General features: G+C 40.5%; 2 protein-coding genes across 3 annotated transcripts; one reads left to right on the plus strand and one right to left on the minus strand.

Annotated features, from left to right (window-relative positions):
- Positions 1 to 19,839: 19,839 nt before the first annotated feature.
- On the minus strand, positions 19,840 to 85,054 carry LOC126284996 (eukaryotic translation initiation factor 4H). Of its 2 annotated transcripts, XR_007551587.1 has the most exons (7): positions 84,964 to 85,054; positions 84,596 to 84,710; positions 84,308 to 84,512; positions 80,661 to 80,714; positions 70,345 to 70,503; positions 51,416 to 51,617; positions 19,840 to 20,493 (listed from the first exon to the last, which is right to left on the minus strand). XR_007551587.1 is itself a non-coding variant. In XM_049984290.1 (6 exons), exons 1-6 carry the CDS (start codon positions 84,987 to 84,989, stop codon positions 51,481 to 51,483), a joined length of 696 nt encoding a protein of 231 aa, XP_049840247.1. In that variant the 5' UTR covers positions 84,990 to 85,054; the 3' UTR covers positions 50,243 to 51,480. The 2 variants fall into 2 exon arrangements, 1 of the variants encoding a protein (XP_049840247.1); XM_049984290.1 differs by lacking the exon at positions 19,840 to 20,493 and having other exon boundaries at positions 50,243 to 51,617.
- Positions 85,055 to 85,203: 149 nt separating this feature from the next.
- On the plus strand, positions 85,204 to 175,956 carry LOC126284994 (myb-binding protein 1A). Its single transcript, XM_049984286.1, has 17 exons — positions 85,204 to 85,400; positions 85,548 to 85,745; positions 90,361 to 90,543; positions 96,261 to 96,476; positions 96,825 to 97,019; positions 102,747 to 102,954; positions 108,959 to 109,136; positions 113,627 to 113,757; positions 116,805 to 116,959; positions 130,175 to 130,354; positions 130,803 to 131,027; positions 131,229 to 131,582; positions 132,284 to 132,576; positions 132,807 to 133,103; positions 137,672 to 137,918; positions 165,259 to 165,527; positions 174,905 to 175,956. Exons 1-17 carry the CDS (start codon positions 85,212 to 85,214, stop codon positions 175,431 to 175,433), a joined length of 4,047 nt encoding a protein of 1,348 aa, XP_049840243.1. The 5' UTR covers positions 85,204 to 85,211; the 3' UTR covers positions 175,434 to 175,956.
- The last annotated feature ends 41,612 nt before the right edge of the window (positions 175,957 to 217,568 follow it).

Raw genomic sequence — 217,568 nt, forward strand, 5'->3', positions numbered from 1 at the left:
CATGGTTAGCCACAGGGTGATCCTCATTACCAACAAACACTGTCTGCCTGTGCCCATTCATGCGAATGGACAGTTTGTTGCTGGTCATTCCCACATAGAAAGGGTCACAGTGTAGGCAGGTCAGTTGGTAAATCACGTGGGTGCTTTCACACGTGGCTCTGCCTTTGATCGTGTACACCCTCCAGGTTACAGGACTGGAGTAGGTGGTGGTCGGAGGGTGCATAGGACAGGTTTTACACCGGGGGCGGTTGCAAGGGTAGGAGCCAGAGGGTAGGGAAGGTGGTTTGGGGATTTCATAGGGACGAACCAAGAGGTTACGAAGGTTAGGTGGACGGCGGAAAGACACTCTTGGTGGAGTGGGGAGGATTTCATGAAGGATGGATCTCATTTCGGGGCAGGATTTTAGGAAGTCGTATCCCTGCTGGAGAGCCACATTCAGAGTCTGATCCAGTCCCGGGAAGTATCCTGTCACAAGTGGAGCACTTTTAGGGTTCTTCTGTGAGAGGTTCTGGGTTTGAGGGGATGAGGAAGTGGCTCTGGTTATTTGCTTCTGTACCAGGTCGGGAGGGTAGTTGCGGGATGCGAAATCTGTTTTCAGGTTGTTGGTGTAATGGTTCAGGGATTCAGGACTGGAGCAGATTCGTTTGCCACGAAGGCCTAGGCTGTAGGGAAGGGACCGTTTGATATGGAATGGGTGGCAGCTGTCATAATGGAGGTACTGTTGCTTGTTGGTGGGTTTGATGTGGACGGATGTGTGAAGCTGGCCATTGGACAGATGGAGGTCAACGTCAAGGAAAGTGGCATGGGATTTGGAGTAGGACCAGGTGAATCTGATGGAACCAAAGGAGTTGCAGTTGGAGAGGAAATTCAGGAGTTGTTCTTCACTGTGAGTCCAGATCATGACGATGTCATCAATAAATCTGTACCACATTTTGGGTTGGCAGGCTTGGGTAACCAAGAAGGCTTCCTCTAAGCGACCCATAAATAGGTTGACATACGAGGGGGCCGTCCTGGTACCCATGGCTGTTCCCTTTAATTGTTGGTATGTCTGGCCTTCAAAAGTGAAGAAATTGTGGGTCAGGATGAAGCTGGCTAAGGTGACGAGGAAAGAGGTTTTAGGTAGGGTGGCAGGTGATCGGCGTGAAAGGAAGTGCTCCATTGCAGTGAGGCCCTGGACGTGCGGGATATTTGTGTATAGGGCAGTGACATCAATGGTTACAAGGATGGTTTCCGGGGGTAACAGACTGGGTACGGATTCCAGGCGTTCCAGAAAGTGGTTGGTGTCTTTGATGAAGGATGGGAGACTGCATATAATGGATTGAAGGTGTTGATCTACGTAGACAGAGATACGTTCTGTGGGGGCTTGGTAACCAGCTACAATGGGGCGGCCAGGATGTTTGGGTTTGTGAATTTTAGGAAGTAGGTAGAAGGTGGGAGTGCGAAGTGTCGGTGGGGTCAGGAGTTTGATGGAGTCAGGTGAAAGGTTTTGTAGGGGGCCTAAGGTTCTGAGGATTCCTTGAAGCTCCGCCTGGACATCAGGAATGGGATTACCTTGGCAAAGTTTGTATGTAGAGTTGTCTGAAAGTTGACACAGTCCCTCAGCCCCATACTCCCGACGATCAAGTACCACGGTCGTGGAACCCTTGTCAGCCGGAAGAATGATGATGGATCGGTCAGCTTTCAGATCACGGATAGCCTGGGCTTCGGCTGTGGTGATGTTGGGAGTAGGATTAAGGTTTTTCAAGAAAGGTTGAGAGGCAAGGCTGGAAGTGAGAAATTCCTGGAAGGTTTGGAGAGGGTGATTTTGAGGAAGATGAGGTGGGTCCCGCTTTTATGGAGGACGGAACTGTTCAAGGCAGGGTTCAATTTGGATAGTGTCTTGGAGAGTTGGATCATTAGGAGTGGGATGAGGATTATTTTTCTTCGTGGCAAAGTGATATTGCCAGCAGAGACTACGAGTGTAAGACAGTAAATCTTTGACAAGGGCAGTTTGGTTGAACCTGAGAGTGGGGCTGAAGGTGAGGCCTTTGGATAGGACAGAGGTTTCGGATTGGGAGAGAGGTTTGGAGGAAAGGTTAACTACTGAATTGGGGTGTTGTGGTTCCAGATTGTGTTGACTAGAATTCTGAGGTGTTGGGGGGAGTGGAGCTGGAAGTGGGAGATTGAGTAGATGGGAGAGACTGGGTCTGTGTGCAATGAGAGGAGGTTGAGGTTTGTTGGAAAGGTTGTGGAGGGTGAGTGAGTTGCCTTTCCGGAGGTGGGAAACCAGGAGATTGGATAGTTTTTTGAGGTGGAGGGTGGCATGCTGTTCTAATTTGCGGTTGGCCTGTAGGAGGATGCTATGAACAGCAGTGTGGATGTGGGAGAGGAAAGATTGAGGACTTTGATTTGGGATAGGAGTTGACGGGTGTGTTCATTGGCCGAGGCGATGTATAGGTGAAGGATTAGGTGGGTGAGGGCTGTGGATTGTGCTGTTTGGAACTGGTATAAGGACTGATGGAAAGAAGAATTGCAGCCAGAGATGGGAACTTTAAGTGTGAGGCCTTTGGGGGTAATGCCAAATGTCAGACAAGCCTGAGTAAATAAAATATGGGAGCGTAATCTGGCTAGGGTGAAGGCATGTTTGTGGAGGGAATGTAAATAAAATTTAATGGGGTTGTCGTAGGGATGTTGTGAGGTTGACATGGTATTAGAAGGTGGAAAGGGTAATATGAGGTTAAAGTGAAAATAAATAGAAATTTACATAGGGAGAGATAAAGGTGTGAAAAAAGTCGAAAAAGTGTTGGTTTGAGATGAGATATGTTGATCCTGTGCTGAACTTAGGTCGGTGAACAACAATGGGTGCAAAGGTTAGGTAGTTGTGTTGTCTCCAAAACACGTTAAAGCGTGGGGGAAATTCAGGAAAATTTCGAAGAAAGTTTCGAAAGAAAAAAAAGGAAAATTTTTCGAAAAAAGTTTCGAAAAAGATTTCCCAAAAAAATGAAATTTCGAAAAAATTTTTCGAATTAAATCTCGAAAAATATGCGTGTAAATGTATTCAAAGTACTGGTTGTGTACTGGCAGGTTATGAGAATGAGGCTAACAATTGTTTGATGAAGAAATAATAACGTTTAAACCTGTGGGAATCTGCTAAAAAATGATCGGTTATGTGGGAACAAATGGGAATGGAAATAAAACGAAAGTTGTTGGAAATAGCTGTGATGGTTGTTTAATGGGTGAAAGGAACTGAAGCTGTGAAATAGTATTCACGAGTTTACACGAAATGTTTGTAAACTTGAATTACTGTCATACGATGTACTATATTTACCCTAGTACAAGATGACCCTCCATTTTTTAAGAGACTCCTTGGGAAAAATTAATTTTTAACATTATCTGAGTAATCAAAATTACAAACTGTTTTATTGCTATAAAGTATATTCATACGAAGGGTTAACATTACACCTATTTTTAGCTTATGCTATTTATTGATTGTCTACATTTTGACGATAAAAGAGGAAATAAAACAACCAAAAAGAAATGGTTTACCTTGATTTTTATTTTCACTTCTTTTTGTGCTTACTATCTCTGTGATATTAATACTTTTAATCATCATAATCTTTTTCATAACTGGTATCACTATCTTCATTTGTAAATCTACTGGCATTTCTTCCTTCATCACACTCTCCCACAGTATGTCGTCTTCTCATCCATCCATAGCATTGGCTATACATCATTTTCTGAATCCTTTCGTAATAGATTCACTTGAGATTTGCCCCAGGCAGTAATCATCCACTGGCCCAGCATGGATTGTGAGTGCCGTCCCCCCCCCCCTCCCCCTCCCCCCCCCCCCCCCGGAGTGAGGGCATGGTCTTCTTGAAGGAGCCATTTGCTGTACAGCTGTTCAAGGTGAATATTGTAAGGTCCATAGGCAACAAATTAAACCCACACAGAAAATTATGTAGGATATTTTGTTTTTCCATACTCAGTAGAATGTGAATCAAAGAATAAAACTTAATATGTTTGTTTGTGTGGCCATCTTCTGGAGCAGCTGTTATCTGTTATTATAGGTTACCTGTCTAGAGCTGATTGCAATCTAATTAAAATAATTAAAAAGAACTACACCAAATGCATTTTGCTTTAATTTACAAAGCATCTTCTGTGGTATTCTGTAAATTGGATACATACGTTTGTACGTTTTGTTATTGTTTTAGGTTAAAAACAGCATTTTCTTTATAAAGTTGGTCTGTGAGCAACTTACAGTGTTTCTTTACATAATCTGCTCCTCCCCTTCCTGCTAGTAGTGGTTGGTTCCAACAGGCTTCACTGCACATCTGCACTATGCAATAAAGCCTGTTGACACCAACAACTGCTAGCAAGAAGGGAAGGAGCAGATTATGTAAAGAAACACCGTAAGTAGCTTGCAGACCAACTTTATAAAGAAAACACTGTTTTTAACCTCAAACAATAAAAAAAATGTTTAAACGTGTGTATGCAATTTACAGAATACAACAGAAGATGCTTTGTAAATAAAAGTGAAACACACCTGGGGTGATTCTTTCTATTTAGATTGCAGTCAGCTCAAGACAGATAACCTATAATAACAGAATAAAACTTAACTTTCTAATGTCTGCTGCACTTGCACAGAGTAAACGTAGCACACATCACTGGTTACTGCCATGTTCCCACAAAGGTCTCCCTTTAACGTGCGGAACACCTAGATGAACAGGTACTTAAATCTGACTTTTCTTCTTGCTCTGTGGGGGCCAATGTGGATTGCTGCACTGTGGTTTTATGCCATCTCAATGAGGAATCTTCTGCTACATTATGCAAAGTGCACTCCAATCTTTCACCCTTCTCTCCTGGTTCAGTGCCATCGTACTTGGGTTCCAGTAAGACCCATGCTGGCTTTATCCTCTCTATGGACACTCTAACGATTTTGTCATTCTGCAAGATGTCCACAGCATGTGTGCTGCATCATATTACTCAATAAGGTCTGGTATACGGACGTACCCATGGTCTAGGGGTAGCGTCTTTGATTCATAATCAAAATGTCTTCGGTACAAGGTTCGATCCCCGCAACTGCCTAAATTTTGATAAATAATCAGCATTGGCGGCCGAAGACTTCCGGCATAGGAAGTCAGCCTCATTCTGCCAACAGCCTTGTCAAAGAGGGCGGAGGAGCGGATAGAGGTTCAGGGCACTCTCTTGTCCTAGGGGTGGGAAATTGCCCATAAAGGCGGAAGAATCAGCAATGATCAACGACATGAGGATGCAGAAGGCAATGGAAACCATTGCATTAAAGACACGTAACGTGTATCCACAGGACATGAGGCGTGTAGTTGAAGAAGTGTCATGATGATCTCTCCATTGGCAAAAGATTCCGGAATAGTCCCCCATTTGGATCTCCGGGAGGTGACTGCCAAGGGGCACGTTACCATGAGAAAAAGATTGAATAATCAACGAAAGGATAATGTTCTAAGAGTCAGGGCGTGGAATGTCAGAAGCTTGAATGTAGTAGGGAAACTAGAAAATCTGAAAAGGGAAATGCTCAATCTAGATATAGTAGGGGTCAGTGAAGTGGAGTGGAAGGAAGACAAGGATTTCTGGTCAGATGAGTATCGGGTAATATCAACAGCAGCAGAAAATGGTATAACAGGTGTAGGATTCGTTATGAATAGGAAGGTAGGGCAGAGGGTGTGTTACTGTGAACAGTTCAGAGACCGGGTTGTTCTAATCAGAATCGACAGCAGACCAGCACCGACAACGATAGTTCAGGTATATATGCCGACGTCGCAAGCTGAAGATGAACTGATAGAGAAAGTGTATGAGGATATTGAAAGAGTAATGCAGTATGTAAAGGGGGACGAAAATCTAATAGTCATGGGCGACTGGAATGCAGTTGTAGGGGAAGGAGTAGAAGAAAACTTTACAGGAGAATATGGGCTTGAGACAAGGAATGAAAGAGGAGAAAGACTAATTGAGTTCTGTAACAAGTTTCATCTAGTAATAGCGAATACCCTGTTCAAGAATCACAAGAGGAGGAGGTATACTTGGAAAAGGCTGGGAGATATGGGAAGATTTCAATTAGATTACATCATGGTCAGACAGAGATTCCGAAATCAGATACTGGACTGTAAGGCGTACCCAGGAGCAGATATAGACTCAGATCACAATATAGTAGTGTGGAAGAGTAGGCTGAAGTTCAAGACATTAGTCAGGAAAGAATCAATACGCAAAGAAGTGGGATACGAAAGTTCTAAGGAATGACGAGATACGTTTGAAGTTCTCTAACGCTATAGATACAGCAATAAGGAATAGCGCAGTAGGCAGCACAATTGAAGAGGAATGGACATCTCTAAAAAGGGCCATCACAGAAGTTGGGAGGGAAAACATAGATACAAAGAAGGTAGCTGCAAAGAAACCATGGGTAACAGAAGAAATACTTCAGTTGATTGATGAAAGGAGGAAGTACAAACATGTTCTGGGAAAATCAGGAATACAGAAATACAAGTCGCTGAGGAATGAAATAAATAGGAAGTGCAGGGAAGCTAAGACAAAATGGCTGCAGGAAAAATGTGAAGACATCGAAAAAGATATGATTGTCGGAAGGACAGACTCAGCATACAGGAAAGTCAAAACAACCTTTGGTGACATTAAAAGCAATGGTGGTAACATTAAGAGTGCAACGGGAATTCCACTGTTAAATGAAGAGGAGAGAGCAGATGGTGGAAAGAATACATTGAAAGCCTCTATGAGAGTGAAGATTTATCTGATGTGATAGAAGAAGAAACAGGAGTCGATTTAGAAGAGATAGAGGATCCAGTATTAGAATCGGAATTTAAAAGAGCTTTGGAGGACTTACGGTCAAATAAGGCAGAAGGGATAAATAACATTCCATCAGAATTTCTAAAATCATTACGGGAAGTGGCAACAAAATGACTATTCATGTTGGTGTGTAGAATATATGAATCTGGCGACATATCATCTGACTTTCGGAAAAGCATCATCCACACAATTCCGAAGATGGCAAGAGCTGACAAGTGCGGGAATTATTGCACAATCAACTTAACAGGTCATGCATCGAAGCTGCTTACAAGAATAATATACAGAAGAATGGAAAAGAAAATTGAGAATGCGCTACGTGACAATCAGTTTGGCTTTAGGAAAAGTAAAGGCACGAGAGAGGCAATTCTGGCGTTACAGCTAATAATGGAAGCAAGGCTAAAGAAAAATCAAGACACGTTCATATGATTTGACGACATGGAAAAAGCGTTTGACAATATAAAATGGTGCAAGCTGTTCGAGATTCTGAAAAAAGTAGGGGTAAGCTATAGGGAGAGACGGGTCATATACAATATGTACAACAACCAAGAGGGAATAATAAGAGTGGACGATCAAGAACGAAGTGCTCGTATTGAGAAGGGTGTAAGACAAAGCTGTAGCCTTTTGCCCCTACTCTTCAATCTGTACATCGAGGAAGCAATGATGGAAATAAAAGGAAGGTTCAGGAGTGGAATTAAAATACAAGGTGAAAGGATATCAATGATACGATTCGCTGATGATATTGCTATCCTGAGTGAAAGTGAAGAAGAATTAAATGATCTGCTGAATGGAATGAACAGTCTAATGAGCACACAGTATGGTTTGAGAGTAAATCGGAGAAAGACGAAGGTAATGAGAAGTAGTAGAAATGAGAACAGCGAGAAACGTAACATCAGGATTGATGGTCACGAAGTCAATGAAGTTAAGGAATTCTGCTACCTAGGCAATAAAATAACCAATGACGGACAGAGCAAGGAGGACATCAAAAGCAGACTCGCTATGGCAAAAAAGGCATTTCTGGCCAAGAGAAGCCTACTAATATCAAATACCGGCCTTAATTTGAGGAAGAAATTTCTGAGGATGTACATCTGGAGTACAGCATTGTATGGTAGTGAAACATGAACTGTGGGAAAACCGGAACAGAAGAGAATCGAAGCATTTGAGATGTGGTGCTATAGACGAATGTTGAAAATTAGGTGGACTGATAAGGTAAGGAATGAGGAGGTTCTACGCAGAATCAGAGAGGAAAGGAATATGTGGAAAACACTGGTAAGGAGAAGGGACAGGATGATAGGACATCTGCTAAGACATGAGGGAATGACTTCCATGGTACTAGAAGGAGCTGTAGAGGGCAAAAACTGTAGAGGAAGACAGAGATTGGAATACATCAAGCAAATAATTGAGGACGTAGGTTGCAAGTGCTACTCTGGGATGAAGAGGTTAGCACAGGAAAGGAATTCGTGGTGGGCCGCATCAGACCAGTCAGTAGACTGATGACCAAGAAAAAAAAATACGGACATTGTAGTGGTGCTCTGACTGCATCTGCGTGTAGCATGACATGCACAGTCCACCGACACCTTATGCATGAAAAATGGGTTTTCACTGTGCATACTGTTGGTCTTCTCATTTTTTCCATATGACTGTGGATTTCACATATCAGCAATGAGAGATTTCTTACCATTGCTGATGAGGCAGTGGTTAGATAGTCAGCCGAGATTCTCAACAGTTCTCCATAAACCAATTCTGGCACCGAAGCACCAATGCCTGTCTTGTATGTGATCTGTAACCCATGGAGAACCAGTGATAAAGCTTCTGTCCAGTTTCCTCGATTACACACGAGAGCTGCCTTCAACATCCTATGCCACCTCTCCACTATATCATTGTTAACTAGGTGGTAGCTGCTTGTATGGTGGTGCTGAAACTTGCATAAGTTAGCTAACTCACTGAACAAGCTGGACTTGAACTGGCACCTTGATATGTTGTGGTATGAAGGAGACATCCAAGGCAAGCTAATCACTGAGAGACAAACATCTTTTCCGTTTCCACTGTTAGGTTAGTGATCAGAATGGCCTGTGCCTGTCTCGTGCATCTGTCCACCGCAGCTAACAAGTGTTTATAGCCATCAGAAACTGTGAATGGATCCACCAAGTCCAGGTACACATGGGCAAATCTTGCTAGTAACCCTGCAAAATTCTTAATTTCCGCATGGAAGTGTCGTCCTGCCTTGTAGTACTAACTCTGTACTCATGTGCAAGTCCATTCCCTGGCATTCTTTTTAATTGACTGTGACACAAAATATGGTGTCAATAACTTGCTCAAGGTATTTGCCCCTGGGCATGCCAGGCCAAGTACATTGTCAAATGCTACCTTGCAAAATTGTTGTGTGATGTTTGGGCGCGGCTTCTGCAGTGACACATCACACCACAAGTTAACCCTTCTTCCTGGCAATGGTATTGGCTGTAACTATAACCCTGCTATGTGATCCATCAAGAATTTTTGTAGCTCCAGATCTGCTTCCTGTGATGCTGCCAGTTCTTCATTCGGAGTGCTGGCTACACTGCAAACATGAGAAAAGCACTCTGTAACCAGATTCTCTGCACCTCTGATGTGCCTTATATCCACAGTGAATTGAATGACAAACTCTGTCTGCCAAAACTGCCTTGGTGAGTACTTATCACTAATGTTGCTGGAAGATGATACTACTTTTATACATTGCCAACAACTCTCTATTGTATGCACTCCAGTGTTCATCAACCTGTTGTTGCAAGGCTACTCCAATTGTGACATGGCTTGTGTCCACTACAATGCTCATCTGTGCTGCAGGTGTGAGTGTGCGAACAACACTGCCTCCCATAACCTTATATATTTAAGTCACTAAAAGCTTTATTCATTTCTTATATCCATCGTAGCTTTCAACTTCCTTTGGCATCCTAGCCAGCCAGTGCATTCATAAGTGAAGCCTGTGTTGCAGTGGTAATTGGCAAATAACAATGGTAAAAGTTTACCACAGCCAGGAAATGCCCAAGTCATTTACAGTCTGTAGGTTTGGGTAGGCTGTACAGCTTGTCATTGTCTTCTGGTAATGGCTGTATGACGTTAGTTGAGACTATGTTGCTTGACTTATGCACATGGTGCACTTGCATTCACTTAAAACAACTCTGTACATACCTGTACCCAATCTCTGTTGCATCTCTTGAATATGTTTATCATGTGATTTCGCGTCCTCTGAGAATATCAAAATATCATTCAAGTATGTGTAACAGAAAGGTAATCCCTGGAGTGCATCATTAACAAATCTTTGTCACAATTGGGCTGCATTTTTGAATCTGAATGGCATAAACAGTAGCCCAAAGCTTGTAATCACTACTATCTTTGCCACATCAACTGGAGTCACTGGAATCTGGTTGCGTGTTTGGTATGGGGTACTTATTCAGGATCGTTCTCTTGTTCAATAGGTAGTAGTTTCCACAGGGACGCGATGTGCCATCTTTCTTTCATACTAAAGGGAGAGGGGATAGCCGAGGGCTGCCTGATGTTCTGATTACTCCAGTCTGGAGCATCTCCTCAAAAATCACTTTTGTCTCTGTTAATTGCTCTGGAGCTAATCTGTAGATGCATTGTAATAATGGTGGGCCTGATGTAGTGCCTATATAATGCATTGCATTGTGCTTCACTACTGGAATCTTGATGGCTTCTTGCTTTTGGAAACTGTACACCAGAGCTACTGAGAGAAGAAATCTGCACCTAAGACAGGTTGTAAAATATCTGCCACTACAAAGTTCATCTTTTAATGGTTAGATAAACCGATATCAATTGAGAATTCTTTATAACCATACACATTTATGATTGAATTGTTAACTGCTAACAATTTCAAAGGTTTGCTCATGTCCTTTGTAAAGGAGTTAGAGGCCGGCAAAGTACTCACTTCCGAACCTGTGTATATCAGAAACTTGAGGTGAGAAGGTCTATAAACCACTTGAAAGCAGTGCAGTGTTAGCGTATTCTTCCAGGACGTCGCAGAATGGCATAAAGGAATAGTGTAAAGGACTCTTCCATGGGCCTTACCTGGAATGTGTGTGTTGCTGACTATGACTGTCATCTGGTTCTTCGTTCATTGATGGCATGAGTGCCAGAACCTGTGATGCCTACAGTGGACTGCCCTTGTCATTTTGGACTCCACAATGTTTTGTGCATCTTGTAATTTGAGGGCCAAACTGCCTGTGGTTGCAGCAAAAATTGTTGATGTGACCCTTATCCTGTTTGGAGTTAGACTGCGTCTCTTTACGGTGGAAGTTTGCCATTCCAAGTTAAGTAACCGAGTAGCCATCCTTTCCATTGTGGCTTGCAGCTGCCTGATCTCCTAAGTGATGACCTGTTTTGCCTGTAACTTGTGACTGCACAGGTTAACTTTGATTCTTCTAACCTCCCCTTTGCAGAGGTGACTGATGATGTTACTACAGACACTTTGGCCAACTGCAGGGTAGCAAAACCTCTGTCACCTATATGCAGCAGCTTGTCAAGAGTCTGTCCTTTGTACACTGTCAATGTCAGCTGAACTACACTCCTGGAAATTGAAATAAGAACACCGTGAATTCATTGTCCCAGGAAGGGGAAACTTTATTGACACATTCCTGGGGTCAGATACATCACATGATCACACTGACAGAACCACAGGCACATAGACACAGGCAACAGAGCATGCACAATGTCGGCACTAGTACAGTGTATATCCACCTTTCGCAGCAATGCAGGCTGCTATTCTCCCATGAAGACGATCGTAGAGATGCTGGATGTAGTCCTGTGGAACGGCTTGCCATGCCATTTCCACCTGGCGCCTCAGTTGGACCAGCGTTCGTGCTGGACATGCAGACCGCGTGAGACGACGCTTCATCCAGTCCCAAACATACTCAATGGGGGACAGATCCGGAGATCTTGCTGGCCAGGGTAGTTGACTTACACCTTCTAGAGCACGTTGGGTGGCACGGGATACATGCGGACGTGCATTGTCCTGTTGGAACAGCAAGTTCCTTTGCCGGTCTAGGAATGGTAGAACGATGGGTTCGATGACGGTTTAGATGTACCGTGCACTATTCAGTGTCCCCTCGACGATCACCAGAGATGTACGGCCAGTGTAGGAGATCGCTCCCCACACCATGATGCCGGGTGTTGGCCCTGTGTGCCTCGGTCGTATGCAGTCCTGATTGTGGCGCTCACCTGCACGGCGCCAAACACGCATACGGCCATCATTGGCACCAAGGCAGAAGCGACTCTCATCGCTGAAGACGACACGTCTCCATTCATCCCTCCATTCACGCCTGTCGCGACACCACTGGAGGCGGGCTGCACGATGTTGGGGCGTGAGCGGAAGACGGCCTAACGGTGTGCGGGACCGTAGCCCAGCTTCATGGAGACGGTTGCGAATGGTCCTCGCCGATACCCCAGGAGCAACAGTGTCCCTAATTCCCTGGGAAGTGGCGGTGCGGTCCCCTACGGCACTGCGTAGGATCCTACGGTCTTGGCGTGCATCCGTGCGTAGCTTTGGTCCGGTCCCAGGTCGACGGGCACGTGCACCTTCCGCCGACCACTGGCGACAAGATCGATGTACTGTGGAGACCTCACGCCCCACGTGGTGAGCAATTCGGCGGTACGTCCACCCGGCCTCCCACATGCCCACTATACGCCCTCGCTCAAAGTCCGTCAACTGCACATACGGTTCACGTCCACGCTGTCGCGGCATGCTACCAGTGTTAAAGACTGCGATGGAGCTCCGTATGCCACGGCAAACTGGCTGACACTGACGGCGGCGGTGCACAAATGCTGCGCAGCTAGCGCCATTCGACGGCCAACACCGCGGTTCCTGGTGTGTCCGCTGTGCCGTGCGTGTGATCATTGCTTGTACAGCCCTCTCGCAGTGTCCGGAGCAAGTATGGTGGGTCTGACACATCGGTGTCAATGTGTTCTTTTTTCCATTTCCACGAGTGTAGATGAGGAAGCTGTTGTCGCCAGTAATGTGTAATAATAATTCATCAGATATTATTCTTAGATTGACTATAGCATGTAAATATTTCAAATGGAACTCTGTCTCCATGTTTCACCTGGTACAACATCTGGCAAAGTCACTGCTTCGGTAGTTTCATGCAGTGAGAGCATGTTTTAAGTCCAATGTGAATGCTTGTTGGAACGGTGGGCGTATGATCACATCGATGACTATCGCTTTTACCCTTTGATCTAGATTGCTAATTGCTAGAGTGAATTTTTCACAGTCTTCTGTCATGTGTTGTTGCTTGAGAATATTCTGAAGAATTGCAAACTAGGCTGCATAGTTGTGAATGGAGATGCTTTTGACTGCAACCACAGTGGGGTTGATAATGATGTGTTCGTACACAAAAAATCTTCAGCATTTGTGTATGCTCGTGGCTTCACTGCTAGTACCAGGACCTGTAAATTCCAGGAATATATTCTACTATCATCCTTCAGTGTTGCAAGCTATAAAACCTCGTTATCTTTCTTTAGCCATTGCATCTCTTTGTTTGTGGGTTGAAAAAGTTTGTTAGCTTCTTCCATATTTAACATATCTGCTGCGCAACACTATTGTTGAGAAAACTGTTATTGTTTCTTCCGGGGCACTACTTATGTAGGATACAAATTAAGCCCACACATAAAGTTATGTATGATATTTTATTTGTCCAACTCAGAACAGAATATTCAATAGAACATGAATCAAAGAATAAAAACTTAGCTTTCTAACGTCTGCTGCACTTGCATGGAGTAAACATCTCACACATCACTGGTTTCTTCCACGTGCCCACAGGTCTATTTGTGACAACATCCATTACTTTAACTTGTGAAGTCATGTTACCAGGTATTATTACCAGGTCTTAACTTCCTGGGTGGTGTCTCCTGAAAGAATCCAGCACCAACATTTTCCTTCTGTTAAGCAAAGAGTGATGAACAACCTTCAACTAATCTAGCACCAGGTCATTTATCAACCAATCCTTTTCTTGGCATCTAAAGATATGCCAGTTTTTCCTTCGGTATTGTTTTCTTGTGAAGTGTCACATATGAAGGAAGCTTCCTTCCATGTACTAGTGTACCCAGCATTATTGTTATTCTGGCCGTTTAATTGCCACAAGTCCCTTACAGGAACACTTTTAATGCCCTTTACATCAACAGCAAAATTTAGAGATTTTCGATCACATCAGCTAGCACATTTCTGAGGTATTTCTTCATTTAGCACTCTTGATTCCAGCACTCTCTCAGATTGCTTTGTGGTGCTGCACAGTGTTGTGTTTTACACCAAGAAAAGCATAGTTCTGAAAAGCAGTGTAGGATTAGGCTGGAATCAACAGTGCCAAATAAAGGAATACCTCTGAAGCATCCAAGCAGATGTCATTTCCTGATGTGGACGAAAATCAGTCATAAAATATCACAAGCGAAATCAACATCTTTTATAACAAACTGTTTATTGATATAGAAAGCAAGCCACATTATAAATATCTCATTACAGACAACTGATGATGTTTTATTTCAATAAAATAAAATGTGTTTTGTGACAAAATATGGATTTTTTGTATTTCAAAATGAAAACAGTCTTGGTTGCAAAAGCAAGACTGTTTTTATTCAGAAATACAATCAAGACTGGTTGCTGTGCCATCCTACCACAATGGAATAGAATAATGTTTATATTTTCTTGTGGGTGCAGAGATAGATGTAAAATATCTTCAATGAGACATTGAGCATCCTTATTCTACTCATGCTGAAGGAGTAAGGTTCTATGACATCACTGGCTGACAAGATCACATGACATGTAATTGGTTGACAGAAGCAAAGCAGCAGAATCTAACATGCATACTTCAAGATTTTCGTATTTATATTTACATATTACCAAAGCATGCAGTTTTAACGTTATTACACAGTAAAGACCACACCAGAACACATTGTTTTTAGTATAGTTTCTTGAGATGAACTGTCAGGAATTGCTACTCCATTACACAAAATCTTTACCTAATCGATTACACAATGTAAAAATGTCAAATCAGCAGCAGTAGTTTGACATGCAAATGTAAGATGACCCTGTATTTTCTGAATGACAAATTTGGGGGAAAAATCGTCTTATAACCAGGTAAATATGGTACGCAGTTTATAGCTGTATGCAAAGATTTAATTTATGATCAATACTTTTAGAGTGGCTGTCAAGGCAGAGAAGTCTGTTAAGATTTCAGTAATTTTGTGAAACATCTGTAGCTTTGGCAGTTAGTATACTTGAGTAACTGTTCATAACTGACGTTCAACTAAGTTTAAGCAGCATTATCATCAGCAGTTGTGGTACCGAGACAGGTCTCGATTTGTTGGGGTTGCACTTTTACGGTTGAGGTGCTTCTGGGGCATCATGCAGCAGTGAACGCTACCCTTTTGATGAGTTTCAATTATTGTAAGTGGTATATGTAAATTGAAGGTGGAAAAGAGAAAAAAAGGAAAGGAAAGAGTGGGGGTCATTGTTGCCAATTGCATCACATTCGTATAATCGCAAGTAGCCTTTCAGAGACAGAAATCTGTCAGACATGATGTTCTTATGAAATGACTACATTGTAATCTGAGTTGTAAATAGAGTTTAAGTTGTAGTCTGGCCAATAAACCAGATGGTGTCCAGGGCACATAGTCTGTTGTTCTTCATAATAAAAGTAGTTTTGTGGGAAGAACAGCTGCAAGACGTGGAGGTTCTGTCTCGTATAAGGTAAAAGCATACTTAAGATAGCAGAAACCCTCACAAGGTATGTAGCCACCCATTGGCAACCAATTAGCCACTGGTCCAGCATGTTACATAAATTTTACAGCTCCAATATTCTCTTTATTCTGATCAGGAATAATTTCATCTCTTGCTGAAAAGTGGAGGGCATGTGTGCCTGTGTGCATGCCCCATTTGCTTTTATCGACATTAGAGTTGGTTTCTGGTATCTTGGGGAGTGGGGTTTCATTCAGCTTTAAGACTGGTGGGCCAGTGTTCCAAAAACCCATCTAAATGTCTTATGATCATGGCTTAAGGCCTTGAGATGTTCCCTGATGGCAGGTGTTTTCAAGCAGCTGTTAGATCAAAACTTTATAAAGTCCTAGCAGGAAGGAGCAATTTATGCAGTAGAAAATGGCCAACTGAAGTGCCTGCATTTAGCTCCTGAGGTTGGTTGGCTGAATATCCTGATTCTAAAATCATTTTTGCATAGCAGTTTTAGAGCTTGGGAAATCAGCTCTCAGTCAGCAGCCCTCAAAGGATGCAGAAAGCAAGTTTTGTGCCTTCTGAAGCAGAAGTGGAATCTTACAATTGGTGGGCAGCCTTCGGGGATGTGCGCAGGAAATCATATTCTCTATAGAGTGAAAGTAATGTTTCTAGACTGTTGAGAGAAACAAGTATGGAGTGAGTGATCCTCGGCAATAAAGCTGTTTCAGCTGTGTGGACAGCTTCGAAAGAGTTGCAATATGTTCTCAGGTGAAGGGTGTGGATTTCGGCTCGCTTTTTTGCCAATTTGCTTGGTGAACATTGCAGTTTAGTGGGCACACGTGTATTTGATAGGAAGGTATCATGCAACAGAATGTAGAGACATTAGCTAGCTGGAGGTGGTGCTTAATGAATGAATGAAATGGACCTGGCAATATCTCATACAAGACAATAAATTCCATTTGTTTCAATGAAACTTCAGGTTAGTGTTTTTGTGTGTGTCCTTTTCCTTTCTGACTTAACCCTTTGTTGCCAGACGGTACTTAAAAGTACCAGTAAGTTTTGACTTTCATTATTTTCTCGTGGTGCAGTTTTGTGATCTGAGAGCCTGTTGGTACGTAACAGTAACTCTGCTCTACTGTTTCAGAGATGTTATTGTGCAATACATAGACCTTTCTGGTGGTCAGAGCTTGAAATTATTTTTCGCGCGCTGCTGTGAAAACAGGAGATTGTATGTGCTTGTTTCCATGGTGTTGCCCTGAATTTGTGTGCAATTTATTGAAACTTCCGTTGAGTTTTCCATTGTACGTACTTACCTTCTTTGTTTTTTATAATAGTTTGAACCATTACGTTACAAGTGAATGAGATAAAGTGGAAAATATGAAGCGGACTTAGTACCGCCAGGTTGTGCGAACACTTTATTGTAGCAACAGTGCATTACCTCTTCTTTTTCTCACACAGATGGACAAAATCGTAAAACTGGTGGCTAGTTTCGACCTTTGGGTGATGCAATTTTGTATGAGGACATTCCCTCTGATATTGCAGAGGATACTGACATCGAAGATGATGACGAAAATGTTAATAATTTTGACAAAGCTTTTTCGTGCAATTTGCAAGAGGCAGATTGTGAAACAAACTCCACTTGTTCGGATAATGATGCCTCAGAGAGTTCTTTGCCGTTTACAGCGTCACCTCAATGTGAATATTGGACAAACAGAATGTGGAGAGACAAACACATTGAAACAAGGAACTGTGAATGCAGATATAGTGAAGGTATCTGCTTACACTTAGATTATCATAAATTCTTTTTCAGCATTAGTCAATTTCTTCTTTTTCGTTTCACGAATTACTCTAGAATCCTGTTCCATCTGTGACAACTGCAGTACTATTTCCATTCCTGTATTCGTTTTGCAGGGCCTATGGAAAAATTATTTCAGGATTGCCTCACAGCTACTGATGTTTTTATTTTCATTTTGAAGCCAATTGTAGAAGACATAATTTTCCAGAGCAATCTTTACGCAACACAGAAGGGAAAAATTTTAAATCTGAAGGAACATGAGCTGTTTGCTTTTTTAGGAATTAATTTATTTATGGGTTACCACAAGCTGCCATTGTGGAAACACTACTGGTCTGCATGTGATGAACTTGGTATTTCTATTGTAAGGCTATGCATGAGTAGGGACAGGTTTGATTTTCTTTTGAGTAATTTACATCTTAATGATAACACAAAAATTCCAGAAAGAAACACTGATAAATTGTATAAAATACGCCCACTTCTGACTGCTTTGAATAAGCCATTTAGGTCCATATACAGGGGCACTAGAAAACTCAGTATAGATGAATCAATGATTGTCTTCAAGGGAAGAAGTAGCATAAAGCAACATAATCCATTAAAACCAATCAAAAGAGGCTATAAATTATGGGCAATTTGTGATAAAAAAGGATACACACTCAATTTTGAAGTGTATCCAGGTAGAAATGAGACACTGGAGAAGGACTTTGAAGGGTACGGTTTAGGGAAGACAGTAGTACTGAAATTGTCTAAACCGTATTGTGGTCAGTACAGACATTTTTTTTTACTTCTATTCCACTTTTGGAGAAATTAAAATCCGTAAATACATTTGCCTGTGGAACAATTAGAACAAACAGGAAAGGTTTGCCAGCGAATTTACCTAAAGAAAAATGTCTAAAGCGTGGGGAATCAAATCACAGAGTGTCATCTTTAGACCTAACAGTATTTCAATGGAGGGACTATAAAGTAGTATATTTTGTGTCAAACTTCCATGGCACTAAACAGAGTGTAGTGTCAAGAAAACAGAAAGATGGAACTAGTATGACTATACCATGTCCAGTTATTGTATGTGATCACAATAAAAACATGGGTGGTGTGGGTCATGCAGACAGACTACGTTCAACTTATGGTCTTGATAGGCGATCAAAGAAATGGTGGCACCATCTCTTCTGGGGAGCAATAGAAATTGCTTTTGTCAATGCTTACGTCATTTTCAGTGATCTACATGGGGCACTGTCACTGCTGGAATTCAGACGTGCTGTGGCACTAGGGCTAATGAATGAACAGCAAGTTCCAAATCTCAAAAAGAGAAACTCTGATAAGATGAAATAACTCCCCCAAAGAAAAGGAAAGATAACTTTTCTGTTCCTAAGGATGTACGTCTTGGCAACTGAGGAAACCATTTTGTAGTGTTCAGTTGTAAAAGAGGACGATGCGAAATGTGTGCGAAAAATTAAATTCAGTCGAGACCACATTCACAATGTAGTACATGTAAAGTGTATTTGTGCTGGAATGAGAAAAAGAACTGTTTCCTACAATTTCATGAGGTATCACTAATTATGTGATATGTATATACTGTCAAAAATGTATAGCTAAGTTACTATGTATTGTAAAGTTGCTCCAGAAGGTAAATTTATACGAATTAAAAAAAAAAAAAAAAAAAAAACCACAGAAATATAACATTTTTGTTGATTTTCTAATGTAAAAATATTTAATATTTATGTGGAATAAAGTACAACTTATAAAAATTGGAGCATTTTTCTGCACATGTTGTGATTCTGTCCATGGAGTCTGACGGTACTTCTGTGTACCAGGAGTGAAAAAAGTTGTAAAAAATAAAATGAAATTTTACAAAAAATCCTACTGTCATTTGAGGCCACAATAGCATAAATTCTGCAAAGAAAATGTTAAAAAGTAATTTTTTTCGTATGTCAGGAAACAAAGGGTTAAAACTGTAGATCTTATTAGTTTATGGAGCAAATTACAGGCAGGAGTTGCTGGAAGCCAGTTGGAGAAAGTATAGTGACTGTAGCGTCCATTTTCAGACTTAATGGTCAGAGCTGATATCTTCTGAAAGTAGTTGGATTTGTACAGCACATTTATTCATGGTAGAGGAGTACTGACAAACGGAACCCTCTCTCATGGGTCAAACTGAGACTGGCAATCCTTATTTAGACTGATTTAACAGTGCAGCACTGCTGATGATTGATCCGTGTCCACCAATAAATGTTTCTGAGTAAATCTGTGGAGCAATATACCGTGTGAATTGTCTTGTTAACCACAGAACACAAAAAGAGTACATTGATTCCAGCTGTAATTTTGACTGGGACAATGTGCGACACTACAAAAGTTCCAAGGATGAGACAGGAGGAAAATTTCAATGTTTGTTATCAGAAAAGTGTTCTTAAAAAAGAACACAATGTATACTGTAATAGAAATTATTAACAATATCATGTAACAATATAATGAAATTGCAAGTAACATACACATATTAATATATCATCATTTATCTTACTAAATAACAACAAATACGCAATTTAATATTTTAAATATAATTTTCTTTTATTGTAAAACACCCATTATGCATCCCTATTCTACTGAAGCAAAAGTAACCCATTTCATGTTCTGAATCCTGGACTTAAGTTAGTTCCACATTCACACTCAATGTGCAAACACGTAAATATTTTCAAAAGAATATTACATTTTTAAAAGAAACTGTACTATTTACACAAAATTATGCACAGTTCTTTACACAGTCAGCATGGACATTTCCATAAAGTCTTCTCGCTGTTACCAGAAACATTATTTTCACTTACAAAAACATACCAAACAGTTGCGGTACAATAATATGAAGAACACGAGTAATTAAAATGTCACCCAATGTTAACAACTATCCTGTAAGTTCACTGTTGTGAAAGCTGATCATGCACTTTCTTCTGCAATGCAATATAAACTGCAACAATGTATGGTACTCAATGAACAAGTTAACTGATGATTTAACATCTTTCACAAATTTCTTCACTATTGTCCAGGGTTGCAAACTGGCATCATTTTTTTTGTTTTTATGCTTTGCATCTCTGAAAGAGGCCCTTGTATTTCACTTTTTCATTATCAATGAGGCTCACCTTGTATTTCAGAGAAAAAAAATGTCCTTTTTGCTGGATGCAAGGAGCATTCAATTTATTCAAAACTGAAACAAAAATAGCACAAATACCAAGTCAGAAATATTTTTTTATGAGCAATGTATTAAAACAAGCAGCTTCTGCAACATACAAAACTTATAAGTTTCAATAAGCTAATTGCAAATGAAATCTTTAGAAAACATCATACTACTACAAGAAATACAAAATGGAAAGATAACAGAAAATTTATAAATACTGACATTAACATAATAAAATAAGGGTTCATATGCCACAGAGAGTAGCTATATGAACTTGAAAAAAGGAGCTGCAAACAAACTGCATTACTTACGAACTGAGAAAACTAGGGTCAATTCAGAAACTAAAAAGCTAACATGAATGGTCCACTGTATTAGCCTCTACCTTTCTAATCTTTAATAATAATCAAAATTCTTGGATGGAGCAATATGTAAAATAAGGGAGAGACAATTACTCACCCGAGAAAACACCATTCATACTAGCATCCCAGTAGTAACCTTTTTATGACAACAGTACACAGTATACAGACATGCAAACGCATACTCCTGTGGCCATGATAAGACTAATTATTGACTCTCGATTACTGAAAGCACTTGCCTGAGCTGATGGAGGTGAGGAGGGGGTATAGAAAGACGCAAGGAGAGGGCAGTGAGATAAGAGTCAGGTATTGGGACATATGACTTCCCACGTGCATGACAAGGCAAAAAAGTACAGAGGATACAACAGGAGATGTAGAAAGAGGGAGAGGAATGAGAGTGGTAAAAAGGGGAGGGGGAAAGCAAGAAAAGTGAAAATGAGGAAGGGAGGAGGAGGAGGGGGGGGGGGGGAGAGAGAGAGAGAGAGAGAGAGAGAGAAGTTGAAGAGATAGACAGATACGAGGGCTATTCAGAAAGTAAGGAATGATAGGTCACGAGATGGAAACCACAGTGAAAATCAAAACTGTTTTATTTGCAACAGTTAGCGGCAACTTCCAGCTACTTATCTCCATAGTCGCCGATCCGACTTCGATGTTTCTGTAGTATTGTACCAACTTTCCAATATCCTTGTTATAGAAGGCCGCTGCCAGGGCTTTCTGCCAGTTCTCTATGCTGGCCTACAGCTCGCTGTCTATGCCAAAATACTGTCTTCATAGCCAGCAGTTCGTGTGAGCAGAGATGAAACTCAGAAGGAGACGATTACAGGCTGTATTGTGGGTAATCAAACATTTCCAATTGAAAACGATGCAGGAGAAACTTCATTGCCCCTGCAGAATGCATCTGAGAATTTTCTTGAAGAGGAAAATGCACAACAGTTATGTAATGTTGGCAGCATAGCTTCAGGCAAAATTTCTCACAAGGCCCTTGTACTTGATGGGAGACACTATTGTCCTAGGTATCTTTATGTGCTCTCTGTGTGTTCAGAACTAAAAAGGACGATGTAATGCGATCGACGGGCACACTAGAGACACTGCCCACAACACCTGTGCAAAATGTCATCGGAATTCCACCATGGTTTCCATTTAGTGACCGATCATTCCTTACTTTCCAAATAACCCTCATAGATAGATAGATAGATAGATAGATAGAGAGAGAGAGAGAGAGAGAGAGAGAGAATGCCCACATGAGGGAGCGGAAGAGGAACAGCAGTGGGAGAAGACAGTGCATGATATGGATAGAGACATAGTGGTATTAACAGAACAGAGAAGGGAAAGGCAAGGCGAGGTAGTGGGAACAAGTTAGCAGAGATGTTTAGGCCAAGAGGATTGTGAGAGTATAGCATGTGTTGGATAGACAATTTCCATATGCATAGTACAGAGAAACTCGTGCTGGAAGGGAGTATCCAAATGCCGAGCTTAGTGAGGCAGCATGCTCAGCAGCTGGATGGTCAAGTTTGCAGTTTGCTACAATTTGGCAGTGACCATTTATGTGGATAGACAGTTGGTTACTTGCCATGCCCACATAGAATGCTGCTCAGTAATTGCAGCATAGCAGAGGCATAACAGGTCTGCTTTCACACATGGCCCTACCTTTTATTGAGTACGAAATACCTGTGGCTGGACTGTGGCAGGAGGTGGTGGATGAGTATATGGGACAGGTATTGCACCTGGGCCAGCTACAAGGGAATGACTTATGGGGTGCAGGAGTGGAGTAGGGATGGAAAAGGATATTCTGCACATTGGGTCGGCAGCTGAACACTATGGAGGATGTGAGCAATATTTTGATTACGATATCCCTCATGTCAGGGCACGACACGAGGTTGTCAAACCCCTGGTGGAAGATACAGTTGAGCTTTTCAAAATCGCAGTAATACTGGGTGATCAGAGGAATATTTGATGGTGGCTGGTTAACAAGTTTACTGGAGCCAGAGGAGCAGACAGAATGGGAGATTTAATTATGGATGATCTGGATAGGATATTATCTGCCAGTAAAGGCTCTGGTATTGGTATCAGTACATTTTGACACCTCCTGTTTTCCACTGCACATTCGGAGTCCCCAGATGACAGAAATGTAAGGAAGGCATCCATCCGATTATGACCCTTCTTCCCTTCCATCCAGTCACCCCGTATGATCTTTCATGAATTCATCACTTCAAACCTGGCCCCACCGTCCTTTCCTAAATCCCTCCCTGGTGAGTCCAACATCTCTCCTGTGGAACACATTGCTATCTGTAAACTGAACAACAATCCAGACCTTCTCATTTTTCCTGCAGACAAAGGCTCCACCACAGTGGTCATAAATCATGGTGACTACGTGGCAGAGCCTCTGGCAACTTTCTGACACCTTCGCATACAAACCTTATGACCATGATCCCATCACAATAGAAGTGCAACATGACCTCAAGCAGCTTTTCAAGGCCTTAGTTCAATCTCAATCTCAATCTCTCTCTCCCCCCACACCAGCAACCCCATGCACTCCTACCTTTAACCTACTCCCCAAACTCCACAAAACTCTTCCTACTGGTCATACCACTATGACTGTACACAATGCTCCAACCAGTACAGACCTCTACCTGTATTCAGCAACACCTCCACACCATTGTCCATAACCTCCCATCCTACATTCAAGACACTGCTCACTTCCTTCACTGCTTCTCCACAATTCCTGTCCCTCTACCACAAGACTCCTCATTGGTCACTGTGGATGTGACACCCTTATACACCAACATCTCCCGTGTCCATGGCCTTTCAGCTATGGAACACTACCTTTCCCAACATCCTCCTGATACCAAATCACCATTCTTTCTTAATCTTCCTAGCCAACCCCAACCTGATCCACAATTATTTCACTTTTGACAGCCAAATCCACCAACAAATCTATGGTACTGCATGGTAACGTCCTACTCCAACTTATTTCTGGGCCATCTGGAGGACTTCTTCCTATCCAGTCAATACCTAAAATCTCCTGTCTGTAGATTCATTGATGAAGTTTTCTTCTTTTCGTGTCATGGCAAGGACAACCTTTACTCTTTCTTCTGTAACCTCAACACTTATTCCCTAATCCACTTCACTTGGTCCTTCACAACTCATTGAGCCACCTTCCTAGATGTTGATGTCCACCTTTCAGGTGGATCTGTAGATATGTCTGCCCATATTGTGCGCATCAACCACCGACAGTACACTCTGACAGCTGTCACACATTCGATGTCAAAAAGTGTCTTCTTTACAGCCCAGCCATCTGTGGATGGCACATCTGCAGTGGAAAGCAGGAGTTGTTGAAATATAGTGATAACTTTACCAAAGTCTTTACAGACTGACTGTTTCCATCTCATTTATAAACAAGCCTCCTGTGTCAACCACTTCTCCGACACCAGTGAAACTGTTAACAAGCCACTGGCCAGCACTCACACTCCTCTGATCACTTAGCGTCAACCTGGCCTTGAAAAGCTCAGCCGCGTTCTCCACGAGTGCTTTAACTAACTCGCATCATACCCTGACATGAGGAATATCCTATCCAAAATCCTGTCTACATTCCCCAAAGTAGTATTCAACGACCCACCCAACCTACAGAATATCCTTGTCCATACCTACCCCAATCCTATCTCAAACTTGTGCTCCATGGATTGTTCCCTTATTGCTGGGTCAGTTGCAAGACCTGTCCCATGCACCCATTCACTAACACTTACCACAGTCCAGTCACAAACATTTCCTATCCAATAAAAGGCAGGGCCATGTGTGAAATCAGTGCCACATGTGAGAGCAGCACTGTTATATATCAGCTATGCTGCAATTACTGTGTAGAATTCTATGTGGACATGACAATTAACCAACTGTCTACTCAGATGAATGGCTACTGCCAAACTGTGGTAAACTGCTAACTTCACCATCCAGTTGCCAAACATGCTGCACTCCACAACACAAATGACTTCAACAGCTGCTTCACTAAGCACGGCATCTGGATATTCCTTTTCGGCACAAGTTACTCTGTACAATGCAGATGGGAATTCTCCCTCTAACACGTCCTATGTTCTTGCAGCCCCCTGGACTAAACATCTCTGCTAACCTGCTCCCACTATATCATTTTGCCTTTTCCCATCTCTCTTTTGTCCATACCACTCCTCTGTCTGGGTCATGTACTGCCTTCTCCCTGCCTCTTTCTCGCTGCCCTCTCCTTGCATCCTTCCCTACCCTCTTCCAACCTCCATCAGCTCAAGCAACTGCTTTCAGTATTCAAGTACCAATAATTAGTCTTGCCATGGCCATGGGAATGTGTGTTTGGGTGTCTATGTGTGTGAAATTGCTGGAAAAAGATCTACCACTTGAAAGCTACTGGGAATGATGTTTTCTGTTATGTGTTAAAATGTTCCACTGATTGATCTGCTATAGGTGAGTGTTTGCCTTCCCTTATTTTGCATATTTCTAATCTTTAACTACGTTACAACTCATGAAGGAGAAAATCATTGACGATAAGGCAGCAATTATGAGTAGTGCACCTCAGTTGAAGCAAATAGTAGAACAGCCTACATATTTAATCATGTTAAAAGGTAACATTAGTTACGAATACCAAATATTTCGAATTACGTCTACAGTATTTACAAGCGAATATTTACACAAATGGTTGTTAACGATTCTTTGCTGTTTTATTTTGTGTTTCCCTTGCAAGGCTGTCTCTAATTGGCACTCCATGCACCTAACCATACATGCCTAAACATAATCATTTATAAATATTAAATTTCTGACACTGTGTTCTTTTTTGAAGTTGCTGTAAAACCAAACTGAGTATATGATATTGCAGTGCCTGTGTTATTCTGATGATGATGCACTGCGGCAACCACAGCTGTTGTGAAACACATCAGACAAATTCGCAATTGCGAATAATGACTACCATCAACCGTAAACTGGAATGACGACAATGAAAATTTGTGCCGGACTGGGCAGTTGCCTTACCTGGCTATTCGTGCACAACTCACGGCCAGACCCAAACATCCATATGTCATCACCATGTGTCTATGATCTGTACTTGCACATCCATACAGATCAGACACAGAGTCGAATGCCCATTATTGGCATATAAATAATTATTGGCAGATATCGGGCATGCGACTTTCAAGTGCAGTGTCTGATCTGTAGGGGAATACACATAATGGATGTGTGAGTACAGATTGTAGACGCATAGCTGACGACGTATGGAAGGTTGGGTCTGGCCATGAGTCGTGCACGGACAACCAAATGGTAAGGCGACCACTCGCGATAAGCGGGGAAACCGGGTTTGAGTCCCGGTCCGGCTCAAATTTTCATTGTCATCATTCAATTCTACAGCTGATGGTAATCATTATTTGCAATTGTGAATTTGTCTAATGCAAGCTGTGTATTGTTTGTATTTTTTACTACAAGTTTGAAAATCCTTTTCAGCTAAAAGTTTTCTGTATTCATGACATTTGTACAACTGGTGTTGGACCATGATCTTTGACTTAAACAGATTATAGTGTTAAACAAAGTCATTTGCAGAATTCTTTTTAAAGTTTCTTTGCATAACAGTGCACACTGTGTGTTTTCAGTTTGTCATGAGTATTCACTTTAAAGTGATAAAACTTGCTTTTAAGTCAGCTTCACAAACAGATATATTAGAGTGTTCATTGCAGTGACAATTTTGGTTGCAGATTTGGACTGTCAAGAACAATTTACTGTTTGGGAAACATGCTATTTCAGTTCTGAGGAGGTCCCATGATATAATATTCCAGAATTTCATTGTGTTGCGTCCACATACAGCATAGCATTGCTCAGAATATGTTTTAATAGTTTATGTCACTAACCACTCCATTCCATACACTGAATGGAATTTTGTTTGGAAACCTATTTTTTTATTGCCTTGAAACTTTTTGTAATTATGGGGCTGCAAATATGAACAGCAGTATGGTGTTACTTTCTTGACAATTAAAATAATTCACATCTATTATTCCATCTCAGTTGCACATTTTAAAATTAGATTACATGTTTTGATCATTCTGGATCATCTTCAGATCTAAGTAGTTGCATCAGTAACCCGTGCTGTCTCCTCAGAACCACTTATAGGAGTACAATCTCACAACAAACAGTACTCTGATATGTGGTTCTGAGTAGACAAGATGGGTTGCTGACACAACTACTTATATCTGAAGATGATCCAGAGTGATCAAAACATGTAATCTAATTTTAAAATGTGCAACTGAGACAGAACAATAGATGTTAAAACCTTAATATTGAACCAGTTGCTAAATCTCTCAGGATAATTATGACAGTTATAGTTTCTTGTTAACATTTGATCAGTGAGAAAATAGTACTGTATGCTCAAGGAGATACGAAAATTCTACAATCCTTCCTTACACAAAGTTTATTATAGATGGCTATACAAAGAAAAGCAACACCCAGGAGAGTGTTGCATTTCCACACAGTTTTAAAAAAAAGGACATATAAAATTGTTTCTAATTTGACTGCTATCAGTAACACAAATTATATAAACAATGTAAGGAAAAGATATATTGCTACTCATCTTAAAGAAGACACATTTAAGTTGCAGACAGGCACAATTGGGGAATAAACATTATAATTTGTGCTCCAATACCTCTACAGTATTTTTCGTGATGTAAAACTTTATTATATTAAATGATGTTAATATTCCATATGACTCCAATATAAACGTGCACCTTTGCACCCTTGGTTACATAGCAGAGTATACTTTAAAAATAAAATAATATCTGTGATGGAAATTACTAATAGAAAATTATCAAATGTGAGCCACATAATAAATGAACTACAGAAATGTTAAATTAGGATTTTAATGAAATTAATGTAAGGTTTCATATTCACATTTGATGTACTATCTGCACTGGCAGCAATGTTATCTCCTTGATAGCCTTAATTTATTTCTAGTATTGAATTAACAAATTTTAAACTACTGAATGAGATAAAAGAGAGATCTCCAAGTAACATGCAGAGTGAAAGCCATAGAATACTATGAGGTAATGGAATAGACAGGAAAAACAGCCTGTGAAACAAATATATGATAAGCTTAACGTAAATTTTAAAGGCAATTATAGTAAACACAAAATTATTGAACTTGGAAAAATTTATAAAACATCAGATACAAAAAATGGAAGAAGGCTTAAAAATGTAAAACACAGAAAAAATGACAGTCAACTTCTGAATAGTATGTACAAAGCATGCAGAAACTGTGATGTAGAAGCTAAAGATCATTCAAAATACACTACTGGCCATTAAAATTGCTACACCACGAAGATGACGTGTTACAGACACGAAATTTAACCGACAGGAAGAAGATGCTGTGATATGCAAATCATTAGCTTTTCAGAGCATTCACACAAGGCTGGCGCCAGTGGAGACACTTGTAACGTGCTGACATGAGGAAAGTTTCCAACCGATTTCTCACAGAAAGACAGCAGTTAACCGGCGTTGCCTAGTGAAACATTGTTGTGATGCCTCGTGTAAGGAGGAGAAATGCGTACCATCACATTTCAGACTTTGATAAAGGTCGGATTGTAGCCTATCGCGACTGCAGTTTATTGTATCGCGACATTGGTGCTTGCGTTGGTCAAAGTCCAATGACTGTTAGCAGAATATGGAATCAGTGGGTTCAGGAGGGTAATAAAGAATGCCGTGCTGGATCCTAACGGTCTCATATCACTAGCAGTCGAGATGACAGGCATCTTATCCACATGGCTGTAACGGATCATGCAGCCACGTCTCGATCCCTGAGTCAACAGATGGGGACATTTGCAACATAACAACCATCTGCACGAACAGTTGGACGTTTGCAGCAGCATGGACTATCAGCTAGGAGACCATGGCTGCAGTTACCCTTGACGCTGCATCACAGACAGGAGCCCCTGCGATGGTGTACTCAACGATGAACCTGGGTGCACAAATGGCAAAATGTCATTTTTTCGGATGAATCCATGTTCTGTTTACAGCATCATGATGGTAGCATCTGTGTTTGGTGACATCGCGGTGAACGCAGATTGGAAGTGTGTATTCATCATCGCCGTACTGGCATATCACCTGGTGTGATGGTATGGGGTGCCATTAGCTACACGTCTCAGTCACCTCGTTTGCATGACGGCACTTTGAACAGTGGACGTTACATGTGTTCTGACCCGTGGCTCTACCCTTCATTCGATCCCTGCGAAACCCTACATTTCAGCAGAATAATGCACGACCACATGTTGCAGGTCCTGTACGGTCCTTTCTGGATACAGAAAATGTTAGACTGCTGCCCTAGCCAGCACGTTCTCTAGATTTGTCACCAACTGGAAACGTCTGGTCAATGGTGGCCGAGCAACTGGCTCATCACAATATGCCAGTCACTACTCTTGATGAACTGTGGTTCCGTGTTGAAGCTGCATGGGCAGCTGTACCTGTAGACACCATCCAAGCTATGTATGACTCAATGCCCAGGCGTATCAAGACTGTTATTACGGCCAGAGGTGGTTGTTCTGGGTACTGATTTATCAGGATCTATGCACCCAAATTGCATGAAAATGTAATCACATGCCAGTTCTAGTATAATATATTTGTCCAATGAATACCCGTTTATCATCTGCATTTCTTCTTGGTGTAGCAATTTTAATGGCCAGTAGTGTAATTATTGTAGTCTACGATAGAGTGTCTGTAGTAACAGGCACATATAGTTATTAGAGGCCTTAACCTCTCCGAGAACATGCATTTTATAGTTTTCTAATGAAGATACGCAATTTTTTGAAAATATAATGGAACTGGTTAGTTAAAAATTTACTCACACATTGAAATACCTTTAGATGGGTGTTCTCCTTAATGGTGAACAGACTTTTTATCTATCTTATTATGTTTATTAGCCTTACCTACAGCAGTTGGTAACACTGATTTCTTATTTTTTGTTTGTTTTGTTTCTTAGATTTTGATATACATGTACTACCTAGTCTACTTACACAGAGCAAAAGGTTATGTAAAGCAAGAGGTGAAAAACTCAGAAACTTTTGGCAGCCTGAGGTTCATTTGTCTGCAAAAAGGGAAAGAACCTGGAGCAAACAGAACTGAAAAGACAGTTAAACCCGTGAAATTCTGTTAAGCTGGTACAGGACAAATCTAAATCTGACTGTTACTCGATGCTATATTGTGTCACCAGTGACGTGGCTGGAAAAGGCAGTTGCCTGACAGAGCCTAGTTTGAATTCTACATCAGTAACAGTGAAGATAGATAAATCACACAGCAAGAGAAGGGTCTTGGTGGATGTAGTAAAGACTGGGAGACTCGAGGAAAGTTACTGTGTGTGGTGCACAGAGAATATTTCGATAGAGGTGTGCAACTACTTCATTTCAAATATCTTCTACATATGCCATTTCACTGTTAGTTTCTATCTTTTCCTGTCATGCTCATTGGTGCAGTAGACTGGTTTCTGTTTACACTAGAGGACGAGTCAGGATAATAGACACTTTTAACTTCACATATTACTTACACATTTTATAACCACATAAATGTTCATGCATACTGTTTGCGTGTTCCAATGCTACCACTGCCAGTATCTACGCTGCTGCCGAAGTTTTTGAAACAATATTTTCCATTGAGAACATATTAAATATATCTCCACATATTTTGTGAAGCAAAAAGGTATAACTGGTAGATCACTTCCTGCTGCATAGTAGCAAGCCATTATTAACCAGATTCAAGAAAACATACTTTTTTCTCAAAATTCCTTTTTTACAGCAGTATGTTTCATCAACACATTAAAATGCATACACAGTATGCATAAATTCCATAGTATTGCACTGTCTGCATTTTCTTTCTGCTATTACTAGGACCTACATCAATAATTGGAGAGGTATTCTGACATGAAATGATATAATTTTTCCCCCTTCAGTGCATCAGCATAACATGGATTAGAGGTTGCAGCTTATAGCATTAAATTTTCAGGCTGCACACCATCAATTGCACTCCACACCTTTACCACTCTACACAGTCTCTCTAAGTGAGTGATGCATACATCACATCGTGAAACATATGTGGTCCTTAGATAATCTTGACATAAGTTAATTACAGGAAGACATAACACTGTACTCTATTCCCCATTTCCTGTAAGGCTTTTTATGTATAACCACACAAATCTAATACTAAATTTAACAAGCACAGCTCACGTTTACCTGCATACATCAAATATGAAAAATGACTCGTAACAAGAAAATACTTCTATTACAAAACTGTGCAAGTGATCTACAATGGTTGTGCAAAGTGGGACAACTTGAATGGAAATTATGATTCCAACAACGGTGGAAACCATCACCCAGAGATTTCTACAGTCGAATGGCCGCAGTCCTATGATACTACAAGTGCAGAAAGATACTACAGAAAAATAACTCAAAAGTGTAATTCAAAAGCAGTTGTTCACAGGTGATTGATACATTACACTTTTACAAATAACATGAAAATATCATCATAAATTGAAAATGGGAGAAAAAAATTGAGAGAGAGGATGGGAAAATTGAAAAACTAGTGGCAAGAGGAGGAGGAGGAGGAGGGGGGGGGGGGGGGGGCTATTAAGATTGTTAACAAATATCAAACACTACAACAAATTTAAAAAAAAAAAAAAAAAAAAATATGTAGGACCAGTGTATGCTCGATACTGATGACTTGAATACACTATTTGAAGAACACAGTGTCAATAATACAGTAACTGCAGCATTACAGTGCACATTAATGACACACAAATACATGTGGGCTAAGCATGGTGTAATGGATAGGATAGTAGCTTCACAGGCAGAAGGTTGTGGTTCAAATCTTATCAAGTGCAAAAACTTTTTTTTTATTTTTTTGTCTTTATTGAAATGGCTTTGATTATTAATTTTATTCAATTAGTAGGTTTAAATGTAATTTTTTGTTTCTATTCCTTTGTCACATCATTTTAATCACCATCGAGCTTTTTCCTTTGTTTCATTTTGTTACTTCATTCCAATTGGAATTTTTGTGAATGTGAATTTAATTATATTTATTTATTGTAATATTTAATTACTTGAAAATTCCAATCTATCAATTAAACAACAAAACAGAAAATAATCTATTTATACTGACCATGCAATGGTACGAAAAATACGTTTCATTACCAGATGTGCAGTTTTTTTTGCATGGTATTCATCATCTAAACATTTAAAACATAACCTAAATTCCTAATGCACTATGTACAAAATTATGCACATGAAGATGTAAACGAAAGATGAGTTTATAAGTAAAACAAAATTCGAATAAAGTGGGAAATAGATATAATGATCACAATAACCTGGATGAAAGAACAGAATTATAAAACAAAGGAAATTAAATCAAAATTAATGCATAAAACTAAAAACACACAAACAAAGGTTTCAAGTGGAAAAAAGGATGATAGGAAGTGAAGTGACAGCAAAGGAAGAAGTTGATATTATGATTAAAATGATGTGATAAAGAAATGGAGATAAAAAATTACAGCACCTGGTGAGATTTGAATCCACAACCTCTAATAAGTGAAGGTGTTACCCTATCCATCACACTAAGTGATCAGACTGTAACAAAACTTTTTTAACATTACTGTCAAACAAAATTCCAGAATTTTTTTGTCAGTTACTCGCAAATGAGGACCCAACACGGTGAATGGCCGCAGGGTGTGCTACCTGGGATCATATCAATTATACTTCCAATTAGTGATTACAGCTATGTTATTCTGCAAGGCCTTTCTCAGGAAAGCTCACAGCACCTGGAACTGGTTATAAATGTGTGATGTTCAACTCTTTGATCACATTCATATGAACAACTGTCCTGGGTGTGTGCAAAACACACACACACACACATACACACACACACACACACACACACACACACACCGTGTTCCATACACTCTGTCTTCCCTACCGTCTTATCAACAAACACTCTCTCTCATATATTTTTACAGCCTTAATGCTCTTGTCTTGGCAGAAACACCCATTTCTTTCAGAGCAAAATCCTTTCTGTTCCGCACCATCACTCAGTCACTTTCTCAAAATCATCCTCAGTAGCAGGAAACTGACTCTGGAATAACATCCCACATTATATTACAGAACTGAATAACATCGCCAGGTTCAGAAGACAGTTAATGACCTATCTTTTAAAGCAACAATAATGATTAACACTGTCCCTGTATGCACTCATTATCCTTGTGCATCCTTGTTTCTAACCAGATCTTCCTCATTTACCAAGATTCCTAATAGGTGCAGGCTCCTTAAGTTTCCCTTCCCCAGAACTCACTATAACCAGAAACATCTACCTTTTACACCAAAAACCTCTTTTTATATCTGCCACAATCATTATTGTTATTATTGTCATTGTCATTGTATCACCACCACCACCACCACCACCACCACCACCATTATTATTACGACTACTACTACTACTACTACTATTAGTGGCAGCAGCTGCAGTAGTACAAGTGCTACCAGTGTTAAATATATATTAGTTCAGAGTATTATTTACTCACATTGCTACTTCAGGTACTCAAATTATTTTAATACTATTTGTCGTATTAAAATTGTTATTTCTTACAGAACTATGATGCAAAAAAGGTACTGTAGGAGTGAAACCCTGGTCCAGTGAAAGAGGGGGCCTGATGGGCTTAATCAGTTTAAACGAATATAAAAAATATATAGTTCAGATTAGCCATCTGTTTTCATTCATTCTGACAAGGAATGAGAATTGGAAACACTGAACATAGTTGCTCCACAGTTTTCTTTAAGAGTTACAGGAGGAGGAGGAGGAGGAGGAGGAGGATGATGATGATGATGATGATGATGAGGAGGAGGAGGAGGAGGAGGAGGAGGAAGAGAATTAAACCAAATGGCATTGGCCCCACAATAAGACCTATATAGGAATCAAGTTCGAGATTTCAAGTATTGCAGCTAACACATACAATCCCAAAGCTCTGTGTTCTCAAAAGCTTTTTTATTCAGTGTTTAACCCCTCCCCAATCCATACCTGGGGAACATCTACACATGTGAAAGGTCCATAGCATAGTCAAAATGTACAGGAGACAGACAAATTATTTTTGTATTGTGTCCAGGACTGACTGAAATTATCTTCATAATGGCTTGTTGCAATGGCTTAGCATATGACAAGGAGCATAATGCAAGCTGTAAGGCTCATGAGATATTTACATGTTTTTATTGATACTCCGGTACGTGATCAAAAAATGATAAATTTCAAAAGAGTACAAATATAGACAAAGTTGCAAAATTTCCTGCAAGAGTGACCTTATTGACCCAACCTCATCATTACAAAAATGAAGACAGGCAACTACTCATGGATTAATCACAGGTGGCACACAAAAACAGAAGATTAATAATCTCTGGTGTCTTTGCACCATCTATGCTCGATGTGGATAGGTGGTTGCCTATTCACATTTCTCTAATTTGTTTCTACTATGTACTTCTATTATCACAATATTTGACTGGCCATCATTTGCCATTACAGTGATCACAGCATGATCATTATTGAGCCACTGAAAATTGAGAAATGTTTCTGTTTAAACATGTGCATGGCTGTGTTGTTATACATCACCTATCAGAAAAACACCTGTTCAGCATCCATCACCAAGTGTACACAATTTAAGCCATGACTGACTATTCCGAATTATGTTTAACAGGAAAATTTGTTTGCAAGTACTATTTCTAATTAACTTCTGTCTCTTGCTTCTCATTTCTTGCAGTCTATTGGGCACTACTTTATCTGCAGTTCTTAGAGTTCTTAGATCCTTATGGCACATATTGATGTCATTTGCATCATTTACTGTGCAATTTAGTGAACTATTGTTTCACACCAAATCGGCAGGCCTGTGTTTATTGTATCGCTACCCTGTTTGACAAAATACTGGGAAACATGTTAACAGTGCAAGTAAGCAACTGCTGTAGAAACATTTTTGAGATATTCTTATTCACAAGTGCTTAGCATGATCATAGTTGCTGTTATGCGTAGCATAGTTAGTTTGACCGGGACAGTGAATATATCTGTTTCTCAATTCACTTGTGGTTCACCAATGTATTCATCACTGTACAGTGGAACTGAGAATGAGTTAATATCAAAAGATATTCAAATGTGGAACGATGTTGACTTCATGGAAACGATGCATACATATCGCTTACCATTCGCTACCACACATTGCATCAATGTAAACTGTGACAGAAAAGTTGTAAGCTTATCTGGACAGTATCTGGTATGTGAAACAATATGGTGATGGTGATGTTTTTCTCCCTTTGTCAGCTGAACAACTAGGTATATTTCTTGACACCGTGACACAGAAGAGTGCGGTACAAAACTATGAAATCAAGACGTAACTGCTCTAAAAAGAGATTCTATTCCAACTTCTGTTTATGGCATATACCATAAAAGGTTTTACAAAATTAAAAAGAAATTGTTTGAAACTAGTCACTACCAATAAATAAAGGATACTTCTCAATCTCACTTTCAAAGGAATTCCAGTCATTTATTTCAAAAAGAAATTTATTTTCTGGCAACCCCAAGTCTGACCCAGAAAATCATCTATACCTAAAACTGAGTAAAATTTGTTTGATTTACATTTCTGGAAGAAAAGTTCAGAAACGTTTATGTGCAAGATGAGATATATTACTTATATTTTGAACGAATGTCTACTTCTGTCCAAAGGACACTTTGGTTGAGTAAAATTCATGTCATTAACAAAGCCATGTTTCGTCGTAAAAGTAAATTAAAAAGTGGTTATGTCTGGTCCTTTAGACTCTGCACAGGAACAGAACAAAGCTGGACTGTAAATCTGAGAACTTTCCGGTAATTTGTCACGTGGTCTGACTAATGAAACCAGTGTTTGAAAATAGAGTATTTCTAGTACCACTCCAGCCTGCAGATCTAATATTCACAAAATCTACTGATACATTTGTACAAAAGGAATGGTAATTCCTGATGGATAATACATAAAATAAAAGAACGGCAACCACTCATCTATAGTTAACAGATATGGTGTGTAGAAACACACAACAAAACCTATTACATTAGCTTTTGCTCTTTCTCTAGTGGAAGTATCCACAATCACCACACAGACACCCAAATGAACATACCTGTAGCCTGCTGCGGCCATGGGCGTGTGGCATTTGGCTGTATGTGGTTGTAAACATGAATGTGTGTACTTCTACTAGAAAGAGAGCAAGAGCTCAAAAGCTAGTAAAATACTGTTTCTGTTGTGTGTCTCTAAGCACCACAACTCAATCAGCTGTGGTTAGTGATTGTCTTTCCTCTATTTGATGGATACATATGGTACTGTAAATTCACAAGAAAGAACATGTCACCTCATCTCAAGCATACAACATTCAAAATAGGAAAAATGACTGTACGCAGAATGGCAAAAAGGACATGGAGGCCACATATTTATCAACCATCCACAACAACAAGATGCAAAAGACTGCACAGGAGGAAAACAATCAAGAAACCTGCAGTAATTGCAGATTACAACAATATAATTGGAGATATAGGTTAACCAGATTGATGAATGTCAATGTACCTAATACCAATAACGAAGGTAAACACACTTTTTTTAAAAATGTTCGTTTGTCTGAACTAGCTTCTGGAATTCGTTTGTAAAATAAAAATCTTCTGGAGGACGCAAGACTAGTACAGACTTTGTGATAAGCATGGCCACAGAAGTGTTCCCTCTTCAACTTCTGGGCATCCCTCCCACATGTAGGGACTGCTTTGGCTATCAGTACAGCATTTCCCAGAAAATCCAACCTGACAAGCTGTGCAATGTCTAATTCTATCAAAAAGGACTGAGAAGACAAACACCAGTTGTCATAGTTGTAGACTTAATAATCAATTAGTAGTTCTGCAGTAATTATTTATTTTCTTAAAACTGTCACCCTCTATTTTACCCCTTTAGTGTCTGAATTTCCAAAAATGATGAAACACGTATTTTCTGAATGACAAACCAAATACCAGTTTTCATAGCTGCAGATTCAAAATTTCCTTAATAGAAACATACTATCAAACATTCTTTCATCCCCTTTTAACACCTTAGGAGTGGAATTTCGGACAATCCCTTCTTAAATGACGATTAAAGTATAAGATCTACACCCTCTCTAAAACTCAAGTTTCTATCCTTAGTGGTCTGAGCTGGTTGACGACGAGTTAATGAACTCTATTTACCCACTTAGGGGTTGAATTTCCAAAAAAAGTAAAACACAAATTTTCTCATCCCCAACTGAGAAGCTAAACACCAATTTTCAAAAATATTTTCACAGCGAAATATTTTCATAAAACATTTCACCTCCTATTTCACACCTCTTAGGGGCTGAATTTCCATAAACAGTGACATGCATGCATCTGATTTATTTCTAACTGAGAAGCCAAATTTAAATTTTCATAGATTTAGCATTAAAAATGTTTTCATAATAAAATATTTTCATAAAAAAATTTCATACCCTATTCCAACCACTTAGGGGTTCAACTTCTAAAAACTGGAAACATGTTTTGTATTTGTAACCAAGAAGTCAAATACAATGTTCATAGATGCAGCTTTAAAAAAAACGTTAGTAGTTCTTTAACAACGATAAATTTTCAAATAAAGCTTTCAGCCACTATTTTACCCATATGCTGAAACACATATTCCTGTATTTCTGACTGAGGAACCAAATACCAATTTTTGTAGGTCTAGCTTCAAAATTACCATAATGGCAACATTTGTCAAAAATAGCTTTCACCCCCTTAGGATCAGAATTTCAAAAAAATCCTTCTTAAACAATGCCTACAGTATAAGAGCCACAAACTTTCCAAGTTTATAACCTTAGCAGTTTTGTGTGGGTAGTGATGAGCCAGTCAGTCAGGACATTGCCTTTAATACAGAGTGACAATTATCGAACTATATGAAAAGAAATGTAGACTAGTTACAAACTACGGCACAAGCACACACTTTATGCAACATATAAATGTCATGACAGATATTCGGATTTAGGTTATAACATGTTCATATCGAATGATGCGGCGCAGGCAAATAGCGAATTTCTGTACACCTTGCCGAAGTGTGAAGTGTTGGAACACCGATGCTGTCAATGACATGCTGAATGGCTGTTTTCAGGTCAGAAGTGGTTTTGGGGTTATTGCTGAACACCTTGTCCTTAATAGAGCCCCACAAAAAGGAGTGGCATGTGTTCAGACCCAGAGAATAGGGCAGCCCATGTCAGTAGCTCCTGTGTACCGCAGAGTCAGAATGTGGTCCCCAAAGTGCTCCTTCAGGACATCAAAAAACTCCCCTGCTTTGATGGGGTCGAGCTCCGTCTTGCATGAACCACACTTTGTCAAAATCAGGGTCACTTTGGATAATGGGGACTACCGCTTGGTAGTCAAAGTACCATCAAGGAATATCGCACTGATTATTCTGTGCACCACAAAGTCACCCATTGCAGGCAACGAGACTTCTTGATCACGAAATGCAGATTCTCAGTCCCCCAAACGTGTCAAATTTTCTTACTTATGAATCCATCCAAATCAAAGTGCCATTCATCAACTAAACCAAGCCACATCAATTCTCATCATGTCTTGCAACCAACAGTGCAGTTGGAATCTTAACATGAACCTTTCGTACGTTACGACGGTTTTAGTTCATATAGTTAAACAACTGTCACCCTGTATATAAAAATAACAATAAACCAAAATTTGAAAAAAAATGATGTTTATCTTAACGCTATGAAGAGATCTAAATATTTTTGAACAGTTCTGTCTTTAAAAGTGGTCAGTTAAGGGATTAATGGTAGCTACATTTTGCTATGACATCTCTAACAGTGTTCTGTCTCCCTGAGGTCTACAGAACCCACCATAAAAGGGGTGGATTCTGCAAACTCTACTGGTCAGCACACACATTCCATCTTGTGTGACATTTTCTTGAAATGACAAGCCATTTTCCAGCAGAGCATTGTGTATCTATCAAAGCCAGGATCATATTAAAATGTTTTGCATGGTGCAGTGATGAGTTCCAGTGTATATTCTGACTTTCAGATTCATTAGATATCCACACAGCACATGAGATAACTAGAAATTTGCTACGTTTTTTAAAAAGTATCTGCTGGCCACCTTCAAGTAATGACGCCAACTCTACATGGAACATCAGTGTTAACAGTAGTGAAACAAGTGTTCTTTGCTAATAAATGATTTTCAGCCTCAACAGCCAGATAACAGCACACTATGAGTGAAAATCAGCTGCCAAATCCGCACAGTGCTGTTCCCTGCCCTCCCCTACTTTTCATGATGCATCATCCTTTGTAGTCAATTTGATTTCAGTATGATCAGCACAAACATGGCACGAAGTAATGACAATTATGGATGTGAAGAAGAATATATTTATAGACTAGAAAGAAGAAAAGAATACCGTTCCATGGGTGACTAAGTTTACTGGAAGCCCTTGCACATAAGAAGCTGTCATCATCCATTTTGTCACAGATGATTTTGAGAACACTTGTGCCATTTCAGTTCTGATAGATTTACAAGAGCAGCTCTTGTTTCCTACTTAAGATTCTCAGCAGAATGGACACTGTGGACCACAGTTTCTGTATGCACATTTTCTTGCTCCTGCGAATTATACAGAGCTGCCAGAAGCAACATTTAGTGCGAAAAAGACTGGTCATTTGCATGAGCCCAACTGGATTCTGCTGAGGACAATTTGCAGTCCCTGACAGCAACACTACTATATTACAGGAAATCTTGTTCTGATGAAACTTGCTGCAGGCATGCCAATTTTCATAACATGAGCGAGTGCAAGGCCTACTTTGTACACATGTAAAGACTGGCTGTTTTTATGTAAACATGCAAGAGCAAAATCAGCTGCAATAAAATAAACTTACATAATATGAAGTGAAGCACTGTTGAATTAAACAATATTGAAATAACTTTCATTATATCACTCTGTTGCCATGGACAGCTGTTACCCCACAGTAATCACCCACTCAAGTGTTAAACAGTGCAGTTGTATCAGACCTCAACAAACTGCCCCCGATTATTTATTATTTAGTGGACAACTGCCTCACTGCAGGACTGTGCTGTTAGCTGGTAATGTGTCTTTTCCTACACTAATATGAAAATTTTCTTATTTAATTTGTAGTTCATTTTACATTATTGCTACTCACTTCGACATATGAAAACACACTTTATCACTGTGTTAGCTGAAACAATAACGAAGGAATAGGTTTGGGCTTGCCTGCCATGGTGAAACAACAATGGAATGGTGCAAAACAATTTTACTTGCATTTGGCACAGCTTATAAATAGTTGCACCTCCTCGAGGGTAAAGGATGGATGTGATTAACACAGCAATACACATAGTTTGCACAATTTGAAAAATTGGCCCTTTATAAAAACAGGTTACAAGATTGACTGAAAAAATATGAAATTCATGCTACTGCTTCCTTCTCCTGAGATTCTGTCATTTAAGAGATTGCCCACATTCACAGCAATTGGGGGGGGGGGGGGGGGGGTAGCTCTACATCTGTGGATTCAGTAACATCCGATGGCCTATTTTGATTTCCGTTTTGTAGTGGGCATTTGTCATAGCGCCAGAGATTGTTGCTTGAACACTTGCATTTTGTCATGACAATGCCCTATACAGTCTTTCACAAACAGGTGACTAACATCCTCAGCTGAAAATGATGAACAGATGGTGTGTCAAAATATCGGAAATTGCAGCAATGTCATCATTAGCTCTAAAATACTAGTAAGCACCAGCTCTCAGTTTACAAAACAATGTCCACCCCCTTAGCTGTGAGGCCAGCACATCTGACTGCCATGCAGTGAGCCTGGATTTGATACCCAGCTGAGTTAAGAGATTGTCTCCACTCAGGAACAAGGTATTGTGTTGTTATCATCATCATCATCATCACCATCACCATCACCATCACCATGCAAGGCACTCAATGTGGCATCAACTGGAAAGACTTGCAATTCGGCAGCTGAACTTACCCAGGTGGGAGCTCCTGGCCATCAATACCATATGATCATCTCATTTCACTTTATAAACTAATGCTCCATAATCAAGGGCATATATATGTGATTTACTTCTACATCTAAATACATATCACAATAGCCTTCTGCCATTGAGCACATGAAAAATGAACCAAAATGCTCCTTCCAGTATTTTATTTCTATACTGAGCTAGGGTTGGGAGCAAGATTTTCCCTCAAATACCCGTGCATCTGTTCTTTACTTCTTCCTTCCTCATGCCTCCTAATAAATTAACTACTTAAGATTTGGAAATCAGCCCTACCTCGCCCCCCCCCCCCCCCCACAAGTATCTGGTAAGTACACAATTCTTTTTTATTTTACAGTTTTATGATTCATTTGTGGCTGCTCTATGTTAAATCAAAGTTTGCTCGGCACAAATTAAAAACATATTTCTAAACAGGCATTGTAGACCAGTCTACAGAAAAATATTTTTAATTTGAGCAATTTGATACCACACGATATTCCATTTTCACAAATTGTGAAGGAATACTGCATTCAAACAGGATTATGTGACAAATTCTAACAGTCAATATAGCCATTTACAGTTCTCTCTCTCTCTCTCTCTCTCTCTCTCTTTTTGCAGTAACGTACAAAAAATTAAGCCTTCAGGACATATTTAATCTGTCATCATATTTATTGGGAGCTAAAACCTTAACTGCAAGTGATTGGTCCAATAACCTAATGTATCTTCACAATTTCCAGTAACAAAACAATGCCCACTTGACACCTTGTTGATTTTCAGTTTTTCTTACAGCAGTCAAGCCATTTTCTCTGAGGCCCCACAGTCTACTAACATATATCAACCAGGAAACTCGTGTTCTTAAATGTCTCTTGAAATTTTGCTAACATGTGAACTGTACATATTTTGACAATATTTCTGTGTGATTGTGCTTTAAATTCAGCAAGAGTCCTAACTGCATCTTTCGGACAGAAGGAACACTGTAGGAGTAACCCGTTTTATGATAACATTTAAACTGGAAGTTAGTCACCATTCATATACGTACACAAACTCATATCAGAATCTGGTTAATACTTAATGCCACTAGCACAATCTGTTGCAGAAACAAAGTTTACCTTTTAGCAGTAACAGAAATAATTATTCCCTATTGAGGGAACTTTATTTACAAAATAATGATTAAGAGATCATTAATACTGTTAAGGATGTCACATATTTTGAAGAAATCTGACTTAATTACATGAATAATATATTCTTGGGAGTTGTGGTTGGTTTCTCTTGCCAGAACTACTGGTTAATTCAAAGGAGGTTGCTGTACAGGGCTTGAGATTATATATATATATATATATATATATATATATATATATATATATATATATATAATCTCCTGGAAGAAAGGCTACTGCAGGAGACCTTCGGTGAAGATTAGAAAATAGATGAGGTAGTGGCAGAACTAAAGCAGTTAATGCAGGTCATGCTGGGATAGTTCATTTGGTAGAGCACTTGCCTGCAAAAGGCAAAGGTCCCAGGTTTGAATCCCGGTTCGCAGTCCAGCACACAGTTTTAACCTGCCAGAAAGACTCAGAAATGAATTTTTTGAACAATCTGGTAATTCATCATGAAACAGTAATCTTTTGAGAGGGGAGGTTATAGATCTATACACAAATAATACTACAGATATGGTCGGTCTCTGTCAGTGAATAGTTGGAAACTAATTATAGTGCTGCCTTGTCAATGAGATATTTTTTGTTAACAAAGAAACAAGCAGCTCTACTCTCTTTACTGGAATATTTTTAATCATATGCTTCCAGCAACTGAATATTGTTCCAAATGTGGCTCTACACTGGTACAGAGGACATGGGGTATCTCTTAACATAACACTAGACTTTGAGATATTTCCTGGTCTGTTTTGGGTGCTCAGAAAAATCATTATCACATCAGATGTGTTTGGGTGGTGTCTGATCTAAAGAGCATCATGTTGATACATCATATAATTATTGCAATTTTACTGAATATTCCCTCTCTGTGACCGCCTCCTCAAAATAATAAAGAGTTGATGAAAGATACAGCCACATTTCTTATGAACCACCCAGGAAAACGAAGTTTTGCTTCATTCATCACCTACCCTCGAAAAAACAGGGCAAAAGAACAAATCTGTTTTTACTGCTGTTTGAATTATGTAACAGTAGATTCCTTAAGTCATTTAGTACATTTGCTGCCCCCACATGCCATGAGTTTTTTTAATATTAATTTCCCTAATTCTATTCTATTTCTTTCTTGATATGGAATACTAAACGATTACATGCCATTACCAATAGATTATTTCTCTCAAAGCTTTCCTTTCTTTTGCAGGACGAAGAAAGCTTTTGCTCCAAAAGTTAGCAAATTTCATTTAATTCATATGGATGTCTTCTCCATTAGATAGAGTTTTCCTATTTCTGACTAGATTCAAAATGAGTCTTCTGCAAATCTTGGTTGGGATGAATGAGTGCAAGCACTTCCTACATCTTTCCTAGCTTACCATAAGCACCCTTTTCCTGAGAAAGCGTTCAGGTGCCATGTCAGAGCTCATCACAAAGCAAACCAGAATGACTCATGATGGCCAATTGTACAAACATAGCTGACTGGAAGTCAGTCTTGACCTTATTTCAGAAACTGAACTCTTTTCAATTGTACAACATTGAACTTTGAGCTACAACAGGAGTTTCAGCATTTATCTAACTTGGCATGAACCACACTTACCAACGCTGCTAAAATCAGCTATTGACAAAATCATTGCACTTTGACCACAGATATTAACTGTACATAGAAGACACAGAGTACTGTGGTTCACAGGAGAGCTTCTGTGAAGTTTGGAAAGTAGGAGACGAGGTACTGGCAGTAGTAAGGCTGTGAGGACAGGGCGTGAGTCATGCTTGGGTAGATCAGATGGTAGAGCACTTGCCCATGAAAGGCAAAGGTCCCGAGTTTGAGTCTCGGTCCAGCACACAGTTTTAATATGCTAGGAAGTTTCAGAGTTAAAACTTTTCAAAGTTGAAACGCATAAAACTGGAAGCGGTAATTTTGTCTGGTCTTCTGTTATGCAAAATGGACAGAAGCTAATTGCAGGATGTAACTACTAAGCCACTGCATGATCATTACTAATTGACTTACATATGCTTACTACTAGTTTTGTTCAACATGTGCACAGACTGTCATAGCAGTTTAAGCACTCGTTTCATAGTTTAAAATTTAATACAATTGCTGTACTTACTGCTATTAAAAGGGAACATTTCTCTAAAAGATGTTCAATTGTTATCGGCTGCTATCAAACTCAGTGCACTTAACTTTTGACCACAAGTATTTTGAGCCTTTCTTACTTTGTCACTAAGTGTGTTTAAAATGCCTTAAATTAATCATATTAATGAGTCATCTCCAAGATTTGTTATGATATCAGTCATCTGCAGTAACTAGTTATGTACATGATAATATCTAATCTTTTTTAACGTCACTAGGTTGTGAACCGAAAACTGAAGTTGAACTTGACTCAATCTCCAAAATTCCGCCAGTCACAAGCAATCCTAATTTACAGCAATGTGACCTGGCATTATTGTTTACACAATCCAGATTTCAGAATTCAGCTTGATCTGGAATCATTTTCTGTGTTAATCTATGGTCACATGCTTTTTTTTCAGATCTTATAAGTTTAAATCAGTATTTCTTTTAATGTCCTTCCCTTGCACTGTGTCTACAATCTAGTTTCTATTTGCACAATTCGTATAGATCACACACTTCCTTCCCATTCCCTAATAAAGGAATAATTTGAAAACAAGATACCAGGCAATGTCTCCTGCATGAGTATGAAGCCAAGTTCATATGAGCTTCTGGTGTACCTGTTCAAAAAGACGGCAACTTCATACATTTTCTCTCCTCAAGAATTACACCGTTGAGGTCATTATCCCTACAGCACATTTACAACCATCAATCAACAACAGCAAGTTGACAGCTGGTGATGGATGGCCTTCAGCAGTATGCAGCAATTCTGAGCCACTTCACTTCATCGTGTGGTCTGGGTAAACTATTTTGCCCAGGTGATTCTTATGATAACTGAAGCCAGGCACCATCAATAGAGAAAGAAACTGTAATTAAACTGTTGCATTTTACTCACTCACTGGAAACATTATTTAATATCTGCAAATAATTACGAAATGTTTAGGGGGTCCACATATTTTGTGCTGTTCCCAAATTTAAATAAAAAACACCTGATGGGCATCTTAAATTAACTCTTTGTTCTTGAGATCAAATTTCTGTAAATTTTGAACTACATGAGAAGTTTGGGGTGTTATGTTTCACATTTAGTTCCCTTAAAAATATTCTGGTATTTTTAACAGCATTTTCAGCTGCACATTTCAATTTACTAAATGTGTAGTCACAATGCAATGTAGTAAGAAGTATTCCCAATTCATTTATTTATAAGAAATCATTTTTTTTAGAGTTGGCATTATGCAACCAAGTTCTGCACGAACCTGTGAGAAACCTCTCAAATGATACATCAAGGTAACTTTGGAATGAACTGATTGCTCGAAACTCTGCTTTACCACGGAACAAGAAGAAAAATGTAGACTTTAGCAAAATGATATCCTTTTAATGAAATTGCAAGTGCAATAAGTGCAATGTACAACAGAATTTAAGTGTTGTTACTTGTATTTCGTTTCTACTAACATTTAAAAAACCTAATATTCTTAACAAACTTTCCTCATCTGTCAATTTTCTCTGAATTCTGTAAGCTATATTGTCTCCAGCTATTCAACAAATAAGCAATTCATATCACAATGACTTTACTTTAAGCACCCTATTTGATATCTGTTCTATTTTGTGATTACTTGGGCAAAGTCATATGTGGTGGTGGTGGTGGTGGTACTATAAACACATATGTCCCATAGAGTACCACCACAGACCAAATACATAACAGTGATTAAAGATGATATCTTCGAGAAAAAATTATCAAATAATACCCAAGATAAATGCTTTAAACTAGATTTTAGTAAAGCAGTGATCAGCATGTAATATTGTGACAGGATAACACAGTAGGGTTTGACAAGGAGATGACTGACGATCTTTAGAATGCCACAAACCAGCAGGTGTTTATGTGTGTGCTAGACTGCTCCATAACAGGGACAGTGGATACAAAGAGTTATGATTTAATGACCATACTCCACCAGGTAAGTCATCCTTACCCAAAACATGAAAACAAATGTGACCATGGTTTCCAGTGTGATTGACAAGCACTCAACGATTATTACATAGACTATGATCATTAATTGATCTGTGACTGCAACATGTTAGCAGCCACAGTTGGCTATACTGGCCACTTAAATACAGGACTTGCTGTCAGAAATGGCTGCAGGCTCCCACATTCATTACGCAAAAGCTGGGCTGGTCCCGAAAGTTCGTCTTCACGAATACAATAACAAAGAAGTACAATAACATACAGAACAGAGTTACAGGATGCACAGGCATATGGCGTTAACTTGCCAGCTTTAGATTACCTTGATAACTTTGCAGCATGATGCCATTCCCGACACTGAAGTTAAATAATAAAATAAAATTTGTCAAATCCTGAGGAGCGGGCGAGGGGGAGGGAGGGGAGGTGGGTTAAGAGAGGGAGAGGAAGACCAGACATCGCACAAGATGGGAAAAAGAAAAATGACATATCCACACGGGAGTCAAACAGAGCCCCAAACTAAGACAGCAACAAGCTAGTGAATGCACAGTGTGCACATACCAAAAATGTTTAAAATTTTCTTTTAGCAATATTGTGAAAATAATCAATTGCTACTCACCATTTAGCAGAGGTGGTGAGTCATAGATAGGAACAACTAAGTCTGCTAGGCAAATAAGCTTTCCTTTCTACCAGCACCAGCTTTTCTGAACTGTCTAAGATGGAACTCTCCTTCCAATGCATCCTACATACCCATAATCCTCATGGCCTGAACCTTCATTAGTGACTGTCCTCCAACCACCTATACCCTTCCCTGTTCCCACACCAGCACTACACGGCCTTCTATTCAATCAATGCATCCACTGTCTTTACTTCTCTCCTTATCCACTTCCCCCTATAACCTAACTGCACCTAGCTGTCCTATCCTCTCTTCACCTCATCCCTGTATGCTCCCACAAACGGCACTTTACTGCCCCCATCCATACCTTGCTGTCCCTCTCCAGCATTCTTTTCCCATCATGTGCTGTTGCTAGCAGTCTGACCTCGGCAGCCCGGAACAATGGTAGTGTGTGTGTGTGTGTGTGTGTGTGTGTGTGTGTGTGTGTGTGTGTGTGTTGGAAAGCATTCTATCCTTTTCATGATACTGTTATTATTCTATACTTCGTGTTTTAACTTCTCAATGATCAGTGGCATAGTTTGCAAGTTCCAAAACACACACACACACACACACACACACACACAACACACACAGTCTCTGGCTGCTGAGGCCAGAGTCAGGATTCAGGATAGTAGTCATGTTTCTATGGGTTTCATTTGTGTGACTGTGTATATGTTGTCTAGTCTCAGCACCCAGAGACAGGTCATGTGTGTACAAGTTACATTAGTGTGTATTTGTGTTTTTTTCCTATTTTTGTAGAAGGCCTTGTTGGTCAAATGTTCACTTCTCACAGTCTATTTGTGACTCAGAATCTCCACTATATAGTGAATAGCAACTATCCTTTTCATAATATTTCCCACTGACACTCAACAGCACTCTTACACCACAAAGCTTGGGTTGTGAGAATGGTCACTTTTGTACTTTAAAGTCAAGTTTGTGGCTCCCTGGAACTGATTCTTGTCAGCTGATGGAAGGCAACCTTTGGTGGATGTTTGGAATTCTGAGGCACTAGCAGCCAAATTGATGGTGCCCAAATGGAAACTTTCAGAGTACATGGATAGGAGCCAGGGAGGCAAGGCTTCCATTACTTCTGCTAATTACAGTGATCAGTGACTAAATGAATTCCAAGGTGAAAAATACACTTTTTCCATTATAAGTGACGGGATGGCAAAGGTTTTATGCACCAGCACAGAACTTCAAAGAATGAAAAAACTCATCAAAAAAAGTTTTTTGGAATGATCTGTGATGTGCAACAAAATTTACGCTGCATAGTTTTGTATTGGTGTTACGAAAATAGATTCAATACAGAACGTTAGTTTCTGATATTAAAACGCACTTTTTTAAGCCAAAGCCAATCACAGCTCATGTCACAGGATCTCACCAGCCAATGACAGCAAATATTCGGAGCATAGGACATGTAACATAATAAGCCAATAGCAACATCACTTATGTGGTGTGAACATACAAATAGGTGAAGTTAATGGTTTAAATTTATGTACATAATAAATCTACAAGAAAAGTTAAGCTTCCACATACAGTATTGGTCCTGAAGATTAGTAAGTTACGGTACAAGAAAAGCTAAGCTTCCACATATAATAGTGGTCTTTTTTGTGTATGTTACGCTATAAGATGCATCACACAAATGTGCCAGTAAAATTTTAAACAATGACAATGTCTGGTCTTCTGGCCTCGAAATTCTTCTAAGTAGTTAGTCCTCAATGTGTTCAGTTTTAAATGAGAGTCAAACGCTATGCAATTTAAGAAATTCACTACATCTTCGCACATGTAACATAATTCATATTGCGTAAAAGGAAATTTACTTTGAAACTAATGCTTTTTGAAGCACCATTCGCAACATTTTCCTGCGACCTGCTAGAAACAGCTTCATTTCAGCAGTTGCCAGAGAGCACCAGAAAACAGGCTTTACTGCATGTGGGCAGCTACAGTTATGTAGGAAGCCTATATGTTTGTACATATGTAGTATTAAGAATCTTACATGAGGTCATAAAAGAAACAGGATACTCCACGAGCATCGGAATTTTGTAAAGCACACTAAATGCATAATTTGGCTTAAAGTACAAATTCCTATATCCAGATTCACACTGAAGTACGCCCCAACCTGATATTAAGCTCTTCAGTGCGGTTTTCGGAACGCAAATTTTCTTGGAGTACCACTGCTGTATTATCTCATGTTTGGTTCTCCATTATGGCATAATGCCAGGATATGAAAATGTGCACTTTAAATTCAGCGAACAGTTGAAACTAACCTATAGTGTGGAATGAAACACTTCGCTTCTAATAAATTGAGTGCCTCTGGGGAGAAGATTAGTAAAAGACACATTTATTTAGCAAACTGACAAAACCAGCTTCATTGTTCTGCAAGGGGATTGACTGCCAAAAATGTGGAAATAAAATAAAATCAGAAAAACTAATAACGTGTTAACCTTCCAACAATTATATGAATGTATTTTAATTCACTTGACAGCTCCCAACCACAGAAATACGTATTGATTTCATTTGACGTGAGAAGTGTAAATGAAGAGGAAATAGCAAAATCACAAATCGTAAACATGGTTTACGTGGAGACTAACCCCGTCCCCACTACAACCCAGACTCCGAAGTGAATGCCCGAATTTGGCAGCTTGAGTGCACCAGAAAAATCTTTCAGGTAGCATCTGGCTGCTTGTTGCTACTGCTGATACAGCTAACAGCAACAATTCAAGTAGGCAGAAGCAGGAGAAGGTACTGCCCATACTCAACTCAACTGTGCATGCGCGTGAGCCTGCGGGCAACTGCTGAATTGAAATGAACTTACAACAGTAGTGACATCATGCTCGTCGGCATCAGTTTACTGTTATGAAGTATTCCATAGTCTTCGGCCTAAAGCCTCTGACACATTTTGCTCTTTATCAGTTATTATTATTTAAAATTACAAACATTTAACTGAAGACTAAAACAATGAAAAATTGCCGCAATTCTAAAAAATTACCTGGCTTTTCCCAGTTTTCTCCTGGATGAAAAGATTTCCAGGTTTTTCCCGCTTGTCCTGGAGTGTATACACACTGACTGCTGATGCAATATCTCAGAACGGAAGCATGAACAATAAAAATTTTTGTCATCACTGTTGTGTAGGGAGCTAACTGTATTTCAAAAAGACTACATTCAGATTGCTGTGATACTCCACTTCTTGAAGACTACCTCATGTTATTGAATGCAGTGTACATCATACAAATTTGTGAAGAGACGTAAAAATGCACTAGCACAACAATGTGGAGCTCATTGCAGAAGAGAACAAGGATAAATATGTGGATTCATGCTAACCGTGAAAAATTTGAAGGCAGAGAATCTGTTCAGAACAGTGAATGATTCTGTCCAATGATCAGCACAACACAGTTCTGTTTTGATATTGCACTGTAATTACATGCTAAAGTATCTTGCAAAGTCCCATAAAAAAATCAACAATATTTCTTCAAAATCATGGATTGGCTAGGGATGGGTATACACAGATTAAAAATAATACAGTTATATTGGGAACTACTCATTTAATGCCATAAAACTGACAATACAAAAATGACAATCACTTAACCAAGAAATACACTGAACCATTAAAACAAAATTTATCTTCCATAATTTCTGAAGTTCATACCATATGACTAACTCAGTCTGCAGCTGAGAAAGCAGAAAAGTCACTGGTAAAATTATCAGAAAGGTAAATAAACCACATAAAAACCATATGTTTTTGTGGGAGATTAATTTACTGAAAGCAGTTCCAGAAAATGAAGACTTAAATACAGAAAATTCTGACATCAACCACACATGAAAACCTCATTCAGCATCCCTGCAGCTCCACAAACATAACAGCAAGATAGTTCATTAAAGGGTTGTACTTAGCTTGCAATATAGGAGGCTTTTTGGAAGAAATACTCACAGCCCAATCATAATATTAAAAAAATTATTTTTCATTATCAATATATCGTGGCACTGTTTAATTTTTTTTTTTACAAGCAATATATTTTTCTTCATTCTGTAGTTTTAAGACTGGTTATATACAAACATCTCGTAAAAATTTTAATGTAATGTTCTACATTAGAAGAGAACACGCAAATGTTCTAAAACTGCAATTTCAAACAAGAAACTATCTTCCAACCAGCTCCACAACGTAAATCACAGTTCTTTAGTGCACAGGCAGCAACTAATTTTAGTAAAACAAGACTCAGTTTCAATAAAGAGATGAAATGGCATGCTCTATTATATATATATTTTACTAATGTGCAGCAACAAATTAATTTTCAAATGCAATCCGCCATCGACTTTATTAGCTACTTATTTACACTCAGTAAGAAATCACAAAATTCTCTTAAAAAAGGGCAAAATTAAAATCATGTTACTCAGTGCTTCAAACAACAGGGTGGGGAGTAATTGTTACATTTCGCAAAATGTAGACAACCAAGAGCAAAATCTGGGATACAACATTCACATTTCAAATATAGTTATCTTACCATGTTTTTTGCGAACAAAGCATTCAAATTTCAATATCTGCCTTAATTATCTTAGCTGAAGTTAAATAAAGTCATCAAAAATTAAAAGACTGCACAGAAAGGAAACTATTACTTAGAATAAAAATGGCTTTCGAACACTACATCAGAATGGGAAGGGTCACTAAATCATAACAAAATGACTAAGTTGTAATCTCACCTGCTGCATACAGCTCAGCCATTTACATTTAGAGATGCATTTGACTTAATTTACATTAACTTTTATTACTTAAGAATTTTTTCTTCTCGTGGTTTTGCACCACCAAATATTTTTGATGCCTGACTAGTCTCTGCTAATTGATTGGGCGGATCTTTTACAGTTCTTGGCTTCAGCATTAACTTTGGTCGACGAGCAGCGTCTTCTGCAACAAGAAGTAAACAACAGTTATTATTTCAGACATCTCCAAATATGTTTTGCAGCTAACTACATTACTGCAGAAAGATGTTAAATAATTAATGAACACACTCTCCAGAAAGGTAAACAACCTTCTGTGTTTAATAATTTTATTTGATGTCACATTTGCAACTGCAGACTTGTCAAACAATAAACAGGCTACCAACTGACTAGTTAAACAACAAATTAGAGATGTTTTAGACATCACCAAGTGTATCTCTCTTTGCAGTGTTTAACATTGAACTGGCAGTAAGGTTATTGAATTTGACAGTTCTTTATTACTTTTTAAAGGAAGAACTGGATATACTAAATGACTCACTGAAAGGCAGAACTGCTAAATCGTCAATAGGTACACAAACAAAAGGTAAAGAGCTTTGCTAGCTTACGGAATGAACTTCCTTTTTCAATCTTTTAGAGAGAGAGGAAAAAAAAAAAAAAAAACAAAAGTGCATGCATGCACCCCCCCCCCTCACCTCCCATCTCTCTCTCTCTCTCTCTCTCTCTCTCTCTCTCTCTCTCTCTCTCTCTCTCTCTCTCAACTGGGTGGGGGGACAAAGAGTTATCTCAGGTTTAGGCCAGACAGGTGACAAGCGTACAGAATGTGCTTTAAGGATAGCTCCCACCTGCGCAGCTCAAAAAAGCTGCTTGTGGTGGGATAGATCCACACGGCACGGGTTGTGAAACAGCCACTGAAATCTCACATCATGTGCTCTGCCGCATGTGTGCCACTGGGTGGTCTACCTTGCTTTTTGCAACAGTTTGGGATTTTCCATTCATTCTAATTGACAGCTGGTTCATTGGTTGTCATACCAATGTAAAATGTTGTGCAAAGGTTGCAACAGAGCTGGTATATAACAAAGCAGCTATACAGGTGGCCTAGCCTCTGTTGAGATAGGATAAGTCTGTGACAGGACTGGAGTAGGTGGTGCTGGGTGGGTGGATTGCACAGGTTTTGCATATTGGTCTTCCACAAGGCTATGATCCCTGTGGCAGAGGATTGGGCCTCGGAGTGGCATAGTGACCAATTAGGATGATGTGGAGGTTTGGTGGGTGGCGGAACACCACTTTGGGAGGGGATGGAAGTATCTGTGGTACGATGTCCCTCATTTCAAAGCATCAAAAATGATAAAATAATCAGAGCCCTGATGAAGGATGTGGTTCAGTTGTACCAGTACCAGGTGGTATTGGGTAACAATGGAGGCACTTCTTTGTGGTTAGTTCTTGGGATGGATGTAGGGATCAGTTTTGTATGGAGATCTGTTTGTGAATTAGGTTTGGAGGGTATCGCCTGTCCTCAAAGCCCTTTGTTATGCCTTCATGAAGTACTGATCAAGGGAGTTCTCATCATTGCAGATGGATCTACTACAGGTGGCCAGCTTGTAAGGGAATTTTTGGTGTGGAAGGGGTGGCATCTACTACAGGTGGCTAGCTTGTAAGGGAATTTTTGGTGTGGAAGGGGTGGCAGCTGTTGAAGTGCAAGTACTGTTGGTGATTGATGGGTTTGATGTGGAACGAGATGTAGATGGACCCATCTGAGAGTAGATGGACATCTAGGAGGTGGCATGATGAGTGGAAGAAGATCAGGTGATGTGGAGGGGAGAGAAGGTGTGAGGTGGAGGGAGAATGATGGTAAGGTGTCCTGGCCTTGGGTCCAGATCATAACGATGTCATCAATAAATCTGAACTAGAGCAGCTGTTTGGTGTTTTGAGAAGCTAGGGATGTTTACTCTAGGTGGCCCATGAAGAGGTTGGCATAGAGGGGTGGCATGTATACCTCCACTTGGAAAGTGAAACAGTAATGGGTGTATGAGGAATGAATTGGTGGATTTTGAATCTGAAGGGCATTGGGAGAGGTATTCAACTGTGGCAAGGCCATGGGCATGAGGGACATTGGTCTATGAAGAGATTGCACCAACAATGATGAGTAGGGAAGTGGAAAGTAAGGGTGTGGGGATGACAGAGTTGGTGCAGGAAGTGGTTGGTATCTTTAATGCGGGAGGCTATGTTTAGGATAATTGATTGCAGATGATGGTCAACAAGAACCGGGATTCTTTTCTCCTCTTTTTTTTGGGAGGGGGGGGGGTGGCCTGGGGGGGGGGGCACTGTAACCAGTTACAATGGGGAGCCCAGGATTGTTAGGTTAGTGGATTTTGGGGAGCGTGAAGAAGCTGGATGTGCCTTGTCACAATTGATGCAACCTCCTTGTACACCAATGTCCCTCATGCCAGTGGCCTTGCCGAAATTGAACACAACCTCTCCCAAAGTCCAGCTGATTACAAATCCACCACATCACTGTTCTTACACTTAACCAACTACATTCTAACCCATAACTAATACATCTTTGAAGGGAAGGTATACAAACAAATTCGTGGCACAACCACGGGCAACCACATGGCACTCTCCTATGGCAAACTCTACATGGGTCACCTGGAGGAAACATTCACAGCTTCCCAAAACCCAAACCCCTGGTCTGTTTCAGGTTTATTGATGATGTCTTTATCATAGGACACCTTATCCTCATTTCTCCACAACCTCAACACCTCTCCCATCCACTTCACCTGATCCTCCCCCACCCATCATACCAATTTCCTAGATGTCCATCTCCTCCCCCTCTCAGATGACTCCATCCACACCTCAGTTCACATTAGACTCGCCAATCACCAACAGTACCTGCACTTCAACAGCTGAAACCACCTTCACACCTAAAATTCCCTCCTGTACAACCTACCTGTGGTAGATGCATCTTCAGTGATGAGCACTCAGTATGCTGAAGGCCTCACAAAGGCCTTCACAGACAGACATTACCCTCCAAACCTAATTCACAGACAGATCTCCCGTGCCATATCATCACACAAAAATGATTCTCACATCCATCCCAAGAACCAACCACAACTTCCTTTGTTTACACTTTAAGTCAACTACAAACCAACTATTTCATACTATCACCGATTATATCAAGTTAACGGGGTTAACAGAGTCCTTAGGGCCATGTAAAAGGTCCAGATGAAGGTGTGGCCGAGGTGTACACCACGGAGATGTACATGAACGGACTTCAAGTTCCGAAGGACCAAATTGAGGAGCAAATCTCCACGGTCGTGGAACGTGTCAGCACATGAACTTACAACATAAAAAGTAATAACAGGTAAAAATAAATGTTCATGAACCTGAAAGAAAATCAGTCCATAAGTTTGAGCAAACGCTATCAGCAATACAATGAGAATCGTCTTAATTTTTCAAGGAACTCCTCGACAGAATAGAAGGAGTGACCCATGAGGAAACTCTTCAGTTTCAATTTGAAAGCACGTGGATTACTGCTAAGATTTTTGAATTCGAGTGGTAACTTATTGAAAATGGATGCAGCAGTATACTGCACACCTTTTTGCACAAGAGTTAAAGGAAGTCCGATCCAAATGGAGGTTTGATTTCTGTCGAGTATTAACCGAGTGAAAGCTGCTTATTGTTGGAAATAAACTAATATTGGTAACAAGAAATGACATTAAGGAATATACATATTGAGAGGCCAATGTCAAAATACCCAGACTTGTGAAAAGAGGACGATAAGAGGTTCGTGAACTAACACCACTTATTGCCCGAACCGCCCGTTTCTGAGCCAAAAATATCCTTCTAGAATGGGAAGAGCTACCCCAAAACATGAGTGCTGCGTAACTGGTGAGTAGTTGTTCACGTCTGATCTGCAGTGGAGGGACACCAGCCTCCAGCAGTATGCTGGTCACTGGACTCATCCTAAAAGCTCTTGTCTCTAATGTAACCCCACAGTGGTGCACAGGGTCAAGTAAATGCAATGCTGAAGGTGCTGCCGAATCATAAACCACACTCCCATAGTCAATTCGAGATTGGACAAGGGCTCTGTAGAGCTGCAGCAGCGTACAGCAATCTGCACCCCAAATGGTGTTGCTCGAGCAACGGAGGGCACTTCTGCTTAAGCTGATGAAGATGGGGGGGCAAGTCAATTGAGTGTTGAAAACCAGTCATGGGAACTGATATGTCTCCACTACAGTGAGTGGATCGTCATTAAGATAAAGTGTCGATTCCAGATGAACGGTACGACGGCAACAGAAGTGCTTGACACACAACTTTGCAGCAGAGAATTGGAAGCCGTGGGCTAGAGCCCATGACTATGCCTTGTGGATGACTCCCTGGAGGCGCCGCTCAGCAACAACAGTACTGGAGCAGCAGTACGAAATGCAGAAGGCGTCTGCATAGAGAGATGGTGAGACACAGGGCCCGACAGCTGCTGCTAGACCATTAATAGCCACTAAAAACAGAGAGACACTCAATACAGAGCCCTGTGGGACTCCATTCTCCTGGATATGTATGGAACTATGGGAGTCACAAACTTTGACACACAAAGTACGGAGCGACCAGGGAAGTTTTGGATAAAAATTGGGAGTGGTCCCCAGAGACCCCACTCGTACAATGTGGAAAGGATATGATGTCGCTAAGTCGTGTTGTATGCTTTACATATGTAAAAAAAAAGACAGCAATCAGGTGTTGCCGTCTGGAAAACGCTGTTCGGATGGCAGACTCTATGGAGAAGATTATCAGTGGTACAGCTACCCTTGCAGAAGCCGCCCTGACGTGGAGCCAGCAAGCCACGTGACTCCAGGACCCAACCCAATCATCGATAAACCATACGTTCCAGCAGCTTACAAAGAGCTCGCCGACGCTCCTTAATGGCTTCAGTGACTTCCCGTGACCAGTAATGGACTGCCATACGCCTCTGGCACACTAAACCAGTGAGGGATCGTGTTTTCTGCCACAGAAACAATTGTGCTAGCTACCTGCTCAACCATCAAATCGATGTTACCGTGTGTGGGAGATTCAGCGGTGACAGCAGAGGTGAAAGTTCCCTGGTCCGTCTTGTTCAAAGCCCATGTGAGCAGGCATCCTTGTGCCTGACGCTGGGGCAGTGAAAGGAAGATGGGGAAGTAGTCACTACCACACAGGTCGTCATGTGCTCTCCAATGGATATATGGGAGAAGTCCTGGGCTGCAAGTTGATAAATCAATGGCCGAGTAACTACAATGAGCCCCACTGAAATGTGTGGCAGCCCCAGTATTTAAGAGGCAGAGGTCAAATTGTGTCAGTAAAGTTTCGACATCTGCCTCAGCCAGTAAGCATGGAGCTGACTGTGCCAGAACTGTTGTCACAGTGGCATAAGACGATGTCATACGCGCACGATGCAGGCATTCAAATTTTCTTTTAGCCTCTGTGTCAGTCAGTCTGTCCAGGGTCTTGTACTCAATGATTTTCCTTTCTTTCTGGAGAATCCTGCACTCAGGCGGGCAAGGCAAATGGTGCTCTCCACAGCTGACACAGATGGGATGCAGGGCACATTGAGTATTGGGATGTGATGGGCATCCACGATCTCGGCACGTGAAGCAAGAAGTACAGCGGGAAGACATATGGCCTAACTTCTAGCACTTAGAGCCCTGAATTGGGGTAGGGATAAAGGGCTTTACATCACACTGGTAGCCAATCACCTTGACCTTCTCAGGCAATGGATCACCCTCAAAGGCCAAGATGAAGGCACCGGTGGCAGCCTGATTATCTGTTGGACCCCGGTGGACACGCCAGATGAAATGTACACCTCACCACTCTAAATTGGCGCGCAGCTCATCGTCAGACTGCAAAAGAAGGTCTGTGTGAAATATGATACCCTAGGCCCTATTTAAGCTATTATGGGGTGTGACGGTTACAGAAATACCCCCCCCCCCCCCCCCCCAGCTTGTCCCAAGTGAGTAACTCCTGTGACTGGGCAGAGGATGCTGTTTTGATCAAGACTGACCCAGATCTCATTTTGGACAAGCCCTTCACCTCCCTGAACTTGTCCTCTAAATGCTCAACAAAAAACTGAGGCTTCATCATCATGAAAGATTTCCCATCAGCTCTCTAACATACAAGGTACAGAGGTGAATAAGATCTGCTGCCATCCTTAGCCTGACGTTCCTCCCATGGTGTGGCCAGGGAGGGGAACAATTTGGGGTCGTACTGTGCGTTGAATTGAACACATGATCGCTTAGAGACTGCTGGTGTTTTGCCACCAGCAAGAGATGATGGCCTACACTTCATTGCGTGACATCCACCCTGATGCCACCCACTCGAACCAGTGGCCCTCTCCATGGGCACCACCCAGCCACAGCTAAGGCCACCTGGCAGGATGGCCATTGCTGGGAGTCCCGATGCCCCAGGGGGATGGTCATCTACCCATTGGCATACATGGGGAGTAAACGGTGCAGGCATCAGCAGAGCGATACCTGTGTGGTCAGCGGGCTACAACCAACATGGTACATGGCGGCCCCACCACAATGGACTGGCTACCGTGCTGGTTATCAGGTGCGAAGAAGTCCATGGTCATCGTCGATGCAGAAATCGGCATTGCGTAGTGCATGGTGGAAAATGCACCAAGGAAGGTGTCGTCACCCAAGAGATGGAGAATCCGACGAGAAAGTGGGCTAAAGATCTCACTGCACAATGGACATGATGCACCTTGTAAGGCGCCCTTTCCCAATTGGCTCGCTCTTTGGGAAAATTTTGAAGAATGGACGTCAAACCCTAGAGGGGACCATCACATAAAGGCCGAAACATGTGAAACTCCTTTTAATCGCCTCCTATGACAGGCAGGAATACCTTGGGCCTATTCTAACCCCAGACCTGCAAAAGGGGTTCACACAAATGATGCAGAAAAACCAAGATATTCCACAATTTGTGCAAGATGAGTACCGGAAGTGCTTACTAACCAGTACAATGAGCAAAGAATGTCAAGTGGGCGAGCTTGTTTGGACTGCTATTGACAAGATGAAGGTGATTTGTTTCCCCCAATTTGTTATGGGCAAGACGACATGGGTACCTACACCAACACAGAATCAAAACAGTGACGAAATCCAACTGCACCAACATACCAAAAATTCAAGCAACTTCCTTACTTGATTCAAAAAATTAAGGCTATCATTTTCTGGGACAAAAAAGAGCTTTCTTTTGGTCAATTTCATGTAATATGGGTCAACAATTACAGCAGATGTGTACTGTGGAATGTTCATCAGACAGATATACAATTGAAATTCAATGGCATGGGTACCTGTATCTGGGATAGCAGTCCATGACAGTGAAACACACACACACACACACACACACACACACACACACACACACAATTTACTGCACCAAGGATAAGGTCCATTTTCAATGGCAACTTTTTGATTACTCATCCTACAGCCCCACTTTGCACCCAGCAACTATTACCTCTTCTAGCATTTTAAACATAGTGACCAATAGTTAGAAGACAACAAGTAAGTCATAATCATTCACTGATTAATTTTGCAGGCGGAGAAGTTCTATACAGATGGTTTGAATAAGTTTGTCCAACATTATGGAAAGTGCTTAGAAATGACAGTAGTTATGTGCAACAGTGAAGTCAGTCTGTAGGAAACTAATAAAACCATCAATTAAAGGTTTCTTGTAATATTTTTTTAACAGCTGAAAAGTATTTACTTTTCAAATATGCCTTGCATTTACCACAGCAAAACAGGCAACTGTGATGATTGACTCTAATCTAAAATTGTGCACAACAATACATAAAATTTTGAGTAAAATTCTTTAGAGTTAGGCCACATCATTAAAAAAAAATAAGCAAACAAACATCAAAACAACTACACAAATGACATTTGGGCCTCTCATCAGGGCAAAGCTGGCCACAATGTCCATTATTTAATTGTTTAAATAGTTCTCTTTATCATATTAGGTTACTGAACGTCCTATATCCTCCAAATTGACTAAATGCAACCTTGCTGTTTACTTTGAAATTGCATTGATTGGTGAGTGCTAACTGTGGCTGGATAGGAATAGTTCTAAGAAACTGGTCATTGCCATTCTGAATGAACAGTCTTGACGTTAAACTAAAGTGATTAAAGGGACCAAAGAAAAATCTAAATCTGGATGGCTCAATAGGTTTCCAACCTCATTTTTTTAAATGAGAATGAATAGAGCCTTAAATCCAGATCAGATTAGCCACTAGTTGAATTCATAGTAACATTCAGTAAAATTTTTGCTATCAGCAATTCGACAGCTACCGCATAAAGGCTCCTCCAGACATCCCAATGGGTCATTCCTTTTCAATTCAAGCAGAGGTTCCAGCTCATAATCTCAACTTTGGCTGAAGTTTAGGACACCAATGCTGCCTTGTGTGGAACAGTCGTGTACAAAGTATTATGTTCCCCTGACAATTAGTTCTAGAATTATAGCTTGCGAAAGATGGTGGTGCGACATGGAAAAATGCAACGCACATTTGGCCAACTTCAGAAATTATTAACTTTGGAACTATTCCTCAGAGTTGAGTGAAATTTTTTTACCACAAAGTAAGCTCCATTTAGGGAACACATGTAATTTATCAAAACACCAGCGACTTCTTTCTGAGGGAAAATAAAAAATGTGAGGTGCCGTGCCAAATATAATTCACTCAGTGATGGGATGATTTTTTCCCCCTAGAAAGGTAATGTGGGCTAAATGCGCATGCACGTGCACACACGCACAGGACAGTACAAAAAATTGAAACACCAATAGTCTGCCACCATAAAAGGGACCAATGATATTCCCTTGCTGTAGCTGTTGTTCTCTGTACACTGAGCGTCAAATTTTACTGTCTTCCTGACACAGAAGTAGGACCTGTAACTGTCATCATAAAATTCTCAAAAGGAATCCAACAAATGTGTGTCAAATGTGTCAACTAAAATTATCTTGCTGGTCCTGCTGGTGTCATTAAGTTCACCTGCTTCGCAGCATTCTGCAACATATCTAATGTGCCATCACCATAAATAGCAACAAGCGAACTCGTTGTGTGTTGCCACTTTGCTTCGGAATCCAGGGTCAGACACACTGAAGACACATGTGCATGAACCTATAATTATAACTGGACAGTCTGTTCATCTGCACTTTATCAGAGTCTACCGGAGAAAAGTGATATTGCTCCTTGTGCCTGCAATAGTTTTAACATCTTTTAGTCTGCTTTTTAGCCATTATTCACACCTTTCAGAATGTAAAATGACTGTATACTGGAGATATTTTTCTGTACCCGGGTAAACAATTGAAGAGTTGTTAGAATGTGGCCTTTTGTATGATGCTACAGGCTAGCTTGTGATTCCATGTGTTTAATGGTAGCACAAATACCGCCCTATTCATTTTTACCATTGCAAAAAAATACCATTCTGCATGAATTTGAAAATCACAGTAATGCATTCACAAATTTTTGAGATTTTACAATTTTTGTCCTTGCTAGTTGCCCAATCACTAAAGTATTTTGCAGAGATGCATGTGAGACAGCTTGTTTCTGAAATATGCGATGACAGTGTGGATGTGGGCATGAACTTCAATAGCGTAACGAGTTAAGCAGTCACTAGAAACACACATGATTCGTCTCTATAATAATCGACAATGGTTGGAGATTTGATTGGCTGTCACCCCAACAATATCCTTGAAAAAGCACCTTGCTCTATAAATGCATAATTTTCAGGAAAGTACAATATTATTATAATTTCATGTTTCAAATGTTTACAAAACTGGGGATATGCAGATTGCACTGTTGCTGTAAAGCCATGTGCAGTCAGTTTGTCTTTTTTTTTTCCACAACACAATTAAACAAACTCTTCCACTGTACTTTGCTTTGTTTCAAGAGTTGAGCGAGCCATGTTTGTCCATTATTTAGAAGCACTAAGTTTGTCATTCAAAAGGAGGTCACACTGTAATTTATTATTCAGGTTTTTGGCAAGTTTTGCCTTGACAGACACTTTTCACACCTTTGCATCATGCACTGGGAGGAACTGATATCACACACTAGCAGTTTCATTGCATCTTTGTAATCCAGACCACAATCCTTTATAGCAGCAAACAACAACTTATTATTTTGATGGGTCTCACGCACACACATATTGTATGTTGTCGCTTGCACTCACAGTCATAACCCATTTCAGCCAAGAATTAAAAAAAAGATAATACACCATAAACCCACTCTGGCATTGGAATACTTTTCCTTGAATACTACATACAGGGTGAAGCGAAATTTGCACACTCTGGCCACGCAGTGTGACTCCTCACATGCTAGCAACAAAAAAATTTCTCACAAAATTTTGTATGGTGAGTTGATCTGGCAGTAAAAGGACATTAAAGAGTGACAATCTGGCAGGACTGTAACCACATGTATGGTAACTATACCTGGGCCACTGAAACATGTCACTTCAAGGTCACTCCCCAAGCACCATAGAGTTGGTAGTATAACTAACAAACAAGTGAGGAACGGGAGGTGTCGCGTCTTCTGAACCAATAACAGCACCGAAAAAAAGCCGGTTCTGGTGTTGATGCTACCGTGTTACCAGCTTCCATGTAAACATTGTATGTTAGTGCGCAAACGCCTGCTGTTGTGTTGCATTTCTGCAATGACTACAGTTTCTGTTTGTTAAACAACGTCACCAAAATGATGTCATTCACCAAGCAACAATCTGTTGCACCGTGGAGTGGCATTAAATAGTCAGGCTTTGGAATTGCAGTGGAGGACGCATGAGTTTTATGAGCAAGAAAAAGAATTTGTTTCTGTTCATGGGCATGCATCGATTCCTGTCGATAAAATTTTAGAGTGTACCTAGAAAACTCTAGGTCTCGGTCAAAGAACAGTTGTAAGAAAATGTGTGCTACTTCAAACCTTACAGTGAAGTAAACAGTGTGGAAGAAAGCCCCTGTGGGAGAAAAAAAAAGCAGCCTTGTACTGTTACAGATATAGAGTCTTTCCAATCGGATGCAATTCTTCGGCACATATACGGATACTATAAAAAGAAAGAATACCACACAATAGCGAAGTTGCTAATTTCTTTAAAAGAAAGTGAACTTTTCTCAGGGGAGAAAACATCACTTAAGATGATATTAAAAAGAATGGGCTTCTGTTTTAAAAAGTTAGATGGACAAAAACTTACTACAAAAAGGTCATGTCGTCGCAGCTTGTACCTGTAGGAAAGGACATACACTCAGTCATATGGTTGGACGAAACCTGGGTCACCGCTGGAGGATCAGTTGAGAAATGCTGGACAAATGATACTCCGAACAGCAGCGGTCATCAGCCAACAGGAAGAGGATCCCGATTGTGGCCCATGCAGGATCTTCAAACGGCTTTGTGCCAGAAGGACTTCTAGTTTATCAAAAAAAAAAAAAAAAAACTGTGACTACCATGAGGACATGGACCACTCACGGTTTCTACAGTGGTTTAAAAATTTGTTGCACCAGTTTAGTGTTCTGACAGTTTTTGTGAAGGACAATGCACCGTACCATTCCGTGATTTTAGATAAAACTCCCAACTCTAGTGACCATAAAGAAACTATGGTGCAGCGGTTGCAGGCAAAAGACATTGCTGTGGACATAAGCATGACAAAGCTGCTGTTATACATGACTGCTACGTGCAGGTCTTACTACTGTCGACTCTACCTCACGGAGGAAAAGGTAGACTACATTGCTATACTAGTAAGATAAGCACCGACTATAGAAGGCATTATAAATGAAAACAAACAATTCATGATTTCTCTTAATAATAATGATAATGATGACGAAGACAATGGTTTTGGTGCCGATTCCGATGACGGTGAAGGAGAACTGGATGGAATTGCGCCATTGACATCGTACACTGGCAAGTGTAAATGTATACAGAATTAATTCTTTTTCTCTCTGCAATTGGGTAGCTTATGCATGTTTTCCTTTATTTCCTTCTACGAGTGTGGATAGCATGTTATTTGGTGTGCTTAGATTACATTATTATACGACATTTTAAATGCAGCTATTACTGTAACAATTTAGAACAAATTTTCGTAGATACTGTCATTAACTTCGGGTGTTTTTCTTTCCCGATTTAATATACTATCAAACGCGTAGTCTTCGTCGTCGTCCTCTCCATTGTTAGAAAAACATACTTCGTTGCACTTACGTATAAATGTTGATTGTAGCTTACATTTACAAAACGTACTTCGGAGTTATGGGCTTGTGCAGTGGCAGCTATTGCAACCTCGCAATCGCAGTGTAGCCAACCACACGAGCGTCAAGTGACATGTTTCACTGGCCCGGTTATACCTCTGACAGCACATTTTAGTTGTGCACTACAGTTGGTGCAGTGGATAGAGTTTGGGTTAGCATGCAGGATGTTGATGGTTCGATCCTGGGCCGAGGCATATGTGTTTTATTTGGTGAATGTAGTCCAGGTGGTATGGTATCTGGCATCTTAATTGTTAAGTGATTGCAGTGGTTCCTCTAGAAAACATTTACACTTGCATACTACAATCGTAGAAATGGAAGATTGGTCAGCTTTGAAACAAGCTCTCTCCATGTCGTGGGTGTGAATTTATTCACACTACTTCATCTACTAGATGTAAAACCTGTTTTCTTTGTACCCTCCTCCAGTGGTCCCATGGATTAGTACCAACTATTATTCTTGACTGTTTCAGGTACATTACATTTTTTAGGGCCTTGTGTTACCAGTACAACTAGCAATGTGCTTTGAGAATAATGTCCAAACTCTGTTACTATTTGTATGTGTTATCACCAGCGTCCCACTAATTATGCCTTTCAACAAGCTGTTTAGTACATTTCTCAATGCATGATCATCATCATCATCCTACCAATGGCATTGGGGAAACAACATATCTGTTACCATTAGGGAAACAGTGTAATTCGAAACAGAACATTTCACAATTAGTGGTGTCGGGATGAATAACACCAAACAATATCTGTCAGAGGGGTAACGTCATTAGATGGAACAATGTGCAGATCAACAGTGTGCTTATAATGTATGCTAGTTGTTAGTGAAGTAACGCCACATGACAGATTGCAATGTACATGCGTAGGGGTATCGAATTTTCTCATTGGAAACCTATAAACCAGTGTGGCATACACAAACGATGAATACATGGATATGGTTCTGGTCCTTGGTGCATCTGATAAACGGGCTGGTGCTGGTGTTGCCACTCGTGAATATGCTGCTAGATATTCTCGTTGACGCCATCCAGATAAAGTATTTTGTCATCTGGAGCTACACATTCGGGTGTCAGGTTCTCTCATTCCACTATCGTGTGAAAGAGGTCATCTACGGTTTCACAATACTCCAGCTACTGAGGAAGCTATTCTGGAGGTCATAATACACCAAAAACCTCAGTGAAGTACACGTAGCATAGCAAGGTGGATGCGTGTCTTGCAACGCGCGTCCGTTAAATGTGCTGCACTCCTATCATTATGGTTTCATGCAGCACCTGCATCCTGCAGATCGCCATCAGCGGATGCAATTCTGTGAATGGTTCCAACAACAGTAAGCCAATGATGACTTTGTGAACACCATAATATAGTCAGATGAAGCAGCATTCACTCATGAGGGTTTCTTCAATTTGCACAATGCCCAGCATTGGTGTGAGGTTAACCTGCATGTCACCCATGGCCATGGATATCAAGTTTGATTTGGTATCAACATCTGGGCCGGAATATTGGGCGATAGATGTTTGGGCCCCCACATGTTGCCTGCATGAAGGTATCATGCATTCATCTCAAACTACCAGTCTGATGCACTGGAAGATGTTACACTACATGTTCGGCACAGGATATGGTTCCAACATGATGGTGCACCTCCACACTCTGGAATTAATGTGCGACAGTATTTGGACAGAACATTTCCAGGGAAATGGCTGACCTGGAGGTCCAGTCGTATGACCACCACGTTCACCTGACCTGAATATCCTGGGTTTCTTCCTGTGGGGACACCTGAATGAGCACATGTACTCTACTCCGCCTACAAATGTGGAAGAATTGCTAGAGCGTGTTTATGTTGTTCTTGTCACTGTGGACACAGCTTTGCTGCAAAGGGTCCAGAGCTTTACAATCCGGCGGGAGGCGCAATGTTTGGATGTACAGGGAGGTCACTTTAAACATCTGTTGGTCTGAGGACAATGTATTCTGTTGTGAAGGTCATGCGATCATTCATATGGACATTATTATTGTCACTGGTTGCTAATGTACCACATCTGAGCACTCATATTACACATAGTATAAATGACAAGTAGATGTGTTACTGTATTGTGCTACCATCTTTAACATGTTGAAACTGATACTGATTTTGTAGTTATTCTGTCGTATGGCAGATTATTTGTTTCAACTGTCTATTTCTTATTTGTCTAACCACGTATTTGTTATGTTCAACGGCACAAAACGTCGTAAATTTAGGATAAATGTGACCTAAGAAACGGTGTATATTACAGCAGATGTTAGAATGAAATTAGCAAATAAAAAAGCGCCCCAAGGCAGGCTCGAACCCTCGACCTCCTGCATGCTAACACAAAACTCTGTCCACTGAACCACTTGTGCAGCACAACTAATATAGAGATGGTTACCGTACTAGTGGTTGCAGTGTTGCCAGATTGCCACTCTTTGTTATTCTTTTTCTGCCAGATATACTCACCAGACGAAATTTTGTGAGAGACTTTCTTACCGTTGGCCTGTGAGGCAAGTGGGCAAATTTCGCTTCAACCTGTATAGTTCATAAACATTACAAGCAAGTCTTTTTTTGCACCTTCACATGTACGTTTCCCATTTTTAACATAACCCACTTTTTTTTCTTACCAGGCATTATTTTGCTGTAGTCACTAACATCTTTATTTCTGAACTCAATTGTTATCCAAAGCCCGTTTAAGTTCTGGAAGCACTCTTTGGATTGCTTTAATTTTCCTTGTTTGCTTTACCATATATGGAAAAACACTAATTTCTTTTGCAGTTCACTCAATAGACCAATTGGATTGTTAGAAGGTACAAGGGTAAGAATAGCCGCTTTTTTCTTGCATGTGATACAACTCATTTTTCTTGCAAATGACGCACAATTTTGTCCAAATTGCAGCATTTCTGGCACGATTTCTGTTTCCTTGGAACAGATAGTTCTTCCTCTTTCATCATTAGCGTCTCTGCCATTGTGTGTTTCATATCCATATCAGTTTCTTGTAGTTTTCTTTCACTATAACTGGGTCTGAATTTTTTCGCAACTCTGTCTCTTCATGGGAGACAAACCAAGAGCAGTCACTGAAGTATTTAATTGCACTGCTACTGTTGCTGAAGGCAGCTGTACTTTTCGTCACCATACATCTGTCAACTTTCATTGTATACAAATGTCTTGCAATAACAAGTTTACTCGTGCAATTTATGAAATTTGGCTTGGAAATTACTCATTCCTTTTGTGCTACTTTGAAAACCCACATTTTTTCTGGTGGTAAAAGATGTGGACACACAGTGTGTGTGAGTGTGTGAAAATATTATCTCTTCCTGCGTGAATTAGATGTGGCATGGTGCACACCTATGATATGTATCTTTTAATACGTTACATATTTTCACCACATTTGGACATTTTTTACTTTCCCTCAGAAACATGTTGCTGATGTTACTCAGTGGTAAAAATTTCACTGGACTGTGAGGAATAGTCCCTAAGTTATTAAGGCCTGAAGTTGGCTCTGAAGACTGATTGCTAAATATGCATTGCTACTTCTGGGTTGCACCAACTTCTTTCACAAGCTATAATCCTGGAACTAATTCTCAGGGGGAACATAATACTTTGTACATGAGTGTTCCAGACATGGCAGCAGTGGTATGCCAAATTTCAGCCATATCTGAGACTATGAGTTGGAACATTTTTTCAAACTAGTTGAACTGAGTAGAATGGCTCCAATGTGAGTTGTCTTCAATGTACACATCCATGTTGTACCTGTGTATGTTCATGTCATTTACTAACCTTTCATTAACAATCTTATCTTTTTGAACCCACCATAGAAATTCCTTTGCTCCATTTCCAGATGTGCGTAGCAAATGCTGTATGTTTCCATATGTCCTGCCAACCCCTACGTAACTTTCATTATTTGTTCCACTCCTGTCTGCTTTATGCCCAATTTGTTTGTCTCCCTGTCTCTCCCAGTAATTCCATCACCCATCTCTCCATTGTCCACTGAGCACCCATCAGTTCTTGGAATGTCTTTTGCATTAAAAGCCTATGTCTCACTGGCATTGCAGGTAAAACATGCTGAATGTAAATTTTCTGTTAAAGACAAATTGGAGGCTTAGTTTCAAACAATGAGGTTGTCACTGCATCTGTTGGTACATTACAGTATTCCAGCTTTGGCAGTGCTTTAGGATGCAGCTTCTTTTAAGACATGCAACTTTTTACCACATATTCTGATCAATAATCATATTAGTGAGATGATTATGATGTATGTGGGACATTCAATAGCAAGGTCACAACACCCTTACAATGTAGTGTCATCACAATCTTTGGAGGGTGATAACAGATGTCTCCACATGCAAAGCTGCTTTTATGTATTAAAAATCCACAATCAACTGTTGCCATGATTCACTAAACCATGACACCAAAAATGTATAAATAAAAATGCCGAGCTGCCTGGACAAGTTACCCTTCAGAGCATGCTGACACCCTCCCCCCCACCACACACACACACACACACACACACACACACACACACACTCTTTAGGGATGAGACCAAACATTTCACAGAATTTCAAAACGTGTTGCACTGATGTCATCGACGATGGATGGTGGACAGATCTTCAGTCAGTCAAATTGAGGATGGCCCTTATGTCAGTACTGGACACACAGCTAAAACATGCTGGACTGAAAGTGGCCCTACAAACTTCACACAGTGATTTTCCCTCCTGTAAAGTGCCATGGATGATAAGAAACAACCTACTCCAATGAAGGATCTAATAGCTCTGCATCATAATTCAGAAACTGTTCCAGATGGCACACTGGGAAACCCCATCAGGGAAAACAAACAACTGAGAGCATTTCGTTGCTGTAATCCATCTATATATGTATAACGATATAAACATGGTACATATTTAAAAATGAAGGAAACTAATTTCTCTGTACTGTGTCAGGTTTAAAATCACTTTCAGCCTATGGGACACTGAGGCAGCAGTTTGTTCTATCCCTGGCTGCATATTACATGGTCTGATACATCCAGAGCCCTCAGACAGTGTAGAGCATTGGCCCAAATGACTTAGTCACATGTGGTTTGTTCCTGAACAGCCACTTAAAGTTGGCATATATTCATGCAATAAATGCCAATAACTATGGCAATGCTAATATTTTCAGGCCCTGTCAAGCCATAACATGACACTGCCAAATTTGGAGTGATGGTTCACTAGCTTCTGTTCATGGACTGGCTGGGGCTTGTCAGACAGGCTCCAGTCAATACCTGAATACCATCGTGGAGGATAACTTATAATGTCTTCAGAGGGGAGGAACATGCTGATCCATAAACTACACTGCCATAATCAAATTGTGACCTGACAAATGCCTTTTAATACTGCAACAGATGAGTCCTGTTGGCTCCTCTTGACTTTCCTCAGACTTATTTAGAAAATTCTGATGATTTTTATACTCTGCTTGCAGATCTTTCTTGTGTGTTAGCCAGGTTAATTTCGTGTCAAGTACTAGCTGCAGGAACCGCACATCGTCCTTAAAATTTAAAATACTGTTTCTCTATTGTGAGCTCTAGCTGTCTAAAACCAATGTGTACAGTTAAAATGGATATAAGTAGTCTTCTCTGGTGAGGACCTAAAACTATTCCTGTGGCCCAAATTTCCAGCTCACTGATAGCCAGCTGTAGTTGTCTCCTCATTGTGACATAAGAGGAAGAGTACAAAATCACAAAGTTATCCACAAACAAAGAACTTACCAGGGCTTCTGACTGCAGGAAATGCCACTGATGGCTATTGGAAACAGAGCAACACATTGAGTATACTGCCATGGGGGACCCCACTCTGAAATAAAAGTATCACCAATGCAATACCAAAAGCATCTTTCCCTGAGGAAGGACTGAATAAGAAGTGGCAGATGTCTGGTAGTCCCCATTCACGAAGCTGGTGAAGGATGTTCTGTCTCCCAAGTAGTGTTTTACGCTTTTTCCAAGGAAAGGAGAAACACATTGACTAAATGGTTTCATCATAACAAAGAACCCTGTATCACTGTCTCCAGTAGAATTAAGTTGTCAAAGGTAGAACACTAATACTTGAACATGCACTGGGAGCGGCACAGGCTAACCTGGGATTCGAGAGCGCATACAATGTGAAGGTTTACCATTTGTTCCAGAGTCTTATGCATACAGCTGGTAGGAGCTATACTTGGTAACAGGCTTGGAACAATCATTTCCTGGATTCCATACGAGAAGTGATATTACCTCCTTCCATGCGGTGTTCTGTCCACGAAAACCAGATCTAACTAAAACAAGATAGGATCTTGTCTTTGGCTCCAGATTGCAGATGATGTAGCATGGGCATACTGAACAATCTGGCCCCTAGTGATTAAAATATGCAGAAAGTGAACTGTACCGTATTTAAATTGCAGTTGTCTGAAAGAAAATGCCTTTTTTGCAACAACTGCAATTTATATACAGCTGCTGTGAAAATGGGCACTACAAGAAACGTGTTACACCGTATATCACTAGCAATGGTAAAAATAGCTTATTGCAGATCTACTCATTCCATTGTAATCAGTGGACAGCAATCAAGTATCAATGTGAATTTACTGAATTCTGTAAAAATCTTTTAGGAATGTTTTGTGAACAATATTTCTAGTACACCATGCAAACAATAATATTCTTCAACTACTTCACCTGGATTGGGTCGTATCTCTTCCACAGGTGGTGGCCCTCTTCTCTCCTCTTGCCGTGGTCTACCACCAAAACTTCCACTTGGAGGGGGTGGTGGTGGTCCACTTCTGCCAACAGGTGGACCCCTGTTCCAGTCTCTGCTTCCGCCACCACCACCACCACCTTGAAACATTAAGTAAGTGTTAAATTCTTTTTTGCCACTGGCATTTAATAGAGGTTACATGTATGTGCATTGTAGTCAACTGCTGTGATAACATGGAAATATCTGCAATGTCACACTAGCTTGTCAATCATAATGAGGCCAAAAATACAATTACCAGGATTAATACAGGCACTCAGTCATATCCTGCATTGTGATGTTTATTCTTTCTCATTTTAAAGGAACACAACAGATATGCACAAGAAATGTTGCAGATACAATATTTTTCCTGTTACTGCTTCATTATATGTGCTATTTTATACACTTTGTTACTGAGGAATAACAGTAAAGACAGTGTCTTTGGAAATTCCCATTACAGACTTGTAGAGGGAAGTGAGTAAATATTTTGGATAGGAACCCATGTCCAGAAAAGTATCATTTCCATCTGAAAATATATTTGCTAGGTAGGTAAATAACAGGGCAATCGTGGTAAGTGTGTGGCGCGGGGGGTGATTATGTCAGATTGGCTGATGTCATTTGATGTCTATCCAACCTGTCTGACCTGGTTCCAGCCTCATTCAAGTGTGTGTGAGAGCAACAAGGTCGAGTACACATTTGCAGAATACACCAACATGTTCCTTCTGTGTGGCAAAGCTCACAGTAATGGAACAGCAACTTGTTACCTTTATCAAGATTGTTATACACAATGTCTGATGCCACTGCATATCCTTTTCACCACAATTATGCAATAACTTTGAGAAAGTGGTACTTTCACCATCAATAGGCATGACTGTGGTGTACCAAGGAGAAAAGTTTAACTGTAAACAACAGTGTTTGTGAAAACTGATTGTTTCCTTTTTGTTGCTTTGGTTATTAATGAGTGGAATTATAAAACAAGTGATGTACTGGTTCACGCCTCATAATTTACTTGTAAAAGCACTCACATTACCAACATGTTTTCCCATGGTTGTAGTACAGAAACAGAACATTTCCAGACATGGGTTCCAATTCAAAACATTATCTACTCAGTCCCCTCTACAAGTCCCACAAGTCTGCAGTAGGGATTTCCAAACACCCTATATGTGTAAAATCAAAGATGTAACTGTTTCTACTCCCACCATTAATCAATTTAATTCTATACTTACAGGAAAAATGGCTAGTGGACCTTACAAACCTCTTGATTTACCGAAAAAATACTAAACGATATTCTCTCGATATGATTACGATAAAGCAATTTTCTCAAACCCATTTTGAAGCAAAAGTGCCTATTTCTGAAAATTCACTATTATTTTACAGGGCAAGTTGAAATTGGATGTAACTGTCGAGACACTACTTTCTGGACCCTTTCTGTAGTTACACGTTTCAGTAAGGTGAGTGAGAAAAGTCAGCACTTGATTAAGAAAAATTTGACAAGTTCAACTGGTAAAATTTAATTCATTTTACACACTCTTATGGTGTAGACAAACATTAATTTGCATTATTACTTCTATGAGAAAACAGCATGCACAGTGTGGGCTGGTATGCTTTATTTTCTGCTGCTAGCAATGTATAGTGACACTCATTGCCAGTTCAGTGCCCCCTGTGTTGTCGACCTTTTGTTCTGTTCATCTGCGGTGACTATTTTTGCTAGCACTGTTTCATTCTTGTTTCACTTTTTATGACTGCGAGTTCAAGTTAACAATCTGCAGGTGTGAACCTTTGTTTTCTACTCAGCAAAAATGCTGCTGAAACAGTTTTAATGTTGAAAACAGCTTACAAAGTTAACGTAATGGGAAAAAAATTGAGTGTACCAGTGGTTTGCTCGATTTAAAATTGGTGATATGTCGATTGATGACAAACCTCCTTCTGGACGTCTTAACTGCCTGAAAAAAAAAAAAAAAAAAAAAAAAAAAAAAAAAAAAAAAAAAAAAAAAAAAAAAAAAAAAAAATTTCGGACACTTGTGCTCACAGACCATTGATCAACTATCACAGATTAGTGGATTATCTTGGAGCTCAGTTAAGCAAATTTTCATGTAAGATTTGGGAATGAAAAGGGTTGCTGCCAAGTTCCTCAGGTTCTGACTAACAATAAAAAGCACAGAGTTGAAACACCTTGTGCTTTGAAATAATAGCATGAAACTGATCTAGATTTGCTGTTAAAGGTCACTACTAGTGAGGAGTCATGGTGTTATGGTTATGATCCAGAAACAAAGCACCAGTAAAGCCAACAGAAGACATCATCGTCAACCCGTCCAAAAAATTGTCATCAAATCAAACATCAAAACGATGCTGATCTGCTTTTCTGTCAAGGATGTAGTTCATTCAAAGTTTGTTCCCCATGTCATACCGTCAATCAAACCTTTTATTTCGAAGTTTTCGGAAGATTGCACAACAGTGTTTGCCAAAAAAGCTCTGATTTGTGGCAGACAGGAGACTGGTTCTTCCACTACTACAATGAACCTGCACACACAGCCAGTTCATGGCTAAAAATGGCTGCTCCATGCACTTTATTTGCCTGATCTGCCTGTGTTATCTTATTTCCAAGCATGGAAAGGGACATGAAGATGTAGATGAAAGGACACTGGTTTGACAACACTGAAGAAGTCAAAAAAAACATGCGGGAAGAGTTGTCTGCCATTTCTAAAGATGGTTTCAAAAAACAAACAGTAGAAGCACCAGTGGGACAAATGTATTAGTTGTAATAGAGTATTTTGAAGGGGATAAGGTTGTTTTGTAAGCAATTTGAAAATATATAGGTTTTAAAAAATAATTCCGTTTTTCTCGGTACCGCCTCAAACAGTCAACATGCGTAACTATATAGGGGAGGACCGGGGTTCTTTGAAATTTCAATTTGTGATGAGAAGAATAGCACCTTCTCTGTTAGATGGTTGGTTGATTGGGGTTGAAGGGACCAAACAGCAAGGTCATCAGTCCCTTGTTACAAAGACGGTCAGTTCCGACAGAGGGACAGCTCAGAAGAGTCAAAAACGATAAAGGTAAAAGGTAAAAGGCTAAAAAAGTGCAGTTGTGTCGTCAATGATAAAAACACAAGGAGGGAAGTCAGTAAATGGGCAAACTCAAGAGAGGAAATATCCCACCTGTGAAGCAGTACAAGCAAGACCACATGCTATTTAAAAGCGTTCAACCGCCAGAGTGTAAAAGGGCGGATTGTAAAAGGGATTAAACAAACCTAAAAGGCGATAAAAACAGTAAAAGGAAAAAAGAAGGAACATGGCCAGGGAGGGGAGTCAGGAATCTCCAAGCACAGCCTACAGTGGGAGACATCCCAACCCTCACCGCCCTGCCCCTACTCCAGAGGGAGATGAAAATCCTTAAAACTGAGAATAAAAACCACTTTCACGGAGGAAACTGAGAACCAGTTCAACCATCCGGGAATCGTCTGCTAATATTAAGGGTAAAGTGCAGGGAAGTCTGTACTTAGTACGCAGAGCTAAAAGAAGGGGGCATTCCACCAAAATGTGGGCCACTGACTGGAAAGCTCCACAACCACAAAGTGGGGGTGGCTCACCACGCAAAAGAAAACCATGGGTCAGCCTGGTATGGCCGATGCGAAGACGACAGAGGGTGGTCGAGTCCTTTCGCGAGAGGCGTAAGGAAGAACGCCATGGGACAGGTGTCACCTTAACCGTACGAAGTTTATTAGACAAGGAGGTAGCCTCCCAGGATGTGGCCCATGATTGCGCAAAGTGGGATTTGAGATGAAGCCGTAAATCCGCCACAGGAGGGGTGACAGGGAATGGGGGGTAAGAGACTGCTCCCCCAGCCAAACGATCAGCAAGCTCATTTCCTTGGATGCCCACATGGCCAGGGACCCAAAGGAAGTTAACAGAACAAGCAGCATGGTGGAGATCAGCGAGATGGTCATGGATGGAGGAGACCAAGGGATGACGGGAGAAACACTGGTCAAGTGCCTGAAGGCCACTCATTGAGTCTGTACATAACAAAACGCGATTGAGCTTGGACTGTTTAATAAAGGCCAGGGCCCGGGAGACCGCCATCAATTCCGCAGTGAACACCCCACATGCATTTGGCAGGAGATGATTTTCCATGCCTACAGAGGAGGTGAAGGCATAGCCCACACGATCAGCAGATTTAGAGCCATCAGTGTAAAAAACAACAGCATCCCGAAACTCAGATAAAATGCGGCGGAAAAAACAACGGAACACCATCGGGGGAACGGAATCTTTCGGACCTCGGCAGAGATCCATCCGAACTCGGGGCCGAGGAACTAACCAAGGAGGTGTGTTGGGGAGGGAACGTGGGATACAGGAAAAGGAAGGAAGCTGAAAGTCACGGCGAAGAGACGCTAGGCGGAGCCCAACCGGTAAACCCGCCCGAGGGCGGGAGTCAGGTGGGCGACTTCCTTGGGCAGGGAACAGGATAGAATAGGAAGGATGAGTGGGAGAGGAACGGACAGCGATTGCATACGAAACCAGAAGCTGGGAGCGCCGAACGGAAAGGGGGGGGATCCCAGCCTCAACCAGGAGACTATCTACAGGGCTAGTCGGGAAGGCACCGATGGCCAAACGGATACCACGATGGTGGACCGGATCCAAGAGGTGCAATGTAGAAGGGGCAGCTGAACCCTAAACTTGACAACCATAGTCCAAGCGAGACAACACTAAGGCCCGATAAAGGTGGAGGAGAGTGGAACGGTCAGCACCCCAAGAGGTGTGGGCAAGGAAGCGAAGGACGTTTAGTTTACGGAAACATCCTATCTTCAGGCGTCTGATATGAGGCAGCCAAGTGAGCTTCTTGTCGAAAAGAAGGCCAAGGAAACGAAACTGTGGGACCACAGGTAATCGTTGTGCATTGAGATAGAGCTCTGGATTGGGGTGGACTGTCACACGGCGACAAAAGTGGACCACTCGCGATTTTAAAGGAGAAAACTGAAATCCGTGTGAGATGGTCCATGCAGAGGCACGCCGTATAGCACCCTGGAGCTGACGCTCTGCAGCGGCCATCGAAGAGGAACTAACCCAAATGCAGAAATCATCCACATACAGAGCAGGAGTGACCAAAGGACCGACGGAGGCCACAAGTCCATCTATAGCAATGAGGAACAGAAGTACACTCAATACGGAACCCTGAGGGATGCCATTCTCCTGGGTTCGCGGAGAACTTAAAACTGTACCAACCCTAACCCTAAACGAACGATTAAACAAGAACTGGCGGATAAAAATCGGGAGTGGGCCCCGAAGACCCCACTCATGAAGTGTAAGTAAGATATGATGGCGCCAAGCCGTATCATAGGCCTTGCGAAGGTCGAAAAATACAGCAACCAAATGGCGGCGCTGGGAAAAGGCCTGCCGAACTGCGGATTCCAAGCGAAGTAAATGATCGATCGGAGACCGTCCCTCTCGGAAGCCACACTGGTAAGGGGACAACAGAGGCCGAGATTCGAGGACCCAAGTGAGCCGACGGGCTACCATCCGTTCAAGTAACTTACAAACAACGTTCGTCAGACTAATTGGCCGATAGCTGTCGACGAACAGGGGGTTCTTACCGGGCTTAATGACGGGAACCACGATGCTATCCCTCCATTGAGAAGGGAAGTCACCCTGGAGCCAAATACGGTTAAATACCCGGAGAAGATGTCGCTGTTGTGGAGCACTGAGATGTTGAAGCAGTTGGTTATGAATGAAGTCTGGGCCAGGGGCCGTATCACGAGAAGAGGAGAGTGCGGAAAGAAGTTCCCATTCAGTAAAAGCGTCGTTGTATGATTCTGACTGGCTGGGGGTAAAACATAAGGCGGAAGCTTCGGCCCGCTGTTTCAGGGGAAGGAAAGCAGCCGGATAGGAGGCTGATGCCGACGCTGTTGCAAAATGGGTCGCAAGGTGTTCCGCGAGAATCAACGGGTCCGTGCAAAGGCCATCCGGGAGGTGAAGACCCGGGAGGGTAGACTGCCGATGGCAACCTTGGAGAGAGCGAAGTGTAGCCCATACCCGCGACAGAGGGACAGCAGAACCGAGGGAAGAAACAAAGCGTTCCCAACACATCCGTTTGCTCCGTTTGATTAAGTAACGGGCCCTTGCGCGAAGGCGTTTAAAGGTAATAAGATTGGCAACGGATGGATGCCTCTTAAGGTGTTGCAAAGCTCGACGGCGATCACGGATGGCAACGGCAATGTCCGAACTCCACCAAGGGACCTGCCGGCGGCGAAATGGTCCAGATGAGCGCGGGATAGCAAGGCTAGCAGCGTGAACAATCGCGTCAGACATGTCACGTATGACATCATCAATACCATCCGACAATGAGGGAGAAAAAACGACCTGTGCAGTATACAGAGGCCAATTGGCACGTTGGAAGGACCAACGAGGTGATCTGTCCATGGGGGAGCGGGAAGGGAGCGAGAGAATCAACGGGAAGTGGTCACTATCGCAAAGGTCGTCGTGCGGTGACCATTGTAGGGAAGGGAGGAGGGAGGGAGAAGAGAGAGAAAGATCAATGGCAGAAAAGCTACCATGACCGGCACTGAAATGGGTAGGGGAGCCATCGTTAAGAAGGCACAAGTCGTGGTCGGTAATAAACTGGTCAATGAGATGACCCCGACTAGATGGAAATGCACTGCCCCACAAGGGATGATGTGCATTAAAATCGCCAAGTATAAGGAAGGGAGGAGGAAGTTGCTGAAGGAGGGCACTTAAGGAGGCAGGTGTAGGAGTTCTGTCAGGAGGGAGATACAGATTGCAAATTGTGACTCCAGAGTCCAGGTGGATCCTAACAGCAACTGCTTCCAATGTAGTTTGGAGAGGAATCCACGTGCTGGCAATGTCCGTTCGGACCAACGTGCAAACTCCGCCAGACGCCCGTAGGGGGCCGACCCGATTTCGACAGAAAGCACGGAAGCCACGGAGGGTTGGTGAGTGACCACCAGTAAAATGAGTTTCTTGTAGAACCACACAAGCCGCAGAGTAAAACGAAAGAAGGGATTGCAACTCCGGTAGGTGACGGTAATAGCCATTACAGTTCCATTGGATAGCCAAAGAACGATGAGTCAATTGGGGGGTGAACAGGCTAATGTCAGTCATGCCGGTGGGTCACCACCCGTCACCGACAAGGAGGGGGCGACATCCATGAATAACAGGTCAGAGTTAGGTTGTGAAGATGGGGACGAGACCTCTGGCGATACCAGAGACTCCTTGTCCCGGGACTTGTGCTTCTTCTTTCTTTCTGTTTGGGATCGTGGAGGGCTGTGCAACAAAATGGAGCCAGCCACAGCAAGATCGGGAACAGAAAGAGAGCGGGCGATCTGGGGGCCCGCAGACCGTGGTTCTCGTGGTGGCCGCTTGGCAGCAGACCTTTGGCCTGGAAGGTGCCGGGAAGGGGGATCCCGCGAGGGGCGCCCATGACCGGCAGACGCCGAAGAAGCAGGACACTTCTCCAGCCGGGGAGAGGAAGCGGTGCCCGGGGGGGATGGTGTGGGAACCGCAGGGGGAGGGGGGAGGAAAGGGGTTCGGGACTGGGGTAAGGAATGAGGAGGAGGGGGTGAAGATACTGCTGAAGCATAACTAGTTGTCAGGGTCACTGGATGAAGGCGTGTATACTTTTTACGGGCCTCGGTATAGGTGAGACGATCAAGAGTCTTATACTCCTGTATCTTTTTCTCTTTCTGATACACTGGGCAATCCAGTGACCGTGAAGAATGATTTCCACGACAATTTACGTACACAGGAGGGGGAACACAGGAACTTCCCTCATGGAACGGATGTCCACAGTCACCACAGAGGGGGGGCCTGCGAACAGCGCGAAGACATGTGGCCAAAACGCAAACACTTGAAACATCGCATAGGTGGTGGGATGTATGGCTTCACGTCACACCGATAGACCATAATCTTGACCTTCTCAGGGAGGGTGTCCCCTTCAAAGGCCAAGATAAAGGCACCAGTGTCAACGCGGTTGTCCTTCGGACCCCTCTGAACCCGCCGAACAAAGTGAACCCCCCGCCAGCTTAGATTGTCCCGAAGTTCCTCATCAGACTGAAGGAGGAGGGCTCTATGGAAAATTACACCTTGCACCATGTTCAAGGACTGGTGTGGGGTAATTGACACAGGAATCGTACCAAGATGTGTACAGGCACGGAGAGCTGCAGACTGGGTAGCTGAAGCGGTTTTAATCAACAGCGACCCAGACCGCATCTTGCTGATAGAGTCCACCTCGCCAAACTTGTCTTTGATGTGTTCAACAAAAAACATAGGTTTCGTATGAGTAAAAGTATCCCCATCAGTTCTGGCGCAAACCAGATAGCGAGGGAAAGGTTTTGCCCCCAGCCGACGAGCCTGGCCCTCCTCCCAGGGGGTAGCCACGGAAGGGAAGGCGGAAGGGGCAGAGGAAGCAGCACGTGAAGAATCTTTTCCAGTCAAAGAGACGGCCGGAGAACGGCCAGAGTTGTGGACTCTTATGCGTTTCATGAGCATAGTGTCCGCCCTGATACCACCCACTCCGATCAGGGGCTCTCCTCATGGGCGCCACCCAGCCACAGCAAGGGCCGTCTGGCACGGCGGACATTGCTGGGAGTTCCGATGCTCCAGGACGACAAGCAACCACTCCTAGGCTTACATGAGGAGGTCACAGCTCAGGAATCAGACGTGTGATCCCTGTGTTTTCAGGGGGCTCAACCAAAAGGGTACATAGCGACCCCACCACACGGGCTGGCTACCGTGCTGGCTATGGACCCTAGGGTCAAACAACGACGTAAAGGAAACGATGGAATCAATGATGATGGCACACGCCGGAGACACTAGGTAAGGTGCTCTTCCCCAAATGGCTCACACTACGGAAGAAAATTTAGTGATGGAGGTCAAACCCCAGAGGGGACCAGAGAATACCAAAAGGATGAAGGAATTACAGAACAAGGCCGAATTGCAAGGTCAACAGAACCAGGAGAATAGCAGGGCCAACATAAGGAAGGACACCATAAGTAGGGACACCAAGAGAGGGAGAGGAGAGGTCGGAGGGAAGGATGAAGGACAGGAAAGGAGGGGGAAGGGAAAGGAAATGCAGCCCGGAAAAAGAAGGAAGGCTGCAATAGCTCGGGGCCCCGTGCTCGCCACGCACGTACTCACGAAAGGACCGCGAGCCCCCTGGGGGGTTCTCTGTTAGAAAGAATAACACCGGGTACTCAATAATGAAGAGTGGGTTTAGTTTGTTTGTGCATCATCCCTCCTTCCATACTATTGAGTTCACTACCATACCATGAAACCAAGGCACTTTTGTAGTCTTCTGGCGTAAGGAAAAATATCTAATCAACGGGATTTCTAGACCACTCATTGGCTTCATCTAACACCATTTGCAGTACTGTGTGCGCTTCACTATTCTTTAACGATCACATTCACAGTAGTAATATGCTATAAAGACATGCTTTTGTTGAAAATTTCACTTAAAAGTATTCAAAAGAAGTTCATGGGAGACAACTTTTTGTAGTGAAGTAAGAGCCCAACAAGCTACCTAGGGGCTCATCCTGGCTGTCATGACAACTCTAACCAATTCTCTGTTCACCTTGTCTTGCACCCCCTTTGCTCCATTACTGACCACAGGTTCAGCAGCACAGTGCTTTTGTTCATATATATATCATCTCTTACATGGTGAAGGACTCCAAGACATCCTGTTAACAATCTCTGTGCCAGTGTGACGGTTAGGAAACATCTGGAAGTGACCCAGTTCACATTGCTGGCACAATATTTCAAAGTAGTAACTTGCCTCCCCCCCCCCCCCCCCTCCCACGTCCCATAAGTACAACTGAACTGCCAAGAGGGTTCGCTAACTCTCCTCTGCCATCTGTACTATGCCTACTCCTAGTAGCTAGTGAGTGTTCCATATTAGGTCTGTTGCCGTTTAAAGTAATGTGAGAAATATATAAATCAACAGGTCTTAAACTTTCAACAGCAACAGACTACCTACAGACTGTTCATATGAGATTCTGAGCGTACCTAATACAGTTTGTTCTGTTGAGGACATATAAGCTTGATAAAGCCTCTTGACAATTCAGTAATACCTGATTGAGATGAGCTATATTTTTGATGTACTGTATTGACAAGAGACATTCCTCTGTGAATTGATTTCTCACCTGCAACATTGGGAAAAACCGATAATTTAAACCTGTACGTTAGTCACACAGATATTTTGCTCTGTGTAAAAAAGGAAAGAACATAAAAAATAAAATTCAATTGAAAAAGCATACCTCCAAAGTCATTGAATCTGTCACGATCACTTGGCCTCCCTCCTCGAAAGCCACCTAGTAAAAGAAGTAGTACATTTTATTGATCTGCACTTCGCATTTTATGTTTATGAACATTTTTAATACACACAAAAAGCAAAATGTCTTATTTACTAGGGGAATGTCCACAACGATTCATGTAACTTTCATAAAGTCACTGAAATATGACACACCTGGGAAAAAATATTTACAGAATTGTCTTAACATAGCAATTTTCACCACCAGGTTTCAATCACCACCACCACCTCAATATGATTATACACGTTCTGCAGGATTAAAACAGTTAGCTGTAGTTTACGCATGTCAGATGCCAAAGATTTTCTATATTCTTGAAGGAGTAACCACAATACAGTTGCATGCAAAGGATTTAATTTGCTGCCACCCACATTGTTGAAGTGCTTACTTTAATTTATTGTCAGTTTTCCCAATTTTTTTTTTTTTTTTTGATGGACCAGATTTCTCTTAGAGTGATAGTTAGGCTGAAACTTAAGTATTTAGCACACATAATTTCTTTAGATTTATGAGAATCAACATGGGGGTACCCGAAGTTTTAATCCTCACCTCAAAAAATAAACTTAGATAATTTAAATAAAATAGAAAGAAACTTCCACATGGGAAAAATATATTAAAAACAAAGATTCCAAGACTTACCAAGCGGGAAAACGCCGGCAGACAGGCACAAGAACACACGCGTGTGTGTGTGTGTGTGTGTGTGTGTGTGTGTGTGTGTGTGCGCGCGCGCGAGTGTACACCTTTCCTTTTTTTCTCCCTAAGGGAAGTCTTTCCGCTCCCGGGATTGGAATGACTCCTTACCCTCTCCCTTAAAACCCACATCCTTTCGTCTTTCCCTCTCCTTCCTGAAGAAGCAACCATCGGTTGCGAAAACTTAGATAATTTGTTTTGTTTGCTTGCATGTACATGTGACCTACCATACCACTGGAGGGGCCGAAACAACATAGCACAGCCTATCTCCAGTTTGTCAGTGGATTGCGTTAATTTTTTTGGGCTCCTCCAGTGACTTGCCAAGATACTATGGCACCCGGATTTCAGTATGTAACAGGAATGTAATTATGTACTGGCAAACAAAAATTCATGAAATATTTTTATTAAGTGGTAATTAACATTATGACAACCCCTTGTTTTGTGTGTAGCAGTAGTCAGATGTGTTGTTGCATTGGTGAATGTGTATGAAAAGTACCTGTACACTCTTAATATTTTGTCACTTAGCTATGAAAAAGGCTAATATAGCTTTCAGATAGCCCTTAATGACGCAAATTTCAGTATAAACTTATCTTTTCCCACCAATGACTCAATATTGTCAACTTATGGTTTTAACCAGTTTTCTATGCCAAGTATTGTGGGTATCAGTGTTTTTCAAGAGCACTTCAAACTCTACTACTTCACTGTGAATGCTTCGGCAGTTAAACACACATATTTTAATACTCTCACCTGTGGAGGGAACTTCTGTTATCTGTAAACTGATACTTCTGGGTTTTCTGTAGCTACCATTATTTGGATTGGATGAAAAGTTGCCTTTAAAAACAAAAAATACACAACTTTTGTGCACACAATAAACAGTCAGCTACCTGGGTAGCTGCCTCTGATATGCAATACCCACTAAACCTAATTAGGGTGACCATATAACTTTCTACAAACAGTATATTCATAAACTTTAATGAAAGTAGTTTCCCTAACCATTCACAGTAACTACTACAAGACAGGATGCTGACTGGTTCACTATATACTTTTAAATGTTAACATTGTACACACCAGAGATTGATTACAAGTCTGTAAATCTGATGACATATTATGTTACACACGACAAACTTGCAAAATAAACAACAAATACATAAGCGGTATAATAACTTGACAGCCACAGCTTGCACCTAGAATAGCATAGTGCAGGGGGGGGGGGGGGAGGGGGGGGGGAGGGGGGGGGAGATAAGACAGTTTGACAACTGTCAACTGAAGCCTCTAGGATAAGGGAGAGGACCAAATAAGTTGAAAACTATTGGAGAGAAGACACTGTCCACTGATACGTGGACACATATTCATCTCATATGTAGAGAAACAGAGAACTTAAATCTACGTCTTTTGATGAGCTAGGAAAAGCAGCACTCAAGATATGAAAACACTATTATTAGTTTTTTTCCCCATTTTCACATAACTGACATCAAATACAAATTAGAATGACATATCTACGGTTGTAGCCAATTTAGAAACACAATGTTATGGCAATAATAAGAAACAAATAGTGCCTGCTTCCCAATACAGTTTGCTATCTTTTTAAAGATGTGTTGACCCTACTGATACCAGAAATTGGATCTGACCTGTAATATGGAACATAAGAGCGTGTACTCAGAGAGATAGTTATTCACATGTTCAGACTTCTCTGATAGAAAAACACCCCCCCCCCCCCCAAACATACATAACAAGTTATTTTAACTAGAGTATGTTGATAGACTGATCTGTATCTTTACTAAAGATGTAAGTTATGGTGGAACGTAACAGTTTGGTTTAGAGCTGGTGAAAACAACAACTAAGAATACGCAATTGCGTGTCACAACGTGACTTACTAATATGTAACACAGCTGATGGTCCACGTAAGTAGAAAGCTGATGGACTAATTTGCGTCTGTGATGCCGAAACTTGTGAAATCTCTATATCAAGTTACTTCACACATTTGATACATTGGCTTTGAAAGAGTAGTTTCTGTCCACCATTAAGGTGATGTCCTATGTCAATACAGACAGGAGGTACCAACAAGTTCAGTATTTCCCTTTAGATGTTTCAACAAGGGATATCAACGGTGTAAAATCAATATGTACTGCAGAGAAAAATTTGTGTTCTGTTGCAACAAATAATCAAACTGTTTTACTATAATTATTGAACACTGATCCATAGAATTAAATACAAATCAAACTAGCTGGGCTTATTTATAAAGTACATGTGGCTGTATTCTCAGATCCACCAAGAAAACAGCAAAGGAGGTAGGCAACAAAGATTTATAGCATATCACACCATACTAGCTATAACATATCACACCAATATCAGTTTAAAATAGATTGATGCAAACAACAGTCTACACAATATAGGTAATAATGTATTTTACTCTGTAACTGAAGGAAAAGAAAGCTGTATTACAACTTATAAGCAGCAGCTAAATTTAGTACCCAGGCCTTAATCCCAGAACTATTAAAGAAGAACACTAAAAGTGGATCTACAGGAGTCACATGATCTATACCATACTCATCAGAACTCACAGACCTTCATTAACAAAGCCTAATTTAATATCCATTGAATAAATCTGTAAGTCTAGATGGGCATTACCTCTCGTATAACAATTTTAGCAGAGTTCATATCAATTAAAGCCACAGAAGGCAAGTTTACTGCTCCCTCAAAAGAAAACTACACAAAAACTTCCATTTCACATGTTCTCCTTAAGTGCTAAAAGACAAGTTGTGAGGCACAGTCAGAATGCAAATAAATCAAATGGTACACTAGAACAACAACCTTCACTTCAGAAGGTATCTACAAAATCTACTGTAAGTTATACATTACGATAAACTACTCTATAAGTTACATTTTTCTGGTAAATAGATTCTTCATACCTCGACCGCCGCCACCACCGCCTCCTCTTCCTCGTTCACTCCTTTTAGCTTCCGCTACATCAATCTTGATCATACAACCGTTTACAAATACTCTGCCGTCTAGATCTAAAGCACGTCTCAAGTTTTCGAGATCCCCAAACTCGACATAGCCAAATCCTTTGAATTCATCAGTATCTCTGTCCATAATTAACTGTACTGATTTTACCTTCAGGAAATGAAACAATATTACATGAGATGCTTGCAAATAATTGTTCAAATAATCTAGAAAAAAATAATATATTTTCTTACGTCTAATTCAACAAATATGTTGTTGACATCTCCTTGAATGGTTCCTTGAGGCAAATTACCAACATATGCCTTATAAGGTGGTTCCGTCGGTAGAGGTTTTCTTCGCCCATAATCTCTGTAAAATGTTTAATTAACACTAATATTGAGACAGTAATAAGATAAAATCATTGGATGTCCTTTTAGGGCATTACGAAAACTGAATGGCTTTCCACGCTCTTAACCTCACATGCTCACTTGATTACTATTTCACATATTCACTACAAACACATCATCTGATCGCCAAAGTAGCACTAAGCAGATGAAAATGCCTGCATATGTACAATGGAACGATCGGAAAAATAATACTTAATCTGAAACTGTTTACTTGCCTCTGATCATCACTTCGCCCAGCCATGTTGAGTGCGCCGAGAGTACTATTGAATATGTTAGGAGATACTGATAATTTTGACTACATAAAGTTCCGAGAGAACTTCATAAAAGTATAATATCCTTACTAAACTTTGTTTGTTGATAACGTTTCTTCTTTGGTTTAGTCAATGAACTTCAAAATTTCGGAATTCGATTGCCACACAAAAGTCGCAAATAGTAAAGCCATTGGATTCAGTTGCACCGCAAAATGGCGTCGAGCGGTGTTGTGGAAGAGCACATGGGTGAAAAATCAAAACAGATGCAGTCCATAGTTTCAAAAATTGAAGGTTCGGTGTTGGATTCATTTTCAAAACTAACGTCAAGTGTTGAGAAACAAAGAATATCTGGTGCTGTTTACATTTTAAATTATCTGCATCTTAAAGAATCAGAATTCGAGGTATGTATTTTACTTGCATAGAGACCTGCTTGATACCAATATTCGAAATGAGGATCACAACAACATCATTTTGTTTATTTTGCCTTACTATTGTGAAATGCAAATGGAAAAACACCCAACAAAATTTGTTGGCTGCTTCAATTTCAGAAGGAAGGCATCTGTTTGGAGACCTCGTACACATTGAGTCGGCTCGTTCGTGGACTGGCTTCGCCCAGACTTGACAGTCGAGCTGGCTTCTTTTCCACATTAGTGGGTCTGTTGTCATCGTTTAGTTCAATAAAGATTGATGATGTTTTCGCAGCCATTGATAAAGAACTGCAGTCAACAGGCAGCAAAACGAAAGGCGTAAGTAAAATTAGTACTGTAACCCTTATGGGCTAAAGAAATATGACTGTGAACCATTAGCCATTGTCTAAATTTTGCATTGTTAGCCATTTCATATTTAATATTGAAAATTTATTAGATAGAGGCAAATTCTGAACATTCATGGTAGATACATTGGAAATCCCCACCAAAGGTAGACTAATTGTAAAGTTTCACGACTAGTAATGTGTTGTTTAACAGCCCTCAATTATTATAGATATTGGTACTTATTTTCTTAGGAAAATACTAATGTAGTCAAGTAAAGGTTAAGCTGCTGATAAAAGATAAACAGCAGCTATTTCATATAACTTTATGCGAAGTACTAGAGTGCCTTAAGTGTACTGGGCTGAATTTATCTTGTGTAAGCACAAATAGTGTTGAGCAGTGGGCTATAGTGGTAGTTAATTGTGAATACTTGGGCAGAGCAAGCATTTAACAAGGTACTTGTCTTTTGTTAATGAATGCTTTGTCTCTTGCACATTGATGAAAATTCTACTTCTTCATGAGATATAGAGAACACAATAAATATAGGAATATCAAGAAATATTAAGCAAAGTTTTGAAATAAGAATTACAAAACATAGTTAGCCTACATTGCAATACCTATTTACTCGAATTTTACTCGGGTTTCCTCATTGTTACTGATCAAGGTCAGATACTCAACGATTTCTCAGCTATTGTACTCGGAGAGAAAAAATAACTTTATATAACCAATGATATTTATAAGAATTCTTTCTCTTAGTTTGTGAAAAGACTTGAAGTGCTTAGTTCTTCAGGTTGATATTATTTTAGCAAAGTGTTCACAGAGGGCAAGCAGAGCCCCAGAGCTCTGTGGAACACACTTGGAGTATCACTGTTGTACAATAATACATTTTATTCTTTATAGATCACTTCCAGCATTATTGAATGGTGAATATATGAACAGTAGTGGCAAGTTCTCTGAACATGTTAGGATGTCAGTGATCTGACTGCATTCCAAGCCACTTTTTCGCTCATCACTGGTTCCTTTTGCTTGTCTTCTTGGAGCATGTAGTGACTGTAATTGCAGTATGTGTGAGTTTTACATCATTGAGTGCTGACATGTTCACTCCAAAGGCAGAATTTAAACTGACGCATCCCGGGCATAAATATAGCACAGTTGTATAGCGTCTTTCTTGGTCTTGCACTTTCGCATGGTATATTGACACAGTATTGTTGCTCAATAAATATTGAACCTGTGAGGGCAACTTAATGGCTTTATTGATCCCCTATGTCAGCAAATGTCAGCACCACTCCGGAAACTCTACACATTTCATTTGACGGCTGCAAGGACCTTATGATGAGCTTGGATGTGGTCTCCCCATCACCAAGTGAAGCTTTCTGTCTCCCTTAGGCTGATTATGGAGGAATTTATTGCTACGTTGAATAACCACTTCGTATTCATCTTCACATCTACATAGTTTCTCTTCAATGGTGACTACACTAAGACTTTGTTTATACATTTTTCAAGGGACTATAGGAAAAAAGTATAAGTGTGAGAAACATATATGTGAAATATACCACCATAGTATCAAATTAATTGGTAAACACAAATGAAAAACCAGTAAATAAAAAGTCACATTCTACAAAACATTATATAGGCATACTAGCACTCTAATGCTGCAGTGCACGTTGACAAAAATAATACCAGATGTGTTTGAAATTATTTATAATGCACTGAAGGAGGAATATGTAAAAGCAAATAAATTTAATGTGTACTGCAGTCATTAAAATTTTTTATTTCCACAGAAGTTGTGGATTTTCTCCTTTATATTCTCGGGGCATATCCTGGCCCTACTTCACGGCTAATAGCATCCACAATTTTTTTATAGCTCTCACTTTTTGTTCTGTTTTTGTATTCAGGATGTTGTAAGCTACACAGTGCTTCATCTGCCTCGAATATTTCTATCAATTTCATTATATATGTGATGCACCATTTAAATTTGGGAGTCATATTGACAAACATTGTGTGTCAGACAGCTGCAAGGATGCTAGTGCTCCAAGCAGTTGATTTCTCCATGCAGTAAACGTAAGGTGAACGATTCTTCTGATTAAATCCAAGGCAAGGCGCTAGATATGATAAAAGAAACTTGATCAATGTCTGACTTTGACAAAGTTCCTTATTACACTATCAAATTTTATTGTAGTCTAATATCGGCTTTACCAATCCATGTCCTGGCAGTCTACTCCGAAACACTGCATCGTAACTTGTGAGAGAGAACAAAAACGTACAAGTGAGAAAAAGGTGGAAATGAAGTTTTACTGTGTTGTGAACAAATGGTAGGTGTTGCTGTGAGTTGCCATCTGCCACTGGTTATGGCAAACTTACTCATGGAGGATTTCAAAGAGAAACCCCTGGGAAAATCTGAACTGAAGCGCACATGCTTTTTCAGATACCCTGTTGAACCTAATGGTGTTGTAGTCACACAGGAATGAAAAGCTTCAAAAGTTTCTCCAACATTTGAAATTCTCTTTATCCTAGCACAAAATTTACCATGGGGTTGTATCTCTATACCTATCTCTGACCTTCACAGCCATTCTTCATAGCATGAGTGCATCAGCAGTGTCAATCCTTTAAACTTAACAAAAGATTCTTAACTTCTCTTGCTGATTTTTGATGGGAATATGTTATAGATCTGTTTGATTGAATTTAAGTCAAAGTGGTGGGGAGATCTTTGTAGAACAAGAAATATGATTATCTTTCAAAATTTTAAAATCTTGACCATGTTGTACACAATCCTAGGTTTATTTGCACAGCAATTTGTTGTAGTTATTGCCCACTCTCATATACTCTTATTGAGATATTGTTCTTCTCAATAATTGCAAAATATTTTCTTTGCTAGGAAGCAAGGGTGGGATCTTAACTGCCTTGATACATGATATGTATGGGATGTTTACCAGTCTCTCGTAGACCAGTGCATCTGTCTGTCTGATCTACAGCAAGTCATTCCTGCAATAAGTTCATTTGTACTATTCATTTCATCAGCTTTCTGTAATAAAATGATGATGTTTTGCTGTTTGTGTGTTTGACAGAATTTAGAGTATTGTTAACAAGTCTTTACTCTTAGATCATGAAATTTGGTGATTGCTTTGCAGGTGATGCCATTCTACATGTTTAGTAAAAAATACAGTAGGTTTTCTGTAGTGCACATGAACAGTTGCACTTCTCAAATACAGACTACACAAGGTTATTCATAAATATGTAAGAGGTTTCAGAACATGACTGTGCAAAAATACAGAAAAATGACACACATCATTGCATAGAACATTTCATTAAAGTTTTGATTTGTAATACATGCCGTGGTATAGTTGTAGAGAACTAAGTTGTAATGGTTCAGTGATTTTGTATCAGATATCAGATAAAAGCAACAACAAACAAAACAGTCTATGGGTGGTACAAAACACTCCCTGAAACTGGCTGGTTATGCAGTGCGAGTAAAACGGGCCAGTCAGGATCATCAGCAGAGAAGGTGGAGCTCATATGGGAATTGTTTGTCAGGAGTTCGAAGAATTGAAACTTGGAGAGATGCTCTTTCCACTAATATGTGCCTCTTTTCTGTATTTCTCGTAGTTTCTGTGCAGTCATCTTCTGAAACCCTGAAGTACATGTGAAAAGGTAATTGTGAATAACCCCTGTACCTGCAGCTTGCAGGGGGCCACATGACCCCCTGACCTTTAACAGCTTACACAGCCAGTTCCAGTATTTGCATTAAGCAAGATGTTTCAGTCAGTTGATAAGCTTGGTTTCACTGTTTTCATTTGATGTTACTTTTTGAAGTAATCTTGTGGAGTGATCAGTTTCTGGGAGGAAAAGTTGATTCTAGTGATAAAATAGTTTGGGACTCTGCCATGATTGTCCTGATGACATTCCTTTAAATAGTTAGGTAGACTTACAGTACAGATATTTTGTAATGCAGTGATAAATAATCTACATAAAGTTCAAGAAGAAAACAGTGCCTTGACAATTACAGTACCATTTAAAATGCCCATCATTACCAATAACTGAAATTTGATGTTAACTTAGAAAGAGGTGAATGGTGTTGCCACAAGAATTTACATTCACTTGTCAAGTTAAATACATTGTTAACTTAAAGAGTAAATTGTAAATTTCTTTTTTGAAACTCTTCATGCTCCATAGTCAGACCTCAACGCTGAGTGCCTGTAAAGCCCCCTCCCCCCTCCATAGGCACATTAATAATTCAGAAATTTTAGCGCAAGTGGTGATCATGAAACATTTAATTATTATTCTTGTTGAAGTATCTTTTACTTTTATATTTATTCATCAGTGTGTGAGAAGCTTGTATTCACATATAAAAACCAGTTATGTCCAATACGTTACTGGAAAGTGCTCATTCCACATCATTGGAATATTTTTCAAATTGTCTATAGAATGTAACATAGTTTACAGTGCTGTTTTATGTGTGTAGATCAGTTGGGGATCATTATTTCACAGTTATGTGCTATGATAAATGTGTGTTTATACTTAGTATATTTGTGGAAATAGGTGGTAGTCATTGTACATATTTCTGGAGAATTACTGTTGTCACACTTATATATATATTTTTTTTTTAATTTTTTAGGAGACTGGTGAAATATACAGTGGACGTGTTCTTGCATATGGCTCATTTATTGAATCTGGTTTATTTCTGAAAGGAACTGCTGAGCAACAAAAAGAAATAGTGAAGAACTTATTGGAGGCTGGATCAAAAAAGAGTTATTTGCCTCTTGCAGCAACCTCCTTTATCATAAAAATTTTGAGTAGTGTAAGTTTTTTTTTTTTTTTTGCTATGGTATTTAGGACCTTTGATATTTAGCTGTGATTTATCATTCCTTGTGTATTTTAGTAATTATTTTGTTTGTGCCAGCAGACTACTTTGAGTGGTACACATTTCTGCGGCTCATTTTTCATCATTATTACCTCTTTCACTCAGTAGATGCTTCTGTGATGATTAGTGCTTTAAAGTCAGTGCCTGGAAAGCAAAGTGTCATGGGATTGAGTCATGGCCGGACCACAGATTTTTTCAGTGTGCCCTTAACCTTGCTGTCATCTCTCAGTGGTGAGCCAGAAATGACACTTTGTTCTGATTCCTCACTAAACTGTAAATCCTCTTTCCCGAGTTGGATGACTGTGGTGGGTTAGGGATGCACAAGTTGCCAAAATGACATCAAATTGACACCAGGTCGGTGAACCACACGAAATTATTATTATTAGTCCCATAAAAATCAGAACAAACAAAACTTGTGTACTAGATAAATTATTTTCCTCTCTAAAGTCGTTATACATTCATTAACAAATAGGGTAATACTAAAATAAGGCAGTGTGTTTGGAGAACAGTTGCGTACCTTATAAATAATAACCCATTTTCATTCAGTTTCCTTCACATTCACTTATGTATACACTATGCTCATATACCAGTGTAACCATTGTGCACGTGAGGATAAATGTGCAGGTGTGTGTGTAAATGATTTGAAAAATTATGTTTCATTGGGGGGTGGGGTGTTTACTTGCTGAATGAATCAGATGCACAAATCACAAGATCGAGCTTCCCTCCAGTTGGCTACATCAGAATTCTGACATTTATTTGATGAGTGTCACATCTTCTGCCAAAGCATCAAGATAGGATGAGTGCCGTACACCTAAATAGGGGGCCATCTCTATCCACCCCTTACCCATGGGATGAGCTCTTTGTGTAAAGCTGCTGGTGCAACATTCCTTGTTTCGCATAGTTCATAACCTTCGAAAGTGATAAAAATTTAAATGCAGCACAGCAGCAAACCAGCTAAAGTGCAATGCAAGAAAAAGCAGGTATGCTAAGCACATCATGCCTTAGTTTTGTGCAGCTGTGTTCCGTGAAGTGCAGTGTGGCAACACACAGTTAGAAAATAAAACTTCAGTGAGGATATGGTGGTGGAAACTGGATTTACTGAAAGATGTAGAAGAGATTAGCATACAAAAACTGTAATGTAAACTATTTAACTTGTTCCTTAACAGTTACAATATTCTGTGCAAAATTAATTTCTTATTAAAATGATATTGCCCTGTCTTATGATAGATTACTGAAATGGTAAAGGAGTGGTGGAACTATAACTCTGAGTGCAAGTTGTGTGAGCAAATAATTTTGCTTAATTTCATATCGACAATCAGGTTAATTGACCTTAACCTGTAAAGAGAAATAGAGATAAAAATTTGCCTCTTTCAAACTCAACATAAATTATGTGTGAGCAAGCAATGGAGTGACGGTGTTACCAGATATTTTCACATATCTCAAGTCATTCTTTACAAAATCAAATTTCCAAAAAGTAACGTCCTCTGCTTTTACATCCCTTGTGTGCTGCAAGTTATTTCCAGATACTCAGCAGTTTGACCAACACCTGCCACACTCATTTATTTCTCACAGAATTTTCCACTGGCAACGACAATGCTATTAACAGCCAAAGTCACATTGCTTGTACTCAGAACCTCTGTGGCATATCATGTAATCTGTTGAAGACTTCTGTTTGAACAATATCCAGCGTACAACTATGAAGTATGATACATCGAATAAAAAGAGAGCTCACATCACTTCATACCAATACCAAAAATAGCTACAAATCTTACAATCCACTCAAGCATGGAGACGCTGCAGCCTTTCGATAGATTCATTCTATATCTCTGGTTTTTTGTTGTTGTCATTATCGATGTTAGGTCCTTCTTCAGCTTCATGTGGGGTGGATCCTGTAGCAGAGAGCTTATTTTATGGTGCTAGTCATGAGCACACAGTGGAACTGTCATTTCCTTTATCAGCAGATAGGACTATTGTGTTTTCATCTTCTCGCAGTACTCTTAGTGCTTTCCATTCTGATGTCATATTTGGTTTCAGAAGGTGAGGTTTGCTGTTGACCCTGTATTTCCTCCACCTTTTCTGCCGGGAAGCCATGGGTTGCTTTTTTAACACCACTGAAAAATAGAATGATCGTATGGCATTATTGGCCAGAAGGCCCCATTCGGGGGAGTTTGGCCGCCATATTGTAAGTCCTTTTTAGTTGACACCACTTCCATGACTTGCAAGTCAATGGTGTGATGTGTCATATAGAAAATTTGAGAGGTTGGTGGGAGCTCGGGTAAAGTTGGAGTGTGTCAGTGATACAAGAACAATTGACAGTATGAAGGAGAAAGAACTGGATTCCGCAACAACCTAGGTCCTCTCGAAAGGGCTGAGCTTCATTCCTGTTCCAGGCACAATATGAAAAAAAGACATTATTAGTAGTGTTGAAGAAACAGTCTTTGGCGTGCCAGTGAGAAAAGCAGAGGAAATTGGGCAGAAAACATGCAGGAACATACACAAATCCCACCTGCGGAAACCAGAAGTGACAACAGAAGAACAGACAGCATGCTAAGAGAAGATGAAAACATGATATACTCATCTGCTGGCAATGGAAATGTGACAGCTGTATTGTGTGCCGATGAATACCAACAGGAAATACGTATTCTGATGCAGGATCCAGCCTACAGAAAGTTGGAGGAGGACCAAAAATGAAAATGACAAAGAAAGCATTGGCGTTGCTTCTCGAGCCAGGTCTAATGAAAGAAGATATGAAGCAGCTGTCCAAAGTCTCCAGCACCTCTGTGCTTTTGTGGACTGCAGGAAATTCACTGAGAAAGTATACCATTGGGTCATATAATAAAAACCATTACTGCACCCGTAAGTGGACTGGCCAAGTATCTAGCCTCACTTTCAAAACCCATATTGGGACACTAGAGTCTAATGTGAAGAACCTGGCCAATTTCATTGCCTTATTGAAAGAGTCGCAGGTGCAGAAGGACGATCTGTTGGTGAGCTTTGATGTAACATCTCTTTTCTTGCGAGTACCATTTCAAGATGCCTTGGTACGCTGAGCAGATCACTTTGAGCTCCAAACGGTAAAGTTGTTTGAACATGTAGTCACTGTAACCTACTTCAAATGTAGTGAGCAATTCTATGAACAAGTTGATGGACTAGCCATTGGCTCGCTACTTGCACCCAGAATTGCCAATCTCTCTATGAAGCACTTTGAGATAACAACACTAAAAACTGCATGGCTGAAACCTAAACACTTCCTCCGTTACAGTAGATGGCAGCTTTGTCGTGTGTAAAAACAGCAGAGTGGCCCTGATCGAGTTTCTGGGTCGCCTGAACAGCATCCATCAAAACATACAGTTCATGATTGATTTGGAACACAATGGATGTCTTCCTTCTACAGACATTATAACAAGAAGGAAAGCAACAGTATTCTAGGAGATACAGTTTACAGAAAGAAGACTCACACAGATTTACACTTTAATGCAACAACCTGTCGCCTTGTGGCTCAGTGGTAAGCTGTCTCAACAACTCTAGTACACAGGCACTTGCAATTTGTAACAGTGACAGCCTTCCAGCTGAGCTGAGCTGAGCTGAGCTGCAGCACCTTAGAGTTGTGTTTCTCCAAAAATTTTACAGCAAAATTCAGTTTGAATGTGCATTACAGATTGAATGTGCGTTAAATAAAATGAATGATGCTGCCATGTGCAAAGAGGAAGAGAAGAATGAAGGGGAACTCCCCTTCATCCCCTCTATTGGGCTTCCTTCCCTACGCCAAAACTGTGAGAATCCTCAGAAAAAAAGCCCATCATCCCCTCTATTGCGCTTCCTTCCCTACGCCAAAACTGTGAGAATCCTCAGAAAAAAAACAAGCTTTGCTATTCACAGCAAACGACAAACTACAACTGCAAATAAATACCGAGTACGTACAGCGTTCCTCACAAGTGTGGGTGCCAGGACATCAGTCAAACGCAGCTCTACATCTCACAGTGCTGCATGGAACACTTTAGATGCCTATGTCTGGGACATAAAGGTAAATCAGCTGTGGAGGAACAAAGCATAAAAAGAGTGATATACACTGAAATTTGAGAAAGTAAAAATATTGTGCCAACCTAAGTGCTTTTGGGAGAGTACCATTAAATAATATATTGTGATAAGGCTCCATAGCATCTCGTCGACAGGGATGACCGCTATAAGCTGAGTTCAGCGTGGAACCCCCACACTAGCAGCTGTACACCGAGAATGCACCAAGTAGTTGACACTTAGCAAGTCTGGACAAGTCTGAATAGACAGAAAGTCGAACAGCAGTCCACTCCTTCCACATTAGGTTGCTGGACCCTGCACTTGGGGTAGGGGTAGGGGTGGGGAGAGCTGGCTGTCGCGCGCGCGTGTGTGTGTGTGTGTGTGTGTGTGTGTGTGTGTGTGTGTGTGTGTGTGTGTGTGTGTGTAATATATGAGACACTCGCACAGTCTAAACACTTCACCAGGTGATGATGAGACTTATTGAAACATTGTTGAAGTTTGATGCTGACATGCGGATGGAAGCCAGAGAAGATATCATATGTATATGATATGAATCAGGTAAGTTTACTTGTTGATGACACTACTGTCCAGAAATGATGCTCAATTTGAAAAGAAACAAGTGAGTACTATTAGGTTGTGAAAATTGCACACATCACAAAGATTTGTATGTTGGCTAAAAACATTCAAAAACTAATGCTAGAGTAGCAAAATTTGAAGCATATGTTCTTTCTATAGGAAGATTAGAAACAATTCGTGGGCAGTATCAGAAGAAAATGTGAATACCGCTGCACCTTTACCACAACTGTGACATAATGGGAGACAGGAGAAAAAATTATGTGAATTCTGTTCTGTGTTTACTTTTCCTCTTGACTAAGGAGGCAACCCTTTTCTCGAGGCAAGCATGTCAGAGGGGAGAGAAGGAAATCAGAAATGTGTATAACACAGAAAGTTTATGTTGATGTGGTAGATAAACATGTATAGTTTCTTAATGGAAGTTGCTGGTGTGAAACTACTTTTGGACAGTGCTGCTTGCTTTGAAAACACTCTTTCTTTCTTGATGTTTGTTATTACAAATACCTGTATTTGTTTGTGGATTCAATCATGTTTAGTTGCCACTCTAGTGGAAAAAGTATTTGGGAGTCCAGTGAAAGTCTGGTTCCTTCATTCAAGCCCTGAAAACATTTAACTAGTTCCCAAAGAAGATATAAAACATAATTACAGTATATGAATTACTAAAAAACTTCAGTTGGTTGTCAGAAATGTATCGTATAAGACAGAACCAGGTTTTAGCTGTTAGTAAGGCTACTTATTGTCACTTAATTGTATTTCAAAGAAAGCTGGTTCTTCACATTTCATCATTGTGTTGGAATTTCATGTATGGCGATGTGTGGTTTAGCTTATCATTCTGGTCACCTTAGTAAGTTACATTATTTTCACTCATTGCTTTGATAGTCATCTTTTTATAACAAGAGGAAACGTTTTCACTTTCTAAGAGTGTGGGTGAAGACCCTTTTTATCTTTGAGTGTCTGTCCAGAGATTTAGTAAATGTGTACATATTACATTAGTATAAACTGTAAAAACTCTTCTGTTTCTGATTGCTGAGCAAACCAATGTGATATTTTGTTTTGGTCTTTCTCAGATTGATGAAACCTTATTTCACAATATATTGTGGCCAGTCTTAAAGGATGAAGTTGGCAAACCATGGGAAAATCAGTCTCTGGAAACACTGTATATTCTGCTCTTAGCAAGCAGGCAGTATCCATCAGTGGTTAAAAAGAAATTTATGATGAAACATCTTGGCACACCAGGACTTATTGTTGAAGACTCGCTGAAAGCCTGTAGCAAACTGCTTATGGTAATTACAGCTGTGTGTAACATGAATTAATGTAATATTTTTAGACCAAGGTTTTATAACAGCTGATGGACTTCATTAGTGAAGTACTAATATTTGTGTGTTTATTTAAATTTTGTATGTTACTAGATGAAGATATCACATCATTGAACCTTTCTTAAAATTGAGACACTAGAATGACCCATAAAAGATTTTAGATACTTGATAAAGATAGGTTTATTTTGCTAAACATTGAAAGAAAAGTGATTTTTCTTCTGTTCAGGTAATGAACTCTCTCTCTCTCTCTCTCTCTCTCTCTCTCTCTCTCTCTCTCTCTCTCTCCTTCCCCTACCCCCCCTTTTTTTTTTAAAGGAATCACCAGTTCATACTGCAGACCAGCATCCTGTGTATGAAGAATTTTGCCGGCAGTTGACAGAATCTGAGCATTTAATATTATTTTGGGAGACTGGAATCGATGCACAATTATCCAAACCAACTAACAAAAGGATGACACTAGCTGTGGACATGCTGATATACATTTTGAAGCATTTAAAGGACACCACTTTGGTAAGTTACGAGGAACACTCATGCATAACAATTATCAAAATAACAAACTGAATTTACTCTGTAGTGAATGCTCTAGCAGCGTAGTTCGCAATTTGCAATTGAGAAGTTTTGTCGTGGCCTAGTTTAGCATTATCATGAGGGAGATTACTTTAATAAATAAACAAACAAACAACATATGAGCCTTAGTGTACAGCAGTGTAGTACAGTGTTAAAAAATAAAGCATGTTGTGGCAAGATGCTTTACCTGTATTGCATGGGAAATTGTTGTGTTGTTTGGACGTCATTAGACAAACATTGACACAGCAAATGTTTATATAATGGTCATCCACAAGACTCAGAAGGCGGTTGTAGCACTGCCCTGTTGATTGACTTACAGAAGGCATTTGATGCAGTTCTACACTATTCATCAATGAAGAAAATACAAATGTATGAAGTATCAGACCAGCTTTGTTATTACGTTGAAGTTTTCGCAGTGAATGTTACACAGCGTGTCATTTATAGTGGAGCGAAATCTTCACTTGTAAAAATAGATTAAAGTGTACCCCAGTGGAATGTTCTGAGTGACTACTGCTCATATTATGAGGTGTGTTAAAAATAAGGTATTTTGGGGGGAAATGATGTATGTCAATGTTGTTCCCTTCAACGAAGTCCCCATTACATATTAAACAGTGCTTTTTCGAATCTGAGAAACACTTTGGATTAGGTTTTAGTTCCCTCAGCCATGCATTTTTAATTTAATCGTTGCTTGTAAAATGAGAGCCCTTAATTTACTTTTGGGAATACAAAAAGTCACATGAGGCCATGTCTGGTGAACATGAGGCTGAAGCATCATTACAATATTTGTTTTAGCCAAAACTTCTTGCACCAGTAATGAAGTTTGAGCGGGTGCGTTATATTGGTGCAAGAGCGAGTGCGATATCTGGTGGGTGCAAAACCATGAATTGTTTCGCCATAAATGTAGGTGTTGGTGCCCGCCCTGCCCCCCCCCCCCCCCCCCCCACCCCACCTCTGCCTCCCTTCCGAGATTCATCAGCTGGTGTTGGTGCCTGGAGTATCCAGGACACTTGCCATCTTCACCGTCTTGATGACCTCCTTTGAAATCCTTATACCACTTAATAAACCCTTGTCTTACTCATAGTAGACTCACCAAGAGCAGTAGTCAATGATCATTAAGCTTTCTTGCACTTTACTCCAATCTTACAGCAAAAAACCTTATGGCAAAATTTAATAAAAGTTCTCTACTGTTTGACAGCTGACCACATACTAAATACGCTGTATAGTTTGACACTTTTCAGTGATGATTACGTACACAGCTCTGAAAAAATTGCACAGATTGGATGAATATAACATGCAAAATTATAATGTTGCTACTCTTTGCACATACACTATATACATAAATTAGCAAAAGGAAAAATGGAAGTGGCAGTAACTGTTTGCAGATTATGTTGCCTTGTCTATAGACAAGTTTTTACACTAGAAAATATTTAGTCACTTGCTGCAGTCAAAAGATACTTAATTGGCATCAAATCCAGGGTTTTTGGTGGCCAGAGAAGTATGATAAACTTGTCTTGGTCCTCTTCGAACCATGCATGTGTACTGCGAGCTGCATGACGCATTGTATTGTCATGCTGTTCGATTCCATTGTGTCGAGGAAAAATAAACTGCATGTAGGCAGACATAGTCCCAAAGGATAGATGCATACTTGTGTTGATCCATTGCGCCTTCCAGAATGATGAGATCACCACGAAATATCACGAAAACATTCCCCAGACCATAACACACCCTTCTGTGGTCTGGACCCTTCGGACTATTGTTGTCAACTGTTTGCTTCCAGACGTTTTACATCGTACATCTATTACCATCTGTCCCATGGAGCATAAAATGTAATATATCTTAAAGGCCACCCAGTGGACGACCCGTTGCGATTTTGATGTGCAAGTTTCCTTCCTTTATTGCTCAGAAAGATTATTGAGCATGGGTGCCTGAACATGGCGCCTGCTGCAGAGTCCCATATGCAGCAGTGCTCGCTGAAGGATCATTGAGGAGACACTATTGGTCTTGGTTTGTCTGGGTGCTTAGTTACCCAACAGTTGCACATCTATTTGCCCATACACGTCTCTGCAGTTTTTATTCACTCCTGTCATGTATGGCCCATGCTGCACCACAGTTGCTTCGGAATCAATTTCGAATAGTGCTGTTTTGCTATGCTTTGTATACTTCAACACTGACGGCAGGCGAACAGCTTAAAAGCTTAGCCATTTGGCAAATGTTCCGAGCCTTGGCCCAAAAATCCATGATCTTGCTGTTTTGAACATCAGATAAATCCATTCTTGCATTTCGACAATGAATGCTCTGTTCTCCAAGTCCCCTGAGACATTTTATATATCCTTCAATTGCTAGTGCTGCCACGTGAGTGGTTATTGCACATTGGTGTTGAATGTGGGCGGTGGTCACTAATTTTACTAATATTACGCATATTGTGGTCTGCCATACATTTGAGAGTTACGGTGTAGCAGTTACAGTCACTAATTTTTGATGCATGTATCATTGTTAAGCCCCCCCTCCCCCAATGAACTGTGGACCTTGCCGTTGATGGCGAGCCTCAGTGATACAGATAGCCGTACCGTAGGTGCAACCACAACAGAGGGGTATGTGTTGAGAGGTCAGGCAAACGTGTGGTTCCTGAAGAGGGGCAGCAGCCTTTTCAGTAGTTGCAGGGGCAACTGTCTGAATGATTGACTTATCTGCCTTTGTAAGATTAACCAATTAACCAAAACGGCCTCGCTATGCTGGTACTGCAAATGGCTGAAAGCCTGGGGAAACTACAGTTGTAATTTTTCCTGAGGGCATACAGCTTTACTGTATGGTTAAATGATGGTGGTGTCCTGGGTAAAATATTCCAGAGGTAAAATAGTCACCCATTCATATCTCAGGGCAGGAGAAAAAAAACACGTTCTGTGGATCGGAGTGTTGAATGTCAGATCCCTTAATCGGACAGGTAGATTAGAAAATTCAAAAAGGGAAATGGATACATTAAAGTTAGATATAGTGGGAATTAGTGAAGTTCAGTGGCAGGAGGGACAAGACTACTTCTGATGAGGTGAATGCAGGGTTCTAAATACCAAAATCAAATAGGGGTATCGCAGGAGTAGGTTTCATTATGAATAAAAGAAATAGGAGCACGGTTAAGCTACTATGAAAAGCATAGTGAACACATTATTGTAGCCAAGATAGACACGAAGCCCATGCCTACCACAGTACTACAAGTATATATGCCAACTATTTCTGCAGATGACGAAGAGATTGAAGAAATGTATGATGAGGTAAAAGAAGTTATTCAGATAGTGAAGGGAGATGAAAATTTAATAGCCATGGGGGACTGGAATTCGATAGTAGGAAAAGGAAGAGAAGGAAAAGTAGTAGGTGAATATGGAATGGTGGTATAGAATGAAAGAGGGACTCACCTGGTAGAATTTTGCACAGAGCATTACTAAGTCATAGCTAACACTTGGTTTAAGAATCATGAAAGGAGATTGTATTCATGGAAGAGGCCTGGAGACTCTGGAAGGTTTCACATAGATTACATAGTGGCAAGACAGAGATTCAGGAACTAGGTTTTAAATTGTAAGAAAGTACCAGGGGCGGATGTGGACTCTGACCACCATCTATTGATTATGAACTGTAGATTGAAACTGAAGAAACTGCAAAAAGATGGGAATTTAAGGAGATGGGCCCTGGATAAACTGATAGAATCAGAGGTTGTAGAGAGTTTAAGAGAGAGCATTAGAGAACAATTGACAAGAATTGTGGAAAGAAAGAAAGTAGAAGAAGAATGGATAGCTTTGAGAGATGAAATAGTGAAGGCAGCAGAGGATCAAGCAGCTAAAAAGACGAGGGCTAATAGAAATCCTTGGCTGACAAAAGAGATATTGCATTTAATTGATGAAAGGAGAAAATATAAAAATGCAGTAAATATAGCAGACAAAAAGGGATACAAACGTCTCAAAAATGAGATCGACAATGCAAAATGTCTAAGCAGGGATGGCTAGAGGACAAATGTAAGGATCTAGAGGCATGTATCACTAGGGGTAAGATAGATACTGTTTACAGGAAAATTAAAGAGACTTTGGAGAAAAGAGAACCACTTGTATGAATATCAAGAGCTCAGATGGAAAACCAGTTCTAAGCAAAGAGGGGAAAGCAGAAAGTTGGAAGAATTATATAGAGGGCCGATACAAGGGTGGTGTACTTGCTCTTGAGGGCAATATTATGGAGATGGAAGAGGACAAAGATGAAGACGAAAGGGGAGATGTGGTACTGCGTGAAGGGCTTGACAGATCACTAAAAGACCTAAGTCAAAACAAGGCCGTGGGAGTAGACAACATTCCATTAGAACTACTGAAGCCTTTGGAGAGCTAGCTATGACAAAACTCTTCCATCTGGTGAGCAAGATGTAGGAGACAGGCGAAACACACTCAGACTTCAAGAAGAATATAAAATACCAATCCCAAAGAGGGCAGTTTTTGACAGGTGTGAAAATTACACTATCAGTTTAATAAATCATGGCTGCAAAATACTAACACGAAATCCTTACACATGAATGGAAAAACTGGTATAAGCTAACCTCGGGGAAGGTGTGTTTGGATTATATGGAAATGTTGGAACACGTGAGGCAATACTGACCCTACAACTTATCTTAGATTAAGGAAAGGCAAAAATATCGATACTCAGGTTTGCAGGTGACATAGTCCTTGTGGCTGAAAAGAAGACAGAATTGAAAAAAAAATTAAGAATAAATGTGGACTTAGTAAACATTTAAACTAGGAAATAAACAAGATGAAAGGAAACAAATTTGACTTTTTTATTAAGTGGGAGAGAGAGCTTTATCAACAGGGTTTAGTTTACTGGCACTAAGAATTGACATGGACTGAAGAAGCAGATTTTAAACTGCTGTCTGGAGTACAGTGAAAGGTAAGTGATGGTTAAACTGTAGGAACATAAGCTGGACACATAATGGCACTAAATGAAGTAGTATTAAAAAGAATATATAACAAAAGAAATAGATGGAGAACTGTTACCTAAAAAAAAGGGGTTGTGTTTATGAAATAAGTACTAAATTTTTGAAAAATACCTTCCTTTAGTTCCATGGTTTCTTCAGTTGTTTTGTAACTTTTATATCAATTAACGGTCCTTGGTTGGTTTAGAACCTTTGGTAATTTACTCTTATAAAAACGTATCCGTGAATAGTTAATTTGGCACTTACAAGAGCTGGAGAAGAGAAAATGTGCATGGACAGACTAATATTGATTATTATTGCTAATTATAGAGGACAAGACACATGCGTAGGGACAAATTTTGGTTCAGGGTAGGAACAGGTGGATGGCAACAGTGTGATTATAATATGAAGTTTCTGTAAATTTTTCTAGGTTAATCTATGAACAGCTTCACTGGGTTGCGAATGAGTATTGTTTTTTGAGCTTATTCCAACTAAGTGGAAATTTATTTTCGCTAATGACTGTTGTTTCCTGCAAAACTTTAATTTCATGCAATTTCTAGCTTCTGCATTGTGATTGCCATTATAATTCATTCCTTTGAAATGTGTGTGTGATTTGGGGTGAGGGAAGGGGGGGGGGCATCATGCATATAATCTTGTTATCCAATTTATATTTATCTCTATTTTCTATAACAGATGTAGATTATTATATAATGTTTTATTCCTCTTTATAGATACCACAATTACTTACTTCCAATTTTATGATGTCAGTCGTAAAATCTTTCAGTGGGAAGAAAACAGAGAATCTGTTGTTGGAGAAAATGCAGCATTTCCTGGATATAATGATAAAATTACTTGAAGGTGCCACTGATAAGTGTCGTATTGCAGTTATTAAGAAAATACTGTTTTATCCTGGTGATCTATTTTTTGAAAAGCATTCAGGTATGGTACTATAATATCATAGTTATTATTTGACTTGTATTTATGTAATTTAATTCTGCTTAATTTTTTATGTGGAATAACTCTTTCACCATGTATAGACAACTTGTTCTAAAATATTTATTTTCATATATTAGATATTGTGTGATAAATGGGATGAAACGAAAAGGAAACATGAAATTGAAGAGCGATGAGTAATGTGTGCTTGCTTTTTGATGTAAGTGTTGTCACATCATGCTGAACTATTTCATTATTTAAATTTGAAAATATCCAAGATGAAATTCAGATGTTAACGCTTTTATATACTGAAAGATCTGATAAATTAAAATTGCTAATAATGTGTTGTTCACAGTTGTAGCACCCAAGTGTGTTTTGTCCATACATTTGTTCAATGTTTAAAGATGATTTGAATCAGATGATTGATGCAAGTCACTACTGACTTTCTTACTGAAGTATTGTATTTTTAAAAACATTTTTGTCCTTTGTGTGGTGGTATGTTCTTCAGCTCCTCATGTATCATTAGAATACATTAACTGGGTGACACCATTGGTTTCAGAAGTCACACATTTGTTTGAAAAAAATGACAATTGTAACTCCGGAACGAAGGTACTCTTTGTGTGTGTTATACATATATGATGCAATCTTCAGTTCTCTAATACATATTTTAGTTGTAATATTCATGACAATTCTTATGAGGATGCCCTCAGGGGCTCAGCATTTAGTTGCTGGGTACGGGCTTGGTGACCGCGGTGTCCCTGAGCTTGGGGACTGGGAAGTGCTACCAGTCCTCAATACTGTGAGCTCTGAGCGTGCTTCAATGACCACTGTAAGGCGCGACGGTGGAACGTTGTACGGTACAGAGCCTGGAGATCTTGGCTTAATTGCCTGGGTCGCAAGGATGGTATACATATACATAAAAAAAAAACCTCAATTTCAAGGTGTATCGCACGCCGAGGAGACGCATGGCTGTTGAGGTAGAACAGTTGCTAGCGGGCGACGTCTGGGGAACCTGCCACCTCCCTATTGTATTAGGCTTACCCAGGCAAGTGGGGCTCTGTCTGGGTGGACATTTCTTTCCCTAGCTGCTCGTGGGACCATCATGAAAAGAAATCTGAATAGTGCGCAAACATGAGTCTCTAAAAAAAGGAAAGTTCAATGCTTTACAGTATGACCCCCAATCGTTCCCTTTTCTGCCCACACTAGTGGAGGAACGGCGGTGTAAATTACCTGGTGACACGTATTCTCCTCGTTTTTGGTTTGCAGCCGAACAGATGAGGACTCATTTCTGACCACAAAGCCTCGGTTTTTTGTGGAAAATTTATCGGACAAGTTTGGAGAATTTGAGGGCATGTCTAAAATGAGAACTGGAGCGGTCCTCATACAGACAGCATCCCCAGCACAGTCACGGGCATTACTTGCTTGTGACAAGCTCGGTGATGTTGCAGTCTCCATTGTGCCTCATAAGACACTAAATATGGTTCAGGGACTTATTTTTCATCGTGACCTGTTGTTGCAGTCTGACGATGAGCTCCGTGCGAATCTGGAATGCCGCGGTGTCCACTTTGTACGACGTGTCTTCAGGGGACCTAAAAATATTAGGATCTCCACTGGAGCCTTAATCTTGGCTTTCAAGGGTGACACCCTGCCCGAGAAGGTCAAGGTGATGATACATCGATGTGATGTTAATCCTTACATCCCTCCTCCCGTGCAGTGCTTTAAGTGTTGGAGGTTTGGGCATATGTCATCGAGATGTGACGCCAACCCTACCTGTCGGGATTGTGTCAGCTGCGGACAGAAACATTCACCTACCTCATCAGACTGCACGGTTTATCAAAAAGAACAGAAGATTATGGAGCATAAGACCTTGCACAGGCTCACTTTCACATAAGCTAAATGCAAGTACCGTCGACTTCACACTGTGCGCATTTCATCGCCGTATGCTGCAGTAGCTTCGACGTCGCCATCCCTGGTGACGAGCCCCCAAGCTCAGCTGCTTTTTGTGGGCCCTCCATCCCGGCTGTCTATTCCTGCCCTCTGGTAGTTGGGGGAACACCCTCTTCCGTTGCTCCCCTGCTGTCAACATCGGGAGTAACAACCCCTCCTCCTTTTGGGACGTCAGTTAGAATCTGGGCAGGAATGGAGCTTACTATCTGTTCCCTCTACCTTCCCACAGATGAGGTTGTCCCTCTTGCTGACCTAGCTGCCTTGTTCGCCCAGATCAGCCCACCCCCCCACGCCATTCCTCCTTTATGGGGTGGGGCCCAGATCCCGGGCCAGCGTAGGAGCGTTGAGGCTCTCTTGGCACAGCAGGACATTTGCCTCCTTAACAGTGGTGCTCCCACATATTTTAGCTTGACTCACAACACATACTTGGCCATTGACCTCTCTCTTAGTAGCCCAGGTCTTCTTTCATACCTCAGTTGGAGGGTCCACGACGACCTCTGTGGTAGCGACCACTTTCCTATCCTGGTTTCTCTTCTTCAATCCCAGCCCCCTGACCAGCTGCCACAATGGTCTTTTCGTGGAGCTGATTGGGCTGCCTACACCTCAGCTACTATGGCCATTGCTCCGCTTCCTGGTGACATTGATTTGGCAGTGGGCGAGTTCACTATGGCCATTGTTTCTGCTGCCGAGGCCACTGCCCCTGTTCTTAAAGTACCCTAAGGTGTAAGTCAGTCCCTTGGTGGACACCAGAGATTGCAGAAGCTATCCAGGACTGCCTGCGAGCCCTGCATCGACACCGGCGCCATCCTTCCCTAGAGAATCTGGTTGCCTTTAAATGGCTGCGCGCCCGGGATCGGCGGTTAATCCGGCAGAGCAAGCAGGCCTGCTGGGAATGATATGTTACCACCATAGGTTCTCGCACCTCCCCATCTCAGGTGTGGTCGCGGGTTTGGTGCATTTTTGGCCTTCGCCCTCATGCGTCTGCCTTTCTCTTCGGGGTACACTTTGTACTGACCCATTCGCCATCGCCTAACATCTGGTAGTTCCGCGACAGCAGGCTACAGTGCAGAATTCCGCGCCATTAAAGAGCAGGCTGAGCGTATGCAGTTGTCGTTTCGCACGCACCTTTGGGAACAATACAATGCTCCGTTTAGTGAATGGGCCCTTACAGCTTGCCCTGATACCTCTCCAGGTCCCGACCGAATTCACAACCAGATTCTTCGCCATCTCTTGGCGCACTGTCAGGGTGTATTAAAAGCCCTGTTTAATCGCATCGGGACGGAGGGTGTTTTCCCAACTCATTGGCAGGATAGCGTTACCATCCTGGTGCTGAAACCTGGTGCAGATCCGTTGGTGGTTGATAGCTATCGCCCTATCAGTCTTACCAATGTTATGTGCAAACTCCTGAAACGGATGGTGAGCCGGCGGCTCATGTAGATCCTCGAAGCTTGGGGCCTCTTGGCCCAGCAAGAGGGGGGCTTCCGTCAGCGATCGACAATTTAGTCTTGCTAGAGTCGGCTATTTGTACAGCTTTTACTTGCCGAGAACATCTAGTTGCTGTTTTCTTTGATCTTCAGAAGGCGTATGATACCACTTGGTGCCATTATATCCTTGCTACACTGCACGTATGGGGCTTACGGGGTCCACTTCCGATTTTTCTATGGAATTTTCTCTCCAATCACTCCTTTCGGGTTAGAGTAGCCACTTATTTTAGCTCTGCTCATATTCAGGAGAACGGTGTCCCGCAGGACTCAGTTCTTAGTGTTCCCCTCTTTTTGGTGGCAATTAATTGTTTTGCAGCTGCGGTGGGCTCATCGGTCTGGTCCTCTCTATATGCCAATGACTTTTGTCTTTATTACAGTTCCCCAAACATCAGTGTTGCTGAATGGCGGCTGCAGGGAGCTATCTGTAAGGCACATTTTTGGGGATCCAACCATGGTTTTCAGTTCTCAGCCTCTAAGGCCCAAGTGATGCATTTCTGTCGTCGTCGAACGTCGCTTTCTTGGCATGCTGTTTGATGCTCAGCTCACTTGGACACCTCATCTTCGCGAGCTTAAACTACGGTGCTGGTGGCACCTCAACATCATTCGCTGCCTCAGCCACACCGTTTGGAGGGGGCTACACAAACTACCCTCCTACAGCTCTGTAAGGCCTTAGTCCAGTCCCGTTTCGACTACGGGAGCGTGGTGTGCGACTCGGCAGCACCTTCAACTTTGCAGATCCTCTATCCGATTCTCCATTGTAGCGTCAGAGTGGCGACACGTGCCTTCCGCGTTAGTCCGGTGACTAGCCTTCTTGTAGAAGCTGGAACCCCTCCCCTACGATTCCGCTGAGAACAGTTGCTTGCGTCATACATCGCCCCCGTCTATGCCTTGCCCGACCACCCAAACCGCAGGCTCCTTTTTCCATCTTCTGCACTCCCTTCCCCACGACAACGGCCTAGGTAGGGTCTCCCACTCGCGGTCTGTGTTCGTTCCCTAATCTCATCACCCAAGTCCTTTCCCCCTTCCTCCATTCTTCCGGCCCTCTTCTTCTACCCCTCCTTGGTCCCTCCCTTGTTTGCGGCTGTGCTTTGATTTGTCCTGCGACTCCAAGTCCTCCGTTCCACCTGCCAGTCTTCGTCAACAATTCCTGGCTCTTCTTGCCTCGTTTCGCGATACAGGTGTAGTCTACACCAATGGTTCTGTGGTCGATGGACGCACTGGGTTTGCTTTCATCTGTGGTGACTACATTGAGCAGCATTCGCTGCCTTGTGGGAGCAGTGTTTTCACTGTGGAGCCATTTACTCTTCATTGTGCACTCACCTACCTTTCCTCCTGCCCTGAGGAGTCATTTGTCATATGCAGTGACTCCCTGAGTGGATTTGCAAGAACTCAACCAGTGTTATTCTCGTTACCTTTGGTGCGCGGTATTCAAGATGCTGTTTTTGCTCTCGCCGAGTGTGGTTGTTCAGCTATCTTTGTGTGGACCCCGGGCCACATTGGCATTCCAGGAAACGAATGTGTTGATCGGTTGGCCAAGCAGGCCACCATTTCCCCACCCCTGGAGCTTGGTCTCGTGGAAAGAGACCTCCGGTTAGCCCTACATCGCAAGGTCCGTGATGTCTGGAGCTCTGAATGGTCTGTCTTGAACGTGCCAAATAAGCTCCGCATGGTAAAGTCGTCCACGGCTGCATGGAACTCATCCTTGAGGAGCACGCGTAGGGACTCAGTTGTTCTCTGCCGTCTCCAAATTGGACATACGCGGTTGACTCGCAGCTATCTCCTTCACCTTGAGAACCCGCCCAAGTGTCGCTGTGATGCAGGGCTGACAGTGGTCCATCTTCTGATTGACTGCCCCCTTTTAGCCCCCTTGTGGCAGTTCTTTAATTTACCAGCTACATTTCCTTTAATTCTAGGTGACGATGCCTCTCTAGCCGACTCAGTTTTACGTTTTATCCGTGCAGCTGGGTTTTATAACTCACTCTAGTGTGGGCGCTCTTGCATGATTTCTGAGGCTACACCCACTCCAGCGACTTAATTGTGACATGGGTACCAAAATAGTGTCTTTTATGGTAACAAGTTGTGTTGGTACCTCTATCAACGCTTTCCAGCTGGACGTTCTTTGTTTGTAGTTGAGTGGTTGACCTTTTACCTGATCCATCAACCACTATAGTCTGTTTTACTCTAGTTCACTGCTTCCTCTGCTATCTGGACCCTACCAAAGGTTTTCTTCTCTGCCGAAGAGTTGTTTAATTTCCTTCAAACCTCCAGATACGTCCACTAGCCCCCCTGTTAGGCACCTGGCATGCACCTGGTTGGGGAAGAGGTGATAAAGCAATGTTATTTAAAGTACAAAGCCTAACAGTAAATTCCAAATCAAAACTTTCAGTAATTTCACAGACAGGATGGAGATGGCATAGAATTTTCAGTGGAGTGATGACCAGTATAGCGTTGTCGTTTCAGACCAGTTTTCAGCTGAAGGCTGTGTTTTCATGTTACTCCATATGTACTTTTCAACTACAGTATGAATGTGTTTAATGCTGGTGTCTGCAATTTATTTTTAAGGGCGTGTATTGTTTCAGGTACTAAGACTGTACAGTTGATTTCAAAACAATTAAATACTGAAGGGGTAAAGAAACTTGCCAAAATGTATCGCCACATTTTGAATGGATCATCAAGCCGGAAAACTGGACCAAATGAAGCTGATCAACAATCGTGGACGGGTTGGGAACGTCTTTATGCTGCACAGCTAATGACCAGGTAGGAGAATATTGGTTAATAGTCTATCTTGTACATTATATGCATTTGACCAGTCATGGTTTCTTGTGGAGATCAGCAACATTGACAGTTCTCATGCTGTTTTATGAAACAAATTGTTAGAAACTGAGAGAACATGGCACAAAAAATTCTTAAAATAAATTTGAAGTTACTCAGAGGCTCACTGATGAAGAAAAAACATAAAATACGATTAAAACTGGAAGCATGATCACGCCAAAAACACATGATTGTCATTTTCAATTTGTCAGAGATGTTTATCATAAAGAATACTCCATTAAATTGTAAGAAAACTTCAGCTTGGTGTTACCTCAGAGGCTGGGTGAAAGTATCATTTCTTCTATCCCAGCAGTATGAGAGGAAAACCGCTACGGAACTTCAAATTTGTGGAGGAAAATTACTGATACATTTGAATCTTCATCAGTTTGTAAGGTGTGTGATGGGAACTTAACAAATATATTTGTTGTAAATCCTAAATATACACAGTAAGCATCTATTAAACTACAATATAGGATTGAGTTTTAAAGCGAAAACTAATTTAACAGGTCTATTGTTGTGGCCATATATAAGATCAGAATCAATTGATACCGTGATAATATTATTGGAATTGCTACATGATTTTGTTTCATTGCACATTCATGTCCATATTGTTGGAATCACAACATATGATCATATTTATTATTGATTGATACAAATGTGTCGTCCTACTGCTACAGTTGGTCCCAGGCAATATTGTTATGGATTTTAAAACATTCGTGATATTTTACAAATAAGCAAGTACTTTCCTGTTTTTGTTAACACTTCTAACTGAGCTGTTGAGATATTGAAGAAGCTATGATAATTTCTGAATGGAGCAATTAACAGTTTTTAAAACTACATGGAAAGAGTTTTTCATTGTTTGTGTAATTTAATGTGGACCAATTACATAAAACTGTTTGTATTAGAGTTTGGTGCCTTACTGAGATTTATTTTAAAAAGGGCAAGGAAATGTAAATGGTTTACAAAGATAGCTGTAAAACTTCATTTGACAGGTTCTTGAACATTACTGGTCAGTCTTCAACCTGTAAGGATGGGATTAATAGTAGAGAAGGAAATATTTAATCGGCATGATAGCATTGTGGAAATGGGCAGCCAACTCCAGTGACACATGTTAGAAGAGAGGTGTTTTGCACCACAGAGATTCTTACTGTTCAAATTGATAGAGTACAATTTCCTAGATTTTGAAAAATGTAATACTCACAAATTGCTCGTTACTGTAAAATTGGAAAAATTAAATCTTTACTGATGCTTACCGATTTTCTACATCCCCACATATCATTTACGAATTGCACATAAAGGTGATTCAAATTATTTTGATGCATAATGAGGCCTCCAACACACACCATTAAGAGGCTTGGAGGATCTAAGTGTTCTTATGAAGAAAATGTGTTGTGTATGCTTCAAGGACACTCGCCCAGCCTTCTTAACTGGTTTATTAACTTTTGTAACTATAGTTTCTATAATTACATCATGATTTCTAATCCCCTTTCCAATATTGACTTTGTCGATTAGGTCTGGCCTGTTTGTAGCTGCAAGATCTAAGATATTTCCGTTGTTTGTAGGCTGCTGAAGTAGTTGTTAAAGATAGTTCCCATGAAACGTGTTAGAAGTACTTTGCATGACTGTCTGTACCCCCTGCAGTGAATCCATATATATTCCAGTATATCATCAGTAGGTTAGTCACCTCCAACTAGTTTTGCATGACCTGATTATTTATGTGTTACTGGCTGTAGATTTTCTTTGAATGACTCTAGAACTGTCACAGCAAAATCGGGTGGCTGGTTAAAACATATAACAATCAACTTGATGTCACCTACACCTGTTACATACAATGTGATAACTTCACTGTCAAAGACTAATTTGCGCACGAGCGTGTTCCTGGAGCGTAGTAAATTCAAGAACTTTGTTAAGAGTACTTCTACAATTTTCTGATAAAATTTTAAGAGTTGAAGTGTCTTTAACCTGAATGTGGTCTTACTTCCCTCACTTTATATTAACAAGGACTTCAGGACTGCAGTTCTTGCCTCAAAAGTAAATCTTAATAGTTGCAGCTATGTATCATTTCCTATTGGGAAACTGGGAAAAGTACTTCAAAAATTGAAGTGTTGTTATACAAAGTAAGTGCATTGAATTTCCATCATATTTGTAATATTTTGATTTGGTGTTTTGGTTTTCAAAATGACACAAAATTAGTGTTTGCTATAAAATGATAGGGCAGACAGTGTTTTATGGCAACTGTACTTTATTTAAAACAAGAAAACATCCCAACTGAATATACAAGATTATCCAACAGGTAAGCGATGCGGAATCAATGTGTTCGATAGCTAAATTGTTTTTATTTATTTTAGATTTTGTATATCATTGTGACATCATAGAAAAAGAATCACATCAGTTTGTACCTCCTGATTTTCAAAACTCTCTCTCCATACGTTTGGTTTTTTTAAGGGTGCAAGGAATGTATTGACAAATGAACATTGGTCAGCTGTGTAGTTCTAGACTGTAAATAAGTTCACGTCATTTTTAGATACACTTGTCGTGAGTTTTGAACCAGCCTTATTCTCTGAGGCAAATACACAGTTAAGGAGTAGAGGGCTGGATTTATTCGATTGATACAGTTGAGTGGAACTTCATTCAAATTTCATAAGAGCAGCTCCTCTTCTGCCTAGCAATGAAGGCATAATTACACCATGTGAAGTCAGCTGTAACAGACTTGCAACAAGGATCAGCAACGTAGTCTGGAACTGCAAACCATATTGGTTGCAGGTCCTTACCTGGCAGCGCCACAAAAGGCAGGCTAAAGTTGTCTACAAAAGCTGGTGTGATTTACAAACTCTCAATTACATAGCAATGATTCTCTCTTCAGCTCAAAACAACTCACTGCTATAATTATGAACCTTCAGAATTCTGAACTGAGTGAAATATTTAAATCTTAATTTTTGATCTCTAAAAGTTTGTTACTTTCAACTGAACTCCATGTCTAAAAATGTCTTCATAATTATAAAAAAAAATACTCTTTGGTTTGAAGGTGCAAATAACCAAATCTCCAAATGATTTTAATTACTTTAAATTTCTTAAGAGATGACAAGTAAACAGAGTTAATAATAGATCAGAACTTGGTATATCTGGTCAGCATTGGCCACAATGCCACATACCAGGCACCATAACGTAACATACACATGTCAGCACAGATAAACAGAGAATCAATTATACCAATCACTCAAGCAACACCCAGTGCCTAGCTATTACATTTACCAATATGGCTCACTAGCATACTTAGCCAAATCATGAAATCACTACATATACTAGATAGCTTGCCTTACATACAGTATAGAACTAGAAAGCTCTAGGTTTATGGCAATAGTCTATGGAATTTGTGAATAACCTTTTGCTCCCTGTATGTGACCTCTGCCACATTCAGAATTTGAAAGAGAATATTCCAGTCAAAATTGTGAAAAGCTTTCTCTAAGTCTACAAGTCTCATGTGTTCCGACATTTCTATGGATTCCAAACTGATCTTCCCTGAGATTGGCTTCTACCAGTTTTTCCATTCATCTATAAAGAATTCTTGTTAGTATTTTGCAGCCGTGACATTAAACTGATATCCTTTTTGGGAAGTTGCTTTCAAATCTCAGTGCCACTTCATTACTGAAAAAGTTGTACTTTGAATTGGCATTTTCTAAATTATACATAGGTGCCCAGTCTGTGGCTTGGAGATATGATTTAGAAGCCTAGATAGTTTCTTCATTTACTGTCCCAACTCTTTTCCAGCCAGGGCCACTGTCATTCACATAAATATTTGTGCCGTTTATAGTGAGTCTTTGTCCAAAACTGTATTATTTGCTGACATGACAGTTATAACAGAAGGTGAAAAAATTAGCACCTGTAAGAAAAAATAACTGTCGCAGAGTTACTCATTAACTGGTTCCACTTAAACCAACTGATTATTAATAACAATAAAACAGCAGTACTAAATTTTCACAGAGAGTGAAATAAAAATGTACAATATGCATGTCTCGTCATCAATAGTTAACCAGTAGGAGACTAAATTATTGGCCCAGCAGATCTTGAGTAATATTAAATGGGCAAAAAATTAAAAAAAAATCATCTCTGTTCTAGGCATGTAGAAATAAAAAGGCTTAAAGTATATTTTGAATTTCCATGTGCAATTAAATAAAAACAGCATTTGAGAAAGTGTATCAGTTGAAAATATTACATTGCATTTTGTGATTGTTGTATGCTTTCTGCATTGTTGATTCTCAAATTTTACCTAGAAATGTTATGTAAATTCAAGTAATTCTTTTTTTTTATTCACTGTCGTAAGGCATTTGTTGAGCATTTTCAGATTCAAATAACTCATATAATTTTATTGATTTTGTTCAATTTGTAGCAATGTTGCCTCTTTGCAGTTTTGTACCTGTTAGCTGTTGTTTTTTCAGACTAATGGGTCATCAAGCCGTTCAAGAAGAGATGGACTGGAAGGTGAAGCAGCTACAGTTTTTTATTAATATAGGATTATTCCACAAGTCTTCATCTGAAAATGAAATTGCTATAAGGACACCCTTGGCAGGTATTTTAAATGTTCCATTTATTATATCATAAAGGGCATCCATCATGGCAAGTTTATGAAGTTAAATGTATTCAGTAGACACTTTTCAGAGAAAGAGATGCCAAGAGCACAACAGCAACAGGTAGTAAATATATGTGTGTGGTGGTGGTGGTGGTGGTGGTGGTGGTGGTGGTAGTGGTGGTGGTGTGGGGGGGGGGGGGGGGGGGGAATCTTTTGCCTTTTACCACATGGTCCTTAAATAGAGGAAAATTCTAGCAATATGAGAAATTCACATCTCAGAGTATCCAATTCTGAACCTATTCTTTGTCTGATGTGCTTGAAAACATTTGCACATGTACGGTAGCTATATCACTAATAACATTGCCAATAGTATGAGGATCCTGGCATAAACTACAATCTAGCTTGCAGTTTTGTTTGGAATTTGTATCTTTTGACATCTGTCAAAATCCAGCACTTAAACATTATCAGTTTGTTTTCACAATTGCGCCCTCATAAAAAAAATGGCACTTTTCAATTGATCAATCATATAATACCGTAATGGAGCAAATAGGATTTTTCTGTGACATTTTCTTGTGCCAGCAATATTGTTTGAGAAATTTAAATACTGTGGTGTTAGGTGCATGGGAAGTAGTTATTATTTATCTTGCCGAAGTAAAATAATGAAGAGAGTTGCATTAATTGAGAGTAAGTATGAGTCAGTATATTCAACGTGAAGAGAAATCATTATATGTGTGCAAAGGAGTCAATGTTGGGTGCTTTTGTTGTTTCGTTTAGATAATCTAGAGTTACATATTCAAGGAATTGAAGGGGTATACTATGTTGATGATGGTAGAATTATTGTAAGTCTGTTAAGAGATAAAGTAACATATGTAATGAGAAATTGAAATTTTCAAGTTATTTATTAGCTTTGTGTAAATTGATAGTGATATACCTGGGATAAAATGCAAATTGTACAGTTCTGTACAGCAAAGACCTGACTCCCCTTTAACTATAATATGTGCAGAAAAAGTGACAGCTGAAATCACCTTTCATAACATGTTGAAAACTTAGACTGTGTATTCCAGGTCTCTCTAAATTTCTGTGTCTTGCACATGTCATTCAGTATGAACATCAGACATTAAACTGTTCTAAAAACTTATTTAGCCCATTTTCAATATTCTTACCTCTTAATGCCCTGGGCCAAGTCTCCACTGGGGAGAAGTGTAGATCGCTGAGAAATGTGTGATATGCACAGGCAGAAAAAAAGCATTTTATTTTATGGCTGTTTTTTCCTGTTTAAGTGTTATTTCTTGCAAGCTTGTGTTTCTTCATTGCTTTTCATTTTTCCCTAATTTGAGTGCTTGTGTTTGTTGTATTGAAATGAAAATATACTTAACACGTAAATTAATGTTGTTGACAATAATGCAGGGCATTTGTTCATGTTACACTGAGAACCAAACAGCTATACCAAAATAGCTAAAGAAAAACTTGGGTTTTTCATGCCAAGTATTTCTCTAACTGAACATACTGACCAGTTTTCCATTAAAAGCATGCTTGTAATTTGTAAGCTCTTTCTGAGCCCTTGTGCCACTACTCTGCCATCACTTCACTGTATTGGGGAAACAGCCACTCCCTTTCTGTATTATTTCATGGAAGACAGGGTACCTTCATTGCCATAAAAGTCAATTGGAGCTTGAACAGTTGTATTGCATGCAGACTTTTCACTTCGTCAGCATTTGCTGATAGCATGCATAGCTGCTTTTCAACTGAATTGTGTGAAAATAATGTGACTAAGAACAAGTCCAGACTGATTGGGAGGCTCTTATGATTACCAGTTGTCACATACTGCCTTTGTCAACTTTAGTATGTTCTGTATCTTTGGAGTCTTTCATTGTGGCATTCTACAATAATAGCTTCTCACTTTACAAGCTCTGTCACTTTGAATAAAACACTTCAGCTTTAAGTAGCTGTCTCTTCCATTGTCTGTCTCCTGATGACGGCGGTGGAGATAACTATCAAATGCTCGAGCGTTTTATTTGAAGTGTTCGTAAACTGAGAACATTGTATTGATCCAAAAATGTCACTCCATGAATTCTCAGCGTGCTTGGAAGTTGGCATTCCATTCTATTGATGGTGAGAAGTAATGCTGCACTTTTAAGTATAGGGGAAAATGCTTAACGATGACATTCCACTCTGTTGAATTTTTACAGGTTCCTTTCTGGTTGTAATTAATTGAATCTAGGTAACAGTCAACTTTAGTATTGGGCAATGGTTTTATCTTCTGGTTGGAATGCTGGCAATTCATATCGACAAGTTATATTTCTAACTATTTAACCACACACATAATGTGGTAATATTAATGTTTCCCATTGAATGAATTTGTTGACTATCCTAGCATCAGATACCAAGTAATATACACATTTTGTGATAAACTGTGAGAAGCATTGATTGTCACAAAATGCAATGAAAATAATCAGTTCTTGAAAATATCATGTAATTAGATCGATAAAAAAGTCAACATACCAAGCAGTGGCAGGAGAAAAAACAATTAAAAATTAAGAAAATGTGCAAGCTTCTGGAGTCAGTGACCCTTCTTCAGGTAAAAGGGTTGTAAGGGAAGGAAGAGGGATGAATGAAAAGGACTGGCACAGTTGAGAAAATGAGGAGAGTAGTCCTTTTCTTTCACCCCTCCTCCTTTGCCTTTAGCTGAAAGGAGCCACTGGCTCCAAAACCTTGCACATGTTCTAAATTCTCGTGTATCTTTCCTCCTGCTGCCATGTGTTTAGAAGATTTTTTTTGTCTACCCTATTATATCAGAGTATGTTCACATTTATTGTCAACTATCAGTCACAGTTCAAAATAAATAACAACTTTCATAATTGTATTATTTTTCTGGAAAATTACTTAGGATAAACAATACTCAAAAAGACATTAATGAAATAAACAGCTGAAGAATATAAAATAGTATAAAATAATTTAACAAACTAATTAAAATCATATCTGTCAGACAACTCTTTTTATTTTGTAGAAGTAGTAAGTTAATTATTGAACTGTTTGTTTGTTCCAAGCTGGTGTGAAGGGGTGTTTCTTCCGAGCTCTTGATCAGCGCATGCCAAAACTTGATGACCTCCGGACTCTGTTGAGCCGTGTTACGCATTACATCAATGCACAAATGTTTGACAATGAAGTACCTGCAGTGCTGAGGCAGCCACTTTCAGACAAGGTATTATTTTCTAACTTATTCCTAATAGTTCCTCTTACGTCTGAAATATAATGATTCCATGTAAAACTCATTTAATGTATTCAGCAGTAATGAGTATTTCAATTAGGAGTCCAATAATGTTATATTTCTCACAATTCATAAATTGTTAGTGTAGTTAATGAATGTCAGAAATCCAACAGCTCTCATGAATTGCAGATACACCAATGAGCCAAATTGTGGTGACCACCTGCTTAATACATGTTGCCCCACTTCTGGAACACAGTGCAGAAGCTATTCTGCATAGCATGGATTTAAATCCTTCATAGGTTTCTGGTGATTTGTGACACCTGTTTCTAAGTACATGTCATGCAGTTTCCATATATTGTGGGCCTGTGGTCAGTGGATGTTGGAGCTGGTGCCCAACACCATTCTGGATGTGTTCCATTGTGTTCAGATGAGGTAAATCTGTTGCCCAAAATGACAAGTTCACTGTGATGCTCCTCAAACTGCTGTAGCATGACTCTGTCCCTGTGAACTTGACAGTTATTCTACTGGAATATGCCTTTGCTGTCGAGAAAGATATCAAGTGCGAAGGGATGCAGGTGGTCCACAGTAGTTTTCATGTAGTCCGCAGCTGTCATAATGCCTTCCAAAAGCATTATGGCATGGAAGGCCAGATGAATGTCCCCAAAGCATAAAACTGCCCCCATCGGCCTGTTTCTGGGGCATGATTAATGTTTCGAGCAGCCATTCGTGTATCCGGTTATGACCATCGACCTGTTGTGCAGAAAATGTGATTCATCTGACCAGGTAACATGTTTCTGTTGATCCATGGTCCGGTATCACTGATACTGTGCTCATTTCAATAGTAATGGAAAATGTTGTTCGTGGGCTTCACATCCTTAATATACATAGATTTTAGAGGATGTTTCTCATAGTTGTGAGATTTAACTCGAGTTCAACATTATTATTATTAATTGCCATAGCATCTGGTTTAGAAAAATGTATATCATTTGGCTAAGGCTGCATCAGCCAGATTGTGGTCGTGTGATTTGAGTGGGGGAGGGGGGGGGGCAATTTGAACGGGTGGGTTCGTGTATGTTGTCTAATTCTGATGAAGGCCTTTTTGGCCTTGATGTTTGACAATCTTTTTGTTGTGCCTATCTGCGACTTAGCATCTCTGGTATACGGTGACTAGCATCTGTCCGTTTCATAAAATTTTCGCTATTCCATCCTGGATTTTCCATTGTTTACTTTAATGTGTGACATTTTTTTTTATCCTGGTGTGATTGTAAAACATCTATCATGTGGCCTTTGGTAGAATTTATCATCTGTATCACGCTGAAAGAAATAATTATCTTCCTGTTCAATATGCAAGTTGTGATAGAGCGTTATGCCATTTGTGGTGTTGGAGTAACATGTTATTATTACACAATTTTGCACATATTAATCTCTTAGTAATAAGATGCAATTGTTTGCAGAGGATTGTGTTAAACTGTACATAGCCTAATGAATCACAGGTGTTTTATTCCCAGGGACAACAAGGAAATGTGGGGAAAGGTGAGGGAATGTTTTCATCTGGGAAAAACATGAGAATTTTTTAGATTTCTGGAAATTTCTCATTGTTTTAGCTTTCAGTTAAATTTTTGCAATTTTAACTAATAAAAACTTATACTCTAATAAAGAATTTTACTTTAGCCCACTACTATAGACGAATACTGCAGCAATAAAACATAAACAAGAGAATTCCACCAAAGTAAAATTTCAGTTGCAAAGAAAATGCACCATTTATAACAATAAAACATAATGCACACACACAAGTGTTTGCCGACAGCTAAATGTGTCAATGGCCTTAGGAAGTAGTCTATGCAATACCTCGTAATAACAGACTGCCTTCAATGAGTGTGAACTGTTAACATTTGTGACAGGTTGTGGGAAAATATTGTGAATGCTGGTTTGAGAAGCATTACTTTCAAAGTAAATTTCCTTTTATACAAGATGAATTATGTCGTGTGTGAAAATGTGCAGTGAATTTCTTAAATTACAGAGCATTTTATTCTCATTAAAAACTTGACATTTCAGAAACAGCAACTTGAAACATTTTGAGTCCAAAAGACCAGCCATTTATGCCATTATCTAAAATATTACTGGCACATTTGTGTTTCATGTATCTTAAAGGGTAGCACACGCTAAAAAAGACTAAACTTCGAGGTTAGTTTTTCAGATTCATTTTCATTCTTTCGTAGATTACAGGTTCTGCATCAACAATGACAAAAAGTATAATTATGCTTCAAAAAACTGTGTGGTGTGAGTTGTGAAGCAGTTTCACACTTGATTGGCCTTTCCATGGAAAAGTCTAACTGCTCAGTGGAACATGTATTCAGCCAGGTAACCCAAAAAATGTTGGTGCTTACAAGGGAAACTCCCCATTGCACTTAGTGGTAAGATGGCCCAGTTGATAGTCCATCGAAAATTGAATGTAGATGAAGCCGTACAAATTAGATGCGTTGGTAAGAGATTCTTATCATTTGACACACATACTGTCACTATGCCGTGTATGACACAACAGACGTGTATTCTGGTTGTCTTGTTGCCTTATCATCTAGCATTTGCAGTTCCCACCCAAAGGCCATTTCCTTTCGGCTACTAATAGAGTACTTGCACAGAATCAGCTTGTCCTTATAGGTCCCTTCCTTATACCTCGCTGTTACAAACGGACATTACACCATGGCACAGACACAAATTTGAATATAGTGATCAGTGATAGAATAGTAATAATAATAGTAAAAAATTGCCGCCAGGGAAGTTTGATCATTGCTCACCTGCTTGACAGTCCAGCATCATGACCACTTCACCATGATGCTGTTGCTCTTTCAGCCTGCTCTATATTGCAATTCTTGTTCTTGGAGGGTTCACTGTATCTGTTTTGCTTTGTTTTTCCCCACCGTTCAGTACAGCTTATTCCTGTTTTCGTGCTTGACCTGTATTCAGGTTTAGGTGAGCTGTCCACTGGCTGTTCATACCACAAAATCTGAGGCGGGGTGCGATGGGGGATTTATAATCATGTTTGTCAGAAATATTCAGCTGTTGCGATTTCAAGCTGTGCACTTAGCATTGTGCACAACCACACCCTTGGAAAAAACAGCAAAAATATTTGGTGACCAATATTATATGTGAAAGGTTAGCTTTTATTGGAGCTCTACTGCATTCATATTAATTTAAAGCATTAATTTTTCTTATTTGTGTGTTCTTGCTACTTAATACCGTATTTACTCGAATCTAAGCCACACTTTTTTTCCGGTTGTTTTTTTTCCGATTTTTGTAATCCAAAAAACCGTCTGTGGCTTAGAATCGAGTGCAAAGTAAGCAGAAGTTCTGAAAAATGTTGGTAGGTGCTGCCACAACTAACTTCTGCCATTCAGTATATGTAGCGCTACACAGGCATGCTTTGCAGGCACAAAGATAAATACTGGCACCAAAACCTGTACGTCATAAAAAAAAAAAAGAGAAAGAGAAAGTGGAAGACGGGCTTTTTTCTCTGCCCTGAGTTTCAAGCACTGCACTTTCATACATTATCCAATGAAATAAATACAAATTCCATATTGTTCATCTTCGAATGTAGCAGCATTACAATGTACTATGAAAATCCGACTGGCAAGACTGTTTGGGATGTTTGTCAATATGGTCAACTCTATATTCTGAATTTTATCCTACCTGTGAGAAGAGATGGTTACTAATAGGAACTTTTATGAATTGTGAATCACATGCAGTATTCTCTTCACCATAAGAATAATATGAATATAAACATTTTGCCATGTATTCTTTCGTGTTTGCTGCTATCTCATTTAAATCCTGTCTGCCTAATAAACTACGAAACTAGAGTGAGACAACAGCAAACGCAGATGAATATACATATCATGTCATGTTTATATTCGTATTATTCTTATGCCTAGTAGTGATAGAAATGAAGCACGGCAATTGACTAGATTTTTAAATCTAAGATGACTCTAATTTCTGTGCAGAATGTAATGTACAGAGGCGTCTGCAAAGATTTTCAAACAGAGAAAAATTTTCGCTACACTCCTGTTCAGAACATCTCTCTGTTATTTTGCTCTTGTTGATCATTTATCAAAGAAAGCGGCAGTGCAAGTAACAACAAATAGCAGTCTCTTGCCATTGTTTCGCTAATGAGACGATCCCCCCCCCCCCCTCTCTCTCTCTCTCTCTCTCTCTCTCTCTCTCTCTCTCTCTCTCTCTCTCTCTCTCTCTCTCTCTCTCTCTCTTTTAATCAGCGGGGTAGTGTGCACAAAATCAAGCCATGCCGCGAGCAGCGACAGGCCGTAAACACTCGTTATCACAATGCGACAAACAAATAGTGACACAGTACAATAATGCGTTTTCAGCTTAGAGTGATGTAAACACCTATAACAAAGAGAACGGCACCTATCAGAGCAAAGAAAAATAATAATCATTTCAAACCAAACGAAGCACGTGAAAAAGGAAGGGTACCCGTATAAATACGGACGGAGCACCTGACGCATAGCAATGGCTACCTGGTAAAGCTTAACTGCTAAGCTTGTGACTCGAACCAAACTAGTGTAGCTGTATCATCATTCATTTGACCTAAATTGTCTCATATTACAATGGACCAAATTTCTTTCGATTTGGAGGTGCGGCCTAAAACTTTTCTCTCCCATTGAATTTCGAGTCTCAAATTTCAGGTGCGGCTTAGATTCGGGAAAATTTTTTTCCCTTGAGTCTCATTTTTCAGGTGCGGCTTAGATTTGAGAGTGGCTTAGATTCAAGTATATACGGCAATCATTTCGCTATTGGCTGTCTACCTCACATGTCCTATGCATTGAACATCTGCTGTCGTTGGCTAGCGAGATCATGTGACATTAACTATGACTGACTGACAAAAGCGCATCACAAAGCACAATCTCAATTTACCACATTACAAGAAATGTTCAAGAAAAATAAATATTTTTACTTCACTGCATGCAAACACTCCTTTTTTCTTTGTGTGTGTGTGTGTGTGTGTGTGTGTGTGTGTGTGTGTGTCGGGGGGGGGGGGGGGACAAAGCATTAAAATTTTGGGACTGAAAAAAAAAGTGAACATATTCAAAGTTTGTAAGTGCTTGTGATAGGGATTTTACTGTGAAAACAAAAATGTATTTTGAGATACAAACCAAAATACCATAAGAAACATAAAACTGTTTCACCCATTGAACAAAAAAAAGTCATTGCTGATGAATTTGCATTCTGTTGGACATTGGAGAAACTTCCGGTGAGAAAATTTTTGAGAAAACTATAAAATTAATTTTGGTAGCACATTAGATATCATTATTGTATCCGGTAGCTGAGTGGTGAGCGCAACAGACTGTCAATCCAAAGGGCCCGGGTTCGATTCGCGGCTGGGTCGGAGATTTTCTCCACTCAGGGACTGGGTGTTGTGTTGCCCCAATCATCATCATTTCATCCCCATTGACACGCAAGTCGCCGAAGTGACGTCAAATCGAAAGACTTGCACCAGGCGAACGGTCTACCCAACGGGAGGCCCTCGTCACACGACATTTCATTTCATTTCATTGTATAGCGTCGCATATGAACGCAATTAAGAGAGACTTGATGCGCGACAGTGAATGAGCACTTGTATGTTGCAGCCAGGATTTCTGGTCTGACGTTTCGTCTTAATAGAACAATGCTGGAAAATTCTGTATTTTTAACTGTTACAGACTTACACTTTCTAAATTGAAAACATAGTGAACTGAGAATATAAAGAAAGTAAGTCTCTGAGACAGAACAATTAATTTTTTTACAGTTCACCCTGTATTTTTCTAGGCATTGGATACTCTCTTCAGTTACAGTAATGAAGAACAAAGCTGTGCTGTAAGTTTTTGTGAAATTCGTGAAATTCTGTGGATTCAAACAATGAAGAGTCCATATTGGAATATCAACAATATTATGGAAATGATAGATTGCTATCTATTATAAAGGTGAAACATTGAGCTGCAGACAGGCACAATGAAAAGACTGTTGCATATATAGCGCGCGCGCGCGCGCACACACACACACACACACACACACACACACACACACACACACACACACACCACACACAGAGAGAGAGAGAGAGAGAGAGAGAGAGAGAGAGAGAGAGAGAGAGAGAATCAAAACATGCTCACATCTGGAGATCATGACAGTGTGTTAAAGTGCTTTTAATAGGACATAGGTCAGTTCCTATATACCATAAGCTTTTACTGTTAGTTCACGAATTTGCATAAAATTTATATTGTTTCTGGCTTTTCCACTGTTATCCGGATCATACAAAGCTTCAGTACAGTCAATATCATAATTTCAGTTTGTTTTCGAATGTGTTATTGCCATTTATGCACACTGACCATTGTAGGTCCTTGCTCTGGCATTTCGCTCACTACAAAACACAAGTCAGTGCGTGGCACTGACATCTTCCATTGCTACAGTGTGTGTGATGGGGCCGGGGGGGAGATGTCAAGCTGTCAGGTGGATGTACCACAGTGTGTTATGATATGTCATGCAGCTGCCACTGTACCTAATTGTTTGGTCACTTTTTTTTTTTTTTTACCTCAGTCTTATATTACATAGGAAAAGGAATGAATTAATGTATAAAAACAAATTTAGTTTTGTTGCATGTTTATAAAAGTTTAAATATAGTACAGGGTTTACAAAAATGAATATACAGGTTTTAAGGCTGTGCAGAATTGACTACACTCAACTTAGAATTATGAATAGTACATCAAGTGAAAGAACAGCTCAAACAGTTTTGTTTGTATACCTATGCGCAAAGTGAAGAGCCTGGAAGCTTTTTGTTGTGTCTATCTGCGACCCAGCATCCCTGCTGTATTGTGAGTAGCAAATATCCTTTGCGTAATAGAACCAGAAGGTTAACGAATATTCAGAAGAAAAAATATTAAGTGGCAAACAACGAGGTGGAAACGTAGCCTCCATATTCTCAAGTCAAAGACGTATCTGGTGTACTTAAACGTGGTCTAATTCGTGAAGAAAGATGCCATGCTTGATTGAAATTTCAAGTCCACAATGGAGAATAAAATACCATCCGCCTTAAAATGTCAGAAAAGTTCATACAAGTTATCTGATAAATCAAAAAATAATACCAGAAATTAGTGGTATATTCAATACAACAAAACTACAGCAAAAGCAGTTCCAGAAACTATATACAAAACCTTTGAAAGACAACTACAAAAATACAGCCTTCCTTTGTTACTGCTGAAATCATGACAAAAGCATTCAATAAAGTTTTGAACTATGAAGAAGCATGAAACTCTGATAAGTTAACACAAACATCCCAATATAGACCAACCCTGGACACCCCCACTCCTCAAAAACAGATGAATAGTACGTGGAGGAGATGCAGTTTTAGTGTGTGGGAAATAGGCCAGTGACATGGTTTGGACCTTGTTTCGTGTAACTGTCACAATTCTTGACAAACAAAAAATTACATGAACATTCGCCTGTTGCTTAATGAACCCCTCCACTAAAAAGGAGTTAATAGCAATTCAGATAACTACAGGTGTTTACCTGTCTTGGACTGAACACACAGACTCTCTCCGAATCTTATATGGCAGGATTCAACAACTAAGTCAAGAAGTAGCTGAAGACCATGGGTTGTTGCACGAAAGAAATTGGCACTTTAAAATGTGGAACACCATCCAAAATGAGTGAAAATGGTAGATTTCAAGTTAACCATCACAAAATCCAGAGTTAAGTTCAGATGAGCATTTCTGAGTCAACCCCATAAAAACAGATTTGAGAAAGGAGATTGCAGTTCTAAACATGGCTGTTTCTCAGCAACCACATACACTGAAGTTCCAAAGAAACAGGTATCGACGTGTGAAATACAGAGATATGTAAACAGGCAGAATACGGTGCTGCTGTTGGCAGCGTCTATGTAAGCCAACAAGTGCCTGGCACAGTTGTTTGATAGGTTAGTGCTCCTACAGTGACAGATTGTCAAGATTTAAGTGAGTTTGAATATGGTGTTGTTGTCAGCAGATGAGCGATGGGACACAGCATCTCTGAGGTAGTGATGAAGCGGGGATTTTCCCATACAACCATTTCACGAGCGTACTGTTAATAGCAGGAATCAGCTAAAACATCGAACCTTCGACATCACTGTGGCTAGGAAAAGATCCTGCAAGAACGGGACCAATGACAGCTGAAGAGAATTGTTCAATGTGAAAGTAGTGCAATCCTTCTGCAAATTGCTGCAGATTTCAATGCTGGCCATCAACAAGTGCCAGCATGCAAACCATTCAATGAAATATCATTGATATGGGCTTTCAGAGCCGAAGGCCCACTCATATACCCTTGACGACTGCACATCATAAAGCTTTGCGACTCACATGAGCCTATTAACTCCAACATTGGACGGTTGATGACTGGATACATGTTGGCTGCTTGGATGAGTCCCGTTTCAAATTGTATTGAATGTATGGATGTGTATGGATATGGAGACAACGTCATGAATCCATGGAACCTGCATTTCACAAGGAGACTGTTCAAACTGGATGGAGGATCTGTAATGATGAGGGTGTGTGTGCAGTTGGAGTGATGTGGGAACCTAATGCATCTAGATACAACTCTTGACAAGTGAGATGAATATAAGCATCCTGTCTGATCACCTGCATCCATTTATGTCCATTGTGCAATCTGACAGACTTGGCCAATTCCAGCAGGACAATACGACACCCCACATGTCCATAATTCCTACAGAGTGGCTCCAGGAACATTCTTCTGAGTTTAAACTTTTCTGCTGGCCACCAAACTCCCCAGCCATGAAAATTATTGAGCATATCTGGGATTCCTTGCAATGCACTCTGTAGAAGAGATCTCCACTCCCTCATACTCTTACGGATTTATGGATAGCCCTGCAAGATTCATGGTGCCAATTCCCGCCAGAACAACTTCAGACATTAGTAGAGTCCATTCCACATCTGCGTGCTCGTGGGGTCCTTTCACGATGTTAGGCAGGTGTACCAGTTTCTTTGGCTTTTCAGTGTATCATTATCAAACATATTCCACATGGGAAAAATATATTAAAAAAAAACAAAGATTCTGTGACCTACCGAACGAGAAAGCGCTGGTAGATAGACACAATAAAAAACACACAGACACACACACAAATTTCAAGCTTTCGCAACCCACGGTTGCTTCATCAGGAAAGAGGGAAGGAGAGGGAAAGGCGAAAGGATGTGAGTCTTAAGGGAGAGGGTAAGGAGTCATTCCAATCCTGGGAGTGAAAAGACTTACTTTAGGGGGAAAAAGGGACAGGTATACACTCGCGCACGTACACATATCCATCTGTACCTATACAGACACAGGCAGACTTATGTAATGGCAAATAGTTTAGGCAGAGATGTCAGTCGAGGCGGAGGTACAGAGGCAAAGATGTTGTGGAGTGACAAGTGATGTACGAGGGGCGGCAATTTGAAATTAGCGGAGGTTGAGGCCTGGTGGGTAACGGAAAGAGAGGATATATTTACTCAGGCTTGTCTGACGTTTGGCATTACCTCCAAAGGCCTCACATTTAAAGTTCCCATCTCTGGCTGTAACCCTTCTTTCCACCAGTCCCTATACCAGTTCTACACTGAACAATCCATAGCCCTCACCCGCCTAATCCTTCACCTACACATCAACTCAGCCAATGAACACACCCACCAACTTCTATCCCTAATCAAAGTCCTCAATCTTTCCTCTCCCACATCTATACCAGCTGTTCAGAGCATCCTCCTACAGGCCAACCGCAAATTAAAACAGCATGCCACTCTCCACCTCAAAAAAGTATCCAATCTCCTGGTTTCCCACCTCCGGAAAGGCAACTCACTCACCCTCCACAACTTTTCCAACAAACCTCAACCTCCTCTCATTGCTCACAGACCCAGTCTCTCCCATCTACTCAATCTCCCACATCCAACTCCACTCCCCTCAAAACCTCAAAATTCTAGTCAACACAATCTGGAACCACAACACCCCAATTCAGTAGTTAACCTTTCCTCCAAACCTCTATCCCAATCCGAAACCTCTGTCCTATCCAAAGGCCTCACCTTCAGCCGCACTCCCATATTCAACCAAACAGCCCTCGTCAAAGATTTACTGTCCTACACTCATAGTCTCTGCTGGAAAAATCACTTTGCGACGAAGAAAAATAATCCTAATCCTACTCCTAATGATCCAACTCCCCAAGACACTATCCAAATTGAACCCTGCCTGGAACAGTTCTGTCCTCCATCACAGTGGGACCCACCTCCTCTTCCTCAAAATCACCTTCTCCAAACCTTCCATGAATTTCTCACTTCTAGCCTTGCCTCTCAATCTTTCTTGAAAAACCTTAATCCTACTCCCAACATCACCACAGCTGAAGCCCATGCTATCTGTGATCTGAAAGCTGACCGATCCATTGTCATTCTTCTGGCTGACAAGGGTTCCGCGACCGTGTTACTTGATCGTCGGGAGTATGTGGCTGAGGGACTGTGTCAGCTTTCAGACAACACTACAGACAAAGTTTGCAAAGGTAATCCCATTCCTGATGTCCAGGTGGAGCTTAAAGGAATCCTCAGAACCTTAGGCCCCCTACAAAACCTTTTACCTGACTCATTCTACCTCCTGACCCCACCAACACGCCGCACTCCTACCTTCTACCTACTTCCTAAAATTCGCAAACACAAACATCCCGGCCGCCCCATTGTATCTGGTTACCAAGCCCCCACAGAATGTATCTCTGCCTACATAGATCAACACCTTCAACCCATTACATGCAGTCTCCCATCCTTTATCAAAGACACCAACCACTTTCTCGAACATCTGGAATCCTTAGCCAGTCTGTTACCCCTAGAAACCATGCCACTTCCCTATACACAGATATCCTGCACGTCCAGGCCCTCGTTGCGATGGAGCACTTCCTTTCACGCCGATCACCTGCCACCCTACCTAAAACCTCTTTCCTCATTACCTTAGCCAGCTTCATCCTAACTCACAACTTCTTCACTTTTGAAGGCCAGACATACCAACAATTAAAGGGAACAGCCATGGGTACCAGGATGGCCCCCTCGTACGCCAACCCAAAGTTTGGTACAGATTTATTGATGACATCTTCATGATGTGGACTCACAGTGAAAAAGAACTCCAGAATTTCCTCTCCAACCTCAACTCCTTTGGTTCCATCAGATTCATCTGGTCCTACCCGAAATCCCATGCCACTTTCCTCAACATTGACCTCCATCTGTCCAATGGCCAGCTTCACACATCCATCCACATGAAACCCACCAACAAGCAACAGTACCTCCATTATGACAGCTGCCACCCGTTCCATATCAAACGGTCCCTTCCCTGCAGCTTCATGGCAAACGAATCTGCTCCAGTCCTGAATCCCTGAACCATTACACCAACAACCTGAAAACAGCTTTCGCATCCCGCAACTACCCTCTCGACCTGGTACAGAAGCAAATAACCAGAGCCACTTCCTCATTCCCTCAAACCCAGAACCTCCCACAGAAGAACCCCAAAAGTGCCCCACTTGTGACAGGATACTTTCCGGGACTTCCTCAAATCCTGCCCTGAAATGATCCATCCTTCATGAAATCCTCCCCACTCCACCACGAGTGTCTTTCCGCCATCCACCTAACCTTCGTAACCTCTTGGTTCATCCCTATGCAATCCCCAAACCAACTCCCCTACCCTCTGGCTCTTACCCTTGTAACCATCTCCGGTGTAAAACCTGTCCCATGCACCCTCCCACCACCACCACTACCACTACCACCACCACCATCCTTTGCTGACAGTCAATAATGTTCCAAATATCGTTACACTGTCTGTGTGGCACTTTTATTGCTGCTAACCAGCCCATTTCCTGATGTGATGTGGCTGTACAATCTGGCACGGTAAAGTAGACAGTATGTTTACCCTCTCAGGCACTAGTTGAATGGAAACTCTTCTCAATCCATTGATTCCGCACTCACATGATGATTGTGGCATCTTAGCCGATGCAATCACCAATATCGCAGAACAGTAAACTATAGTCTTGGGAAAAGGCATGATCCTGCTGCTGTCAAATTCCGACACTTGTTGATACATTTTTCTCCTTCTTACAGGGGGATAACACAGTCTCCTCATGAACAAATATAATTTCTGAATGAGAAACCTGTGGCATCATCTTTCCTTGTATACAGAATGTAGATGGCATTATTCCTACCTTCTTTACATCCAAACAAGTAGTACATTTCACAGCAATTTAAACAATGGAAAATCCTGGATGGACTGTAACAGTGTTGTGAAAAGAATAGTTGCTACTCACTGTATAGTGGAGATGTTGAGTTGCAAATAGGCACAACAACAAGATTGTCAGAAAGTGAGCTTTTGGTCAACAAGGCTTTTGTCAAAACACACACACACAAGCACAAGCACGCGCACACACACACACACACACACACACACACACACACACACACACACACACACAGACCACAGTCTCTGTCAGCTGAAGCCAGACATTGGCTCCAGCTGCCAGAGACTGTGGTCATGTGTGTGAGTGTTGGGTTTGTGTGAGTGTTTGTGTGTATGTTGTTTGTTTTCGACAAAGGCCTTGTTGGCTGAAAGCTCACTTTCCGACAGTCTTTCTGTTGTGCCATCTGTGACTCAGCATCTCTGCTAAATGGTGAGGGGCAACTATCCTTTTTCATAATATTGTCACCGCAATTTAACATCACTTGCATGCAGTCTTCATGGTGATAAAATTTTAATTGTGTTAATTTAAACAGCCTGGGATTTGCAAATGACTTTGATCTTCTAAAACTTTCAGGAAACCACAGGAAGTAACACAGAAAATTGGCCTCAAATTCATTGAAAAATTAGTAATTATGTTGCTGACCCACTACACGTGAACAAAATGACAATAGAACAATAGAAAATTCAAACTGGTGAGAGAAAATGTAAGGCCAGAATTTGTGTTTGTCTTCATAACTCATCTTTTTTTGTGATTTTTTTTATTCAACCCCCCCCCCCCCCCCCCTTCCTTTATGCTAGTGTGGAAGATCCTATGAGATACCTCTAATGCTATAAACTGCTGAAATTTGTGTTGTACTAATTATCTGGGCAACAATCATTCCAAAACAGGGTATTGAGTTCATTCTTTGGAAGTAGAAAAATAAATTTATTGGTGTATTTTTTTTTATATACTTGCAGTCATTACAAGCATGGAAGGAGATGATAAATGTAGTGCAGGAACTTGAACAAAAAGTGGGAGATGGCAGTGGCACCAACAAAGAAGAAAAAGCATCTGTGATCCCAGTTTTCCATACAATGTTCCTTCACATGGGATTACAACTTTTTGCAGATCCAACTATGGCGGAGGAGGCACTGCAGGTTTGTATTTCTTCATAATAGTATCTAAAATGGAATAAAGCTTGTTACTGCCTTGGCTGTTGATGTACTTGCTGGTTCACTGCTTGTGAAGGACACAGAGGAGACCAGTTTAGCTACCTACATAAAATAAAGCTTATCGCTATTGTAATTAGTCTAAGTAATGTGAAAAATGCTAGTTCAGGCACACTATGCATTGGTGAAATGTAGATTGTCAGGTAAGTCAGTAATTTCTCTCATTCAATCCAACCGACAAAACGCTCATCCCAACCAGACTGCTCTCCCTCTCTCTCCCTCTCTCTCTCTCTCTCTCTCTCTCTCTCTCTCTCTCTCTCTCTCTCTCTGTCTCTCTCTCTCTGTGTATGTGTGTGTGTGTGTCAATTTTTGTTAAATTCTACCTCATAATGTTCAACAAAATTATTTCTTTCTTTGTTGCACTGTTGGCCCATAGGAACTCCACAGCTGTTTGGCACATGTATCAAGTGGCACTCATAAATCACGAAGGCTACGAGAATCACAGCTGGAATACGGGGAACCACATTGGGTGGAAGTGGCAGTTGACTTGCTGCTTTCTTTGTTATCTCATAATTCTCACCTCTTACGCAGTCTTGCTGGCTGTGTGTTCCCACATCTTTGTATGCATCTTACACCTACAGCAGTTCATCAGATATTAGATGTAAGTATGCTATAATGTACATTTTTGATGAGATGATTTTGAGGCTAAATCCTCTACCTAAATAGATTTTCACAAATGGAAATAATCGTATTCTCACTCATGTTTGGAAACAATACACCATGAAAAATATGTATTTTAATACTTTTGCAATATATTTTGAGCAACTGGAGGACAGAAGTAAATGTATTATTGTTGTTATAGGTTTTGAATCCAAATGCTGAAGAGAATCCACTGACTGGACGTAAAGATTATAGTGACAGTGAAGACAGTAGTGAGAATGAAGGAGACGATGATAGTGAAGATAGTAACAGCAGTGGCAAAAATACTACAAATAAACAGAGAAAAAATAAAAAAATGGCCACAAGTAGCTCTGTAATGCCAAATGAAGCCCATTCTGGTGCAGATGCAAATGAAAATTCCAACAGCGAATCTGACAGTGATTCTGAGGGTACATTTTTGGATGAAGAAATGGATGAAGAGGATATGAAAGTTAATGATAAAGTACGCATGGCTGTACAACAGGCGCTGGGCTCTTCAGCACCTCTGACTGACACTGTGAGTACTGTAGGCGGAGTATATTTGTATTCAGAATTGTGGCTCTCCTTGTTACAGTATACTGAATATAGGATTTACTAATCCAAGTTAACTTCCACTCAAAAATAATATGAGGCATTTTTGCTAGTTACAAGTAGCTTTAAACATAGCAGTACCATTGGGGAGTGGGGGCCATCACTTTACCCCGACCTTGTGAAAGTATTGTCATGTACTTAACATTATAAAATTGCAAAAAAGTAGTAATATCTGTTAATGAATTCTTCTACCAGGTACCATAATTGTTTTAGATTTTTCAGTAAAACTTAACCAAAAAATGTAAGTCTTAGTAGTAGATGTAACTTTTCACAACAGACTTATTCAGTATTTTCAGGTTATGGATCCTACTTAACATATCATTCTCTCTTTAAAAAATGTTGTTGATGAGTCAGCAAAAATTAATGACATTTGTTATTTTTAAACTTCTTGTACTGATCGTAAAGTACCCTCCCACTGGTAATCCGCATTATTGAAAATGCATGTAGATAGGGTTAATACTTGCAGACCTAAAAATTACGTAATGCTGTTTTTGCAAATGCATAATACTTAATTTCTACTCCTTGTGCTTTTCAAAACAGCTGTGTTATAATATGAAACTCAAAAGGAGGAATTATAAATCTGTCATAATGTTCAACATTTTTAAACTTTGATTTCTTTGGTTGCAGGAGTCAGTTGACTTGGATGAAATGGATGAAGAAGAAGGCAAGCGTTTGGATGCTGCTTTATCACAGGCATTCAGTTTATTGAAACAAAACAAAAAAGCCAAAGAGAGCAAAAAGCAGTCTCGTGACGAACGTGCGTTGACCCATTTTCGTATTCGTGTTATTGATTTGCTGGAAGTATACCTTGCCACTGAACCTGATATGGCTCTGTGTGTGGACATGCTTTTACCGTTGTTTGAGTTACTGGAGTTCTGTATCCGTGATGTACATCAAAAACCTCTGGAAATGCGTATTGGGTATGTTAGTGATACTGAAGGCATAACAGTTACTATAGTTACTGTGATGTTAATAACTTTACTATTGACACACACACACACACACACACACACACACACACACACACACACACAAGCATACCAGCTCCTACGATGAATATTGTCCAAACACTTTATATTGTGAGTTGACACAGAATAAATTCTTACCATTAAGGATGATGACTTAATGTGTGTGGTAATTTTTTTTGCAGGAGCTGTTTGAGAAAGCTTTCAAATGTGAAGAAGTTTTCTACTGTGTCCAATGTAAACCAGAAACTGTTGGCAGAAATATTAACAAAACTGCTGGACAAAGGAGAAAGAAAAGCAGCCGTTTACATTGATATGAGCCCAAAAATTACTGTGTGTTGCATTTTCCTTTTGAGGTGTTCAGAGTACCTGAAGAACACTTCCAGTGAAAATCCCTCAAAAAAGAAAAATAAATTACAGAGTGGTTCACAGGATATAGTTGATATTTACAGAACAGCTCTAGAAAATTTTTTCAATAAAAGGTATGTGATAAAAACCTCATAACGATTTATTAGTGTAATAGCAAAATTCAGCTGTAGCTTTCGTTGAAGTTGGTCTTGGTTTTTTACTGTCTTAGATCGTAACCGTTTATGGTTCTTATAATTTACTGCAAGATGTAAGCTTGAATGTAACTAAATGCAGAGAAGTAATTTTAAAACAAATGGCACATGGTGTACAGAAGGAATATCGTGGGCCCAAAGAGTTACACTTTTTCTTCATAATACCATGTACCAGCATGAATTTTGTATTGTGGAATTGGCCAACATTTAATTTTTCCTCTCAAACATCTTTCTTTCTGTTCTACATGTTATATTGTCATTTTGGAATAATATTTTGTGTGGCTTATTGGCTTAGTAGTATTAATCCCAAGCTTGCAGTGAAAGCTCATGGGTTCATTTCACACAGGTCCTGCAATTTTTCTTGCACATAATGTGACTTTTGTCATACGCAAACTTTATTGTGTCTCAGAAATGTCAAGCAGCACAATTTGTTCAGAGTCATCTTTAAGCTGCCATTCCTTTTCACATTTGACTGGGTATAGTGATTTATGGTCAGAGGACAAAATCTGTTACAGGACTGTTCAAATCATTTTTCAGATTAACGAGTGTTGCTGTATAGAAAGAAGTGACAGTAGTTGTGTGCAGACTAGGTTAATGGGAGGCTAAAAAGTAGAACATGCAACATCAAGGGTTACTCAGAAAATTGGAAGTAAGAAATTGGTAACCAGACCTGTTGTATACTGTATTTGCACACATATAAAACCATGATGCAATCTATAATAGAGATTTTTTCCCTTATGACTATAAATTGTCAGTTTCAAAATTGTATTTTCACATATCTTGTGGGTTGAAATCAATGCAGTTACTTTTGTAAACCATTAAAGACTTATGAACAGAAAGCAGAAAAAACTTATACCTTGTTCACAAACACAGTAGCTGTTTTTGAGGAAAGAAACCATTGCACCTCTGCTTTTCAGCACCACAAGTACATAATTGTGCTCTTTGTTACCCTACATTATTTACTTTAGGGTTAATTGTAAGTAAAATGTTCATGCCCCAACTGAGGATAAAACAGATGAGGAAAAGGAAGAGTTGTATGACCAACTAGAACAAACGAGAGCACACCAACTGGAAATATCGGGATAGTGCTGGGAGATTTTAATGGAAAAAACAGGAAAAGAATTCTACATACCAACTATAGGAACGCACAGGTAGACCAATGAGAATGGTCAGAGGATGATCAGCTTAGCTATCTCAAAGAACCTGAGGGTAAGTTCGATTTACTTCGAACACAACAGAATACATAAGGGAACATGGTGTTCACTGGATGGAAGAATCACCAACTAGATAAGTCACATCTTGGTGGGCCAGTTCTATAGCCATAGAGTCGTGGATGTCAGGTCGTATAGAGGGGCCGACTGTGCGTGAGACGACTTCCTCATTGCGTGCAGGCTTTAACTCATGTTCACCTACATGCATAAGAAGAAGGGGACACTAGAACCTGCTTTGAATGTTGAGAAACTACGAGAAAGTGCCATTAAAGAACAATATGCTATAGAAATCAAAAACTGTTTTGAGGTCCTAAAGACCCTGGAACGTGGAGGAAAAGTGGAAAGAAATAAAGTCCACGGTACTAAGTGTAGTGGAGGATATATTAGGAAGAAAGAAGATAATGCAGAAGAGGAAATGGTTCAGCAAGACATGCCAGAAGGCTACAGAAAAGAGAAGGAAGACGAGGGAGAAGTGGCTAGCTGACAGAGAAAATGAGCAGAAAAGGAAACATTTTATCAACATCAGAAGGGAAACAAAGCAAATTCTAAGAGCGGAGAAGAGAATGTATCTAACCAGTTTGCTAGAAAAAGTTGGGGCAGAGTGCCAAACCAAGAACTCAAAGCAATTCTTCCAGTACATAAAAAATCAGAAATGTGGATTTCAGAGCCCAACTTTTTACATTAGAGGTAAGAAAGGCAACTTGATGAATGACAAGGAAAGAATTGTAGAAAGATGGAAAGAATACTTCTCAGAACTGTTGAATCGCCCAGACCAAGATGAGATATTACCTGCAAGGAAAGTAAAGATGAAGAAGAATGGGAAGTTGGTGAAGAAGATGTGAAGATGGCAATCAAAGGACTCAGAAACAACAAAGCCCCAGGGGAGGACAGAATAACATCAGAATTAATCAAGGAGGGAGGTGAGAGCTTACACTTAGAGATATGTAAACTGATCCAGTTGATATAGGAGAAGGAGACACTGCCAGAAGAATGAAAATTTGCTATAATATGCCCAATATACAAGAAGTGACGCAAAATGGAATGTGGTAACTACAGAGGAATCAGCTTGTTGAATGTAACGTATAAGGTGCTGTCCATCGTTATCCTCAGATAATTGCAACCATTCATAGAGAGCAACCTACAGGAGTACCAAGGTGGCTTTCGACCAAACTAATCGACAGTAGATCACATTCTCACACTAAGACAATTGTTTGAAATACACTGGCAATATGATAAAGACATCTACAGCTTGTTTGTCAATTTTCAACATGAATATGACAGCATCAACAGGAATAGCCTGTACAGTGCAATGCATGACTTCAGAATCCCTGAGAAGCTAGTGAGAATGGTGCAGGCTTGTATGGGAGGGTCAAAGGCAGCAGTATGTTTCCGAGGAGCCACATGAGAAACATTTGAGATTGAGACAGGCCTCAGACAAGGGGGTGCTTTCTCATGTGTTCTGTTCAGTGTCCTCTTAGAAAAAGTAATAAGAGTGTAGGCAACAGAAGTGGATTGGAGTAGAGATGGACTGTAACTTCAATTGTCTTGCATATGCAGATGACATAGTACTACTAAGTGAATCAAAGCACGAGTTGAAAGAAATGTGCCAGAAAATGGACAATTTGCACAGAAGGTGGGGCTCAAAGTGAATCGAGACAAAACAGAGTTCATGCAATTAGGAAGAAGACAAGGGCAGGAATAATTTCTTGAGATAGGTGGCAAGAGGTTCAAGAGAGTACACTAGTTCAAATACTTGGGATCTTGGTTTACCATGGACAACAACATAAAAATGGACATCAAGGAGAGAATAGTAGTAGGAATGAAATGTATGCAATTTCTCAGAGAGACACTCGGCTCGAAATCGATCTCGTTGAACACTTAAGATAAAAATCTACAATGCAGTGATACGCCCAGCAGTAATGTACAGTTCAGAAACATGGAGCATGACTAAGTGAGAAGGGAAAAACTATTAATATTTGAAAGAAGAGTAATGGGCAAGATATGGGGACCAGTATTAGATAACGGACAATGGAGGAGGAGGAAAAACGAGGAAATCTACCTTCTGATGCGACAACCAACTATCCTATAGAAGATAAAGAACAAAAGAATACAATGGGTCGGCCATGTAGCCTTTATGCCAGATGGAAAACAGGCAAAGATGGCACTAGCAGGGAAACCAAACAACAAATGCCCCATTGGATGGCCAAGGCCGTGATGGATGGACGACCTGGCGAAGGACCTAGCAGCCCTGGGAATTGAAGACACCTGGAGGAACTGGGCTCAGAACAGAAAGGAATGGAGGCAGTTTGTGGGAACAGAGCGTGGTCTGCCGGGCCTGTGATCACTGAATATCTGCCTACCTAGCTGTCTATCTATAGGTAAAAGATATCCTAATGGCTGTTTTTTGACTAGCTGCACACAGTATAACACTATACATTGCTTCATTCTGGAGAAAAAATAGTTACGTTTGTCTGCATAGTGCATAGCTGATGGCTTGAAGTTGCTCAATTGTTATGTAGGGTTGCCAACGTAATTTAGTGTCTGTATCATGTACATAGTAGTGACACTTAATAATCTATGGTAAATTTAGTAGTGTGGCCTATATTTGAGATTTACTTTTTACTTTAATCTTGTGATAAAAGTTCAGGTGCAACCAATTTTGGCCATGTGGCCTTTATTTGCTCAAACATGATAAAATGAAAATTCAGACCGTTGTGAAATTTGGCACTTTTCATCTACATCAATTGAATGGTGTACCAGAGAGTTTCATAGGAAATAATTTTGTTTTGCTGCGTCCTACCAACATTTATCAAAAGATATTCACATATTCTCAAATTCAAATAGGATAGACATATCTTTTTTAAACACATTGTAGCATATGTGAAACTCACATGTAGTAGTGATGATACCAATAAATGCAGTATTTAAATGTCAGTCTCACAATGATGTGTAACCACTTGATACAGTTAGAAGCCCAAGAGGTTTTTATTCAGCCATATTACTGTGGGAAAATGTGTTCATACATTTTAAACGGAGCTATTGTCAATAAGCGGAGAAAAGTCACAGCTACCATCCATTCCCCATGTTCTGTTTCTGTAAATTTGTGTGGGCATATGCCATAAGTTCATCAGAGAAATTAAATAAAGAGGTTGTATTGTCTTGTTTTAGTCTCTTCATGGACATGTTTTGAGTTAGTAATTTTTCCATTTTTGCTGATTTTTGTGTGCCTGTTACACTTAGGAAACAAATTTGGTTTAACTTAAACTCCTTGATTTTCAGGGACTGTTTGCTGCAAGTTGATTTATTTGATTCGGCCTTGAAAATATTCTGGGAAGGGAACTGGACGTTGGTACCATTTCTTGTGTCTGCTGCCTTCAGTCCTGAAGTGCGTCCTTTTAGGAGGAATCAAGCAATAGACCTGTTGATCGCATTTTACAAAAATCACAGGCTTCTTTCAGCAGCCAGTGAACACCAAATGAAAATACTAGCAGAAATAGAAAAATCTATATCAGAAAACTCTATTAAGGTAAGTGGAAATATTATTTGAATTGAAGAGCAAATTTGGCATTTACTAGCTTTCTATTATGTCCACATATATTGCAAAAATTAGATCCTATAGTCTTTCTCAATACTTTAATGAGGCATATATGAAACAACATTTCATACTTTTGACATTTATTGTTTGTCACTGAAATGCTATTTCCTGTTGATATTAGTATTGGTGCAGATTTTTCTTTTGTTGTAAGTAAAAGATATTCTAATCGCTGTTTTTTGACTAGTTGAAAATGGTATGGCACTGCCTGTTGTTTCATTCCGAAGAAAAAATAGTTATTAAACCAGTCACCCTGGTTGCCCCATAGTTGCTGGTTTCAAAGCACCCTCCGAACATGTATCTCCCTTGGTTGATCAGCATCTGCAGCCTATAGTACAAAGACTCCTCTACTATATCAAAGACACCAGTCATTCCTTAGATTGTCTAAAATCTGTGCCCGTCCCACTCCCACCATACAACTTTCTTTTTATCATTGATGCTACCTCCCTCTGTATTAAAATACCCTGTGTATATGGCATGCCTGCTGCTGAACATAACCTCAACCAGTACTCACATGATTCCAAACCTGTCATTTTCCTGCTCTTCTTACACAACTGAATACTTTAACTTTCAGTGGCAGACACTCAAACAGATCAGGGTCTTGGTCATAGAAACCAGGATGGCTCCTTTCTGTGCCAGCCTTTACACGGGTCCATAAGCCTTAAGCCTCTAATGTGGTTTAAATACATTGATGACATGTATGCCATATGGACTCAAGGTGAGATTGACACATTAAATTTTGGAATCTATAAATAAATTCTCCCATTGCTAAGTTACACATGGTTCTATTCAGAATTCATGCCAGTTCCCTTGATGTTGACCTCATGCTCACTGATGGTCAGCTAACTACTTCTTTTCACATGAAACCTGCAAACAAACAATTACACTTACATTTTGACAGTTGCCATGCTTTCCATCTCGGACATTCCCTCCCATGCTGCTTTAGTACCAGGGGAAAAATTATTTGTTCAGATGAAGACCCTTTACAGCAATACACCACTATTCTCACCTCAGCCTTGCACTAGACATACTTATTTCACCAGCCTAGTTCAAAAACAGCTTTCCTGGCCCATCACCGACTTCCTAAAATCATACCCTGAAATCAGCTCCATTTTGTCAGATCGTGTAGTCGTTCTGCACCCATTTCCATACTCTGTTGTGCCTGCCTCTGCGACTGTCCCTGCTGTAAGATTTGCCATATGCACTCTCCCACCGCCGCCACCTATAACAGTCACTTAACTGGCTAAACGTATACCATCAAAGGAACAGCATGTCGTAACCAGCTGTTATGTGAACACTTTTTGGCCTTTTACATTGGTTTGACTAACAGTAAATTAACATTTAGAATGAATGGATTTAGACAGACAGTTTATAGTGGCAATGCATGATATCCCATTGCAGAGTATGCTCTACAACATGACAATTGTGACCTCATTGCCTGTTTCACCCATCTGCCATTGTTAATACCACCCCCCTCCAACACCAGTTTATCAAAAATCCACAGGTGGGAACTGGCATTGCATCATGTGCTGAGTTCTTGCCACCCACCTTGTTTAAATCGTGTTTATTTCTTTGGGCTCAAAATTTCTCTTGAGTAACTATTCCTTTTGTACAGTCCATTTTGGTTTTCTTTATCATGTCATCCACACATAAAGAAAAGCTCAAATTAATTCTTGCACAATATTTTGTCAGCAATCACAGTTTTCCTTATTACCCTGTCTTTTACCTTCAAGGTCACTGGTTTTTAAATCTTGCCCAATGCAGCCCCCAATAAATCTGTCTTTCCTTCTTATCCCTTACAGTTAGTCTCCCCTGGGTTCTGGGGGACTATTCCGTTAACTTCCCCATATCTTCAATCTCGCTAGTTCATTTCTTTTATCCCTCTTCCTTTTCCTTGAACCCTTTTACCAGAAGAAGGGGCCACTGGCTCTGAAAGCTTCTGCATTTCTATAACTTTTATGTGTATTTTCTCTTGTTGCTGCTTGGCAAATAGGTTTTCTTTATCTATCCAATTATATAACAATAAAATGTGTGTTTTTCCTGTCTCACTTAGACATTTGCGATCTGTTTTCTCATAGACAAACTGTAACACAAGGCTCATGAAACAAACAGCAATGCATTGTTGCAGTTTCATTAACAATCAAATTTAATTTTTTTAGTGGTATTGTGTTTTTTGCCATCTGAGTAGCAGACCTGATCTAACAAAAAAATCATTGGCATATTTGTCAGTGGCAAAATTATTAGTGTATGTGGGATAAATTTATTATTTTGAATGAAAATTAAATTATTTCTTCCATTTTTTTTTACATGTGTTACATCGTTTGCACAGCACCAGCAAGACATACATTGAAATAATTCATGAAAAAAAGGAAATCAAACGTTCTGAACAAAAACACTGAAGACATTATGATGTGCTCTCATATTTCTGTTCCTAAATTTTCTAGGGAGTACATTCAAAGTGAGAACTATTTGCATCATGACACTTCGCACAACACTGCAACCATTGAAGAACTCCCAGCTGTCAGCATATGTGGAGTAATTGCTAAATGCAGCAGTAATTCACTCTCTCATGTCCTCCACAGTCATTAAGCCTAACAAGCTGACACAGTGCTTAGCAGACATGACTTGCGTTCGGGAGGACATAGATTCAAATCCTCATTGGGCTGGTTTTCCGTAATCTCCGTAAATTGCTCCAGGAAAATGCCAGGATGATTTCCCTGAAACGGGCGCAAGTAAGTTCCTTCCCCATCCTTTCATAATCCGAACTTGTGCTCTGACTCTAATGACCACACAGTCGACAGGATATTAAAATCTAATCCTTTCTTCCTCAGCAGTTGGTATCTCCTTGTAGGCCACATGCTTTACATGAGGCTGGAGGTAATAGGTCAGTCAGAAAATCATGCTGGATATCTCTGAATAGGATTGCCTCATCACACCCTCTAGTTTGGAAATAAGCAGTCTAAAGAATCTCTTGCTACTGAAAGAATTACGGGCAGAACATCAGTCATGTTGGATCATCATCATTTGATGAGCTCTCTAACTTACATTTTCTAACGACGACAAAGTATTTATCAAAAAATGTTTGTTAGTTTTCCCTGTTCAATGTACCATCAATAAAATGAGGACTGATCATGTGCTGTCTTATTGTGCCATATCACACATTCACATTCTGCCGTCTTGATTAAACGTTTGACAAAGCCAGTGTGTTTCCTGTTGACCTGTAATTAGTGCTTCTAAAATTTACCTTTTCTTCTTTTGTGTCAACCAGTCAAGAATACTTATTGTCTTACTGGACAACCAGCTAACGGTATTCAAAATCAGATTTGAAAATCACTGACATGTAGCTCTTGCTGTAGGGAAATACAGAGTATTAATATCAATGAAGGATACACAGAATGTTTCTTCGGCTGATGCCAACCTCTCTTTATATTTGATGGAAATCGATATGTAGATTTACTGGAAGAACTGCTTCTTCAGCAGTTTCGTTGGCAGCAGTATTCCTTCATATGTACAAATGCCTGAAATAGAACCCAATTCTGTCATACAACAGAAAAACTGTGCAGCTCCTGAAAAATTCTAGTATGTTTGAGGATGTCATCAAAAATCTCAGAGCATGGCTCATAAGACCTCCTAGGCTGTACAGATAACCTAAAAGTCCACAAGGAATGGTATTCCATCGAGGCCAATTGTTAGCGCCTTTGGTTTTTTGAACTACCAGCTGGTCAAGTATTTAAATAAGTCAATGACTCAAATAGTTGGCAGTCGTGGACATAACATCAAAAACTCTCACATGTTCATTGAGAAAATTAAACAGATTAGCATTGGCCCAAATAATATTTTAGTCAGCATGGATGTGGTTTCATTATTTACAAAACTTCCTGTGTAGAACACATTGAAACTGTTGGCAGAGCATTTTCCTCCTGAAACAATAAAGTTGTTATGACAATCACCTACTAATTGTGGGGCAGTAAATTTTATGAAACGATGGCCGGAATAACTATGGGTCTTCTGTTTTCTCCAGCAGTGGCCAACTTTTTTGTGGAACATTTTGAGGCACGTACATTAAATTCAGCTCATCTTCATCAATCATTTTATTATTGATGACATATTTATGGTCTGGCTTCATGGCGTAGAAACTCCCAGCACTTCCAGGAACATACGAATAGCATGCACCCAAACATCCAGTTCACCATCAAGACAGAGAAAGAGGGAAGGCCGACGTTTTTAGATGTTCTGATACAAAGAGTTGGATGGACATTTTGGCCACTCAGTGTACCACAAGCTAACCCTCACTGATATATATCTGAGTGCACAGTCCAGAAGAGAGTGGCTTTAAATACACTAGTATACAGAGCAAAACTGTTCCTAATGCACTCGTGGGCTCTGTCAATGATGATTTGCTGCTCCGAAAAATCTAGAGTTTTCAAAATTCCATGTGAATGTGGCCTTTCTTACATCGGACAAACAACTCGTACTGTCCAAGAAAGATGTACAGAACACCAGAGGTACACACGACTTTTACAACCTAACAAGTCGGCAGTGGGAGAGCATTGTATTGATAATGGTCACACCATGTTGTATGACAACGTTGAAATTTTGGCAACTACATCGTCCTTTTGGGACTCGATAGTAAAGGAAGCAATTGAAATTCACTTGACGACGAACTTAATTAATAGAGATAGTGGTTTCAATCTTGATAAATCCTGGAATCCGGCACTTGCTGTAATAAACTTCTCATAGACATCGTCACAATGATATATCGATATGCCAACAAAGATCAACTGCAGAGTCATAGATACAACTCACGCATTATGCACGTCTCTGATGCATTTGCATCTGTGGCCACATGCGCAGTCGCGCGGTACAACAGTATAAAGGGACGAAGCGAGCATTGGGGCAGCAGTCTTGCGGCTCACTCTGAAGATGGCTGAACGATATACAGCCAAAATATTAGAAGAAGAAGAAGATTTCTTGCAGCTGCACACCCGAAACTTAATGGAACAGTCTTTGCGCCGCCAAAACCTGAAGAATCACCTGAAGTATGTGTTCCTAAAGAATGGCTGTGGCTCACGTGAAATTATATCAGCATTCTTCAAGAAAAGGAAACGTGAACGTGTTGAACACTCGCATGATGAGTCACCGATTACATCCATCCCTTCTGTTGCTTTACACCCAGTAAAATAGGCAGAGCCCTGGGAAGAAGAGATATCAGATCTATATTCCGACCTCCTAAGAAGACAAAGCAGATGTTATGTTCTGTTAAGGACAGTCTTGGACTCAGGATTCTTAGAATTTACAACATCCCTTGTAAATGTGGAAGCAATTACTTTTGTCAGTTCATCCACACCATTTCCAACCACTGTGCTGAATATCAGTGGCATATTAAAAATTGTGAACTAGAGAAATCTGCAGTTGTTGAGCACAGCCTCACAAACAAACATAAAATAATGTTTGTCAAAACAAATTTTGTCCCAGGCTCCCACATACTGTGACACTTTAATTAAAGAGGTTGCAGAAATTTGTGAGAAAACCAGCAGACATAAATTTAGCAATGTGTGGGTATGATCTCTCAGTGCAGAGAAGAGCCATGTATGTCCATCACAATATTTATGCTATGGTGGAAGCAGTGGCACCACCAATGCAGGCATTGACATCATCTGCAACAGCGTGTCATGACTATTGACCACTGAGAAGCTGTCTTTGGACTATATAAGGCCACTGTAACGATTTTGGCAGTGAGTTGCTCCTGACTATGGCGATGGTGGAAATCCTCAAAAGTTCGAGGTTTCGCCCTGAACTAACACAGAAAGAAGTCCGATAATGTTTATATAACAGTGCCATCATAAAAACTCCTCACTCATACTCTTTCATATGCATTTTCATGGCACAAGAGTTGCAGTCTTACTAAGTTGCTGGTATTAGGAAGGTTGGTTGAATTGGAGAGTATCTACCTGGAAATCATTCTGCATACAGTTCAACTCTTGATGAGTTTTCATGATATCCATCATAAATTAATTACTTCACTAGTAAATGGGATTCTATTCCTAAAAATGATTTATGCATTACTAGTTGTTTATGTGGATGTTTTCAAGCAACACACTGTAAATGAATTATTGTGTTCCTTGTAATAAACCTGATACATGTAGACAATGGTTCCACTGCATATCAGTTAACTTTTCCAAATAGTGACTCACAACTGATGATATAATTATGTCTTTACAATGCAGGTTTCAGTTAAGAGTATTATAAAAATAACATTAAGAGTATTACAAAAATAACATCTCTTGTCTAGGCAGTGCAAGTTCTTGGAAAATGGTGGAAAACTTCTAGGTGACATACCATTCAGCAGCTGTAACAACAACACACAAATCCCTATATTCAGTGTGTTTTTATTTGTTGACTTCCTGCTATTCTGGCAGATACATAGCTCCATTTGAAGAAACAAAGATGATGCCTATATCGTGAAATTTTTTTTAAATGAAATTGTGAGAAAGCATTGCCCCAACCACTTCCCGCGCGCATCCATCGTCATTGTACATCTAGATGAAAACAGATTACAAATGCCTTTAGTGTGTCAAAAATAATTTGAGGTGCAAAAGATGGGCACCTCGCCCTATACACAAACTGAACCAGAACTCCACCAACAAACTTTCTCAATTTCAGACCAAAACTGAGGAAAAAAGTGTAGTAAACATGGGCTCTAAAACGCATATCTTAGAAGCTATAATCACTTGTTAATCTTCGCTACTGTGAAACACATCTCTTCTACTGAACAAGCCCACAGCTTTTAAGGTATGCATTTTAGAGCTCTTTGTTTCCTCTTATTTTGGTCACCCTGTATATTGTCACACTGAACGAGCATAGTAAACTATAGAGCAAGAAAACTGTCAGCTAAATGAGAATGTCTCTTACCATTGACAAGATTTATGTGGCACAGCATGTGGCCATCAGCATGGATTTCTGATCAGTCATTTGTGTATTCACTGAATGGAGTGTTGTTTGTTCACTGAGAAAGCTTCGATTTTCATCGCTTATATTGTTATTCGTGATTGCTTCTTATGATGTCCTTGTTAAGACATACAGAGGAAAACAAAGGGAGCCCTATACATTTCTTTGCAACCTTAAAGACAGTCACATAAGAAACTAATCTTTTCAACATCACAAACTCAAAAAGCTGTTCTACTCCAAACAATACAGAGTATATGTGCCAAAGTATGTGGAAAGAAAGTATCACTGAATTCAACATTTTTGGAGGACATTTGTCACTGTGTATTGGAATTTTACAATCTGGGCAAGTATCTTACACAGCAAAAATATGTAGTGCCTTACATTACAAGATTGATTTCTTGATGAGCCACCATGTAATTGTAAGAATTGTGTAATCTTTGGTTGCCAGATAAATTAGATGCAACTGTGGAAGACACATTGTAATTAGTAGATCCAGTATTGTACCATCCTTGGAGGGAAGACAATGATCTGTTCATGAAACACTATTGAGAAAGTTTAGAGAACTGGCATTTGTGATAAGCTACAGAGAAATTGTGTTGTACCAGCATACGTATTGTGTCAAGGACTGCAAAGGCATGAAGAGAAGTCACAGCACATATGGAAGCATCTAGGCAGTAGTTTTTCCCTCACTTCATTTGAAATTAGAACAGGAAAGTAAATGACCAGTAGTAGAATGAGGTACCTAATGGTGGTTTGCAGAGTATTTATGTAGATGTAGATCTAGCAGGCAGCATTCTTAGATAACAAATTTTGCTATGTTTGCCTCGGGACACCTGTGAAGGTCTGAACAATTAAGATTTCCAATGATTGAGGTCTGGTGTGAGAACAGGAGTTGGTTTTCCAGCTGCCAATTTCATTGCTCCATAGTGTAACTTGTTCTTGGTTTCACTAGCAACCGCAACGTGTGTGTGTGTGTGTGTGTGTGTGTGTGTGTGTGTGTGTGTGTGTGTGACGCCAACATTTTTATTTTGTTTTGTTTTATTTTACACGACTTTTTCTGTTCATGTAAACACAATCAAAAATATAACATGAGAATCACTTTAATTTTTCAAGGAACTCCTTGACAGAATAGGAGTGACCCATGAGGAAAACCTTAAATTTCGTTTTGAAAGCGCTTGTGTTACCACTAAGATTCTTGAATGCTTGTGGTAGCTTATTGAAAATGGCTGCAGCAGTACACCTTTCTGTACAAAAGTCCAGACAGTGCAATCCAAATGCAGATTGGATTTCTGCTTACTATTAACTGAGTGAAAGCTGCTAAGTCTTGGGAATAAGGTGGCATTATTAACAAGAAATGACAGTAAAGAATGTATGTATTGGGAGGACAATGTTAGAATACTCAGACTAATGAGCAGAGGTCGACAAGAAGTTGGCGAACTTACACCATTTACTGCCTGAACTGCCTGTTTCTGAACCTGAAATATACTTTGAACATGGTAAGAGTTATCCCAAAGTATAATTCTGTCCGCCATAAGTAAATGAAAATAAGCAAAGTAGACTACTTTTCGTGTCGAACTATCACTTACTTTATGTACCGTTCGGATAGTAAAAATGGCAGTGTTAAGTCTTCGAGCAAAATCCTGAATGTGGGCTTTCCATGAAAGTTTATGATCTATCTGAACACTTACAGATTTGAACTGTTCCGTTTCACTAATCATATACCCATTCCCTGAAATTTACGTCAGGTTTTGTTGAATTGCTTGTTAGAAACTGTAACAACTGAGTCTTACTGCCATTTAGTGTAAGTTTATTTTCTACAAGCCATGAACTTATGTCATGAACTGTACTATTTGAAACAGAGCCAATGTTTCACACAACATTCTTTAGTACCAAACTAGACTCGTCAACAAACAGAAATATTTTAGAATTGCCTGTAATAATGGAGGGCATATCAGTTATATAAATAAGGAACTGGAGTGGCCCAGCACTGATCCCTGGGGCACCCCACATTTAACCGTGCCCCACTCAGACACCACATCATAGCCATTCTTAACCTTGTGAATAATGACTTTTGCTGTCTGTTGTTTAAGAAAGATGTGAACCATTTGTGAGCTACACCCCATATTCCGTGATGGTCCAACTTTAGGAGCAGTATTTTGTGATCAACACAAACGCCTTTGTTAAATCCAAAATGATGCCTAGCATTTGAAACCTTTTGTTTATCCATCAAGTACATCACAGAGAAAAGAAATATATAGTATTTTCAGTTGTTAAACAACTTCTAAAATTGAACTGTACTTTTGATAGTAAATTATTTGAAATAAAATGGTAGATTATCCTTACATACACAGCCTTTTCAATAACTTTAGCAAACAGTGATGCCATAGAAATAGGCCTAGAATAGTCTACATTGTTCCTTTCTGCCTTTTTATAAAGTGGCTTTACTACGGAGTATTTTAATCATTCAAAAAACTGACCATTCTTAAAGGAAAAGTTACAAATATGGCTAAGTACTGGGCTAACATGTGCAGTACAGTACTTTAATATTCTGCTGGGTACTCCATCATAACCACCAGAGTACTTAGTTTCAGTGCTTCAGTCTCCTCCTCGTCAGTATTATAGAGGAGTATTTCAGGCATCAATCTCGGAAGGCATTTTCCAAGAGAGTTATATGATCCCCAATAGAAACTAAGTTTTTATTTAATTCAGCAGCAATGCTCAGAAAGTGACTGTTAAATACTGTACATATATCTGACTTACCAGTAACAGAAATATTTTTACTATGAATTTACTTCATATCGTCCACCTTGTGCTGCTGACCAGACAATTCTTTCAAAACTGACCAAGTGATTTTGATTTTATCATGTGAATTAGCTATTCTATTTGCATACCACATACTCTTTACCTTCCTGATAACATTTTTAAGCACCTTACAGTACTGTTGTAATGGTCTTCTGTTGCTCGATTGTGACTATTTCTAACATTTTGATATAATTCCTACTTCTACATGATACCCTTATCCCACTAGTCAGTGACCCAGGCTGCCTTTTGCTGTTAGTACCCTGTTTAGAATGTTGTAATGGAAAGCAGCTTTCAAAGAACATGAGAAATGTGTTAAGGAAAGCATTATATTTGTAATCTATGTTATCGGCACTGTAAACACCCAGCCACTCTTGTTCCTTAACAAGGTTTAAAAAACTGTCTGTTATCATTGGATTAACTTTTCTACATAGTTGGTAATTACATGTAACATTTGTTTGAGTAAAAAAGCCTTTTAGAGTTAAAATTTGTGCATTATAGTCTGAAAGCCAGTCACCCTTTTACTAACAAAATGCCCATTTAGTAATGAAGAATGATTAAAAATATTTTCATATCTGCGCTACTGTTGCCCTGCACCATGGTTGTAAAAAATAGTCTGCGTCAGAGTATATGAATTTAGGAGATCTTCCAACATCCTTTCCTTTGTACAATCTCACACAAAATTAATATTGAAGTCACTACATATAACTAATTTTTGGTACTTCCTGTAAAGTGAGCCAAGAACCCTTTGAGCTTGAGCAGAAATTCTCTGATGTCACAGTTAGGTGACTTATAAACAACAACAGTTAAAAGTTTAGTTTCACTAAATTCAACTGCCCTGCACAACATTCAAATACCTGTTCAGTGCAGTTCCGTAATACGTCTACGGATTCAAATGCAATACTGTTTTTCATGTTCACGGCAGACACTCCCACTCTCTGCAAAGAATCTTTAAAAAATAGGCAGCTACTCTGTATTCTGGTAAAGGAAGCCTCTGAATTGTCAAATTATTTAAGTGATGATCTGATATTATCAGTAATGCCAGAGTCAACATCTATAAGCAATTCACTAACTTTATCTGTAATACCTCATATATTTTGATGAAAAATGCTAATTCCTTCTCTATTTGGATACTTGGCCACTTCTGAAGGTGATTCCTTTGTTAGGGGACTTTCTTTAAACAGGGATACTTAACAGCTGACTTCAATCTAAAAAAGGTGCAGCTCTAAGCCCAACAACTACAGTAATGTTTCCATGAGTGAGCCCACCAGTGCACAATACATTGTCACCAATAAGCTTTGCCAGCCTCCCCTTCCCACACCTAATAAAGTTCAGGCCGTGCCTAATGAAACCTGATCTGTTGATAGACTCAGCTGGCATCACTGCAATGTTAGCCATGCCCTTCGCCATCAGTAAGGCACCCCATGTTGACATGCCTAACAGCAGCTGTAAGATGAAGCTGAGCATGATGCTGAACAGTTGTTCGAAGTACACATTAGTGGCACCAGCTTGAGTAGCTATTCATAATAGCTCTTAGGAGTGATATCTACACGGAAGGCAGACAGGTGCCACGATTCCCAAACTAACAATGTTTTCATAATAATCAATATTTTTCTCCCTAAATGAAACCATAGAAGACCCCTAGGCATTAGACTATTTAATGTCTGGTACCTCGTTTCTCTTTGAACATTAAACTTTACCACTTACTTTTTTTCCAGATTCCTGCATAGGGATTACACCTAACTCATAGCTCTGAGTTAGCTTGTGCAAGGTGGTCATCGTGATGAGACATGCTTCGAAAACAGAATAAAACTGATGAGATTAAATAGATTAATTTTAGCATTGTTGCTTTCAGCTGTGGATAAAATGCTACATTGGATGAGTTATCTACAAAAGGTTGCAAGAGTGAGGGAGAAAAGCTAAAGTAGCAGATCAAGTCCAAAACCAAATACATTGACAAAAAAAAAAAAAAAAGTTCTACACTAAAAGATAATTAATGTAGAGTAATGAATATATTTGTCTAGGTAAAATATTTATGTGCTTAATTCAAGATAATAGGTTAATGTAAGTGCCGGATAAGCCATTGCAAATGTTAAATGCTGGTACATTAATAACCGGCGTAACTGCTAGAATGTTGAGTACAAGCATGTAAACGTCCATGCCTGTTGCACTTGTTGGTCAATACAAGGAGGGTTAATGCTGTTTGTGATTGATTCTGAAGTTGTTGTCCAATGATGATCCTTATGTGCTTAATTAGAGACAGATCTGGTGTTGAGCAGGCCAAGGCTCTGTCAACACCCTGTAAAGAATGTTAAGTTACTATAGCGGTATGGATGTGAGCGTTGTTCAGTTGGAAAACACCCCCAGGAATGTTGTTCATGAATGGCAGCACAGCAGGTCGAATCATCAGATTGATGTACAAATGTGTATTCATGGTGCATACAATAACTAAGAGAGTGCACGTGCTGTCATATGAAATCGTGCCCTAGGCTGTAACTCCAGGTGTAGGCCCAATGAGACTAGCATACATAAAAGTTGGTTGCAAGCCCTCAACTGGTCTCCTCCTAACCAAAAAATGGCCATCACTGGTGCTGAGACAGAACCATTCTTTTGATCTCTCACTTAAATCCACTGATGTCTCAAATGGCGATGGTTTGGGGTTAGTGGAATGTACGCTACAGGGTGTCTGGCTCGCAATTGTCATCAAAGTAATCCATTTGTAACAGTTCATTGTATCTATTTGGTGCCAACTGCTGTTCAAATTGCTGCAGTAGACATAGTACAGTGCATCACAGCCATACGTCGAAAATGACGATCTTTCATCTTGTTAGTACCGTGTGGCTGTTCAGAGCACTGTCTTCTTGAGACCATATCTTCCCATGACCACTCCTGCCAGCAATCATGTAAGTGACTACATTCCTGCCAAGTCTTTCTGCAGTATTGCAGAAGGAACATCCAGCTTCTCATAGCCCTATTACACAAACTTGTTCAAACTTAATGAGGGGTTGATAATGCCGTCTTTTTTACCTTAAAGAACTTCTTGACTAAAACACCCTCCCTGTACCAATAAAACTAATGACTGTTACAGTGTGTATTTAAAGCAAACCTGATTTGCATCCTCATAGTGGTGGTAGTAGCTCCACTCTTCTGCGATTGGTGCGAAATTTGAATGGAAATCATCTGTCAGATGCAGAAACATGCCCACCAACTTTTATTTATGTTGCTCAACTCCTTCTACATCTACATCTACATCCATACTCCGCAAGCCACGTGTGTGGCGGAGGGTACCCTGAGTACCTCTATCAGTACTCCCTTCTATTCCAGTCTCGTATTGTTCGTGGAAAGAAGGATTGTCGATATGCTTCTGTGTGGCCTCTAATCTCTCTGATTTTACCCTCATGTTCTCTTCGCGAGACATACGTAGGAGGGAGCAATATACTGCTTGACTCTTCGGTGAAGGTATGTTCTCGAAACTTTAACAAAAGCCCGTACCGAGCTACTGAGCGTCTCTCCTGCAGAGTCTTCCACTGGAGTTTATCTATCATCTCTGTAACGCTTTCGCGATTACTAAAAGATCCTGTAATGAAGCATGCTGCTCTCCGTTGGATCTTCTCTATCTCTTCTATCAACCCTATCTGGTACGGGTCCCAAACTGCTGAGCAGTATTCAAGCAGTGGGCAAACAAGCGTACTGTAACCTACTTCATTTGTTTTCGAATTGCATTCCCTTAGGATTCTTTCAATGAATTTCAGTCTGGTATCTGCTTTACCGACGATCAACTTTATATGATCATTCCATTTTAAATCACTCCTAATGCGTACTCCCAGATAATTTATGGAATTAACTGCTACCAGTTGCTGACCTGCTATTTTGTAGCTAAATGATAAGGGATCTATCTTTCTATATATTGGCAACACATTACTTGTCTACATTGAGATTCAATTGCCATTCCCTGCAGCATGTGTCAATACGCTACAGATCCTCCTGCATTTCAGTACAATTTTCCATTGTTACAACCTCTCGATACACCACAACATCATCTGCAAAAAGCCTCAGTGAACTTCCGATGTCATCCACCGGGTCATTTATGTATATTGTAAATAGCAACGGTCCTATGACACTCCCCTGCGGCAGTATTCAAGCAGTGGGCAAACAAGCGTACTGTAACCTACTTCATTTGTTTTCGAATTGCATTCCCTTAGGATTCTTTCAATGAATTTCAGTCTGGTATCTGCTTTACCGACGATCAACTTTATATGATCATTCCATTTTAAATCACTCCTAATGCGTACTCCCAGATAATTTATGGAATTAACTGCTACCAGTTGCTGACCTGCTATTTTGTAGCTAAATGATAAGGGATCTATCTTTCTATATATTGGCAACACATTACTTGTCTACATTGAGATTCAATTGCCATTCCCTGCAGCATGTGTCAATACGCTACAGATCCTCCTGCATTTCAGTACAATTTTCCATTGTTACAACCTCTCGATACACCACAACATCATCTGCAAAAAGCCTCAGTGAACTTCCGATGTCATCCACCGGGTCATTTATGTATATTGTAAATAGCAACGGTCCTATGACACTCCCCTGCGGCACACCTGAAATCACTCTTACTTCGGAAGACTTCTCTCCATTGAGAATGACATGCTGCGTTCTGTTATCTAGGAACTCCTCAATCCAGTCCCACAATTGGTCTGATAGTCCATTCGCTCTTACGTTGTTCATTAAACGACGGGGGGAACTGTATCGAACGCCTTGCGGAAGTCAAGAAACACAGCATCTACCTGTGAACCCTTGTCTGTGGCCCTCTGAGTCTCGTGGACGAATAGCGCGAGCTGGGTTTCACACAATCGTCTTTTTCTAAACCCATGCTGATTCCTACAGAGTAGATTTCTAGTCTCCAGAAAAGTCATTATACTCGAACATAATACGTGTTCCAAAATTCTACAACTGATTGACGTTAGAGATATTGGTCTATAGTTCTGCACATCTGTTCGACGTCCCTTCTTGAAAACGGGGATGACCTGTGCCCTTTTCCAATCCTTTGGAACGCTATGCTCTTCTAGAGACATATGGTATACCGCTGCAAGAAGGGGCGCAAGTTACTTCGCGTACTCTGTGTAAAATCGAACTTGTATCCCATCAGGTCCAGCGGCCTTTCCTCTTTTGAGCGATTTTAATTGTTTCTCTATCCCTCTGTCGTCTATTTCGATATCTACCATTTTGTCATCTGTGCGACAATCTAGAGAAGGAACTACAGTGCAGTCCTCTGTAAAACAGCTTTGGAAAAAGACATTTAGTATTTCGGCCTTTATTCGGTCATCCTCTGTTTCAGTACCATTTTGGTCACAGTGTCTGGACATTTTGTTTTGATCCACCTACCGCTTTGATATAAAAACAAAATTTCTTAAAATTTTCTGCCAAGTCAGTACATAGAACTTTACTTTCGAATTCATTGAACATCTCTCGCATAGCCCTCCTCACACTACAATTCGCTTCGCGTGATTTTTGTTTGTCTGCAAGGCTTTGGCTATGTTTATATTTGCTGTGAAGTTCCCTTTGCTTCCGCAGCAGTTTTCTAACTTGGTTGTTGTACCATGGTGGCTCTTTTCCATCTCTTACGGTCTTGCTTGGCACATACTCATCTAACGCATATTGTACGATGGTTTTGAACTTTGTCCACTGATCCTCAACACTATCTGTACTTGAGACAAAGCTTTTGTGTTGAGCTGTCAGGTGCTCTGTAATCTGCTTTTTGTCACTTTTGCTAAACAAAAATCTCCCTACCTTTTTTAATATTTCTATTTAAGGCTGAAATCATCGATGCAGTAACTGCTTTATGATCGCTGATTCCCTGTTCTGCATTAACTGTTTCAAATAGTTCTTGGTGACACCATTTTTACCATCAGTGTAGGTGGAAACACTATTGCCAAAGCTTGTAAGCCATATTAGTTACTAATAACCTACAGGAGGAAACAAATTGTTGCAGCCAATTAGAGAAGAGTGGGACAGAAAAAGGGCTAGTGAAGTCTAAACTATCTTACAAACATCCTGCGATGTAGGGACAGTGAAAATCTTCTTAATTGATTGATGTACAAGACAGATTAGATGACAAAATATTTCATTGAGTTATTGGGTGGTAAGTGAACTGATTGGAAGTCATATGAGATGTGGATCACACCTAATCTTGCATATTAAAAATAATTTTTCTCATGAGGAATGTTGTTGATTTAAACTTGTGCCTGATACTATTTCTTGGGACACATGTGCAAAAATATCGGTTACAAGTAGCATTGCCTCTTGTAAGCCCAACAAGTTTTTAGTTGTGTTTCTTTGAACGATTCCCGGGACTCCTATCTTGTGATATTGCTATGTTGAAGCAGACTTTGTACTGGAATAGATTAGTTCTCCATTTTAAGACTACTATGCCCCCCCCCCCCCCCCCCCCTCTTGTACACTATGTGATAAAAAATATCCAGACACCTGGCTGAAAATGACGTAAAAGTTCGTAGTGCCCTCCATCAGTAATGCTGGAATTCAATATGGTGTTGGCCCAGCCTTTGTCTTTATGACAGCTACACTCTGACAGGTATATGTTTACTTCCTGGCAGATTAAAACTGTGTGCCTGACTGAGACTCGAACTCGGGACCTGTGCCTGTGCCTTTCGCGGGCAAGTGCACTACCATCTCAGCTACTGAAGCACGACTCACGCCCGGTACTCACAGCTTTACTTCTGCCAGGATCTCATCTCCTACCTTCCAAACTTTACAGAAGCTCTCCTGTGAACCTTGCAGAACTAGCACTCCTGAAAGAAAGGATACTGCGGAGACATGGCTTAGCCACAGCCTGGGGGATGTTTCCAGAATGAGATTTTCACTCTACAGCGGAGTGTGTGCTGATATGAAACTTCCTGGCAGATTAAGGATAGCTTCTGTAAAGTTTGGATGGTAGGAGAGGAGATACTGGCAGAAGTAAAGCTGTGAGTGCCAGGCGTGAGTCGTGCTTCGGTAGCTCAGATGGTAGAGCACTTGCCCGCGAAATGCAAAGGTTCGACTCTCGGTCGGGCACACAGTTTTAATCTGCCAGGAAGTTTCATATCAGGCGCACACTCCACTGCAGAGTGAAAATCTCATTCAGGTATATGTTTAGTCAGGTGCTGGAAGTTTCTTGGAGAATGGCAGCCCATTCTTCATGGAGTGCTGCACTGAGGAGAGGTATCAATGTCGGTCTGTGTTGTATAGGATTCAGCTCAGGACTCGGTGCAGGCCAGTCCATTAAATGCATGTTATTGTCGTGTAACCACTCCGCCACAGGCCGTGCATTACAAACAGGTGCTCAATCGTGTTGAAAAATACAATCGCCATCCACGAACTGCTCTTCAACAGTGGGAAGGAAGAAGGTGCTTAGAACATCATTGTAGGTCTGTGCTGTGATGGTGCCATTCAAAACAACAAAGGGTGCTAGTCCCCTCCACGAAAAACATGACCACACTATAACACCATCGCCACCAAATTTTACTGTTGGCACTACACACACTGGCAGATGATGATGAGCGGGCATGTGCCCTACCAACACCCTGCCATTAGGTCGCCACATTGTGTATCATGATCCCTCATTCCACCAACATTTTTCTGCTGTTCAGTCGTCCAATGTTTATGCTCCTTACACCAAGTGAGGCATCGTTTGGCATTTACCAGCATGATGTGTGGCTTATGAGCAGCCACTCGACCATGAAATACAAATTTTAACACATCCTACCTAACTTGTCATCGTACTTGCAGTGGATCCTGATTCAGTTTGGAATTCATGTATTATGGTCTGCTTAAAAGGGAACCTCCCCATCGCATCCCCCTCAGATTTAATTATACGTTGGCACAGTGGAGAGGCCTTGAAAAACTGAACACAGATTAATCGAGAAAACAGGAAGTAGTTGTGTGGAACTATGAAAAAAATTAGTAAAATATACAAACTGAGTAGTCCATGCAAGGATACGCAACATCAAGGACACTGGGAGTCAAGCAACGCCGTGGTCCCGTGGTTAGCGAGAGCAGCTACGGCACGAGAGGTCCTAGGTTCAAGTCTTCCCTCGAGTGAAAAGTTTAATTTTTTATTTTCAGTTTATGTGACAAACTCTTATGTTTTCATCACTTTTTTGGGAATGATTATCACATTCACAAGAAAACCTAAATCGGGCAAGGTAGAAGAATCTTTTTACCCATTCACTAAGTGTTCAAGTTAGGTGGGTCGACAATATATTCCTGTCATGTGACGCACGTGCCATCATCAGTGTCGTATAGAATACATCAGACGTGTTTTCCCGTGGAGGAATCGGTTGACCTATGACCTTGCGATCAAATGTTTTCGGTTCCCATTCGAGAGGCACATCCTTTCGTCTACTAATCGCATGGTTTTGCGGTGCGGTCGCAAAACACAGACACTAAACTTATTGCAGTGAACAGAGATGTCAATGAACGAATGGACAGATCGTAACTTTGCGAAAATAAAGGAAGTAAAATTTTCAGTCGAGGGAAGTCTTGAACCCAAGACCTCTCGTTCCGCAGCTCCTCACGCTAACCAAGAGACTACGGTGCTCCTGAGCTCACATTCTCCTTGATGTTGCTTATCTTGCGCATGGACTACTCAGTTTGTATTTTTACTAATTTTTTTTCACGGTTCCACAAAACTTCTTCCTGTTTTCTCGATTGATCGGTGTTCAGTTTTTCAAGGCCTATCCACTGTGCCAACTTATAACTAAATCTGAGGTGGATGTGATGGGGAGGGTCCCTTGTTAGATGTCTGCCTATTACACATTACGGGGCCCTCTTCAATTGTCAGCGGTATCTGTCAGTCAACAGATGAGGTTGCCCTGTACGCTTCTATCCTGTACGTGTCCCTTCACATTTCCACTTCACTATCACATTGGAAACAGTGGACTTAGGAATGTTTAGGAGTGTGGAAATCTCGCATATAAACGTACGACACAAGTGATGTCCAATCATCTGACCATGTTCGAAGTCCATGAGTTCTGCGGAGTGCACCATTCTGCTCTCTCATGATGTCTAATGACTACGGAGGTCGCTGATATGGAGTACCTGGCAGTAAGTGGGAGTACAGTGCACCTAATATGAAAAATATATGTTTTTGGTGGTGCCCAGATACTTTTGATCACATAGGTTATCTCAATGCTCACATTGTCATATAAAAAGTACTTGACACTTACTTTGCAAAGTTGCTAGTACATGTATTCTATTCATTTTAAATCAGTTCTTAGCCAAAGCCATTTTTATTAGGTATTTACACTGGCATGTCATTTTTCATTTTTGAAAAATTTATTAACTAGCGAGCAGCCTCCGGCCTCGCAGTGCTCTTCAGAATTTTGCATTAACTGGGCCTCACAAGTGGACAGCACTCTGGTTCAAAGTTCTGATCACAGCCCATGGTTAACAATTTTGTATTGTTTAAAACTACGGTCTCATGCAATGGACTGTCATTGTTTATACCAAGATGAGTATCTACTAACTACTAAACAGTTGTACTGCTAGCAGTGTACATTTTGTGTAAGTACCATGAAAAGAAAATTAGAGAAATTAGGGCTTGTATGGAGAATGTAGATAGTTGTTTTTAACTTGTTTCAGTTCCTAGTGGAACAGGAAAGTGAATGGCAATATAGTTTCTGTAGTCAGTGACTTCTACCGTTTAAGTGGTGACAAGTTTGATAGTGGTTTTCATCATGAGTACTTGCAGCAGGCCGTAATTTAATTTTATTACTGTCCAGTGATCACGTGACTTTCCTGTGAGAGGAGCGACATTAAGCAATGACTGCCTTAAGGAGACAGTGCTAGTTAAAATAAAGTGCTTCGAGATTGAGGATTGGTAGTGGAAAGATTTATCTTCCTAATTTTGGTAGCCACACCTTCCAAGGTCTTGAATAATGTCCCTTTAGTCTTGATATTATCTCACGAGACTTTACCTTCCACCCTAAAGTAAAGATGAGATTAAAAGTCAAAGGTTTTGCATCAAAGACCTGTGAGTGTGAAGTAATAAATTTTTTCAACTGCCTGAAGATACATGGATAGAATGGTTTGGTGAATATTTCAGAAGCCTCCGTTCAAATATTTTTAAGGTATTAAGAAGGCTCCATTCTAAACCACCATTTTCTTGTTTATCCTAGCAGGCATTGTTAGAGAGAGAATTTACATTGTTTTGACTGAGACATGTTTGCCAATTTTTAGTGGTAATGTTGACTTGGTGGATAATTCTTTCTTGGAATGATTGGTCTGATTTCTTTCAATTCTGGTAAGAAAAGTCTTTGATGGAAAGAGTAAAGGACACACCCCACTGTATAATTAGGCATCGTGACATTGACAGGCTTATAAACTAGACTGAGAATGTTGTTAGCTTTCAAGTTATCCCTCTTCAGAGATAATAGAAAAAGGCACGCCCCCCCCCCCCTCCCACACACACACACACACACACACACACACACACACACACACACCAGCACGCGCATGGCTACATTGTCCTGGGCTGACTATGTTATGCTCTCGCCCTTCCCACTCCAAGTCATTATATGCAGTACAAAAATTCTTACGCGTGCTGCCAGACGCACTAGTGTTGCGCACATGTCCAATGTGTCTGCTGTCTCTGTCTCGCAGCCACCCTTCGCCAACCCTTCCTCCAGCTAGTCTCATTTCTCCTGTTGCCCAACACTCTTGACAAAACTTCAGTTGAGTTGCTTTGGCTCTGCAATCTAACAATGCAGCTCTCTCTCTCTCTCTCTCTCTCTCTCTCTCTCTCTCTCTCTCTCTCTCTCTCTCTGTGTGTGTGTGTGTGTGTGTGTGTGTGTGTGTGTGTGTGTGTGTGTGTTTCTTCCATTATCTCTGAAGAAAGCTTCCAGGTTGTCTGCCCCTGCAATGGTAGATACTGGTTTAGCCGACAAAAGCGCCACTGACGAAAATTCGACTAAATACCCACCCTGCAAAGGCTGCATACCGTATTTACTCGAATCTAAGCCGCACTCAAATCTAAGTCGCATCTGAAAAATGAGACTCGAAATCAAGGAAAAAAAATTTCCCGAATCTAAGCCGGGCCTGAAATTTGAGACTCGAAATTAAAGGGCGAAGAAAAGTTTTAGGCCGCACCTACAGATTGAAACAAAGTTGGTGCATTGTAATATGAGAGACAATTTAGGTCGAATGAATGACGATACAGCTACAGTAGTTTGGTTTGAGTCACAAGCTTAGCAGTTAAGCTTTACCAGGTAGCCATTGCTATGCATCAGGTGCTCCGTCCGTATTTATATGGGTACCCTTTCTTTTCCACGTGCTTCGTCTGGTTTGAATTGATTGCTTATTTTTCTTTGATCTAAGTGCCGTTCTCTTTGTTATAGGTGTGTATGTCACTTTAAGCAGAAAATGCATTACTGTACTGTGTCACTATTTGTTTGACGCATTCTAATAATGAGTGTTTGTGGCCTGTCGCTGCTCGCAGTATGGCTTGCTTTTGTGCACGCTACCTCCGCTAACAGTTAAAAAAAAAAAAAAAAAAGAGGGATCATCTCATTCGCAAAACAATGGCAAGAGACTGCTATTTGTTGTTACTTACACTGCTGCTTTCTTTGATAATGATCAACAAGGACCAAATAACAGACTGTGTTTGATAGATGATGTTCTGAACAAGAGTTTAGTGAAAAATTTTCTCCGTTTGAAAATCTTTGCAGGCGCCTCTGTACATTACATTTGCGCAGAAATTAGAGTCGTCTTAGATTTAAAAATCTTGTCAATTGCCGTGCTTCCATTTCTGACTTTATCACTACTAGGCATAAGAATAATATGAATATAAACATGACATGACATGTATATTGTTCCTTGTTAGCTGTTGTCTCACTCTAGTTTCGTAGTTTATTAGGCAGACAGGATTTTAACGAGATAGCAACAAACACGAAAGAATACATGGCAAAATGTTTATATTCGTATTATTCTTATGGTGAAGAGAATACTGCATGAGATTCACAATTCATAACAGTTCCTATTAGTAACCACCTCTTCTCACAAGTAGGGAAAAAATCAGAACGTAGAGTTGGTCATATTGACAAACATCCCAAACAGTCTTGCCAGTCAGATTTTCGTAGTACATTGAAATGCTGCTACATTCGAAGATGAACAATACGGAATTTGTATTTATTTCATTGGATAATGTATGAAAATGCAGTGGTCCAAACTCGGGGCTGAGAAAAAAGCTCATCTTCCAGCCCTTGAGCATGCCTGTATAGCGCTACATACATTCGACGCAGAAGTTAGTTGTGGCAGCACCTACCAACATATTTCAGAACTTTCCGCTTACTTTGCACTCAATTTTAAGTCACATGCAGTTTTCTGGATTACAAAAGCCGGAAAAAAAGTGCGGCTTAGATTCGAGTAAATAAGGTAACTCCAGTCCATGGGCAGTAGCTGAAAGTTAGTTAAACTATTGAGTGTTTGGTATTCTTGCATGACTTGTTTGAAAAAATGTCTAAAATTTCCCTCAAGTTTGGTTATTGGCTTTAAAGCACAGAAAATGGCTATCAAGTCCATATCTAACATGCCAGCATCAATTATGCAATGTTACTGACTGCCTGTATAACAAGTTGATACCCAAAAGCAGCCAGAAGATATTTAGTCCAGCACAATATTTTAAACATTCTAATCAGTTATTGATTCATGACTACTTGCAAGCTAACACATTCAGTCATTCATTGGGCTTCTTCTAAAGAAGTGCTCATCATAATGTCTCGCAAGCTGCACCAACACACCACACACAGTTTGTGTACAATATGAAATTTTCACACACGAATATCTTCTAAAATAAAGCACACACACAGCTCAAACTTTCACAAAATACTCAGTATTGTAGTCACTTTTTGTCAATGACACTAGAACTGATCAAAGATGCAAATTTATTCATTTTGGTACAAATTTGGTCAGTGCGCTTTAACATAGGTGTTTACCAGAAGATGGCTCTTGGGCAACTCTCTCAACTCAGATCTGAGGCACAAAGCCCTCCTGGTGCTCTTTGATCCATACCCTACACCGTGAACTGTGTGGCACATTGCGTTGTCCTTCTGGTAGAAGCCATGTTCCAAGGAAAAACAAACTGCATGGAATGATGGACATGGTCCCCAAGGATAGGTGCATACTTATGTTAATTCATTATGTCTTACAGAATGATGGTATCACCTAGAGAACTCCTGACCATAACACTCCCTCCTCCAACCTGTACCATTCTGATAATTGTTGAAGAGAGTTAGTTTTCAGACATTTTGTACTGATGGAGAATAAAGCTGGATTTGTCTGAAAAGGCCACCTGTCACCACTCAGTGGACATAAAGTTGCATTATTGGTGTGGGAATTCCATCCTCTTTTGCCGATGAACAGTGGTCATCATGGATGTATAAACCAAGCACCTGCTGCGGGGGCTTGTACACAGCAACTTTCACTGAATGGTCATTGAAGAAAGACTGTTGGGAGCCACTTGGTTCATCTGGATGGTCTGTTGGTCAACAGTTGCACATCTATTCACCCTTACAAATTTCTGCAGCCTTCATTCAGCCCTGTCATCTAAGGCCCATGGTCCAGCACAGTGACTTTGACACCGGTTTTGAATAGTGTCATTTTGCCATGCACAGTATACTTTAATCATGGCAGAACCCACACACAGCTTACAGACTAAGGCTTATTGGAAATACTTCTACCTATGGCCTGAAAGCCAATGATCATGCCATTTTGGACATCATATAAATTGCCCCTTCTCTATATGACGACAACGACTACACTGTTTTCTGCATCTGCCAGACATGCCTTGTATACCCTCCAGTGTGAATGTTGCCACCTGCCATTTGCAAGTGTTTATTCAATGTTGATCTCAAACATAGGCAGTGGTGACATTAATGTGACTGAATCCTGTATGTGGTGTCTCATTACATCATTTACTCTTTTTATTTTTTTCAGTTCCTCATTTCGTCAGTGATAATTGTGGGAGGAAATTTTAAATGATGATAAAATAACACAGTTGATACATGATGTATCTCTTGTGATTGAGAGAGAATGTTTACCCTGTATGTGCAAATTAAATGTATTATACAGGGTGTCTCACCTAACTCCGCCACCTAAATATCTCTGGAAGAACAATAGATATTAAAAAAATGGCTTTCACCAGCATGAATGTACAGCAGGGGCTTAGGAAACCAAATACTATTGTCAAAACAGACTTGTGTATTTTCAAATGGTCACTTCCTATTATTTTGTATGCAATCAATAGCATGAAAAATCACAAAAATAATGACATTGCTTGCATCGCAAAACTTCAATTACATCCAGAGAAATTGCTAAGTGAAGTTGACACTTGAAATAAATGAAGCACACAGCTAGCGTATGTCCTGAGACTCAAGCGTGCATCTGACGCTGCCTGTGTCAGGGTCTCACACAATGAGAAGGTATGCACAATCCACAAAAATAAACAAGTAACACGTCCAATGCAAAGTTACATTTTTCAAATTGTAAATGTATGTATATTCTAGCAAAATGACAACTAGAGCTACAATTAGGGATCACACACTTGAATTCGCTTTGCTAAACACATTTACCAGTGCCCTGTTGCCCACAGAAATTGTTGTTGTGCATTACATGCAGCATAGAAAATACACTCACATCTTGACCAATGAAACTTTGTCACGTCAACATATGTTCAAAGTGCCCTCCGCTTGCAGACAGGTGACGAGAGAGTGTTGAAAAATTTTGGAGTTTCTACAGATATTGCTGCACAAACCGCAGTAATACGATGTTGCATGCCGTCTACTGTAGTTGGTGGTTCTTGATACACACTCTCCCCCCCTGCGCCCTAGATAAAGAAGTCTAATGGCGTCAAGTCGGAGGACCGTGCTGGCCATCGTATCAATATCTCCCCACCCCATCCACTTATTTGGAAATGTCGCATCTAGAACGTCTCTGGCAACTTTTGCATTGTATGTGGGACATCTATCATGTTGGAACCACATTGATGACGAGTTTCCAATCCTAGACCTTCCATGAGGAGCACTAGTGTGTGTTGAAGAAATGATGCATATCGCTGTCCATTCAATGTTCCACGGTAAAAATAGGGACCTACAATGCAGTTAGCAATGATGCCGCACCAAACATTGACACTCCACTGCCGTTGATGAGCAACTTGGCGATTTTGCACAGACCAGTAATGCATGTTCACATTACCATGATTTGTAAATGAAGCCTCGTCCATAAACAATGTATTGCTTAGGAATACTGGATTACCTTGCAACTGCTGAAGTGCAGAATGACAGAATGCAATGCGGGAGTGAAAGTCATTCCCGTACAGTTCTTGGTGCAGTGAGATATGTAACGGATGAAACTGATGCCAATGCAAGATTCTGCACAAACTACTGTACCTTATTCCTACACTTCGTGCATTTTCTCATACACTCACCAGAGGGTTGTGCGCTACAGCAGCCAGAACAGCAATTTCATTTCGATTGCCAGTCACTGGCGTTGGATGTCAAAGTTTTGTGGGAGCCCAGCTTCCTGTTTCCATGTGTGGCTTGCAGATATTGTCAATGGTCCAGTGTGACAGACACTGCCAATGTGGGTAGCATTCAGCATACAGTTTCAAAGCTGCAGTTCCATTTCTCTAACATTCACCATAAATTAAAATAATATCTAGTTTTTCTTCATTAATGAAGGCCGGCATATCGACTAGATGACGGCAGATATAAGAAGCCACAAGAAAACTGGTTTTAATGTGGCAATGTATGTGAATTATGTTAGACAGTATGAGAGCAGTTCAGCAGACCAGATTCAGAGACAGTTGTAGACTGAAGGTAGAGCATGCCGTGCTGATATTGGTGTGTTTACGGCAGGATGCAGGCGCCAGTGCAGGCAGCCCCTGCTCTGAGCACAGTAATACATGCAGTGCATTACGTCAGAAACGGTGACGCCGAATTGTTCTTTACAAGCCACATATTTCAGAACTTACGAGCTTTAGAATCGTGAAACTAAGTGTGTTACCACTAATTGTACCTTTATTTGTCATTTTGTAACAATAAATATGTGCAGGACATTCATCATTCTGATACCACATTATTTGACACATTATAAGAGGTGGACCAGTTCAAGTATGGTACAACTCAAGAAGGGGCTAAACTATCCTCCTTTAGGAGTGCCATCAATGAAATATGGGCCAGTGATATGTTGTCATACAATGTCACACCATACATTAACACTCCACTGACATAGTACATCATTCACATCACGATTACCAGCAGCGTGAGGTGCACACTTGAGTCTCAGGACATGCGCTAGCTATGCGCTTCATTTATTTCAAGTGTCAACTTAATTGATGTATTGTGATGCTACCAACGCCATTATTTTTGTGATTTTTCATGCTATTGATTGCATACAAAATAATAGGGGGGGGGGGGGGGTGTCCATTTAAAAATACACAAGTTTTTGTTGAAAATAGTATTTGTTTACATTTTAAAATTTTGCATAGTATTTGGTTTCCAAAGCCCATGCTGTACGTTCATGCTGGTGAAAACTGTTTTTGGGTATCTATTGTTTCAGAGATATTTTAGGTGACAGAGTTAGGTGAGACACCCTGTATATCAGAGGCAGACCACATGTGACAGAGTAGTCTGCCTGTTGTGAGAACAAGTACTTCTGAGAATAGTTCAGTTGCCCAAAGAATGGTTTTTCCAACACAGATGATTCTCACATTAAAAGCAAACAAATAGTTAATGTAACTTATCTGTTTATTACACAAAAGCCATTTCATGATGCAAATATTAAAATATTACTACTTGTTTTGTAAGTGAAACCACCTTTTCCTGCTGTGACTATTTATCCCAGGCGCGTTTCGCCATCTTCTTGTTGTAAGGCGTCAACAGTGGGATGATATGGTGATCTGCATTTCCTCTAGACCAGATGAGAGGAAACGCAGATCAGCAAATCATCCCACTGGTGCCACCTTAGAACAAGAAGAAGGTGAAATGTATCTGGGATACATAAATAAAGTGGCAGCAGGTAAAGGAAGTTTCATTTACAGGACAAGTAGTAGTTCTATGCTTACTGTGGAGGATGACTACGCAAATAAACTTGTTATTTATATAGGTCAAAAAACAAAAGATAGTCTGTGATTGTTAATTCATGTTGATCTATGTTGTATTTAATATGGTAGTGGAATAACAGTGATTGTAAGAGGAAAAAACAATAATTCACGTACAGATGTAACATTAAACAATGGTTGTATAGGGACACCACCTTTGTAAATTGACACAGGAGGAGGAGTATAAAGGTATATGAGGATGATTTTATGAATTGGTCACTATTCAATAGTGCTTCTGTACAAAGCGTAGTTGTGTTCCCTTATTAATTACATTTACATGCCTTTGACATTTTCAGTTATATTGTGTAAACTTTATAATCTCCTCATATTTTACACATGTTTGTAAAATTGTGACACATCTCTTTTCAGATGTTAATACAGCTCGCAAAATCATCACTGAAAAATGCGGCAGGGGATGCCAAAGATGCCTTAACAGCTCAGGGAGTGAAACAAAAATTTGTGTGTGAATTGCTGAAATTATTGCTGTTGATCAGACACACGCATGAAAGGTGCAAAGTCAAGAATAGCGTTGATTGGCAGGCAGTTGCCTCAGCTCTCACATTGTACAAGGAGGCTGCAGAAATGTCTACAAATACAAAAGCCGCATTCAACAAATTATGCCATGTTTTGAATATCAGGTAAGATTTCATCTTCTAGTACCTGAGCTGAATGATATTAAAACTCTCACAGTGGAAGACAAGCAGAAGTTGTTCCCTCCTGTTGGCAATGACTCTGTGGCAGTAATGCCAATCTTCCTATAAGAAATACTGAAGTTATCTGAGTGACAAGATACCGCCTGTATTGTCACCTCGTTCCACTTCAGACAGTTTAACACTAAAACCTTTGGTTATCATGAGGTTGAAGTTTTTAATAGTGGCGGAGAATTCTACACCGTGCCAAAAGGTTGAATGGACAGCTAAATTTGAGTATAATATTGAAGTTTACATGTGTGTAGTCTATCAACGGGGCCTAGCCATTGATTGGTTCTATCAGATAACTGCACTGATAACTTCATATGATGATTAGTTCAACTCTTGTATTCTTGTATTGACTACAGTCTCACTGAAGGGTGCGTACTGTGTAAAATTAAAGTGAAACAAAATCTAGTTTCTCATATGAAGGCATTTGATCTCGGAGGCTGTTCCAGCAATAGTTGAGAGAATGTGGTACAACTACCTCAACATTGTGATGCTTGTTGAATAAGAAGTTGGCCAACATTGCTCATGGAATTTAAACAAAATTTGCCATCTGCAGCGTTGTCCCCAGAACTGATGGTGGTGTCCCTGGTTCTGAATCTAGAAGGTCTGAGCTAGAGACTTTGAAGTTCTGTGACAAGCTAAGCTGTGACTTCCTAGACTTGTGCCATAGGGTTGAGATGCAGCACAGAACAGAGGCCACTGCCCAGTAGCTGATCTGTGTGGGTTGAATGTAATGCAGTATTCCTTTATCTCCAAAAAGCATATGTCTCACTACCACACTAACACTTTCTAACAGAAGTACAATCACGTGGGATATCACATGAAATTTATGATTGAATGTAACTTATGTTGCATCAAGGGGCAGCAGCAATCTAGAGTGTGTTGGGGTAGGGAGAGGAATAGTAGGGTACAGGTGGGAGGCAGAGTTGTCAGCGTTGCCTGGTGGAGCATGCAGGGACTAGGTGATACAAGACTGCCAGGTGCAGTGCTGGGAGGCTTTGAAAGGAGTGTGGGGCAGAAAAGGAGAGGAGCAGAGAAAGGGAAAAGAATGGTGGGTGTGTTGGCAGAGAGCAGCACATGTGAGGGTGAGGGGACACAAATTGGGAGGAGGTGATGGGACAGAGGAGTGGACTACTGTTGTAGGAACAGTAGGATACTGTTTGTTGAGGCCAGGATGATTTTGGAAGTGGAGAATATGTAGTAATGATGGCTCTCATCCATGCAGCCAAGAAAAGCTGGTGGTGGAGGGGAGTAATGCAGATGGCCTGGGTTGTGAAGCAGCCATTGAAATCAAGTATGTTATGTTCAGCTGTATGTTGTGCCACAGGGTGGTCTGCTTTGCTCTGCCAATTTTAGCCATCCATCCTAGTGGACATGTGGTTGATAGGCATACCTGTATAAGAAGCTGTGCAGTGACTGCAGCATAGCTGCTAGTATATGAGGTCAATACAAAAAGTTCTGCAACATTTGCAATTTTGTGCCAGTAGTGTGTTGGAATAAAACGTGGTTGGGGTCCCTGCAAACGCCTGTGTTTAATGTGCAACTGCCGGAACTTTATTGTTGCACGTCTGTTAGTTATTGTTGAGTACTGTATTGAGTAACATGTTGTGTCGCACAGTTTGTGAATTTTGAGATGGTAGAGGAGTAATGCGCGTGCATTAAATTTTGCATGAAACTCAAAAAAACCTTTACAGGTGCAGGAAGCCTAAAGTGATGAGTGCTTAAACCATACTCGGTGTTACGAATGGTTGACACGGTCTAGAAATGGCCGGACGGAAGTTAAAGGTGACCCTCATCCAGGTCAAGTACAAATCCAAACTGAAGAAGATATATACCAATGAAAAGAGGAAGTTTCAGAGTTTTTTTCCATAATATTTGATATCAGTGTAATAAATATAATAATTTGTAATTAATCTGAATGATCTGTAGAACCGGATCACTGGTGCTGTCCACTCAATAACAGTAGATACACTTTCACATATGTGAGATGAGTTTGGCTACCATATTGATGTTTGAAATTTGTTAACATCGAGTATAGATTTAAGTGTCAGGAAGTCGTTTCTGAAAGTATTTGTATGGAGTGTAGCCATTTATGGAAGTAAAATATGGACGATAAATAGTTTGGACAAGAAGAGAATAGAAGCTTTCAAAATGTGGTGCTACAGAAGAATGCTGAAGATTAGATGGGTAGATCATATAACTAGTGAGGAGGTATTGAATAGAATTGGGGAGAAGAGGAGTTTCTGGCACAACTTGACAAGAAGAAGGGACCGGTTGGTAGGACATGTTCTGAGGCATCAAGGGATCACAAATTTAGAATTGGAGGGTAGCGTGGAGGGTAAAAATTGTAGAGGGAGACCAAGAGATGAGTACACTAAGCAGATTCAGAAGGATGGAGGTTGCAGTAAGTACTGGGAGATGAAGAAGCTTGCAGAGGATAGAGTAGCATTGAGAGCTGCATCAAACCAGTCTCAGGACTGAAGACAACAACAACATTGATGTTTGCCATGCAGCCAGTGGTGGCCACATTGAATGTTTATTACATTTCTAATTATTAAATAAGCATTAAAAATAATTAATTACAAATTATTAAAAGTTAATATTTTTTAAAAATAGATATCAAATGTTATGAAAAAAAATTGATACTTCCTCTTTTCATTGGATAAAGCTTGTACATTTTTGATTTGTACTTGGATACATATGAATTTTTGAAAATGGGTCCATCGTTTAGACAACCCTGTGTATTGGCAATATTATTTTCTTATATATAATAGAAAGAAACTTCCACATGGGAAAAATATATTAAAAACAAAGATTCCAAGACTTACCAAGTGGGAAAGTGCCGGTAGACAGGCACAATAAAATAACACACACACAGAATTTCTAGCTTTCGCAACCGACAGTTGCTTCTTCAGGAAAGAGGGAAGGAGAGGGAAAGACGAAAGGATGTGGGTTTTAAGGGAGAGGGTAAGGAGTCATTCCAATCCCGGGTGCGGAAAGACTTACCTTTGGTAAGGGTGTATATATTTCATGATTTTCAGTAAATATTTTAAGTTGTTCCTTTGAAATTGTAGTAGAAGATAATTTTACTTTCGCTGTGTGAAGGAGTCTTACAGCATTTTGATTTATCATCATTTCTAGTCTTTCTCTTTGACTGTGTGTAGCAAGTATAGGTGGCACAAAAGTAGTAGTCCGATTGCACTGGGGGAGGTAGCAGTGTGAATGGAATATCAAGATTTCCAATGTGAATAAATAGCACACCAGTTGTGTTAAAAAAATGTTTAATGCAACTAATGTACTATTTCTTCACATTGACATTCTTCATCAACAGTTGTGAAAATCTAAATGACAACGTTGGTCTTTGCGGTGGGTGGAAACGTGTGAGGGGGAATGCTGATGTAATTGGTGCTCGGTGCTACCAACAGAAACTACAATGTTTAGCTCCTCCACACAATTTTGACACTACAACTCTTGGTCGCTGGCATTGGCAAAAATGAAGAAACTGGAAATCAACATGAAGTGTTCTGGAAAAATTCAATATGTGGTGAAACCGAAAGACGGACCCATCAGACAACTTCTATTGTGCCACTCACTTGCAGTTATCATTGTTAGCAAAGTGTTTATCGCCAATCGTGAACGTGCCTGATTTTCCTTTCAGTTCTTGCTCTGAGGGGGATAGGCAGGCTGCTAGCTTGTTGATGTACAGAATATCTAATAATAAATCAATATATAGCTCTAAAACCAGCAGTATATTTACAATGTGTAGCAGATATTTTTATAGGCTGTACGTCTATATTTCTTCCGGTGATATGTCAATACATTTTTCGATATATTGAGAGCCAATAATGATATTTTTTTAAATGTTGATGTATCAGTTTTCCGCTATTTTAAAAAATATCAACAGTCCTACCAGTTATGCTCATGTCAGGAACGTCAATGGAATTGTGCGTGCTAATTGAAGACTAACTAAAGAGATGGCAAAAGGATGTTACATTTCAGTTGGATCATTTCATGAAATCTTGACACAGCATTGTGAAATGCTTTGTGTTCCAACCAAGTTCATCCCAAGGCTAATAAGTTAAGACCAGAAAGACCTCCGCCTTGGATTCTACAGAGAGCATTTGTATCATACAAATGAGAATGAGATGTTCCTTAAGAGAATTGTGACTGGTGATGAGACTTGGGTCTACAGTTACGATATTGAGAGAAAGATTCCATCTTCGTGATGGGTTGGGAATGGTTCTACAAGAGCAAACAAAGCTCTTCAGGTCAGATATCAAAGTCATGCAGATAGTTTTCTTTGACGTTGAAGGATTAGTTCATCATGAACTCGTACCACAGGGACAAACTGTCAATCCATGGTACTTTCGGGACATGCTGCCATGCCTGTAAGAAAATGTGAGAAGGAAATGACCTGAAATGTGGTGAGACAATTCATGGCTCTTCCAATATGATAACGAACCTGCACATTCATCCCCGTTTGTGAATTATTATTGCATGAAAAACGAAATCACTGTGCTGCTTCATCCTCCAGACATTCCAGACCTGGCCCCTGCAGACATTTTATTGTGTCTGAAGTTGAAAACCCCATTGAAAAGATGAAAATTTGCAAGCATAGATATGAGAAAATAAAATTTGCAAATGGGGCTTCACAGGGTATAGCAAAAGGCGTACCAAGAATGCATCAGGAAGAGGAAGCAGCATCGGGGGCAGTTTAGCAAATGTGGCGGAGTGTGTTTTGAAGGAGACAGTACACAGTAAGTAAAAGTTATGTGTAGAAACATTTTGTGGACAAAGTTCCAAAATTATTTGAACAGCCCTCATATTGCACGGCTGCATTCACAGAGGACCCCGCCTCTGATGGCGTAAGTGCAGTGAATAGACTGGAATCTGTTGAGAGGCCAGACAAATGTGTGGTTCCTGAAGAGGGGCAGCAGCCTTTTCAGTAGTTGCAAGGACAACAGTCTGGATGATTGACTGATCTGGCCTTGCAACATTAACCAAAATGGCCTTGCTGTGCTGGTACTGCGAACGGCTGAAAGCAAGGGGAAACTACAGCCGTAATTTTTCTCAAGGACATGCAGCTTTACTGTATGATTAAATGATGATGGCATCCTCTTGGGTAAAATATTCCGGAGGTAAAATAGTCCCCCATTCGTATCTCCGGGAGGGGACTACTCAGCAGGACGTTGTTATCAGGAGAAAGAAAACTGGCGTTCTACGGATCGGAGTGTGGAATGTCAGATTCCTTAATCGGGCAGGTAGGTTAGAAAATTTAAAAAGGGAAATGGATAGGTTAAAGTTAGATATAGTGGGAATTAGTGAAGTTCGGTGGCAGGAGGAACAAGACTTTTGGTCAGGTGAATACAGGGTTATAAATACAAAATCAAATATGGGTAATGCAGGAGTAGGTTTAATAATGAATAAAAAAAATAGGAGTGCAGGTAAGCTACTACAAACAGCATAGTGAACGCATTATTGTGGCCAAGATAGACACAAAGCCCATGCCTACTACAGTAGTACAAGTTTATATGCCAACTAGCTCTGCAGATGATGAAGAAATTGATGAAATGTATTCAGATAGTGAAGGGTGACGAAAATTTAATAGTCATGGGTGACTGGAATTCGTCAGTAGGAAAAGGGAGAGATGGAAACATAGTAGATGATTATGGGTTGGGGCTAAGCAATGAAAGAGGAAGCCACCTGATAGAATTATGCACAGAGCATAACTTAATCATAGCTAACACTTGGTTCAAGGATCATACAAGAAGATTGTATACCTGGAAGAAGCCTGGAGATACTGACAAGTTTCAGATAGATTATATAATGGTAAGACAGATGTAGGAACCAGGTTTTAAATTGCAAGACATTTCCAGGGGCAGATGTGGACTCTGACCACAATCTATTGGTTATGAAGTGTAGATTAAAACGGAAGAAACTGCAAAAAGGTGGGAATTTGAGATGGGGCCTGGATAAGCTGAAAGAACCAGAGGTTTTACAAAGTTTCAGGGTGAGCATAAGGGAACAATTGATAGGAGTGGGGGAAAGAAATACAGTAGAAGAAGAAGAACGGGTAGCTCTGAGGGATGAAGTAGTGAAGATAGCAGAGGATCAAATTGGTAAAAAGACAAGGGTTAGTAGAAATCCTTGGGTAACAGAAGAAATATTGAATGTAATTGATGAAAGGAGAAAATATAAAAATGAAGCAGGCAAAAAGGAATACAAAAGTCTCAAAAATGAGATCAACAGGAAGTGCAAAATGGCTAAGCAGGGGTGGCTAGAGGACCAATGTAAGGATGTAGAGGCTTATCTCACTAGGGGTAAGATAGATACTGCCTACAGGAAAATTAGAGAGACCTTTGGAGAGAAGAGAACCACGTGTATGAATATCAAGAGCTCAGATGGAAACCCAGTTCTAAGCAAAGAAGGGAAAGCAGAAAGATGGAAGGAGTGTATAGAGGGTCTGTTCAAGGGTGATGTACTTGTGGACAATATTATCGAAATTGTATAGGATGTAGATAAAGATGAAATGGGAGATACGATACTGCGTGAAGAGTTTGACAGAGCACTGAAAGACCTGAGTCGAAACAAGGCCCCGGGAGTAGACAACATTCCATAAGAACTACTGATGGCCTCGGGAGAGCCAGTCCTGACAAAACTCTAGCATCTGGTGAGCAAGATGTATGAGACAGGCAAAATACCCTCAGACTTCAAGAAGTATATAATAATTCCAATCCCAGAGAAAGCAGGTGCTGACAGATGAGAAAATTACCGAGCAATCAGTTTAATAAGTCACGGCTGCGAAATACTAACGCGAATTCTTTACAAACGAATGGAAAGACTGGTAGAAGCCGACCTTGGGGAAGATCAGTTTGGATTCCGTAGAAATATTGGAACACGTGAGGTAATACTGACTCTACGACTTATCTTAGAAGCTAGATTAAGGAAAGGCAAACCTATGTTTCTAGCATTTGTAGACTTAAATAAAGCTTTTGATAATATTGACTGGAATACTCTCTTTCAAATTCTGAAGGTGGCAGGGGTAAAATACAGGGAGTGAAAAGCTATTTACAATTTGTACAGAAATCAGATGGCAGTTATAAGAGTTGAGGGGCATGAAAGGGAAGCGGTGGTTGGGAAGGGAGTGAGACAGAGTTGTAGCTGATCCCCGATGTTATTCAATCTGTATACTGAGTAAGCAGTAAAGGAAACAAAAAGAAAAGTTCGTAGTAGATATTAAAATCCATGGAGAAGAAATAAAAACTTTGTGGTTCGCTGATGACATTGTAATTCTGTCAGAAACAGCAAAGACCTGGAAGAGCAGTTGAACAGAATAGATAATGTCTTGAAAGGATTATATAAGATGAACATCAACAAAAGCAAAACTAGGATAATGGAATGTAGTCAAATTAAGTTGGGTGATGTAGAGGGAATTAGATTACGAAATGAGACACTTAAAGTAGTAAAGGAGTTTTGCTATTTGGGGAGCAAAATAACTGATGATGGTCGAAGTAGAGAGGATATAAAATGTAGACTGGCAATGGCAAGGAAAGCGTTTCTGAAGAAGAGAAATTTGTTAACATCGAGTATAGATTTAAATGTAAGGAAGTCGTTTCTGAAAGTATTTGTATGGAGCGTAGCCATGTATGGAAGTGAAACATGGACGATAACTATTTTGGACAAGGAATTTGGTGCTACAGAAGAATGCTGAAGATTAGACGCGTAGATCATATAACTAGTGAGGAGGTATTGAATAGGATTAGGGAGAAGAGAAGTTTGTGGCACAATTTGACTAGATGAAGGGATTGGTTGGTAGGATATCTCCTGAGGTATCAAGGGATCACCAATTTACTATTGGAGGGCAGTGTGGAGGGTAAAAATCGTAGAGGGAGACCCAGAGATGAATACACTAAGCAGATTCAGAAGGATGTAGGTTGCAGTAGGTACTGGGGGATGAAGAAGCTTGCACAGGATAGAGTAGCATGGAGAGCTGCATCAAACCAGTCTCAGGACTGAAGACCACAACAACAACAAACTGGAATGAGAAGTCCTAGGTGTATGAACTGGGCAGATTTTGCACATGGGTGTTTTACAGGATATGATCTTGTGGCAACTGGTTGAGGGGTAGCATAGGGATGGACTTGGATGTTATGGAAGTTGGGTGGTCGATGGAAAACCACTTTAGGAGGTGCCACATATGTACTTCAAAGAAGTTTGTGTGTTCTTATATGTTGTAAACCAGCGTGCTGCTTACCTTTTTATATTGGTATGACTACCAACAAGCTATCCACTATGATGAATGGCCATTGCCAAACTGTGGCCTGAAACAAAGTGGACCACTCTGAGGCACAACATGCAGTTGAACATTACATGGCTGATTTCAGTGTCTACTGCATAACCTGTGCAACCTGAAGTCTTCCCTCCTCCATAAGCTTTTCTGAACTGTGCGGGTGGGAATTATCCTTAGAACACATTCTCTGCTCCTGAAATCATAGCTACCTCGACCTATGGTAACTTCCTGCCCTCACACCCTCTACCAAACAATTTGTGCCCTTCTGTCCTATCACCCACTCCAAATTCATGCCCCCTTACCTTCATGTGTGCTGCTGTCTGCGAATGCGTGCACCAGACTTCACTCCATGGCGAACTATTCTGTCTTTCTCTGCAGTTTACACACCTGCTTTCTAACTTGTACCTCACATCTTGTCACCTTATTACACCCACACCTCTGTTAATTTGTTATTCCATTAGAGTCAGGCACATCAAACAGAAACACATTGTTACTAGTGAACTTTCATAACCACCTATTCCTAAACATAACAGCAGGTGCTATGATCCTTTAAAGTGGTTATTGATTATCTTGCTCTGATTATGCTTAAAATTTTAATTGCTTTTAAAGCTGTAGCCATGTTCAACAATTTCATTAATAACTGAATAAAGACTGATGTACTGAAAATGGACGATTTGGCACAATATATGTATGTCACTACAGGTTTTCAGGTTTTAGCCAAACAGAAGACCATATTATGGCAGTAAAAAGACAGATTACGCTAAATATTTGCATAATATCCATTTTTCTCTGGTTCGTTGCCATATTATTTTGGATATGGGTTCAGTAAGGCTGTAGTAGTTTCCTCATTTGACATAGTTTTGTTGTTTAGAGATACTATTCAAAAGAGATTTTAATGTTTTAATCTTTTCTTGGCAGGGTTTTGCAGCCATACAGTTTTCTAAAAGCCATCCATTTTTGGTTGCTAACATTTGAAGATAATAGTATCATCTTAAAGATTTTAATTATCTTTTCATCTCATTTCCAGTGCAAAAAAAGCTACTAAACAGAAAGAAGAAAATCCAAATGGAGCGTTTGTGGATAAAATCAAGGAGGAAGTTGAAAAGCATACACAAGAACTTGATTACGTAAACGAAGAGGATGTTGATGAACCCTCAGAAAATGACAGTAATCAAGGAGGAAGCAGTGAAGATGATGAAGCTGGAAGTGCTGTGAAACTGTCAAAAAAGAAAGAAAAGAAGAAAAGGAAACATTCAAAAAATAAAGCATTAATGAAAAAGGAGTCAAAGCAGTTACGTTTAAATGCAGTGTCAGAAGGGATGGACAATGTTACATTTTCTGGCATTGACATTGCAGAAATTAAAACTGACGACGACGAAGCGAAGAACATTTTAGTGAAGGGCAGTTACAAGATCATCCAAAATGGGCATGTGGATGGCATGGATTCTTCACTAGATAATGTTGAGCTAAGCATAAAGAAACGAAAACACAAAGAAAAGAGTGTAAGTGAATCTGTGAACAGAAAAAAGAAGAAAATTTATGTGACTGAGTTGTGAATATATACTCCTAATGACTAACAGAAGGTGTAATAAATGACTAAAAATCATAGTGTGGCATTCACAAAGACCGTATCAATCGCCAATTTCCATTCCATACTTTCCCCGATTCTTTGAACTTAGTTCAAATCTCATTCTGGAATAACAGACTGATGGTTTTAATTGCTGGTTATCCGAGGACTTCATAAATTGTTTTAGTGCAAATATTTGTCATTAGTACTACATCAGTAATTTTCATGATTTGTTCTCACATCTTGAGGAAGTTGGAATTAGAGGGGAAATGCTGAATAGTCATTCAGCGTGTATGGAGAAATTGCCATGCCTAAAGGAATTGTCGTTATTTGTTTCAGCAATGTTAACTGTTGTAGGTGGTTGTTACTGTTTGATAAGCAGCAGTATGTGATATTGTACATTTTTGTATGTATGTGAGATAAGTATTTTTGTTGATACACTGTTTCCAGTAGCTGTTAATAACTGTATACATATGATGACTGAAATACATGCATTGAATTTTTTTAAATAACATTGTAAATTAGTCATTCAAATGACCAAATTAATTCTTCGTATCTGTTACAAAAGATAAAGGAATGACAAAACAGTCACATGTGAACTTCAGTAATTGTGGCGTATAATGAAGTGTGTATTTGCTGGATGATTAGTCTAAGGGACTAATCTTTCTCTCTTGAAACTTTTTTATGTCATATAGAATACTTACTTAGTGATTACAGAACCAAATCGAGGGTTTAATGGGGGGGGGGGGGGGGTTAACCCAAAGATGCAGATGTTTCAGTCAGTCTCGGATGCTGCGTTGTGAACATTTGCTATCAAGTGGAGAATTTTGGCACCTGCCCTCAATAGATCAAGCATGTACTATACAAAGGAAGTGATTGTTTGGGTAGTAGAATACATGTTTTGTGAACATTGTCTTATTTAGGTTGGAGGAACCCCTCCATAGAATAAATGTTGAGTTACCTTCAGTAACTGGAGAAAAATCATCTGTGTCACTCTCAGGGGAGTATTATGTCCTTGTAGGTAAAAAAAAAAGGGAAAAAATTAATGTGGTAACTACAGGCACATCCATGGTAAGATATCAGAATTGGCATCAAATATTAAAGGAAATAGTACTCATGTAGTGTTAAAGACAAAGCAGGCTGATAATGAAAGTTAAGAGCACTGAAATATTAAAGTGAGATTAGATTATATAGGGAGTTTTATAGTTGTTGTTATAGGCTTCTAGATGTTGTAGAGGGCATTTAGTATATAAAGTTTTCATAAGAAACCAGTGTTAAGAAATGTGCCATTTGAATGTAAAATGAGATTGAAGATTGGATCACTTCTAGATCTCCCACTTCACAGTATGCACACAGTGAAGACAGCTTTGACCTGTGTACTCTACATCAGCTCTTGGCATGGGCAGTGTTTCAAGACTTGTCATAGAGTTATTTTGTACGTGGTGAAGGGTATGTTCTTCAAAGTTGAGAGTACAGTGCATGCATTGAACACTACTGTCAATCCTCCTACTTATGATTGTGCCAGTTTCTTGCAGTTGACTGAAAATGTAATGTGGTCTTGTAAGTACCACACGGACTGACAGTGGTGCCCTCATAGTTTGTATGCATACTGTGAATCAGGGGTTTGAAAGTGATCTGACCTTCAAACTTGTTTTATATCCAGATGGTACATTGCTGGACATGAGTACTTTTTCAATACTTTACCTGCAAATCCTCTCTACACAACCCTTAGAAACCTGCAATAGGAATTGTGAAACACACTATATTTTGCAAGGATAGGCTACACACTAGTATTGCTTCATGAATATTGTCATAAAGAACTTGGTAATATATATATGGCCGACCGGGGTGGCCGAGCGGTTCTAAGTGCTACAGTCTGGAACCGTGTGACCGCTACGGTCACAGGTTCGAATCCTGCCTCGGGCATGGATGTGTGTGATGTCCTTAGGTTAGTTAGGTTTAAGTAGTTCTAAGTTCTAGGGGACTGATGACCTTAGAAGTTAAGTCCCATAGTGCTCAGAGCCATTTGAACCATTTAATATATATATATATATATATATATATATATATATATATATATATATATATATATTGATGATGTAAATAAAATAGAAAGAAACTTCCACATGGGAAAAATATATTAAAAACAAAGCTTCCAAGACTTACCAAGCGGGAAAGCGCCGGCAGACAGGCACATGAACAAAACACACACACACACACACACACACACACAGAATTACTAGCTTTCGCAACCGATGGTTGCTTCTTCAGGAAGGAGAGGGAAAGACGAAAGGATGTGGGTTTTAAGGGAGAGGGTAAGGAGTCATTCCAATCCCGGGAGCGGAAAGACATCTCTGCCCTTACTCTTTGCCTTTAAATATGTCTGCTTGTGTCTGTGTATGTGCGGATGGATATGTGTGTGTGTGTGTGTGTGTGTGTGTGTGTGTGTGTGTGTGTGTGTGTGTGTGTGTGTGCGTGTGCGCGCGAGTGTACACCTGTCCTTTTTTTCCCCTAAGGGAAGTCTTTCCGCTCCCGGGATTGGAATGACTCCTTACCCTCTCCCTTAAAACCCACATCCTTTCGTCTTTCCCTCTCCTTCCTGAACAAGCAACCATCGGTTGCGAAAGTTAGTAATTCTGTGTGTGTGTGTTTGTGTGTTTTGTTCATGTGCCTGTCTGCCGGCGCTTTCCCGCTTGGTAAGTCTTGGAATCTTTGTTTTTATTATATTTTTCCCATGTGGAAGTTTCTTTCTATTTTATTTACATTATCATTAATTTGAACCCAACAATATATATGGGTTATCTCTATGTGTACTAATCTAGGTGAAGGTAAGCATCATAGTTGTCTAAGCTAGTAATAGAATGCTTCTATAGACCACCTGCCTGCTGATCAGTAATGGCAGAGAGCTTCAAAGAAAAATTGGAGAATGTTGTGGGGTACTGATTGTGATATTGTAATATGGGTTTGCCAGCTATAGAATGGTGGGAGTCATTGGATTAAAACTGGTATGAGAGACAAAGACTTGGTGAGATTGTTTTGGATGTGTTTTTGCAAAATTGCTGTGAGAAGATAAAGAAAAGACATGAGGACAAAATCTTAGACATGCTGGTAGCTGACAGGCTTGAACCTTTCAAATCAATTAAAATACAGGAGGTCAAATCAGCGGTCCTACAGCTGTTAAAGCATCACTGATTACTATACTATTATTTAAACTAGCTGTCAATTGACAGGCAATGGGCTGCAGGGCTCCCGCCACCAATAAACCAATGGCAGCTAACACTGTTGGCTGCCACTGCATTGCCACTTCGCTCTGCTGAGCTGACTAAGGCATTGTGCCAGCCAGTCCTCAGCGAGCGTTGTAGACGTACGGGTGAGAGATTTGAGTGACTTGTAGCTTCTCATGTTTACGATGTCTGATGAAAGCAGTCACAAGAGAGGGAGGCCGAGGCTGCACACTCCTCGGAAACCTCCAAAAAGTGGTGGACACGGCGTCGTTATACGCAGTCAGGTGCGTGAATACATGTGTTCCTTAAGGGAGTATTTTGAGGGGGGGGGGGGGGGGATGCAGGAGGGCCTCTCGATCCTTTGGATAAGGTGGTGGAACAAACTGCAGCTGCTCTGCAAGTTAGCGAACGATCAGTAATAAGAATCTGCAAGGACAAATTCACCACTGACGGCTCAAGTGAATCATCTAAATTGGAGACACCTGGGAAAAAAGAGGCGACTAGAGAAGAGGGTCACAAAACTTGACTCTTTTCAGGAAGATGCCATTCGTCATCAAATATACACATTTTATTCGAGGAAGGAGTGTCCAACACTCAAAAGACTACATGCTACCCTCACAGCGGCTGACCTGTTTCAGGGTAGTAAATCGTCTTTGTTTCATGTCTCAAAAATGTTAGGAGTCCGCTATAAATCAATCTCTAACAGAAAGTTACTAATGGAACACCAAGATATTGCAGCCTGGTGATGCCGCTTTCTTAGAGAATTAGTGGTGACAAATTTTGATGATTTCGTTTGGCTTGTTGAAACGTGGGTGAATGCAGGACACAGTTAAAAAAAAAAAAAAAGGAAAAGGCTGGACAGACGGTACCATCAGCGGTAGTATGGCAGCTCCAATCGGCAGAGGGAAAAGGATAATTGTAGCACATGCCGGAAATTCAAAAGGTTTCATTCCGAATTTTCTGCTGCTATTCAGTTCAAATAAGACCTCCGACTACCATGAAGAGATGAACCACAATTTTTGTGAAATGGTTTGAAGACTGTGTGTTCCAGAACTTAACAACAAACTCTATCATTGTTGTGGATAATGTTCCTTATCACTCAGTAATACAAGATAAAGCACCCACAAAGGCAATGAGGAAAAACAGCATTGTTTGTTGGTTACAGAAACATAAGGTACAGTTCGACGGTAATTTGACAAGGGCAGAATTACTGGACCTTGTATCGCAACACAAGCCAAATAACCCGATTTACATTGTGAATGAAGTAGCAAAAAAATATGGGCATAAAGTGCTGAGGTAAAACGGCATATTGCTGCAGAAAATAAGAAATTCACATTAATCGAAGTGGAACGCCTTTTGAAAGAGGCAGTTGAAATTGTGACATTGGAAGACTGGCAGAAGGTAGTGCATCACGTGAAAGGAGTGATACAGGACTCATGGAACAATGAAGGTATCTTACAACAAAGTGTCGAAGACGTGATTATATCTGTCAATATGAGTAGCGACACGGATAGCTCCACTGACTCTAATTCTGAATTGAGCGGTGTTTTCGCATTGTCTGATTAGTGTGTAGTGTACTTACTGCCATTAAATATTGTGTTTGTGAATTTATTTCAATTAATTATTATTCTTGTTGTGAGACTAAGAAATACTGTTTGGCCAGCTCTTGTCATCTTCATACGGTAAGTTAGACTGAATTTTAATTCTATTTCATTTTGTATAGACACCAATATGTTATTCAATGTGTGAAATTGTTTCCAAGATTTGCAATCTAAAGAAGAAAACTTTTCCGGGCGCACAAATTTCTCACGATTCAGGTTTTAAACGTCATACTTGTTTAGAGTTCAGTACTGATAGGGTTGCTTAAAAACAGGAAACATAATGCACTACGAAAACTTGTAAGGATTCTTTGCCGAGTGCATTATTTTGGTAATGAATGGAAAAAAAATATTTTGCTGTGACACCAATAGTTTTTCAGTAATGACATGATTAGTTAGAAGCTGTATGCGAAATCAAGAATTTAAATGGTTTCAAACAAATAATGAAACGAAACAGCACATTGATATGTTTGCACATATTCCTAAAATTATACATATGGAGGAAGAATATATACAAGGAGATTCTTATTAATGTTCAAAAAATCCTCAATATGACGAGGTAAGTAATTGAATGTAAGACATATGGGACCACAAATGTCGAGAAATACCACAAAAGTGGATGGGAGGGTGAAAATGTGATCGTCACCAGATGGCGTACTAGCTCACCACACATGCATCGGTGGACCGTATTGGTCTGTTATACCAGATCATCCCAATGCAATTGTCTCTGGGACTACATGCACGACTGAAGCGCTTGGGGCTCAGGGTTTGAGTCCTGCATGTGGCAGGTAGTGTTTCCCCCCCCCCCCCCCCCCCCACCCTCATCTGAATATTTATTAGAGGTATTGTGTACAGATCTGAAGTAAATGATTTGATAATGAGCTTAGGCCCAAAACTAGTCCTCAAGTAATAAGGACAATTAGTATTGCAACTTCGATGGTTCTCTGCATTTTATTGTGTCATTTAGTAAATTTGTGAAGAACTTTTAAAGAGATTTTTGCTAACAACCTTTCCTCCTCATATAAGGTATAATAATTACTTTATATACCACAGACACATGTATTAAAAAATGTGTCGCCCATGTCTATATGAATGTTTGTTAATGATTGTGCAAATATTTTAAGTGAACTGGCCAAGAAGTTTCGAGATTTTTGGTAATGTTAAACTAAGACTTGGCTCTATATAATAGTATAGATAACATAGTTGATAATGTCAAAAGTCCCCTGAGGCTGTTTGCAAATGATACAGCTGCTAATATCAAGGTTGCACTGCCAGAAGATAGTAGAAAATGTGGAAAGACCTGCCCAGGATCGACGATTAGTGCTTGGACTAGGAGTTGATTGTAAACTTGAGTAAGTATGATGTATTGCCCATATATAGGCAGAAAGCCATTCCAGTTCGGTTAGGCTGTTGACATTACATAGTTGCAAACGGTAACAATCAGATAATATCTATCAATAAAAAGTGCCTTAAAACACGTGTTTGATCATTTCTAAACTATTGTTTGATGGGAGGGAGAGAGAGAGAGAGAGAGAGAGAGAGAGAGAGAGAGAGAGAGAGAGAGAGAGAGAGAGAGAGCAGCAGCAGCACATTTTGTCATGATGTGGAATACCCCTAGCTGCATACAGGTGTTGATAGACTCCAACGCCTGTATGCAGTAAGGGTATTCATGTCATTGTAATTTCAGAATTTATTGTAGTGAACGTTTAAAACTTACATTGCTATCTGTCAGCCATTTTGGGTTACTGGACAATAGATCAAAGATTTTAGTTGCTACATATTTAACTGCTTTAATAATGAGTAATAAAGGACTTTTCTTCCTCTAGCATTGTACATATGGACGTCATTATTCTTCTCAAATTGTGGTGGATTCTTTAAGATGAATTTCAGTAGCAGCTATATTTACTATGCTACCACAGTAAAAATGCCTAACTTACTGAAGAGGTGCCTACATGACGACCAAGGGTGAATGCCTCGTATTATTTTTACTTCTTGCTTTTGTACAATGAGCACTTTTTTTCTAAGTGATGAATAAACCCAGAAAATTATTCTGCAAGACCTTATGGAGAGGAAATGTGCAAAATATGACGGGATGTGTATTCGTTTGTTTCCAAGAGTTGTTGTAATATGAAGAGCGAAAGTAGCTGACCTTAATTATTTGAGAAGCTGATCAATGTGCTTTCTACAGTTCAAATGTTCATCAGTATGTACACCCAAAATCCTGGAGCATTCTGCTCTGTTCATGGACTCCTGTTAACATGGTGCACCATTTAGTAGCTTTGACTTTTGTTTGTTGTTCAGAACTGAATAGTGTGTATTTTCTCAAAAGTTAGGAGGCATCTGTTTTCAGAGAACAAACAACAATTCTTTGAAAATCATTAACAGTCTCATTTGTTGCTTTCTCTTTAATGACATTTATTATAATAATAGCATTATCTGCAAAGAGTAACAAATCTGCTTGATCAATGTTAAGTGGGTCATTCACATTTACGAGGAATAGAAGTGGACCCAGATTTGGAACATGAGGGACTGTGCAGAAGTGGTACAAAGCTGTATCACTTTTCAACATAATCTCTCCCACACCCAATGCAAGTCCTCCAGCACTTACTAAGTGCATAAATTTCTTTAGAAAAAAATTCTTTTGGTAGTCCACGCAACCACTCATGCACCGCGTGGCATACCTCTTCATCAGAATAGAACTTCTTTCCTCCCATTGCGTCTTTGAGTGGTCCAAACATATGGAAATCACTTAGGGCACGGTCTGGTGAGTATGGTGGATGAGGAAGACACTCAAAATGCAGGTGTGTGATTGTTGCAACTGTTGTACGGGCACTGTGGGGCCTTGCATTGTCATGTTGCAAAAGGACTCCTACTGACAGCAGTCCACGTCGCTTTGATTTGATTGCAGGCCGCAGAAGATTTTTTAGGATATCTATATATGATGTCCCTCTAGACATGTAATGCTCCAAAGTGACGTCTTTTTCGTCTCAAAAGAGAGTCAGCGTAGCCTTCCCTGCTGATGGTTCTGTTCGAAACTTATTTGGTTTTGGTGATGATGAATGGTGCCATTCCTTGTGTTCTCTTCGTTTCTGGTTGGTGGAAGTGAACCCAGGTTTCGTCCCCAGTAACGATTCTTGCAACAAAGCCATCACCTCATTCAAAGTGCCGAAGTAGTTCTTCACAAGCATCAACACGTTGTTCTATCGTTTCAGGAATCAGTTGCCATGGTACCCATCTTACAGACCCTTTGGGAAACTGGAGCACAACATGCACAGTGGGGTGTGCTGACCCATGACTAATCTGTAAACATGCTGCAATGTCATTTAGTGTCACTCGGCGGTTTTCCTTCACTGTGGTTTCAGCTGCTGCAACATTCTGTGGAGTCACAACTCTTTGTGCCTGACCTGGACGAGAAGCATTTTCCACTAAGGTCACACCATTTGTGAACTTCCTACTCCATTCGTAGACTTGCTGCTGTGGCAGACATGCATCACCGTACTGAACCTTCATTCGTCGATGAATTTCAGTAGGTTTCACACTTTCCCTAGGCAAAAACCGAATAACAGAACGCTGTTCTTCCATGGTCCATGGTGCAAGCAGCAAGTGGGGCGGCCATCTTCATACAGATACTGCGACGGTATGTGTGCATCTGCACTATGCTGCCACAGGCCATTCTGCACGCTGTTTGTAGCACGCTTACCAACTTACAGAAAAACGGCGTGAAATTTCGATTTGTTATTACAAATTTAAGGTTTTCATTTCACTCACCCTCGTACTTCTCCCACATTCATCTCGTGTAATGACCAAGACGAGAAAATTCAAGAAATTAGAGCCAATACCGAAGTTTCCCGACAATCATTCTTCTCGTGCGCCATTTGTGAGTCAAACAGGGGAGAAGGAAACAGTGGTACCAGAAGCGCCTCTGGCGCACTCCATTAGGTGAATTGCGTTTTATGATGCAAATGTAAGGCTTGTAACAGTTAGAGAGTGAGAGTATAAATAGCTTTCCACCGTTAATCCAAACTATGTCCTGTCAAGTAAACTGTTCCTACAAAAATGGGAGGGATAATAAACAAAAAATTCAATGCAGATGATTTGCAACATCTCTCAAGTCTGCAAATGACATGGCATACTAATTTAACTTGTCTGCTTTTGGTTGGCAGTCACATTATACACAAAATATAAAATAAAAGGTTAAGTGCACATATAGTTTAAGTGACCACAAAATTTGATGTCATGTTCCTTAACTTGAAAATAACCTGTATGTATTTATTTATTTCAGGGAAATAATAATAAAACCACTGAGGGTGCCCCAACTGTGGCGAAACATGTTTGGGTGATAATACAAAACAATAATTTGTGTGCGTGCAAAAAAGTGAACACATTCTCAATTCGTTGTTATTATTTGTGGAGTATAGATGCAGATGTAAATTTCTGGACCTGGTACTTGATTGTGTGCTATCCGGATTTCACCGATAAAGGTATGAAATCAGCATGATATAAAGCAATACCTAGAAGTCTTTTTGTCTCAAGTTCTCAGGAGCAGACAGGGTAAGTGTGATTGCTTTTAAAATGCTTTTGTCGAATCCTGGCTGTATTACGGGATAACTGAAATCTGGACATCACCATGAGGATTTTGGTTGGCTTCAGGTATCGTGAAGCATGTCCACACCCATATCGTTTTGCCTTTGATTGGCAGCTCCTCGTGATGTTAAGAGTACAGGTCCTTAGCTTCTGCAGAATGGTGTTTTTTCAATAATGAAATCAAGTTTAACTTCACCCACAACGAAGACCTTGTGAAATCTGCTTGAAGCTGCCTAGTGACTGGAGTGGACTGATATTTTGATGAGGGAAGAAATCCACAGTTTTTTACATTTATTGAAGTGTAACTGTACACTCCCAGGTGCATCTTTAGATATATATATTTTGTGATATTTTTATGTAAGTGCTTCCTGTAACAAAATTCATATATTTGTCTCTGTCGAGGTTACTCCGAGTTGTTTTGTGACCTACCATTGCAGGGCCCTTAAAATTACACGGTCGGCTCTTGCTAATACAAACCTCGGTAGAAATTCTTGACAAAACGAACTAGTTGTCTGGTCCTTACGAAAAACCTCGATAGATCGAGGAAATCCAATTATTCTGGTACATTCAATAAATCAAAGCGATTGCCACGACAGACCATCCGCAAACACTATAATTCGAAATCAGCTGCTGTTTAATACTCGATAGTTCGAATTGTTTCATCTTTTAACTCTTTGCGTCATTCCTTTGTTTGTTCGATTGTATACCGTATTACATCAATAGGCTCGAATAAATTGTAAAAATGGCTTCAAAGAAGTACATGCATTTGACTTTCACTGAAAATAAGCTCTTTATTGAGATCTTGAATGTGGACTGAAAAAGTAACAAAAATTTAGTGAAAACTTTCGGGATTTGGCTATCAAGGCAATAGGTAAACCTAATGGAGAAAGAGTGGATTGCTGAAAACATACACGCAGGCCGCGGATCTGGCAAGCCAAGTTCTCCTGTCTTAGACAGTACCTGTCGGAGGTTATTTGCTAAGAGAAAAGGCTGTCACTCGCTGTTAATCTGTTAACTGGTAGGTTCACCACTAGGGAGGTGGCTCTCTTGTCTGTTGTGTGGCAGGGAAGACTTTTAGAGTACCCTGTTCCAGTCGCGAATGGTTCACGAGGAGGACGATTGCAGGAAATCCTCTGCGTGAGCTCGAATATCTCTAATTTTTACCTGCAACATACTGATTGATTCAAATGAAAAGAAACTGAAATAAACCGCCACATGTCTGTTGTAATATCTCATGCGCACAAATCTAAAAAGCAGAAAATAATTATATTAATAAAAATAAATTTTTAGGGAAGACGTTATCTCAGCGCCGGAAGACCGTAGAAGTTTTAAAAAATTCGTGAAAAAACACCAGCAATTTCTTTCATTTTAGTTGCTTTCTTAACAAAAACTGAGGTAGTTAAAAAAAAAAGCCCAACAATATTGCAAATTTTTCGAAGTCTCATTTTGATCCTTGCAATTAATAAAACCGCTATTGGTATTAAATGCTGAAAACGACCTTGTGCTTCAATGCACTTCTGCGGGCGTCCTAACATGTTAATATGTTTTTGTGCAATTTTACCGCAACAATTCTCAAAATTTCGTTACGAATATTCTTCTTCAAGTCTTGCAATGTTACTCCGATATTTGCGTATATTTTTCCCTTTACACTGTGTCACAAATAAAAGCTGCAAGTGCTTATTAGATTCGGCGAACGCAGTGGCCGCAATTTTTTTGCTGACACAGCTTTTTCTTGTGGATCTTTCATGTGAAATGTGACTGGTCACCAATCCTATGGGAATACAGCGTACTTACGTTCAATGGGGAGGGGGTTTGTATACACGTAACAGTGTTTACTCAAAAAATATGGGGTGAGAGTCCGTCTTGCTGACCCGGCACACAGTACTCCGACTTTTTCACTGTGAAGAGGTTCGTCATTAATCGTTTGTTGACTAATATCTGCTGTTCTGTGGGTTCACATGGACTGTCAATGGGACCAGGCTTTACAGCAGCGGATCCAGCATTCCACTAACTGTTTGACAAAGCCAGGTACAATAATTTAGTTCAGATAAAATAATTCTCACGCCCTGCCTTATCTTCCTTCTTCAGTTCTTGGACACATGTCATTTCGTAGGACTTCATCCATGTATGGTTGGAAGCACTTACGCGAAACGATCACTTGTTGCGACAATTTACGTGTCAGTTTTGTTGGACTCCTTAATATTCGTGCTCGAATATCTGCGATTACAGCAGGTGTACGAATGGAAGGGGCTTGATTATTCTTTGTGTTAGCAACTGACCCTGTATTGCGCCACTTTGTCACCAGGTCTTGTATACTGCTCTTTGCTGGTATGTAAATGCCAGGAAACTTCCTTGCAAGAATGTCTCTCGTTTCCCTGAACCGGTGAGTCACAACTGTGATTCGTTCTTGAAGAGGATACATCTCGCTGAGATATTTACTTCACACGTTTTAACCAAGTCGCAAAGACTACTGACAATACAAAACGTAGTCGCAACAGCTTCGAAACCATAGATGGCAATTGGCGGGCGACAATGAGCTGTGTAGTACTTGTGGAAAGTTTCTCATGTGCCACCCCGTACGTTTCATCCACTGTTGCAAATATTCCCAGTCGTTTCCTTTGGCATTGAGGTCGAGTGATTTAGTGGGCCATTTGAAATGCGATTGGCTGCCTGAGCCTTTGTTCAATCAGGAGCATGCGCGCGCAGCCCGGTGGACAGGGCTGTCATCTCGGAGATGAGCGTATCCACAGCTTATTCATCGTGAAGATATAAAAGAAGGGCAACACTTGGATCACCGAGGATGCCAAAATTCAGTTGATTGTTGGAGTGCTGAAATCAAAATTTACAGATAGTATGCGTAACCAGTTATGCTGACCACTGAAGCGCCGAAACTGGTAGCTACACAATGAACAAGATTGTAAGGGCGGATTTATGCGTTCCATTTTCTTACAATAGTGAACGGCCGTGGCTCCCAAGACCTCCAGTCAAAAGGATGGACATACAAAATCTGAGAGGGGTACGATTGGGATTTTTGCTTGTCAGTGCTAACGCACTTCCGCCGTTCCCGCTGTAGTATGAGTCTAACAAGGGAATGGACCAATAAGACATGTAGAAAGCGACCATGAATTTTTTACACAGGAGGGAAACGAAAGAAATGCACAGCCAGAATTTTAGCTGCTAAGAGGCTCTTCCCCCCATGAACCATGGACCTTGCCGTTGGTGGGGAGGCTTGCGTGCCTCAGCGATACAGGTGGCCGTACCGTAGGTGCAACCACACGGAGGGGTATCTGTTGAGAGGCCAGACAAACATGTGGTTCCTGAAGAGGGGCAGCAGCCTTTTCAGTAGTTGCAGAGGCAACCGTCTGGATGATTGACTGATCTGGCCTTGCAACATTAACCAAAATGGCATTGCTGTGCTGGTACTGCGAACGGCTGAAAGCAAGGGGAAACTACAGCCGTAATTTTTCTCGAGGACATGCAGCTTTACTGTATGATTAAATGATGATGGCGTCCTCTTGGGTAAAATATTCCGGAGATAAAATAGTCCCCCATTCGTATCTCCGGGAGGGGACTATTCAGCAGGACGTCGTTATCAGGAGAAAGAAAACTGGCGTTCTACGGATCGGAGTGTGGAATGTCAGATTCCTTAATCGGGCAGGTAGGTTAGAAAATTTAAAAAGGGAAATGGATAGGTTAAAGTTAGATATAGTGGGAATTAGTTAAGTTCGGTGGCAGGAGGAACAAGACTTTTGGTCAGGTGAATACAGGGTTATAAATACAAAATCAAATAGGGGTAATGCAGGAGTAGGTTTAATAATGAATAAAAAAAATAGGAGTGCAGGTAAGCTACTACGAACAGCATAGTGAACGCATTATTGTGGCCAAGATAGACACAAAGCCCATGCCTACTACAGTAGTACAAGTTTATATGCCAACTAGCTCTGCAGATGATGAAGAAATTGATGAAATGTATGATGAGATAAAAGAAATTATTCAGATAGTGAAGGGTGACGAAAATTTAATAGTCATGGGTGACTGGAATTCGTCAGTAGGAAAAGGGAGAGATGGAAACATAGTAGATGATTATGGGTTGGGGCTAAGCAATGAAAGAGGAAGCCACCTGATAGAATTATGCACAGAGCATAACTTAATCATAGCTAACACTTGGTTCAAGAATCATAAAAGAAGGTTGTATACATGGAAGAATCCTGGAGATACTAAAAGGTATCAGATAGATTATATAATGGTAAGACAGAGATTTAGGAATCAGGTTTTAAATTATAGGACATTTCCAGGGGCAGATGTGGACTCTGACCACAATCTATTGGTTATGACCTGTAGGTTAAAACTGAAGAAACTGCAAAAAGGTGGGAATTTAAGGACATGGGATCTGGATAAGCTGAAAGAACCAGAGGTTGTACAGAGTTTCAAGGAGAGCATAAGGGAACAATTGACAGGAATGGGGGAAAGAAACACAGAAGAAGAAGAATGGGTAGCTCTGAGGGATGAAGTAGTGAAGGCAGCAGAGGATAAAGTAGGAGGGCTGCTAGAAATCCTTGGGTAACAGAAGAAATATTGAATTTAATTGATGAAAGGAGAAAATATAAAAATGCAGTAAATGAAGCAGGCAAAAAGGAATACAAACGTCTCAAAAATAAGATCGACAGGAAGTGCAAAATGGCTAAACAGGGATGGCTAGAGGACAAATGTAAGGATGTAGAAGCTTATCTCATTAGGGGTAAGATAGATACTGCCTACAGGAAAATTAAAGAGACCTTTGGAGAAAGGAGAACCACGTGTATGAATATCAAGAGCTCAGATGGCAGCCCAGTTCTAAGCAAAGAAGGGAAGGCAGAAAGGTGGAAGGAGTATATAGAAGGTTTATACAAGGGCGATGTACTTGAGGACAATATTATGGAAATGGAAGAGGATGTAGATGAAGATGAAATGGGAGATAAGATACTGCATGAAGAGTTTGACAGAACACTGAAAGACCTGAGTCGAAGCAAGGCCCCTGGAGTAGACAACATTCCATTAGAGCTACTGACGGCCTTGGGAGAACCAGTCCTGACAAAACTCTACCATCTGGTGAGCAAGATGTATGAGACAGGCGAAATACCCTCAGACTTCAAGAAGAATATAATAATTCCAATCCCAAAGAAAGCAGGTGCTGACAGATGTGAAAATTACCAAACGATCAGTTTAATAAGTCACAGCTGCAAAATACTAACGCGAATTCTTCGCAGACGAATGGAAAAACTGGTAGATGCGGACCTCGGGGAGGATCAGTTTGGATTCCGTAGAAATGTTGGAACACGTGAGGCAATACTGCCCTTACGACTTATCTTAGAAGAAAGATTAAGAAAAGGCAAACCTACGTTTCTAGCATTTGCAGACTTAGAGAAAGCTTTTGACAATGTTGACTGGAATACTCTCTTTCAAATTCTGAAGGTGGCAGGGGTAAAATACAGGGAGCGAAAGGCTATTTACAATTTGTACAGAAACCAGATGGCAGTCATAAGAGTCGAGGGGCATGAAAGGGAAGCAGTGGTTGGGAAAGGAGCGAGACAAGGTTGCAAGCTTTCCCCGTTGTTATTCAATCTGTATATTCAGCAAGCAGTAAACGAAACAAAAGAAAAATTTGGAGTAGGTATTAAAATTCATGGAGAAGAAATAAAAGCTTTCAGGTTCGCAGATGACATTGTAATTCTGTCAGAGACGGCAAAGGACTTGGAAGAGCAGTTGAACGGAATGGACAGTGTCTTGAAAGGAGGATATAAGATGATCATCAACAAAAGCAAAACGAGGATAATGGAATGTTGCCGAATTAAGTCGGGTGATGCTGAGGGAATTAAATTATGAAATGAGACACTTAAAGTAGTGAAGCAGTTTCGCTATTTGGGGAGCAAAATAACTGATGATAGTCGAAGTAGAGAGGATATAAATTGTAGACTGGCAATGGCAAGAAAAGCGTTTATGAAGAAGAGAAATTTGTTAACATCGAATATAGATTTATGTATCAGGAAGTCGTTTCTGAAAGTATTTGTATGGAGTGTAGCCATGTATGGAAGTGAAACATTGACGATAACTAGTTTGGACAAGAAGAGAATAGAAGCTTTCGAAATGTGGTGCTACAGAAGAATGCTGAAGATTAGATGGGTAGATCACATAACTAATGAGGAGGTATTGAATAGGATTGGGGAGAAGAGAAGTTTGTTGCACAACTTGACTAGAAGAAGGGATCGGTTGGTAGGACATGTTCTGAGGCATCAAGGGATCACAAATTTAGCATTGGAGGGCAGCGTGGAGGGTAAAAATCGTAGAGAGAGACCAAGAGATGAATACACTAAGCAGATTCAGGAGGATGTAGGTTGCAGTAGGTACTGGGAAATGAAGAGGCTTGCACAGGATAGAGTGGCATGGAGAGCTGCATCAAACCAGTCTCAGGACTGAAGACAACAACAACAAAGAGGCACTTGCAAGTATTTTGTAAAAAATGTTGAAGTTAAACATTTTTGCCGTGCGAAGAACAGCTTACAACAGCGGTTTGTACAGCACTGCCCGTCTAGTGCGCGACTCGGCGAATCATTCACGCAGGGCCGCGTAGCGGAATTATCCGGAGGTCACAGACACCAATTTTAAGCACCTGAAGCCTGGTTTACAATGGAGCGAATGGAAGCGAGCACGTGCGTATGAGCATTTGCAGAAAATTCACTACCATTCGCTTGTAAATGGGGGTAATCGTTTTTACTAGAGGGAAAGGAAGAGAACACGAGGCAGCAAAGATTGCCTACGAACGCCATGTTTTTAGTTTTTGGAGCTAATATTTGGCATACAGGATACAGCTCTATCTTTTTAGAGCCACAATGCGAAACTTTGTTATTCAGTGAGGATTATTTTGCATGGCGGGCGCACTGTTCTAGATGGAGTATGCAATATGGCGCAGGGAAGGAAGAATTTAAGTTTGTCAGTTTGTATTCAAGTGTGACATGCGTGGAGATCATGCACTTTGCACGGAATTGCATCTCCATCTCGCCTTAGTACTGGTCGAAAGTTGTCGGCTGGCGTTTTTCCCTGGTTTCTCATCATCATTGAGGGGAAATTTATAAACAGAACACTAATTGCCGACGTCGAGCATCATCTCAATAGGTGACACAGCTAGCATTTCCAATATGCGTGTAAGGTCTGTTGGTAATATTATAATAATAATAATTATTATTATTATTATTATGAAACAAAAATGGTCTAGTGGCAAAGCGCGCGCTTCGTGATACAGAGAACGCGGGGTCAAATCCCGTTCATACCACAATTTTTTCACTATGATTTTTAACCGAGCATTCACATCTCACAGACGTTGGAGTGGCCACCAAAGACATGTGGTTCGGATTCCACGTTAAACTGCAGGTCTCCATTTTCCGATTAAGTATTTGGGGATGGTTAGGGACACGTAAGTAGTTGCAGTGGCGTCCAATTGAAAGACCTGTAAGAGGCCTACCGGGTACACCAGACAGAACTCTCTTTTCTATTGTTTGTTAGCTTCGGTAAAAACCTGGCTTAAACTATGCAAGTATTTTTTTAATAACTTCGTATAGACAGTTCATTTCTTGCACATGCAATTCTGGTAAAAATGGCTAGAAGTGAAAATGAAACCATGGCAGTGTTTGATGTCACAGACAATTACCATCAATGAGATCGTATAATTTGTTGAAATGAAATGTGTCTTGGAGTACTACATTTTATAACAATTCCTGTAGGCCATTTCTTATAATAATGTTTGAATGTTGTACGTTTGAGTATCAGTGGAACAGTTCTTTGTTTGTTCCCTCTAGTCGTCACAAAAGTGCAAAGTGTTTATTGAAGACAAAAAAAAAAAACATTTTTCTTGCACCAGACACGCCGGACAAAGGAAAAATTGACACAGTCAGGCACTTCCGAGTAACCACTAGTTTTATCTAGACAGAACTGGGGTGGAGGCAGAAATGGTCCCGGGCAATATTCTGCATATTGTGCTGCATACTTGACCAAATTGGTAAAGCGTGGCGTATTTATGATCTGTCTGTAACTTTTATTTGTATTCATCTTCCTCAATTTATATACTTTACTAGTGACCTTTATAAATTGATTTGTGCTCTATGCTAAAACAATAAAATAAGGTAGCTACTGTCATCGAGCGTCATGTGACGACACCATGATCAAATGGTTCAAATGGCTCTGAGCACTATGGGACTTAACATCTATGGTCATCAGTCCCCTAGAACTTAGAACTACTTAAACCTAACTAACCTAAGGACATCACACGACACCCAGTCATCACGAGGCAGAGAAAGACACCCTGATACAGCAACATCCACCAGAGAATACCCACACTGAGACAATGCCGCAAGAAAAAAAGGTAACGCAGATCGGGACATCTTGTTGTTGTTACGGTCTTCATTCGGAAGACTGATTTTTGTATCTTTCTATGCTTTTCTAACCTACATCTACATCTACTAAGCCTCTTTAGTTCCGAGCCAAAATGCAACCTGTAACCCATTTGAAACTGCTTACTGTATTCCTCTTTTGCCCTCTTTCCACAATTTTTACCGCCCTGTATTTGTCTCCAGTACTAAACTGATGATCCCATAATGTCTCAGAATGTGCCATATCAACTGATTCCTTTTTCTAGTCAGGTTATGCCAAAAATTTCCTTTCTCCCCAATTCCCTTTCAACACTTTCCCCTCAGCCACGTGATCTACCCATTTAACATTCAGCATTGTCCTGCAGCACCACAGTTCAATAGCTTCGAGTCTCTTCTTGTCTGACTGCTTACCTAAAGTCTACGCTCCAGACAAATAGCTTCAGAACAGACTTCCTAACTCTTAATTATATATTCAATGTTAATAAATTTCTCTTATTCGAAACCGCCTTTTTCCATTTCCAGTCTGCATTTTATATCCTCCGTATTTCGGCAATCCTCAGTTATTTTACTGTCGAAATAACAGAACTCATGTACTACTTTTAACACCTCATTTCCTAATGTAATTCCCTCAGCATCGCCTGATTTAATTCGACGAAATTCCATTACCCTTTTTTACTTTGTTGATGTTCGTCTTATTTAAACCTTTCGGGGAACTGTCCATTTCGTTCAACTGCTTTTAAATCAATTTCTGTCTCGGACACAATTAAAATGTCATCGACAAACCTCGAAGTTTTTACTACTTCTTCTTGAACCACAGATACGTCTCCAAATTTTTCTTTGACTTCTTTTTTTGCTTTCTTAATGTGAATGTTGAATATGTCGGGGATAGGCTACAGCCGTGTTTTATTCTCCACTTAGCCACTGCTTCCCTTTCATGCCCTTCGACTCTTATAATAAGTGCTGTGTGGCTTCTGTATAAGTTGTGTATATGTTTTACTCTCTGTCTTTTACCGCCGTGGTGTAGGGACAGCGTCTAAGATAGTGATGAAAATGTCATGGGTTCCGGGCTCTAGCTCTAGCTCAGTCACTGCTTAAATTCCGAGTGAAAATCACCAGCAATGGTGGCCAAAGACTATTAGCATAAGAAGTCACCTTCGCTCTGCCAACGTCCTTGCCAAAGTGAGCGGAGGAGTGGACAGAGGTTCAGGACGCTCTCTTGCCCTTGGGGAGGGAAACTGTGCTTATTTTCTGTTTTATTGATTCAAAGAAAATACCCAGTATGATAATAAAGATAATTTATTCCATACAATCAGCAATGGTCAACAGCATAAGGATGCAGAAAGCAATGGAAACCACTTCGTTAAAGACACGTAATGTGTATTCATAGGACATATGGCCTGCAATTGAGAAAGTGTCATGATTATCTCTCAGTTGACAGAAGCTGCTGGAATAGTCTCCCTTTCGGATCTTTGGGAGGGGCCTTACAAGTGAAAGTGATCGTGAGAAAAAGATGGGATAATCAATAAAGAGATAACACTCTACGAGTCGGAGCATGGAACGTCAGAAATTTTAACGTTGTAGCAAAGAGAAACTGGAAAGAGGAATGCAGACGCCCAATCTAGATACAGTGGGAGTCAGTCAAGTGAAATGGAAAGAAGATACGGATTTCTGTTCAGACGAATACAATGTAATATCAACAGCAGCAGAAATTGGCATAGTGGAAGCAGGCTTCGCTATGAATGGGAAGGTAGAGTGGTATGTGAGTTATTGTAAACAGCTCAGTGATACAGTTGTTCTCATCAGATGTGCCAGGAAACCAACGCCGACAGTGAAAGGTCATGTATACAGTCCAACATTTCAAGCAGCAGATGAAGAGAGAAAGTAAGGAAATGATGATACTGAATGGGCAATTCAGTGTGTAAAGGGAGATGAAAATCTAATAGACATGGGGGATGGGAATGCGGTTATAGGAGGAGGAGCAGAAGAAAGGAATATGGCATGGATATGGGCTTTCAGTAGAAATGAGAGAAGATAAAGACTAATTGTGTTCAAGAATCAGAAGAGGAGAAACACTGGGTGGCACCGGGAGGTTACAGCTATATAGCACATTACGTCTGTGTAGCTTTTGTTATATGTTTTTCTTGTTTACTCGTTTCAGTGTAATGTGGATGTAAAATTTGTTTCATGTCGGAATTTGTCCTTTGTTAAGCCTTTGTAACTTCGTACCAGGGTATGACTTAAACTAATGTACAGTCTAAGTTGTCAAAACAAAGTGTAGTATAACAAATGTATATATTTGCGTGGTACCTGTTCCTTTGGGCATGCCTGAGAGGACAGACACCACTCATGATGACATGACTAGTGCATCCAGAGAATGGGAAAGAAAGAGAAGTCATGGGTGGGAATTCAATTTGTGACTTCCATCCACACAGGGCATTGTAGTAACATAATGCATAATGGCAAAAGTTGAAAATTTGTATCGGACCAGGGCCCGAACCCGGATTTATCATTCCTCATGAGCAGTTGCCATAGCAGCTTCAGCTATTAGGACACACTTCCTGAGTGACTCAAGTTTTCAGCTTATCACACTCTGCAGTGCAGCTGCAATGACTGACTAAGTAGAAACCACTTGCACCTTGGCTTCTTGATGTTTGTTTCAGTGTGGATGCACTAACATCGTCCAAACCCATAGGAGAATCAATAATGTGCAAGCAGTGGCTTGATAAATGAGGCACACTGCATTGCAGCATGTGTTAAGCTAGAAACTCGAGTCGATCAGTGACTATCCTGGATGGCCTAAGCATGTAAGGCAACTGCACATGACAAGTGGTAAACCTGGGTTTGAGTCCTGGTTCAGAACAAATTTTTGTTTTCACCATAGCCTTATCACAATGCCCTCTGTGACTGGAAGTGTAGCGGCACCATCGTTTAGGATAGGGAAAGTTGGTTTTGTGCAATATTCTAAGCACAAGTTACAGCCAGGTGTGGGCCGGATTGCAGTGAATCATGCATACCAACAGTTGCGAAGTAGAATAGAGGCCACAGGGCTGTCAAATTTCTGAAAGAGTATACGCAGCGGTTTTAAGTGTCGAAAATCACAGGCAGAAGGGGCCCACTGGCCAACGTAGCATGTCATGAGTACGTGACGCGAAGCAGCATGTATGGCAAAACAGAGGCGCACAGCTGCATATAAATAGGTGTTGGTTTCTAACGAGATTACAACATTCATTCAAGTGTGGCAGCTCTTCTGGACAGCGGGGGTGTCACACTTCCAGCTACGTGCAGCAGCAGATGGGGTGCCAGTGTTCCAGTCCACAGCGGGTCACTGGTTCGACCCTCTGAGTCTTGACGTGGGGTCCGTAGCCAGCCAGCAGTAGGCCACTCCATTGTTCGCAACGGTAGGCAGTTGTCCGTGCTTCCAACACACGCCGAAGGCATCCTGAGGCGAGGGACGCAGATTTGGACTCCAGATCGCAGGAGCTTGTTGCTGTCGTCTTAGCCACGCCGGTGAGAAGCACGCAGCTGGCCACCTACAGCTTGCACCGACCAGCGCTGAGTCAGCAGGGACACAGACCGCTGAGTCAACTGCCAGCATCCTGATAATGCCACAACTCCATTGCCGTACAAAGCCAACACACAGCAGTGCTTACATGGGTCAGTGAGGCAGCCATTCTGCACCAAACCGTTTCGCAGACAGCAAAGTGGTGTCCTCAGCATTGTGGAACCCAGTGATTCAGAACGAGAGGAACAGGGGCACTGTAGTTGGAAGCAATAAATCACTTGGAAAGCTCGGACGAATCTTAATATGGTGCCTTCTACCCCTTCCCGCTACATCTGGTGTTGCAGTTACATTCGGTGGCTGAAGTTGCCACTACAGGAAGTCACTCCATTTCCCACCCATCCATTCCCTTTCTCCCTCATTCTCTATTACATGTAAACCTAGTATAACATTTCCAGTGTTGTGATGGCTGTACAGATATGTTAAGGCAGCCAATAAAAAATGATAAATTGAAAAATAAAATAAAAGTTCTACCTGGATTACTTCATGGTCAGACAGAGATTCTGAAATCAGATATTGGATTGTGAGGCATACCCAGGAGCAGTTATAGACTTAGATCATACTTTAGTAATGATGAAGAGTAGAAGAAAGTTAAAGAGAATCGCTTGGAAGAATCAGTGAGGAAAGAAGTGGGATACTTAAGTCCTGCGGAACGACGAGATCCGTTTGAAGTTAGCTATGGACGTGGATACTGTGATAAAGAACACCATAGTAAGCACTTCAGTTGGAGAATTAGACATCTCTAGAAAGGACAATCACGGATGATGCACAACTAGACATAGATGCATTGAAGATAACTGCAAAGAAACTATGGGTAACAAGAAACACTTCAATTGATTGACATAAGGAAAAATACAATAATATTCAGAGAAAGAGAGGCATACAGCAATATACACCCATGAGCTAACGAAACTGGTGCCCCCACCTAATATTGTGCAGGACCCATGCGAGCATGCAAAAGTGCAGTAACATGACATATCTGATGTAGAGCTGGAGGGAATTGACACCATGAATCATGCAGGGCTGTACATAAATCCGTAAGAGTATGAGGAGTTGGAGACCTCTTCCGAACAGAACTTTGCAAGGCACCCCAGATATGCTCAATAAAGTTCACGTCTGGGGATTTTGGTGGCCAGCGGAAGCGAGTCTAAACTTTTCTTAGTGTTCCTGAAGCCACTTTGTAGCAATTCTGAACGTGTGGGGTGTCGCATTATTCCGCTGTAATTGCCGAAGTCCACTGGAATGCACAATGGACATGAATGAATGGATGCAGATCAGGCAGGAAACTTACGTACGTGTCACCTGTCAGAGTAGTATCTAGACGTATCAAGGGTCCCATATCCCTCCAACTGCACATGCCCCACATCATTAAAGAGCCGCCACCAGCTTGAACAGTCCCCTGATGGCATGCAGAGTCCATGGATTCATGAGGTTGTCTCCATACCTGTACATGTCCATCCGCTCAATACAATTTGAAACGAGACTCGTTCGACAGGAAACATGTTTCCAGTCATCAACAGTTCGATGACAGTGTTGATGGCCCCTCGTGAGGCGTGAAGCTGTGCCTCATGCAGTCATCAAGAATACACGAGTGGGCCTTTGCCTCCGAAAGGCCATATCGATGATGTTTCTTTGAAAGGTCTGCACGCTGACATTTTTTGATGGCCCAGCATTGAAATATGTAGCAATTTGCGGAAGGCTTGCATCTGTCACGTTGAACGATTCTCTTCAGTCATTGTTGGTCACATTTTTGTAGAATCTTTTTCCCGACGCAGCAATATCAGAGACATGATGTTTTAACAGAGTCCTGATGTTCAATGTACACTCGTGGAATGATTGTACGGGGAAATCCCCTCTTCATCGCTACCTTGGAGATGATGTGTCCCATCACTCATGCACCGTCTGCGACACCACGTTCAGACTCACTCAAATATTGGTAACCTGCCATTGCAGCAGTAGGAACCGATATAACAACTGTGTCAGACACTTGTCTTATATAGGCGTTGATGACTGCAGTGCTGTCTTCTGCCTGTTTACATATCTCTGTATTTGAACACGCATGCCTATACCAGTTTCTTTGGCGCTTCAGTCTAAATTCCTCAAGAATGGAACAAACTGGATGTAGAATGCACCCAAGATGAAAGGGCTCTAGCAAAGAAGTGAAGAAATCGAAAAAGGAATGACCGTCGGGAAGACTGCTTCAGCATGTAGGAATGTCAAAAGATCCTTTGGTGAAAGTAAAAGCAAGGATGGTAACATTGACAGTGGATCGGGAATTAAATGCAGAGGATGGATCAGGTAGGTATAAAGAGTACATTGAAGACCTGTCTATGCGGGGGAGGATTTAGCTCATGATTTGATAGTTGTAGCTGGAGTCGATAAGGAAGATGTAGGAGATTTAGTAATAAAGGCAGAATTTAAAAGAGCTTTGGAAGTCTTGAGATCGATTAAAAGAAGAGGGATAAATAACATTCCATGAGAATTTCTGAAATAAACGGGGGAAAATGGTAACCAAACGACTATTCAAGCTTGGGTGTGTGGTTTCTTTGAGATCGGCGGCGTACGGTTAGATTTTCGGAAAAATATTATTCACACAATTCCAAAAAGATACTTGTGAGAAATATCACGAAATCAGCTCGACAGCTCATGCATTCAGGATACTGACAAGTATAATATTCAGAAAAATGGCAAAGAAAATTGAGAATCCATTAGATGACTTTGGACTTAGAAAAAGTAAAGGCGCGAGAGAGGCAGTTCTGATGTTGCGCTTGTTAGTTGGAGCAAAGCAAGAAAAATAGACACACGCCCACAGGATTTATGGACCTAGAAAAAGCGTTCGACAGTTAAAAATGTTCGAAATTCTGAGAAAAATGGTGCAAGTTGTAGGGAAAGGCGGATAGTACCCAGCTAGAACAGGAGCCAAGAGGGTACAATAACACTTCTTGAATTAAAAATGGTGTAAAGTAGGGATGCAGTCTTTCGCCCCCAGCTGTTCAGTCTATTCATCGAAGAAGTAATGACTGAAATACACGGAACGTTAAATTCAGGGTAAAAACATGTCAATGATATTGCCATCTTCAGCGAAAGTGAAGAAGAATTACAGGATCTGTTGAATGGATGAACAGTCTTATCAGTACAGAATATGGATTGAGCGTAAACCAGTTAAAGACAATAGTGATGATATGCAGCAGAAATGAGAACAGCTAAATACTTAACTTCAAAATTAGTGTTCAAGAAGTAAAAGAAGTTCAAGAATTCTGCTACCTTTAAAGCAAAATAACCTGTGATGGACAAAGCAAGTGTGACATAAACAGCAGACTATCATAACGAAGATGATATTTCTGACTAAGAGAAGTCCACTGGTTTCAAACCTAGGACTTAATTTCAAGAAGAAGTTTCTCAGTGCGTTTGTAACACAGCATTGTATGGCAGTAAATCATTGACAGTGGGAAAACGAATAGAAAAGAATCAAAGCGTTTTAGGTGTGGCATTACAGAAGAGTATTCAAAATCAAGTGGGCTGCTAAGGAATGAAGAGATCCTCAGCAAAATCGGTGAAAAAAAAAAAAGAAAGTTACGTAAACACTGACAAGAAGAAGGGACAAAATGATAGGACACGTGTTAAGGCATCCGACGTTACCCTCCATGACTCTAGTGGGAACTGTAGAGGGTAAAAACTGTTGGGGAAGGCAGATATTGGAGTATATCCAAAGTATAATTGAGGTCGTAGGGTGCAAATGCTACTCTGAAAGAAAAAAAAGGAAAAAAATGCTATGGATTTTACGTAAACGTGGCCTTCAAACGCCTTTTCCTTGAGTAATTCGACAGCCGTGGTCGCCAGCAAAATGTACACCAGTACAAAATTTAATAACATTAAATTTTCCTGCAAAAAACTCCTTATGTTTTTTCGGTAGGACTAATAGTGTGCGCTGGTAAGTGAAGGGTTTGTAGATTTGGCAGTTAATCATGTGCTATAGAAGAGTATTCAAAATCAGGTAGACTGATGAGGTATATATACACTCCTGGAAATTGAAATAAGAACACCGTGAATTCATTGTCCCAGGAAGGGGAAACTTTATTGACACATTCCTGGGGTCAGATACATCACATGATCATATGATCACACTGACAGAACCACAGGCACATAGACACAGGCAACAGAGCATGTACTACTACAGTGTATATCCACCTTTCGCAGCAATGCAGGCTGCTATTCTCCTATGGAGACGATCGTAGAGATGCTGGATGTAGGATGTAGTCCTGTGGAACGGCTTGCCATGCCATTTCCACCTGGCGCCTCAGTTGGACCAGCATTCGTGCTGGACGTACAGACCGCGTGAGACGACGCTTCATCCAGTCCCAAACATGCTCAATGGGGGACAGATCCGGAGATCTTGCTGGCCAGGGTAGTTGACTTACACCTTCTAGAGCACGTTGGGTGGCACGGGATACATGCAGACGTGCATTGTCCTGTTGGAACAGCAAGTTCCCTTGCCGGTCTAGGAATGGTAGAACGATGGGTTCGATGACGGTTTGGATGTACCGTGCACTATTCAGTGTCCCCTCGACGATCACCAGAGGTGTACGGCCAGTGTAGGAGATCGCTCCCCACACCATGATGCCGGGTGTTGGCCCTGTGTGCCTCGGTCGTATGCAGTCCTGATTGTGGCGCTCACCTGCACGGCGCCAAACACGCATACGACCATCATTGGCACCAAGGCAGAAGCGACTCTCATCGCTGAAGACGACACGTCTCCATTCGTCCCTCCATTCACGCCTGTCGCGACACCACTGGAGGCGGGCTGCACGATGTTGGGGCGTGACCGGAAGACGGCCTAACGGTGTGCGGGACTGTAGCCCAGCTTCATAGAGACGGTTGCGAATGGTCCTAGCCGATACCTCAGGAGCAACAGTGTCCCTAATTTGCTGGGAAGTGGCGGTGCAGTCCCCTACGGCACTGCGTAGGATCCTACGGTCTTGGCGTGCATCCGTCCGTCGCTGCGGTCCGGTCCCAGGTCGACGGGCACATGCATCTTCCGCCGACCACTGGCGACAACATCGATGTACTGTGGAGACCTCACGCCCCACGTGTTGAGCAATTCGGCGGTACGTCCACCCAGCCTCCCGCATGCCCACTATACGCTATCGCTCAAAGTCCGTCAACTGCACATACGGTTCACGTCCACGCTGTCGCGGCATGCTACCAGTGTTAAAGACTGCGATGGAGCCCCGTATGCCACGGCAAACTGGCTGACACTGACGGCGGCGGTGCACAAATGCTGCGCAGCTAGCGCCATTCGACGGCCAACACCGCAGTTCCTGGTGTGTCCGCTGTGCCGTGCGTGTGATCATTGCTTGTACAGCCGTTGCGCAGTGTCCGGAGCAAGTATGGTGGGTCTGACACACCGGTGTCAACGTGTTCTTTTTTCCATTTCCAGGAGTGTATAATGATATGAATAAATTAGAAAGAAACATTCCACATGGGAAAATATATTAAAAAACAAAGAAACGAGAAAGCGCTGGTAGATGAACATAATAAAAACACACACAAATTTCAAGCTTTCGCAACCCACGGTTGCATCATCAGGAAAGAGTTAAGGAGAGGGAAAAACGAAAGGATGTGGGTTTCAAGGGAGAGGGTAAGGAGTCATTCCAATCCCAGCAGCAGAAGACTTACCTTAGGGGGAAAAAGGGACACACACACACACACACACACACACACACGCGCGCGCGCCCAAGGGGGACTCGAACCTCCGGCGGAGGAAGCCGTGCGAACCGTGACAAGGCGCTCTATACCGCATGGCTCGGCCATGTCCACATATTCGACTCCTAATTGTAGCGTGTAACGAGAGGATCTGTGACGTAACTACGTCGATGCCTGAGAAACAGCGTGCTATAATCGAATTTCGATTTCTCAGAGTTTTTCCACACGCGGAGCCGTCTCTCCTCAGCATGCAGTGCCAGACCACATACGAACGCTGCGACATCTACAACACCCAGACACCTTGGTTTCGCTGTCATCGGCCATCCTTCATACAGTGCCGACTTGACGCCATCCGATTTTTATTGTTTCAAAAACTTGAACACCTTCGAAGACTTCATTTTGTTAGTTATGAAGAGACGCAAGCGGAGGTGACATTTTCGCCCCGTCAGCAAAGTCAAACGTTCTACAGGACGGTATCAATAAACAGTCTCACGTTGGGAGAAATGTGTTCGTAGCCACGATGTTTATGCTGAGAATTAAATATGTTGGTGTTAAGAATAAAGATGCACAATAATAATAACGTTTATTTTATTTTAGAAGCTTAAAGAGCTGTCACATAAAAATTAGGAAGTATTATTTTCAGCACGACCAAGTAAATTCTACTTGAATTAATGTAAATTCTAGTCAGTAGCAATATTTCTGCCTCCAGACTTTTCACAAGCATTCTTGACCAGTCATAAAGTTTCACATTCTGAATGATTCAAGGTAATTAAAATTAGTACTAAACTCTTCTTTGAAAACTTTCAGTACACTTATAAAATACTGTGATGTATTTTAAAAATTGTCTATGACAGTCAACTTCTTACATTGAAGTGTTTTCTCAAAAAGCTCACTTTTTACGTCTGTGTTTGTCAACACCTTAAAAATATGTTTGATGACTCCATCTTGAACAAGACGCAGTGTTTGCTCTTTTTCACTATCTCCTGTATATGTTTCGGTTCTCTTAAATCATCCGTAGTGGGTTTCTTGTTCAAATGGTTCTGAGCATTAAGCGACTTAACTTCTGAGGTCATCAGTCACCTAGAACTTAGAACTACTTTAACCTAGCTAACCTAGGGATATCACATACATCCAGGATGTGGGTGCCCGAGGCAGGATTCGAGCCTGCGACCGTAGCGGTCGCGCGGTTCCAGACTCTAGCGCCTAGAACCGCTCGGCCAACCCGGCCGGCTGGTTTTTTTTTTTTCATTTTATGCACAATGCTTTGATGTATTTTGTATACAGCAGATTCTTCCATGCAATATTTTCACTGTAATACTCGTCTGTGTCATTCTTATCTATTTTATAATGTCCACTCGGTCTTTTCTTATTTCTTGGAAATCAGCAGAGACCTTACTAGGTTTATCTGCCACCCACCCACCAGGTCACATGTCCACTCCGTCTTCATTTCATTTTCATTACAGCCATAACCCTGTCATTCATTACAGTCTCTTTCCTGATCCATTTCTGTCTTTTACTGTGTCTACTAGTAACTTCCATTATTCATTTCCTCTTTGCAACCTTACTTTCTGAAAGTTGTATATTCCATCTTTTTCTCATATATACTTCCGCCTTGGCAGTTCCTTCCCGGAGACCCGAATGGGGAACTAGTCCGAAATCTTTTGCCTATAGGGAGATCGTAATGGCACTTTTCAGTTACAGGCCACACATCCTGTCGATACATATTATGTGTCAGTAATGCAGTGGTTTCCATTGCCTTCTGTATCCTCATGCTGTCTAACATTGCCGATTGATACTACTTTTAGCGGTAGCGGCAGTGCAGTATGTGTTACCCGTCTCCCCAGCTGGATACTCGCTGTTCAGTCTTTCTATTCCTGATTTAGGTTCGTGAATGTCATATGTGAATGTGAATTCCGGCATACGCCATTATTATTATCATTGTTGTTCTTGCTACTACTTTAACTTTTATTTTCGTTCTGGAACCTACACGTTTCAACGGATATTATTTCGATTCTTTTTATAACTGGTACGTCATGACAAACCGTGTGCTCTAACGCGCTGTCATCAGGCCTCAGTTGAATAGCAATAAAATAATGTAAATGAGGAGTCCTTATTTCAGACACAAATGGAGATGATACACTCATACTGTGGACCCACTTGCAGAGGTTAAGACGCTGTGTTCGTTATTTATTGATTTTCTGCTCCCGTGCCCAAGCATAAACTTAGGTGCGTTTACACGACTGCGCCCTGTGGCTAATCGGCGTGCGACTGTGCTTGCCACACACACACACACACACACACACACACACACACACACACACACACTAGCCAGCTCGCCGTCTAGCCGCAAGGCACACAGGTGTAAACACGCCTTTACCCAGACCTCTACCGAAGGCTTCTCGTTGTTTGATAATGTAAGTGAGCTGTTAGGTTAAAGCTACCGTACTGTTGCAATACCACATTGCGTTAGAACGCCTGGTGCTACTTGAGATGGGGTGTCGTTGCATTACCCCGAACCAGCCAGTTATCGAGAAGCCTTCAGCTTGGCGTTGAGTCAGTCAATAAGCGACAGAAAAAAATCCTCGAACCGCCTGAGATTGAACCTCGAAACTTTCGATTTCTAGCTGACACTTAACTTCTTAGCGACAGAAAATAACAACAAAAAGAAACGGTTTCTAAAACTAGTCATCTGCTGCAGAAAACTAGGGATTTATGTTGCACAGAACTGCTTAAGACGTTGTGGAGGAATTACTATGTCATGACTAGACCGCGGATTTTAGGTAAAAACCTATTTTGTTCCTGAGTTCCTATTTGCATAAAAATTTCTACTTATGCGTTTCATGACTATTTATACGTAATAGCGTTAATTCTATAGGACCTAAGAAAGCCTATTACGACTTTAGTGCCTACTTTTGCCTATTTCGGCTTTAATATCCTAAAAAGTGCCTATTTCATCGTATAAGACAGTGGATCCAAGTTTTTCCTCACTATACGACAGATGGAAAAAAAATATTTTCTGCCCTGCGTGCAGCATGGTGGCTAGTTGATATGCGCTCATGCTTCGTATTTGCCTAACACTTAGGTCTTTCTTTATTTTTTATATGGCTATCCCTCTTAATACCAAATAGTCTTTATAGATGTTCTATTATTCATATGTAAGAAATAGATCACGGATCTTTAGGTTAAAACCTATTTTTTCTTCTAAACTCCAATTTGCATATAAGTTGGTACTTATGCGTTTCGTGACTAAATAAACTGAATACCATTAGTTCTATAGAACCTAAAAATGCGTATTTCGACGTTGACGCCTAATTTTGCCTATTTCGGCATCAAAATCCTAAGAAGTACCTATTTCGTTATTCTGACATAGAGTTCTTGTGTTTTAAAAGATTAGAAAAAGGAAGTAAACTTAAGGCTTTACGTCTCGTCGAAGGCGAAGGTCGTTAGAGACTGTTTACAATTCCTTTGATTGCCTTACTACCAACAGGACTCTGTACGGTCGAATGGTCATCCATCCAAGTACGCGCCGAGCGCGACTGTGCTTAACTTCGGTGAGCGAATGGGAACTGGTCAAAGATTTGAGTTACCCATTAGAATCGAACGTGGGAGTACTAAATGTTATATTCGAAAATATTTAGTTCTTAGGATACCGGCCAGCTGTGTATTTTCGCAAAGAAACGGTTTCATAGGCCTTAAGCTGAGCACGGATTAAAAAACCACAACGTTAATCGTAGACGCCCTCTATAACTAAATTACTGCCCTTCGCGCATTTTATCGCTGCTGTCTACAGGCAGTCCTATCAGACTACCCTGTTTCGTGAAAGGTATTATACGTGAATTTTCCGGCTCGAAAAATAATTTGCCAGTAGTGAGATGTTTTCATCCGAAGCACCGGTAGATTCCATTCGCTTGTTCAGAAGGGGCGGCCATCTGTCAGGTGCCATATGTCCAGCAATGAGTACGGGACTTCCCCTACAGCTCCCATGAACCACAGTAAAAGGAAAAAAAAAAACAGGTCATCGTTCACTTTTTCCCAGCGAAAACAAATCTGTACTGACAAGCGCCACAGTTTTTCCACTAGAAAACCTAGAAAAGATTTTGGTTATTTATTGTGAAGCCAACTATGGTCAGAATATGTGAAACTACGAATGTATTAATTAAACCATTCCCACATCTTTTTTTACGGAGATCTTTATCTTGCAGGAGGTCAAAAATATTTGGAGCTATGTTCAACATTAATGTTGTAGATTACTGTGCTCTGTAACTGTGGAAATATTCTTTCCCCTTGTTTTACTGACTAATAAGATGTTCATACTGTCAACGCTGTGTATTTTAATTTATTTTTATTTTCTCTGCATCATTTTTATTAGAGCCTGTTTTAGGTTTTATATAGCCTAAATGAACTACTGAAGGAGCCTATTTTAGGTGCCTAAAACACACCTTTTTATGACCTAAAAATCCATGGTCTAGTCATGACAGAGTTCCAGACCGACCAGACGTGTAGAGGACTAATCTGTGCCAATTTATCATTCTTGCTTATCACTACCGACGTGAAAGCTCCATCTGATCACTGTATCATCAGAAGTGGATTTTGGATGATGCGATTACTACTGCTCTTCCAAACAAGGAATCATTCCTGTTGAGTCAGTACATTTACGTTTTTTTAACATTTTATAATCGATCAGTGCAAATCAAGTTTGAAATATTAACATTATGATTTTCTGGAATGTTTCTTAACGAAAATAATAACAAAAAAGTGCATTTATTTCCACAGTATGTAGCTTCCATATCGTAAAAAAGTAGTTTGTCAGAGCAATATGTGGTGAAGCTGCTGTCGTGTGGCCCTTAATTATCATTGGAGATTGATCTATAGTCCATCAAACGGCCTACATGAGTCGGAGGCAAAAATTTTTCGTCACTAACCCAGATCAAATACCACACGACAGGGACATAAACTAAACCTCCTGATAATCGCCATCTGCAGCTGCTAGAAAATCTTGACATGATATGTTTCAATTTTAATTATCTGACAGCGTCAGAACATACAGCCTTTTCAAATAATAAGTATTATGTTACTTTTACGTAAATCTTTCTCGTCGTTAATTAAAATGAAACTGTTCCACACTAAACTTCAGTCGCAACCAAAGCACTGTTTAATACATTCCGATAAACATCAAGCTACTGATCACAAGTCCCAAATTGCTCTAACACAGTTCTTCATATGTTGTGAATTTCTCATATCCAGATTATGTGCCGTAGTATTCCCTGATTTCTCTGAGTTCAATTACATTCAAAGAATACATGTATCTCGCCCGCAGCATACATGTTTCCCTTGTACAAGTCTATACAGGAGAGACATATAACAATTTTATAATGTACTTCATTCCCTGAGCAGTTGGGCATTCCTTCGCGGCCATCGTATTTCACGTCACTGTCAGAGAGCATGCAGCGAACTACAGAATACTATAGGTCCACCAGCTGCATCGTGACTCGAGCAAGTGACAAAGCTCTGCATTTTCATACATATAAGAATGATTAAAATACACCATACTGCTAGACAGTTCCCCTCTCAGCAGTAATGTTATACAAACGTCTTGATAACTAGACAGCCTACCCATCAACCTAAACAAATCTTAACGGGCTCCATAGGCAATCTGCTACGACTGTCGTAAATAAAAGAGTCCTATCGCGTTAATAATGTTAATGAAGGTGCGCGATCGAACGTCATCTTTACTGCTGGAAAAAAGTATTATTCGAGCCATCTGACAACGTAAGTTATGTGAATGAGTGGAGTGTGTCTCAAATTTCCTTGTAATGTATGTTTCGCAGTACAGTTTCTAGACATGTAAGATGAAATCCATATACAACGTGCCAGATTAGAAATCTCTTTCAAAGGATCCATCCCAGTATTTGCCTTAAGTGATTTAGGCACACGACCAAAAATCTTAATCTGCTTGATAGGACGGGAATTTAAACCACAGCCATCCCAAATGTGAGTTCAGAGTGCTGACTCCTGTTCACTTCCCTTGGTCAAATAACAGAAAGCATATGGTGCTCCACAAAGCGTTCTCATCGACCAAAACAAATCTTAATGGGCTCCATAGGCAATCTGCGTAAATAATGTACTTGTCTTCAAGGAGCGTAGTCTAAGGTCATCTTTATAGTTAGCAAAAAGTAATTTTTTTTAAATCTGAGCCATCTGCCAAGGTACATTACGTGAATGATTTGAGTGCGCCACAAATTTTCTTGCCGCGCGTGATTAGCCGAGCGGTCTCAGGCGCTGCAGTCATGGACGGTGCGGCTGATCCCAGCGGAGGTTCGAGTCCTCCCTCGGGCATGTGTGTGTGTGTGTGTGTGTGTGTGTGTGTGTGTGTGTGTGTGTGTGTGTGTGTGTGTGTGTGTGTGTGTGTGTGTGTGTGTGTGTGTGTGTGTGTGTGTGTGTTTGTTTGTCTGTTTGTCCTTAGGATAATTTAGGTTAAGTAGTGTGTAAGCTTAGGGACTGATGACCTTGATAACCAGTTAAGTCCCATCATATTTCACACACATTTCATTTGAACAAATTTTCTTGTAATGTAAGCATGTTTCGTAGTACAATTTCTAGAAATGGAAGACGAAATCCGTACACAATGTGCCAGATTAGAAATCGGCCACACTCTTTCAAAACATCCATCCCAGTATTTGCCTTTAGTGATTTAGGTACAACACCAAAAACCTGCTTGACAGTACGGGGATTTGAACCACAACCTTCCCAAATGTGAGTTCAGAGTTCTGACTACCGTTTACTACTGTTTACTTCTCTTGGTCAAATAACAGGAAGCATATGATGCTCCACAAAGTACACTGCAGGCCACTAAAATTTCAGCATGGGAAAGGAGAGCAAATATACGTTATATAAAGTATAGCCAAATGAAAACGAAACAGATGGAAAAAAACTGTTTAGTATTTCAAACGTACGAGGGCATGCTGAAAAGTAATGTTGATACTGTCTCTGCAGAATGTTTGAGTTTGTTGACAGATCACAACCTCAGCTTTGTTTGCACCGATTCATCACTATCACAGTGAAGTCCTAGAGGACGTACTTTAAATTTTGGAAACAGGTGACAATCGGATGGGGCCAAGTCGGGATTGTATAGAGGATGATCGATGACAGTTAACCCAAGGCACGGTGTACACTTACCTGAGAGCTGTGTCGGTGTTATCTGACGATTTTCTCTGATGAGTTCATTAACCCGATTCCGATGAGTCTCGTCGTTTACCATACGCTTCCGTCAACTGGAGCTCTGCCACACATAGCACCATTTCCTTCATTACGAACACGAAAACCCAATACGCGCATTACTGATGCTAGCGCAATGGATATCGTATACAGCTATCGTTCGTCTATGGACTTCAATTGGAAGCACATTTTCTGCGATGAGAAACTCGATTACATCACCCTATTTCTCACCCACTGACACAGTTACATTACACACTACCATGTTACACGCTACAATTTGGAGCCCTAGAGCGGCAGAGGGTTGCAACTTGTGTCATTGAAGAAGGAAAGCCGGCCGAGCAATGTGCATGACTTACCAGTTTTGAGAACACAATCAAAAAAATTCTGTGCCGCTAATTTCAAGCACCCCCGCGTAATCGCCATATCTATTGATACATTTACCATTGTGAGACAAGCTGGTCAATGCCTTCCTGGAAAAATGTTGCGGTTGCATGTAGATCCTTGATTGTTTCTAGGCCCGCACCTCTTCGTCCAAAGCAAACTGAAGGACACCAATATCATTCTTCAGGGCTCAAAAAATATGAAAGTAACATGGGAAGAGATCGGGACTGCATGGAGGATGTGTAACTTCTGCGTGTAACTTCCTGGCAGGCTAAAACTGAGTGCCGAACCGAGCGTCGAACTATGGACCTTTGCCTGCAGAGTGAAAATTTCATTCTGGAAACGTCCCCCAGGCTATAGCAAAGCCTCTCTACCAGGAGTGCTAATTCTGCAAGTTTCGCAGGAGAGCTTCTGTGAAGTTTGGGAGGTACGAGAAGAGGTACTGCTGGAAGGAAAGCTGTGAGGAGAGGGCGAAAGTCGTGTTTGGGTAGCTCAGTTGGCAGAGTACTTGACGGCGAAAGGCAACGGTCCTGAGATCGAGTCTCGGTCCGGCACACAGTTTTAATCTGCCACGAAGTTTCGTATTAGCGCCACTCTGCTGCTGAGTGAAAGTTTCATTCTGCCATGTAGTCAAAACAAACTTGGCAACACGCGCGAACGGGCATTATCCTGCAACAAAATGATGTCCGACAACATTTCTGGGCGTTTGCACTTGACGGCGCGCTCCAATTTTTGCTAAGTGTCCATGTACAAAGACATCAGTGGTCGTCGATTTCCTTCGAACGAAGAAGGGCGTTTCTCTGTACAATCATTGCTCCGTAGGCAACAGTAAACACTTTTCCGTGAAAAAATTGGCTGGCTTATCACACAGTGGAATAAATGTATTAACAGTTATGGCGATTACTTTTGAAATAATAAATAGTTTAACTGTTTTTTTTCGCAAGTTTCTTTTTCGTTTGACAGTGCCTATTAGTAGCAAGAATACATGGTATGTGATTTTGAGGTTATAAGGGTGCGAAACTTAGTATACAAGGAGTCCACTTCTATCAGCAACAACCGCTCTAGCTCAGCTGGTCATCACGTCTGTTTCAGTTTGGGTGACACATGCATGTATTTCAGTCAATACTTCTTCAATTCTATGCCAGTTTCTCGGCAGACTATTACCAGATGAGTTCAGTAGGTAAGAGATCTGAAAAAGCGTGCTGGCCTGGCAGTAGTCGAACACATACCTTGTTGAGGCGCCGGCCGGTGTGACCGTGCGGTTCTAAGCGCTTTGTCTGTATTTCTAGTTGCAAATAGCATGGGTTTGTGGTCAACTAATATGTGAAACAATTTAATAATTATTCTATTGGCGGCATCAATTTAAATGATTAAATATTTATTGAGCAAAGAAAATCTTAATTAAAAAAGAAATCCTCTATCTTTTGTTGGCCGCCATCTTAACTTTTATCACAGCGGCAAATTTAAATTACTTGAAACTGCAAACAATATTCCGATGTGTAAGAAATAAATGTGCACCGGTGGCACTGAACTCTATTTATAAAAGAAAAAAAAAAATAATCGAATTATACTGCATTTTCTAAGAACAGTGCTGATGGTGTTTATTGTTGAACAAGATTTCATTGCTGATGTGTGAGGCCAAAATTAAACTACGCACGAATCACGGAGAAAAATATTTCTGGTAGCATACGTCAGTGTTGTGTGCAGGTGGTATTCTGTGGTTCCTTTTCATGATCAATTTGCTAAGAATCATTAAATCCATCGAAGACAAAAATTATAAAAGCTCTGATGTACGATCTGTAATTTTAGTGCCTGCCGGTGTGGCCGTGCGGTTCTAGGCGCTTCAGTCTGGAGCCGCGTGACCGCTACGGTCGCAGGTTCGCAGCCTGCCTCGGGCATGGATGTGTGTGATGTCCTTAGGTTAGTTAGGTTTAAGTAGTTCTAAGTTCTAGTGGACTGATGACCTCAGAAGTTAAGTCCCATAGTGCTCAGAGCCATTTTTGTAATTTTAGTGATGTGAACACAACTTACCGTCAACATTATTACACTATGTCAGGTGGAATTCTTCTGCAATTTGAACAAAATAATTATCCGGGAGAAGCTGTAGTATGAATAATGCATTATACATGTGTATAATATTGTCAGTATCATTTACAAAATAAAATCGATGCAACTGCTAAAAAAATTGAGTGTATTCAAACCCCAGAATACCATAGAGTATCGTATCATCCATATTCATTGCATTTGTCCATGTTGATGATACACAAAAACGGCCACACCGAACCAAAATGTGAAAAATTAAGCAGGAATGCAGCTACGTCAGGGACTCGCACAATGAGCGGGAATGCACAATCCATAAAAATAAATAAACATCACTTTCAAAACAAAGCTACTTTTTTAAATGTCACGTGTACTTTTTTCTATGGTAACGAAAAGCAGAGGTACAATTAGTGACGGAAGACTTGTTTTCACCGTTCTAAACCTCATGCCTTTTGAGATACCCAGACTCTGAACGGTGGTAACAGAGCTACAGTTTCTGCCGTAATGCGAAGAGCAAGGTTTGCCTACAGCAAGAAGGCTTCCGGACAGTGCAGGCAGCCAACATTACGTCATTACAGCATTACGGGAGAAACCGCGGCACCGTTTCCAATTATTTAAAGCAGAGGACACCAAACTTTTTTTCAGAACTTGCCATATATCTGGCAAACTGACTAGCGCGGACCGCGTCATCATTCTGTACAATACAGAAAGCTCTGGGTTAAACGACGGGAAACTAAGTTCAGCATTCCGCGTGAATAATGTGTGAGTGGCACGCAACCAATATACAGGGTGAGTCAGGAGGAAACATACATGTTTTGACGGGTGATAGCATTACTGATTCTGAACATAAAACTTGATGTGGACATATGCCCTATTCCGAATGGTTTCCGAGATAGAACACTTTTAATGTACGTTTCTGTTTATTTTCTATATTATTCATTGTCATTGTTTACAACGTACCACACTAATATAGAGGAAGGTGAGACGAAAATTTTGATACGGGATGATTGTGGAGTAACAAGTCGGAAAACTACCTCAAACTGGCCTACAAACAGTACTTAAGTTACAGCGCATGCGCATCGCGCCAGATGATTCAATAGTCTCTCTCCGCGCAAACTTTTAGTCCTAGTCAAAATAGGACCTTTTTTTGTATCAAATTTAATTTAGTTTAATTGTGTACTATGATACGTTTTCGTTGGAGTGTGCGCTTTTCAAGTTATTAAAGAAAAACCTTCAAAAGTGATATTAAACGTGTAAGTAGGCTGTTTAAGTTTTTTTATTGGTAACGCTGCCGCCACGTAGCGCTCTGTATGAAAATCACTGGCTGTACCGTGTGCAGTCGGTGGCTGGTTGGCATTGTTGTAATACTCGCCATTGTAGTGTTGGGCAGCGGCAGCTGGATGCTAACAGCGCGTAGCGTTGCGCAGTTGGAGGTGAGCCGCCAGCAGTGGTGGACGTGGGGAGAGAGATGGCGGAGTTTTGAAATTTGTAAGAATTGGTGTCATGAACTGCTATATATATTATGACTAGTGAGGTAAATACATTGTTTGTTATCTATTAAAATCTTTCATTTGCTAACTATGCCTATCAGTATTTAGTGCCTTCAGTAGTTTGAATCTTTTATTTAGCTGGCAGGAGTGGCGCTCGCTGTATTGCAGTAGCTTGAGTAACGAAGATTTTTGTGAGGTAAGTGATTTGTGAAACGTATAGGTTAATTTAGTCAGGGTCATTCTCTTGTAGGGATTATTGAAAGTCAGATTGCGTTGCGCTAAAAACTATTGTGTGTCAGTTTAAGCACAGTCTTGTATAATTGTTCTAAGGGGATGTTTCAAACGTGTTCTATCTCGAAAACCATTCGCAATAGGGCGTATCTCCCTCTGAAGTTTTTTGTTAAGAATCACCAATACAACCGCGTCTCAAAGCATGTACCTTTCCTCCTGACTCACCCTGTATTTATGTGCTACATCCGTCTCTAATGACCTCGTTGTCGACGGGACGTTAAACAATAATCTCCTCTTCCAAGATAGTTCCATCAGATCTTGCATGCACATATCGAAATCTCACAAACTAAGCAGCAAAAGAACGTTAGTGTGATTTGTGAAACTGACGTTTGGCTTTCAAGACATCATTAATGATTAGTTTGGTGTTGCCATATCCAATCGAGATAATTGCTTTCATATATTCATCTGTCAGTCTCGTTCGATGTGCTGGCTTAACATACCTCATTTTCGAAAACGTTTGCTCACAGACATCAGTTGTCCCAAACACTGGTGCTACATACCATTGCAAATTTCATTAGTTTCGGAAACTCAACAAGTTTTCTTTCTCTCTGTTTCTCTTTCAACAAGACATTTGCTTGCAAATCAATGAGCTGCAACTGTAATTCAATTACCACATCATCGAGGCTACACTCTAGCGGATTCTGGAACAAAAGAATGTCACTCTCCAAAGAAGCTTATTCAAGTTACGAATAATTTCTTACGGAAAATCAAGGTTGACTTTTCGAAGCTTGACCTCTTTAAACTAATGAAAATGAGAATAGGTTTCTCCTTACGGTTACGCTTAAGATAATGACAGCGTCGTCTGATCTCTTTTGATGATTCTGTAGAGATGTAGACGAGGTTATCCTTACTCTGAATTTTAAACTTCAGCTCATTCGTGTGGGATGTCATGTCGGCCAAAAATTACAACTCTGACTGCCAGGTAGGATCTGACAACTGTGGATCAGGCTCTGTCTTCTTCAGTGAAATCTTTTTGTTTGGAGCTTTTAAAACCGGAACAGAACTTCACCGCAGCTGAGCCACCTCACTGCTGTGTGATAAGGCAAGTCACAGAATTCAGAATCACTCTCTTCAAGAAAGGCCTGGGACTGACGGTGACTGAACGCCATATCCCCGAATGAAGTTCACAACAGAAACGACTGGTTTCAGTACACAAGGAATGTCTGTCTTTATCACAGAGTGCCATGTGATGTATGATGCAGTTCATGAAAGAAGAGTTCAAAATTTCCATATCTTCCAACAGGTCCTGATCGATGAACATGGTAAATTTAAGGCACACAAGAGCTAGGTGGTTTTCGCAGGTGTGAAAATCTCTTGGTATTCTACAGATAATATTTAAATTTAGATTGTATCACAGCGTCTCGCGTCCCACGTCAAGCAATTCCAAGTACCGTCGGCGGGCCGGATGAGCAGACATCGTGGGCTGTTGTTTGGCGACGCCTGATTTATAGTCTAAGTATTTCAGAACGTATGATGTTTAAAACACTGAAACCAAGTCTGGATCAGTAACTGTGGCTCTACCTTCCGTTTACTAAAATAAAAAAATGCACATGCACAATTTAAAAAAAACGTAACTCTATGTTGAAAATGATGTTTGTTTACTTCTATGGATTGTGTATTCCAGCCCACTGTATGAGCCTCTGACGTTTGTGCTTGCCTGGTCAACTGAATTTTTGACGTTTTGTTTCATTTCGGAAATATATGAGTCGGCAAACTTGCACTGCAAATATTGCGGGAATGGGAATCCTAGTGATGTGTGGTTCTCACTGAATGGTAATACGAGTAATACTTAGAAAGTGCATTTTTGTTCAAACTTGCACTTTTTAAATGGAACAATGCCTGCTGACTTTAAAAAACTGAAAGTAGGGTAAATTAGAATGTCAGTGGTGTTTGTTGCAGGATTTAGTGTTTTGAAATTTCCACACCGATACTTGTTTGTGCCATTGCACCTGCGTAGTTCCCATATACGAAGTTATGCTTGGTTACAGTGTGCTTGCGTGTTCCTTGAGTGCAGTGTGCCTTGCTAATCAGTAAGAGTGTAACAGTCCAAGCAGTAGGTCGTGAGTGGACAATGGAACTTATCAGTGCAGAAAAAGTCCACATTCTCATAGTATATGAAGAGTGTAGGTAGAATGCTGTTCGTTATTGTATGGTGTATGCGGAAAGATATCCCAATAGACGTCAACTATCTCGGCAATTATTTAGAAATCCTTGAACCCGGTACGTGAAAATGGTAGTGTAACACCTAGACAAGGTAACAGAAGGAAACAAATAACGACAGAAGAGGGGGAAGGCCGCGCGCGGTTAGCCAAGCGATCTAGGGCACTGCAGTCATGGACTGTGCGGCTGGTCCCGGTGGAGGTTCGAGTCCTCCCTCGGACATTGGTGTGTGTGTTTGTCCTTAGGGACTGATGACCTTAGCAGTTAAGTCCCATAAGATTTCACACGCATTTGAACATTTTGAAAAGGGAGAAAGTAATGTTCTTGCTGCTGTTGCAGTTGATCCGGATGTTATCTGTTGCACAATCGTATGAGGAACTAGCATGTGTCAGACAAGTGTTCTACGCATTTTCCATTGACATAGGCTTCATCCCCATCACATCTCCCTCCATCAAGAGCTGCATGGAGACGATTATGTCCATGTACATTAACTACTGTACATGGGAATTAAGACAGTATATTCCAAATGCATCCTGTATCTTGTTTAGCGATGAAGCCACATTTACCAACCATGGCCAGGTAAACAGCATAACCATACACTATTAGTCTGTTGACAACCTCCATTGGCTTCATCAGGTGGTATGTCAGCTGCGCAGGCTAGCTGCACCGTCTGGGGCGCCTTGCCGAGTCCTCCCTTGGGCATGGGTGTGTGTGTTGTCCTTAGCATAAGTTAGATTAAGAAGTGTGTAAGCCTAGGGGCCGATGACCTCAGCCGTTTGGTCCCATAGGAACTCACCACTAACATAGGTGGAACGTCAGCGCACATGAAGTGTGTATATGTGGTATGGGAGAGTAAACCATCAGCTCATACACCCATTTTTCATAGACAGAACACTCAACATGCACAGGTATTGCAGCCTCCTAACAGACTATTTTCCAAGCATACAGACTAAGAGTAGTCTGCAGTACCAACATCATCACTGTGCAGCCCATGGTACACGAAGTACTATGGCATGGTTTCAAGAATTGTTTCCAAATCATTGGATTGAGCACAAAGGGTCTGTATCTTGGCTGGTCCGTTCGCTATATTTAACTCTTGTAGACTTTTTTTCTGTTGGAAAAGCTGAAATAGTTTCTGCAAGGAGCTACCAACTACACCCTATGATATTCAATGACGTTTACTGAAGCCTGCTCGGACACCTCTGCTGAAATGCTAACATTTGTGCAGCAGTCATTCCATACTAGACTGGAAATGTATATTGATTTTGCCAGAGGTCATTTTGAACACAACCTGTGATGGTCAATTGTCCCATTACTGGTTAGATAACTAGTGTACGCACGTGTGGTGTTCTTTAGTGTGTTCTAGCACAGGTACTATACAAGTGTCGATGTGGGAACTTTTCAAAGTACAATATCCTGTAAACGACTCGTACTACCATAGAATGCTGCAACAAACCTCACTGACATTCTAATTTACCCT

This window comes from Schistocerca gregaria, chromosome 8 (genome assembly GCF_023897955.1).
Source record: "Schistocerca gregaria isolate iqSchGreg1 chromosome 8, iqSchGreg1.2, whole genome shotgun sequence".
NCBI lineage: Eukaryota > Metazoa > Arthropoda > Insecta > Orthoptera > Acrididae > Schistocerca > Schistocerca gregaria.

Bases quoted from the DNA above. Each gene is read 5' to 3' on its own strand.
- LOC126284996 (XM_049984290.1), bottom strand. From the start codon at position 84,989: ATGGCTGGGCGAAGTGATGATCAGAG. The intron at 84,513-84,595 runs GTAAGAAAATAT...CATTTCCTGAAG, and splicing joins ACATATTTGTTGAATTAGAC to GTAAAATCAGTACAGTTAAT. The intron at 51,618-70,344 runs GTGAAGTAGTTG...TTCTTGTTGCAG, and splicing joins AGAGATACGACCCAATCCAG to AAGACGCTGCTCGTCGACCA.
- LOC126284994 (XM_049984286.1), top strand. From the start codon at position 85,212: ATGGCGTCGAGCGGTGTTGTGGAAGAGCACATGGGTGAAAAATCAAAA. The intron at 113,758-116,804 runs GTATTTTAAATG...GTTTGTTCCAAG, and splicing joins TATAAGGACACCCTTGGCAG to CTGGTGTGAAGGGGTGTTTC. The intron at 137,919-165,258 runs GTAAGTGGAAAT...ATCTCTTTTCAG, and splicing joins TATCAGAAAACTCTATTAAG to ATGTTAATACAGCTCGCAAA.